Here is a 264,586-nt window from a genome sequence, read left to right on the forward strand (position 1 = left end):
CTGTAGATAAGGGAGAACCCATTGGGGTAACTTCAACTTGTTTGTGGAATGTACCATTCCAGGTGAAGTAAGTGTTGGTGAGGCAGTGTCTCACCAGGGCCGGTACATCACCATTCAGTCCTTGTGGAACCAAATATTTAATGATTGCAATGGTGTCGGGCACAAGAACTTTGGTAAACAAAGAAACTACATTAAAGCTGACAAGCAAATCACCTGGAGATAGTGAGATGGATTTAATTAGAGATTCTAAGTGAGCTGAATTAAGTACAGCTGAGGTGGTCTTGCCAGTGATTGGAAACAAGGTCTCAGCAGTAATCGGGCCAGTTTGTAGGTAGGTGAGTCAATGGTGGAGACGATAGGACGTAGTGGTGTGCCCTTCTTTATGGATTTTTGGGAAGCCATAAAATCTGGGTGGTCTACGTGACTTTACCGAAGGACCCAAAGAGTATGAATTCCTGCAGTCACGAAAGCTGTAAGTCAAGATTTACACACACAATAATAAATCATTTACAGACGATGATTCCTGAAGTCCAAGTGAGAGTGGTTGTGTAGTATAATAGCACCGGCTGGTCGACAGCAGCGGGAACTGTGGTGGACAGACACCACACACGCCGGTGGGGGTGTGCACGGTGTGTGGGCAGAGGGGAGGAACGAGGCAAGGGTCATGGAGGACCCCGTCTGGAGGCTCCTGGAACCTGCTAGCGGGTTCGAGAAGGGAGGCACGGTCAGGGTAGAGCCACGCCGCGCTGGTAGCATAAAAGGAGCCGGGAGCGGGAGTTCTGGGAGTGGACTCGTCTCGTTGTTGCTGTAGTTTCATTTCCGTCGTCGCTAACGTCTCCGCTCGATATTGCGCTACGAAGGATAGTAGTTGGCTATCTCAGTCAATGCCGTCAGTGTTAGACGGCTAGTGTTGTGTACAGGCTAGGCTATGCTACTGTGGAGAGTGTGTGGACGAGACTGTGGAAGTTGTTAATAATGAAGGTGCCCCCATATAAACTCTGTCTGTGAATCGTTGAAACTACAGATGTATAAATGGATACATGACACGTTATCGGCCTAAAACCCAGTAACTTCCTTCCGACGTGACCAGGCTCAACTCCTCTGACCTTCAAGTCTCTACATAGAGCATCGAGGAAACAGACATGGTCCTACATAAGCCACCCAAGACAAGAACATATAAAACACTAATTGGCCGATAACACCTTCAACTATTTAAACTTTGTTTTTATTTTACCAGGTAAGGCCCACTGAGCTATACAGCTCTTGTTTTAGTTGTGATCTGTCTATCACAAATGATGGCTCAACGAAGTGGTTTATCATGTGGAGCTCATTGTGTGGCTGCTGCCTTACTGCTCGTCTGTGGTTCGTCGCACCTCTGAATCGTCCTCTCTTTGAGAGCGAGCGGATACTGTGCAGCGGTGGCGGCAGGTGGCAACTTGACATTTTAAAAGTTAAAAGAAACAATTAAATCACGACGTTTCATAGGCAATACAAGCTTCCGTCTTCAGGTGGAACAGTCACAGCAAGATCGCTGCATCAAGTGGGGAGGCTCTGAGAGCCTCGAGCTTGAATACAGGTTAAGGGGGGGTGGGGGAGGAGCCAAGTGGGGGACATTAATGGGGTGCGGGGCTAAGTTAATCCGTCTTTTGTTATGTTGAGGGTGCGGTGGATCCGGTGGGCCACTGCATGGGGGCAATGGAAAAATGGAAACAGAAACTGGAAAAGTTTGGAAAGAATATGCTGTAGCTAAAGTTTTGACTTGGTTTATGACATCTTTCTAGTGGTTGCTTAATTTAAAACCATCCTCTCGGTTGAAGTTGTGTCTATGTTTGTATATCTGTATGGCTTCATGGACAAATCTTTGGTAATAACCGGGAGGTTTGCATAGTACTTTGGTATCGGAGAAAACAATCTGATGAGAACCTGCTGTGTTGAGACAATGATCAGCTACGGCCGACGAATTCGTTCTGCTGTGTTTCAAATCTGATTTGTGCTCGCGAATTCGGTCAGAAATATGTCGTTTTGTCTCCCCGATATAGCATTCACCACAGATACAACTCAATTTGTAAACACCGGGGTACTGTAAGTCAGGGATGACATCCTTTACGGATGGGATCAGATCACGGATTTTGTGTATTGTATTGAATCGAACCTGAATCTTGTGTTTGTTTAGAATTTTGAAAATATTTTTGGTAACGCCTATGTATGGCAGTGTGATGATTTTGATCGGAGTGTCAAGTGGTTGTTTCTGTATGGTGGGAGAAACAGCTTGGCGGATGCTACAGTCAGGGTAACCGTTCATCTTGAGGGCTAGATGTACATGTTTTAATTCACTGGTCAGGTGGTGTTGGTCAGAAATGCAATGAGCTCTATCGTCTAATGTTTTGATGAGATAATTCTTTTGAGCCGAGTGGTGGTGAGAATCAGGCTTCAAGTAGGAATCTGTGTGGGTGGACTTCCTGTAAACAGAATGTCCCAAGGAGCCATCAGTCCTCCTCTCCCTGTTCACCAAGGTCCCAGTACCTGATACCATTACAATAATTGAAGATTTGGTCCAACATGGACTGGACCCTGATGTACCTGCGCTGGTTAGGCACTGCCTCACCAACACCTACTTTACTTGGAATGGCACCTTCTACAAACAAAATGAGGGTACCCCTATGGGTTCCCCCTTGTCACCAGTGATAGCCAATGTTTTCATGGATAAATTTGAATCAGACGCCATCCAGACATCCAACCTTAGTCCTTCCCTGTGGAAGAGATATGTGGATGACACTTTCGTCATTTGGCCACATGGGCTCCCAGCTTTGAACCATTTCCTAGACCACATCAATTCCAGACACCCATCCATCAAATTCACCATGGAAGTGGAGAAAGATGGCAAGCTGCCATTCTTTGATGTCCTGTTTGAGAGGACTGATGGCTCCTTGGGACATTCTGTTTACAGGAAGTCCACCCACACAGATTCCTACTTGAAGCCTGATTCCCACCACCACCCGGCTCAAAAGAATTATCTCATCAAAACATTATACCATAGAGCTCATTGCATTTCTGACCAACACCACCTGACCAGTGAATTAAAACATGTACATCTAGCCCTCAAGATGAACGGTTACTCTGACCGTAGCATCCGCCAAGCCGTTTCTCCCACCATACAGAAACAACCAATTGACACTCCGATCAAAATCATCACACTGCCATACATAGCAGGCGTTACTAAAAAGATTTCCAAAATTCTAAACAAACACAAGATCCAGGTTCGATTCAATACAGTACACAAAATCCGTGATCTGATCCCATCCGTAAAGGAGGTCATCCCTGACTTACAGTATCCCGGTGTTTACAAATTGAGTTGTATCTGCGGTGAATGCTATATCGGGGAGACAAAACGACATATTTCTGACCGAATTCGCGAGCACAAATCAGATTTGAAACACGGCAGAACGAATTCGTCGGCCGTAGCTGATCATTGTCTCAACACAGCGGGTTCTCATCAGATTGTTTTCTCCGATACCAAAGCACTATGCAAACCTCCCGGTTATTACCAAAGATTTTTCCATGAAGCCATCCAGATATACAAACATAGACACAACTTCAACCGAGAGGATGGTTTTAAATTAAGCAACCACTGGAAATATGTCATAAACCAAGTCAAAATTTTAGCTACCTTATAAGCACACAGCATATTCTTTCCGAAATTTTCCATTTTTTGTTTCCATTTTTCCATTGCCCCCGTGCAGTGGCCCACCGGATCCACCGCACCCTCAACATAACAAAAGACGGATTAAATTAGCCCCGCACTCCATCAATGTCCCTCACTTGGCTCCTCCCCCCCCCCTTAACCTGCATTTAAGCTCGAGGCTCTCAGAGCCTCCCCACTTGATGCAGCAATCTTGCTGTGACTGTTCCACCTGAAGACGGAAGCTTGTGTTGCCTCCGAAACGTCGTGATTTAATTGTTTTCTTTCATTTTTCTTTGACCTACGTGACTTTACCGAAAAATCCAAAGAGTATGAATCCTTGCAGTCACGAAAGCTTCAAATCTAGTTTTAAAAGTTCTTATTTTATCCCAAAAGTCCAAGTTGCACCTCATGCGCTCACATTCCCAAGCTCCTCCGCCTGCATCTCTGTCGCCAATCGCAGGAGGAAGCGATTCTTCTGCAACACGTCTCGCTCAAAGTGCAGCTCTGCGCACCCACGACAGTGACAGGAGCATTCATCAGTGGCGTCTCAAACTCCCATCTTCTGACAATAGAGATGACCTATCTCCTCCTCCTCATCGGGTGATTAATGCCCTTGCGCAAAAAGGTCGCATCTGGCACAATTAATTACTTAATCAATGTAACACGTGTTGGCTTTCGCGAGCAATATTATCATTCACGATTGATTTTATTTTGGGTCAGATTGTGTAAGGAAAATGTATGTCGCACACCCTTCCTCCACCCAATGCAGCCAAATAAATAAAGTGACATGTACAAACGTGCCAACGTATTACTGCTTCAGCAGCACTATCAGTCGCGTTGAAGTGCGATCCGTGCAGCATTTATCAATTGGGTCCGAACACTTGTGGCAACTGCCTGATGATGTTCGCTGTAACCACCAGCGAAACGTCCACCACCCAATTGTTGAATGTTGTGAATCGCTTTCCAGCACAATCGCTGGTGCTGCCAGAACAGTAATAACTTGTTGGCACCTCTGTTTTGGAGCTACAAAAACAAGCTGAGCATCTTAAAAACATGCAGTGTTTAACATAAAAAAACGTTTTCAGCACAGCTTTGTATGCCTGTGAAACTCGGACACTAAAAACTACTGACATGAACAAAATACTGAAATTTTAAATGTACTACGATAGAACGATACAGCATCTTAGTTGGACACAAAGAGTGACAAAGTAGAAGTTAAAACATGGCTGAACATAACAGAACACTTGATGTAAGTGGAAATGAGGAAACTGCTTGTTTGGGCACGTGCAGGATGGAGAACAACAGGAAAATTTAAACTGTGATTACGTGAATAATGGGGGGAACTGTAAGAAGAGGAAGAGCCTGGAGAGAATGGCTGGATGACAAAAGAGATTGGTGCCAGAGAGATGCCCATAGCCTCAGCATGTTGGCACAGGACAGAGGGAAGTGGAAACAAGTGACAAAAATCGCAGTGGACACCTACGGGATTTCTGCCCATGGAGTTTGATGACGATGACCGTTGTTCGTCACGTGACAACTCTATTAAATGGTTGTATCGTGTGGACGAGGGCGTGCGACACACACCTTACTAACGCGACCTAACGCATCTTCTTTTAAATGACTAAATTATGGCACCAATTTCTCAATTATTAGACTTTATTTGTTTCCCAGAGTTGCTCGGCCCCAGCTGTGGCAGGAGCTCGTGAGTTTACCCGGGACGCGCGCTCAACGTGGCCTCTGGCTCGTCTCACAAACGCCGCGCGATGTATCGCTATTTTTGTGGCAGTGTCTGTGGCTGGCTCACGGAGACAGACTTAAGAAGGAAGGCCATTACCCGAAACATCTCCTTATATAAATAATGTTTTCCTTTCAGGCCGTCACAGATGCGCTTCTGTGGCCGTCTGGAATGCTCTTCTTTCCGATATTAGGAAGCCATTGGAGCTGTGCACTTTGAAATCACCATATACATTGTAAACTAATTTCTTAAGAATAGCTTTTTTGTGTTTAGTTTGTTGTCCTTCCCCCGCATCTCTGATTAACATGGTTGGCTACGTACGGTGCGAAATAAGTTCAACATACATCCATACACAGTGTTATTAGCGACCGTGTTCAGTGTGTTGTTATTTTATTGATTATATTCTCCACAACGACGCCGATGATTATGTTTTGTTGTGCGTTTGGAAAAATTACGAAACTGACGACTCACAAACATTTAGCAACGAACCCGGGCAGCATCACCATTCAGTGAGGTACACAAAGACAAAGACCCCCCCCCCTCCCATGTAGCCTCGAACAGACTGTAGGGACAAGTGCTGTTAGCGAGCACCAATGAAGGCCGGCACGGTACACGAAGGGGTGGGTAGCCACGACCACGCCCGGCCGCTTTTGTCTCCCCCAGTGGCGACGTTTACACACCACACCAGGTACTCATTTGAGGCTTAGTCGACCTAGGGGAGGCCCATGACCGGTTCAGATAATCGTCCTGGTGTTGGCCGTGAGTGGGAATCGAACCCGGGTTTGCCAGGTTCGTAGCGCAGCGCGCTAACCACTGCGCCACCGCTCCCCATACACACACGTTTACACACACACACATCTCCACACACGTCTACACACACACGTCTACACACACACGCGAAGGCTTCTGATACGCGTCAGGGTGCCCATCTGCATACCGTGCCATCCTCTGTGTAGGGAGACCGCTTGCACTGTCACGTTGAGCGAGTGACACATTTGAACCGTACAAAGGAAACCCCACGGAGACAACGAATATCTCTCCTCTCTTTGCAAGGGTGACCTGGGTCAGCAAGTAATCAGCAGAAATAAGTGCCAGTATCCATGTCTCACAGAAAGGCACTTTGTGTTTGGCCATCCACCTCATGCGCAAGCAGCTTCTCTTTGGCCGGTTACAGTCGGGCTCAATGGGCGCGGCACACGCTGGAGATAAAGGAGGATATGGACCGCATTTCCCTTGCCGATGACCGGTGCCAAGTTTGGCCTCTGTGGATAAGGGGGCCCGTAAAGGACTCTGCTGGGCAGTTGACTGTAGCCGCCCTCCAGCAACAACGGAGCGTGGAGGAGCGACGCTCACAACAACGAGCATAGTTACCGGGCGGATGAAACGCAGCGAGCTGGTACTGTGAGGAGCACAGGCGGTGCATCTAGCAGTCAATCATCTGAGTCAACCCATATCACCTGGGTCTGTCCCATGATCTCCTGCCGGCGAGCCTTCGACAAAGACACCTCGCCTGACACGTGCCGTGGTGACGTCACCGCCACTTGTGACGAATGGCGGCTATTGTTATTTGGCTGTGGAGATATTTGCGTTGGTGAGACACTGACTGTGGAAACCGTATCAGAATTTTTGCTCGTATTTACCCATTTGTGCTAAAAAAAAAGTTCGCTCTTCTAGAGGCCGTGCGGCCGGTGAGTTGTGTACAAAACAAAAACACACACACGCGCACTTCCTCTGCCGCAGAGACAAGTCAGCGAGGGTGGTGTTTATGTATCGACTTATTTAACGGCACGCTGCGGCTCGCCCGTAAACACGGAGAGATGGGAATTGGAGAGGGGGTCTTCACAGTGGCTAATCGTCGGCTGGACGCGGATTGCCAAAGCCAGCGCACAGACGCAGATACCACAGCATTGAGTCCACCAACAGCAGAACACACAGACACATACTGGCAGGCAGACACACGCAGGTCGCGTTTTGTATTGACCGCGACGCACACGATTCCCGTGGCGGGTTCTGCTGCTTCAGTCGCGCCAAGCCGCTGCTCCCAGAGCATCAATCTGCGGGCCGCGCAATCATCCGAGAGCTGTTAGCAAATTGCATTAGAGGCACGGGGGAGGGACGGGGGGAGACGATGCGGGGTGGCGTGGGGAGGGATGGGTTGGGGATGGTCGCGCGTGTGTGTGTGTACGTCTTCGTGTGTACGTATCTGTAGTGGGGAGCGGTGACGCAGCGGTTAGCGAGCCGCGCTATTAACCCGGCGCCACGAGTTCTATTCCTGCTCACAGCCAACACCAGTGACAATTATCTGAAACGGTCCTGGGCCTCTCCTGGGTCGACCCAGCCTCAAACAAGTGCCTGGTGCGGTGTGTAAATATCGCCACTGGTGAGACAAAGGCGGCCCGGCGTGTTGTTGGACACCCACCCCTTCGTGTGCCGTGCCGACCTTCATAGGTGCATCTTAACGGCACTTACCCCAACAGTCTGTGTTTGTTCCTGTGCCTCTGCTGAATAGCGTGTAGATGCAGAGCATCAACTGCAATCTCACATTCAGGTGCTCAAGCCCAGATATCGGCGTCAGGAGCTAGCGGAGTGCATCATCATCGCTGTGGTGTCTCCTTCGTATTTGTGGATCGGGGCATTGCGTCGTTATATGCTGCACGGTCTGTTCTGGATGACCGCAGACGCATTGGGCATTTTTTTCCCATTCGTGCATCAGGAATCCGCATCAGGGCTTGGTTTGCGCAGTGGATGCGATTTAGAGGTGGACCACGAGCTTCGTGGAAGATCAAACCCCAGGTGATCTTCTGCGTTGGGTTTTTCACAACAAGGCGGTGTTTGATTGCGAGTTCCTTTGAGCGCCATTCAGCTCTCCAGCCTTCATCGGGGGATCGAACTCGCATCGCTGAAGGTGAAGCGCACGGCTGAGTGAGCAACGTTCATACCACAGGGGGCAGTCGATGTCGTGGGCAGCAGAGGGCAGTGCAGCCCAACACATTGGTATTCTACACTCGGTCTTAGAGCCGCCACCGCCCAGCGTGGTGAAGTATGGTCAAATAACCCCCACGGCGTGCGGTGGCCCCTCATCCAGCAGTGGATTCAGCAGCGGATGGGGCGCCTCGGTGTTGAACATGTTAACTCCCTCGCCTGGTATACAGGAGGTCGTGGGTTCGATCCCGACCCTGACGCCTGCTGCTGTATATTTGGATTTTGCGTGTCTCTCTCTCCCTGTGGTCGCGTAGATTTTCTCCGGGTCCTCCGGTTTTTCCCTCCACATTTAGAATCAGCAATTACGCGTTCAGAGTGTTTGACTGCTATACATTTCCACACGATAAGCCACTTCGTTGAGTTATTATTTGTGGTCAGGTCACTTCTGATAGCTCAGAGGGCCTTACCTGGTAAAATAAAACGTAGTTTGGTCTATTCACAAAGAGCTGCGAGGCTCGCGGCCTATTGGCTTTCCATACGAATATAATCCAGCAACATTTGATTAAAACGACACACTCATAGCGATCAATTTTGACGTTATTAGGTCTCATCAGCAGCCCCAATCCTGCTGGATTACGGTATGTTATTGGCAAGCGCATTCCGCATAAATGTTGGGAGCACCTTCGACTCTCCATTTCTCTCTGTCTCCTTCATTCTCTCGTGCATTATCTCTCCCTTCCTCTCTCCTTCATTATCCCTTATCGCTCTCCCACAATTTCCACTCATTCGCCTTCGCGTGTCCCGTGCCCTCTCTCTCTCTCCCCTCCCTCCCTCCCTCTCCATTATTAATGGCCCCGTGTTCTCGGACTCCCTCTCTCAGCACAAATCGTTCATGATTATTATTTCTCTCGTCCTCTCTCCAGGCGCCCATTACCTTAATGAAGGAGCCCTAGGGGATGGGGGGGAGTGTAGGAGGGAGGGGGGGATGGAGGAGGGGGTGGGAGATAGCGGTTGGGGTGGTCACTGTTGTTGCTCTGGTAATGATCATCCGCAGGGTTGAGTGCTCTCTGTATTAATTGGACCCGCCCGTCGCCTTAATGCAGCCGTCTCTCCACTCACAGAGCCGAGGTCCTAAAGTTCAAACCCCGGTCGGGACTCAACTCAGCTCATCATCCCTCCAGACAGGAGCGATACATCCAGGGCCAGAGTGTGCAGTGTGCGTGCGTGAGTGTGGTTTAAAAGTGGTCGCTCGGGTGGATATTTATCCCTCGTCATGGGCACGTGGAATTGCCAACACTCACAACGGTTGCCAACGCGCAATTTGATCATAGGTGACTCAATGATATCTTTGAAGGATGCTTAAAAAGGAAGGCGGATAGGAGTTGTGATTATTGGTGCATTCTGGGCTATCAACATATTGCCGTGCTGCCATCTACTGGGCGGATCGTGAGACCCACGCTGTCGCAACATTCCCCTCCCACCAACAGCACAAACCCCGCCCGACCAACCACCCGATGGAACCACATCCACCCCCAGCACACACACCCAGCACACACACAGCACACACACACCCAGCACACACATAGCACACATCCACCCCCAGCACACACACACTCACACAGCACACACACAGCACACACACAGCACACACACACACACCCAGCACACACACACACTCACACCCAGCACACACACAGCACACATCCACCCCCAGCACACACACACACCCAGCACACACACACTCACACCCAGCACACACACAGCACACATCCACCCCCAGCACACACACAGCACACACACACACACCCAGAACACAGACACTCACACCCAGCACACACACACACTCACACCCAGCACACACACAGCACACATCCACCCCCAGCACACACACAGCACACAAACACACACACCCAGCACACAGACACTCACACCCAGCACACACACACACTCACACCCAGCACACACCCAGGCCACACACTCGTACAGCATGCGTACACATCAACAACAACTTCCATTCGCCAAAAAGTGGTGGTGAATGTGATAAAGGCGCTTGTGCCAAGCTGAGTGCGCTTTTAGGCCACGTGCAGTGTCGAACGTTCGGGGGCAGGTCACGGGACATCCCAGGTGCCATAGTTTGATTGACTGAGATGACCGGCAGATGTGCCCCCTACTGTGCCACCAACTTGCTGTGTTTTAACCGCCCGGCGCTCCGCTCGTTGTTGTGAGCGTCGCTCCTCTGCCCTCCACTGTTGCTGGAGGACGACTGCCTCCAACTGCCCAGCAGCGTCCTTCACAACCCTCCTCCATAGAGACCGATCTTGACACCACTGATAACAGTCATTGGCAAGTCCATTCAGCTCCATATTCCCTCGTACCACATCTTTCTATCTGTTCTCTGAAGTTTCGTGTGGAGCGACAAACCAGGTAGCTTCCACATAGTGTTACGCAACCAATGCAAAGATAATGCCGCTCGACTGATTCGGATTGAGACCTCTGCTGTCAAACCGGAGCTGGTCATAAGCACACTGCCCAAGTATGGAAACCTCTCCACTCTCTCCACAGCTGCCTCATCACCAATGGGGAGTTGAGGGGGTGGAGTGTTTGATGACACAAAAAACCCACGCACGCTCCAGGTTAAGCAGCAGCGCCTCCAACTTCTTCTCTGAGTGAGCAGCAATCATCAAAACATCGGCATACATAACATGGTTGACCAAGAGGGAGCCATGCTTTGACCGGACCCGGGCATCGATCAGTCTCCAATTATATCTGTACCAGATGGAAGTCACATCGGTACATCCATGGATAGCTTCTTGAACTCCGTGGTCGAAAAAGATGTTAAGTAATGTAGGAGCCAGAGGACATCCCTGTCGCACCAAAGGTGAACAGAGAATGGCTCTGACTCCCAGCCATGAAGGTTTGCCCGCGCCTGCCCACCATCAAGAAGGTTCTTAATGAAAGTAAGCAGAGAGTCAGAAACTACTCCGTAAGCATGAAGAACAAGCCCATGCCTAATGATGATAACAAGGGCCTCGACCAGGTCAATAAATAAGAGATGTAGGTCCTGTTGGAATTCCATACGCCTCTGCTATAGCAGACGGACGGAGAATATGGCATCCGTGCAGGAGAGCCCTGGCCTGAAACCACATTGGGGCTCCGCAAGCCTCTCTTCACCGTGCCGGATAAGGCGATGTTGAATAATCCTGGCCAGTACCTTTCCCGGCATACTGAGAAGGGAGATGTCCAGCAGTCCACCTTTTTTTTTAAAATAGGTATCATCACTTTTCATTCACACACACCCAGCATAAACAGATACCCACATCCAACACACACGCAGCACAAAGACAGATCCTCCCGTATAGCCTTAATAGACAGTTTGGTTAAAGTGCTGTTACCTCGCACCTATGAAGGCCGGCACGGCACACGAGGTGGTGGGTGGCCAACACCATGCCCGGTCGCTTTTGTCTCCCTAGTGGCAATGTCTGTTTTGCACATGGTACTCATTTGAGGCTGAGTCAACCTAGGGGAGATCCGAGATTGTTCAGGTTATCGTCACTGGTGTTGGGCCTGAGCAGGAATCGAACTCGGGGACGTCAGGTTCGTAGCGCAGCGTGCTAACCACTACACTACCACTCCCCAGCACACGCGCCGCATCCACACACAGTATACACACCCCTAGCACACACCCATCGCTCACACCCATCACTCAGACCCCTCACAGCACTCATACCCTAGGTGCATTCAATTGTCCCGGCGATTATACAATACTCACCGAGGCGTGGCTGCTTGAATAATTCACGTGGCCATTCTGACAGCAGCGTTCACACAAACACCCCACGCCTGTGCCTAATCGCTCGCCTCCGGTTATAAGGCGGGCATACCAATGACTGGTACCAGCGGGGTCAAGATCGGCCTCGGTGGAGGAGGCCCGTGAAGGACGCTGCTACTGGGCAGTTGAAGGTAGTCGCCCTCCAGCAACATCGGAAGGTGGAGGAGCAAAGCTCAAAACGAGCGGAACGCTGGGCGGCTTAAACGCAGCGAGATGGAAGAGTAGGGGCACAGGTGGTCGATATGCCAGTTATCTCAGTCAACGTATGGCTTCTGGGTCTCTCCCGTGTCCTCCTGCACCTAGCCTGGCACATCAGTCAACCCATAACACCCTCATCTGTCCCGAGACCACCTGCAGCCCAGAGAGCCTTCTACACTTCACGTGATTCCTTCAAAGTGCACTTAAAACTAACAAAAAAACTCCTGCGAGGTAGTTAACATCTCACCCTTGTGGCAACTTAAATAGCTCTAACGACTCTTGATTGTCTGATTAGCGTCCGCAAAGCGCCCTATAGTCTGGGAGCTGCACTGCCAAAAAGCCGAATCACCCCAAGAACAGTGCCCTTGACATCGGAGTACTTATCAGAAGGCGATCCGGAAGATCTCAGGGACATATCGTTGGAGTATAAAAATGTATCAATTCCTGCAAATATTGTGGGGGTAATCCATTCGGGTGCCTTGCAGATCAGCAGCAGGATCTAATAATCAACTCGACAGTTGACTGGTAGCAATGCCAGAGACAAGGGGGCGAGGTTTGTGATGCGCTCTCGAAACGGTGTGCGCGTAAGCACTCGAGCAGCTGCGTTCTGAACGGAGCTGGAGTCTAACCCGGCGCCTTGCTCGGAATCGCGAACGGTAATGCGTCGCAGTAATCAATTCGGGAGAACACGATAGCGTGGACCAGTTTTTCAAAATCATTCGGCGACAGCCACCACCTGTGATGAGATCGGGCTTTTAGCCAAACCAATGCCGCTGAAACTAAAACCCGGGTCAGTGATGAATCACCCCAGGAAAGTCTTGCCGAGTCTGAAAATTACTCTTTCAAGAGCGACCTGCAAAGTGCCGACAATGTCGTGCCAGGTAATTAAGGAGTGGTCTTGTTTTATTTTTGCTTCGTGTTCGGAGTGTACGCGAGCACCGCGAGAAATCCCCAACAGTCGCGGGGGGTCGGAATTTCAAGGTCCCCAAAGATGGGTTCACGAAAACACTTGTTCGACTCGGCTGTTGTCACTGCACTATACGCTACGCTATATATATTTATTATTTTACCAGGTAAGGCGCCCTGAGCTATGTAGCTCTTTTTCACAAGCGACCTGGGCCACAATTGATAGTTCACGAAGCAGCGTGTCACGTGGAAATGGATTGCAGCCAAATCCTCTAAACGCACGTTGATTATAACCGTCGCCTGTGTATATTTAATTTTAAGACAACTTGTTATTGAGACGAATGTATTGAGGGGGGGGGGGGTGGTGGCGGCGGTTGGGGGGGGGGGGTCCACCCTTACTGATCGATGGGTTTGATTTCCATAGGCAAATACAAATAAACAAATTCCATATTGAGAAGAGCCGAGGTGCGTCGTAAGGAGTCTCGAGGCTAAGCGAGGCTTCTCTCTCGCTCTCCCCTGGGTAAACACAGAGTGGCTGCACTCGTGTTCCACTCGGCCCAGCCTCCCTGTGGGGACCACGATGGAACATTGAATTGCATTACATTTGGCTTAGACAAAAGCAATTACATTTACCGTGTATGGGTATGGAGCGTATGTGTGCACATGTATGTGCGCGTGTGCTTGCAGGTTATACAGTGGTGCATGTGTGTATGCATACTATATATATGCATGTATGGGGAGCGGTTGTGCACTGGTTAGTGCACTGCGCTGCGAACCTCGGCCGCCCAAGTTCAATTCCCGCTCACGGCCGCCAACATGGGTGACAAATATCTGACGAATCTCTGAACCACTCAGCACCGGGGAGACAAAGGCGGCCGGGCGTGGCGCCGGCCACCCACCCCCTCGTGTGCCGTGCCGCCCTTCATAGGTCCTCGCTAACAGCACTTGCCCCAACAGTCGGTTCAGGCTATACGGGGGATCTTTGTATTTATACATGTGTCCATGTCATGTATAGATGTGAATGCATACAGAATAAGGCAAAGATCCCCCGTATGACAGACGGTTGGGACAAGTGCTGTTAGCGAGCACCTATTAAGGGCTGGAGTGGGGAAAGATGATTCAAAACACCAGGCCCGACCGCCTTTGTCTTCACAGTACTGATGCTTACACACTATATTAGGTAATATTGTTTAAGGCTGAGTCCACCTAGGGGAGGCCCAGGACCGGTTCAGATATTGGTCACCGATGTTGTTGGCTGTCAGCGGGAATGGAACTCAGGTAGCCACGTTCTGAGCGTAATGCGCTAACTACTACCCTACCGCTTCCCACAAATACATAATTGTGGATAGTCTCAGCACCATTGGTTCAACCCTGACGCCCGCTGCTGTATATTTGGAGTCTGCATGTCTCTCCCCGTGGATTTCTCTCCAGGCAACTCCGATTTTTCCCTTCAGATTTAGAAACGAGCGTTTCGAGTATTTGGCTGCAATAAATGTCCACGTGACAAGCCGCAACACTTCGTCGAGCTGTCGTTTGTGACCAGTTCTCTCCGGAAAAGGCCCTGCCAAGGATTATTCAGAATCAGAATATGTAATCAGGCTGGAGGGATCATCGCCTCGCCAGGCAGCACGCCGAGGAGATGCCTTGCGGAGCCCCGGTGTGGGGCCAGACTGGGGCGGGTCCTGCACGGACGCCGTGTTCCCTGTCCGTCCGCTATCGCAGAGGCGTAGGGAGTTTCAACAGGACCTACATCTCCGCTCTATTGACCTGACAACGGACGACGGGTTATTCCGATGGAGACTGAAAGGTGTCAATTAACAACAACAACAACAACGCCTTCATAGATTGCTTGGGCAGGTGCGATTAGCAAGCGTCTATTAAGGCCGACACGGCATCCAAGAAAGTGGTGTGGGCAACCCCAACGCCCGGCCGCCTTTGTCTCCCCAGTGCTAATATTTGCAGAACACACCAGGTACTCGTTTTAAGGCTGAGTCGACCTAGGGGAGGCCCCGGACCGATCCAGATATTCGATAACTGTGTTGACCATGAGCGGGAATCGAACTCGGGTCGCAGGATTCGTAGCGCTACGAACCACCGCTCCCCTTACGTACAAGGACAAAGATCCCCCGAATAGCCTTAACAAACTGTTGGGGCAAGTGCTGTTATCGAGAACCTACGAAGAGCGGCTCGGCACACGTAGGGGTGGGTGGCCAGCGCTTTTGTAGTTTACACACAGCACCCGATACTCATTTGAGGCTGAGTCGACCGAGGGGAGCACACTCCAACACACACTGCTTTTTGCATTGAGTTTGTTGTCCTTACCCCGCACTTCCGATTATCACGGTTGACGACGTACGGTGCAAAAAAAATTCAACACACATATACAGTATGTACACGTATATACAGTATGTACACGTATATAGCCGTACACACACATAGGTGTTAGCTATTGGCCCCTATACCTGTACACACACAGAGATGTGTCACATTGATATGGTCGCATAGAACGCGTAAGGGAACCCAGAGTCAACATCGCTGGCACCTGCTCGCCCTCCCACGCGCCTCCCCGTCGTCTCCTCCTCGCCAGCGCTGTCCGGGCGGCTCAAATGTCACGCGGAGGACAACGAGAGTCGGGTTTTTTTTATTCGGATGCTCGCGCAACAGAGAGACACCCGTGGAAGGAGGGGGGCCCCCCTCGGTGAGCCTGTGGCTGCACTCGCGACGCGACTGCTGCTGCTGCTGGCGGTGCTGCTGCGTCTGGCACGGCAAATCCCATAACATCGCCCCTCAAGCATTTGCGGTGAAAGCCGAACTCACGCCACCGTCTCTGTAAACTTGAAAGCATTCGCCAATATAAATAACGAGATAAATAAGCGGGCAAACGTCTCCTCCTTCGCATGCTCGTCTCTCCGTGAAGATGGAAGCCCCGCACCTGATTGGCCCACAAGTGACGACATCGCATTTGAGACCGAAACAGGAGGATTTCTCCACAACTCTGGCTGTCGCCTGATGAGGCTGGTTGTAATTATTGGCGAAACGTCGTACTCGAAATGTAAATGTTGTGGGTTTACTATCCAATACACTTGTGTGCTGAAATAATAACGAATTGACATGTTTTGTTTACGTGACAGACCTTACTAATTGGCTGTCGGGTGGTGGTGGGTTTAACGACACATTTATATTTACGCGATCTAACCCGAAATAACACCTCTGTTATAAGTTAAAGTAATTTTTTGTGCACATCCCATCAGCCACAAGAGCCATGCATTATTTCGGCAGAAGTGATTCAATTCAAGCAACGCTCTTGGACATGTTGTGAAACGCGGCGTCTCAACCAGCAGAGACAAGTTCGTTTGACACAACGTCGGTGGAACTGCCCAGGTGTTCCAGGCAAAGACCCTCTCGTAACGATGTGGGTCCGAGTTCAACGCAACATTAGCTAGACCATATCCATGGGACCTTTTGTGCCAGTTTCAAAGTATGAAAAATAATAATAATAGGTTTTACCCTTTCTAGCAATAAAACAGGAGGTACAAGATGTTAAAACACCAAATACAGCGAGGGAAAAAAGTATTTGATCTCCTGCTAATTTTGTACGTTTGCCCACTGACAAAGAAATGATCAGTCTATAATTTTAATGGTAGGTTTATTTGAACAGTGAGAGACAGAATAACAACAACAAAATCCAGAAAAACGCATGTAAAAATTTGTATAAATTGATGTGCATTTTAATGAGGGAAATAAGTATTTGACCCCTCTGCAAAACATGACTTAGTACTTGGTGGCAAAACCCTTGTTGGCAATCACAGAGGTCAGACGTTTCTTGTAGTTGGCCACCAGGTTTGCACACATCTCAGGAGGGATTTTGTCCCACTCCTCTTTGCAGATCTTCTCCAAGTCATTAAGGTTTCGAGGCTGACGTTTGGCAACTCGAACCTTCAGCTCCCTCCACAGATTTTCTATGGGATTAAGGTCTGGAGACTGGCTAGGCCACTCCAGGACCTTAATGTGCTTCTTCTTGAGCCACTCCTTTGTTGCCTTGGTCGTGTGTTTTGGGTCATTGTCAGGCTGGAATACCCATCCACGACCCATTTTCAATGCCCTGGCTGAGGGAAGGAGGTTCTCACCCAAGATTTGACGGTAAATGGCCCTGTCCATCGTCCCTTTGATGCGGTGAAGTTGTCCTGTCCCCTTAGCAGAAAAACACCCCCAAAGTATAATGTTTCCACCTCCATATTTGACGGTGGGGATGCGGTTCTTGGGGTCATAGGCAGCATTCCTTCTCCAAATACGGCGAGTTGAGTTGATGCCAAAGAGCTCCATTTTGGTCTCATCTGACCACAACACTTTCACCCAGTTGTCCTCTGAATCATTCAGATGTTCATTGGCAAACTTCAGACGGGCATGTGTATGTGCTTTCTTGAGCAGGGGGACCTTGCGGGCGCTGCAGGATTTCAGTCCTTCACGGCGTAGTGTGTTACCAATTGTTTTCTTGGTGACTATGGTCCCAGCTGCCTTGAGATCATTGACAAGATCCTCCCGTGTAGTTCTGGGCTGATTCCTCACCGTTCTCATGAGCATTGCAACTCCACGAGGTGAGATCTTGCATGGAGTCCCAGGCCGAGGGAGATTGACAGTTCTTTTATGTTTCTTCCATTTGCGAATAATCGCACCAACTATTGTCACCTTCTCACCACGCTGCTTGGCAATGGTCTTGTAGCCCATTCCTGCCTTGTGTAGGTCTACAATCTTGTCCCTGACATCCTTGGAGAGCTCTTTGGTCTTGACCATGGTGGAGAGTTTGAAATCTGATTGATTGCTTGCTTCTGTGGACAGGTGTCTTTTATACAGGTAACAAGCTGAGATTAGGAGCACTCCCTTTAAGAGTGTGCTCCTAATCTCAGCTCGTTACCTGATAAAAGACATCTGGGAGCCAGAAATCTTTCTCATTGAGAGGGGGTCAAATACTTATTTCCCTCATGAAAATGCAAATCAATTAATAACATTTTGGACATGCGTTTTTTCTGGATTTTGTTGTTGTTACTCTGTCTCTCACTGTCCAAATAAACCTACCATTAAAATTATAGACTGATCATTTCTTTGTCAGTGGGCAAATGTACAAAATTAGCAGGGGATCAAATACTTTTTCCCTCACTGTAGGTCTCTTTTATGAAACCATTTTGCCAGTAACTATAATTGTTCTGATACTTACATTGTCTCTGTACTGTTGGCCTTTTGGCGTTCTCTTGTCTGACGCTGGTGAGACAAGGCCCTAAAGAAGGCTGCCTCTGGTGTAGGCCAATCAGTTTCAAAGACAACGCTGATATATTATCACAGCATGTTTGTTTGTTTTACCACACGTCTTGGTTCCTTGTTAAAGGTTTCTATTTGGTGTTTGAACATCTTAACACCTATTTTATTTCCAGAACGGGTAAAACCTATTCTTATTTTTCATACGTATATAGGCCAAATACGCAACATTATGCAATCATTATAGCGCCGTTGTGGAGAATATAGATTACAAAATACAGAAGCAATACATTATTCGCTTTCATAGACTTGTCTCTTCACGTAAACAAAAACGTATGTTTTACACATCCTTTCAGCCACACGGCCTTCCCGGGGGAGTGTACATAATTTCAGCATTCAAGACAAGCAAACACTCAGCACCGGTTTCGACATTTAGCATCTCATCAGCAGAGTCAGGCTTAGTGTGTGTTTGTATGTATGTTGAACTTTTTTCGCACCGTACGTAGCCAACCGTGCTAATCGATGGTACGAAATCAAAGCTGATGAGAGCTGCATCATCTGTAAAGTTAGTCTCGGTACATCCCGTTGGCATTCTCAATAAAGTATAAACTAAAACTAACTTTCTATTTTATTTTTCCAGGTAAGACCTCCTGAGCTACGTAGCTCTTTTTCAGTAGCGACCTGGCCACAAATGATAGCTCAATTAAACGATTTATCACGTGGAAATGTATAGCAGCGAAATCCCCTAAACGCGTGATGTTGATTCTATCTGTGGAGGGAAAAACCTGAAGGACTCAGAGAAATATCACGGGGAGAGAGACATGCAAACTCAAAATGTACAGCAGGCGTCAGGGTCGGGATCGAACCCACAAACTCCTGCATACCAGGTGAGGTAGTTAACATCTCGCCACGATTCCGAATGAAGATTCCATTTAAGAATCCGTTCTCTTTCCTTTTTTTAAACCCGCAGTTGCTGAGCACAGCCTAAAAGGCCCAAAACATTCAGCGCGGCCTGCAACAAACATCACACGGTAAAAAGTTGTAATCGTTACAGAGTTATCAATGCGTTTATCGTATCGAGCGAAATTATTCATGGCAAGATTGTGGGGAAAGCAGACGGAAATGGGAGGGAATTCCCAAGTCGCCGTGGGAGAATTAACGCTCGTTTGAGCTGCAGGGTTCACGCTAAACCAATCACGAACAGAAGATATGAATCTATATATAGCACATATTTTATATGTATACTATGTTAGTGTATGCATGCAAATGTAGCCATCACATTTTCAATCAATTGGGTGGCTAGGTGCCTCAAGTTTGTATAAATCCCTGAGTCAGCACTGCTAGAGAATCTGGGAGTGAACCCAAGGCAACTTGCCTGGTCAAACCGCGTTTTCGCGTGCAGTGAGATAATAGTCTCAGCTCGGTTAACGGTGACGAACACAGAGAACCCTAGACTTACAGAAATATTCATAGACTCACATAGAGATCCATAGACTTACATAGAGATCCATAGACATACACAGAGATCCATAGACTTACACAGAGATCCATAGACTTACATGGAGATCCATAGACTTAAACAGAGATCCATAGACTTACATAGAGATCCATCGACTTACACATAGATCCATCGACTCACATAGAGATCCACAGACTTACACAGAGATCCATAGACTTACATAGAGATCCATAGACTTACACATAGATCCATAGACTCACATAGAGATCCATAGACTTACACAGAGATCCATAGACTCACATAGAGATCCATAGACTTACACAGAGATCCATAGACTTACATGGAGATCCATAGACTTACATAGAGATCCATCGACTTACATATAGATCCATCGACTCACATAGAGATCCACAGACTTACACAGAGATCAATAGACTTACATAGAGATCCATAGACTTACATAGACAGGGATGTGGTTAAACTGGTCTTTTCTCTCCACCTGAAGAAGACCGCTTGTGTTGCGATCGAAACGTCGTGGGTTTTTTGCTTTTGATTTTAGTTTTTTATCTATGTGACTTTCCCGAAAGAACCAAGAATATATCCACAAACTTACACAGATATCCGTAGACTTACACATAGATACATAGACTTACACATATATCCATATACTCACATAGAGATCCATAGACTTACACATAGATACATAGACTCGCGCAGACATCCATAGACTCACATAGACTGGGCTGTGGATAAACCGGGTTCTTGAGTGAGTTGATGGTTAACAGGCCAGTCACCAGCGACTTACACAGAGATCCATGGACTGACATAGACTGGGCTGTCACTAAACTGGGTTATCTAATCAAGTGAATTGATGGTCTCGCGAAGTCCATCAGCGGAACTTTTTTCTTAGCAGGAAGGGCCGAATTGCCCTGCTCGGCTCTATTTCATGGGCGTCCTGCGGCGACGGTGCAGCTGTGAAGCAGTACCGATCTTAGTTTTTCAGTTCTTAGCTCCCGAAGAAGTGTAACGTAATCACATTTGCTTAGGTCATCATCAAAAATAAATGACGTGCTTAGTTTGTTGCCCTTCCCCCCGCACCTCCATGCGACAAGCACGGTTGGCTACGTACGGTGCAAAAGAAGTTCAACACGCATGCAAAATTAATTCGAGCAAATGTGACCGATTAATAACAGCAGCAGTGAGGGAACGACAGACGGCCGTGCACCGGTGTAATGGCATAATGAGCTGCAGTGTGGATATCAGGAGCCCACGTATGTGGCTCCCACACAGAGGCAGACTTTGCAGTAGTGAGCCTGGCCATCACAAATGATAGCTCAACCAAGTGGCTTATCACGTGGACATTTATAGCAGCCGAATACTCGAAACGTGTGATGTTGTTTCTAAATGTGGAGGGAAAAACCCGCAGGACCCAGAAACAAATCTACACAAACACAGAGAATTGCAAACTCCAAATATACAGCAGGCGTCAGGGTCGGGATCGAACCCACGACCTCCTGTATACCAGGCGAGGTAGTTAACATCTCACCACAGTTGTCTGTCTGCATCTCTGCTGCTGTCAGTTTGATCAAATTTGTTGTGATGGTGGCCTAAAACAAGATGAACCACAATGCAGTTCTTCTTTCTTTGCATGTGCACAAAGGTTGTGTGTGGGGGTTTTTCCTTTAATACATTTCGGGTGAGTGGTTTGGAAACGTATTGGTTGTAGCAGCAAAAGCCATGGCCTGTTTCGATCACTCTGTGTGGCATCAGCAGTGCGTAGCCTGGTAAACACGTGCCGCTGCTGTACAACATTGGTCCGGAAGCAGCATAGGCTGATTGAGACAAAAAATGTATTTTATCTCAATGCGGAGAAACCAACAACGATAATCCGTTATTTATTTATATTCACACTCGCATCAGAACATCAACAGGCCGATGCACACATCTTAATAGTAAACTGAAGACAGAAACCACGAGTGCAATTGTGGCCATGCAATGCTAATATGGACCGTATATAGTAAACGCATATAGACCCACAGAGATGCATAGAGACTCGTGGAGAACCATAGATACACACAGAGACTCGTAGAGCTGCACAGAGACTGAAATAGTTCCTGTATATAGATACCCACATAGATACATAGAGACTCGTGGAGACCCATATATACACATTGACAAGTTTCACGATTACGTAGCCACCCGTGCTAATCGGAGGTGCGGGGAAGGACAACAAACGAAACAATTCCAAAGAAATACGTTTTCAATCTAGATGATGATTTAAATGTGCACAGCTCCAGTTGCTTCCTAATATCAGAAGAGCGTTCCAGACGGCCACAGAAGCGCATCTGAAAGCGTCGCGCGATGACGCGGTGACCGACGTCTTTGTTCCTCCCATGGCCGGCCAAAAGCTGTGGGGGGTGGGGCTTTAAGTCTTCCTCCCGCGAGTCACGGTGGTGTCGTGACACCGTCGTGTTTATTCTCCGTTGTTAAACCACAAACATCAAGTTTAACAAAAGGAGCGTCGTTAAATATTTACTCGGCTTCCACGCACGCACGCATCGGTGTGTCTGCGTCTTTGGGGAGTGGCGGCGTTGTTGTTTAGCGCGCTACGCTGCGAACCCGAGAGTTCGATTCCTGCTCACGGCCAATAAAAAAATATTTGAAGCGGTCCTCGGCTTCCCCTAGGTCGACTCAGCCTTAAATGAGTATCTGGTTCGGTGTGTAAACATCAGTACTGGGGAGACAAAGGCGGCCGGGCGTGGTGCTGGCAACCCACCCCCTCGTGTGCCGTGTCAGCCTTCATAAGTGCTCGTTAACAGCACTTGCCCCTACAGTCTGTTACAGGATAAACGGGGATCTTTGTCTTTGCGTACGTGAACACGTGCGTCACGGGGTGTATTTGAGTGACAGACACACGCGTACTCTTCAATATACATACAATGCTCCGGACAAAGATCCCCCGTATAGCCTTTAACAGGCAGTTGGGGAAAGTGCTGTTAGCGAACAGCACCTTTGAAGAGCGGAACTGCACACGAGGAGGCGGGGTGGCCAACACCACGCCTGGCCGTCTTTGTCTTCCCAGGCATGATGTTTACACACCGAACCAGGCTCTCACATTTTAGGCTGAGTCGACCAAGGGGAGGCCCATCACCGGTTTATTTATTCCCCACTAATATTATTGGTCGTGAGCGGTAATTGAAATCGGTCGTTGGAGTCGTAGAAGAGGATGCTAACCGCTGCGCCACCGCTCCCCACCATACACACAAACATATCCCCCGTGCAGCCGATGTCTCCAGACTGCTGGTGCAAGTGTCATTAGCGAGCACCACCTTGACAACCGGAACGGCACACAAGGGGGATGGGTGGCAAGCACCACGCCCGGCCGCCTTTGTCTCCCCAGTGGCGATGTTTACACACCGAACCAGATACTCATTAAAGGCCGAGTCTACCTAGGGGAGGCCCAGGACCGGTTCAGATAATCGTCGTCGTGAGCGGGAAACTAGCGCGGATCAACACACAAACACTTCCAATATACATACATGAGCCCACACACACACTCGCAATATACAATGCAATGAGCCAGACGAGGACACACACGCATACATTTACGCACTCGCCACTTACAATACACGTGCCAATTGCCACTCACACACCTCACCATTCGACCGTATATAAGCCCACCGGCTCTGCCCCCAATCCCCCTTTGCGGTCTGGCCCGTTTCGAGGGACACTCGGGAGTTCGCATGGCGTTGATCGCACACACACACCGCGCATTGCAACACCACCGCTAGTCGTACAGGTTGGACTCTCTGATAGTCGTGCTTAGACTAGTTTTTTTCCACCCAGGTATATATATAAAAATGTTTTCGTAACTCTGCACCGCAACGACACCCGGCCCGTCATCATTGCCGCCTGTGTCTGAATATGTGATGCGTGATTGACTCTGGTGATGGGATGTGGGCACCTATCGGCGAGTCGTTTGCACGTGGCAGTGAGGATTGACGTCCCGGGTGTTGAACGCCCGTAAGGGTGCGATCATTGCACATTTAACTCAAAGCGACTGCGTTAGTCGGCGCTAGTTAGGTGGTTTAGCCACGTACTGACACCCACACACACAAACTAACAAAGACCCCTTCTATAGACTTAAACAGACTGTTGGGGCAAGTGCTGTTAGCGAGCACCAGTGAACACACACACACTAAGACACACGAACACACAAACATCGACACTCACACAATCTCACATTAATACACAGATACACAAAAACACACTTAATACATACACATTCACACACGTATACATACACCTATACATTCACACCCTAATACACACACGAATATATACAGCAATATAAACACACACTCGCACTCACATATGCACATTAATACAAATACGACGTTGTCCCCGTGTAGCCTACACAGGTCGTTGCGTAACAAGTGTTGTTAGCGAGCACCTATTAAGGCCGGAACGGTGCACTCACACCCCTAAATCACAAAACACGCACGCCTAGCACATCGCACACCTAATATACCGAACACACCACACACATCGAACACCACACATACCGAACACACACACACACACCACACACACAAACCACTCCGAACACACACACCGCACACACCACACACACACACCACACACCACACACACCGCACACACACACCACACACACACCACACACACCACACACACACCACACACACACCACACACACCACACACACCACACACACACCACACACACCACACACACCGCACACACACACCACACACACCACACACACACCACACACACACCACACACACACACACCACACACACACCACACACACCGCACACACACACCACACACACACCACACCACACACACACCGCACACATGGCGCGTCGTGTCCCGCACGTCGCGCGTCTCCTCGCCACCGCCTTCACCATCGCCCTTTTCATCCTCACCACCACCACCTCCACCACCTCCGCCGCACGCGCGCGCCCGAGAGCCCCGAAGCCGCCGGTGCCACTGATGTGCGCCGGGCCGACGTGCAGCTGCCACGACCTGGACGTGAAGTGCGAGGGCCAGGGCCTCGACGACCTCTCCCGGCTCGGCGCACCTCCGGAGGGGCCCTTCCGCCTCTTCCTGCAGCGCAACGCGGTGCGGCGGCTGCCCGCGCTGGCGTTCGCCCGCCTGCCTGGGCTCAGCCTCCTCAACCTCGCCTCCAACGGCCTCGCGCACATCGCCGAGGGCGCCTTCAGCGGCCTCGCCGAGCTGCGGCGCCTCCACGTGAACCGCAACGCTCTCGAGGAGCTGCGCAACGACACCCTGCTGGGTCTCAGCTCCCTCGAGTACCTGCAGGCGGACCACAACCTCCTGCGCAGGATCGAGAGCGGCGCGTTCGCGCGCGCGCCGAAGCTCAGCGTGCTGCTGCTCAACGACAACCAGCTGGAGAGTCTCCCCGCGGGACTCCTGCAGAGCTCCGCGGCTCTCACGGCCCTGGACCTCAGGGGAAACCGCCTTAAGGTGAGCGTGGGAGACGGACGATGTCCGTCCGCCTTCCTGCGTCGCGTCGCGGGGTGGACGTTTGAAGAGAGCGTTCACAATAAGGCAGCGGCAGTAGCAGGTTCGACGCAAAAGCCAAGGCGTTAAACTGAGCAGGACTGCCAAGTTGGACGGTGTTTAATGGTCGATATTAGGGAAGACACTGGAGCTGTGGACCTTTATACTCAATTCTATCTCGGGGATCTGCCGAAACCGTCCGCTGACCCTGTCAGGCAACTTGGATCCACCAAAATTCGGGCACCCTGAATGGTACCAAGGGCAACTCGGCGTTCAGACGCCTCGCCTCAGTCCTTCAGGCTCGCCTGAAAACCACATCATTTTCTCATGCGTGTCCGTCTGTGTAGGGCTGTTTCACTCTTAGTTTTAAAGTTAAGGGGTTTTACTGCGATTGTGTTGTAAGCGCTGTGAGGCCTTGCGTGAATGGAGCTATATACAATTGAGTTTCACTTACTTTACTTACTAAATCATCTCGATTGAAAACTAATTTCTTTAGGACTGCTTTCTTTGTGTTTAGTTTGTTGTCCTTCCCAACGCACCTCCGATTCGCGCGGTTGAATACGTACGAAAGAAGTTCAACATGCGGCACATACATTGCACGGGCAAGATGCTCGGTTGAGTCGGCCGCTTGGTTCACCAGAACACAACGTGGTTGGACTGGGTGGGCATCCATCAGTAAACTAAACCAAGGCCGTACCCATGGAGTCAAAATTGGGGGGGACCAAATCTTCCAGGGGGTCTAAATTTTAAAACGAATTTCCTGCCTAAAATATAAAAAAATTAACTAACACATAGGATGGACTTTTTATTTATTTTTTTACAATAATCTCTAACAGTGTATTGTATTACATGGCACCGTTTTTTTCTTTTTTACCTTTTCTTGTTTCATTGTATGTAATGGCAGAGATTAGGGGTTAATAAAGTACAACCATAACCACAATCATATAAACAGAAATACATTTTATCGCAAAATATTGGGGGGGGGGGCATTTTGAGCATGTTTCAATATTGGGGGGGGGGGGATGTGTCCCCCCCCCCCAATATATCTTATAATTACGGCCTTGAACTAAACTATGTTTTATTTTACCAGGTAAGGCCCACTCAGCTATACAGCTCTTTTTCAGAAGCGACTTGGCCACAAATGATAACTCAACGAAGTGGCTTATTATCATCACGTTACATTTTATTGCAGCCAAATACTCTAAACGCGTGATTGCTGATTCTAAATGTGTAAGGGGAAAACCGGAGGACCCGGAGAAAAGTCCACGCGACCACGGGGAGAGAGAGACACGCAGACTCCAAATATACAGCAGCAGGCGTCAGGGTCGTTATCGAACCCACGACCTCCTGTATACCAGGCGAGGTGGTTAACATCTCACCACAGTGGTGTGGGCCCGATAGATTTTGCACCTCACCATCGCATTTACAGTTTAATTGAGTCCCCCGATTGTTCCGCTTATGGAGAAAATATCCTCACACCGTCTTCTTCTTCTTCTCCTGACGTTGCGTGATGGTGGTTGTCGTTGGGACGCGGGTTGTTGAGAGCAAGGTCCCGACTGTCTTCAGGGCAGCAGAGAGACAGACACCAGCGCTGTCCCTTCCGTGGGGTTCTCGTGAGGGTCAGCCGCTGTGTTCCCCACGTCTCGTGACAGAATCAGAATATTTATTTGTACTTGAGGGATCCGATGAGCTATGAAGCTTTTTGTTCACAGATGTTCAGTAGGGGGCAGGTCAGAACGTTACAACAACAAACAAGACACAAACACGATAGGAGTGCAAAATACAGGAAAGGTGAGCAAATCACTGAAAAAAGGTAGAAATTAAATTGTACTACTTGTATCTTACCAGGAAAAGCCCACTGAGCTCTTAGCTTCCTTTTCAGAAGCAGCCCGGCCACAAATGATAGTTCAACGAAGTGGTTTATCACGATATAGCAGCCAAATACTCTGAACAATTGAGCGGCACGAGGAAGACAATGTCTCCTCCACGTAAAAGAGCATCTCTTACTCATCCCATCAGCCACACGCACCGCCTTCTGGGACTCCATTCATTTCAGCAGCATTGATTCATGGCAAGCAAAACTCTTGCACCGGTTTCGACACACAAGTGTCTCATCAGCAGAGTCAAGCTCAATGCTCGAATCGATGCTGGCCAACTGGTGATGTTACAGGCAACGACTGGTTTTGACACATAGTGTCTCGTCAGTAGAGTCAAGCTTGACGCTTGAATGATCGCTGGTGAAGCTACCGAACTTACAGGCAAGGACCATCTCTCCTTACCCCATGAGGTCCCAATTCGACGCAACATTCGACGGCGATACACAACTCAACGACCACCAACGTTGTTGAGGAGATAATTTAAATAACGAGATACACGCAGACAATGACTCCTTCGCGTATCCGTCTCTCTACATAAACCCATCAAAGTATTTATTTACACGTTCCATCAGCCGAGAGGCGTAGTTAACGACATTATCAGCTCAATCGGTCAGGTGGGGCCCCCAATATTTGATTTGTCTCTCGTACGGTCGCACCGAGAGGCTTTTATATATCGAGGCTCCTCTTGCCCTCATCACATCGTCGTTCCACTCACGGTCTCGAACATTTCACGCTGCAGGGGACGCTTCGTCTTCGCAAAATGCGGCCACTTCTAAACGGAATCATTTTCATGCAGGACACAAAATAAACGGCGTTTACATATGCAGCTGTTGTTCTTATTACCCGCTTTTATTTAACTCACTCTGTCTGTTGTTGTTGTCGTTGTCGTATCCTCAAATCTTGTAACTAAATTTTAACCCACTTCCCAATGTGGTATCGACTGCAAACTCCGTATAGTTACATATTACTGATGACAATACTAGATTCTATCACACACAAAATATTTTTAAACAATCTTTTTACACGCTTTCTATTAACTCACTGCTGTTGTATCCTCAAATCTTGTAACTAAATCTTAACCCACTTCCCAATGTGGTATCGACTGCAAACTTGGTATACTTATGTCATACTGATGACAATACTATATTCTACCATTAAATAAAAACATTTTTAAACAATCTTTTTTATATGTTATGTTTCGGCTTGGGTCTGATTGTCTACGCTCAACTCACGTTGGCTGTAAATGACCACGGTCGCCTTACGTTGTGGCAAGCTTCGGGGCCACTTCCTGGAGTCGTGGAGATCTTCCATTACCAGTACGGTACATTTCATTAAAGCGTGTTTTTAAAAAAAAGTATCTTTAAATATTATTTTACACTGTTGTTGAGAAGACAAATCTCACGGTGGTTGTCAAGGGTGGGCCTCAACTCTTCACTTTGGCCACCGGGGGGGGGGGGGGGGTTGGGGGGGGCAATGCATCCCGTGCCCCCCACGCGAAGTTCGCCGCTCCATTAGCTGCAAGCACTTGGTCTGCTGATCTGTTTCGTTCGTTGTATATTTTCATCATGAAGGTGGTTTTTTTTTGCATTTGGGTTAGATCGCATAAGTATAAATGTGTCGTTACCACAGATAATTAGTAAGGTTTGTCACATAAACAAAATGTGACAATTAGTTACTAGTTCAGCACAACGGTGTGTTGGAGAGTAAATTCACAACATTTACAATTTGAGTACTGTGGCGTTTTCTCGGTAATTACATCCAGCATCATTCTGCCAGAATTCTGACAAAGTCGCCCGATGATGTTGGATGTAATTACAGGTGAAACATCATACTCACGAGTCAACGACACGTTTATACTTATGCGATCTAACCCAACAAAAAAAAACTTTATTGTGAATAATATTTGTATTCACCACGACGCTGGTGATTAGTTCTAGGTGAGAGGAAGGGTTGGTTTCAAATTTTCCGAGGTTGTTTTGGTCGAAACCAGCTGGGGAGACAACTTGGGAGACCAGGGATGGGTCTCGTTCGCAAGAGTGACCCACTCGGGTCACCACATTGACAAAAGGAAAACATAAAGGTACAGGAATTAAGCAAAATATAAATAATATTAAATAATCATGACTACCAATGTCGTGCATGTAAAACGTGTCGGTTCCACGATCGATGGTATGATTCACTAATTCAGTACGTTTAGGAATTGGCACTGTCGTTCTTTGAGCAGAAGGCGATTATCACGGATGGAGGCGCTGCTCTGTTTCACAGACACAGGCTGCGGTGGTTTCACAGTACCAGGCGATGTTGCTGCTGCCGCATGTGATGCCAATTGAGTAAATTGCGGTGTAATTGTTGACATTTGGCTAATTTGAAACGTCGTGATGCCAGCACACGCGGGCTTTCCTCGTTCAAATAACGCCACTGGATCTTCAGAGTGTTCACTGTGAGTGAAGCAGGAGAAATACACCACCACCCCTGCCACTGCCACAGTATATTACCAGGCGGCCTGCCACATTCGAACCGCGAACCTCTGAAATGAGCGGCAGAATGCACGACCACTGGGTCTAACTAAAACTATATTAACTTTTATTTTTATTTTGTCCAGGTAAGGCCTACTGAGCTGTAATGCTCTTTTTCAGAAACGACCTGGCTATCACAAATGAGAGCTCAACAAAGTGGCTTGTCACGTAGAAATTTATAGCAGCAGCCAAATACTCTAAACGCGTGTTTCCAAATGACCGGGAGAAAAATCCACGCAACCACGGGGAGAGAGACCCGCAAAACCCAAATATACATAAGCGTTGGGATCGGACCCATGTCTCCTATATACAAGGCGTTGGGAGATAACATCTTGTCACCGGGTCAGTTCCTGGCGCGGGTGGCTCGGCAGATTGTTGCATCTCAGGGTCATGAGAGATGCGGAGGCAGCCGTCATCCAGACTGCGGAGTGGGTGGGATGATAGGGGAGGGGTAGAAGAGCGAGTGAGTGGTAGGGAGTAGAGCGAGATTAATCCACATTGGCGCGATCACTCAGGCACTTTGTGACAGGTGCGACCACTGCTTGTGATTTTGGCGGGTGGTGATTATGTCGTGGTAACGCATGTGGCGTAGCTTTGCTGATGATGGTGTTCAATGTTGATGCTGGCAGTGTAGTTGATGACGATGTTTTTGCTGATGGTGACTTGTTGGCGGATGATGATGACGTGTGTCCTGTAGGCTTTACCGTTGAGCGGAATCCTCGATTGCCTGGGTCACCTGGCTCAAGTGCAGCTCTCCAACAACCCATGGGACTGCTCTGCTTGCAGCCACGACTCCCCTCATATATCCTCCTCATCCTCCTCGTCATCGTCGTCATCTCCGGTGCTCCCCCTGTGGGACTGGCTGCAGCAGAGGCCTGAAACAGCACAGATGGCGGCGGGCTCTTTCGACTTCCCACGGTGCTGGTGGCCTCCGTCGCTCCGCAACGCGAGCCTGCGCGACGTTCCCAGGTCCCACCTGGCTTGCCCTGTGGGCCTCCAAGCACCACAGGGCAAATCCTCTCCCGCCGAGGGGGACGCCGACGGGCAGCAGCAGCGGCCCCAGCGGCCCCAGCGGCCCGACGCCTGCCCGGCCGCATGCCACTGCAGCCCCTTGACCGAGGAGGATCCCGGCGTCGCCGTCTTCTGCCGGGAGCGCGGCCTGGCCGCTGTGCCGCGGTTCTGGCCGACGCAGGCGCCCGATGCCAGGAGGCTCGACCTGAGCTGGAACCTCATCGAGGAGGCGTTGCCCGACGACTTCGAGGGCCTCGGCAGCCTCCTGGAGCTCGACCTGTCCCACAACCGCGTGGCGAGCCTGCGCCCCGGCACCTTCTCGCGGCTGCGCTCCCTCCGGCGCCTACAGCTGAGTGGCAACGCACTCACCAGGCTTGGGCCTGGAGTCTTCGCGGGCCTCGCCTCACTCGCGTTCCTCGACATCGAGCGCAACGCCATCCGGGAGGTGGGCGCCGGGGCGCTTGCTGAGCTGCCCGCTCTGCGGCAGCTGAAGCTCGCGCGCAACCTCCTGCACGAGCTGCCGCCGGCGGTGCTGCGGGGCCCGGTGGAGCTGGCGCGCCTGGACGTGCGCGGGAACCGGCTGAGCGTGCCGCCCGTGCGGGGCCTGGGCGCCGCGGTGCAGCTGGAGCTGCGCGACAACCCCTGGCACTGTGACTGCGTTGTGCGCCACGCCGTCACCCGATGGGTGACGGCGTGGAGGCAAGCGGCGCCGCAGGGAGGTATGGGTACTGCCAGACGCGGTGGTGGTGGTGTTGGAGAGAGAGGTGGTTGTAGTGAAGTTATGGGAGAAGGTGGTGATGGTGCTGTTGGTGAGAATGGTGGTGGTGGTGGTGGTGGCGGCGGCGGCGTGTATGGGGAGCGGTAGTGTAATGGTTATCGCGCTGCGCTATGAACCCAGTGACCCGAGTTCTATTCCCACTCATGGCCAACACCAGTGACGATTATCTGAATCGGTCCTGGACCTCTCCTGGGTCGACTCAGTCTCAAATAAATACCTGGTGTGTTGTGTAAAACCTTGCCACTGGGGAGACAAAGGCCGTCAGGCGTGGTCCTGGCCACTCACCCCCTCCTGAGCAATACTGACCTCAATAGGCACTCACTCACAGCACTTGCCCCAATAGTCTGGTAAGGTTATAGCGGCGATCTTTGTCTCTGTCTGTCTTTGGTATGAGTTGTGGTGGTGGTGGCGGTGGCGGTGGCGGCGGCGGCAGTTGTTGCATTGGTAGTGATGGTAATGGTGGTGGTAGTGGTGTTTAGGGACGTGACCTTTTCCACTGTCGACCAAACCCACACAAATCTCAGTCAGCATGATGTCTATTATCAGAAAGGTGCAGTTTACTGTGATGAGGCTGAACACAGCCATACTGACACCAGATCTCGGTACAAATTAATGCCAACTACAGAGGTGACCCGAATGGTGGTGGTAGTGGTGATGGTGGTGGTAGTGGTGGTGGTGTAGGTAGGAGCGTGGTGGTGGTGCTGATGGTAAGAGTGGTGGTATCGGTATAAGTAGGAGCGTGGTGATGCTAATGGTAAGAGTGGTGGTAGTGGTGTAGGTAGTGAAGCTGGCAAGCAGTTGGATTTACAACTTACACATGGATCTATAGCTGCTACTCAACTCGTATTCTCCCTATTCTGCGGCCGTCTGGAACGCTCTTCCTATATTAGGAAGCCACTCCAGCTGTGCACTTTAAAATCTAAAACTATATTCGTGAGAACTGCTGTTTAGTTTGTTGTCCTTCCACCGCACCTCCGATTAGCGCAGGTGGCTACGTACGGTGCGAAAGAAGCTCAACGTACATACGTCGAGCATGAGAGAGAAACAGAGTAGAGAGAGTAGAGAGCTGTCTCCATGTTAGTGCTGGAGAAGTGTGGAGACCTCTTCCCCCCTCACGCACTCACCACCACCACCACCACGTCTCCCCCGCAGCTCTCTCCACGATGCCTCCCGGCGTGAGCGGCGCTCTCTGCGAGGGACCCGCCGCCATGGCTGGCCGGTCCCTGGCGTCCCTGCGGTCCGACGAGCCGTGCGTGGAGGCTCCCACCTCCACGACCCCTGCTCCCGCCGGACCCCACGCGGGGACCCCCCGAGCGCCCGAGACCTCCTCCTCCTCTTCGTCGTCACCTCCTCCGGCGGCCGGGCCCGAGGCCTCGCTGCCGCTGCACGTGTTCGTGGCGGGCGTGGTGGCCGTGTTCATCGTGACGGCCGTGGGCACCGCCGGGATCTTTGTGCTCGCAATGCGCAGGTGTGGTGATGCTGCGCGGCACGGTGGGATCTGCGATGACAATAATAACAATAACAACAATAATCTAACCCTTTCTCGTTTCGAGACGACTGCAAGTTGCAGGGTGGGTAGTATCCCGTTCGCCGCCGAATCTCAGAACGTGCAAGCGGCTCAGCATTCATTTTATTTTGAGAGGCAGAGCGCCATTGTTTTTAAAGACATTGTACTCACCGCAGAGAACTGTAGCGACACGACCGCACTATGATAGCTGGCGCCAAAACTGTACCATGCCCTCCCGCATTGACTTGTGGGAGCCTCGTTACTAAAAAAGTAATTTTATTTTAGTCCTTTTTACAGGAAAGGGTTAATAATGTTTCAACTTGTAAATTGGCGCCGCTGCTGCCGCACGGTATTCACTCGCGAGGAGAAACCATAGATTAGAGGCAAGGTCGTCTCACAGTGAGGAGCCAGTGCTACCAACTATTGCCCAAGTTCTGCTGTCCTCTATATGTTAAGGTGTTGTCAGCCAGTTAACGAGTGTTTACATGTGGGAGGAAACCGAAGCAGCTGGGGAAAACCCACGCGTGCAAGGGGATAGCACTCTTCCCCACACCGATCGAACAGGTGGAGTCCACACTTTGCTGTACCGCCTTCCCCTGGCGATCCTCCTCGACGCTCACGGGAGATACTTGCACAGTGGATTACATGCCTAAAAATAAACTATTTTTATTTTACCAAGTATGCCCACTGAGTTATATAGCTCCTTTTCAGAAGTGACCTGGCCACAAATGATTGTTCAATGAAGTGGCTTATTATGTGGATATGTACAACAGCCAAATACTCAGGATCGAATCCACAACCTCCTGTATACCATGCGAAGTAGTTAACATCTTGCCACCGTGGGACCTGAAGCCACCACCACCCGGCTGATTAGGCCAAGTAACGATCTGGCCAAGTTTTTGTGGCATTGCAAGCATTTAACAATGCAACATGTTCACACAAAAACCCACAGATCCTTACCCGTGAAATTCAAATGCACGTATCGTTAGCTCAAGCGTAAATACTAATCCATGTAAATGTGAACATTGCGAGTAGGCTCACACATGTTGAACTTCTTTTTCACCGTGTGTAGCCAACCGTGCTAATCGGAGGGTCGCGTCACTTCTAGAGGCATCGCGTGACATCGCGACTTTGCCCAGACGTGTAGCGCGTAGGGTTTTGGCAGCTGCTTGTAAATCCATGCGTTGCGAGGGCTTCATCCCCTGAACCTTAGCCACCAACGACTCGCTGCATGCGGCACGTTCGCGATTGTTGCTTCAGCTCAGCTCACCAGAGGATTTGGAGAACAATTCTCACAATCAAGATTTAATAATCCAGCATCCAGATCACCTTATTTTTTTGATTCTATAAATATGTAATACCCTGAAGTAGGTTTATTGTGGCAAGGCATACGTTGTATTTCAGTGGTAGTGCCTTACCCCAATAAATCCCTACTCCGAGAAAACTAGCAGAGTTGCGAGATATATCAATTGAGATGTTAACCCTTTCCCATTCAGATGACGTATGTGCATGTCATTGGCTTTCCTTCCGATTCTGTTCAAATGAGGTATGTTTACGTCATCAGAACGGAATCGAATCAGAATGCAATCAGAAGTAAAAAGCAATGTGGGAGGGTCGTGTGGCGCACTTTGGCACCAGCTATCGTAGAGTGCGGTCGTGTCACTACAGTACAATGTCTTTAAAAACAGCAGGGCTGCGCCTCTCTAAATCAAATTAACGCTGAACCGCTTGCGCGTTCCGAGATGAACCGGTGAACGGGACTTATCCTGCAACTTGCAGATGTCTTGGAAGTGGAAAGAGTTATGCTCAGTGCATAGCACAAGCTTGGAACCCTGTGTGCCACAAAAAGGACTGATTTTCCTCCCGACCAACAGCAAAGATGTAGTGGAACTCAGACGCATTCTGGTGGTGATTCCACTGAGCTGTTGATGAGACTGCAGTCATTACATTTGGTTGTGAGGCTTACGTTGGGTGCACTGCAGTTCGGGCATTTTGAGTCAAAGTGCTCATCTCCCATATAAGAATAGGTTTTACCATTTCTGGCAACAATACTGATGTTAAGATGTTAAACACCAAACAGAAACCTTTTGCAAGGAATCATGTCTGCATCAACCATACGTACTTGTGGTAAACATGCAAACCAAAATCATGCTCTGGTAGTATATGCATTGTCTTTAAAACTGATTGGTCAACACCAGAGACAGCTTTCTTTAGAGCCTAGTCTCAAACAGAGTTATACCAGAGCACGTCAAAAGCCGAACAGCACAAAGACAATGTACTCTCAGGACATTGAGAGCTCGGGTTGAGCAGCTACATCATGGGACCTCCCTTTCCAGTATCAAAATATAAAAATAGGTTTTACCCTTTCTGGCAATGAAACAGGTGTTATTTTGTTAAACACCAAGGAATCATACTTGTGGTGAACATATTACCAGAGCATGTTTTTTCATTGGATGATGCTCATCTCCCATTTACAGCCCTGCTCAGAGCCAGTGGTGGAAATTCCGCATTCCTATGGCCGGGATGAGTCTGTCCATAGGACAACCACCGTTGACTTCCCCACGAACCTATTTTATCGACCCTGGAGGTGATGAGTTGAGTCAACCCATCCAACCCATCCTTTGAACTCGTGACCATTCTGATTACCAGCTGCTCGCTCTTCCGCTGAAATCTTTTCTTGTAACTTTAGCGCAGCAGCGCGCGGAACATAAACACGATAAAGCGTGTGAAACACGCTGACAAAGCGAGCGTGACCTGACATCGCGACGATCGCCACATTGCGAAACGTAATATCGCAGTCGTGCAATGCTTATCATGCGTAAAACACTCTCGGGTTCACAGGAAGCAGCAGAAGCAGCAACGGAGTGGGGGGAAGCACCGAGAGTCCATGGTGGGGGGCGGCTGCGGCGGCGGCAACAACGGCAACAAGGGCTCGGGAGACGCCAACAACCGTGGGCCAGGGGGGGCCAGGGGCACGCCGACGACGCCGACGGGCCGGCGCGGGGCAGGAATTGAGGAGGCGGCCCCCTTCCAGGGCCGTGTGGTGCACAACCCCATCTACAAGCCGCTCCTCGTCAAGGGCTATGGCGACGGAACCGCCGATGGCCTCTACCCGGGCCTGCTGCTCAAGCACCACGAGCTGCACGGCGCCGCCCGCGCCCTCTGCCCCACGCCCCCAACGCCGTGGGCCTGGGCTGGGTCCGCTGTGGCGGTGGACGGGGGCCCGGGGGCACCGGGGGTCGTCCCGGGGTACGGCGGCGGGCCCTGCTCTGGGCCTGGGTCGGTCCCCGCCATCACTTGGCAGAAGCTGTAGAAGGGCCATGGGGGCGGTGGTGGTGACGGCCGCGTCTCCTCCTCCCACTGCCCTCCACCCACCACACCTCTGGGCCCTCCGGTGTTTCTCTCCATCATTTATAATCAACGTCAAGCGTTTAGAGTATTTGGCCACTGCTATAAATTTCCACGCAATGATAAGCCACTTCGTTAAGCTACCATTTTTGATCGCCAGATCGCTTCTAAAAAAGAGCTAGGTAGCTCAGTGGGGCCTTACCTGGTAAAATAAAAAAATAGTTTACAGTTTAGTACAACCTGCAGGCTGCCTGCGCTCATCTCCTGCTGGTTTCGTGTTGGACCGGTGACGCGGTGGGCTAGCGGGTAGTGCGCATTCTTCACTCGTCGCGTGAGGCTCGCAGTTTGAATCTTGCAGGCCGCCCCAGGTTATTACCGCGGGAATATTGATAACAAAATGTAATGCGCTGTCTACTTCACTCGAGAGCGACGTCGTTCGAAACATCTAGGCTATTGCGTGTTGGCATCAACGGTCCAAAATTTAAATTGATTTGAAAAATTCGCCACATAATCAAATCGCCCCCTCCACTACTCCATTTGGCTGGAAGAGCCGGAGAGTTTCCCGAGTGATTTCATCTTCTCGGGCTGCACCCTCAATCCTACATCGCAATTCAGGCCAAGTGGAAATATACAAATTACGCAGTGAGAGCTGAGCTTTTGTTAACACCCGATGATGCTCGTTGTAATCTCCAAACTGTTCTTCCTCCTCCGGTTTTGCTGAAAAGACATAATTTGGCACATTTCCCCATGACATGACAATTTCATTGGCTGTCACCCTGTGATGGAGGCTTATAGTTAAATTTGACATCATACCAACATGATCCAACCCAAAATAAACTACGAATTATAAATATCTGGGAAACAATGTGTTCTCAGTTGAGCCGCATGCTGAGAGTTTCTACTCCCGAGCCTCCACCTCCCACTGCTGCTATTGCTGTGGGGTGCCTCGGTGGCGAGATGTTAACTACCTCGACTGGTAGGCAGGAGGTCGTGGGTTCGATCCCAACCCTGATGCCTGTATATTTGGAGTTTGCATGTGCTCCCCGTGGTGGCGTGGATGTTTCCCTCCACATTTAGAATCAACATCAGGCATTTAGAGTATTTGGTTTCTATACATTTCCACGTGATAAGCCACTTCGTTGATCTATCATTTGTAGCCAGATCGCTTCTGAAAAAGAGCTATGTAGCTCAGTGGGACTTACCTAGTAAAATAAACATATTTTAGTTTATCCTCAAGGGTTTCATCATTACTCAACTATATATTAGTATTGGTTAGTATTCGTTATCATTCACCTCATGAACATGCCGCATGCAGCGAGTCATTGGTGGCTAAGGCTCGGGGAACGAAGCTCTCACCACGTGGATCTACATGCGGCTGAAAAAACCTACGCGCTACACGTCTGGACAAAGTCGCAGCGTCGCTTGATGACTCGAGAAGTGACTCATCGGAGAAACGTGCCCCTCCAATGAGCACAGTTGTCTACACACGGTGCGAAAGAAATTGAACATATATGCGATGCAGCTCACAATGTTCACATTTACATTAATTAGTATCGATGCTCGAGCTAACGAAACGTGCACTGGAACGTGACGTAGGTTTTTAGGTTTTTTGTGTGAACATGTTGCATGGTTCCATTGCGAGAGACGGCGGCAGCTTGGGGAAGCCTTCATCCAGCAGTATAGTTTATCGTGGCTGATGATTGTGACGTTACTATGAATGTAGCCTATAGCAGCTGTTGTACCCGTAGCTACACCACTGGAAGGGAGAGTGGAGAGAGAAGGATGCACTGTGTTCGCCTCCAACCTCGAGCTTGGTGGTAAAATTAGGGCAACACAGGTACACGAGAGTTAGCTTGAGTTGGCTATACTTGGGAGTTGAGGCGTGAGAGCCAGGGGAAGGGCCGTAGTGTGGGCTAGGCTGGTAGGGCCGTGGTGCAGCAGGAGTCGAGTCTGCTCGGCTCGAGTCCTCCATCCCCTAACCCCTCCCCAGCAAACATGCCAACACGGGGTTAACGTTTGCATGTGGTTGGGATCGTTATTCCAAAGTTTCCTAAACGTTGGCCCCTTATTGCCAGCTTTGCTCCTTTCACACGTTTGTTCGTTGTGCACTGGTGCCATTCACAGCAGCGCGAGGGTTTCGCCGGGGTCGTGTTACCGGCAATGGTTGCATCTGGCTTTGGAGCGAGCAAATTCAAGTGACATATATCTCCCCGGCACCAATCTGTCAGCTGCCGCAATTCAACTGTCAGAATTCCAAGGTCTCTTGGTGGAGGCTACTCTACGGATAGGATAACCGCAGTTGACGTCCCACAAAGTGCTATTTGTTTTAGGTACCCCACACTGATGATAGGCTGAGCTGACCAGCCACAAGCAAAATTTGAATGTGTGACTTACGATGTTGATTTGGGTGCTCCGAGCTGAGCTGGCCTGTACTGATTGGGCCCCCATGGCTACTCGGCATTTGCCCACGTGGCCACTCATCTACAAACGTAAATATAAGCCACAAGTGCCCAGTTTTCAGTCAACGAGATGTGACGCCTGTGGCTTTGATTTAATTGACATAACTCGGTGAATCTTCTTCTTTGTGCTTCTAAAATTTAACAAAAGCAACGTGGTTGTGTTTTTTTTTTATGCGTAGAAGAACATTTACGTTTAATTTACACACGCAAAGACCAAGAGTGCACGACGTCGCTCGCATTCGGCAGTTTAAGTTTATAAGTTTGTCGAGTGCAGTTCAGAGATCAGTGCAGCAGCATTACGGCTGTCAAGACTTCACTTTATTTTTACATCTTTGTACCCAAAGTGGCTTACAGCACGGGAAGGGAAGTCGATTCAAGGATAGAATGCGTAGGAAATGAGAAATGGGGATGGGGAAGGGAAGCGAGAATAGACATAATGGGATAATAAGAGTAGGGTGTTAAAGGATTAGAGAAACAGAAGCGATGGGGATTAGGAAAGATGAAGAGGCTGCGTAAGGGCCTCGACGCTGTTGTATGGAGGAAGCGACGTCCATTTTCACAGTGGGCGGCGGTGGGGAAAGGGGAGGGATCCAGAGTGGGGGTGGCCACACAGAAGTCACGTGAGGCTTGAGGGAGTTCACATTTTCAGTATATATGTAGAGATGTGGATTCATTTATAGGATACACAGCCCTGTGTTGTTGGAGGATGTAAAAAACGTGGTGCTTGTTTCCTTTTGTCAGTGCTCGTCCAATAATTTATCTGGATAAAATGAACAGCTTAGTTCCCAAACGCGTTCTTTCACGGGATTAGTGGAGGACTCACGACCACTCCCATGCCGCTGGCCAATCACAGCTTGGGGGGGAGGACGGGCCGAAGGGAAGCCACTACAGCATCACGATGTCATGACGCAAGCCCCACCTTATGGACGGAGCACACCAATCGGGCTACGGTCTGTCTGTCACACACACCTGCGCGTGTGGTAGTGTAGCGGTTAGCGCGCTACCCGGCGACCCGACTTCGATTCCCGCTCACGGCCAACACCAGGGACGATTATCTGAACTGGTGCTTGGGCATCCTCTAGGTCGACTCAGCCTCAAATGAGTACCTGGTGTGGTGTGTTAAACATCGCCACTGTGGAGACAAAGGCGGTCGGCCGTGGTGTACGGCACCCACCCTATCGTATACCTTTCCGGTCTTCATAGGTGCTACTTGCTAGCAGCATTTACCCCAAGTCTGTTAAGGCTATACGGGGGTCTTTGTCTTTTGCAGTGGTCAGCGCGCTGCTTTCCATTCTCGGCTCATCACCAATAACAATGGCAATTATTTGAAGTCGTCCTTGGCTTCTCCTCGGTCAACTTGTGCCTTAAATGAGTACTTGGTGCAGTGTGTTCCGTGCTGGCCTTCATAGGTGCTCACTAACAGTTATTGTCCCAACAGTCCTTTAAAGGTGATACGGGGGGTTCTTTGTGCGTGTGTGTTTGTTCATCTGTTGACAGAGTAGGGGGCACACACAGCTGGTGCATCTGCCAGTCATCTCGGTTAGTCAAACCATAGCACGTGGGTCTGTCCTGTGACCTGTCAGCGAGCCTTCGACACTTCACTTGGCCTCAAAGTGCACCTGGCCTTGCACAGGCGCCGTAGTGACGTCACAGTCACATAGTGGCCAATGGCTTGTTGGTGTTCACGAGTGGTGGGAATAATGGCCGTTCGGAATGTGAAGGTTCTGCCACAGGCACTGGCAAGGCCTGTAGCTCATCGCCATGGCTAGCATCGAGTCAGTGGTGGGAATCTCGCATTCCCATGACCGCGTTTAGTCGACCCACAGCACCACTGCTGGCACTGCTGTTGACGATGACAATGAAGGCGATGATGTTGCAGATAATGATAATGTGTTGCTGCTGATGATGATGGCGATGAAAATTATGAAGAAAAATATTATAATGATAATGATGTTTCTGCTGCTGCCGATGTGCGTCTGTGTAACAATGTGAAAGCTGGTGGGTTTGCATGGGTTAGGCTGGTGTCTTTGTGTGGGTGAGGCTGGTGTGTGTGTGTGAGGCTGGTGAGTTCGAGAGCGTGAGATTTGGAATTGTATTGATATGTGTCAGTAAAGGTACGTTGAATGTTTGTTATTATAAATGTAAGGTCGCATTTTTTAAATGTGCTTTGGAGGCATCCTCCCGCTGGGATCCATCTCTGCCAGGGTCCGAGTACAGACCGACTCACGCGATTCTATATATGTCATAAGTTCAGGCTTGTCGTAACTCCGATTTCACGGGGGAATTCATACGATAAACCTCGAAATTGTGGGTGAGCACTTACGGGGCTCTCAGCACCACTCACTCGAAGGTCGATTGTCATTTTTTTTTAAATAACCGATAACATAACAATGAATTACAACATTCATATTAAAAGCATTTACAATATAAATAACATGTATAATAAATATACTTACCTCCGTCACAGATCAGCTGAAGCAAACAGGTTGCATGGGATTGCCTCAAGGCCGTAATTATAATATATATTGGGGGGGATGTGTCCCCCCAATACATCCCCCCCAATATTCGAATATGCTCAAAATGCCCCCCCTAATGTATTGTTATTAAATAGATTTCTGTTTATATGATTGTGGTTATGGTTGTACTTTATTAATCCATACTCTCTGCCATTACATACAATGAAACAAGAAAATGTAAAAAAAAACAGAGCAATGTAATACAATACACTATTAGACATTATTGTAAAAAACAAAGACAAAGTCCATGCCGTGTGTTAGTGAATTCGTAAAATATTTTGGGCAGGAAATGGCAGGAAATTAGTTTTCAAATTTAGATTTTTTTTTTCTGGGGGGGTACCCCCACACCCCCTGGAAGATTTGGTCCCCCCAATGTTGACTCCATGGCTACGGCCTTGGGTTGTCTACACGGAAGCTGATTGGTTGGTGCAGCATTTAAAAATCTTAAGCACGCCTCAAAGTTGTTATGCTGTAGTTTAATTACTTAATAAAATGGCCTGTATACACACAACAACTGCAAATCATTTAATTAAGTATTATTTTTGCTCAGTTCCATTGGTAGCCAAAAATCGTGGTGGAAATTCGTGATTCCTATGACGAGGCCCTATACCTCCGAGGGATGACCGCTGGTTATGCTCCACAAAATGGTAAAAGTTTTATCGACTCCGAATGGATGATGATAGACTGATTCAACAACTCGTAGCAGTGACGCGAGGTTCGCGGTTCAAACACAGCGGCTGCCATAATAATTGCTGCAGGAGTGACAACCATAGCAAAACACGCGCCGTCCGCTTTACTCACAGTGGACGTGAATGACCCTGTGTCAGCATTTGCAAGGGTAGGTCAATGTGTGCCCGGGCATCGTGGTCACATTTTTTGGTAAAATTGTCAACGCACATAAATCACAGGTAGAAGCACCCCCCCCCCCCGCCCCCTCTCAATGATGCACAGGGGTCACTCTTGCAAATGAGACTCATCCTAGTCGCTTGAGCTCTCATGTGATCGATGTGCCGGGGTTTGAACTCGCGACCTTCCACTTATGAGCGGAGGACTCTGGTCACGGTGCCACGGCACGTGCCTTCGTGTCATTGATCATCCCGTGCAGCTCCTTGCCTCGTCCCGCTGGCCGGAGGAATACCTCTCCCATGCCGTGCCAGTCACGACGGTTGTTTAAACTATACTTCACCACGCGTGCCACTGTTGGTAGCTCATTGGACGGGGAGACCAAGTCTCGGGGGGCTGGGGGCCAGGCATAGGCGGAGTTTGACTTTATATTTGGGGGGGGGGGGGGGGCAGGGGTTCGCTTTCTCTCTCATATTAGGAATTGCGGGTGCATTTAATTATTCGTAGTAGCTTTATTGCAAACTACTAAGAACAAGTTAATAAAGGCTTCCATTTGGGGGGCGTTGCTCACCCCTGCCCCCCCCCAAACTCCGCCCATGGGCCCAGGTCCTCAATGCATCTCACTTCTGCTCATTCTCTCTTCTCCCCTCTCTTCTCTCCTCACTCCCATCATCATCACGATCGCCCTCTCCTCCCCTAAAGTCTTGGCCTGGTCATTTCTCCCCCCCCCCACCCACCATCCTTCCTGTAACGGCGCTCCTCTTACTTCCTTCCTGCTGCTCATCTTGAGCCGTGCCCTCCTCCCCGACCGTCGTGGGAACCTCCGTTCCGGCGTCGTGTCCCTTTGCCATCCCCATCTCTTGCCCTGTGCATCGCACAGTCAGTTCCCCTGTCGCGCGGAGTTGTCATGAAACGAATTGGATATGACGCGGATGCGAATTGGATATCACGTGATTAAGTGAAGAGAACCACGTGGCGCGAGTAGGAATAAGCGGTCGTACGGCTAGCCTCGGCTTAGCATCACGCAGGGCGGGATGCTGCTAGATGCTTCTAAATGCTACCCACACGACTCGGTCTTTGTTGAGCTTGAGTACGCATCTCACGCGTTTTCGCGGACTGCGCTTTGCTCCCCGATATTATATAGTATTTATTATAACGCGATGCCCCGGGTCAAACGTGCCCTAATCTACGAGAACGCTTGAGTCATCGTGAGCCGTTGCGTTGTTGAGTAGCAGTGCGTGTTTGACCCACTCAGAGCCCCGTGCTGTGCTTGTCCGTGGATGTATGCTCAGTGAAGTACAATTTTAACTTCAGTGTCCCATTACTATTTCACAGCGCACCGTTGGCTCATTACCCCAGCCAATGGTGTAAACATTCCACATTCCTATGGGAGAGCTCGGTTCTGGCTGTAATCACCAGTGAAACGTCACAGTACTCGAATTGTAGATGTTGTGGATTTACTCTCCAACACACTGGTGTGCTGAAGTGGCAACTAATTGGCACGTTTTTTTACTTGACACACCGTACAAATTGGCCGTGTCGGGTGGTGGGTTTAACGACACATTTATATATTTTGCGATCTAACCCAAACACCTTTATTATGAATAATAGTGGTCGCGGAGGCTTCCAACGTGTTAAACTGTTAAATAGTGAAACACACACCGTCTTCCACGCACAGAGTGGTGCACTACTGTCAGGTTGTGAGCATTTTACCGAGCCTGGAGGGAGGATTGTAATGATTATTGTGGTGATGAATATTGTGATAACTGTGATGATCGTGATTGTGATAGTGATGAGGATCGTGATGATGTTGATGATTGTGATACCATTCATTGCTGGTGTTCATTTCTAACCGTGTTGATGATTGCGTTGGTTTATGATGTCAATTGTTGATGATGTCGATTGCTTTACATGACCATGAATAACGGTGATGATGTTCAACGATGGTGATCATGCTTTCGATAACAACTGCTAACCATAATTATGTTGTTTAATTATGATAATGGAGTTGTTTTCTGTAACAAGCTCATAAGTAACTCACGTATGTAACAACTATACAAGAAACATTAAGCACACACGTGTAACGCACATTATACATACACACAATACACGTGGCACAGAAAGACAAAGATCCCCCCTATAGCCTTAACAGACTGTTGGCGCAAGTGCTGTTAGCGATCACCTATGAAAGCTGGAATGGTACACGTGGGAGTGGGTGGCCACCACCAAGCCCGAGGGCCTTTGTCTCCCCAGTGGCGATGTTCACACACCGCACCAGGTACTCTGTAGAGGCTTGATCGACATAGGAGAAGCCCAGGACCGGTTCAGATTATCGTTGCTGGTGGTGGCCGTGAGCGGGAATGGAACTCGCAGCACACGAGCCAATGTGCCACCGCATCCCACAAAACACAGCACAACACACGTGTAACACACACACAACACACGTGTAACACACACACAACACACGTGTAACACACACAACACACGTGTACCACACACAGCACACGTGTAACACACACAACACACGTGTAACACACACACAACACACGTGTAACACACACAACACACGTGTAACACACACACAACACACGTGTACCACACACACAACACACGTGTAACACACACAACACACGTGTAACACACACAACACACGTGTACCACACACACAACACACGTGTAACACACACACAACACACGTGTAACACACACAACACACGTGTAACACACACACACACAACACACGTGTAACACACACACAACACACGTGTAACACACACATACACACGTGTAACACAGCACATACACACGTGTAACACAGCACATACACACGTGTAACACACACAACACACGTGTAACACACACAACACACGTGTAACACAGCACATACACACGTGTAACACACACAACACACGTGTAACACACACAACACACGTGTAACACACACAACACACGTGTAACACAGCACATACACACGTGTACCACACACAACACACGTGTACCACACACAACACATGTGTACCACACACACAACACACGTGTACCACACACAACACATGTGTACCACACACACAACACACGTGTACCACACACAACACACGTGTAACACACACAACACACGTGTAACACACACAACACACGTGTAGCACACACACAACACACGTGTACCACACACAACACACGTGTAACACACAACAAACGTGTACCACACACAACACACGTGTAACACACACAACACACGTGTAACACAGCACATACACACGTGTAACACACACACAACACACGTGTAACACACACAACTCACGTGTAACACACAACACACGTGTAACACAACACACGTGTAACACACACGTCTAACATACATAACACATACACAGCATACATGTAACACACGCAACACACATGCAACACACACGCGCGTGTACCTTTAGCACACAGCGTACGATGACATTTCACACCATCACGTAAGAGTTTATATTGTATAATGAATGCATATTTAAAATTAATTATATGGTGTGATTACGTATATATATGAGATGCATATCAAAGGTATATAAACATTGTCTATGTTGAGCAGCAGCAGCAGCACCGCCGCTGTCGTTCGCCGCATTAAACGAGACCGACGTTTTGTGACCCCGGTGACGGGTGAATCCGTACGAGTGTCAAATTCCTTGCAGCAGAAGCAGCAGCAGTAGCGACACTTCCAGCTGCCATCATCTGCCATCAGCTGCCAGTCCGTGCATGAGGGTTCCATTCGTTCGTTCGTCACGCGTAGGCAACGAGAGGGCGCGTTCACGCCCAAATGCGTGACCTCTTGCGACAGTGTTCGCATTAAACTGCTCTTTGTCTGCCCACACATCGGCGTCTCGAGTGATTTTGTTTGACCCGCGGATCAAGGTGGGGGGTGGCGGGGGACCCACGGGGGGGGGGGGGGAGCGGGGTGGTTCGCAGTCCTCACTTCGAACGACCGACCGACAACCGAAGTGAGTGAAATTTTACTGCAGCAGTTTTGGGCATCAAAGATGTCGGCGACGTGGGTCCAGCAAGCGACACCGCTGTCGCCTCCATCGAACTACCGAGCACTCGGTCGCTCGCGGACGCACAAGAGGATAGTCCCTGGCGAGCACAGCGGGGTTGACTCAGCCCTTCGTTAAAGTGAGCACCCACGTTGCGAATATCAGAGGGGGTTTGTCTGATACTCGATTGCAACTACAAGCACCACGGTGGCGAGATGTTAACTGAATCTCCTGGTATATAGGAGGTCGTGGGTTCGATTCACGACCCTAACACCTGTGTATTTGGAGTGTGCATGTTTGTTCTCCCCGTGGTCGTGTGGATGTTTCTCCGGTTTTTCCCTCCACATTTAGAAACATGCCTTTAGAGTATTTGGCTGCAATAAAAATGTTTTATTCATAAAATGGCCACATGATAGGCCACTTCGTTGAGCTATCATTTGTGGCCAGGTCGCTTCTGAAAAAGAGCTACATAGCTCAGTGGGCCCTACCTGGTAAAATAAAAAGTTTAGTATTAGTGTATCTCTTCGTACGTTGATTTACAAAACTGATCAGAAAACATTTTTTTAAGTACAGTAATTCTAATCAGACCCTATGGTGTTAACAAATTCAGTCTCCAACTCTTATCATTCACTCTGTCTCTGTGTCCTCTCAATATGTTGTGAAGGTTCATTGACCGAAACGTCGCATATTATACATTCATTTTTTTTAAGGCCACACGCGCAGTTGTGTTTTCTATAATAGAGGGTTTTTGTTGGGTTAGATCGCGTAAATATGTGTGTCGCTAGATCCGCCACCACCCCACACAGCCGATTAGACCAACACAGGAGGATTTCTTCACAGTTCTGGCTGTCGCCTGATGATGCGAGTTGTATTGCCAGCGAAACATCGTACTCGAATTGTAAATGTTCGTGGGTTTACTCTCCAACACACCGGTGTGCTGAAAGTAGTTTCGTTTACGTGACAACCCTTACTTATTGGCTGAGTCGGGTGATGGCGGGTTTAACGGCACATTTATATATGTACGCGATCTCACCCCCCAAAAAAAACCTCTATTATGGAGAATATTGGTCGCGACAGCCTACTACAACGTGTTATACACACAGTGTGTTATTGACGAACGTGTTGTGTTTCATTTTGCAACTGTGCTTATGCACCACTGCCAACGCAGTAGCATCACCAAACGACGTTTACTATGGATGGACTCGCCCCTGGCATAGGAATGTGGCTGCCTGTAATCCAGCACCGGAGGCAGCAGCAAGAGTTGGTGGATCACCGCGCGAATACTGTGAAACTCCCTTCGCTGTGGACGTCGAGGAGCCGTTCCCCTGGCTCGCAATGAGATGGCGGTATAGCAAACCGCGGACTCCACCTGTTCTGCACGTATGGGATAGCGCGTTTCCCCCTCGCGCACTTGGGTTTTCTCTGGGTGCTCCAGTTCCCCTTCCACTCATTTATTGGCCGATGACGCTGAAGTACATAGAGGACTGCAGAGCTTGGTGTGCGGGACTTTTATGCCGGCTTACCACGTGACTGCTGCTGCGTTCCCGCGACTCGTCTGTGGTTCCGCCTTCTGAGTCGTACTCTCTCAGCTCTCTCTTTATTCGAGAGCACGGAGGAATTCAGCTAAATGTTTATCGTTGGGATTGATGGGAAGGTATGTTGGGCACTGCTCATGGGATAGCAGGCGGAGATAGACGCCCCCGATAGCACGTGAAGCAACGTTCAGAACATCGCGGGGCGCGCTGCATTGCTCAATGCCACGAGTTCTCGAAGTCGTGACCAGTAGGTGGGACTCATACACACAAAGTGTTTTCCATAAATTAACCACAACAACCTCGCTGATCTCGTCAAGGAGCATAAAGGCATCACGCAAGCGCCCGCCATCCTCACAGCAGATTTTGGCTGGCCATCAAACAAAGACAGTGACCGCATCGCGCGCACTTTCAGATTCGCTTCTGCAGCCGTCTGGAACGCACTTCACACACTCACTAACCACACTGCAGGCCACAACAACACACTCTCCCACCCACTCACCACACTGCAGGTCACAACAACACACTCTCCCACCCACTCACCACACTGCAGGTCACAACAACACACCCACTCACCACACTGCAGGTCACAACAACACAACAACAATAACCGCCATTCGCCACTGAGTGGCGGAGACGTCACCATGACGCTTGTGCCAGGCTATGTGCACGTTGAGGCCACGTGAAGTGTCGAACGCCCGCTGGCAGGAGGTCACGGGACAGATGCACCACCTGTGCCCAAATCTGTGCCAACTTGCTGTGTTTTAGCCACCCGGCGCTCCGTTTATTGTTGTGAGCGTCGCTCCTCCACCCTCCGTTGTTGTTGAAGGGTGACTGCCTCCAACTGCCCAGTAGCGTCCTTCACGAGCCTCCTCCACAGAGACCGATCTTGACTTCGCTGATACCAGTCATCGGCAAGTCCACTCAGCTCCACATCCTCCTGTACCACATCACTCCATCTCTTCTCTTGCTCGTGCCGCGCCCGCTGTTTAGGCATGCGGTGGCTAGGCATACGGGCTACATGTCCCAGCCAATGCAGCCTTGCCTTCCGGAGGAGCTCACCGTATAGACTTTGTCCAGATCTTTCAAGGATGTGTGAGCTCCTCACACAATCCAGCCTGGTTAAACCCAGGATGGAGCATAGGCATGCCAGCCTAAATGTTTATAACCGGCGAAGATTTTCCATTAGGGGGGTCCACGTTTCGCGAGCGTAGAGAAGGGAGGGAATGACTGTGGCCGAGAAGACCTGAAGCCTCGTGCGCAGCAACAGACCAGGTAGCTTCCATGCAGCGTTACTCAACCAATGAAAAATAATGCCGCTCGATTGATTCGGAGTAAGACCTCTGCTGTCAAACCGGAGTCGGTCATCAGCACACTGCCCAGGTATGGGAAAACTCTCCACTCTCTCCACAAATGCCCCATCACCGATTGGGAGTTGTGGGGGTGGAGTGTCCGATGGTACAAAATACCCAGGCAAGTGCTTAGTTTTGGTGGGGCTGATGCTAAGGCCCCACCTCTTAGTGGCAAGCTCCAGGTTCAGCAGCAGTGCCTCCTCCTCTGAGTGAGCAGCAATTACCAGATTATCGGCATATATATCATGGTTGAGCCATTCCTTGACCGCACCCGGGAATCGTTCAGCCTCCCATTGTATCTGTAGCAGATGGAAATTCCTCTGGTACAGCTAATTGAAGGCTTCACGAACTACGTGGTCGAAATAGATGTTAAATAATGTGGGAGCCAGAGGACATCCTTGTCTCACCCCAAGGTGAACAGGAAATGGCTACGACTCCCGGTCATGGGAATCAGAGCCCGCTCACCATCATGAATGTCCTTCATGAGCAGAGGGTCAGGGACTCCGAAAGTACGAAGAACAACCCAGAGCCCAGGCCTACTGATGGTATCATAGGCTTTGACCAGGTTAATAAAGCAGAGATGTAGGTCTTGTTGGAATTCCCTACATCTCTGCTGTAGCAGACGGATAGAAAATATGGCATCTGTGCAGGACCGCCCTTTCCTGAAACCGCATTTGGGCTCTGCAAGCCTCTCCTGAGCGTGCCTGGTAAGGTGGATGTTCAATAATCCTTGCCAGGACCTTTCCTGGCACACTGAAGAGTGAGATGCCCCTCTAATTGTTACAGACTGTGCGGTCCCCCTTCTTAAAGAGGGAGACCACCAGGGCATCCTTCCAATCCTGTGGAACCCGTGCAGTGGTCCAGACTGTTGTTATGATGTGATGTCGGGCAGTCTGTGCACAAATGCCACCCTCCCTCAGCATTTCGCTTGAGAGATCATCTCTGGCCGGTGCCTTTGCTGTTCTCAGACTCCGGATCGCCTTCAGTACTTCCTCAACAGATGGCACCTCAGCCAGCCACTCACAGGGAGTGACTTCTTCTTCCAATATTTGAGGCACCACAGCCTCAGCAGGGTCATCCCCACTTTGTCCCACGATGTATTCCAGGCTGAGGGATTTCCCTTCCCCCAGGACCTCACAGAAATTATCAGCAAATCTCCAAACCTGTTCCTGGGTATCGGAGATTGGATCACCGTTCTTTCCCCTAATGATGGTAAAAGGTGTGGCGCTGCAGGTTACGTTTTTGATGGCGTTAAAGAGCGATTTGTGATCGCAGGCCATTGAGGCAGACTCCATCTCCTCAGCAACCCGCTACCACCACCCATCCTTGCAGCGCCTCACGGCTCTCCGTACCTCCGAGCGAAAGCTGCGGTAAGCCTCCTCATTCTCTGACATGGGATGCTGTAGACGGTGAGAGTATGCCTGTCGCTTTTTCTCAGCCAGCCTGAACACCTTCTCTGTCAGCCAGGGTATCTGGGGAGGTCTGGACCGTGTACCCAAAGCAGCCTTTACAGCCGCATGAGTCACAGTCTGAAACTTCACCCAATTCCCCTCGACATCAGGAGGAGTAGGGGACGATGCCAACACCAGCCGCAAGCGATGATTACATTCTCGCTTGCAACTTTCATCAGCAAGCTAAGACCATGCCGCTATAAGTTTGAATGGGGTCCTGGGTGTACACCTACCACCAGAGTGGAAGAATGGCAGGCGCATCTTACAGATGACAAGTCGATGGTCAGAGGGTAGATCAGCTCCACGGTAGGTCCTGGTGTCAAGGACATGGGCCCGCATCCGCTGTTCCATCACTATCTAGTCCAGCAGATGTTGTTGCTTGGACCCGACATGCATCCATGATGTTTTGTGGATGCGCCAATGCCAGAACAGCATGTTGGTAATTACAAGCCCATGGGCTGCACAAAAGTCTAGCAGATTCCTGCTGTTGTTATTGAACTGATCTGTCCCATTCCTTCCAATCACTCCAGACTAGGTGCCAGCATCATGACCAACTCGGGCATTGAAATCACCCAAGATGACTCTATCCCGAGGGGCCACTTTAGCTAGCACCTGTGACAGGAGGTCATAGAAGGTATTTAACTGATCGGCCTTGCCTGCATCCCTCCACGGATGTTTGTCTTCGGTGGGGGCATAAGTAACCACGACCACCACTCCTCGCCTCTGGTTGATGGGAAGGCGAGCTCAAAGTAGCCTGGGCCTTACAGCTTCCCACATCTCTCCGCCACGCTCCCATGCCCCCTTCATTCTTTTGTTCAGAAGAAGTGCCACTTCTTGTTGTTTGGCAGTCTGCTGTCCCGAGTAGAGGACTGTCCACCCCTCATGGTGGCAGGAGCCAGAGCCGGTCCACCGGACCTCCTATATACCACAGAGATCCAGGCACAACCGGTCCAGCTCCCGACAGAGGAGTGGCAGCCTCTCCTCCGCAGTGAGCGTTTGAACATTCCACGTGGCCACCCATAGTGGTTTTTTGTTGTTTTTGGAGGAGCCTGAGGGTAAGGATTCAGTCTCCTGGCTTCGCCAAACGGTGTTTGGCCAGGAGACGTCATAGACACCTGTCCCCCCGTGGCCTCCGGCACAAGCTTAGTTACATTTTTAAATCGTGGTTTGGTGGTAATTAATTGAAGGTGAAGGGGTTACGAGCCCCTCGCACCCGTCTAAAGCTCCCATTTGGCCGCTGTGGTGGTTACAAACGCTATATGGGGGAATGGCCAATCTAAGTTGGCCCTCCCCCCATGGCACTGCCCACCACAGCGTTGCCGTCCAGCACCAACGAGGAGGTAGGGGGTTGTTTTTTCACCACACTGCAGGTCACAACAACACACTCACCCACTCACCACACTGCAGGTCACACCCACTCACCTACTCACCACACGGCAGGTCACAACAACACACTCACTCACCCATTCACCACACTGCAGGTCACACCTTCTCACTCACTCACCACACTGCAGGTCACAACAACACACTCACCCACTCACCACACTGCAGGTCACACCCACTCACTCACCACACTGCAGGTCATAACAACACACCCACTCACTCACTCACCACAATCAGGTTACCTCAATTATCTCTCTGCTTTCATCCCTCACACCGCTCCACTCTGAATGATCTCCCCTCATCGTCTCTCCTTTCACCGCCAAGCTCTTAATGATAACCGAGTTTTATTTAAGATGCGCATTACACCCTAGTGTATATATATATCTATTACCACTTTGATATTGTTCTTTGTTGCTGGTCTCTTGACGTTTTGGGCCTTTGACGTTCAATAACTCTGTTTATAACAAAGTAACTGGTATCAAAAAAATAAAAATAGATTTTACCCTTTCAGGCAATAAAACAGGAGGTGTTAAGATGTTCAAACAACAAAATAAACTTTTTGCAAGGCATCAAGTCTGTATTAACCACACGTACAGTACTTGCGGTCAAACAAACATGCTCTGATAATATATGGCATTGTCTTTGAAACTGATTGGCCTACACCAGAGACAACTTTCTTTAGGGCCCAATCTCACCAGTGTCAGACCAGAGAACGCCACAAGACGAACAGTACAAAGACAATGCCACTATCAGAGCATTTATAGCTCGGAGTGAGCAGCTACAAAATGGGTAAAACCTATTTTATTTACAAATTGCCAGAAAGGGTAAAACCTATTCTTATTTTTCATGTTTTTATACTGGCAAAAAGGTCCCATTTTTAAGACATGTTCATGCTACTGCTACTGCGTTGGCAGGAATGCACAAGCACAAACAACAAACTCAACACGTCCGTCAACAAAAATAAACACTCTGTGAGGCCTTTAAAAGGAAAAGTATACGTTTTATTTTACTTCCAGTGGAAATTAAACACCTCGCAGATCAGTAAAGAAGAAAAAAAACCCAGCCAAATATATTCGTCTCTATAACAAGTTGTGGTCTTTATACATCGGCAACGTTTCAGGCAATGGCCCTACTTAATGGCACGTACATTCTTCGTGGATTTTGTTTTGCTATGAATGGTCATTGCCTAAAACATGGCCTTTTATACATTTGTAGTGACGGTATATCTAGGGGGATAGAGCGCTGAACAGGGTGAAGGAAAGGCAGCGCACAACAGGATAAAAGGGGAGCGTGGAGATTATCGAGGGTCGACTGAGTGAGTAAAGTTCGGTGGGTCGGGTCACGTCATCGGGTCGTGGAGCTGCAATAGCCTCGTTTATAGGGGGTTACGTAGAGACAAGGACGTCTACACCAATTATAGAACCAGCTCCGAAAAGGTCCTGATTAAAGGAAGTGTTAATAAACGGATTGCCTCCAACCACGTAGTGTGTGTCTTCATTTAGGAGCACTACACATTTGTAGTAACATGGAATGGGTCACTACGGCATGTAGCGCTGGCTGCTGGCAAGAAGGGGCCCGGCTGCCCTAGCGACCCTGTCGGTCAGCTGGTGAGCGGGTAGGCGGGAGGAAGGGATGTGGGGAGAAGGTGACGGAGGGGGTACGGGAAAAAGCCCCGGAACCTTCTAGGCGGGGGAGCGTAGCCGAGAGAGAGCGAGGCACCGCTGGGGAGATAAGAGGGGGGACCCGGAGAGACTGGAGCTCGTCAAGTCTCATCAAGTCTTCGTCATCGTCTGGAACACCGTCTCTACCCTCGTCTTCAGCCTTGTGGGTTAGGCGCCTGTTGCTGTCCTGACCCAATTATAGTATCCCCTGTGTCTGCGAAGGCCATAAATAAACAGAGTGCCTCCTACTGTAGTGTCTATTGAGTGCATCACTACACATTTTTACTTTTAAGGCCCCACAAACACGGCATGATTTATTTTTAAACGATAGAACTATTTTCATTTTAGAGGGTAAGGCCCACTGAGCTGTATAGCTCTTTTTTCAGGAGCGACCTGATCACAAACGATAACTCAATGCAGTGACTTATCATGTGGAAATGTATAGCAGCCAAATACTCTAAATCCACGTTGATCTAAATGTGGAGGGAAAAACCGGACGACCCGGAGAAAGACCCACGTGGCCACGAGGAGAGGCAGAGACATGCAAACTCCAAATATACAGCAGGCGTCAGGTTCTCACAGCCTCCTGCATACCAGGCGAGGGAGTTAACATTTCGCCACCACGACGCCCAGTTGACGGCCGTGTTGAGTTCCGTGTTGAACCTCCGTGCACTGGCACCCATTGGAATGAGGCACCGTCTGTAGGAGTCTTTGCCCGCATTCAGAAAGCCGCGTGGGCCTCGTGCGGCGGCATCCTCCTGCTTGTGCCTACTCGCTCGGATCGGCCCCTCGCGGCAACCCTCCCCACCCCGAGGCCAACTTCACGCGGCCAATGTTAAGATTGATAATTGAAAACAGAAAAGAAAATCATCTTGGATTGTGCCACTACTATTTTCGGATCTGGTGGAATGTGTTTTTGTCGTAAACCCTCCACCACCCGACGTAGCCAAACCAATGAAATCGTCACGCGTTGTGAGCATTTAAGGTTGGACGCGCCAAATGTAATTCTTTGGCAAATTTCTCACGGCCCAGTTTAGCAATCAGATAGAGCTGATGGTCACCCCTTTAGCTGATGCTGCAGGGTTGTAACCCGCCTCCTGCCAGTCTACAGCACCAATCCCCCTTCCACATCAGCTACTCATCTCGGTTTGAGTCGACACTGAATGAGAACAGAATAGATTCAAATAGAACTCGCATAGAGACCCAAACACTCAGTCAGGGACCCATAGACTCATACAGAGACCTATAGACTCACAAAGCAACCCATAGACTGACACAAACTCACACCCGCACCTCCGATTAGCACGGTTGGCTACTGACATGCGAAAGAAGTCCACCATACATTGAGACCCATAGACTGTTAAAGTCCAAGCTCTAAAGATCTTTCTCACGATCACTCATGCGGTACGGTGTCTACGGACGCCTTCACGGTTATACACGACGCGATTCCCACCCCCCTGCTTGTTAAAAATTGAGATGTTATTGATATTTACCAAAATATATATTTTAAAGTAGGGCTCCGTTTAAAAAAGACTCGACGTTTCGGGACGGCAGCAACCCCACCCCCCAATCCAGACGCGTGCCCCTCCCTCCCTCACCCGTAGAACCGCCTCCACATTCACTCCGGCCCGGTGCGGGTCCCTCCAGCCCAGTAGGGGTCCTTCCTGCGGGGGCAGGGGAGGGGGTCCTCTACTGGGGGCTGCGGTCCCACTTCTCGGCGTGCAGGAAGCGCGCCGCGTCCTGGAAGCCGCAGTGGAAGACGCCCTCCATGGTACGCCGAGGGGGAGGCAGCACAGCGCGCGCCACGCGCAGCGCGTTCCGCACGTTCAGCTGTGGCAGAGACAAAGGTCCCCCGGTACGTCCTGTGATCGATGGACTGTTGGGGCAAGTGCTGTTAGCGAGGAGCGCCTATGAAGGCCGGCACGGCGCACGAGGGGGTGGGTGGCCAGCAACAACGCCCGGCCGCCTTTGTCTCCCCAATGTTGATTTTTACTACACCACGGCACCGGGTACTCATTTGAGGCTGAGTCGACTTAGGGGAGGAGGCCCAGGACCGGTTCAGATAATCGCTGTCACTGGTGTTGGCCGTGAGCGGGAATCGAACTCGGGTTGCTGGGTTTTGTAGTGCAGCGCGCTAATCGCTACCCCACCGCTTCTCACGCAAGGCCGTAACTATAATATATATTGGGGGGGACACATATGCTCAAAATGTCCCCCCCAATATATTGCTATAAAAAATATTTTTTAAAAATAATAATTACGATGCTATGTAAATAAAAACAATTTGCTAAACCTTGGCCAAAATATCTGGACTTGTCTTCATATAACAATGCATAGATTTATGTTCATATGATTGTAGTTATGGTTGTACTTTATTAATCCCTAATATCTGCCATTACATACAATGAAACAAGAAAAGGTCAAAAAGTAAAAACAGAGCAATTTAATACAATACACTAATTTACATTATTTTTTTTTTAAAGTTCATTTCATGTGTTAGTGAATTTTTTTATGTTTTAGGCAGGAAATTAGTTTTCAAATTTGGATTTATTTATTTTTTTCTGGGGGGGGGGGACCCCCAGACCCCCTGGGAGATTTGATCCCCCCCAATGTTGACTCCATGGCTACGGCCTTGTCCCCACGTACACCTGCGTGGCTACGAGTCGGGTGTTCGAGGGTCTTCCGACACAAATTTGATGACGATGATAATAATGTAATAATGTCAACTTGTAACACTGCGCCGCTGCCACACACTATTCGCTCGCTCTCGGAGAGAAAGCATTATTCAGAGGTAATAATAATAATAACTTACACTTATGAAGTGCGTTTCACCCAGAGGTCGCAAGGCGCTGCACAGAGCGAATAGAGAGTTTAGTAACTCACGCAATTCTAAAACCGAAGATAAGCACGCAGGCTCATGATTTGAGAACACGCCTCCAAATCACATAACAATTTTAACAAAGAGAAAAAGCCTTGAATAAAACAAACTCTAATGGGCGGGGATTTAAATAAACCGAGGGACTCAGCTGATCGAATATTGGACAGGGAGTGAATTCCACAGCTTGGGGGCCACACGAGAAAAAGCCCCCGGGGTCACCCATTAAGCGGGTGGCTCGATATGTCGGTACACCCCCCCCCACCCCCATGCGAGGAGGAACCACGAGATGAGCGGGGAAGCAGCAGCAGCCACAGTGAGCCGGTGCCGACATTTCCCCAATGTCTGCGGTCCTCTGCGTATTAAGATGTTATTGTCCAATGCACGAGCTGTTTATAGATATTGTGAGGAAATGTGAGTACCTGGGGGGGGGGACTCCCGTTTGTGCGAGGGGGCAACACTCTATCCCATACAGACGGAACAGGTGGGGGTCCACATCTTTTTTTGCTGTTACCGCCTTCTCCTGGCGAGCCAGGGTACCGGGCTCCTCCTCGACATCTTGCCCACGGGGAGAACGGGGTGTCGCGAACATCGGGTCCAGGGCTATCACCAAGGCGTCGTGTTTTCACGGACGGACAAACTCTTCCAGCTCCGCAACGACGTCGCTCTGCGTGACGCCAATTGTGCGGTGTCGTTTATTCACCCCGTGGCCTCAATTCGGAGACGCCACCGTCGCCGTCTTCTTATTTAAACGTAATTTGTAAAGCGCCTTAACCACCACGGCGCTTCATACGAAGAATTAAGAACGGCACAACGTGTGAGTGTAATGGTGGAGATGGGGTGAATAAAATCTGATGAGCGGAAGCTATGGGGGTGGTGAATCTGTGACGATGCGTCGACTCAGTGAAAGCGAAATTGATGAGAGAGAATGATGATGATGCTGTATGGATTGAATACATTAATAAAGAGGTTGAGTGAAAGCCATTCTGAACTGGGAGACACGCGGCCCACCACAGGGGCCCGCGTTTGATGAGAAAGAGGAGAGATGAGAGAGAGGGGAAAGAGAGGAGAGAGATATTTGAGAAGTGTTGGCTTTCGCGACCGCTGTTGTGAATGACTCATTCTAACCAATTTTTGTTGTTGTTTTGGGTCAGATCGCGTAAATAAAATGTGCGTCGTGCACCCTCGTCCACCCGACAAAGCCATATTAATAAAGTCGTCACGTGCGAAGAAAAAAAAAAGAGAGGAAAGAGAGGAGAGAGACGAGAGAGGCCGGCGCTATGAAGCTCAAGCTGTGTAGTTTCAGTGGATACAAGATCTACCCAGGTCATGGGGTCAGATTCACCCGCGTGGACGGCAAGGTTTTCCAGTTCCTCGATGCCAATTGCGAGTCTGCGTTCCTCTCAAAGCGCAATCCGCGGCAAATCAACTGGACGGTCCTCTACAGACGCAAGCACAAGAAGGGCCAGCAGGAGGAGGCGTCTAAGAAGAGGTCTCGCCGTGCCGTGAAGGCTCAGCGAGCCATCACAGGCGCCACGCTCTCCGACTTCCTCGCCAAGCGCAACCAGAAGCCCGAGATCCGTAAGGCTCAGCGCGAGCAAGACATCCGAGCTGCGAAGGAGGCTAAGAAGGTGAAAAGTGGAAGCAAGAAGGCTGCCACAGCTCCTGCCAAGGCTGCAGTTAAGGCTGCCCCCAAAGCAGAAAATCGCCAAAACGATGAAGTCCGCAGCTCCCAGAGTGGGGGGCAAACGCTGAGGTAGGTGGGGAGGACATCCCTCAAAATTACCCCTCCACAGAGTGAACATCATGGAGTTACCATCACCGGGGGGTTGATTTTGTTTTGTTGAAAATAAACAAGTTTGAGTTCTTGAAAAAAAAAGGAGAGAGACGAGGGAGAGGAGAGACGAGAGAGAGTAGGAAGACGAGGGAGAGGAGAGAGATACGAGGGAGAGAAGAGAGAGACGAGGGAGAGAAGAGAGAGGAGAGAGGCGAGGGAAAGGAGAGACGAGAGAGAGTAGGGAGACGAGGGAGAGGAGAGAGAGAGACGAGAGAGGAGAGAGACGAGGGAGAGAAGAGAGAGGAGAGAGACGAGGGAGAGGAGAGAGAGACGAGAGAGGAGAGAGACGAGGGAGAGAAGAGAGACGAGAGAGGAGAGAGACGAGGGAGAGAAGAGAGAGGAGAGAGACGAGGGAGAGGAGAGAGAGACGAGAGAGGAGAGAGACGAGGGAGAGGAGAGAGAGACGAGAGAGGAGAGAGACGAGGGAGAGGAGAGAGAGACGAGAGAGGAGAGAGACGAGGGAGAGGAGAGAGAGACGAGAGAGGAGAGAGACGAGGGAGAGGAGAGAGAGACGAGAGAGGAGAGAGACGAGGGAGAGGAGAGAGAGACGAGGGAGAGGAGAGAGAGACGAGAGAGGAGAGAGACGAGGGAGAGGAGAGCGACGAGAGAGGAGAGAGACGAGGGAGAGGAGAGAGAGACGAGAGAGGAGAGAGACGAGGAAGAGAAGAGAGAGGAGAGTGAAGGGGAGAGAAGAGAGAGACGAGAGTCGTCGCCGTCACCGCCGCCTGCTGCAGCGACGGCGGCGACGACGACGCGGCGGTGGCGGCGTCCCGAATGTCCACGCACCCTGAAGTTCTCCCGCGATACGCGCACAAAGAGCTGCACGGCGCCGGGGTCGCAGGGGCAGATGTCGTGCTGCCCGCTGAACGGGGACACGGTGATGGTGCGGCCGCGCTCCAGCACGGGGAGGTTGTTGGTGAGCCCCCCGTCGAACCAGCACTGGCACCGCGGGGGAGCCGGTGGGAGCACGCACGCAGAGAGAGAGGGGGGAGAGAGAGACACGAAAGAGAAGAGAGAGGTGTCTATGAGACCTTTTTTTTTGCCAGCATACAAAATAATGAAGAACAAGAATAATCTTTACCCCTTTCTGGCAATAAATCAGGAGTTGTGTTTAGATATTGAAAGACCAAATAATTACCTTTTTGCTAGGAATCAAGTCTGCATTAACCACACGTGCTTGTGGCAAAACATGCAAACAAACATCCTCTGATAATATAGATGGCATTGTCTTTGAAACTGATTGGCCTACACCAGAGACAGCAGCCTTTTTTATGGCCGTGTCTCACCACCAGTGTCAGACCAGAGAACGCCAACAAGCGAACAGCACATTATAACGGCAGATTATTATTAGAGCATGTTTGTTTGCACGTTGTACCACAAGTACGTGTGGTTAATGCAGTACTTGACTCCTTGCGAAATTGTATCTACTTGGTGTTTGAACATCTTAACACAACTGCTGTTTTATTGCCAGAAATGGGTAAAACTTATTCTGATTGTTCATAGAGAGAGGGAGGGGTGGGGGAGGCCGAGTGAGACACTGCAACCCACGCAGCACGGCTATCGTACCGAACCATTCCTCCTTTTCCACTGCATAACTGAACCGCACCAGGGCCGAGGTTGTTTTTTTATTACCACTGGAGAACCCGAGCCGTGCCGCGAAGCCGCTTGTCGAAATTCTACATTCCTATGGCATGGGTGAGTCTACCAAGAGAGCAAGCACTGTTGACTTCCCCGCAAAGTGGTTCTCTTGTTATCGACCGCAAAGAGACCATGGGGTGAGCCAATTCCCGACCAGGAATTTAACTCGCGTGGCGCTTGCTCCATCGTTCAGCCGCCCGGCGGGAGATGAGTGCAGGCAGCCTGCAGGTCGGACTCAACTCTAAACTATTTTTTATTTTTATACACTTTGGTTCTATTCGGTAAAGTCACATAGGTAAAAAATAAAACAACAAAAAATCACGACGTTTCGGCCACAACACAAGTGGCCTTCATCAGGTGTAGGGACCAAACTGTCCAGAGGACAGCGTTGGAGTGAAGAAAGCCAAGCGCAGGTCGCCTCCTTTATGCTGTGAGGGGGTAAACAGAAAACGCCTTGACAAAGGAATTAGCAGAAAATGTACTACTGTGAAAGCTTTGAATTAGCATAAAATGACATTACACCACCATGAGAGTTTGGGATGCCACTACTTGAATAAATATACTGTACCATTGAAAATTAGTTTAATGTTTGGTTCGATTTAGAACATCTTTCCAATGGTTGCTTAATTTGAAACCATCTTCTCGGTTGAAATTGTGTCTGTGTTTGTAAATCTGAATTGCCTCGTGAACAAATCTCTGATAAAAACACGTGGGTTTGCAGAGGACCATGGTATCGGAGAAAACTATATCATGATCACCCACAGCGTTGTAACAGTGATCAGCTACGGCAGAATAATTCGTTCTGCCGTGTTTCAAATCTGATTTGTGCTCGCGAATTCGGTCAGAGACATGTCGTTTCGTCTCCCCGATATAGCAGTCACCACAGGTGCAGATCAATTTATAAGCCCCGGGGTACTGTAAGTCAGGAATGACATCCTTCACGGAAGGGATCAGGTCACGGATTTTGTGTACTGTATTGAACCGGACCAGGATCTTGTGTTTGTTTAGAATTTTGGAGATCTTTTTAGTAACGCCTGCTATATATGGTAGTGTGATGGTTTTGATCGGAGTATCAAGTGGTTGTTTCTGTATGGAGGGAGAAACAGCTTGGCGGATGGTACAGTCAGAGTATCCATTCCTTTTGAGGGCCAGATGTGCATGTTTTAATTCACTGGTCAGGTGGTGTTGGTCCAAAATGCAATGAGTCCTGTGGTATAACGTTTTGATGAGATAATTATTTTGCGTTGGGTGGTGATGGGAATCAGGTTTCAAGTAGGAATCTGTGTGGGTGGGTTTCCTGTAGACAGAATTTCCCAATGAGCCATCAGGTCTCCTCTCAAACAGAACATCCAAGAATGGCAGCTTGCCATCTTTCTCCACTTCCATGGTGAATTTGATGGCGGGGTGTCTGGAATTAATGTGGTCTAGGAAAAGGTTCAAAGCTGGGAGGCCATGTGGCCAAATGACGAAAGTGTCATCTACATATCTCTTCCACAGGGAAGGTCTGAGGGTGGAAGTCTGGATGGCGTCTGATTCAAATTTCTCCATGAAAATATTGGCTATCACTGGTGACAAGGGGGTATCCTCATTTTGTTTGTAGAAGGTGCCATTCCAAGTAAAGTAGGTATTGGTGAGGCAGTGCCTAACGAGCGCAGGTGTATCGGGATCTAGTCCATGTTGGACCAGATGTTCAATTATTTCAATGGTATCAGGTACTGGGACCTTGGTGAACAGAGAGACCGCATCGAAGCTGACAAGGATATCGTCAGGGGACAGTACAAAGTCTTTGACCATAGAGACAAATTGGGCTGAGTTAAGTACTGCTGAGGCAGTCTTGCCAGTGAAAGGCAGCAAGGTATCTGACATTTTACCAGATCAGGCCCACTGAGCTACTATATAGCTCTTTTTCAGAAGCAACCTGGCCACAAATAATAGCTCCACGAAGTGGCTGATCGTCCTGTGGACATTTATAGCAGCCACAAACTCTAAACGCGTGTTGATTCTAAATGTGGAGAGAAAAATCGGAGGACCTGGAATATGCAAACTCCAAATATGAAGGCGTCAGGGTCGGGATCAAACCCACGACCCCTATATACCAGGCGAGGTAGTTAACATCTCCTAGCCACCTTGATGATAAGAGAGAGACACGCAAACTCCAAATTATCCAACAGGCGTCAGGGTCGGAATCAAACCCACGACCTCCTCCATACCAGGCGAGGGGGGTAACATCTCCAAGCCACCGCGGGGCCCTAATGTCTGCCCTTGGGACGATTCGGCCACTCAGGGCGGTGGTAAGTGATCTTGGCGGTGGTAGTGACCTTGGCCGTGGTAGTGACCTTGGCGGCGGGGTCTGTGAGGGAGCGGTACCTCTCCGTCGTAGGTGACCGGTTCGAGCCCAGCGTAGAACGGGATGAAGCTGCTGGCCAAGATCACCTGCACACGTGCACACCACAAGACACTCGCACCTGTAACGTTCACTGCTCACGCCCAGACACCAACCTGCATACACTCCCCCTGTATGCACACCCGTGCGTGCGTGTGTATGTTGAACTTCTTTTGCGCCGTACATAGCCAACTGTGCTCATCAGAGGTGTAGGGAAGGACAACAAACTAAACACAAAAAGCACACCGTACAAAGACAAGGCCTTTAAAGACTTTTGGGACAAGTGCTGTTAGCAAGCACCTACCAAGGCTGCTACTGCACACAAGGGGGTGAGTGGCCATGACCACGCCCGGCCGCCTTTGTCTTCCCAGTGACGATGTTTTCACACTACACCAAGTACTAATTTGAAGCTGAGTCGACCTAGGGGAAGCCCAGGACAAGTTCAGATAATCTCCACTGGTGTTGGCCGTCAGTGGGAATCGAACTCGGGTCACCGGCATCATAGCGCAGCGCGCTAACAGCCTACACTACTGCTCCCTCACACCCGTACTCACACTCCTGAGGAACACACATACAAAACGAACACACGCACATACAAAACGAACACACACACATACAAAACGAACACACCGGACCAAAAATGATAGCTCAACCAAGTGGCTCATCACGTGGAGATTTAAAAAGGCCAGATTTTCTAAACGCATGATGTTGATTCTAAATGTGGTGGGAAAAACCGGAGGATCTGGAGAAAAATCCACGTGGCCACGGGAAGAAAGGAAGACAAGAAAACTTCAAATATTAAAGCAGGCATCGTCAGGCTCGGGATGGCACCCACAACCTCCTTATCCCCCTCCTACCCACACCACCACTCCCCCCACCCCCGCCCTCCATGCTATGTGCGTGGACACCGGCACCTGCACGAGCTCCTGCCGCGAGCCGTAGCTGGACACGATGCGGTTGTGCCCGGAGCGCGCGCTGCTGATGGAGATGTGGAGGCGCCCCTCGGCGCGCTTGTGCGCGTCCTCAGGCAGCAGCGCCTCAATCCCGTCCCTGTCGGGTTCATAACCACAGCACGGGTGTGAAACACGGGGTGACCTGCCGTGTCTAGCGGGTTCATAACCACAGCACGGGTGTGAGACACGGGGTGACCTGCCGTGTCTAGCGGGTTCATAACCACAGCACGGGTGTGAGACACGGGGTGACCTGCCGTGACTACCGAGTTCATAACCACAGCACGGGTGTGAGACTGTGTTGCCGCAGCCGCGAAGCCGTTCTACCGACGCCGTGGACGCGACGCCGCCACCTCCGAGCGACGGGGCCGACGCTGCTCTTCCCTCACCACCCCCCACATGAACACACACACACCGTCACACAGAGCCCCCACATGAACACACACACACACCCACATAGAGCCCCCACATGAACACACACACACACCCCCCCATAGAGCCCCCACATGAACACACACACCCCCACATAGAGCCCCCACATGAACACACACACCCCCCCACATAGAGCCCCCACATGAACACACACACACCCATAGAGCCCCCACATGAACACACACACACCCCCACATAGAGCCCCCGCATGAACACACACCCACATAGAGCCCCCACATGAACACACACACACCCATAGAGCCCCCACATGAACACACACACACCCCCACATAGAGCCCCCACATGAACACACACACACCCCCACATAGAGCCCCCGCATGAACACACGCACACCCCCACATAGAGCCCCCACATGAACACACACACACCCATAGAGCCCCCACATGAACACACACACACCCACATAGAGCCCCCACATGAACACACACACCCCCACATAGAGCCCCCACATGAACACACACACACCCCCATAGAGCCCCAACATGAACACACACACACCCCCACATAGAGCCCCCACATGAACACACACACACGCCCACATAGAGCCCCCACATGAACACACACACACACACCCACATAGAGCCCCCACATGAACACACACACCCACATAGAGCCCCCACATGAACACACACACCCACATAGAGCCCCCACATGAACACACACACCCCCACATAGAGCCCCCACATGAACACACACACACCCCCACATAGAGCCCCCACTTGAACACACACACACACCCACATAGAGCCCCCGCATGAACACACACACACCCCCACATAGAACCCCCACATGAACACACACACACACCCATAGAGCCCCCACATGAACACACACACACCCCCACATAGAGCCCCCACATGAACACACACCCACATAGAGCCCCCGCATGAACACACACACACCCCCACATAGAGCCCCCACATGAACACACACACACACCCATAGAGCCCCCACATGAACACACACACACCCCCACATAGAGCCCCCACATGAACACACACACCCCCACATAGAGCCCCCACATGAACACACACACACCCCCATAGAGCCCCAACATGAACACACACACACACCCACATAGAGCCCCCACATGAACACACACACACGCCCACATAGAGCCCCCACATGAACACACACACACATAGAGCCCCCACATGAACACACACACACACCCACATAGAGCCCCCACATGAACACACACACCCACATAGAGCCCCCACATGAACACACACACCCCCACATAGAGCCCCCACATGAACACACACACACCCCCACATAGAGCCCCCACTTGAACACACACCCACATAGAGCCCCCACATGAACACACACACCCACATAGAGCCCCCACATGAACACACACCCCCCCACATAGAGCCCCCACATGAACACACACACACACCCACATAGAGCCCCCACATGAACACACACACACCCCCATAGAGCCCCCGCATGAACACACACACACCCCCACATAGAGCCCCCACATGAACACACACACACACACCCACATAAAGCCCCCACATGAACACACACACACCCACATAGAGCCCCCACATGAACACACACACACCCCCACATAGAGCCCCCACTTGAACACACACACACACACCCACATAGAGCCGCCACAAGAACACACACACCCCCCACATAGAGCCCCCACATGAACACACACACACCCACATAGAGCCCCCACATGAACACACACACACACACCCACATAGAGCCCCCACATGAACACACACACACACCCACATAGAGCCCCCACATGAACACACACACCCACATAGAGCCCCCACATGAACACACACACACACCCACATAGAGCCCCGAGGGGAGGTCACGTGGCCGACAGGTTTTCACCCAGAAGCCCCCTCATGGGACTAATCTTCACGGTTTCCTGTGACCAGGGAATTGGGCGACCTCCCCCGAGGCTAACTCGCACCACGGCACCGTGACTTGGGTGGTAATCACGTGGTCACGAGGGAGCTGCTTAGCCACCGCGGGTAGAAAACACACACAACACACACGGGTCAGCAGACAGGTAGGGGGGTGGAGCCACGAACGGCGGGAAAACAGGGCCGGCCCTCTGATTGGTAGGACAGATGCGCTTGTGCACCAACGCAGCAGCCCCACGGTCGTCCCTTTTGATGTAGAAGGTCTGAGAGAGCACCGGTCCGGGGAGAGTGGCGGGAAATCCGAGCCACCTGATTGGCCGGGAAGGTCAGCGGATCGGCGCCGAATTCTCTTTGATGTAGAGAATAATAAAAGGCGAGAGAAGGTAGGGATAGGGAAGTCGTGTTCTTCTCAAGTCAGGGATCAGAGTAGTCACCTTGCCGGCCACTGGATCGTCCGTGAGAACTTCACGCAGCCTCGCCTCTCCATGGCGCCCCGCACATCCGAGCTGAACCCGCGTGCGAGTGGTGCGCGGAGTTGTGTGAGCGGAGGCGTCGTGTTTGAGTGGCTGAGAAGCGGCGGATTGATTCCAGGCAGCCGTGCGCCAGCCCCGAGCTATGCCCCCCAGACAGGACCCGCGGACCCGAGGGGCTGCACCGCAAGGAGAGGAGCCAGAGAGCGGCAGCCCTCTCCCCACGAGCGAGGAATTGGATAGCGGCGGCTCTCACACGAGCGAGGAGTCCGGAGCCCGCAGCCCTCCCGAGATCAGCCCTCCCCCGGAGGGGGAGCCGGGGGCCCGCATACCCCACAAGACACGGGGTGGCCTGCCGTGACTACCGGGTTCATAACCACAGCACGGGTGTGAGACACGGGGTGGCCTGCCATGTCTACTGGGTTCATAACCACAGCACGGGTGTGAGACACGGGGTGACCTGTCGTGTCTACCGGGTTCATAACCACAGCACGGGTGTGAGACACGGGGTGACCTGTCGTGTTTAGCGGATTCATAACCACAGCACGGGTGTGAGACACGGGGTGGCCTGCCATGTCTACCGGGTTCATAACCACAGCACGGGTGTGAGACGCTGGGTAGCCTGCCGTGCTTGCCGGGTTCACATCCACAACGCCTCCCTCCCGAATCCGTCCCTCCACGTAAACAAATATATAATAGCATTTGTTTACACTTCAGCTAGTAGAGCGTTTTGGCAGCGTGTGACTTCACTGCATTGGTTGAATACATAGGCAACTCTAAAAGTGGGTATGAACCCAAGTTCATACCTCAGCGACGGCTAACGCAAGTGTCGAGCGACATCCGAATAAGTTTTGGTGCCTGCCATCACAAGCCCGCGCTGACCTGCGTGGTGAAGTATGGTCAATCACAACGCCGTAGACTGGCAACGCATATGAATGTCGTTATCCAGTGGAATGTAGAATTGGTTTACGTATGTATGTCGCTCTAAGTCGCTTCTGAAAAAGAAGCTAATAGTTCAGAGTGCTTTACCTGGTAAGATAAAGAATTTGTTTCGTTTTATTTGCATATATTTTTAAGAGATGTGTTTATATTTACTATACTTTGCATTCCTAGCGCGTTTGTGTATTGCTTGTTTTTGTGACGTTCTGACCTGCTCCAACTGTACATCTGTGAAAAAGAGCTTTATAGCTTATCGGATTCCTCCAGTATAATTAAATATTTAGTTTTTTATTCTGCATGTTGAACTTCTTTCGGACCGTACATAGCCAACCGTGCCAATCGGAGGTGCGGGGGAAGGACAACAAACTAAACACAAACAGCAGTTCTAAACAAACAGAGTTTTCAATCGAGATTTAAGAGTGCACAGCTCCAGGTGGCTTCCTCAGCACCGCATGGAATGGTAACAGATTGCATTGTCAGAGTGAGTGTCATCGGTGAGGTCAGCTGACAGCGGTGACACCTGCTCTGAGGGTGTTCTACTGGACATCTGTGAAACTACTTGACATTCGTGGAAAATAGCTTTATTATAGCTCATCAGATTCCTCCAGTCTAAATAAAGATTCTGATTTTGAAATATTCTTAGGGTATGGCTCACGAAGAAAGGAGAGGTCGTGGCTCTTCGCGTTGAGGCTCCGTTACCTTGGAACTCGCTATTCCAAAGGGTTCTGTGCTCACAGCGGCTACTTTGCATTCAGTGTTGAAAATATATCTTTATATAATAATTATTTTTATTTAAAGCTTTCGTGACTGCAGTAATTCATATTCTTAGCTCTTTCGGTAAAGTCACGTTGAAGGGAAAAAATAAAATAATAAAATATATATAAAACAATAAAAATTCTCACGACGTTTCAACCATAACACAAACGGTTGTCATCAGGTGTGTCGGTTTGCATTAATTAATTTATTTTTAAACGGTGTATTTATTTATAAAAACGTCAGCGCCAGGTGCAGCGATTTGACAGTTTGTTTAGATGGACGAGTCCATCTATGTTCAGAAGAGAGGAGGGGGGAGACGAAAAATTAATGTATGCTGTCTGAAAGCCACAGTTAGCGTGAACAATCAATTAAGACCCGAAATGGTTTATCAAATCCTTCCAATGATTGCTAAGCCAGAATCCATCTTCTCGGTTGAAATTGTCTCTGTGTTTGTATATGTGGATAGCCTTATGAACGAATCTCTCATGGTAGCCAGATGGCTTGCAAAGAACCTCTTTCTTGGAGAAGTCAATGTCATGTGAGCCTACTGAATTATAACAGTGATCTGCCACGGCAGAGGAGTTCGTTCTACCGTGTTTAAGATCTGCTTTGTGTTCACGAATAAAAATAATAATATTATTATTATCTCTGGCTCCCCACCAGCTCCATTTTTCCTAATTTAATATCGATGCAAACAAAAGTAAAATCCATGCACCGTGCGTGGTTTTTCTTCATCGTCACTTGATAGTCCTGTTGCTTACCAGTTGGTCCACACACAAATGCCCTCCTTGTGCTCAACCACCGGTTCGACGGAACTGCACGTGTGGCCGTGTCTTGGACTACCAGGTCAATACACTGTGCAGAATTACCTCGTGGTGCTGCTGCTGCTGTTATTGCTACATTGGATAGTGGTGCACAATTAGCAACAAAGCTCAACACATTGGTCAATAACAACATTGTGTGTGTATGCTCTTTACAGTAAACAGATATAACAGGCGATGTTCCGGTCAATGGCCAATATGTCATGGAAGAAGAGCCATTGCCTATGATATACTTTCCCTATCAAGGCCATGTACACTGTGTTATTATTGGCGAATGCGTTGATGGTTTTTTTTTATTGTCGCGACCAATATTATCCATAATAAAGGGTTTTTTGATGAGATCGTGTAAATATAAATGTGTCGTTAAACCAACACCCGGCACAGCTAATTAGTAAGGTTTGTCGCGTAAACAAAACGTGCAAATGAATTACTAGTACAGCACACCGGTGTGTTGGAGAGTAAACCCACAACATTTACAATACGAGTACGACGTTGTGCCGGTGACTACAACCATCATCATCATCTTCATCAGGCGATTATCCAGCTGGCTAAATTGTAAATGCTGTAACTGTTGCTGTGGGTTTTACTCTCCAATACACCCGGTGTGGCGTCCGGGAAAGAGACGGAAGGGAACTTAACTCAGGGTCTTCATGAAGTCGAATCCCGGGGTCACGACCCCGAGCGCGAGCTCTCGGACTTGGCGACCAAAGCTGTAGACGAACTGAGTCGCCTCCTGGGGGAGCACGGGATGGGGGGGGGGGGGTCAGAGTCCCCCAGCGCTTCCCAACACCGTGTGGCCTCAACCCATCCCGCTCTACCCCCCGCGTCTCGTCGGCCGCCCGCACAGCGGCGTGGCCTGCATGGACCCTGGTGAAGAGAATTAAATAGTTCCTTCCTCGCGCCACGTGGCCATTTCCCCACTTGTCCGTGTGCCTACGTGTCCATGTCCCCATATGCCCGTGTTCCCACGTCCTCGTGTCCCCATGTGTCCATGTCCCACATGTGTCATTGCCCCATATTTCCCTGTATGCCTGCGTCCCCACGTGCCCGTGTCCCCATGTGTCCATGTCCCACATGCCCCCGTGTGCCTGCTTCCCACGTGCCCCCACGTGCCCATGTCCCCGTGACCCCATGTGTCCATGTCACACATGTCCCCGTGTGCCTGCTTCCCACGTGCCCCCACGTGTCCGTGTCCCTGTGTCCCCCCCCCCCCCCCGTGCCGTCACCGGGATACGGTGTGGCGCCGTGGCGAGCATGGCAGCCGTCATGGCCCCGGCGCTGGCCCCGGCGTAGGCGCGCACGAGCGCCGTGAGCGCCGCTCCACGTTCCAGCAGCGCGCTCGCCACCCCCAGGTGGTACACGCCCATGAAGCCCGAGCCGGCAAACGACACGTTCACCTCCTGCTGTCCCGCCTGCTGCTCGTGCGGCCCCGGCTGCTGCTGCTCCTCCACGGGCATCGTTTCCTGGATGTGCAGCGGGGCGACCATAGACCGCACAACTCACAAACTGGCCACAATATACAGGGTGCTTAAAAAAATGTTTTAAGGGAGGTTGGGTCGTGATGCAGGGTCATTGGGTCAGGAGCGAGGACGGGAGGTGAGCGAAGAATGGAGAGGGCAGTACTAAAAGAGATGAGTCACAGCATTCCATCGATATTGGACGGACGATGTGAATATTTTAATAATATAATTTTAATAATATGTTAATAATAATATAATCTTCATCCACGTCCAGGAACTTCACAAGCCCGATTGATGCAAAACGTTGGCAGCCTCATTGCAAAAAAAATCGATCATGACAAAATTCCCAACTTCTTTGGTTCTTTCGGTAAAGTCATGTAGAATGAGAATAAAATAATCAAATCAAATAAGACAATACAATTCTCACGACGTTTCGGCCACAACACAAGTAGCCTTCTTCCAATTGAAGCTCTGTCGTCCCGACAGTTCTGTTCTTTCACCTGAAGAAGGCTACTTGTGTTGTGGCCGAAACGTCGTGAGAATTAATTGTCTTATTTTATTTTATTATTTTATTCTCATTCTACGTGACTTTACCGAAAGAACCAAAGAAGATGAATCCTTGCAGTCACGAAAGCTTTAAATCGAAATAAAATTCCCAACATTACGAGAATTGTGCAAACATTACCAACAATCCACGATCTGTCACAAGATAGTAACCATCACACAAAAACAACAATCAGATCACAATAAACAAATGTCTTAATCACAAATAATTAAATGCCCATCAATTACAATGCTATATCATTGTTGTTAGTGTTACTTATTGTTGCTTACTGCCGAATGTCAATCCACTCGTGCACTGCTTCGTAACTGGCGCCACGGTGTTCTTGGAATTGCATTAAAATGGAACAAAGGAACTAACTAATCCCAGTGTGAAAATCGTCAACGTCATCGACGCGAGAGGCCTTTTTTAAGTGTTGCCCCTTTTTGGCACGAGCTTCTCAACTCTGACCCTCGTCACAAACAAACGACAAGAGGTCGTGTCCGCACTAACAGTCGGGATCAGCAGCTTCGCGTGGGCTCTTTCCACATCAAAGGGCCTCCGTTCCTGCAAGGCCCAACGCGCGAGTGTCTGCCTCGTGGTTTTGCATGGCGGCGCGCGGAGCCTTCGCTCTCTCTCTCTCACTCTCATGGCGTCTGGGAACTGTTGCTTAACTTAATCTTATGACCGCCCTGTGATTGTCGAACGACTGCCACATGTTCTTTGCCAAGTCGTCGAGACATTTTCGCTCAGGTTGACTGATGTTCACTCTTTGACAGCATCCTAACATTTTTTTTAAACCTGATTACACTTGTACATTTTTGCTTTCCCTTTGTTATCACTTTCAAAGGAATTTAACTTCCTCCGTGAAATCATCTCCACTCGTCGAAATTAATAATTTAAAAAACTCCTTCATCATTAGACCTCCTTTGCCAGTACCAAAATATAAGAATAGGGTTTTTCCCCTTTTTCTGGCAACAAAACTGAAACCTTTTTACAAGGATTCATGTCTGCATTAACCACAATACCTGCAGTAAAAATGCAAACAAAAAACATACTATGATCATATATGCATTGTCCTTGAAACTGGTTGGTCCACACCAAGGGACGGCTTTCTTTTGAGCCTCGACCCAATTGGTGCTCGACCAGATGACGCCAAAAGGCGTCCCTTGGTGTGGACCAATCAGTTTCAAGGACAATGCATCATATTATCATAGTATGTTTTTTGTTTGCATTTTGACTGCAGGTATTGTGGTTAATACAGACATGGATCCTTGTAAAAAGGTTTCAGTTTTGTTGCCAGAAAAAATGGGAAAAACCCTATTCTTAAAAAACTCCTGCCACGGATTATGCCAGCGCCATTTGGATTTCCTTGTTCTCGATGACTTTGCGATATCAACGGCAATGCTGTCGAAGCAGTGGAGGAATGTAACGACCTCGGATCTGTACAGACCACTGAGAGACGACGTAGATCTGATGTCATGCGCCCGATCGGCCTGGCCTCAAGAATAACGAACGGTTTGGTCCCAGAAATCTTTAAGTCTGGGCACCAAATTGAGAGTCTACCAGTGCTGTGTTTTGCCACTTTTGTTGTACGGTGTGGAGGCCTGGACATTTCTTCCAGCTGATTTGCATCAGTCACAGTCCTTCCACACGCGATGCCAAAGATGACAGCCTTATAAGGCATACAACGGTTCGACTTCTTCAAAAATGTCACCGTCGCATCTGCGAGACGGGTCTCCGAGCGATCGAGAGCTCAGCTAGAGAAGGAGACCGGCTGTGGTGTCACTGTGGATCAACGTCGACCCGTCTGTGATGCGCAAACTCCTGCAGCAAATTGCGCGCACTTCGGTCGACGTTCGAATTGAGGACTGCGACCCCCCCCCCTCAAAGAATTGGCGCCCCCACCTCTCTGGTCCTCCCCCCCCCCCCCCCCGTGATCCGTGGATCAAACAAATCACTCGAGACGCCGGTGTGTGACAGCCAAGAGCAGTTCATGTGAACGCTGTCGCATGGGGTCACCCGTTTGGCACAAACGCTCCTTCGCTGACTACGCGTGACAAACGATGAGATTAGAATGGGCGGCGGATCGTGAACTCCCCCCCCCTCTCTCTCTCTCTCGCAGCTACAACGAATTGCCATCCCATGTGGGGCCCACAGTGAGCGTTTGCATTCAGTGTGGCCACAACCATCGAGCCAGTTCTACGGTGTGAGCGGCGCCGTGGAGTCAAAGATATTGATGAGCACTGCAACCGTGGAATGAAATCCTTCCACACTGTGAAAGTGACAGCCCAGGACTGGTTCGATCCCGACCGTAACGAAGCATGCTGTATATTTGGAGTTTGCATGTCTCCTCTCTCTACCTGTCCCCGTGGTCGCGTAGATTTTTCATTGGGTCCCCTCCACATGTAGATTTGACATGACGCGATTAGAGTATTTGGCGACTGATATAAATTTCCACGTGATAAGCTTCATTGAGCTATCATTTGTGACCAGGCTCGCTTCTGAAAAGAGCTACAATATATAGCTCAGTGGGCCTTACCTGGTGAAATAAAACAAAATTGTTGCGTTTTCATAGTTCACACGCCACTGATGTTAGCTATGGCTGTAAATCTCAGGCTCAGGCTTTATTATTTCAGCTGACAAGGCCCCACTGAGCTAAGCAGCTCTGCCACGTGGGCGACCACAGCCCAAGACTCGGCAGTGGCGGCAGTTTCAGGACACTGTAGTTACATCGAGTTTGATAGCGTTGTGTCGAGATTCATAGAGAGAACCATAGAGTTAGATAGTGCCTTAGAGTTATATAGAGATCCAGAGTTACATAGAGATCCAGCGTTACATAGAGATGCAGAGTTACATAAAGATCCTGAGTTACATCGAGATCCATAGTTACATAGAGATCCAGAGTTACATAGAGATCCAGAGTTACATAGAGATCCAGAGTTACATAGAGATCCTGAGTTACATAGAGATCCAGAGTTACATAGAGATCCTGAGTTACATAGAGATCCTGAGTTACATAGAGATTCATAGTTACATAGAGATCCAGAGTTACATAGAGATCCTGAGTTACATAGAGATCCATAGTTACATAGAGATCCTGAGTTACATAGGGATCCAGAGTTACATAGAGATCCTGAGTTACATAGAGATCCATAGTTACATAGAGATCCAGAGTTACATAGAGATCCAGAGTTACATAGAGATCCATAGTTACATAGAGATCCAGAGTTACATAGAGATACATAGTTACATAGAGATCCAGAGTTACATAGAGATCCATAGTTACATAGAGATCCAGAGTTACATAGAGATCCTGAGTTACATAGAGATCCTGAGTTACATAGAGATCCAGAGTTACATAGAGATCCAGAGTTACATAGTGATCCATAGTTACATAGAGATCCAGAGTTACATAGAGATCCTGAGTTACATAGAGATCCATAGTTACATAGAGATCCTGAGTTACATAGAGATCCAGAGTTACATAGAGATCCATAGTTACATAGAGATCCATAGTTACATAGAGATCCAGAGTTACATAGAGATCCAGAGTTATATAGAGATCCAGAGTTACATAGAGATCCTGAGTTACATTGAGATCCATAGTTACATAGAGATCCAGAGTTACATAGAGATCCAGAGTTACATAGAGATCCAGAGTTACATAGAGATCCACAGTTACATAGAGATCCAGAGTTACATAGAGATCCAGAGTTACATAGAGATCCAGAGTTACATAGAGATCCTGAGTTATATAGAGATCCAGAGTTACATAGAGATCCAGAGTTACATAGAGATCCAGAGTTACATTCAGATCCAGAGTTACATACAGATCCAGAGTTACATAGAGATCCTGAGTTACATAGAGATTCAGAGTTACATAGAGATCCAGAGTTACATAGAGATCCATAGTTACATAGAGATCCAGAGTTACATACAGATCCAGAGTTACATAGAGATCCAGCGTTACATAGAGATCCAGAGTTACATAGAGATCCAGAGTTACATACAGATCCAGAGTTACATAGAGATCCAGAGTTACATAGAGATCCAGAGTTACATAGAGATCCTGAGTTACATAGAGATCCAGAGTTACATAGAGATCCAGAGATACATAGAGTTCCAGAGTTACATACAGATCCAGAGTTACATAGAGATCCAGAGTTACATAGACATCCAGCGTTACATAGAGATCCAGAGTTACATAGAGATCCTGAGTTACATAGAGATTCATAGTTACATAGAGATCCAGAGTTACATAGAGATCCAGAGTTACATAGAGATCCTGAGTTACATAGAGATCCATAGTTACATAGAGATCCAGAGTCACATAGAGATCCTGAGTTCTATAGAGATCATGAGTTACATAGAGATCCTGAGTTACATAGAGATCCATAGTTACATAGAGATCCAGAGTTATATAGAGATCCAGAGTTACATAGAGATCCAGAGTTATATAGAGATCCAGAGTTACATAGAGATGCAGAGTTACATAGAGATCCAGAGTTACATAGAGATCCATAGTTACATAGAGATCCATAGTTACATAGAGATCCAGAGTTACATAGAGATCCTGAGTTACCTAGAGATCCAGCGTTACATAGAGATCCAGAGTTACATAGAGATTCACAGTTACATAGAGATCCAGAGTTACATAGAGATCCAGAGTTACATAGAGATCCAGAGTTACATAGAGATCCTGAGTTACATAGAGATCCAGAGTTACATACAGATCCAGAGTTACATAGAGATCCAAAGTTACATAGAGATCCAGAGTTGCATAGAGATCCAGAGTTACATAGAGATCCAGAGTTACATAGAGATCCAACGTTGCATAGAGATCCAGAGTTACATAGAGATCCAGAGTTACATAGAGATCCATAGTTACATAGAGATCCAGCGTTACATAGAGATCCAGAGTTACATAGAGATCCTAAGTTACATACAGATCCAGAGTTACATTCAGATCCAGAGTTACATACAGATCCAGAGTTACATAGAGATCCAGAGTTACATAGAGATCCTGAGTTCTATGGAGATCCTGAGTTACATAGAGATCCTGAGTTACATAGAGATCCATAGTTACATAGAGATCCAGAGTTATATAGAGATCCAGAGTTACATAGAGATCCAGAGTTATATAGAGATCCAGAGTTACATAGAGATCCAGAGTTACATAGAGATCCAGAGTTATATAGAGATCCAGAGTTACATAAAGATCCAGAGTTACATAGAGATTCATAGTTACATAGAGATCCATAGTTACGTAGAGATCCAGAGTTACATAGAGATCCTGAGTTACATAGAGATCCAGCGTTACATAGAGATCCAGAGTTACATACAGATTCACAGTTACATAGAGATCCAGAGTTACATAGAGATCCAGAGTTACATAGAGATCCAGAGTTACATAGAGATCCTCAGTTACATAGAGATCCAGAGTTACATACAGATCCAGAGTTAGATAGAGATCCAAAGTTACATAGAGATCCAGAGTTACATAGAGATCCAGAGTTACATAGAGATCCAGAGTTACATAGAGATCCAACGTTGCATAGAGATCCAGAGTTACATAGAGATCCAGAGTTACATAGAGATCCATAGTTACATAGAGATCCAGCGTTACATAGAGATCCAGAGTTACATAGAGATCCTAAGTTACATACAGATCTAGAGTTACATTCAGATCCAGAGTTACATACAGATCCAGAGTTCCATAGAGATCCAGAGTTACATAGAGATCCTGAGTTATATAGAGATCCAGAGTTACATAGAGATCCAGAGTTACATAGAGATCCAGAGTTACATACAGATCCAGAGTTGCATACAGATCCAGAGTTACATAGAGATCCTGAGTTACATAGAGATCCAGAGTTACATAGAGATCCAGAGTTACATAGAGATCCATAGTTACATAGAGATCCAGAGTTACATACAGATCCAGAGTTACATAGAGATCCAGAGTTACATAGAGATCCAGAGTAACATAGAGATCCAGAGTTACATACAGATCCAGAGTTACATAGAGATCCAGAGTTACATAGAGATCCAGAGTTAAATACAGATCCAGAGTTACATAGAGATCCAGAGTTACATAGAGATCTAGAGTTACGTAGAGATCCTGAGTTACATAGAGATCCAGAGTTACATAGAGATCCAGAGTTGCATAAAGATCCAGAGTTACATAGAGATCCAGAGTTACATAGAGATCCAGAGTTACATTAAGATCCAGAGTTACATAGAGATCCAGAGTTACATAGAGATCCAGAGTTACATAAAGATCCAGAGTTACATAGAGATCCTGAGTTACATAGAGATCCAGAGTTACATAGAGATCCAGAGTTACATAGAGATCCAGAGTTACATTCAGATCCAGAGTTACATACAGATCCAGAGTTACATAGAGATCTGAGTTACATAGAGATCCAGAGTTACATAGAGATCCAGAGTTACATAGAGATCCATAGTTACATAGAGACCCAGAGTTACTTACAGATCCAGAGTTACATACAGATCCAGAGTTACATAGAGATCCAGAGTTACATAGAGATCCAGAGTTACATAGAGATCCACAGTTACATAGAGATCCAGAGTTACATAGAGATCCAGAGTTACATAGAGATCCAGAGTTACATAGAGATCCAGAGTTACATAGAGATCTAGAGTTACATAGAGATCCAGAGTTATATAGAGATCCAGAGTTACATAGAGATCCTGAGTTACATAGAGATCCACAGTTACACAGAGATCCAGAGTTACATAGAGATCCACAGTTACATAGAGATCCAGAGTTACATAGAGATCCAGAGTTATATAGAGATCCAGAGTTACATAGAGATCCTGAGTTCTATAGAGATCCTGAGTTACATAGAGATCCTGAGTTACATAGAGATCCTGAGTTACATAGAGATCCAGAGTTACATTCAGATCCAGAGATACATAGAGATCCTGAGTTATATAGAGATCCAGAGTTACGTAGAGATCCATAGTTACATACAGATCCAGAGTTACATAGAGATCCATAGTTACATACAGATCCAGAGTTACATAGAGATCCAGAGTTACGTAGAGATCCATAGTTACATACAGATCCAGAGGTACATACAGATCCAGAGTTGCATAGAGATCCAGAGTTATAGAGAGATCCAGAGTTACATTCAGATCCAGAGATACATAGAGATCCTGAGTTATATAGAGATCCAGAGTTACGTAGAGATCCATAGTTACATACAGATCCAGAGTTACATAGAGATCCATAGTTACATACAGATCTAGAGTTACGTAGAGATCCTGAGTTACATAGAGATCCAGAGTTACATAGAGATCCAGAGTTGCATAAAGATCCAGAGTTACATAGAGATCCAGAGTTACATAGAGATCCAGAGTTACATTAAGATCCAGAGTTACATAGAAATCCAGAGTTACATAGAGATCCAGAGTTACATAAAGATCCAGAGTTACATAGAGATCCTGAGTTACATAGAGATCCAGAGTTACATAGAGATCCAGAGTTACATAGAGATCCAGAGTTACATTCAGATCCAGAGTTACATACAGATCCAGAGTTACATAGAGATCTGAGTTACATAGAGATCCAGAGTTACAAAGAGATCCAGAGTTACATAGAGATCCATAGTTACATAGAGACCCAGAGTTACTTACAGATCCAGAGTTACATACAGATCCAGAGTTACATAGAGATCCAGAGTTACATAGAGATCCGGAGTTACATACAGATCCAGAGTTACATAGAGATCCAGAGTTACATAGAGATCCAGAGTTAAATACAGATCCAGAGTTACATAGAGATCCAGAGTTACATAGAGATCCAGAGTTACATAGAGATCCTGAGTTACATAGAGATCCAGCGTTACATAGAGATCCAGAGTTACATACAGATTCACAGTTACATAGAGATCCAGAGTTACATAGAGATCCAGAGTTACATAGAGATCCAGAGTTACATAGAGATCCTCAGTTACATAGAGATCCAGAGTTACATACAGATCCAGAGTTAGATAGAGATCCAAAGTTACATAGAGATCCAGAGTTACATAGAGATCCAGAGTTACATAGAGATCCAGAGTTACATAGAGATCCAACGTTGCATAGAGATCCAGAGTTACATAGAGATCCAGAGTTACATAGAGATCCATAGTTACATAGAGATCCAGCGTTACATAGAGATCCAGAGTTACATAGAGATCCTAAGTTACATACAGATCTAGAGTTACATTCAGATCTAGAGTTACATACAGATCCAGAGTTACATAGAGATCCAGAGTTACATAGAGATCCTGAGTTATATAGAGATCCAGAGTTACATAGAGATCCAGAGTTACATAGAGATCCAGAGTTACATACAGATCCAGAGTTGCATACAGATCCAGAGTTACATAGAGATCCTGAGTTACATAGAGATCCAGAGTTACATAGAGATCCAGAGTTACATAGAGATCCATAGTTACATAGAGATCCAGAGTTACATACAGATCCAGAGTTACATAGAGATCCAGAGTTACATAGAGATCCAGAGTAACATAGAGATCCAGAGTTACATACAGATCCAGAGTTACATAGAGATCCAGAGTTACATAGAGATCCAGAGTTAAATACAGATCCAGAGTTACATAGAGATCCAGAGTTACATAGAGATCTAGAGTTACGTAGAGATCCTGAGTTACATAGAGATCCAGAGTTACATAGAGATCCAGAGTTGCATAAAGATCCAGAGTTACATAGAGATCCAGAGTTACATAGAGATCCAGAGTTACATTAAGATCCAGAGTTACATAGAGATCCAGAGTTACATAGAGATCCAGAGTTACATAAAGATCCAGAGTTACATAGAGATCCTGAGTTACATAGAGATCCAGAGTTACATAGAGATCCAGAGTTACATAGAGATCCAGAGTTACATTCAGATCCAGAGTTACATACAGATCCAGAGTTACATAGAGATCTGAGTTACATAGAGATCCAGAGTTACATAGAGATCCAGAGTTACATAGAGATCCATAGTTACATAGAGACCCAGAGTTACTTACAGATCCAGAGTTACATACAGATCCAGAGTTACATAGAGATCCAGAGTTACATAGAGATCCGGAGTTACATACAGATCCAGAGTTACATAGAGATCCAGAGTTACATAGAGATCCAGAGTTAAATACAGATCCAGAGTTACATAGAGATCCAGAGTTACATAGAGATCCAGAGTTACATAGAGATCCTGAGTTACATAGAGATCCAGCGTTACATAGAGATCCAGAGTTACATACAGATTCACAGTTACATAGAGATCCAGAGTTACATAGAGATCCAGAGTTACATAGAGATCCAGAGTTACATAGAGATCCTCAGTTACATAGAGATCCAGAGTTACATACAGATCCAGAGTTAGATAGAGATCCAAAGTTACATAGAGATCCAGAGTTACATAGAGATCCAGAGTTACATAGAGATCCAGAGTTACATAGAGATCCAACGTTGCATAGAGATCCAGAGTTACATAGAGATCCAGAGTTACATAGAGATCCATAGTTACATAGAGATCCAGCGTTACATAGAGATCCAGAGTTACATAGAGATCCTAAGTTACATACAGATCTAGAGTTACATTCAGATCTAGAGTTACATACAGATCCAGAGTTACATAGAGATCCAGAGTTACATAGAGATCCTGAGTTATATAGAGATCCAGAGTTACATAGAGATCCAGAGTTACATAGAGATCCAGAGTTACATACAGATCCAGAGTTGCATACAGATCCAGAGTTACATAGAGATCCTGAGTTACATAGAGATCCAGAGTTACATAGAGATCCAGAGTTACATAGAGATCCATAGTTACATAGAGATCCAGAGTTACATACAGATCCAGAGTTACATAGAGATCCAGAGTTACATAGAGATCCAGAGTAACATAGAGATCCAGAGTTACATACAGATCCAGAGTTACATAGAGATCCAGAGTTACATAGAGATCCAGAGTTAAATACAGATCCAGAGTTACATAGAGATCCAGAGTTACATAGAGATCTAGAGTTACGTAGAGATCCTGAGTTACATAGAGATCCAGAGTTACATAGAGATCCAGAGTTGCATAAAGATCCAGAGTTACATAGAGATCCAGAGTTACATAGAGATCCAGAGTTACATTAAGATCCAGAGTTACATAGAGATCCAGAGTTACATAGAGATCCAGAGTTACATAAAGATCCAGAGTTACATAGAGATCCTGAGTTACATAGAGATCCAGAGTTACATAGAGATCCAGAGTTACATAGAGATCCAGAGTTACATTCAGATCCAGAGTTACATACAGATCCAGAGTTACATAGAGATCTGAGTTACATAGAGATCCAGAGTTACATAGAGATCCAGAGTTACATAGAGATCCATAGTTACATAGAGACCCAGAGTTACTTACAGATCCAGAGTTACATACAGATCCAGAGTTACATAGAGATCCAGAGTTACATAGAGATCCGGAGTTACATACAGATCCAGAGTTACATAGAGATCCAGAGTTACATAGAGATCCAGAGTTATATAGAGATCCACAATTACATAGAGATCCAGAGTTACATAGAGATCCTGAGTTACATAGAGATCCATAGTTACATAGAGATCCACAGTTACATAGAGATCCAGAGTTACATAGAGATCCAGCGTTACATAGAGATCCAGAGTTACATAGAGATCCACAGTTACATAGAGATCCAGAGTTACATAGAGATCCAGAGTTACATAGAGATCCAGAGTTACATAGAGATCCAGAGTTACATAGAGATCTAGAGTTACATAGAGATCCAGAGTTATATAGAGATCCAGAGTTACATAGAGATCCTGAGTTACATAGAGATCCACAGTTACACAGAGATCCAGAGTTACATAGAGATCCACAGTTACATAGAGATCCAGAGTTACATAGAGATCCAGAGTTATATAGAGATCCAGAGTTACATAGAGATCCTGAGTTCTATAGAGATCCTGAGTTACATAGAGATCCTGAGTTACATAGAGATCCTGAGTTACATAGAGATCCAGAGTTACATTCAGATCCAGAGATACATAGAGATCCTGAGTTATATAGAGATCCAGAGTTACGTAGAGATCCATAGTTGCATACAGATCCAGAGTTACATAGAGATCCATAGTTACATACAGATCCAGAGTTACATAGAGATCCAGAGTTACGTAGAGATCCATAGTTACATACAGATCCAGAGGTACATACAGATCCAGAGTTGCATAGAGATCCAGAGTTATAGAGAGATCCAGAGTTACATTCAGATCCAGAGATACATAGAGATCCTGAGTTATATAGAGATCCAGAGTTACGTAGAGATCCATAGTTACATAGAGATCCAGAGTTACATAGAGATCCATAGTTACATAGAGATCCAGAGTTACATAGAGATCCAACGTTGCATAGAGATCCAGAGTTACATAGAGATCCAGAGTTACATTAAGATCCAGAGTTACATAGAGATCCAGAGTTACATAGAGATCCAGAGTTACATAAAGATCCAGAGTTACATAGAGATCCTGAGTTACATAGAGATCCAGAGTTACATAGAGATCCAGAGTTACATAGAGATCCAGAGTTACATTCAGATCCAGAGTTACATACAGATCCAGAGTTACATAGAGATCTGAGTTACATAGAGATCCAGAGTTACATAGAGATCCAGAGTTACATAGAGATCCATAGTTACATAGAGACCCAGAGTTACTTACAGATCCAGAGTTACATACAGATCCAGAGTTACATAGAGATCCAGAGTTACATAGAGATCCGGAGTTACATACAGATCCAGAGTTACATAGAGATCCAGAGTTACATAGAGATCCAGAGTTATATAGAGATCCACAATTACATAGAGATCCAGAGTTACATAGAGATCCTGAGTTACATAGAGATCCATAGTTACATAGAGATCCACAGTTACATAGAGATCCAGAGTTACATAGAGATCCAGCGTTACATAGAGATCCAGAGTTACATAGAGATCCACAGTTACATAGAGATCCAGAGTTACATAGAGATCCAGAGTTACATAGAGATCCAGAGTTACATAGAGATCCAGAGTTACATAGAGATCTAGAGTTACATAGAGATCCAGAGTTATATAGAGATCCAGAGTTACATAGAGATCCTGAGTTACATAGAGATCCACAGTTACACAGAGATCCAGAGTTACATAGAGATCCACAGTTACATAGAGATCCAGAGTTACATAGAGATCCAGAGTTATATAGAGATCCAGAGTTACATAGAGATCCTGAGTTCTATAGAGATCCTGAGTTACATAGAGATCCTGAGTTACATAGAGATCCTGAGTTACATAGAGATCCAGAGTTACATTCAGATCCAGAGATACATAGAGATCCTGAGTTATATAGAGATCCAGAGTTACGTAGAGATCCATAGTTGCATACAGATCCAGAGTTACATAGAGATCCATAGTTACATACAGATCCAGAGTTACATAGAGATCCAGAGTTACGTAGAGATCCATAGTTACATACAGATCCAGAGGTACATACAGATCCAGAGTTGCATAGAGATCCAGAGTTATAGAGAGATCCAGAGTTACATTCAGATCCAGAGATACATAGAGATCCTGAGTTATATAGAGATCCAGAGTTACGTAGAGATCCATAGTTACATAGAGATCCAGAGTTACATAGAGATCCATAGTTACATACAGATCTAGAGTTACGTAGAGATCCTGAGTTACATAGAGATCCAGAGTTACATAGAGATCCAGAGTTGCATAAAGATCCAGAGTTACATAGAGATCCAGAGTTACATAGAGATCCAGAGTTACATTAAGATCCAGAGTTACATAGAGATCCAGAGTTACATAGAGATCCAGAGTTACATAAAGATCCAGAGTTACATAGAGATCCTGAGTTACATAGAGATCCAGAGTTACATAGAGATCCAGAGTTACATAGAGATCCAGAGTTACATTCAGATCCAGAGTTACATACAGATCCAGAGTTACATAGAGATCTGAGTTACATAGAGATCCAGAGTTACAAAGAGATCCAGAGTTACATAGAGATCCATAGTTACATAGAGACCCAGAGTTACTTACAGATCCAGAGTTACATACAGATCCAGAGTTACATAGAGATCCAGAGTTACATAGAGATCCGAAGTTACATACAGATCCAGAGTTACATAGAGATCCAGAGTTACATAGAGATCCAGAGTTAAATACAGATCCAGAGTTACATAGAGATCCAGAGTTACATAGAGATCCAGAGTTACATAGAGATCCTGAGTTACATAGAGATCCAGAGTAATATAGAGATCCACAATTACATAGAGATCCAGAGTTACATAGAGATCCTGAGTTACATAGAGATCCATAGTTACATAGAGATCCACAGTTACATAGAGATCCAGAGTTACATAGAGATCCAGCGTTACATAGAGATCCAGAGTTACATAGAGATCCACAGTTACATAGAGATCCAGGGTTACATAGAGATCCAGAGTTACATAGAGATCCAGAGTTACATAGAGATCTAGAGTTACATAGAGATTCAGAGTTATATAGAGATCCAGAGTTACATAGAGATCCTGAGTTACATAGAGATCCACAGTTACACAGAGATCCAGAGTTACATAGAGATCCACAGTTACATAGAGATCCAGAGTTACATAGAGATCCAGAGTTATATAGAGATCCAGAGTTACATAGAGATCCTGAGTTCTATAGAGATCCTGAGTTACATAGAGATCCTGAGTTACATAGAGATCCTGAGTTACATAGAGATCCAGAGTTACATTCAGATCCAGAGATACATAGAGATCCTGAGTTATATAGAGATCCAGAGTTACGTAGAGATCCATAGTTACATACAGATCCAGAGTTACATAGAGATCCATAGTTACATACAGATCCAGAGTTACATAGAGATCCAGAGTTTCATAGAGATCCAGAGTTATATAGAGATCCAGAGTTACATAGAGATCCAGAGTTATATAGAGATCCATAGTTACATAGAGATCCAGAGTTTCATAGAGATCCAGAGTTACATAGAGATCCAGAGTTATAGAGAGATCCATCGTTACATATAGATCCAGAGTTTAATAGAGATCCAGAGTTATATAGAGATCCAGAGTTACATAGAGATCCAGAGTTATAGAGAGATCCATAGTTACATACAGATCCAGAGTTACATAGAGATCCAGAGTTACATAGAGATCCAGAGTTAAATACAGATCCAGAGTTACATAGAGATCCAGAGTTACATAGAGATCCAGAGTTACATAGAGATCCTGAGTTACATGGAGATCCAGAGTTACATACAGATCCAGAGTTACATAGAGATCCAGAGTTAAATACAGATCCAGAGTTACATAGAGATCCAGAGTTACATAGAGATCCAGAGTTATATAGAGATCCACAGTTACATAGAGATCCAGAGTTACATAGAGATCCTGAGTTACATAGAGATCCATAGTTACATAGAGATCCACAGTTACATAGAGATCCAGAGTTACATAGAGATCCAGCGTTACATAGAGATCCAGAGTTACATAGAGATCCACAGTTACATAGAGATCCAGAGTTACATAGAAATCCAGATTTACATAGAGATCCAGAGTTACATAGAGATCCTGAGTTACATAGAGATCCTGAGTTACATAGAGATCCTGAGTTACATAGAGATCCAGAGTTACATTCAGATCCAGAGATACATAGAGATCCTGAGTTATATAGAGATCCAGAGTTACGTAGAGATCCATAGTTACATACAGATCCAGAGTTACATAGAGATCCATAGTTACATACAGATCCAGAGTTACATAGAGATCCAGAGTTACGTAGAGATCCATAGTTACATACAGATCCAGAGGTACATACAGATCCAGAGTTGCATAGAGATCCAGAGTTATAGAGAGATCCAGAGTTACATTCAGATCCAGAGATACATAGAGATCCTGAGTTATATAGAGATCCAGAGTTACGTAGAGATCCATAGTTACATACAGATCCAGAGTTACATAGAGATCCATAGTTACATACAGATCTAGAGTTACGTAGAGATCCTGAGTTACATAGAGATCCAGAGTTACATAGAGATCCAGAGTTGCATAAAGATCCAGAGTTACATAGAGATCCAGAGTTACATAGAGATCCAGAGTTACATTAAGATCCAGAGTTACATAGAAATCCAGAGTTACATAGAGATCCAGAGTTACATAAAAATCCAGAGTTACATAGAGATCCTGAGTTACATAGAGATCCAGAGTTACATAGAGATCCAGAGTTACATAGAGATCCAGAGTTACATTCAGATCCAGAGTTACATACAGATCCAGAGTTACATAGAGATCTGAGTTACATAGAGATCCAGAGTTACAAAGAGATCCAGAGTTACATAGAGATCCATAGTTACATAGAGACCCAGAGTTACTTACAGATCCAGAGTTACATACAGATCCAGAGTTACATAGAGATCCAGAGTTACATAGAGATCCGGAGTTACATACAGATCCAGAGTTACATAGAGATCCAGAGTTACATAGAGATCCAGAGTTAAATACAGATCCAGAGTTACATAGAGATCCAGAGTTACATAGAGATCCAGAGTTACATAGAGATCCTGAGTTACATAGAGATCCAGAGTTACATAGAGATCCAGAGTTACATAGAGATCTAGAGTTACATAGAGATCCAGAGTTATATAGAGATCCAGAGTTACATAGAGATCCTGAGTTACATAGAGATCCACAGTTACACAGAGATCCAGAGTTACATAGAGATCCACAGTTACATAGAGATCCAGAGTTACATAAAGATCCAGAGTTATATAGAGATCCAGAGTTACATAGAGATCCTGAGTTCTATAGAGATCCTGAGTTACATAGAGATCCTGAGTTACATAGAGATCCTGAGTTACATAGAGATCCAGAGTTACATTCAGATCCAGAGATACATAGAGATCCTGAGTTATATAGAGATCCAGAGTTACGTAGAGATCCATAGTTGCATACAGATCCAGAGTTACATAGAGATCCATAGTTACATACAGATCCAGAGTTACATAGAGATCCAGAGTTACGTAGAGATCCATAGTTACATACAGATCCAGAGGTACATACAGATCCAGAGTTGCATAGAGATCCAGAGTTATAGAGAGATCCAGAGTTACATTCAGATCCAGAGATACATAGAGATCCTGAGTTATATAGAGATCCAGAGTTACGTAGAGATCCATAGTTACATAGAGATCCAGAGTTACATAGAGATCCATAGTTACATACAGATCTAGAGTTACGTAGAGATCCTGAGTTACATAGAGATCCAGAGTTACATAGAGATCCAGAGTTGCATAAAGATCCAGAGTTACATAGAGATCCAGAGTTACATAGAGATCCAGAGTTACATTAAGATCCAGAGTTACATAGAGATCCAGAGTTACATAGAGATCCAGAGTTACATAAAGATCCAGAGTTACATAGAGATCCTGAGTTACATAGAGATCCAGAGTTACATAGAGATCCAGAGTTACATAGAGATCCAGAGTTACATTCAGATCCAGAGTTACATACAGATCCAGAGTTACATAGAGATCTGAGTTACATAGAGATCCAGAGTTACAAAGAGATCCAGAGTTACATAGAGATCCATAGTTACATAGAGACCCAGAGTTACTTACAGATCCAGAGTTACATACAGATCCAGAGTTACATAGAGATCCAGAGTTACATAGAGATCCGAAGTTACATACAGATCCAGAGTTACATAGAGATCCAGAGTTACATAGAGATCCAGAGTTAAATACAGATCCAGAGTTACATAGAGATCCAGAGTTACATAGAGATCCAGAGTTACATAGAGATCCTGAGTTACATAGAGATCCAGAGTAATATAGAGATCCACAATTACATAGAGATCCAGAGTTACATAGAGATCCTGAGTTACATAGAGATCCATAGTTACATAGAGATCCACAGTTACATAGAGATCCAGAGTTACATAGAGATCCAGCGTTACATAGAGATCCAGAGTTACATAGAGATCCACAGTTACATAGAGATCCAGGGTTACATAGAGATCCAGAGTTACATAGAGATCCAGAGTTACATAGAGATCTAGAGTTACATAGAGATTCAGAGTTATATAGAGATCCAGAGTTACATAGAGATCCTGAGTTACATAGAGATCCACAGTTACACAGAGATCCAGAGTTACATAGAGATCCACAGTTACATAGAGATCCAGAGTTACATAGAGATCCAGAGTTATATAGAGATCCAGAGTTACATAGAGATCCTGAGTTCTATAGAGATCCTGAGTTACATAGAGATCCTGAGTTACATAGAGATCCTGAGTTACATAGAGATCCAGAGTTACATTCAGATCCAGAGATACATAGAGATCCTGAGTTATATAGAGATCCAGAGTTACGTAGAGATCCATAGTTACATACAGATCCAGAGTTACATAGAGATCCATAGTTACATACAGATCCAGAGTTACATAGAGATCCAGAGTTTCATAGAGATCCAGAGTTATATAGAGATCCAGAGTTACATAGAGATCCAGAGTTATATAGAGATCCATAGTTACATAGAGATCCAGAGTTTCATAGAGATCCAGAGTTACATAGAGATCCAGAGTTATAGAGAGATCCATCGTTACATATAGATCCAGAGTTTAATAGAGATCCAGAGTTATATAGAGATCCAGAGTTACATAGAGATCCAGAGTTATAGAGAGATCCATAGTTACATACAGATCCAGAGTTACATAGAGATCCAGAGTTACATAGAGATCCAGAGTTAAATACAGATCCAGAGTTACATAGAGATCCAGAGTTACATAGAGATCCAGAGTTACATAGAGATCCTGAGTTACATGGAGATCCAGAGTTACATACAGATCCAGAGTTACATAGAGATCCAGAGTTAAATACAGATCCAGAGTTACATAGAGATCCAGAGTTACATAGAGATCCAGAGTTATATAGAGATCCACAGTTACATAGAGATCCAGAGTTACATAGAGATCCTGAGTTACATAGAGATCCATAGTTACATAGAGATCCACAGTTACATAGAGATCCAGAGTTACATAGAGATCCAGCGTTACATAGAGATCCAGAGTTACATAGAGATCCACAGTTACATAGAGATCCAGAGTTACATAGAAATCCAGATTTACATAGAGATCCAGAGTTACATAGAGATCCTGAGTTACATAGAGATCCTGAGTTACATAGAGATCCTGAGTTACATAGAGATCCAGAGTTACATTCAGATCCAGAGATACATAGAGATCCTGAGTTATATAGAGATCCAGAGTTACGTAGAGATCCATAGTTACATACAGATCCAGAGTTACATAGAGATCCATAGTTACATACAGATCCAGAGTTACATAGAGATCCAGAGTTACGTAGAGATCCATAGTTACATACAGATCCAGAGGTACATACAGATCCAGAGTTGCATAGAGATCCAGAGTTATAGAGAGATCCAGAGTTACATTCAGATCCAGAGATACATAGAGATCCTGAGTTATATAGAGATCCAGAGTTACGTAGAGATCCATAGTTACATACAGATCCAGAGTTACATAGAGATCCATAGTTACATACAGATCTAGAGTTACGTAGAGATCCTGAGTTACATAGAGATCCAGAGTTACATAGAGATCCAGAGTTGCATAAAGATCCAGAGTTACATAGAGATCCAGAGTTACATAGAGATCCAGAGTTACATTAAGATCCAGAGTTACATAGAAATCCAGAGTTACATAGAGATCCAGAGTTACATAAAAATCCAGAGTTACATAGAGATCCTGAGTTACATAGAGATCCAGAGTTACATAGAGATCCAGAGTTACATAGAGATCCAGAGTTACATTCAGATCCAGAGTTACATACAGATCCAGAGTTACATAGAGATCTGAGTTACATAGAGATCCAGAGTTACAAAGAGATCCAGAGTTACATAGAGATCCATAGTTACATAGAGACCCAGAGTTACTTACAGATCCAGAGTTACATACAGATCCAGAGTTACATAGAGATCCAGAGTTACATAGAGATCCGGAGTTACATACAGATCCAGAGTTACATAGAGATCCAGAGTTACATAGAGATCCAGAGTTAAATACAGATCCAGAGTTACATAGAGATCCAGAGTTACATAGAGATCCAGAGTTACATAGAGATCCTGAGTTACATAGAGATCCAGCGTTACATAGAGATCCAGAGTTACATACAGATTCACAGTTACATAGAGATCCAGAGTTACATAGAGATCCAGAGTTACATAGAGATCCAGAGTTACATAGAGATCCTCAGTTACATAGAGATCCAGAGTTACATACAGATCCAGAGTTAGATAGAGATCCAAAGTTACATAGAGATCCAGAGTTACATAGAGATCCAGAGTTACATAGAGATCCAGAGTTACATAGAGATCCAACGTTGCATAGAGATCCAGAGTTACATAGAGATCCAGAGTTACATAGAGATCCATAGTTACATAGAGATCCAGCGTTACATAGAGATCCAGAGTTACATAGAGATCCTAAGTTACATACAGATCTAGAGTTACATTCAGATCTAGAGTTACATACAGATCCAGAGTTACATAGAGATCCAGAGTTACATAGAGATCCTGAGTTATATAGAGATCCAGAGTTACATAGAGATCCAGAGTTACATAGAGATCCAGAGTTACATACAGATCCAGAGTTGCATACAGATCCAGAGTTACATAGAGATCCTGAGTTACATAGAGATCCAGAGTTACATAGAGATCCAGAGTTACATAGAGATCCATAGTTACATAGAGATCCAGAGTTACATACAGATCCAGAGTTACATAGAGATCCAGAGTTACATAGAGATCCAGAGTAACATAGAGATCCAGAGTTACATACAGATCCAGAGTTACATAGAGATCCAGAGTTACATAGAGATCCAGAGTTAAATACAGATCCAGAGTTACATAGAGATCCAGAGTTACATAGAGATCTAGAGTTACGTAGAGATCCTGAGTTACATAGAGATCCAGAGTTACATAGAGATCCAGAGTTGCATAAAGATCCAGAGTTACATAGAGATCCAGAGTTACATAGAGATCCAGAGTTACATTAAGATCCAGAGTTACATAGAGATCCAGAGTTACATAGAGATCCAGAGTTACATAAAGATCCAGAGTTACATAGAGATCCTGAGTTACATAGAGATCCAGAGTTACATAGAGATCCAGAGTTACATAGAGATCCAGAGTTACATTCAGATCCAGAGTTACATACAGATCCAGAGTTACATAGAGATCTGAGTTACATAGAGATCCAGAGTTACATAGAGATCCAGAGTTACATAGAGATCCATAGTTACATAGAGACCCAGAGTTACTTACAGATCCAGAGTTACATACAGATCCAGAGTTACATAGAGATCCAGAGTTACATAGAGATCCGGAGTTACATACAGATCCAGAGTTACATAGAGATCCAGAGTTACATAGAGATCCAGAGTTAAATACAGATCCAGAGTTACATAGAGATCCAGAGTTACATAGAGATCCAGAGTTACATAGAGATCCTGAGTTACATAGAGATCCAGAGTTATATAGAGATCCACAATTACATAGAGATCCAGAGTTACATAGAGATCCTGAGTTACATAGAGATCCATAGTTACATAGAGATCCACAGTTACATAGAGATCCAGAGTTACATAGAGATCCAGCGTTACATAGAGATCCAGAGTTACATAGAGATCCACAGTTACATAGAGATCCAGAGTTACATAGAGATCCAGAGTTACATAGAGATCCAGAGTTACATAGAGATCCAGAGTTACATAGAGATCTAGAGTTACAAAGAGATCCAGAGTTATATAGAGATCCAGAGTTACATAGAGATCCTGAGTTACATAGAGATCCACAGTTACACAGAGATCCAGAGTTACATAGAGATCCACAGTTACATAGAGATCCAGAGTTACATAGAGATCCAGAGTTATATAGAGATCCAGAGTTACATAGAGATCCTGAGTTCTATAGAGATCCTGAGTTACATAGAGATCCTGAGTTACATAGAGATCCTGAGTTACATAGAGATCCAGAGTTACATTCAGATCCAGAGATACATAGAGATCCTGAGTTATATAGAGATCCAGAGTTACGTAGAGATCCATAGTTGCATACAGATCCAGAGTTACATAGAGATCCATAGTTACATACAGATCCAGAGTTACATAGAGATCCAGAGTTACGTAGAGATCCATAGTTACATACAGATCCAGAGGTACATACAGATCCAGAGTTGCATAGAGATCCAGAGTTATAGAGAGATCCAGAGTTACATTCAGATCCAGAGATACATAGAGATCCTGAGTTATATAGAGATCCAGAGTTACGTAGAGATCCATAGTTACATACAGATCCAGAGTTACATAGAGATCCATAGTTACATACAGATCTAGAGTTACGTAGAGATCCTGAGTTACATAGAGATCCAGAGTTACATAGAGATCCAGAGTTGCATAAAGATCCAGAGTTACATAGAGATCCAGAGTTACATAGAGATCCAGAGTTACATTAAGATCCAGAGTTACATAGAGATCCAGAGTTACATAGAGATCCAGAGTTACATAAAGATCCAGAGTTACATAGAGATCCTGAGTTACATAGAGATCCAGAGTTACATAGAGATCCAGAGTTACATAGAGATCCAGAGTTACATTCAGATCCAGAGTTACATACAGATCCAGAGTTACATAGAGATCTGAGTTACATAGAGATCCAGAGTTACAAAGAGATCCAGAGTTACATAGAGATCCATAGTTACATAGAGACCCAGAGTTACTTACAGATCCAGAGTTACATACAGATCCAGAGTTACATAGAGATCCAGAGTTACATAGAGATCCGAAGTTACATACAGATCCAGAGTTACATAGAGATCCAGAGTTACATAGAGATCCAGAGTTAAATACAGATCCAGAGTTACATAGAGATCCAGAGTTACATAGAGATCCAGAGTTACATAGAGATCCTGAGTTACATAGAGATCCAGAGTAATATAGAGATCCACAATTACATAGAGATCCAGAGTTACATAGAGATCCTGAGTTACATAGAGATCCATAGTTACATAGAGATCCACAGTTACATAGAGATCCAGAGTTACATAGAGATCCAGCGTTACATAGAGATCCAGAGTTACATAGAGATCCACAGTTACATAGAGATCCAGAGTTACATAGAGATCCAGAGTTACATAGAGATCCAGAGTTACATCGAGATCTAGAGTTACATAGAGATTCAGAGTTATATAGAGATCCAGAGTTACATAGAGATCCTGAGTTACATAGAGATCCACAGTTACACAGAGATCCAGAGTTACATAGAGATCCACAGTTACATAGAGATCCAGAGTTACATAGAGATCCAGAGTTATATAGAGATCCAGAGTTACATAGAGATCCTGAGTTCTATAGAGATCCTGAGTTACATAGAGATCCTGAGTTACATAGAGATCCTGAGTTACATAGAGATCCAGAGTTACATTCAGATCCAGAGATACATAGAGATCCTGAGTTATATAGAGATCCAGAGTTACGTAGAGATCCATAGTTACATACAGATCCAGAGTTACATAGAGATCCATAGTTACATACAGATCCAGAGTTACATAGAGATCCAGAGTTTCATAGAGATCCAGAGTTATATAGAGATCCAGAGTTACATAGAGATCCAGAGTTATAGAGAGATCCATAGTTACATAGAGATCCAGAGTTTCATAGAGATCCAGAGTTACATAGAGATCCAGAGTTACAGAGAGATCCATCGTTACATATAGATCCAGAGTTTAATAGAGATCCAGAGTTATATAGAGATCCAGAGTTACATAGAGATCCAGAGTTATAGAGAGATCCATAGTTACATACAGATCCAGAGTTACATAGAGATCCAGAGTTACATAGAGATCCAGAGTTAAATACAGATCCAGAGTTACATAGAGATCCAGAGTTACATAGAGATCCAGAGTTACATAGAGATCCTGAGTTACATGGAGATCCAGAGTTACATACAGATCCAGAGTTACATAGAGATCCAGAGTTAAATACAGATCCAGAGTTACATAGAGATCCAGAGTTACATAGAGATCCAGAGTTATATAGAGATCCACAGTTACATAGAGATCCAGAGTTACATAGAGATCCTGAGTTACATAGAGATCCATAGTTACATAGAGATCCACAGTTACATAGAGATCCAGAGTTACATAGAGATCCAGCGTTACATAGAGATCCAGAGTTACATAGAGATCCACAGTTACATAGAGATCCAGAGTTACATAGAAATCCAGATTTACATAGAGATCCAGAGTTACATAGAGATCCAGAGTTACATAGAGATCTAGAGTTACATAGAGATGCAGAGTTATATAGAGATCCAGAGTTACATAGAGATCCAGAGTTACATAGAGATCCTGAGTTACATAGAGATCCTGAGTTACATAGAGATCCACAGTTACATAGAGATCCAGAGTTACATAGAGATCCACAGTTACATAAAGATCCAGAGTTACATAGAGATCCAGAGCTATATAGAGATCCAGAGTTACATAGAGATCCTGAGTTCTATAGAGATCCTGAGTTACATAGAGGTCCTGAGTTACATAGAGATCCTGAGTTACATAGAGATCCAGAGTTACATACAGATCCAGAGTTACATAGAGATCCTGAGTTATATAGAGATCCAGAGTTACGTAGAGATCCATAGTTACATACAGATCCAGAGTTACATAGAGATCCATAGTTACATACAGATCCAGAGTTACATAGAGATCCAGAGTTACGTAGAGATCCATAGTTACATACAGATCCAGAGTAACATACAGATCCAGAGTAACATAGAGATCCAGAGTTATAGAGAGATCCATAGTTATATAGAGATCCAGAGTTTCATAGAGATCCAGAGTTATATAGAGATCCAGAGTTACATAGAGATCCAGAGTTATAGAGAGATCCATAGTTAAATAGAGATCCAGAGTTTCATAGAGATCCAGAGTTACATAGAGATCCAGAGTTATAGAGAGATCCATAGTTACATAGAGATCCAGAGTTTCATAGAGATCCAGAGTTACATAGAGATCCAGAGTTATAGAGAGATCCATAGTTACATAGAGATCCAGAGTTTCATAGAGATCCAGAGTTATATAGAGATCCAGAGTTTCATAGAGATCCAGAGTTATAGAGAGATCCATAGTTACATAGAGATCCAGAGTTACATAGAGATCCAGAGTTACATAGAGATCCAGAGTTATAGAGAGATCCATAGTTACATAGAAATCCAGAGTTTCATAGAGATCCAGAGTTATATAGAGATCCAGAGTTACATAGAGATCCAGAGTTATAGAGAGATCCATAGTTACATAGAGATCCATAGTTTCATAGAGATCCAGAGTTACATAGAGATCCAGAGTTACAGAGAGATCCATAGTTACATAGAGATCCAGAGTTACATAGAGATCCAGAGTTACATAGAGATCCAGAGTTATAGAGAGATCCATAGTTACATAGAGATCCAGAGTTACATAGAGATCCAGAGTTACATAGAGATCCTGAGTTACATAGAGATCCATAGTTACATAGAGATCCTGAGTTACATAGAGATCCAGAGTTACATAGAGATCCATAGTTACATAGAGATCCATAGTTACATAGAGATCCAGAGTTACATAGAGATCCAGAGTTACATAGAGATCCTGAGTTACATAGAGATCCAGAGTTATATAGAGATCCACAATTACATAGAGATCCAGAGTTACATAGAGATCCTGAGTTACATAGAGATCCATAGTTACATAGAGATCCACAGTTACATAGAGATCCAGAGTTACATACAGATCCAGCGTTAAATAGAGATCCAGAGTTACATAGAGATCCACAGTTACATAGAGATCCAGAGTTACATAGAGATCCAGAGTTACATAGAGATCCAGAGTTACATAGAGATCCAGAGTTACATAGAGATCTAGAGTTACATAGAGATCCAGAGATATATAGAGATCCAGAGTTACATAGAGATCCTGAGTTACATAGAGATCCACAGTTACACAGAGATCCAGAGTTACATAGAGATCCACAGTTACATAGAGATCCAGAGTTACATAGAGATCCTGAGTTCTATAGAGATCTTGAGTTACATAGAGATCCTGAGTTACATAGAGATCCTGAGTTACATAGAGATCCAGAGTTACATTCAGATCCAGAGATACATAGAGATCCTGAGTTATATAGAGATCCAGAGTTACGTAGAGATCCATAGTTACATACAGATCCAGAGTTACATAGAGATCCATAGTTACATACAGATCCAGAGTTACATAGAGATCCAGAGTTACGTAGAGATCCATAGTTACATACAGATCCAGAGGTACATACAGATCCAGAGTTGCATAGAGATCCAGAGTTATAGAGAGATCCAGAGTTACATTCAGATCCAGAGATACATAGAGATCCTGAGTTATATAGAGATCCAGAGTTACGTAGAGATCCATAGTTACATACAGATCCAGAGTTACATAGAGATCCATAGTTACATACAGATCTAGAGTTACGTAGAGATCCTGAGTTACATAGAGATCCAGAGTTACATAGAGATCCAGAGTTGCATAAAGATCCAGAGTTACATAGAGATCCAGAGTTACATAGAGATCCAGAGTTACATTAAGATCCAGAGTTACATAGAGATCCAGAGTTACATAGAGATCCAGAGTTACATAAAGATCCAGAGTTACATAGAGATCCTGAGTTACATAGAGATCCAGAGTTACATAGAGATCCAGAGTTACATAGAGATCCAGAGTTACATTCAGATCCAGAGTTACATACAGATCCAGAGTTACATAGAGATCTGAGTTACATAGAGATCCAGAGTTACAAAGAGATCCAGAGTTACATAGAGATCCATAGTTACATAGAGACCCAGAGTTACTTACAGATCCAGAGTTACATACAGATCCAGAGTTACATAGAGATCCAGAGTTACATAGAGATCCGGAGTTACATACAGATCCAGAGTTACATAGAGATCCAGAGTTACATAGAGATCCAGAGTTAAATACAGATCCAGAGTTACATAGAGATCCAGAGTTACATAGAGATCCAGAGTTACATAGAGATCCTGAGTTACATAGAGATCCAGAGTAATATAGAGATCCACAATTACATAGAGATCCAGAGTTACATAGAGATCCTGAGTTACATAGAGATCCATAGTTACATAGAGATCCACAGTTACATAGAGATCCAGAGTTACATAGAGATCCAGCGTTACATAGAGATCCAGAGTTACATAGAGATCCACAGTTACATAGAGATCCAGAGTTACATAGAGATCCAGAGTTACATAGAGATCCAGAGTTACATAGAGATCTAGAGTTACATAGAGATTCAGAGTTATATAGAGATCCAGAGTTACATAGAGATCCTGAGTTACATAGAGATCCACAGTTACACAGAGATCCAGAGTTACATAGAGATCCACAGTTACATAGAGATCCAGAGTTACATAGAGATCCAGAGTTATATAGAGATCCAGAGTTACATAGAGATCCTGAGTTCTATAGAGATCCTGAGTTACATAGAGATCCTGAGTTACATAGAGATCCTGAGTTACATAGAGATCCAGAGTTACATTCAGATCCAGAGATACATAGAGATCCTGAGTTATATAGAGATCCAGAGTTACGTAGAGATCCATAGTTACATACAGATCCAGAGTTACATAGAGATCCATAGTTACATACAGATCCAGAGTTACATAGAGATCCAGAGTTACGTAGAGATCCATAGTTACATACAGATCCAGAGGTACATACAGATCCAGAGTTGCATAGATATCCAGAGTTATAGAGAGATCCATAGTTACATAGAGATCCAGAGTTTCATAGAGATCCAGAGTTATATAGAGATCCAGAGTTACATAGAGATCCAGAGTTATAGAGAGATCCATAGTTACATAGAGATCCAGAGTTTCATAGAGATCCAGAGTTACATAGAGATCCAGAGTTATAGAGAGATCCATAGTTACATAGAGATCCAGAGTTTCATAGAGATCCAGAGTTACATAGAGATCCAGAGTTATAGAGAGATCCATAGTTACATATAGATCCAGAGTTTAATAGAGATCCAGAGTTATATAGAGATCCAGAGTTACATAGAGATCCAGAGTTATAGAGAGATCCATAGTTACATAGAGATCCAGAGTTACATAGAGATCCAGAGTTACATAGAGATCCAGAGTTAAATACAGATCCAGAGTTACATAGAGATCCAGAGTTACATAGAGATCCTGAGTTACATAGAGATCCAGAGTTACATAGAGATCCAGAGTTACATAGAGATCCATAGTTACATAGAGATCCAGAGTTACATACAGATCCAGAGTTACATAGAGATCCAGAGTTACATAGAGATCCAGAGTAACATAGAGATCCAGAGTTACATACAGATCCAGAGTTACATAGAGATCCAGAGTTACATAGAGATCCAGAGTTAAATACAGATCCAGAGTTACATAGAGATCCAGAGTTACATAGAGATCTAGAGTTACGTAGAGATCCTGAGTTACATAGAGATCCAGAGTTACATAGAGATCCAGAGTTGCATAAAGATCCAGAGTTACATAGAGATCCAGAGTTACATAGAGATCCAGAGTTACATAAAGATCCAGAGTTACATAGAGATCCAGAGTTACATAGAGATCCAGAGTTACATAAAGATCCAGAGTTACATAGAGATCCTGAGTTACATAGAGATCCAGAGTTACATAGAGATCCAGAGTTACATAGAGATCCAGAGTTACATTCAGATCCAGAGTTACATACAGATCCAGAGTTACATAGAGATCTGAGTTACATAGAGATCCAGAGTTACATAGAGATCCAGAGTTACATAGAGATCCATAGTTACATGGAGACCCAGAGTTACTTACAGATCCAGAGTTACATACAGATCCAGAGTTACATAGAGATCCAGAGTTACATAGAGATCCGGAGTTACATACAGATCCAGAGTTACATAGAGATCCAGAGTTACATAGAGATCCAGAGTTAAATACAGATCCAGAGTTACATAGAGATCCAGAGTTACATAGAGATCCAGAGTTACATAGAGATCCTGAGTTACATAGAGATCCAGAGTTATATAGAGATCCACAATTACATAGAGATCCAGAGTTACATAGAGATCCTGAGTTACATAGAGATCCATAGTTACATAGAGATCCATAGTTACATAGAGATCCAGAGTTACATAGAGATCCAGCGTTACATAGAGATCCAGAGTTACATAGAGATCCACAGTTACATAGAGATCCAGAGTTACATAGAGATCCAGAGTTACATAGAGATCCAGAGTTACATAGAGATCCAGAGTTACATAGAGATCTAGAGTTACATAGAGATCCAGAGTTATATAGAGATCCAGAGTTACATAGAGATCCTGAGTTACATAGAGATCCACAGTTACACAGAGATCCAGAGTTACATAGAGATCCACAGTTACATAGAGATCCAGAGTTACATAGAGATCCAGAGTTATATAGAGATCCAGAGTTACATAGAGATCCTGAGTTCTATAGAGATCCTGAGTTACATAGAGATCCTGAGTTACATAGAGATCCTGAGTTACATAGAGATCCAGAGTTACATTCAGATCCAGAGATACATAGAGATCCTGAGTTATATAGAGATCCAGAGTTACGTAGAGATCCATAGTTACATACAGATCCAGAGTTACATAGAGATCCATAGTTACATACAGATCCAGAGTTACATAGAGATCCAGAGTTACGTAGAGATCCATAGTTACATACAGATCCAGAGGTACATACAGATCCAGAGTTGCATAGAGATCCAGAGTTATAGAGAGATCCATAGTTACATAGAGATCCAGAGTTTCATAGAGATCCAGAGTTATATAGAGATCCAGAGTTACATAGAGATCCAGAGTTATAGAGAGATCCATAGTTACATAGAGATCCAGAGTTTCATAGAGATCCAGAGTTACATAGAGATCCAGAGTTATAGAGAGATCCATCGTTACATATAGATCCAGAGTTTAATAGAGATCCAGAGTTATATAGAGATCCAGAGTTACATAGAGATCCAGAGTTATAGAGAGATCCATAGTTACATACAGATCCAGAGTTACATAGAGATCCAGAGTTACATAGAGATCCAGAGTTAAATACAGATCCAGAGTTACATAGAGATCCAGAGTTACATAGAGATCCAGAGTTACATAGAGATCCTGAGTTACATGGAGATCCAGAGTTACATACAGATCCAGAGTTACATAGAGATCCAGAGTTAAATACAGATCCAGAGTTACATAGAGATCCAGAGTTACATAGAGATCCAGAGTTATATAGAGATCCACAGTTACATAGAGATCCAGAGTTACATAGAGATCCTGAGTTACATAGAGATCCATAGTTACATAGAGATCCACAGTTACATAGAGATCCAGAGTTACATAGAGATCCAGCGTTACATAGAGATCCAGAGTTACATAGAGATCCACAGTTACATAGAGATCCAGAGTTACATAGAAATCCAGATTTACATAGAGATCCAGAGTTACATAGAGATCCAGAGTTACATAGAGATCTAGAGTTACATAGAGATGCAGAGTTATATAGAGATCCAGAGTTACATAGAGATCCAGAGTTACATAGAGATCCTGAGTTACATAGAGATCCTGAGTTACATAGAGATCCACAGTTACATAGAGATCCAGAGTTACATAGAGATCCACAGTTACATAAAGATCCAGAGTTACATAGAGATCCAGAGCTATATAGAGATCCAGAGTTACATAGAGATCCTGAGTTCTATAGAGATCCTGAGTTACATAGAGGTCCTGAGTTACATAGAGATCCTGAGTTACATAGAGATCCAGAGTTACATACAGATCCAGAGTTACATAGAGATCCTGAGTTATATAGAGATCCAGAGTTACGTAGAGATCCATAGTTACATACAGATCCAGAGTTACATAGAGATCCATAGTTACATACAGATCCAGAGTTACATAGAGATCCAGAGTTACGTAGAGATCCATAGTTACATACAGATCCAGAGTAACATACAGATCCAGAGTAACATAGAGATCCAGAGTTATAGAGAGATCCATAGTTATATAGAGATCCAGAGTTTCATAGAGATCCAGAGTTATATAGAGATCCAGAGTTACATAGAGATCCAGAGTTATAGAGAGATCCATAGTTAAATAGAGATCCAGAGTTTCATAGAGATCCAGAGTTACATAGAGATCCAGAGTTATAGAGAGATCCATAGTTACATAGAGATCCAGAGTTTCATAGAGATCCAGAGTTACATAGAGATCCAGAGTTATAGAGAGATCCATAGTTACATAGAGATCCAGAGTTTCATAGAGATCCAGAGTTATATAGAGATCCAGAGTTTCATAGAGATCCAGAGTTATAGAGAGATCCATAGTTACATAGAGATCCAGAGTTACATAGAGATCCAGAGTTACATAGAGATCCAGAGTTATAGAGAGATCCATAGTTACATAGAAATCCAGAGTTTCATAGAGATCCAGAGTTATATAGAGATCCAGAGTTACATAGAGATCCAGAGTTATGGAGAGATCCATAGTTACATAGAGATCCATAGTTTCATAGAGATCCAGAGTTACATAGAGATCCAGAGTTACAGAGAGATCCATAGTTACATAGAGATCCAGAGTTACATAGAGATCCAGAGTTACATAGAGATCCAGAGTTATAGAGAGATCCATAGTTACATAGAGATCCAGAGTTACATAGAGATCCAGAGTTACATAGAGATCCTGAGTTACATAGAGATCCATAGTTACATAGAGATCCTGAGTTACATAGAGATCCAGAGTTACATAGAGATCCATAGTTACATAGAGATCCATAGTTACATAGAGATCCAGAGTTACATAGAGATCCAGAGTTACATAGAGATCCTGAGTTACATAGAGATCCAGAGTTATATAGAGATCCACAATTACATAGAGATCCAGAGTTACATAGAGATCCTGAGTTACATAGAGATCCATAGTTACATAGAGATCCACAGTTACATAGAGATCCAGAGTTACATACAGATCCAGCGTTACATAGAGATCCAGAGTTACATAGAGATCCACAGTTACATAGAGATCCAGAGTTACATAGAGATCCAGAGTTACATAGAGATCCAGAGTTACATAGAGATCCAGAGTTACATAGAGATCTAGAGTTACATAGAGATCCAGAGTTATATAGAGATCCAGAGTTACATAGAGATCCTGAGTTACATAGAGATCCACAGTTACACAGAGATCCAGAGTTACATAGAGATCCACAGTTACATAGAGATCCAGAGTTACATAGAGATCCAGAGTTATATAGAGATCCAGAGTTACATAGAGATCCTGAGTTCTATAGAGATCCTGAGTTACATAGAGATCCTGAGTTACATAGAGATCCTGAGTTACATAGAGATCCAGAGTTACATTCAGATCCAGAGATACATAGAGATCCTGAGTTATATAGAGATCCAGAGTTACGTAGAGATCCATAGTTACATACAGATCCAGAGTTACATAGAGATCCATAGTTACATACAGATCCAGAGTTACATAGAGATCCAGAGTTACGTAGAGATCCATAGTTACATACAGATCCAGAGGTACATACAGATCCAGAGTTGCATAGAGATCCAGAGTTATAGAGAGATCCAGAGTTACATTCAGATCCAGAGATACATAGAGATCCTGAGTTATATAGAGATACAGAGTTACGTAGAGATCCATAGTTACATACAGATCCAGAGTTACATAGAGATCCATAGTTACATACAGATCTAGAGTTACGTAGAGATCCTGAGTTACATAGAGATCCAGAGTTACATAGAGATCCAGAGTTGCATAAAGATCCAGAGTTACATAGAGATCCAGAGTTACATAGAGATCCAGAGTTACATTAAGATCCAGAGTTACATAGAGATCCAGAGTTACATAGAGATCCAGAGTTACATAAAGATCCAGAGTTACATAGAGATCCTGAGTTACATAGAGATCCAGAGTTACATAGAGATCCAGAGTTACATAGAGATCCAGAGTTACATTCAGATCCAGAGTTACATACAGATCCAGAGTTACATAGAGATCTGAGTTACATAGAAATACAGAGTTACAAAGAGATCCAGAGTTACATAGAGATCCATAGTTACATAGAGACCCAGAGTTACTTACAGATCCAGAGTTACATACAGATCCAGAGTTACATAGAGATCCAGAGTTACATAGAGATCCGGAGTTACATACAGATCCAGAGTAACATAGAGATCCAGAGTTACATAGAGATCCAGAGTTAAATACAGATCCAGAGTTACATAGAGATCCAGAGTTACATAGAGATCCAGAGTTACATAGAGATCCTGAGTTACATAGAGATCCAGAGTTATATAGAGATCCACAATTACATAGAGATCCAGAGTTACATAGAGATCCTGAGTTACATAGAGATCCATAGTTACATAGAGATCCACAGTTACATAGAGATCCACAATTACATAGAGATCCAGAGTTACATAGAGATCCTGAGTTACATAGAGATCCATAGTTACATAGAGATCCACAGTTACATAGAGATCCAGAGTTACATAGAGATCCAGCGTTACATAGAGATCCAGAGTTACATAGAGATCCACAGTTACATAGAGATCCAGAGTTACATAGAGATCCAGAGTTACATAGAGATCCAGAGTTACATAGAGATCTAGAGTTACATAGAGATTCAGAGTTATATAGAGATCCAGAGTTACATAGAGATCCTGAGTTACATAGAGATCCACAGTTACACAGAGATCCAGAGTTACATAGAGATCCACAGTTACATAGAGATCCAGAGTTACATAGAGATCCAGAGTTATATAGAGATCCAGAGTTACATAGAGATCCTGAGTTCTATAGAGATACTGAGTTACATAGAGATCCTGAGTTACATAGAGATCCTGAGTTACATAGAGATCCAGAGTTACATTCAGATCCAGAGATACATAGAGATCCTGAGTTATATAGAGATCCAGAGTTACGTAGAGATCCATAGTTACATACAGATCCAGAGTTACATAGAGATCCATAGTTACATACAGATCCAGAGTTACATAGAGATCCAGAGTTACGTAGAGATCCATAGTTACATACAGATCCAGAGGTACATACAGATCCAGAGTTGCATAGAGATCCAGAGTTATAGAGAGATCCATAGTTACATAGAGATCCAGAGTTTCATAGAGATCCAGAGTTATATAGAGATCCAGAGTTACATAGACATCCAGAGTTATAGAGAGATCCATAGTTACATAGAGATCCAGAGTTTCATAGAGATCCAGAGTTACATAGAGATCCAGAGTTATAGAGAGATCCATAGTTACATAGAGATCCAGAGTTTCATAGAGATCCAGAGTTACATAGAGATCCAGAGATATAGAGAGATCCATAGTTACATATAGATCCAGAGTTTAATAGAGATCCAGAGTTATATAGAGATCCAGAGTTACATAGAGATCCAGAGTTATAGAGAGATCCATAGTTACATAGAGATCCAGAGTTACATAGAGATCCAGAGTTACATAGAGATCCAGAGTTAAATACAGATCCAGAGTTACATAGAGATCCAGAGTTACATAGAGATCCTGAGTTACATAGAGATCCAGAGTTACATAGAGATCCAGAGTTACATAGAGATCCACAGTTACATACAGATCCAGAGTTACATAAAGATCCAGAGTTACGTAGAGATCCATAGTTACATACAGATCCAGAGGTACATACAGATCCAGAGTTGCATAGAGATCCAGAGTTATAGAGAGATCCAGAGTTACATTCAGATCCAGAGATACATAGAGATCCTGAGTTATATAGAGATCCAGAGTTACGTAGAGATCCATAGTTACATACAGATCCAGAGTTACATAGAGATCCATAGTTACATACAGATCTAGAGTTACGTAGAGATCCTGAGTTACATAGAGATCCAGAGTTACATAGAGATCCAGAGTTGCATAAAGATCCAGAGTTACATAGAGATCCAGAGTTACATAGAGATCCAGAGTTACATTAAGATCCAGAGTTACATAGAGATCCAGAGTTACATAGAGATCCAGAGTTACATAAAGATCCAGAGTTACATAGAGATCCTGAGTTACATAGAGATCCAGAGTTACATAGAGATCCAGAGTTACATAGAGATCCAGAGTTACATTCAGATCCAGAGTTACATACAGATCCAGAGTTACATAGAGATCTGAGTTACATAGAAATACAGAGTTACAAAGAGATCCAGAGTTACATAGAGATCCATAGTTACATAGAGACCCAGAGTTACTTACAGATCCAGAGTTACATACAGATCCAGAGTTACATAGAGATCCAGAGTTACATAGAGATCCGGAGTTACATACAGATCCAGAGTAACATAGAGATCCAGAGTTACATAGAGATCCAGAGTTAAATACAGATCCAGAGTTACATAGAGATCCAGAGTTACATAGAGATCCAGAGTTACATAGAGATCCTGAGTTACATAGAGATCCAGAGTTATATAGAGATCCACAATTACATAGAGATCCAGAGTTACATAGAGATCCTGAGTTACATAGAGATCCATAGTTACATAGAGATCCACAGTTACATAGAGATCCAGAGTTACATAGAGATCCAGCGTTACATAGAGATCCAGAGTTACATAGAGATCCACAGTTACATAGAGATCCAGAGTTACATAGAGATCCAGAGTTACATAGAGATCCAGAGTTACATAGAGATCTAGAGTTACATAGAGATTCAGAGTTATATAGAGATCCAGAGTTACATAGAGATCCTGAGTTACATAGAGATCCACAGTTACACAGAGATCCAGAGTTACATAGAGATCCACAGTTACATAGAGATCCAGAGTTACATAGAGATCCAGAGTTATATAGAGATCCAGAGTTACATAGAGATCCTGAGTTCTATAGAGATACTGAGTTACATAGAGATCCTGAGTTACATAGAGATCCTGAGTTACATAGAGATCCAGAGTTACATTCAGATCCAGAGATACATAGAGATCCTGAGTTATATAGAGATCCAGAGTTACGTAGAGATCCATAGTTACATACAGATCCAGAGTTACATAGAGATCCATAGTTACATACAGATCCAGAGTTACATAGAGATCCAGAGTTACGTAGAGATCCATAGTTACATACAGATCCAGAGGTACATACAGATCCAGAGTTGCATAGAGATCCAGAGTTATAGAGAGATCCATAGTTACATAGAGATCCAGAGTTTCATAGAGATCCAGAGTTATATAGAGATCCAGAGTTACATAGAGATCCAGAGTTATAGAGAGATCCATAGTTACATAGAGATCCAGAGTTTCATAGAGATCCAGAGTTACATAGAGATCCAGAGTTATAGAGAGATCCATAGTTACATAGAGATCCAGAGTTTCATAGAGATCCAGAGTTACATAGAGATCCAGAGATATAGAGAGATCCATAGTTACATATAGATCCAGAGTTTAATAGAGATCCAGAGTTATATAGAGATCCAGAGTTACATAGAGATCCAGAGTTATAGAGAGATCCATAGTTACATAGAGATCCAGAGTTACATAGAGATCCAGAGTTACATAGAGATCCAGAGTTAAATACAGATCCAGAGTTACATAGAGATCCAGAGTTACATAGAGATCCTGAGTTACATAGAGATCCAGAGTTACATAGAGATCCAGAGTTACATAGAGATCCACAGTTACATAGAGATCCAGAGTTACATAGAAATCCAGATTTACATAGAGATCCAGAGTTACATAGAGATCCAGAGTTACATAGAGATCTAGAGTTACATAGAGATGCAGAGTTATATAGAGATCCAGAGTTACATAGAGATCCAGAGTTACATAGAGATCCTGAGTTACATAGAGATCCTGAGTTACATAGAGATCCACAGTTACATAGAGATCCAGAGTTACATAGAGATCCACAGTTACATAAAGATCCAGAGTTACATAGAGATCCAGAGCTATATAGAGATCCAGAGTTACATAGAGATCCTGAGTTCTATAGAGATCCTGAGTTACATAGAGGTCCTGAGTTACATAGAGATCCTGAGTTACATAGAGATCCAGAGTTACATACAGATCCAGAGTTACATAGAGATCCTGAGTTATATAGAGATCCAGAGTTACGTAGAGATCCATAGTTACATACAGATCCAGAGTTACATAGAGATCCATAGTTACATACAGATCCAGAGTTACATAGAGATCCAGAGTTACGTAGAGATCCATAGTTACATACAGATCCAGAGTAACATACAGATCCAGAGTAACATAGAGATCCAGAGTTATAGAGAGATCCATAGTTATATAGAGATCCAGAGTTTCATAGAGATCCAGAGTTATATAGAGATCCAGAGTTACATAGAGATCCAGAGTTATAGAGAGATCCATAGTTAAATAGAGATCCAGAGTTTCATAGAGATCCAGAGTTACATAGAGATCCAGAGTTATAGAGAGATCCATAGTTACATAGAGATCCAGAGTTTCATAGAGATCCAGAGTTACATAGAGATCCAGAGTTATAGAGAGATCCATAGTTACATAGAGATCCAGAGTTTCATAGAGATCCAGAGTTATATAGAGATCCAGAGTTTCATAGAGATCCAGAGTTATAGAGAGATCCATAGTTACATAGAGATCCAGAGTTACATAGAGATCCAGAGTTACATAGAGATCCAGAGTTATAGAGAGATCCATAGTTACATAGAAATCCAGAGTTTCATAGAGATCCAGAGTTACATAGAGATCCAGAGTTACATAGAGATCCAGAGTTATAGAGAGATCCATAGTTACATAGAGATCCATAGTTTCATAGAGATCCAGAGTTACATAGAGATCCAGAGTTACAGAGAGATCCATAGTTACATAGAGATCCAGAGTTACATAGAGATCCAGAGTTACATAGAGATCCAGAGTTATAGAGAGATCCATAGTTACATAGAGATCCAGAGTTACATAGAGATCCAGAGTTACATAGAGATCCTGAGTTACATAGAGATCCATAGTTACATAGAGATCCTGAGTTACATAGAGATCCAGAGTTACATAGAGATCCATAGTTACATAGAGATCCATAGTTACATAGAGATCCAGAGTTACATAGAGATCCAGAGTTACATAGAGATCCTGAGTTACATAGAGATCCAGAGTTATATAGAGATCCACAATTACATAGAGATCCAGAGTTACATAGAGATCCTGAGTTACATAGAGATCCATAGTTACATAGAGATCCACAGTTACATAGAGATCCAGAGTTACATACAGATCCAGCGTTACATAGAGATCCAGAGTTACATAGAGATCCACAGTTACATAGAGATCCAGAGTTACATAGAGATCCAGAGTTACATAGAGATCCAGAGTTACATAGAGATCCAGAGTTACATAGAGATCTAGAGTTACATAGAGATCCAGAGTTATATAGAGATCCAGAGTTACATAGAGATCCTGAGTTACATAGAGATCCACAGTTACACAGAGATCCAGAGTTACATAGAGATCCACAGTTACATAGAGATCCAGAGTTACATAGAGATCCAGAGTTATATAGAGATCCAGAGTTACATAGAGATCCTGAGTTCTATAGAGATCCTGAGTTACATAGAGATCCTGAGTTACATAGAGATCCTGAGTTACATAGAGATCCAGAGTTACATTCAGATCCAGAGATACATAGAGATCCTGAGTTATATAGAGATCCAGAGTTACGTAGAGATCCATAGTTACATACAGATCCAGAGTTACATAGAGATCCATAGTTACATACAGATCCAGAGTTACATAGAGATCCAGAGTTACGTAGAGATCCATAGTTACATACAGATCCAGAGGTACATACAGATCCAGAGTTGCATAGAGATCCAGAGTTATAGAGAGATCCAGAGTTACATTCAGATCCAGAGATACATAGAGATCCTGAGTTATATAGAGATCCAGAGTTACGTAGAGATCCATAGTTACATACAGATCCAGAGTTACATAGAGATCCATAGTTACATACAGATCTAGAGTTACGTAGAGATCCTGAGTTACATAGAGATCCAGAGTTACATAGAGATCCAGAGTTGCATAAAGATCCAGAGTTACATAGAGATCCAGAGTTACATAGAGATCCAGAGTTACATTAAGATCCAGAGTTACATAGAGATCCAGAGTTACATAGAGATCCAGAGTTACATAAAGATCCAGAGTTACATAGAGATCCTGAGTTACATAGAGATCCAGAGTTACATAGAGATCCAGAGTTACATAGAGATCCAGAGTTACATTCAGATCCAGAGTTACATACAGATCCAGAGTTACATAGAGATCTGAGTTACATAGAAATCCAGAGTTACAAAGAGATCCAGAGTTACATAGAGATCCATAGTTACATAGAGACCCAGAGTTACTTACAGATCCAGAGTTACATACAGATCCAGAGTTACATAGAGATCCAGAGTTACATAGAGATCCGGAGTTACATACAGATCCAGAGTAACATAGAGATCCAGAGTTACATAGAGATCCAGAGTTAAATACAGATCCAGAGTTACATAGAGATCCAGAGTTACATAGAGATCCAGAGTTACATAGAGATCCTGAGTTACATAGAGATCCAGAGTTATATAGAGATCCACAATTACATAGAGATCCAGAGTTACATAGAGATCCTGAGTTACATAGAGATCCATAGTTACATAGAGATCCACAGTTACATAGAGATCCAGAGTTACATAGAGATCCAGCGTTACATAGAGATCCAGAGTTACATAGAGATCCACAGTTACATAGAGATCCAGAGTTACATAGAGATCCAGAGTTACATAGAGATCCAGAGTTACATAGAGATCTAGAGTTACATAGAGATTCAGAGTTATATAGAGATCCAGAGTTACATAGAGATCCTGAGTTACATAGAGATCCACAGTTACACAGAGATCCAGAGTTACATAGAGATCCACAGTTACATAGAGATCCAGAGTTACATAGAGATCCAGAGTTATATAGAGATCCAGAGTTACATAGAGATCCTGAGTTCTATAGAGATCCTGAGTTACATAGAGATCCTGAGTTACATAGAGATCCTGAGTTACATAGAGATCCAGAGTTACATTCAGATCCAGAGATACATAGAGATCCTGAGTTATATAGAGATCCAGAGTTACGTAGAGATCCATAGTTACATACAGATCCAGAGTTACATAGAGATCCATAGTTACATACAGATCCAGAGTTACATAGAGATCCAGAGTTACGTAGAGATCCATAGTTACATACAGATCCAGAGGTACATACAGATCCAGAGTTGCATAGAGATCCAGAGTTATAGAGAGATCCATAGTTACATAGAGATCCAGAGTTTCATAGAGATCCAGAGTTATATAGAGATCCAGAGTTACATAGAGATCCAGAGTTATAGAGAGATCCATAGTTACATAGAGATCCAGAGTTTCATAGAGATCCAGAGTTACATAGAGATCCAGAGTTATAGAGAGATCCATAGTTACATAGAGATCCAGAGTTTCATAGAGATCCAGAGTTACATAGAGATCCAGAGTTATAGAGAGATCCATAGTTACATATAGATCCAGAGTTTAATAGAGATCCAGAGTTATATAGAGATCCAGAGTTACATAGAGATCCAGAGTTATAGAGAGATCCATAGTTACATAGAGATCCAGAGTTACATAGAGATCCAGAGTTACATAGAGATCCAGAGTTAAATACAGATCCAGAGTTACATAGAGATCCAGAGTTACATAGAGATCCTGAGTTACATAGAGATCCAGAGTTACATAGAGATCCAGAGTTACATAGAGATCCATAGTTACATAGAGATCCAGAGTTACATACAGATCCAGAGTTACATAGAGATCCAGAGTTAAATAGAGATCCAGAGTAACATAGAGATCCAGAGTTACATACAGATCCAGAGTTACATAGAGATCCAGAGTTACATAGAGATCCAGAGTTAAATACAGATCCAGAGTTACATAGAGATCCAGAGTTACATAGAGATCTAGAGTTACGTAGAGATCCTGAGTTACATAGAGATCCAGAGTTACATAGAGATCCAGAGTTGCATAAAGATCCAGAGTTACATAGAGATCCAGAGTTACATAGAGATCCAGAGTTACATAAAGATCCAGAGTTACATAGAGATCCAGAGTTACATAGAGATCCAGAGTTACATAAAGATCCAGAGTTACATAGAGATCCTGAGTTACATAGAGATCCAGAGTTACATAGAGATCCAGAGTTACATAGAGATCCAGAGTTACAATCAGATCCAGAGTTACATACAGATCCAGAGTTACATAGAGATCTGAGTTACATAGAGATCCAGAGTTACATAGAGATCCAGAGTTACATAGAGATCCATAGTTACATAGAGACCCAGAGTTACTTACAGATCCAGAGTTACATACAGATCCAGAGTTACATAGAGATCCAGAGTTACATAGAGATCCGGAGTTACATACAGATCCAGAGTTACATAGAGATCCAGAGTTACATAGAGATCCAGAGTTAAATACAGATCCAGAGTTACATAGAGATCCAGAGTTACATAGAGATCCAGAGTTACATAGAGATCCTGAGTTACATAGAGATCCAGAGTTATATAGAGATCCACAATTACATAGAGATCCAGAGTTACATAGAGATCCTGAGTTACATAGAGATCCATAGTTACATAGAGATCCACAGTTACATAGAGATCCAGAGTTACATAGAGATCCAGCGTTACATAGAGATCCAGAGTTACATAGAGATCCACAGTTACATAGAGATCCAGAGTTACATAGAGATCCAGAGTTACATAGAGATCCAGAGTTACATAGAGATCCAGAGTTACATAGAGATCTAGAGTTACATAGAGATCCAGAGTTATATAGAGATCCAGAGTTACATAGAGATCCTGAGTTACATAGAGATCCACAGTTACACAGAGATCCAGAGTTACATAGAGATCCAGAGTTACATAGAGATCCAGAGTTACATAGAGATCCAGAGTTATATAGAGATCCAGAGTTACATAGAGATCCTGAGTTCTATAGAGATCCTGAGTTACATAGAGATCCTGAGTTACATAGAGATCCTGAGTTACATAGAGATCCAGAGTTACATTCAGATCCAGAGATACATAGAGATCCTGAGTTATATAGAGATCCAGAGTTACGTAGAGATCCATAGTTACATACAGATCCAGAGTTACATAGAGATCCATAGTTACATACAGATCCAGAGTTACATAGAGATCCAGAGTTACGTAGAGATCCATAGTTACATACAGATCCAGAGGTACATACAGATCCAGAGTTGCATAGAGATCCAGAGTTATAGAGAGATCCATAGTTACATAGAGATCCAGAGTTTCATAGAGATCCAGAGTTATATAGAGATCCAGAGTTACATAGAGATCCAGAGTTATAGAGAGATCCATAGTTACATAGAGATCCAGAGTTTCATAGAGATCCAGAGTTACATAGAGATCCAGAGTTATAGAGAGATCCATAGTTACATATAGATCCAGAGTTTAATAGAGATCCAGAGTTATATAGAGATCCAGAGTTACATAGAGATCCAGAGTTATAGAGAGATCCATAGTTACATACAGATCCAGAGTTACATAGAGATCCAGAGTTACATAGAGATCCAGAGTTAAATACAGATCCAGAGTTACATAGAGATCCAGAGTTACATAGAGATCCAGAGTTACATAGAGATCCTGAGTTACATGGAGATCCAGAGTTACATACAGATCCAGAGTTACATAGAGATCCAGAGTTAAATACAGATCCAGAGTTACATAGAGATCCAGAGTTACATAGAGATCCAGAGTTATATAGAGATCCACAGTTACATAGAGATCCAGAGTTACATAGAGATCCTGAGTTACATAGAGATCCATAGTTACATAGAGATCCACAGTTACATAGAGATCCAGAGTTACATAGAGATCCAGCGTTACATAGAGATCCAGAGTTACATAGAGATCCACAGTTACATAGAGATCCAGAGTTACATAGAAATCCAGATTTACATAGAGATCCAGAGTTACATAGAGATCCAGAGTTACATAGAGATCTAGAGTTACATAGAGATGCAGAGTTATATAGAGATCCAGAGTTACATAGAGATCCAGAGTTACATAGAGATCCTGAGTTACATAGAGATCCTGAGTTACATAGAGATCCACAGTTACATAGAGATCCAGAGTTACATAGAGATCCACAGTTACATAAAGATCCAGAGTTACATAGAGATCCAGAGCTATATAGAGATCCAGAGTTACATAGAGATCCTGAGTTCTATAGAGATCCTGAGTTACATAGAGGTCCTGAGTTACATAGAGATCCTGAGTTACATAGAGATCCAGAGTTACATACAGATCCAGAGTTACATAGAGATCCTGAGTTATATAGAGATCCAGAGTTACGTAGAGATCCATAGTTACATACAGATCCAGAGTTACATAGAGATCCATAGTTACATACAGATCCAGAGTTACATAGAGATCCAGAGTTACGTAGAGATCCATAGTTACATACAGATCCAGAGTAACATACAGATCCAGAGTAACATAGAGATCCAGAGTTATAGAGAGATCCATAGTTATATAGAGATCCAGAGTTTCATAGAGATCCAGAGTTATATAGAGATCCAGAGTTACATAGAGATCCAGAGTTATAGAGAGATCCATAGTTACATAGAGATCCAGAGTTTCATAGAGATCCAGAGTTACATAGAGATCCAGAGTTATAGAGAGATCCATAGTTACATAGAGATCCAGAGTTTCATAGAGATCCAGAGTTACATAGAGATCCAGAGTTATAGAGAGATCCATAGTTACATAGAGATCCAGAGTTTCATAGAGATCCAGAGTTATATAGAGATCCAGAGTTTCATAGAGATCCAGAGTTATAGAGAGATCCATAGTTACATAGAGATCCAGAGTTACATAGAGATCCAGAGTTACATAGAGATCCAGAGTTATAGAGAGATCCATAGTTACATAGAAATCCAGAGTTTCATAGAGATCCAGAGTTATATAGAGATCCAGAGTTACATAGAGATCCAGAGTTATAGAGAGATCCATAGTTACATAGAGATCCATAGTTTCATAGAGATCCAGAGTTACATAGAGATCCAGAGTTACAGAGAGATCCATAGTTACATAGAGATCCAGAGTTACATAGAGATCCAGAGTTACATAGAGATCCAGAGTTATAGAGAGATCCATAGTTACATAGAGATCCAGAGTTACATAGAGATCCAGAGTTACATAGAGATCCTGAGTTACATAGAGATCCATAGTTACATAGAGATCCTGAGTTACATAGAGATCCAGAGTTACCTAGAGATCCATAGTTACATAGAGATCCATAGTTACATAGAGATCCAGAGTTACATAGAGATCCAGAGTTATATAGAGATCCAGAGTTACATAGAGATCCTGAGTTACATTGAGATCCATAGTTACATAGAGATCCAGAGTTACATAGAGATCCAGAGTTACATAGAGATCCAGAGTTACATAGAGATCCACAGTTACATAGAGATCCAGAGTTACATAGAGATCCAGAGTTACATAGAGATCCAGAGTTACATAGAGATCCTGAGTTATATAGAGATCCAGAGTTACATAGAGATCCAGAGTTACATAGAGATCCAGAGTTACATTCAGATCCAGAGTTACATACAGATCCAGAGTTACATAGAGATCCTGAGTTACATAGAGATTCAGAGTTACATAGAGATCCAGAGTTACATAGAGATCCATAGTTACATAGAGATCCAGAGTTACATACAGATCCAGAGTTACATAGAGATCCAGAGTTACATAGAGATCCAGAGTTACATAGAGATCCAGAGTTACATACAGATCCAGAGTTACATAGAGATCCAGAGTTACATAGAGATACAGAGTTACATAGAGATCCTGAGTTACATAGAGATCCAGAGTTACATAGAGATCCAGAGATACATAGAGTTCCAGAGTTACATACAGATCCAGAGTTACATAGAGATCCAGAGTTACATAGACATCCAGCGTTACATAGAGATCCAGAGTTACATAGAGATCCTGAGTTACATAGAGATTCATAGTTACATAGAGATCCAGAGTTACATAGAGATCCAGAGTTACATAGAGATCCTGAGTTACATAGAGATCCATAGCTACATAGAGATCCAGAGTCACATAGAGATCCTGAGTTCTATAGAGATCCTGAGTTACATAGAGATCCTGAGTTACATAGAGATCCATAGTTACATAGAGATCCAGAGTTATATAGAGATCCAGAGTTACATAGAGATCCAGAGTTATATAGAGATCCAGAGTTACATAGAGATCCAGAGTTACATAGAGATCCAGAGTTACATAGAGATCCATAGTTACATAGAGATCCATAGTTACATAGAGATCCAGAGTTACATAGAGATCCTGAGTTACCTAGAGATCCAGCGTTACATAGAGATCCAGAGTTACATAGAGATTCACAGTTACATAGAGATCCAGAGTTACATAGAGATCCAGAGTTACATAGAGATCCAGAGTTACATAGAGATCCTGAGTTACATAGAGATCCAGAGTTACATACAGATCCAGAGTTACATAGAGATCCAAAGTTACATAGAGATCCAGAGTTGCATAGAGATCCAGAGTTACATAGAGATCCAAAGTTACATAGAGATCCAACGTTGCATAGAGATCCAGAGTTACATAGAGATCCAGAGTTACATAGAGATCCATAGTTACATAGAGATCCAGCGTTACATAGAGATCCAGAGTTACATAGAGATCCTAAGTTACATACAGATCCAGAGTTACATTCAGATCCAGAGTTACATACAGATCCAGAGTTACATAGAGATCCAGAGTTACATAGAGATCCTGAGTTCTATGGAGATCCTGAGTTACATAGAGATCCTGAGTTACATAGAGATCCATAGTTACATAGAGATCCAGAGTTATATAGAGATCCAGAGTTACATAGAGATCCAGAGTTATATAGAGATCCAGAGTTACATAGAGATCCAGAGTTACATAGAGATCCAGAGTTATATAGAGATCCAGAGTTACATAGAGATCCAGAGTTACATAGAGATCCATAGTTACATAGAGATCCATAGTTACGTAGAGATCCAGAGTTACATAGAGATCCTGAGTTACATAGAGATCCAGCGTTACATAGAGATCCAGAGTTACATACAGATTCACAGTTACATAGAGATCCAGAGTTACATAGAGATCCAGAGTTACATAGAGATCCAGAGTTACATAGAGATCCTCAGTTACATAGAGATCCAGAGTTACATACAGATCCAGAGTTAGATAGAGATCCAAAGTTACATAGAGATCCAGAGTTACATAGAGATCCAGAGTTACATAGAGATCCAGAGTTACATAGAGATCCAACGTTGCATAGAGATCCAGAGTTACATAGAGATCCAGAGTTACATAGAGATCCATAGTTACATAGAGATCCAGCGTTACATAGAGATCCAGAGTTACATAGAGATCCTAAGTTACATACAGATCTAGAGTTACATTCAGATCCAGAGTTACATACAGATCCAGAGTTACATAGAGATCCAGAGTTACATAGAGATCCTGAGTTATATAGAGATCCAGAGTTACATAGAGATCCAGAGTTACATAGAGATCCAGAGTTACATACAGATCCAGAGTTGCATACAGATCCAGAGTTACATAGAGATCCTGAGTTACATAGAGATCCAGAGTTACATAGAGATCCAGAGTTACATAGAGATCCATAGTTACATAGAGATCCAGAGTTACATACAGATCCAGAGTTACATAGAGATCCAGAGTTACATAGAGATCCAGAGTAACATAGAGATCCAGAGTTACATACAGATCCAGAGTTACATAGAGATCCAGAGTTACATAGAGATCCAGAGTTAAATACAGATCCAGAGTTACATAGAGATCCAGAGTTACATAGAGATCCTGAGTTACATAGAGATCCAGAGTTACATAGAGATCCTGAGTTCTATAGAGATCCTGAGTTACATAGAGATCCTGAGTTACATAGAGATCCTGAGTTACATAGAGATCCAGAGTTACATTCAGATCCAGAGATACATAGAGATCCTGAGTTATATAGAGATCCAGAGTTACGTAGAGATCCATAGTTACATACAGATCCAGAGTTACATAGAGATCCATAGTTACATACAGATCCAGAGTTACATAGAGATCCAGAGTTACGTAGAGATCCATAGTTACATACAGATCCAGAGGTACATACAGATCCAGAGTTGCATAGAGATCCAGAGTTATAGAGAGATCCAGAGTTACATTCAGATCCAGAGATACATAGAGATCCTGAGTTATATAGAGATCCAGAGTTACGTAGAGATCCATAGTTACATACAGATCCAGAGTTACATAGAGATCCATAGTTACATACAGATCTAGAGTTACGTAGAGATCCTGAGTTACATAGAGATCCAGAGTTACATAGAGATCCAGAGTTGCATAAAGATCCAGAGTTACATAGAGATCCAGAGTTACATAGAGATCCAGAGTTACATTAAGATCCAGAGTTACATAGAGATCCAGAGTTACATAGAGATCCAGAGTTACATAAAGATCCAGAGTTACATAGAGATCCTGAGTTACATAGAGATCCAGAGTTACATAGAGATCCAGAGTTACATAGAGATCCAGAGTTACATTCAGATCCAGAGTTACATACAGATCCAGAGTTACATAGAGATCTGAGTTACATAGAGATCCAGAGTTACATAGAGATCCAGAGTTACATAGAGATCCATAGTTACATAGAGACCCAGAGTTACTTACAGATCCAGAGTTACATACAGATCCAGAGTTACATAGAGATCCAGAGTTACATTGAGATCCGGAGTTACATACAGATCCAGAGTTACATAGAGATCCAGAGTTACATAGAGATCCAGAGTTAAATACAGATCCAGAGTTACATAGAGATCCAGAGTTACATAGAGATCCAGAGTTACATAGAGATCCTGAGTTACATAGAGATCCAGAGTTATATAGAGATCCACAATTACATAGAGATCCAGAGTTACATAGAGATCCTGAGTTACATAGAGATCCATAGTTACATAGAGATCCACAGTTACATAGAGATCCAGAGTTACATAGAGATCCAGCGTTACATAGAGATCCAGAGTTACATAGAGATCCACAGTTACATAGAGATCCAGAGTTACATAGAGATCCAGAGTTACATAGAGATCCAGAGTAACATAGAGATCCAGAGTTACATAGAGATCTAGAGTTACATAGAGATCCAGAGTTATATAGAGATCCAGAGTTACATAGAGATCCTGAGTTACATAGAGATCCACAGTTACACAGAGATCCAGAGTTACATAGAGATCCACAGTTACATAGAGATCCAGAGTTACATAGAGATCCAGAGTTATATAGAGATCCAGAGTTACATAGAGATCCTGAGTTCTATAGAGATCCTGAGTTACATAGAGATCCTGAGTTACATAGAGATCCTGAGTTACATAGAGATCCAGAGTTACATTCAGATCCAGAGATACATAGAGATCCTGAGTTATATAGAGATCCAGAGTTACGTAGAGATCCATAGTTACATACAGATCCAGAGTTACATAGAGATCCATAGTTACATACAGATCCAGAGTTACATAGAGATCCAGAGTTACGTAGAGATCCATAGTTACATACAGATCCAGAGGTACATACAGATCCAGAGTTGCATAGAGATCCAGAGTTATAGAGAGATCCATAGTTACATAGAGATCCAGAGTTTCATAGAGATCCAGAGTTATATAGAGATCCAGAGTTACATAGAGATCCAGAGTTATAGAGAGATCCATAGTTACATAGAGATCCAGAGTTTCATAGAGATCCAGAGTTACATAGAGATCCAGAGTTATAGAGAGATCCATAGTTACATAGAGATCCAGAGTTTCATAGAGATCCAGAGTTACATAGAGATCCAGAGTTATAGAGAGATCCATAGTTACATATAGATCCAGAGTTTAATAGAGATCCAGAGTTATATAGAGATCCAGAGTTACATAGAGATCCAGAGTTATAGAGAGATCCATAGTTACATAGAGATCCAGAGTTACATAGAGATCCAGAGTTACATAGAGATCCAGAGTTAAATACAGATCCAGAGTTACATAGAGATCCAGAGTTACATAGAGATCCTGAGTTACATAGAGATCCAGAGTTACATAGAGATCCAGAGTTACATAGAGATCCATAGTTACATAGAGATCCAGAGTTACATACAGATCCAGAGTTACATAGAGATCCAGAGTTACATAGAGATCCAGAGTAACATAGAGATCCAGAGTTACATACAGATCCAGAGTTACATAGAGATCCAGAGTTACATAGAGATCCAGAGTTAAATACAGATCCAGAGTTACATAGAGATCCAGAGTTACATAGAGATCTAGAGTTACGTAGAGATCCTGAGTTACATAGAGATCCAGAGTTACATAGAGATCCAGAGTTGCATAAAGATCCAGAGTTACATAGAGATCCAGAGTTACATAGAGATCCATAGTTACATAGAGATCCAGAGTTACATACAGATCCAGAGTTACATAGAGATCCAGAGTTACATAGAGATCCAGAGTAACATAGAGATCCAGAGTTACATACAGATCCAGAGTTACATAGAGATCCAGAGTTACATAGAGATCCAGAGTTAAATACAGATCCAGAGTTACATAGAGATCCAGAGTTACATAGAGATCTAGAGTTACGTAGAGATCCTGAGTTACATAGAGATCCAGAGTTACATAGAGATCCAGAGTTGCATAAAGATCCAGAGTTACATAGAGATCCAGAGTTACATAGAGATCCAGAGTTACATAAAGATCCAGAGTTACATAGAGATCCAGAGTTACATAGAGATCCAGAGTTACATAAAGATCCAGAGTTACATAGAGATCCTGAGTTACATAGAGATCCAGAGTTACATAGAGATCCAGAGTTACATAGAGATCCAGAGTTACATTCAGATCCAGAGTTACATACAGATCCAGAGTTACATAGAGATCCAGAGTTACATAGAGATCCGGAGTTACTTACAGATCCAGAGTTACATAGAGATCCAGAGTTACATAGAGATCCGGAGTTACATACAGATCCAGAGTTACATAGAGATCCAGAGTTACATAGAGATCCAGAGTTAAATACAGATCCAGAGTTACATAGAGATCCAGAGTTACATAGAGATCCAGAGTTACATAGAGATCCTGAGTTACATAGAGATCCAGAGTTATATAGAGATCCACAATTACATAGAGATCCAGAGTTACATAGAGATCCTGAGTTACATAGAGATCCATAGTTACATAGAGATCCACAGTTACATAGAGATCCAGAGTTACATAGAGATCCAGCGTTACATAGAGATCCAGAGTTACATAGAGATCCACAGTTACATAGAGATCCAGAGTTACATAGAGATCCAGAGTTATATAGAGATCCAGAGTTACATAGAGATCCTGAGTTACATAGAGATCCACAGTTACACAGAGATCCAGAGTTACATAGAGATCCACAGTTACATAGAGATCCAGAGTTACATAGAGATCCAGAGTTATATAGAGATCCAGAGTTACATAGAGATCCTGAGTTCTATAGAGATCCTGAGTTACATAGAGATCCTGAGTTACATAGAGATCCTGAGTTACATAGAGATCCAGAGTTACATTCAGATCCAGAGATACATAGATATCCTGAGTTATATAGAGATCCAGAGTTACGTAGAGATCCATAGTTACATACAGATCCAGAGTTACATAGAGATCCATAGTTACATACAGATCCAGAGTTACATAGAGATCCAGAGTTACGTAGAGATCCATAGTTACATACAGATCCAGAGGTACATACAGATCCAGAGTTGCATAGAGATCCAGAGTTATAGAGAGATCCATAGTTACATAGAGATCCAGAGTTTCATAGAGATCCAGAGTTATATAGAGATCCAGAGTTACATAGAGATCCAGAGTTATAGAGAGATCCATAGTTACATAGAGATCCAGAGTTTCATAGAGATCCAGAGTTACATAGAGATCCAGAGTTATAGAGAGATCCATAGTTACATATAGATCCAGAGTTTAATAGAGATCCAGAGTTATATAGAGATCCAGAGTTACATAGAGATCCAGAGTAATAGAGAGATCCATAGTTACATACAGATCCAGAGTTACATAGAGATCCAGAGTTACATAGAGATCCAGAGTTAAATACAGATCCAGAGTTACATAGAGATCCAGAGTTACATAGAGATCCAGAGTTACATAGAGATCCTGAGTTACATGGAGATCCAGAGTTACATACAGATCCAGAGTTACATAGAGATCCAGAGTTAAATACAGATCCAGAGTTACATAGAGATCCAGAGTTACATAGAGATCCAGAGTTATATAGAGATCCACAGTTACATAGAGATCCAGAGTTACATAGAGATCCTGAGTTACATAGAGATCCATAGTTACATAGAGATCCACAGTTACATAGAGATCCAGAGTTACATAGAGATCCAGCGTTACATAGAGATCCAGAGTTACATAGAGATCCACAGTTACATAGAGATCCAGAGTTACATAGAGATCCAGATTTACATAGAGATCCAGAGTTACATAGAGATCCAGAGTTACATAGAGATCTAGAGTTACATAGAGATGCAGAGTTATATAGAGATCCAGAGTTACATAGAGATCCAGAGTTACATAGAGATCCTGAGTTACATAGAGATCCTGAGTTACATAGAGATCCACAGTTACATAGAGATCCAGAGTTACATAGAGATCCACAGTTACATAAAGATCCAGAGTTACATAGAGATCCAGAGCTATATAGAGATCCAGAGTTACATAGAGATCCTGAGTTCTATAGAGATCCTGAGTTACATAGAGGTCCTGAGTTACATAGAGATCCTGAGTTACATAGAGATCCAGAGTTACATACAGATCCAGAGTTACATAGAGATCCTGAGTTATATAGAGATCCAGAGTTACGTAGAGATCCATAGTTACATACAGATCCAGAGTTACATAGAGATCCATAGTTACATACAGATCCAGAGTTACATAGAGATCCAGAGTTACGTAGAGATCCATAGTTACATACAGATCCAGAGTAACATACAGATCCAGAGTAGCATAGAGATCCAGAGTTATAGAGAGATCCATAGTTATATAGAGATCCAGAGTTTCAAAGAGATCCAGAGTTATATAGAGATCCAGAGTTACATAGAGATCCAGAGTTATAGAGAGATCCATAGTTACATAGAGATCCAGAGTTTCATAGAGATCCAGAGTTACATAGAGATCCAGAGTTATAGAGAGATCCATAGTTACATAGAGATCCAGAGTTTCATAGAGATCCAGAGTTACATAGAGATCCAGAGTTATAGAGAGATCCATAGTTACATAGAGATCCAGAGTTTCATAGAGATCCAGAGTTATATAGAGATCCAGAGTTTCATAGAGATCCAGAGTTATAGAGAGATCCATAGTTACATAGAGATCCAGAGTTACATAGAGATCCAGAGTTACATAGAGATCCAGAGTTATAGAGAGATCCATAGTTACATAGAAATCCAGAGTTTCATAGAGATCCAGAGTTATATAGAGATCCAGAGTTACATAGAGATCCTGAGTTACATAGAGATCCTGAGTTACATAGAGATCCTGAGTTACATAGAGATCCAGAGTTACATTCAGATCCAGAGATACATAGAGATCCATAGTTACATAGAGATCCAGAGTTACATACAGATCCAGAGTTACATAGAGATCCAGAGTTACATAGAGATCCAGAGTAACATAGAGATCCAGAGTTACATACAGATCCAGAGTTACATAGAGATCCAGAGTTACATAGAGATCCAGAGTTAAATACAGATCCAGAGTTACATAGAGATCCAGAGTTACATAGAGATCTAGAGTTACGTAGAGATCCTGAGTTACATAGAGATCCAGAGTTACATAGAGATCCAGAGTTGCATAAAGATCCAGAGTTACATAGAGATCCAGAGTTACATAGAGATCCAGAGTTACATAAAGATCCAGAGTTACATAGAGATCCAGAGTTACATAGAGATCCAGAGTTACATAAAGATCCAGAGTTACATAGAGATCCTGAGTTACATAGAGATCCAGAGTTACATAGAGATCCAGAGTTACATAGAGATCCAGAGTTACATTCAGATCCAGAGTTACATACAGATCCAGAGTTACATAGAGATCCAGAGTTACATAGAGATCCGGAGTTACTTACAGATCCAGAGTTACATAGAGATCCAGAGTTACATAGAGATCCGGAGTTACATACAGATCCAGAGTTACATAGAGATCCAGAGTTACATAGAGATCCAGAGTTAAATACAGATCCAGAGTTACATAGAGATCCAGAGTTACATAGAGATCCAGAGTTACATAGAGATCCTGAGTTACATAGAGATCCAGAGTTATATAGAGATCCACAATTACATAGAGATCCAGAGTTACATAGAGATCCTGAGTTACATAGAGATCCATAGTTACATAGAGATCCACAGTTACATAGAGATCCAGAGTTACATAGAGATCCAGCGTTACATAGAGATCCAGAGTTACATAGAGATCCACAGTTACATAGAGATCCAGAGTTACATAGAGATCCAGAGTTATATAGAGATCCAGAGTTACATAGAGATCCTGAGTTACATAGAGATCCACAGTTACACAGAGATCCAGAGTTACATAGAGATCCACAGTTACATAGAGATCCAGAGTTACATAGAGATCCAGAGTTATATAGAGATCCAGAGTTACATAGAGATCCTGAGTTCTATAGAGATCCTGATTTACATAGAGATCCTGAGTTACATAGAGATCCTGAGTTACATAGAGATCCAGAGTTACATTCAGATCCAGAGATACATAGATATCCTGAGTTATATAGAGATCCAGAGTTACGTAGAGATCCATAGTTACATACAGATCCAGAGTTACATAGAGATCCATAGTTACATACAGATCCAGAGTTACATAGAGATCCAGAGTTACGTAGAGATCCATAGTTACATACAGATCCAGAGGTACATACAGATCCAGAGTTGCATAGAGATCCAGAGTTATAGAGAGATCCATAGTTACATAGAGATCCAGAGTTTCATAGAGATCCAGAGTTATATAGAGATCCAGAGTTACATAGAGATCCAGAGTTATAGAGAGATCCATAGTTACATAGAGATCCAGAGTTTCATAGAGATCCAGAGTTACATAGAGATCCAGAGTTATAGAGAGATCCATAGTTACATATAGATCCAGAGTTTAATAGAGATCCAGAGTTATATAGAGATCCAGAGTTACATAGAGATCCAGAGTAATAGAGAGATCCATAGTTACATACAGATCCAGAGTTACATAGAGATCCAGAGTTACATAGAGATCCAGAGTTAAATACAGATCCAGAGTTACATAGAGATCCAGAGTTACATAGAGATCCAGAGTTACATAGAGATCCTGAGTTACATGGAGATCCAGAGTTACATACAGATCCAGAGTTACATAGAGATCCAGAGTTAAATACAGATCCAGAGTTACATAGAGATCCAGAGTTACATAGAGATCCAGAGTTATATAGAGATCCACAGTTACATAGAGATCCAGAGTTACATAGAGATCCTGAGTTACATAGAGATCCATAGTTACATAGAGATCCACAGTTACATAGAGATCCAGAGTTACATAGAGATCAAGCGTTACATAGAGATCCAGAGTTACATAGAGATCCACAGTTACATAGAGATCCAGAGTTACATAGAGATCCAGATTTACATAGAGATCCAGAGTTACATAGAGATCCAGAGTTACATAGAGATCTAGAGTTACATAGAGATGCAGAGTTATATAGAGATCCAGAGTTACATAGAGATCCAGAGTTACATAGAGATCCTGAGTTACATAGAGATCCTGAGTTACATAGAGATCCACAGTTACATAGAGATCCAGAGTTACATAGAGATCCACAGTTACATAAAGATCCAGAGTTACATAGAGATCCAGAGCTATATAGAGATCCAGAGTTACATAGAGATCCTGAGTTCTATAGAGATCCTGAGTTACATAGAGGTCCTGAGTTACATAGAGATCCTGAGTTACATAGAGATCCAGAGTTATATACAGATCCAGAGTTACATAGAGATCCTGAGTTATATAGAGATCCAGAGTTACGTAGAGATCCATAGTTACATACAGATCCAGAGTTACATAGAGATCCATAGTTACATACAGATCCAGAGTTACATAGAGATCCAGAGTTACGTAGAGATCCATAGTTACATACAGATCCAGAGTAACATACAGATCCAGAGTAGCATAGAGATCCAGAGTTATAGAGAGATCCATAGTTATATAGAGATCCAGAGTTTCATAGAGATCCAGAGTTATATAGAGATCCAGAGTTACATAGAGATCCAGAGTTATAGAGAGATCCATAGTTACATAGAGATCCAGAGTTTCATAGAGATCCAGAGTTACATAGAGATCCAGAGTTATAGAGAGATCCATAGTTACATAGAGATCCAGAGTTTCATAGAGATCCAGAGTTACATAGAGATCCAGAGTTATAGAGAGATCCATAGTTACATAGAGATCCAGAGTTTCATAGAGATCCAGAGTTATATAGAGATCCAGAGTTTCATAGAGATCCAGAGTTATAGAGAGATCCATAGTTACATAGAGATCCAGAGTTACATAGAGATCCAGAGTTACATAGAGATCCAGAGTTATAGAGAGATCCATAGTTACATAGAAATCCAGAGTTTCATAGAGATCCAGAGTTATATAGAGATCCAGAGTTACATAGAGATCCTGAGTTACATAGAGATCCTGAGTTACATAGAGATCCTGAGTTACATAGAGATCCAGAGTTACATTCAGATCCAGAGATACATAGAGATCCTGAGTTATATAGAGATCCAGAGTTACGTAGAGATCCATAGTTACATACAGATCCAGAGTTACATAGAGATCCATAGTTACATACAGATCCAGAGTTACATAGAGATCCAGAGTTACGTAGAGATCCATAGTTACATACAGATCCAGAGGTACATACAGATCCAGAGTTGCATAGAGATCCAGAGTTATAGAGAGATCCAGAGTTACATTCAGATCCAGAGATACATAGAGATCCTGAGTTATATAGAGATCCAGAGTTACGTAGAGATCCATAGTTACATACAGATCCAGAGTTACATAGAGATCCATAGTTACATAGAGATCCACAGTTACATAGAGATCCAGAGTTACATAGAGATCCAGCGTTACATAGAGATCCAGAGTTACATAGAGATCCACAGTTACATAGAGATCCAGAGTTACATAGAGATCCAGAGTTATATAGAGATCCAGAGTTACATAGAGATCCTGAGTTACATAGAGATCCACAGTTACACAGAGATCCAGAGTTACATAGAGATCCACAGTTACATAGAGATCCAGAGTTACATAGAGATCCAGAGTTATATAGAGATCCAGAGTTACATAGAGATCCTGAGTTCTATAGAGATCCTGAGTTACATAGAGATCCTGAGTTACATAGAGATCCTGAGTTACATAGAGATCCAGAGTTACATTCAGATCCAGAGATACATAGATATCCTGAGTTATATAGAGATCCAGAGTTACGTAGAGATCCATAGTTACATACAGATCCAGAGTTACATAGAGATCCATAGTTACATACAGATCCAGAGTTACATAGAGATCCAGAGTTACGTAGAGATCCATAGTTACATACAGATCCAGAGGTACATACAGATCCAGAGTTGCATAGAGATCCAGAGTTATAGAGAGATCCATAGTTACATAGAGATCCAGAGTTTCATAGAGATCCAGAGTTATATAGAGATCCAGAGTTACATAGAGATCCAGAGTTATAGAGAGATCCATAGTTACATAGAGATCCAGAGTTTCATAGAGATCCAGAGTTACATAGAGATCCAGAGTTATAGAGAGATCCATAGTTACATATAGATCCAGAGTTTAATAGAGATCCAGAGTTATATAGAGATCCAGAGTTACATAGAGATCCAGAGTAATAGAGAGATCCATAGTTACATACAGATCCAGAGTTACATAGAGATCCAGAGTTACATAGAGATCCAGAGTTAAATACAGATCCAGAGTTACATAGAGATCCAGAGTTACATAGAGATCCAGAGTTACATAGAGATCCTGAGTTACATGGAGATCCAGAGTTACATACAGATCCAGAGTTACATAGAGATCCAGAGTTAAATACAGATCCAGAGTTACATAGAGATCCAGAGTTACATAGAGATCCAGAGTTATATAGAGATCCACAGTTACATAGAGATCCAGAGTTACATAGAGATCCTGAGTTACATAGAGATCCATAGTTACATAGAGATCCACAGTTACATAGAGATCCAGAGTTACATAGAGATCCAGCGTTACATAGAGATCCAGAGTTACATAGAGATCCACAGTTACATAGAGATCCAGAGTTACATAGAGATCCAGATTTACATAGAGATCCAGAGTTACATAGAGATCCAGAGTTACATAGAGATCTAGAGTTACATAGAGATGCAGAGTTATATAGAGATCCAGAGTTACATAGAGATCCAGAGTTACATAGAGATCCTGAGTTACATAGAGATCCTGAGTTACATAGAGATCCACAGTTACATAGAGATCCAGAGTTACATAGAGATCCACAGTTACATAAAGATCCAGAGTTACATAGAGATCCAGAGCTATATAGAGATCCAGAGTTACATAGAGATCCTGAGTTCTATAGAGATCCTGAGTTACATAGAGGTCCTGAGTTACATAGAGATCCTGAGTTACATAGAGATCCAGAGTTACATACAGATCCAGAGTTACATAGAGATCCTGAGTTATATAGAGATCCAGAGTTACGTAGAGATCCATAGTTACATACAGATCCAGAGTTACATAGAGATCCATAGTTACATACAGATCCAGAGTTACATAGAGATCCAGAGTTACGTAGAGATCCATAGTTACATACAGATCCAGAGTAACATACAGATCCAGAGTAGCATAGAGATCCAGAGTTATAGAGAGATCCATAGTTATATAGAGATCCAGAGTTTCATAGAGATCCAGAGTTATATAGAGATCCAGAGTTACATAGAGATCCAGAGTTATAGAGAGATCCATAGTTACATAGAGATCCAGAGTTTCATAGAGATCCAGAGTTACATAGAGATCCAGAGTTATAGAGAGATCCATAGTTACATAGAGATCCAGAGTTTCATAGAGATCCAGAGTTACATAGAGATCCAGAGTTATAGAGAGATCCATAGTTACATAGAGATCCAGAGTTTCATAGAGATCCAGAGTTATATAGAGATCCAGAGTTTCATAGAGATCCAGAGTTATAGAGAGATCCATAGTTACATAGAGATCCAGAGTTACATAGAGATCCAGAGTTACATAGAGATCCAGAGTTATAGAGAGATCCATAGTTACATAGAAATCCAGAGTTTCATAGAGATCCAGAGTTATATAGAGATCCAGAGTTACATAGAGATCCTGAGTTACATAGAGATCCTGAGTTACATAGAGATCCTGAGTTACATAGAGATCCAGAGTTACATTCAGATCCAGAGATACATAGAGATCCTGAGTTATATAGAGATCCAGAGTTACGTAGAGATCCATAGTTACATACAGATCCAGAGTTACATAGAGATCCATAGTTACATACAGATCCAGAGTTACATAGAGATCCAGAGTTACGTAGAGATCCATAGTTACATACAGATCCAGAGGTACATACAGATCCAGAGTTGCATAGAGATCCAGAGTTATAGAGAGATCCAGAGTTACATTCAGATCCAGAGATACATAGAGATCCTGAGTTATATAGAGATCCAGAGTTACGTAGAGATCCATAGTTACATACAGATCCAGAGTTACATAGAGATCCATAGTTACATACAGATCTAGAGTTACGTAGAGATCCTGAGTTACATAGAGATCCAGAGTTACATAGAGATCCAGAGTTGCATAAAGATCCAGAGTTACATAGAGATCCAGAGTTACATAGAGATCCAGAGTTACATTAAGATCCAGAGTTACATAGAGATCCAGAGTTACATAGAGATCCAGAGTTACATAAAGATCCAGAGTTACATAGAGATCCTGAGTTACATAGAGATCCAGAGTTACATAGAGATCCAGAGTTACATAGAGATCCAGAGTTACATTCAGATCCAGAGTTACATACAGATCCAGAGTTACATAGAGATCTGAGTTACATAGAGATCCAGAGTTACATAGAGATCCAGAGTTACATAGAGATCCATAGTTACATAGAGACCCAGAGTTACTTACAGATCCAGAGTTACATACAGATCCAGAGTTACATAGAGATCCAGAGTTACATAGAGATCCGGAGTTACATACAGATCCAGAGTTACATAGAGATCCAGAGTTACATAGAGATCCAGAGTTAAATACAGATCCAGAGTTACATAGAGATCCAGAGTTACATAGAGATCCAGAGTTACATAGAGATCCTGAGTTACATAGAGATCCAGAGTTATATAGAGATCCACAATTACATAGAGATCCAGAGTTACATAGAGATCCTGAGTTACATAGAGATCCATAGTTACATAGAGATCCACAGTTACATAGAGATCCAGAGTTACATAGAGATCCAGCGTTACATAGAGATCCAGAGTTACATAGAGATCCACAGTTACATAGAGATCCAGAGTTACATAGAGATCCAGAGTTACATAGAGATCCAGAGTAACATAGAGATCCAGAGTTACATAGAGATCTAGAGTTACATAGAGATCCAGAGTTATATAGAGATCCAGAGTTACATAGAGATCCTGAGTTACATAGAGATCCACAGTTACACAGAGATCCAGAGTTACATAGAGATCCACAGTTACATAGAGATCCAGAGTTACATAGAGATCCAGAGTTATATAGAGATCCAGAGTTACATAGAGATCCTGAGTTCTATAGAGATCCTGAGTTACATAGAGATCCTGAGTTACATAGAGATCCTGAGTTACATAGAGATCCAGAGTTACATTCAGATCCAGAGATACATAGAGATCCTGAGTTATATAGAGATCCAGAGTTACGTAGAGATCCATAGTTACATACAGATCCAGAGTTACATAGAGATCCATAGTTACATACAGATCCAGAGTTACATAGAGATCCAGAGTTACGTAGAGATCCATAGTTACATACAGATCCAGAGGTACATACAGATCCAGAGTTGCATAGAGATCCAGAGTTATAGAGAGATCCATAGTTACATAGAGATCCAGAGTTTCATAGAGATCCAGAGTTATATAGAGATCCAGAGTTACATAGAGATCCAGAGTTATAGAGAGATCCATAGTTACATAGAGATCCAGAGTTTCATAGAGATCCATAGTTACATAGAGATCCAGAGTTTCATAGAGATCCAGAGTTACACAGAGATCCAGAGTTATAGAGAGATCCATAGTTACATATAGATCCAGAGTTTAATAGAGATCCAGAGTTATATAGAGATCCAGAGTTACATAGAGATCCAGAGTTATAGAGAGATCCATAGTTACATAGAGATCCAGAGTTACATAGAGATCCAGAGTTACATAGAGATCCAGAGTTAAATACAGATCCAGAGTTACATAGAGATCCAGAGTTACATAGAGATCCTGAGTTACATAGAGATCCAGAGTTACATAGAGATCCAGAGTTACATAGAGATCCATAGTTACATAGAGATCCAGAGTTACATACAGATCCAGAGTTACATAGAGATCCAGAGTTACATAGAGATCCAGAGTAACATAGAGATCCAGAGTTACATACAGATCCAGAGTTACATAGAGATCCAGAGTTACATAGAGATCCAGAGTTAAATACAGATCCAGAGTTACATAGAGATCCAGAGTTACATAGAGATCTAGAGTTACGTAGAGATCCTGAGTTACATAGAGATCCAGAGTTACATAGAGATCCAGAGTTGCATAAAGATCCAGAGTTACATAGAGATCCAGAGTTACATAGAGATCCATAGTTACATAGAAATCCAGAGTTACATACAGATCCAGAGTTACATAGAGATCCAGAGTTACATAGAGATCCAGAGTAACATAGAGATCCAGAGTTACATACAGATCCAGAGTTACATAGAGATCCAGAGTTAAATACAGATCCAGAGTTACATAGAGATCCAGAGTTACATAGAGATCTAGAGTTACGTAGAGATCCTGAGTTACATAGAGATCCAGAGTTACATAGAGATCCAGAGTTGCATAAAGATCCAGAGTTACATAGAGATCCAGAGTTACATAGAGATCCAGAGTTACATAAAGATCCAGAGTTACATAGAGATCCAGAGTTACATAGAGATCCAGAGTTACATAAAGATCCAGAGTTACATAGAGATCCTGAGTTACATAGAGATCCAGAGTTACATAGAGATCCAGAGTTACATAGAGATCCAGAGTTACATTCAGATCCAGAGTTACATACAGATCCAGAGTTACATAGAGATCCAGAGTTACATAGAGATCCGGAGTTACATACAGATCCAGAGTTACATAGAGATCCAGAGTTACATAGAGATCCGGAGTTACATACAGATCCAGAGTTACATAGAGATCCAGAGTTACATAGAGATCCAGAGTTAAATACAGATCCAGAGTTACATAGAGATCCAGAGTTACATAGAGATCCAGAGTTACATAGAGATCCTGAGTTACATAGAGATCCAGAGTTATATAGAGATCCACAATTACATAGAGATCCAGAGTTACATAGAGATCCTGAGTTACATAGAGATCCATAGTTACATAGAGATCCACAGTTACATAGAGATCCAGAGTTACATAGAGATCCAGTGTTACATAGAGATCTAGAGTTACATAGAGATCCACAGTTACATAGAGATCCAGAGTTACATAGAGATCCAGAGTTACATAGAGATCCAGAGTTACATAGAGATCCAGAGTTACATAGAGATCTAGAGTTACATAGAGATCCAGAGTTATATAGAGATCCAGAGTTACATAGAGATCCTGAGTTACATAGAGATCCACAGTTACACAGAGATCCAGAGTTACATAGAGATCCACAGTTACATAGAGATCCAGAGTTACATAGAGATCCAGAGTTATATAGAGATCCAGAGTTACATAGAGATCCTGAGTTCTATAGAGATCCTGAGTTACATAGAGATCCTGAGTTACATAGAGATCCTGAGTTACATAGAGATCCAGAGTTACATTCAGATCCAGAGATACATAGAGATCCTGAGTTATATAGAGATCCAGAGTTACGTAGAGATCCATAGTTACATACAGATCCAGAGTTACATAGAGATCCATAGTTACATACAGATCCAGAGTTACATAGAGATCCAGAGTTACGTAGAGATCCATAGTTACATACAGATCCAGAGGTACATACAGATCCAGAGTTGCATAGAGATCCAGAGTTATAGAGAGATCCATAGTTACATAGAGATCCAGAGTTTCATAGAGATCCAGAGTTATATAGAGATCCAGAGTTACATAGAGATCCAGAGTTATAGAGAGATCCATAGTTACATAGAGATCCAGAGTTTCATAGAGATCCAGAGTTACATAGAGATCCAGAGTTATAGAGAGATCCATAGTTACATAGAGATCCAGAGTTTCATAGAGATCCAGAGTTACATAGAGATCCAGAGTTATAGAGAGATCCATAGTTACATATAGATCCAGAGTTTAATAGAGATCCAGAGTTATATAGAGATCCAGAGTTACATAGAGATCCAGAGTTATAGAGAGATCCATAGTTACATAGAGATCCAGAGTTACATAGAGATCCAGAGTTACATAGAGATCCAGAGTTAAATACAGATCCAGAGTTACATAGAGATCCAGAGTTACATAGAGATCCTGAGTTACATAGAGATCCAGAGTTACATAGAGATCCAGAGTTACATAGAGATCCATAGTTACATAGAGATCCAGAGTTACATACAGATCCAGAGTTACATAGAGATCCAGAGTTACATAGAGATCCAGAGTAACATAGAGATCCAGAGTTACATACAGATCCAGAGTTACATAGAGATCCAGAGTTACATAGAGATCCAGAGTTAAATACAGATCCAGAGTTACATAGAGATCCAGAGTTACATAGAGATCTAGAGTTACGTAGAGATCCTGAGTTACATAGAGATCCAGAGTTACATAGAGATCCAGAGTTGCATAAAGATCCAGAGTTACATAGAGATCCAGAGTTACATAGAGATCCATAGTTACATAGAGATCCAGAGTTACATACAGATCCAGAGTTACATAGAGATCCAGAGTTACATAGAGATCCAGAGTAACATAGAGATCCAGAGTTACATACAGATCCAGAGTTACATAGAGATCCAGAGTTACATAGAGATCCAGAGTTAAATACAGATCCAGAGTTACATAGAGATCCAGAGTTACATAGAGATCTAGAGTTACGTAGAGATCCTGAGTTACATAGAGATCCAGAGTTACATAGAGATCCAGAGTTGCATAAAGATCCAGAGTTACATAGAGATCCAGAGTTACATAGAGATCCAGAGTTACATAAAGATCCAGAGTTACATAGAGATCCAGAGTTACATAGAGATCCAGAGTTACATAAAGATCCAGAGTTACATAGAGATCCTGAGTTACATAGAGATCCAGAGTTACATAGAGATCCAGAGTTACATAGAGATCCAGAGTTACATTCAGATCCAGAGTTACATACAGATCCAGAGTTACATAGAGATCTGAGTTACATAGAGATCCAGAGTTACATAGAGATCCAGAGTTACATAGAGATCCATAGTTACATAGAGACCCAGAGTTACTTACAGATCCAGAGTTACATACAGATCCAGAGTTACATAGAGATCCAGAGTTACATAGAGATCCGGAGTTACATACAGATCCAGAGTTACATAGAGATCCAGAGTTACATAGAGATCCAGAGTTAAATACAGATCCAGAGTTACATAGAGATCCAGAGTTACATAGAGATCCAGAGTTACATAGAGATCCTGAGTTACATAGAGATCCAGAGTTATATAGAGATCCACAATTACATAGAGATCCAGAGTTACATAGAGATCCTGAGTTACATAGAGATCCATAGTTACATAGAGATCCACAGTTACATAGAGATCCAGAGTTACATAGAGATCCAGCGTTACATAGAGATCCAGAGTTACATAGAGACCCACAGTTACATAGAGATCCAGAGTTACATAGAGATCCAGAGTTACATAGAGATCCAGAGTTACATAGAGATCCAGAGTTACATAGAGATCTAGAGTTACATAGAGATCCAGAGTTATATAGAGATCCAGAGTTACATAGAGATCCTGAGTTACATAGAGATCCACAGTTACACAGAGATCCAGAGTTACATAGAGATCCACAGTTACATAGAGATCCAGAGTTACATAGAGATCCAGAGTTATATAGAGATCCAGAGTTACATAGAGATCCTGAGTTCTATAGAGATCCTGAGTTACATAGAGATCCTGAGTTACATAGAGATCCTGAGTTACATAGAGATCCAGAGTTACATTCAGATCCAGAGATACATAGATATCCTGAGTTATATAGAGATCCAGAGTTACGTAGAGATCCATAGTTACATACAGATCCAGAGTTACATAGAGATCCATAGTTACATACAGATCCAGAGTTACATAGAGATCCAGAGTTACGTAGAGATCCATAGTTACATACAGATCCAGAGGTACATACAGATCCAGAGTTGCATAGAGATCCAGAGTTATAGAGAGATCCATAGTTACATAGAGATCCAGAGTTTCATAGAGATCCAGAGTTATATAGAGATCCAGAGTTACATAGAGATCCAGAGTTATAGAGAGATCCATAGTTACATAGAGATCCAGAGTTTCATAGAGATCCAGAGTTACATAGAGATCCAGAGTTATAGAGAGATCCATAGTTACATATAGATCCAGAGTTTAATAGAGATCCAGAGTTATATAGAGATCCAGAGTTACATAGAGATCCAGAGTAATAGAGAGATCCATAGTTACATACAGATCCAGAGTTACATAGAGATCCAGAGTTACATAGAGATCCAGAGTTAAATACAGATCCAGAGTTACATAGAGATCCAGAGTTACATAGAGATCCAGAGTTACATAGAGATCCTGAGTTACATGGAGATCCAGAGTTACATACAGATCCAGAGTTACATAGAGATCCAGAGTTAAATACAGATCCAGAGTTACATAGAGATCCAGAGTTACATAGAGATCCAGAGTTATATAGAGATCCACAGTTACATAGAGATCCAGAGTTACATAGAGATCCTGAGTTCCATAGAGATCCATAGTTACATAGAGATCCACAGTTACATAGAGATCCAGAGTTACATAGAGATCCAGCGTTACATAGAGATCCAGAGTTACATAGAGATCCACAGTTACATAGAGATCCAGAGTTACATAGAGATCCAGATTTACATAGAGATCCAGAGTTACATAGAGATCCAGAGTTACATAGAGATCTAGAGTTACATAGAGATGCAGAGTTATATAGAGATCCAGAGTTACATAGAGATCCAGAGTTACATAGAGATCCTGAGTTACATAGAGATCCTGAGTTACATAGAGATCCACAGTTACATAGAGATCCAGAGTTACATAGAGATCCACAGTTACATAAAGATCCAGAGTTACATAGAGATCCAGAGCTATATAGAGATCCAGAGTTACATAGAGATCCTGAGTTCTATAGAGATCCTGAGTTACATAGAGGTCCTGAGTTACATAGAGATCCTGAGTTACATAGAGATCCAGAGTTACATACAGATCCAGAGTTACATAGAGATCCTGAGTTATATAGAGATCCAGAGTTACGTAGAGATCCATAGTTACATACAGATCCAGAGTTACATAGAGATCCATAGTTACATACAGATCCAGAGTTACATAGAGATCCAGAGTTACGTAGAGATCCATAGTTACATACAGATCCAGAGTAACATACAGATCCAGAGTAGCATAGAGATCCAGAGTTATAGAGAGATCCATAGTTATATAGAGATCCAGAGTTTCATAGAGATCCAGAGTTATATAGAGATCCAGAGTTACATAGAGATCCAGAGTTATAGAGAGATCCATAGTTACATAGAGATCCAGAGTTTCATAGAGATCCAGAGTTACATAGAGATCCAGAGTTATAGAGAGATCCATAGTTACATAGAGATCCAGAGTTTCATAGAGATCCAGAGTTACATAGAGATCCAGAGTTATAGAGAGATCCATAGTTACATAGAGATCCAGAGTTTCATAGAGATCCAGAGTTATATAGAGATCCAGAGTTTCATAGAGATCCAGAGTTATAGAGAGATCCATAGTTACATAGAGATCCAGAGTTACATAGAGATCCAGAGTTACATAGAGATCCAGAGTTATAGAGAGATCCATAGTTACATAGAAATCCAGAGTTTCATAGAGATCCAGAGTTATATAGAGATCCAGAGTTACATAGAGATCCAGAGTTATAGAGAGATCCATAGTTACATAGAGATCCATAGTTTCATAGAGATCCAGAGTTACATAGAGATCCAGAGTTACAGAGAGATCCATAGTTACATAGAGATCCAGAGTTACATAGAGATCCAGAGTTACATAGAGATCCAGAGTTATAGAGAGATCCATAGTTACATAGAGATCCAGAGTTTCATAGAGATCCAGTGTTATATAGAGAGCCATGTAATTACAGAGACTCACTGAGTTACATAGAGACCCATAGAGTTACACAGAATGATAGAATTACATGGAGACGCATAAAGTAACGTAGAGATTCATTGAGTTACAGAAATACTCATAGAGTTGCATAGAGACACATACTGTTACATAGAGACTCAGAGTTACACATAGACGCATAGAGTAACGTAGAGACCCAGAGACCACAGCTCAAGGCAGTCGGCAGTGGCAGCAATTGAATGTCGTTGCAGGGTGTGAATGTGCCTCACAAAACCCAGGCCAGAACTCACTCCAAATAACACAAACAATCAACAGTGCGTACATAGGAATCAACAGCGGTGTAAACAATCCGTGCCATGCGCGTGGAGAAGCGGGGTAACACAACGTAGTACATCGCGGGGCTTAGCCGCAGCATTCACAGCAGTGGCAGAGGTGACCCAGACTCCAACTGAGGTTGCCGGGCAAACCACTGCGTCACCTCCCAACCGGTATCACAAAAAATCAACACCACAAAGTGAATTTCCCATCGCGCAATCTGTCACAATGGCGTATTTAAAAAGAAATGCGTATACATAGACAACAAAATCAACATCACAAAAATATCATCAACATCACGGCGCTCACGAACATGGGAGACGTGGACACGTGGTGACACGGGCACAGGGGGACACGGACACGTGAGGACACGCCCTGTCTCTCTCACCCTGTCTCTCTCACCCTGTCTCTCTCACCCTGTCTCTCTCACCCTGTCTCTCTCACCCTGTCTCTCTCACCCTGTCTCTCTCACTCTGTCTCTCTCGCCGTGCCTCTCTCGCCCTGTCTCTCTTACTCTGTCTCTCTCACCCTGTCTCTCTCACCCTGTCTCTCACGCCCTGTCTCTCTCACTCTGTCTCTCACACCCTGTCTCTCTCACTCTGTCTCTCTCGCCGTGCCTCTCTCGCCCTGTCTCTCTCACTCTGTCTCTCTCACTCTGTCTCTCTCACCCTGTCTCTCTCACCGTGTCTCTCTCACCCTGTCTCTCTCTCGCCCTGTCTCTCTCACCCTGTCTCTCCCTCGCCCTGTCTCTCTCACCCTGTCTCTCTCACCCTGTCTCTCTCACCCTGTCTCTCACACCCTGTCTCTCTCACCCTGACTCTCACACCCTGACTCTCACCCTGTCTCTCACACCCTTACCATCCTGGTTCTCGTTCCGTTGCGGTAGCACCTGAGGTGGGCACAGAGGTCGTGGCTTAGAGTGCTGACACGAAGTGAGTTTCCCACCCCACACTGACTCTGAGTGGATAAGCTCCTGGGTGTGAATGATGGGCTGCGTGGTGGGGTCTGGCTAATGATGCTGCTTGTGACATGCGCGTGCGTCACGTAATGGTGCTGAATTATGGAAATATGTTACCCAGGTATTGTACACGTGATTACGCTTGAGTTGGGGCGGGGGGGGGGTCACAGTGGTTAGCGCACTGCGCTATGAATCCGGTAACTCCAGGTCGATTCCCGCACACGACCAACAAGTGGCGAATATTAGCACCGGTCTTGGGTGTTCCCTGGTCGCCACGGTGGCGAGATGTTAACTACCTCGCTTGATATGCAGGAGGTCGGGGGTTCGAACCCAACCCTGACGCCTGCTGCTGCATATTCGGAGATTTCGTGTCTCTCTCTCCCCGTGGTCGCGTGGACTTTTTTCTCCGGGTCCTCCGGTTTTTTCCCTCCACATTTAGAAACAACACGCGTTTCGATTATTTAGATTAGTTTGCTGCTCTACATTTCCACATGATAATCCACTTCGTTGAGATATCATTTGTGACCTGCCCGTACTGAAAAGCTGTGAAAAGAGCTTCAAAGCCCATCGGATTCCTCCAGTATGAATAGTATTCTGATTCGCTATGTTGAGCTTCTTTCGCACCATACGTAGCCAACCGTGCTAATCGGAGGTGCGAGTGGAAGGACAACAAACAGTAGTTGTTAACAAATGAGTGTTCAATCGAGATTTAAATGTGCGTAGCTGCAGTGGCTTCCTAAGCACTAAACTGGAATGGTAACAAATTGCATTGTCAGAGTGAGTGTCATCCCGTATCGGCCTCAGCGTGCAGCAATGAAGTCAGCTGACAGCGGTGCGGGGTAAAGACAATAAACTCAACTTCATGGCCAGCCCTGACTGGACATGTGTGAATAAGAGCTTTATAGCCTATTGCATTCCTCCAGCATAAATAAAGATTATTATTCTGAGTACCTGGTGTGCTGTGTAAACATCAAAACTGGGGAGACAAAGGCGGACGGGGAGGGAGTGGTGTTATCCACCCACCCCCGTGTTCCGTCTATCCTGTATATAAAACATCCTATTGTGTGCTTGCGAATGATGCCAACGTGTTCAGGAGCTCGATGCCAATGTCGAATTCTGCCGCTGCTCGCCACGAGGAGAGGGCATTAGCAGAGTGTCGTGTCGTGCCCGCTGTTCCTCCTCCTTCGCTGAAGGAGCGCAGACCACAGTGGGTTTGCTGAGTGCTCCATAGCTTGGATTGCACAGCCGCAGTCGTGCGACTGTGGCTTAACTTTAACGCCTGTCTATATATATGGGTCTCCATGAATCTTCATGTGTTGCTGTGTATCTCCATGTGTCTCCTTCTCAGCGCGTTTCTATGTATCTCTATGAGTCACCATGTGACCATGGGTTCACTGTGTCGACAATGTGGTGCGTAGTTTGGGTTTCACGGCCACACTCGCACTCCCGTGGCTTGTGTCGTTGATACGAACTCCATGCATTAAGGTGACGTGGGCGTCGACCTGTTGATGTTCTTATGCGGGTGACGGTTACGCCAGTGCCTTCGAGGAGGAGGAATGTCTGAAGCCAGGAGGGTTTGCGATGTTTGATGTCTCGAATAGTGGTGCTTATTCTGAACGTCCGCGTTGTTGCTCCCTCTCTCTCTCTGTCTGCTGTTCTTCTCGATCTGGGTGATTATTCTTGGATGGCGACGGCGGCGCGATCCCGGAAAGGATGGGATCGGGACTCGAGTCGGCGGTGTGCGAGGTGCACGGCCAAGGTCTTGGTCGATGGTGGGTTAGGGTCTTAGGGAGGTTGTTGGCAATGAATTCGAGTAAACTCCTTCGCGGTTTGCGCGCGTCCACTGCGGGTATCTGGGGCAGAATGTCCCGACATTGTCTCTCTCACTCTCTCAAGTCTCCGTATGGCCGAGAGCCGCGGGCCCACGTACGACTTCACACGCACACACACGAGGGGGCCATGTGCTGTGGTCACGTGGATGTAGCGGCCACCATCGGCCACACATTTCTGAATTTAGAAATCTGTGGGATCGCCCCAGGAGCACTCAGCACTCATGTTGGGCTCGTGCAGTCAAGGGCCGAGTGCCCCCCCCCCCCCGAGCCGCCTCCTGCTTCCGCAAATATCTCCTGTTTTCAACTTAAGTTCGACTTGAAGAGTTTAGAAGTTCAGCTGCTTTCTCTGTCAACACTTCCAGCGCTGCCGTGATGATGAAGATGATGATGATAATAAAGTCAACGTGTAACGAGTCGCCAACGCACGATATTCGCTCGCTCTCGTAGACAGAGAGAAAGACGACTCAGAGGCGCCAGGAGGAACCACGGACGAGCGGGAGAGGCAGTAACGCGGTGAGCCCGCGCTACCTACAATTGCCCAAGGTCTGCGGTCCTCGACACATGAAGGTGTTATTGAACAATGAATCCGTGTTTACACACGTGGGAGAAGGTAACTGGAAGGCCCGGAAAAACATAAACACGATTTAATCAGGAGAAGAATTGTCAAATATCCCTGCGTGGTTATCATAACGTCTCCCTCTCTTGTCTGTTTGTTTATTACTCATTATTAATCGCTCTCTTCAGTTCATTCGAGCCTAAAAACTAAACTCAACTATTTTTTATTTCAACAGGTAAGGCCCACTGAGCTATATAGATTTTTTTTTTAAATCGACCTGGCCACAAATAATAGCTCAACGAAGTGGCTTATCATCACCTGGTAATTTACAGAAGCCAAATATTCCAAACGCATGTCGATTCTAAAGGTGGAGGGAAAACCCGGAAGACCCGGATAAAAATCTACGCGACCACGGGGAGAGAGACATGCAAACTCCACATAAACAACAGGCATCAGAGTTGAGATCGGGAACGAACCCACGACCTCCTATATACCAGGCGAGGTTTGTTTACATTTCGCCACCGTGGCGAGAGCCACACTTGCACTGCCATTCACGAGCCCAGGTTTGGGCCACTCCTGGTGTGTGTGTGTATGCGAGATATATGTAAACACCGTTTAGCTCAATATGCGTTGTGTGTGTGGTCATCTTATTCTTATCATGGTAATGTGGAATTTCTACCACTGGCCCTGGGGATGTCAATGGGAGATATAGCTTGTTCTCATATAAAGCGGTAGTTGTTGTGTTCCTCAAGAACACCGCGTTATGGGAACATCGCGTTATAATAAATAATATAGGGGTAAAAGCACAATCCGCGATAACACGTGAGATAGAAGCGTACGCAGGCTGAACAAAGACCGAGGCACGTGGGTAGCATCTAGAAGCATCCAGCAGCATCCCGCCTTGTGAAATGCTACATCGTGACTTTTACTCCGACGTCGTTCTGTTCACTCGATCGCGTTTTTTTCCAATTCGCATCCACGTTATAAAAATGTGTTCCCGAATATATTAATCGCGTTATATCAAATTGGTGTTTGAAAACAACGCGTGACAGGAGAATTGACTGTAATGAGAACCGCCCCATGCTCGTTTGAGCTGGGAGGGAGATTTTGCTGCGACTCAACCGATGTTGACGGTTATGCGGAATAATCCAACTCAAAGTTTTAGAGAAATTTCGTCTCAAGTGGAATTGGGTTTTTATATTTGCAAAAAGAGAGCTCAGAGCAGCACGCGGATCTGGAAACTTCCAACAGAGGGATGAGGGAGGCAGGGGGGCGAGTTCCAAAATGTCAAGTTTTGTTTTTATCTGGCCTCACATTAATAAACGCACCTCCGATTAGCATGGTTGGCTACGTGTGGTGCGAAAGAAGTTCAACAATACACACATACATACGCTCTATGCGTTCTCTCACATTAGTTGGTGATGCTGCTGCTACGTTAGCCCTGGTGCACAAGCACAATCACCAATAAACTCAACTAATTCATCAGAAACGGCATTGTGTGTGTGACTTTACAAGAGAGAACAACATTATATGATAGGTGACATTTTGGGCAATGGTCCTTTATGGCCCAGATAAGGCCTCCTTTATATCGAGGTGACCCTCCTTCACTACATGCACACAACGCCATATACAGGGTGGTCCAATCGTCGGGACACATTGGGTTGTCATATTTAATTTACGTGTATTTGTATATTGCACTTTTTTTGCACCGTACGTAGCCAACCGTGCTAAGTGGAGGTGCTGGGGAAGGGTAACAAACTACAAACAAAAAAAAGTGTTCTAAAGAAATTAGTTTTCAATCGAGATTTAACTGAAACGTCGCCGATACATATATTTATTTGAAAGCGAATGTGTAGAGTTTCATGTCATTTTATTTTCTGGGGTATCAATCAAACACTGATGTTCGCGGTCTTAAGAGAAGGGCAATCGCCTCCATGGGTCCATATCCCCCCCTCCTCCACCCCCTCCTACCCCCCATGGCCTCCATCCTCCCTCCCTGGATCCTCGAAGAACCCTGACGATTCCTGCTGATCTACATTTGGAGTTTGCGGTGTCTCTCTCTCTCTCTTCCCGTGGTCGCGTGGATTTTTTTTCTCCGGGTCATCCGGGTTTTTCCCTCCACGTTTAAAAAAAAAAAACATGCGTTTAGATTATTTGGTTTACAAGGACTCCTCTAATTACGAACATTCGACTTACAAACTTTCAGAGATACGAACCAACCTATCCGTATGTCCAATTGCCTGTTCAGAAAGAGAGTCGTAAGTTCAACTGCCGCGCAATAGGTGGCGGTGGTGGCATCTACATCTGCAGAACGTAAAAAAAACAGTGGTATCTACATCTACAGAAGATTATACAACTTTTAAAGCCATTATCTCGTGTATAGTGTACATCGACAGGAGTAAAGTTGGACATACGAACAAATCGGCTTACGAACGGACCTCTGGAACCGAACTCGTTCCTAAGTAGAGGAGTCACTGTACTGCTATGAATTTCCACTTGATAAGCAACTTCGCTGAGATATTATTTGGGATCGCTAGGTTGCCTCTGAGAAAGATACATAAGCTCAGTGGGTCTTACCTGGTAAAATAAAAAAAAACAATAGCTTATAGTTTTACAGTAGTTTAGTTTCGTCCTGCTTTATACGGGGATTTCGAGGACGCCCTTGACTTTTGCTTACTCGGGGAATTTTTTTGTTCGTTTGTTGCGTTTGCAGTTTTGAGATCAACAGAGGCCGGAGCGGGTTACGCAACAGCTGACGTCACCACGCACAGGCGGACGGCGACGGCAGCAGCAGCAGCGATTACACGCGCGCCGCCACGTGCGGAGTCACCGCTGCCGAATTGCCCGTCAGCCCCAGGCCGTTTATAACTCGTTGGCAAATCTGCTAATAGGGTGCTGGAGTGTGTGTGTGTACAGCGTTCACAAACTACCCACCCGGTACCATTACCACCACCATCATCATCATCACTTGTATTGCGTGAGTAGGGCAGGTTCTTTTTTGCCCTTTCGCAAAACCACTTTGGAAGAAGTGAGAGATTAACTTTTGTGTTTTTCAAAGTAATTTGTCCTCGCCAACTTTCTTGTTTTTTCATCGATGTATTCTCGTATAGCGTGTTTGGTGTCTCTAGTTACACGGTTTCCTTTGCTCGTATTTCAAGTTGGTTGCTGGTACTGAAGTCACCAGGTACTCAATCGAGGCTGAGTCGACCTAGGGGAGGCACAGGACCGGATGAGATATCCGTCTCCGATGTTGGCTGTGAGCGTGAATTGAACTCGAGTAACTGGGTTCATAGCACAGCACGTTAACCGCTAAGCCACCGCTCCCCTACAGATACCAAAGACATAGATCACCCGTATAGCCTGAACAAACTGATGGGGAAAGTGCTGTTAGCGAGCACCTATGAAGGCCGGCACGGCACACGAGAGGGTGGGTGGCCAACACTACGCCCGGCCGCCTTTGTCTCTCCAGTGATGATGTTCACACACTGCACCAGGTACTAATTTCAGGCTGAGTCGACCTAGGGGAGGCCCGTGGCCGGTTCAGATAATCGTTACTGGTGTTTGTCAGGTTCGTAGAGGAGCCCGCTAACTGCTACGCCACCGCTCCCCTACAGATAAACACACACACGCGCATACCCGTATTGCGATATCAGCGAATCAGTCTTTGTTCACTGTTTTTATATTTATTTTGTCTAACATTTGTTCTCATTGCGCCAACGATAAGTGCTTCGTTTATGGATAAAATACACCGAATGTAAACACTGTTGACAATTCCAAACGAATCCAGTGCCACCTTCAGTTGGGATTGTTTGCTGACGCGTCGATGGATGAAGTAAGATTGTATATGCATGCGAGTCATTCACTCACATTGATTCTATAGCGTGGCAGCATATGCTGAATGTCACCTAAACCGGTCAGAGACTTATCCAATCGAGGACCCTCGTGGCATCATATACAGAACCCTCGAGTCACGCAATGCAACGTTTGGGGGTGGCTTCAGTGACACAGCTGCTCGTGCTGGCCACTCAAATTGATTGTTGCTATCCGTCTAAGAATTGTCAAAAGGGCAAATCCTGGCGAAGGGGCACTTTGACAATGGGGCACAACCCGACAAAAGTCCATAAGGCATCGGTGACTGTGCATTGAATCGGACACAGGGTGAACACCTTGTGAGTACACGGGAATCAACGTTCGGCGAGCAGTGTAAGAGAATCTGAGTCATTGCAGAAAGAAAAAAAGATCCTTCAGCTTCAAGAGCCAGCCTGTGCACCATGATACACAGGCTGGCTCTTGACTTTGACGATCATAAAGGTATAGAAACGACATTCCGAGGTAATAAGGCAGTGTGGCATACGAGTTACCTTCATTTGTTCCCTAACTGTAAAAAAACCATCGTAATTTTATATGAATAATTTCCACTTATCTATGGGATCCTTTTTACCAGTATAAAGATGATGAAAAAAAATATCACGGGCTTTACCGTTCCCAGAAAAAAATACAGGAGGTGTTAAGATGTTTAAAAACGAAACAATCACCTCTAGCAAGGCATCATCAAGTCGGCATTAACCACACACACTTGTAGGTTTGTGGTGCCACGGCCACGGAACAAGTCCACAAGCGCTGCGACTCCCTACTGGCCCCCACCCTGAGCACACACCCTGAGCACAGACCCTGAGCACACACACGTAGCGCGCACACGTAGCGCGCACACGTAGCGCGCACACGTAGCGCGCACACGTAGCGCGCACACGTAGCGCGCACACGTAGCGCACACACATCGTGTCCCGGCGGGGGATCGCCTGGCACAACGGGTTTTCATCCGAAGGGTCCCAAGGAGGAAAGTCCCGCGGTTTCCCGGTGCCAGGAGATTGGGCGACCCTCACAGGACAAGTCACATCGCGGTGTCCATAAATTGGTTTAAAATTGTATGGGCGCACAAAAGTTCACCGGGCCAGCCGCAATGAGTCATATACAACATTGGGGAGGGGGGCTATGGTGAAATATTAAGCGAGAAGACCACGAGGTCATGGGATCGCAGCGCCACGATCTCCCCCAGACCAAGTACACACTAGCAGGGTGCGTATTCGCCAGCCGGACACCCTTCCAGATTAAACAGGTTGAGTCAGAAATTAATGAGTACGGGTGCATCGACAATAGGTCGCGAAGTCACCGCCACAACCGCACCGTGTAAGGGAGGGGAAATGAGCGAGAATCACCACAGGTAGGTGCACGATTGGCATCGCGGGATAACGCAACCCCGGGTTTTTGAAGTGAGGGGGATAAAAAGGGGAACCCGAGGCATTCGCTCGCAGGTGTGGGCGCTTGCGTGCCGCAGTCTGCTTCGTTAGCTTTGGCTGTGGTGTGCACGGGCGAGTGTGGGCTAACTCCGTTCGGCATTGAGCCAGCAATTTAGCTATGTCCTCAGAGAGGGTGCTAGCGTGGGGAGGGGGGGGGGATCACCCGGCCGGCAGGGGCCCGGCGGGAGCCGATTGATGCGGTGGAGGAGGTAGTGGAGGGGGCAGATGTCACGCCCCACCTGCCCAGTGAGGGCAGTGGGGTGGACGCCGGCCCTCACAGGCTCTTATAACGTATGGCTAGCATGTGCAAATCACACGTCCAAGTTTTAGTCTGTGAGCCATGCGAAAGCTTCAGGAGTCGCCGCGACTAATACCGCTCAGTCCGCCGGAGAAGCCGGGCGTGGGATGCATTTGCTGGTTTCCCTATTGTCTGGGTCGGGTGGCCGCAATCACACTGTGGCATGTCTTTAATTCTCCACTTGTGGAGCAGGAGGTGCGGGCGCAGCAGCCAGTCGCTGTTCTGAAGCGGTTGACGGAGCTATCATAGTCTCCGCAGATCAAATCCGTACTGAGTAACGGTGGGGTCGCTTTCTTTTTGTTTAAAGAGAGCTGTCCCTTGGTGTGGACCAATCAGTTTCAAGGACAATGCATCATATATTATCATAGTATATTTTTTGTTTGCATTTTGACTGCAAGTATTGTGGTTAATGCAGACATGAATCCTTGTAAAAAGGTTTCAGTTTTGTTGCCAGAAAAAAGGGGAAAAACCCTATTATTAAACATGCTTCGATCATGTATTCATTGTCCTTGAAACTGATTGGCCTACACCAGGCAGCCTCCTTGATGGAAAGGGTCTCTTCTTCCATACGGCTGCTGATGTAGATACAGAGTAACTACTACAATCTCACATTCAGGTGGTCAATCCAGATAACGGCGTCAGGAGCTAGCGGAGTGGATCATCATCGCTGTGGTGTCTCCTTCGTATTTGTGGGCGGGACATTGCGTCGTTATATGCTGTACAGTCTGTTCTGGATGACCACAGTCGCACGCTACTGGACATTTTTTAAAGTTTCTATTTTGTGCGTCAGGTATCCGCATCTACTGCTATGGTTTGTGCAGTGGATGAATTCCGAGAGGGTTAAGCCTATTATTTTATTATTATTATTATTTTGTTTTAATATCAAGATGTCCCCACTTCTAACGTGACTGTCACGCAGTATTCACTCGCGTTCCCTGGAGAGCGAGCGAGCGAGCGACTCGTAGGCGCCAGGAGGAGGAACCACGGACAAGGCGACAGCAGCAGCCAGGCGATGAGCCGACACCAAAACTTTGGGGTTTGCATCGTCCTTGTACTGCTCACTCTTTTGGTGGCCCTTGGTCTCACTGGTGAGACAATGCCATTAAAGAGACTTTCGCTGGTGGAGGACCATCCGTATCAAGGACAGTGCATACATTATCAAAGCATATGTTTGCGGGGTTTTTGTAATACCACAAATGTGTGGTTACACAGACATCTAATTGGTGTCTATTGGTGTTTGAACATCTTAACGTCTATGTGACCTTTTTGCCAGTATCAAAAGCGATGACAAATAAGAATAAGTTTGACCCTTTCTGGCTATAAAACAGGAGGTGTTAAGATGTTCAAATATCAAATAGAGAGCTTTTGCAAGGCCTCAAGGCTGCATTAACCACACGTACTTGTAGAAAAACATGCAAACAAACATGCTCTGATAATAATATACGCATCGTCTTTGAAACTGATTGGCCCAACACCAGATATATTTCTTTGTTTTATTGCCAGAAAGGGAAAACCAATTTTATTTTCCATCACCTTAACACAATTTGAACGTAAAGACGTTATTTATTTAAGGGGCGCCACGGTGGAGAAATGTTAACTACCTCGCCTGGTCGGGGGTTCGATCCTGACCCTGACGCTTCTATATTTGGAGTTTGCATGTTTTCCCCGTGGTCGCTTGGATTTTTTCTCCGGGTCGTCCGGTTTTTGCCTCCACAATTAGAAACATTCATTCAGCTTATTTTTATTATTTTGGTGCTATAAATGTCCAAATAATGAGCCACTTTATTGAACTATCATTTGTGGCCAGGTCGCTTCTGCAAAATAAGCTATTACCTCAGTGGGCTTTGCCTGGTAGGATGGGGATGGTTTAGTTTCATTTATACGTGTTTGGGTAATTTTTTACTTTTCTCGTACTCACACTCTTATGTTATTGTATTGTTTGTTGTTGGCACGTTGTTACTCGCCCATACTGAACATCTGTAATAAAGAGCATTATAGTTCATCGTATTCCTCATGCAGTATAAATACATATTCTGATTCTGATCTGTATTTACAACAGAAAGGGTGAAGCCTATTTTGATTGTAACTCAAAACCTTCAGAGTATGTTGCCACATTTGAAATGGGAACCGTTGGCTTTTAAATTCGTGGACAATACAGCTGCATGCACCTTGACAGTCCTGCTCAGTTGGAACCGAGGCAGCGCGAGCCGAAGCAATTCAATTCTGCAGCCATGCCTGAAGCTCGGCTACAAGTGGTGCTTAACTGCCGACGACTACAACCGAGCCATGCTCAGTTAGAGTATAGGAATAACCGGTTTAAACCGAAGCTCGTTAATAATATCACGCATTGGCGGTCACGACGGAGATACATTTTAATGAGATGGATTTCACCAGTTGTTAATGAGGCGCACCGAAACTCGATGGAGGGAAAATATCAATTTGCAATTATTACTGCGGAGTTTCTTGTGCTATATATCTGTAAGATGATAAGGCAGACAACCAGAAATTAATCTTGCTGCACACAAAGCGACAAGCACGTGGTCCCCGCAGAAACGACCAGAGGCTTCAAACCGTGGTTGTGCAGCTTCATCGCCCTTAACAGGGATTGACGGAACCAGTCAATGCCCCTCTTCTTGTAAACAAAAAAAACACTTAAAAACTTTATCAGCAAATATATATATGTGTGTGTGCGTTTTTGGTTGTTGCATTGAACACACTAGGACACAATAAAAGTACTTGTTTACTAGTAAGGCCCCGCGGCGTCGTTATTTGTTGCAACAAATTTCAGCCACTCTGCCATGTAGCCGCTTCACAGCCACCCACACTCCGGCAACCCACTAGGATAGATACAACTTCTGTTAACTGACAGAGTGCGAGTACGTCCAAACGCGTGGCTTTTTACTCGGTTCGCCTACGAGAGAGTGCGCGTTCTTTCTCCACAAGGGGACCACAAACGACCGTGGTGGATAATGGGGTTCGGCTCTATTCTACTGGTTCTCAGTTGTGGGTATGCAGACCCTTGGGGGTACACGTGGCAATGTCCCAGGGGTGTTTACCGTAAGGTAGTTTAAACAAATGTGTGAATTATATCATAAGTGAGAGTCATTTGGTGTCTAATCACATATGAATCTGCCAATATGAAATAACCACGATACAATTTAAATCCGTACGGTAACCTAGGACGATGTAAAAGACCTTTCTAAACTCACTGATCGTAAACAATGCGGCTTCCCACAGCAAGCAGCGAGCGCGATCAAATTAGGTCACGCGTGCAGAGCGTCCGTTGATTTTTTATTCACTTGCAGTCACTCGCTAGCTAGGATAACCTCACAACAATGACAATTGGTTAAACTAGCGACGTTCATTATTGATACATTTATTTCTCAGAACCATAATTGGGTCAGGCCAAGGAGGGTACTACTCGGTTGAAACAAAATTCAACAAGGGGGGTAACAGCAGTAGCCAACGAAAGGTTAAGAACCACTGGGATCGTCCAAGCGATCCCAAAACATTAAAATAATTAACGATCCCCTTTCTCGCCGTCAGCGGGGCACTGGTGGCGGTCAACACGCTGTGTCCCGTCCACCGCAGAGCCGATCTCCTCGTCTAAGGAAACCCAATGCGTTCATCTAATTGCCTTTTTTAACTATCCCAAGAACAAGAATTGGTAACGAAGCCTTTGCCCGTTGTCGCACCGAGGTTTTGGAACGACCTCGTTTCCTCCCTTGGGATCGTGAATCTGCCTTCAGAAAATATCCTGAAGCAGAAGACTATTGCTGGATACAACCACATTCGTCAGTGTTATTTAAAAATGTGGTTGGCTACGCACGGTGCGGAAGAAGTTCAACATACTTACAAGGTTGATCCGTGTCCATGCTTCGATGGTTACATTTTAATGTGCAATTTGAGTTAGGGACTCTGTTTTGTTGTCTTGGTGTGGTCTATGACTGTTCTTGCTGTTGTTTTTCTGCCTTGCCCCAGCTTGGGAATTTATGTACTTATGCAATTTAAACGGAAATACTTGATTTTTAGTGATTTGCTTACCTTTCCTATACTTTGCAATCCTGTGGTGTTTTGTCATGCATGCTGTATATTGACATTCTTTCGCACCGCACGTAGCCAACCGTGCTAATCAGAGGTGCTGAGGAAGGACAACAAACTAAACACAGAAAGCAGTTCTAAAGAAATGAGTTGTCTATCTCGATTTTCCCGAAATAAATATTTTTTTTTTATTTTAAAGCGGATGTGTTGAGTCTGTATTTTATATCCCGTACTTATATACTTTTCATAATAAAGGTTTTTGGGTTAGATCGCGTTATTTATAAATGTGTCGTAACCCTCCACCACCCAACACGGCCAATCAGCAAAAAAGTGTCACGTTGACAAAAGACAATTAGTTCACTACTTTAGCCCACTGGTGTGTTGAAGAGTGAATCCACAACATTTACAGTTTGAATACGCCGTTTCGCTGGTAATTACATCCAGCATCATCGGGCAATTCGCCAGAATGGTAAAGCCCTCACTTGCTCTCGGTCTTAAATAGAGCAGCAGGGTGACGTCATCATTTAACTCATTCAGGTGCAGTGATTTGAGGCGGAGGGGGGGTATTGTAATTATATAATCGATTGGTAATCAGTCAATGGTTATGATTAGTAATGAGTTGTAGATTAGTAATTAGTTGTAATGTGTGCTATTGTGATTATATGCTACATTAGTAATCCGTTAATTAATATGTGTTTCCCCTATAAGGAATTTAATATGTATTATTTAAAAATACGCTTCCAAGCCGCACTAAGCCTATAGCTATCAGAACGATTAAAGTTATTTCTGTTTCTCTCAATTTCAATGGATTATCTCATTAGTCTTTGCCAGTAATAATTAGTTTTACACAACACTTCAACGTTATCAAAATTATTACTGGGAAAGACTAATTAGAGAATCCATTGAAATTGAGAGAAACAGAAATAACTTTAATCGTTCTGATAGCTATAGGCTTAGTGCGGCTTGGAAGCGTATTATTAAATAATACATATTACAATTCCTTATAGGGGAAACACATATTAATTAACGGATTACTAATGTAGCATATCATCAAAATAACACACATTACAACTAATTACTAATCTACAACTCATTACTAATCATAACCATTGACTGATTACCAATCGATTATATAATTACAATACCCCCCCCCCGCGCCTCACATCACTGCACCTGAAATGAGTTAAATGATGACGTCACCCTATTTAAGACCGAGAGCAAGTGAGGGCTTTACCATTCTGGCGAATTGCCCGATGAGGCTGGAGGTAATCACCAGCGAAACCCGTTCCCGTTCTTCCTGAAGTGCTACAGCGGCACACGTCGGCATCCCGTGGACTCTCCAGCCACCCCGGGGTTTGCGAGGGCCCCAGGTCTGGGGTGGCCTTGCTGCCGGAGGGTGGGGGAGCCACACGCACTGCGGGGGAGGTGATCTCACCGCAACGAGCGCATGGAGACGGCAGGGAAGGAGACGGAGACGCGGCATCCGCCACGGACCATGGAGGGTGCCCTCGGGGCCGAGAGTGACCGGAGGGACGGCGCGGGCCCGTCTGGAGCAGGGGAGGTGATGGGGGAGGTGCAGCGAGGGAAGGGTGTGGAGATGGTGGATGGGCCGGAGGGGACGGGGAGGGAGGAGCGAAGAGGACGAGGGGAAGCACCGGGAGGATGGGGAGGGAGTGCCCCCGAGCAGAGCACAGGGGAAGAAGCAGGAGGGGTGCCAGCAAGCCAGGGGCCGCGGGAGGGACAGTGAGGGAGAGGACAGCAAACGCTGGCCCGGTGGGAGCGGGGAGACCCAGAGAAGGAGCCGGGAGGTGGTGCAGTGGAGCCGGGGCAGGCTTGACGCCAACGCACGCCAGGAGGCACAACTGCGTCAGGGTGGAATTCAAGGACGACGTGGAGGAGGAGGTGACACTGGATAGAACGACCTTTGTGAGGTCGGTGATGCTCGGGATGCTGCGGGTGGAGGTGGCGGATCTTTACTGCCTGATTGCTCTGCCGGGGGGGAGAGCTTTTGACGTGAGCTTTAATTCAAATCTCCTCCTGCAGAATTTCCTCACCCGCTTCGAGGAGAGGGCAGGGGAGAAGCCCCTGACATCCATGAGGACGCGGCTGCTGTCAGACCTGAAAACGAAGGTTGTGACCGTCTTCCTGTACAACGAGGCACTACATGACCAGGATGTGGAGGTATGGTTGAGGCAGCACTGCGTGCTGTTATCTGGCTGCAAGAGGGTGCAGGACTCGGCGGGGATATGGACGGGGGCCAGGCAGTGGAGGGTGCACCTGAAGACGGAGGGGGGGACTCTGAAGCATATCCTGAGCGCCTTGAACATCGGGGGGAACAAGGGGTACGTCATATATGCGGGCCAGCCCAAACTGTGTAGGAGGTGTGGGGGAAGGGGGCACCTGGCGGCGGCATGCGAGGCACGGATCTGTTACAGGTGCAAGGCGCCGGATCACACGGTAGACGAGTGCGGGGAGCCGGTCCGATGCAACCTCTGCGGTAGCAGAGGGCACCTGTATAGATCCTGCCCAGAATCGTATGCCAACAGGGTGCGGGCGTATCAGAGTGGACAGGTAGAGGAGGTGGTGGAAGAGGCGGCCGGACGATAATCGGGTGAGGGAGGGGGACCTGTGGGGAGGGAAGCAACACCACCACTGGACTGGGAGTGGGGGGAGGAGGGGAGGGAAGACGGGGGAGAAGACCCAGGAACCCCAGTGGGGGAATGGGCGAAGGCAATGGGCGAGGAGGGCGAGGGGGAGCAATGGGTGGAGGAAGGAGCAGACGGGGCATGGGAGGAAACGGTTGGGAGGAAGAGGAAATTGGACAGAACCCTAAAAGGGGCTGGCCCCCAGCATGACACGGGCCCTTCAGGGTGGAGGAGGGCGGAAGTGGGGGGACGGTTGAACCGGGGGAAGCCCTGGAGGTTGAAGGGGAGGAAGAAAGTGAGAGAGAAGGTGGACAAGGGTGGATGGGGGGAGCGTGCAGCAGAATCGGAAATGGAATAAAGTACACTTCGGCATGGACCTCTCCGTGGCATCTATAAACGTGAGAGGGATGAAGGGGAAGGGAAGGAGAGGGGCAATCATGCACCTGTTAGAGACCACCAGAAGAGACGTGACCTTCCTTCAAGAGTGCCACCTACCGTACGCCCTGGGTTCGGAAGTCCTGCTGGAAGATTGGAACGGCCACTACGTATGGTTGGGTAGCAATGGGAACCGGTGTACTGGGGTTGGAGGGAAATGAGGGTGGAAGGGACCCAGGAAGTGATACCGGGCCGGCTCCTTTGTGTGGACGTGTCCTACCAAGGCGTGGAGTTTCGGCTGGTGAACGTGTACGCCCCGGTACGATGCAAGGAAAGGGTAGAGGTGTGGGAGAGCTTGGCGACCCTATTGGCCACCAGACGACAAGTCATCGTAGGGGGTGATTTCAACTGCCCGCTATATTTGGCGGACCTGGTGTCGGCAAAAGGGAGGAGGAAACTGGACTCTTCCTCCAGAAAGCTGAAAGAGCTGATGGAGGACCTTGGTATAGTAGACGCATTCAGGAGGGTGCATGGTGCACGGCTCGGGTATACGTGGTCAGATAAGAGCGGGGGAACGCAGTCAAAGATAGACTTTATTTTCGCCTCTGCCAAAGTAGAAGTGGGAAGTGCGGGGGTGGAGCCATTTCCCCTCTCGGACCACAAAATGGTCGTGGCAGGGCTCGCGATCCCAGGTGGGGCGAGGAGAGGGAAAGGGGTATGAAAAATGAATGTGGGTCTGTTTGAGGACCAGAAAGTGGTGGGGGACTTCGTACAAAAATACAAAAGCTGGAGGACCTTGCAGGACTGGTTCCCCACGAGGGTGGAATGGTGGGGCCAGATAAAGGACAGGATAAAAACGTTCTTCCAGCACCATAGTAGGAGGAGGGGAGTGGGTAGGGAATTGAGGCAGTGGAACGCCAGGCTGGAGAAAATGTACAGGCTGCTAGAGCTCGGGTTCCCGATGGGGGAAAGGATAGAGAAGTTGAAAAGGAGGGTAGCTTCAGTATTGGAAAGAAGGGCTAGGCAGCTAGTTTACAGGGCGAGGGTCAGGGCAACGGAGGAAGGGGAGAGGTGCACGAGGTTTTTCTTCAAAGCAGGTAGGGAGGGAGATAACGCAATGAGGGAATTAGTAAGCCCTACCAGAGGCAGGCAGACGACGATGGTAGGGATGATAAATCGAAATGAGCGTAGCGGAGGATTTCTATAGGGAGTTGTATGGGAGGAAGGGGATAGATGGGGGGAAGCGGGAGGAGCTGCTGGGGGCATTGGGGAAAGGGATTGGGAACCCGGAGACGCTGGAGGAAAAGATTCGGCAAAAATAAGTGGAAGAGGCGGTAAAAGGGTTGAACAGGAACAGAACCCCAGGCCCGGATGGGATCCCAGCGGATTTCTACGTCAAATTCTGGGAGCTCCAGAAGGAGGACATGCTGCAAATTTGTAGGGAAACTTTAGAGGAGGGCCGGGTGCCGGATGATATGTGGGAGGGTCTGGTTACGTTGATTTATAAAGGGAAGGGGGACCCTAAGGACTTGGGAAGCTGGCAGCCGATAACTCTCCTAAACGCGGATTACACGATCTTGGCAAGGATAGTCACGGCGCGATTAGCGAAGGTGGTGGGGGAGGTGGTAGGGCCGGATCAGACGTGCGCGGTCCCGTGCAGGAGGATCGCGGACTCCCTGGTGGTGCTGAGGGAGGCAATAGAAGGGGAAAGAGAGAGGGGGTGCCCGCTGGGCATTCTGAGCTTGGATTTGGATAAGGCTTTTGACTGTCTTTCACATGAATATATGCTGGCGGTGATGGCGAGGATGGGAATGAGTGGGCCCCTGGTGGAGTGGGTGGCACGACTCTATGGTGGGCTCAGAGCTAGACTTTTGATAAACGGGGAACGTTCGGGGGTCATTCAAGTAGGGTCCGGGGTACGGCAGGGATCCCCGATGTCCCCGGTCCTATTCGTTATGAGTATGGAGCCTCTAGCACAGGCAATAAGAGACGACCAAAGGATTAGGGGGGTGACAATACCGGGGAACAAAGAGCAAGGGAAGGTAACCTTGTATATGGACGATGTGGCCGTGCTGTGCAGGGACGTTGCGTCGGTGTGGAGAGCACTGGAGGGGACAGGAAGGTTCTGTGCGGCCTCCGGCTTGAAGGTCAATGCGAGAAAGAGCGAGTTAATGGCCTTTGGGGACTCGAGGCTGTTCGAGGGTCGGCCGCCGGAACTGAGCTTGCAGACAGAAGAGATAACGGTACTAGGGGTGACCTTTTGTAGGGATAGGTCGGGGGAACATAACTGGGAGAAGAGGGTAAGGAAGACAAAGGGTCGTCTGGGTAAGTGGGCAGGGAGGCGGCTCACGATGGCTGGCAGGATTATGGTGGTGAAGATGGAGATACTGCCAACTTTAAGCTACCTGGCGCAGGTATTCCCACCTGGTAAGAGGGAGGTCAAGGTTTTGACCTCGGCGCTTTTCGGGTTTATCTGGGGGGGAGGGATGGAGAGGGTGAGGAGGGCCGTGCTGTGTTTGCGGGTTGGGAACGGGGGGAGGGGTGCCCCAAATGTGGAGTACACCCTGAACTCGACCTTTGTATGTAACGCGCTGAGACTGTTCTTCTCCGCAGAGCCGCGGGGCAAGGCGGCGTGTTACATGCGGTATCGCCTGACGTGGTGCCTGTGGGGCCTCGGGATGACCCAGGCAGAGAGGAATATACCTTTGGACTGGCCGGGGGGCTGGATCAGTGACGTGGTGGAGACTACATTGGGCAGCACGGCCTGAACCGGTGGGGGGGCCGGTGGACCCCCAGAGAGGTGCGGGCCGAGGTGGAGAAAGAGGAGGCCTGTGATGAGGTGCCAGGTGCGAGGAGGGAGGTGCACCGACAAATTTGGAGAAACGTGTCGTCGGCGGCACTCACGAAGGAACAGAGGGACTTGTCATGGCTGGCGGTCTGGGACAAGCTGGAGACGAGGGGTTTTATGTACGGCTCCCAAATGGCACACACCCCCAAGTGCCCGAGGGGCTGCAACGGGGACGAAAGTGCAGTGCACGTGATGGTGGCATGCCCCTTTGCCCAGGAGGTGTGGAGGCGGAGCAAGCCGTTGTTGGCCCGGTTCGCACTGTCGAGTGTGACAACATGGGACATTATGTGGGGGGAACTGCGGGGTGTGGGAAGGGAGGACAGGGACCGGGCGTGGGCTATAATAGGAGCAACGAAGGAGGCCTTGTGGAAAGTGCGCAAGGAGCTGGAGGGGTCCCAGATGTCCCCATTGGAGGCATGCTATGTGGCAAGGAGGTTGTTGGAGAGGGTGGTGGAGGTGGACCAGGTGAGACTGGGACACGAAGTCGCAAGGGAAAGATGGAAGTGGCCGCTACCCAGGGTGGGTTAGGGCGGCCGGGGGGGGGGGGGGCGTGCGTGGCTGGAGGGGAGGCAGCCCCTCCAGGCACAGATGTGGCGAGTGCTGTGTCGGGGGCGACTCCGGTCCTGCGGATGGGTCGGTGGCCGAGTGGGGCCTTCGCGGTGCGAGGGAGGGGGTGGCCCCTAGGTTTTTTGCTTTGTTTTGTTTCTCCGGTGAGACACTGAATAAATTTTAAAAATCGTAATTACCAGCGAAACGGCGTATTCAAACTGTAAATGTTGTGAATTCACTCGTCAACACACCGATGGGCTAAAGTAGTGAACTAATTGTCATTTGTCAACGTGACACTTTTTTGCTGATTGGCCGTGTCGGGTGGTGGAGGGTTACGACACATTTATAAATAACGCGATCTAACCCAAAAACCTTTATTCTGAATAATATTGGTCGCGAAAGCCTACGTGTTAAACATATACTTTTATTAGCATTGTATATTTATTTATAGTTACTTTCTTACATTTTCTCTACTTTTCACTCCTATAGTGTTTGTATATCGTTTGTTGTTGTGACTTTCTGACCTACCCCTACTGGCCACCTTTGAAAAAGAGCTTTGTAGCTCATCGGATTTTTCCAGGATATGTACTGTATACGCAACTGAGCACAATTCTGTGAGTCACTTATAACTGCTTTTCCGTTACTTATTGCACATAATATGCTACACAGTGGCAGTGGGGGTCAAAAATGCCGATTTATTACTAATAAACCCCAATGATCCGATCGAAATTCGGGATTTCGATCGAAATTAGGGCTTTCGATCAGATCATTGGGGGGGGGGGGGGGGCACGTGCCACCCCACCCACCCCACTGGCTCCGCCAATGAACAGTGTTCTGTGGTACTCCGGGATTAGAGCTGCCACGACTTACGTGATAACACCAAAAACCACAAGTCCAGACAGTTTTTTTTTATTTTTCATTTGTGTTACTCTGCTGTTTGCATCCTTGGCGGTTGCCATGCGTCAGGGTCAGGCAACGGACCTCGGTGTTGTCTCGCAGGCAAATCAGCTTACGACAGTCGTGCCAAAATGTACAAAAAGGTAATTTGAAACAACATGAAGCATTTGTGCTCCACGACTGTGGCGCCGCTTAACAAAATAATATCAAAGCAGCCGAGGTGTGATTCCCCAGCACTCGTGGATTCGCTCCAACAAGCGCCGGTTCACCACTAAAGTGGCGGTTGCGTCACCACGACACTTGTGCCACGCGAGCGGCACGTTGAGTGGAGTTGAGCGAGTGGAGCGGTGGGGTTCCGTAAGAAGGCACCATATCTCAAAACCCAAACCACGGCATCTCTTGACCAGTAGATGCGGTGGTTTGGACATGGGACTCCGCAACACAGCCAAGGGGGTCGCGATCACCTCCCCAGACTGCTCCCTCGTGCTGGTGCCCCGATCTGATGCAGGCCCCATCGTCCCAGCTATTCAATTTGTCTCTCTCCTCCTTGACTGTTCCCAAGCAGTGAAAGCAAGCCTCCATCACTCCCATTCCCAAGAACTTCCACCCCCTGTCAGCCTTTCTGACTTCAGACCAATATCCATCACTCCTGCTTGATCCATGATGCTGGAGAAGATAGTTGTAAGGACATCCATCTTTCCAATTTCTCCACAACCCACCCCACTCCTTGACATTTTCAATTTAAGTTGCCTTCCACCCTTCAGGCTCCACCAGTGCTGCCCTCATCAACGTACTGGACATCTGTGAAAAAGAGCTTCATAGCTCATCGGATTCCTCCAGCCTCATTACAATTCTGATTCTACACGATTACTGCATTGCTCACCATAAATAGGTACGTCCATGACATCTGCCTGGACTTGAGCAAAGTCTTCGGACACAGTCTGTCACCCCCTTTTCACTCGACAAACTCTCAACCATGAACATACTGGAACAATACCTACAACTGGACGGACTCGTTTCTCAACAGCCACTTGCAGTGCACCAAGTATGCGAACGAGACCGCCGAGTACGCTACGATTCTATGCTAATCGAAATCCAGGGGCCAGCGTGTTGGCCCTGCTGCCTTTATCACCACTGCCACCTCCCTCCAACACAGAACCAGCAGCAGGCAATATGCGAGTCAAATCGTTCCAGAATCCAATTCTGCGTCATGTGCCCATGAAATTTACGGCTTACCGAAGTGCGCCGTCTGCAATATCTCTCGCGCTCAATGAACCAAAATCAAACAGAATCGATATTCAACCCAAAGGGAGGCAAGGCAGCAACAGCATCGACAACACCCCTGATCCACCTCCCCTTCAATTCAAGAGGGAGGCGGCGATGAAAAATCCTGGGTGTGGTCATCACCAGTCACTTTTCAATGCCCCCCTCCCCCATTGACTCCGTAGTCAATGCAATGTTGCATTGACTTGGTCGTGCATGCCCAGGCACTGCACGCCCAAGCAGCTTCTGTTTGGCTAGATAGAGGGGGCTAAACGGGCCGGAGAAGAGATGGTCTGATGTAGTTCAGGACGATGTAAAGCTGAGTGGACTTGCCGAAGACTGCTACCAGCGGCGTCAAGATTGGCCTATATGGAGGCTCGTGAACGACGCTACTGGGATCACCCTCCAACAGCAGCGGAGGGCAGAGGAACGCCACTAAAAACAAGTGGAGCGCTGGGCGGCTAAAATGCAGCAAGCACGCACAGTAGGGGGCACAGGTGGTGCATCTAACAGTCATCTTTCAGTCAACTCATGGCACTTGGGTCTGTCCCGTGACTTCCTGTCAGCGAGCCTTCGACACTTCATGTGGCCTCAGCATGCACCTGGCCTGGCTCAAGCACCGTGGTGACGTCTCCGCCACTTATTGGCGAATAGCAGCTGTTGTTGTAGTATGTTGCAAGATACGTTTGTCTGAGGGGCTGGTAAACCCTCGACTTAGCACTAATTCGTCCCAAATAACCACGATGGAAACACCCAACAAAACCTGTGCTGGAAGCCCCGGCAAGAACAGGAAAATCAATTACGCCTTCTGGCCAAAACCCAATTTAGCAGAGCCAGACTCGACTTCTCACCTCGGGGTTCTTCCATAAATAGCAGCAGCTTAACCCCGAAGTTGGCCACGTGGAATGTCCGAACGCTCACTGCGGGGGAGAGGCTTCCATTCCTCTGTCAGGAGCTAGACCGGCACTGCTTGGCCTTCTGTTGCAGTGGTTCTCAACCTTTTTTGGCTACTGCTTTACCCCCCTGACTAAATTGTTTCAACCGAGTAGTAACCTGCTTTCCTGACCCAATATGGTTCTCAGCAATAAATGTATGAATAATGAACATCAATATTTTAATCAATTGTCCATTGTGTGAGGTTACCCTAACTCGCTAGTAACTGCAAGCGAATAAAACAATTCAACGGACGCTCTGCATGCATGACGTAATTTGTTCGCGCTCACTGGTTACACTTGGAAACCACATTGTTTACGATCAATGAGTTTAGAAAAGTATTTTATATCGTAATAGGTTACCATACGGATTTAAGTTTCATCGTAGTTATTTTACATTGGCAGATTCATTCGTAATTATTCACCAATGACTCAAGTATGATGTCACACATTTATAATTCACCTCAGGTAACCCCCAGAGGTCCAGTCCACCAGACCTTCGGTATACAGGAGGTCTGTAGGACTGGTTCTGGCTCCAATCACCGTGACAAGAGATCCCGAGTGCCCTGCCGATGGAGAGCCTTGCTACTTGAAGGAGAGCTGGCTGAGCAGAGTCACGACTCGAGACTGGGCGGCGGAGCATCGCGACTGCACCGAGGGTTGTGCTCAAGCCAACACTGGGATGAGCACCGTTTCTGAAATGTGTGCCGTGTCTCAATTGTGACCTCCGAGTCTGTGCTGTTGTACACCGAGCCTGGAGTGTGTGCATCGAGTCCGGAGCGTGGCGATGCTGGCGTGAGTGGACTGTCTCCGAGTCTGGAGAGTGACGTCTGAGTACTCTTGAGACTGACGTGTGCATCTGCTCTGTGCCTGATAGTGTGGTGTCGTCACTCAACCGTGCGCTCTCTTGTGACCGGGATGAGGTGTGCACCGGAACAAAGGGGCAGTTGAGTGTAAGAGGGGATTACTGGGTGTACATTTGCATTGCGGAAACTGGATTACTTACTCCTGAAAAGGGATTCGAGGGGATGTGTGGATGTATGCTTGAATCGGGTGAGTTAATTCCACAGAGGAGCTAGGGGTGGTGCCGACTCCCCGTCCGACTATCCCCTTGGTCTCATTACTTCATTAAAGCTGAACTTAGACCCCTTACCTGCCTCTAATCTCAAAACGTGTCTCTCAGTGTCGCACTCCAACCACAGACATGGCTGTGTGATTTGATTCCGGACACTTCGCTACAAATAGCAGGATTTCATCTTGTAAGATCGGATCGTGACATAGCACTCTCCGGCAAGACGAAAGGCGGTGGTATTTGTTTTTACATTAACAGTGGCTGGTGTGTAGATGTCACAGTGATTCTGCAACATTGTTCTCCACTCTTTGAATCAATTTTTATAACCTGTAAACCGTTTTACTCGCCTCGCGAGTTCGCGTCGCTCATTTTGGTCGGAGTTTATTTGCCGCCATGTCCTCAGGTTAAAGAGGCCCAACGCATGCTCGCCGATCAGATTCTGAGTGTGGAGCGAGCAAATCCAGATTCGTTGGTTATCGTACTTGGCGACTTTAACAAAGGTAATCTCAGCCACGAACTCCCCAAATACATACAATTCATTAAATGCCCAACCAGAGAAGGGAACACTCTGGATCACTGCTACACTACAGTCAGTAGAGCCTACCACGCCGTCCCCCGAGCAGCACTAGGACACTCTGACCATGCCATGGTCCACCTGATTCCTGCATACAGGCAGAAACTAAAACTCTGTAAACCTGCTGTGAAGACATCTAAACAGTGGACCAGTGAGGCTGTGGAAGATTTGCGAGCGTGCTTAGACTGTACTGACTGGGATATGTTCACGACTGCTACCAATAGTCTGGATGAACTCACAGAGGCTGTGACATCCTACATCAGCTTCTGTGAGGACTGCTGTATCCCAACACGTACCAGGGTGAACTTTAACAACAACAAGCCCTGGTTCTCAACAAAGCTCAGAAGGTTGAGGTTGGAGGAGGAAGCGTTTAGGAGTGGGGATAGAGACAGATTCAAGGAGTCGAAGAACAGGTTTAGCAAAGTGGTGAGAGAGGCTAAACGACTGTACTCAGAGAGACTAAAACACCAGTTCTCCACTAACGACTCTGCTTCTGTCTGGAGAGGGCTCAGGCAGATCACCAACTACAAACCCAGAGCCCCCCACACCACTAACGACTCCCGCCTAGCCAACGACCTGAACGAGTTCTACTGCAGATTTGAAAGACAATTGGACTGTCCTGAACTACCCCTTCCCACCCAAGAGGCCCCATCCCCCACCCATACTACAGAGACGACTCTCTCCTTTCAGGAGGGAGAAGTTAATAGACTTTTCAAGAGGCAGAATCCACGCAAAGCAGCCGGGCCGGACTCTGTCTCTCCAGCCACCCTCAGGCACTGCGCTGACCAGCTGTCTCCAGTGTTCACCAACATCTTTAACACCTCCCTGGAGACATGCCATGTACCAGCCTGTCTCAAGTCCTCCACCATCATCCCTGTGCCCAAAAAGCTAAGGCCAACAGGACTAAATGATTACAGACCGGTCGCCCTTACATCTGTGGTAATGAAGTATTTTGAGCGCCTGGTCCTGGCACACCTCAAAGCCATCACAGACACTCTCCTGGAGCCCCTTCAGTTTGCCTACAGAGCCAACAGGTCTGTGGATGATGCAGTTAACATGGCCCTCCACTTCACCCTACAGCATTTGGACACCCCAGCATCCTACGCTAGGATCCTGTTTGTGGACTTCAGCTCTGCCTTCAACACCATCATTCCTGCCCTGCTTCAGGACAAGCTCTTCCAGCTGAACGTGCCCTACTCCACCAGCAGGTGGATCACAGACTTCCTGTCTGACAGGAAGCAGTGCGTTAAGCTGGGAACACAAATCTCTGACTCCAGGTCCATCAGCACCGGAACTCCTCAGGGCTGCGTCCTTTCCCCACTGCTCTTCTCCCTGTATACCAACAGCTGCACCTCCAATCATCTGTCCGTCAATCTCTTGAAGTTTGCAGACGACACCACCCTCATTGGGCTGATCTCTGGTGGGGATGAGTCTGACTATAGGTGGGAAGCTGACAACCTGGTGACCTGGTGTAGCCAGAACAACTTAGAGCTAAATGATCTAAAGACAGTTGAGATGGTTGTGGACTTCAGGAAGAATACAGCCCCACTCACCCCCCATCACCCTGTTAGACTCCCCAGTCAAAATTGTAGAGTCCTTCCGCTTCCTGGGCACTATTCTCTCCCGGGACCTCAAGTGGGAACTGAACATCAGCTCCCTCACCAAGAGAACTCAACAGAGGATGTACTTTCTATGGTAGCTGAAGAAATTCAACCTGCCAAAGGCAATGATGGTGCAATTCTATACAGCAATCATTGAATCCATCCTCACCTCCTCCATAACCGTCTGGTACGCTGCTGCCACTGCCAAGGACAAGAGCAGACTGCAGCGTATCATCCACACTGCTGAGAAGGTAATTGCCTGCAATCTACCAACCCTCGAGGACCTGCACACGACAGGGACCATGAGGCGAGCGAGGAAGATTGTGGCCGATTCCTCCCACCCTGGACACTCTCTGTTTCAGCTACTCTCCTCCGGCAGAAGGCTTCGGTCCATCAGGACCAAAACCTCACGCCATAAAAAGTTTCTTCCCATCTGCTGCTGGCCTGTTAAACAAGGCCAAGGGCCTACACTGATTTTAACATTTTATCTACATGACACCTTGCCAATATGAACTATGTTAACCTATTTGTATGTTTTATTTTTAAATTATATCTTAAAGCTATTTTATATTCGATATTTATTCAATTTTATATACTTCACCCCTTGGTGTTAGTTAGAATTTTAACGCTTATTATAGTAAGACTTATTTAAAACTTATTTAAGATTTTAGATTCCTATATGTTGAATGTATGCACCATCCTGCCAAAATGAATTCCGTGTCGGTGTGAACTTTCATGGCGAATAAAACCCTTTCTGATCTGATTCTGATCTGATTAAAGACGCCCCACCCGCACCCCGATTGAATAAAATTGTTCCGCAATACGGCAGGTGAGGGTTTTTAGGGGGGGACCCACACAAACCTCAGGGTTCTCGCACCTGAGCCGGCCGTAACACGGAGGACAAAGTGAAAATCGATATAAAGTGCGATATGCAGTACAGAGAAGGTAAGCTACAAGTGCAGGGAGACAGGGCTCTTATATAAATATAAGAATATAAATTTTGCTGGCTGGGAGAGCCGGACAGACGATCACGTCCAAAGGACATGTGGCTTGCTCGTACAGTCCGTTCTCCTACAATGCATTTTTTTTCATAACGCGAATATATCACGATCGAGCGATCAGAACTGTGTCGTGCGAGTAGGAATAAGCGGTTGTACGGCTGCCTTGGCGTAGTAGCGTTATGCTGCTGGATGCTTCGAGATGCTACCCACGCACCTTGGTCTTTGCTCAGCCTGCGTATGCATCTCATGTGTTATTGCAGACTGTGCTTTTACCCTATATTATATGCTATAACGCATTTTTTTCCCATAACGCGGTGTTCTTCAGGAGCGTAATAACCAGCGTGTTATATACAGAGCAGAGTGTAGTTACAAACAATTAAATGTTCTGACAATATAGCATTAATGGACGATTCTGTCCCTGGCATCATCGCACGTGTAAAACGTGTAGTGTGTTCGAGGCCTCCTTCAAAAGTGCCCACGACCGAGACCCACACAGCAGCGCCGACATCATCAGCATCCTGCTCTCGGAGGAATTTACACCACTGGCTTAGAAACTGTCAAAATAGAGATGAGCACCAGGCCCCCGATTGCTTGTTTGATTCACGAAAAATCTCACTTTGACCTTTGATTTGAAAGCTCAGAACGTATGTTTTTTTTAGCTCTTCACATAGTTAATATGAAAATTTTTAAAAGATATATATGCATCTTAATGCACAATTTTGGTATAAATCATGTCGTTAAAGTTAAGGCACTGGGTGCGCGAATGCCCGCTTATAATTTACCGCTTACAGGCAGCAGACACTCGCGCCTATGCGAAGCGGAAAAACCCTTGCAGAGGTCGGCACCACATAACTGCTTCGATAGGGGGTCCCCCCCCCTTCAACACAACCCGTCTCTCTACAGCCAAAAGCTGCAATTCCGTGTCAGCTAACCACCATGGAAGAGTCATTGTATTTGTTTTAGACAATGAATATTAAACACACTAAGCACTCACAATAAATTAGAACCAAAACATTTGTGTAAAATCTGAAACAAACCACGTAAATTCTAACCCCTATGTAAATTGTAAACGGTCCAAAAAAATCGAAAAAGCTATCTGCAACAACGCAAAAAGACTCAGCCGTATGCCTGGGCAGCATCAAAGTCCAGTGGTGGGATGACTGAGGAAGCGAACATCGTTCCGAATAAGCCCCTCCCCATCAGAGGAGACCACCACCATCACCCAGCCACCAGGAAGCTCTCACATAAGCAGAGGGAGGGAGGGAGGGCTGCCTTACATCATATGGCCCACCAATAACACATCGGCAATACATCAGCAACAGTGGGCACACATCATAAACTCATATTCACCGCGAGCCTATGGGCCTCTCTCTCTATGAGTCTCTCTCTAAATGAGTCTCGTGAGTCTGTGTACTCGAGTTTCCTGCGAGCATTTTCCAAGGGCACGAGTGGCATTCCAAACTTGCCATGCTCTCAAGCCAGCAGCTGGCTTTGAAACTTAAGACATTGATTTACATGGGTGATCAATCCATGTCGAGATGAAATATGGAGTGCCAAACAAAGTGAATAAAACGCTGCTTTTGTTTTGCGCAAGACACCGATCCACGATCTGACACCATCAAAATAACACTTGTGGCTCCCTGGTTTAATGTTGGTCAGGTGAGGCTGGCGTGGTTACTGGGGGATCCTCCTGCTACACAGCATCATGAGAAGATCTCGCAATACCTTGCAATGCCCTACTACATGGCAGACCGATCAATAATAGCATCCCTTCGCTAATGCACTTGTGACGTAATTAGATCACAGCGTATAGGATTCACTCCGATTAAAGATGATCCAACTCACAGCTGGAAAGTTTGGGCGTTCAAATACCCATCGCGTTTGAATCGGCCCATCATACTTCCAGGGTGATTGAAATGAGTACTATTTTGTCATATGTCCAGTGGTTATTCCTTTTTTTTTTCACTCACCCCTGCCATGAGAATCTGGAATGTTCACTATCTCATGGTTGTAAAGAGGTGACCGTCGTTTTGAGTGGGAAACCATGAAGACAATGATGCAGACATACACATATATAAAGATCCCGGTATAGCCTTTAACTGGGCATTGGGGCATGCACTGTGAACAAGCACCTATGAAGGCCGGCATGGTACACGAGGGAGTAGGTGGCCAACACCACACCCATCCACCTTTGTCTCCCCAGTGGCGATGTTTATTCATTGTACCAGTTAGTTACTCATTTGAGGCTGGGCACATCTAGGGGAGGCCCAGTATAAACATTTGAAACTGTTATTGATCGCGAGTGAGAATCGAACTCTGGTCGCTAGATTCATAGCTCAGTGCACTAACCACTGCCCTATCACTCCATAATAAAGACAAAGATCCCCTGTGTAGCAGACTTCTGGGGCAACCGCTGTTAACGAGCACCTATGAAGGGCGGCATGGCACTCAATGGAGCAGTGGCTGGCACCACGCCCAACCACCTTTGTCTCCTTAGTGGTGATCTTTACACACAGCACGATGTACTCCATTTGAGGATGAGTCGACCTAGGGGAGACCCAGGACCGGTTCAGACTATACACACATAAGCACACACACCCACACAGGCAACCCATTCTGGATTACATCTTCTCAGGTAACCTTCAGCCTGCCAACAGCCCATCGCGGGGTGGAGGTGGGCGACGAGTGGGGGCCCTTCATCGGGTTCAAAGGTCGGGCTTGGTGGTCTGGCTGAGGCCCCCGCCCCCCCCGCCATCGTCGTTGCCTTCCTCCTCATGCCAGCCCTCGCGCTGAAGGAAGCGCGTAGCGTCGCTCGCGCCCTGCTCGTAGAACGCGCGTAGCTCCTCGCGCGCCGGCGGGAACAGGGCCAGGTTCGCCCTCCGAAGGTTCCGCAGATTCACCTGGGGCGGGAGGGAGAGGGGTGCAGGAGGTGGGGCAGAGAGGTGATGGAGGTGAGAGGGGAGGGACGGGAGGGGAGCAGAGGGGAGGGAGGGAGGGAGGGGAGGGAGGGAGGGGGATGGGAGGCTAAGAAAGAGGCAAGGAACGCGATGAAACTCTCATGCAAAGTGGACTTCCAGTGGAGCATCGTGGGGTGTATTGGGGGATGTTACTCGGGGATACTTCAATAGTGTCCCTGGCGTCTCGAAATCGTGTGTTCCTTCAAAAATGAAACAAGTGCATGCATTACTGTGAACACAAAACAAGGGAGGGAGGTAGGGAGGGAGGCAGGGAAGGGAGTGAGGCTAGGTAAGGTGAGTTAAGAGAGGGGAGGATTGTGAAGTGGAGGTGATGGTGGCAATAGGGAACTAGCTTTTGCGAGTTAGAGTAGACCTTTGGCAGGGCGCGTGGGCACCGTGGCAGGGTGTGTGTGCCCCGTGGGTGGCCGCGTGGGCACAGTGGCAGGACGCGTGGGCACAGGGGCAGGGCGCGTGGGCACAGTGGCAGGACGTGTAGGCACCATGGCAGGGCGCGCGGGCACCATGTTGGGCACGTGGGCAGCGTGGCAGAGAGTGTATGCCCTACGGCATGACGTGCGGGCACCGTGGCAGGGTGCGACTGCCCACCATAATGTCCTGCTTGGCGAAAGTGGCGTAGAGCTCGATGGTGCTGGGGTCGTGCGGGCACACGTCATGCTTGCCGCTGAAGGGCGACACGGTGATGGTGCGCCCACCCGGCAGGTGTGGCAGGCTGTCCGTGAAGCCGCCGTCATACCATTTCTGTGGGGGTGGGTGATGCGAGCAGTTAGCGAGCGCCCATCGCACAGAGACCGAGGTCAAGAGGGCATCCCTCCCACCGCTGCGTGGCTCCGGCTAAGGAATCCAGGAGATTTTCAGGTCCGTTCCTAACGTATCCATCATCATCCTCATAACCACGACCTTCGAATCCCCAGTGCTGTTTACACACTGCACCAGGTACTCAAATGAGGCTGCGTTCATCCAGGTGAGGACCGGGGGGACAAGTTCAGATATTGCTTACCACTGATGTTGGTTGCGGCTTTGAATAGATCTCCAAAACAAAGACAAAGCCATTAACAGATTGTCAGGGCAAGTGCTGTCAGCAAGCACCTATGAAGGGGGAGACGGCACACAAGGGAGTGGGTGGCCAGCACAACGCCCGGCCGCCTTTGGCTCCCCAGTGCTGATGTTCACACACCACAAGAGGTACTCGTTTTTAAGGCTGAGTCGACCTAGGGGAGGCCCCACGACCGGTTAAAATAATGGTCACTGGTGTTGGCTGTAAGCGGGAATCGAACTCCGGTAGCCGGGTTCGTAGCACAGTGTAGCGCTAACCACTAAACACGCGCACACACACAGGTGCACTCGTACACACGCTGTTCTTGCACGTGACTTGCGTGTGGGAGTGTGTGCGCAACACAATTGTGGATGACGATTGCGACACTCGGGGTGTAATTACGCTGGCAGGCGTGTCACCGGTGCACATCGTGCTGCCCTTTGGGAATAATGCGATGGGAATTTCCACCCGCGGTATAATTATTCACAGGGGTGAATTATCGGTCCAGTCCCTAATTCGGCGTCTCTCCGCTCGTTTAAGCAATGGGACAGCCCTTACCGGCACTGGCGAGCCTGAGACATCGGTAGATATTCCACATCACCATGGTGGGGGCCAGTTTTACCTTGTAAAATAAGCAGGCAATATGCCTCGTTCGCATGCAAAACAGCTCTTCGGCCGCACAGACTTCTGGGTGTGATTGATTTTTCCCAGCAGCATGAGCTCAAAACAAGACAAACTCTGGTGCGGTTTCGACATTCAGTACCTTACCAGCAGAGCGAGACCTGCATAAAACCAATGCTGGCAAGTTGTTTCCGACTTGTCACAATTAGTGGTACTCATTTTACGAATCCTATAGTGATGGTTGGCTGTCCACGATAAACCGCGGAACAGGGATTTGTATACTGGCATCCTTCGGGTAGTGAATCAAGTTGCCCTGCCCACCAGGCCAAATTACCGCACAATGGACAAACCCGAATGCAGCACACTCCTGAAATGTAGTTTTGAGACTCAAGTTAAATAATAAACATTCGTATCACCATAATATTTTTTTGCATCATTCCCTCGAATCTGGACTCAACTATTTGTATTTTACAAGGTAAGGCCCACTGAGCTATAGAGCTCTTTTTCAGAAGCAACCTGGCCACTAATGACAGCTCAACAAAAGTGGCTTATCACGTGGACATTTATAGGAGCCAAACATTCTAAACGCACGTCTCTAAATGTGGAGGGAAAACGGGAAGACACGAAGAAAAATCCGCACGACCATGGGGTGAACATACAAACTCCAAATATACAGGTGTCAAGGTCGGGATGAAACCCACAACCTCCTAAATGACAGGCGAGGGAGATAAAATCTCACCACCGTGGCACCCTTGTATCAGAAGTGCAGAGCTCAATAGACTTTGCGAGCTGAAGTAAGTTTTGACTGTACGAGTCTCTATGGCTCTCTTTGCAACAACACGGGTCACTACTTGTGTGTATGTATGTTGAACTTCTTTCGCCACCGTACGTAGCCAACTGTGATAATCGGAGGTGGGGGTGAAGGACAACAAACTAAATATGTGCTCTTATACAGAACCGCCTTGGATGCCTAAATCTCCAAATCAGTGAGTTGAGCCTTAAATGTTATTAACTGGAATGTGTCAGCAAGTAAATGCTCTCCTTTCATGATCTGCTTTAATTTAATCGAAACAAGCTTCTTCATATCACGTGCGGGGGAAGGACAATAAACTAAAAACAAAAAACGTAACTCTATGGCACTTTATGTAAGCCTCTGGTATGGACTGTAATTGTCGGTGATGGTGTTGGGCTGTGGTTGTCCTTGAATCAAGAGCTGCTGAGCTCAATGGGACCTCACCAGGGTGAATAATGAGCACCACTTTTGTGGAAGCCTGCATTGGTCAAATTACATATCGACTGACTCTCCCCCGCCATAGTAATGTGGAATTTCCACCAATGGTTTGGTGGCCCCTAACAGAGATGATCTCAATAAATGGGAGCAGAGAGATACTTAAGACTATGATGTTTTGGCCTTTGAAAAAACATTTACCTTATAACTATGATTGAATTGCATACTCTGGCTGATTTCCCCGCATTGGAGAATGGCCATTCCCCTCGGCACGAGCTGATTGGTTATGCAATAGTGGAATTAAAGAGTGGCTTCCTATTTGAATTTTTTTGTTTAAATAAAATGACTACTTATTTACCCAGGAAAGCCACACTGAGTCACGGGACTTTTTTTTATAAGGAGGGGTCCTGCCTTGGGTTTTTATTGTAAGATGTTTATAGCCGATTAATGCGCGTTTATTATACATGTTGGGAGAAAAACCCATGCGTGCGAGGAGGCAATGCTCTATCCCGGAAGAGGTGGAGTCCACATTTGCTGTACCGCCTTCTCCTGGAGAGCCAGGGTACGGCTTCTTAACGCACGCGGCAAGGGAGATTCGCAACATTTGTGTGATCCGCCCAAAAAAGCGTTGCCCTGAATGAGTGATGTAAATTCCACATTCCGATTTTAGTTAAAGTCATCCCAAGAGGAAAATTGTTGACTTAGATTAAAAGTGGTTCTCATTTTATTGACCCCTGAGGGATGAGAGATGATGATGATGGGCTGAGAGACCAGGCGTGGAAGTCCTTAGAATTGTGACTGTGAGCCACATGCTGTAACACTGTCACCTGTTTTGATTTTACAGTTGCCGAGCACAGGCCCAAAAGGCACAACACCTCAAGCTGGCCAGTAACCATCAGCACTATCAAAGTTTGTAAACGACAAGAGTTAACGTGTTTCTTGAATTGAGCAAGGTTAAGAGCTTGGGCGGGATAACAGAGGCGATAATGGGAGGGGAATTCCAACCTGGAGCAGTGCGAGAGAATAAGCGGAAAGAGAAGTGAGGTGACCTGCAGTGTGGTGAGTGGATGAGTGAATGAGTTAGTGGGAGAGTTACAGAGTTGGAGAGCGAGTTTATTGGTGAGTGAGCATGTTGTAACCGGCAAGTGTGGTGGCTGCACACACTGTGGATGAGACGGATGAGTGGGTGACTTGGTGAATTGGTGAGCGAGCCTCACCTCTCCCAGGTACTCCACGGCGCTGAGCCCCGCGTAACCAGGAACAAAGCTGCTGGCCAGCAGTACCTGAGAATGCCCAAACCAAAACACACGTGCACATTCGCACACACGCACACGCACGCACGCACACACACAAACAGTTCTAATGTTAACCAATTTTGCCTTATGATGCCACAATTTAATTCAATAGGCCTCCTCCAATCTACACCACATGACACACCAGCACGTGTCCTGCCAAGAGTGTTTACTCCACCAAGTCTGCCAAAACAGTGCAACTACAATTTAAGTGTGCGCTGTGTAACTGCATAGCTCACTAATGTGCCGTGAATGTGTGTTATCAGCATGCTCCAGGCATTAGTTAACTTCGGAATTTTAATTCGGCATTCCAATGATTCAGTTCAAATTAATTATGATGCCCTTCTTCTTTACAGCGATTTTGCCAAATGGCTCATGGAAGACGGCCTCCCCCACGGTCGTGTCATTCGTGGGGGCCGTTTCACCATACTTCACCTCCGCTTGCCAATGCAAGTTGGTGAAGGGGAGGGGGGGGCGGTGGTTGCAGGCACTCGACCGTTGATTTAAGCAGTGGGCTAGGAATCAAACTCGGGTCGCCAGGGGCATAGCGCAGTGCAGTAACCACTGCGTCACCGCTCCAACCGTGCTCCGGTTTTACAGGCATTGAATAGCTGACGTGAGAATTGATGGCTTGTGATTTGTGCAATTTTTCTATCCAGTATTAATTATACTTTACAGTCCCTTGTCAATCCACAGCTGGTGTTGTTTCATCGTACTTCATCGCACTGGTCAATAGAAGTAGCAACCGATTTTAGCTATGGCTAAGAACAGAACTCGGAAAGCTAGTCGGAATTGCAGGGCAGTGTGCTAATTACAAGACCACCACACTCCCCGCACGTTAATTATAAGATAATACACGCTTATGCTCGTGGCACCAACGAGACAGAACACACAAGACAGAAAATACCAACTAGACAGAACACACAGGACAGAAAATACCAACAAGACAGAACACACAGGACAGAGACCACCAAGAAGACAGAACACACAGGTGAGACAAGACCAACAAGATAGAACGACCATAATAGACAACACCAACAAGACAGAATATACAGAAGAGACAACACCAACAAGGCAGAACACACGGGACAGATATCACCAACAAGACAGAACACACAGGACAGAGACCACCAACAATATAGAACACACAGGACAGACAACACCAACAAGACAGAACACACAGGACAGACAACACCAACAAGACAGAACACACAGGACAGACAACACCAACAAGACAGAACACTCAGGACAGACAACACCAACAAGACAGAACACGCAGGACAGACAACACCAACAAGACAGAACACACAGGACAGATATCACCAACAAGACAGAACACACAGGACAGACAACACCAACAAGACAGAACACACAGGACAGACAACACCAACAAGACAGAACACGCAGGACAGATATCACCAACAAGACAGAACACACAGGACAGAGAACACCAACAAGACAGAACACACAGGACAGACAACACCAACAAGACAGAACACACAGGACAGACAACACCAACAAGACAGAACACACAGGACAGATATCACCAACAAGACAGAACACACAGGACAGAGAACACCAACAAGACAGAACACACATGACAGACATCACCAACAAGACAGAACACACAGGACAGACATCACCAACAATACAGAACACACAGGACAGACAACACCAACAATACAGAACACACAGGACAGACAACACCAACAAGACAGAACACACAGGACAGACAACACCAACAAGACAGAACACACAGGACAGACAACACCAACAAGACAGAACACAGAGGACAGACAACACCAACAAGACAGAACACACAGGACAGACAACACCAACAAGACAGAACACACAGGACAGATATCACCAACAAGACAGAACACACAGGACAGATATCACCAACAAGACAGAACACACAGGACAGATAGCACCAACAAGACAGAGCACACAGGACAGATATCACCAACAAGACAGAACACACAGGACAGACAATACCAACAAGACAGAACACACAGGACAGACAACACCAACAAGTCAGAACACACAGGAGAGACAACACCAACAAGACAGAACACACAGGACAGACATCACCAACAAGACAGAACACACAGGACAGACAACACCAACAAGACAGAACACACAGGACAGATAACACCAACAAGACTGAACACACAGGACAGACAACACCAACAAGACTGAACACACAGGGAAGACAACACTAACTAGACAGAATGTAGAGCACAGACAATGCGAACTGGCTATCGAGACAAAAAACAAATCATGAATTGGATCGTGCCCCAGAAACACGACACCATTTCTTCGCAAGAAGGAAGAAGAATCGTCACGTGCCAGAGATTAGTACGCATCCATTACATGCATGAAGCACGCACAAGCACTGTAAACACAAGCACATGTGCCGGTTAATACGGCGGTAAACACCGTGGGTTTCTAGCGATGTTCTAAATTCGCGCCCCTTCTGCTGCCCACAAAGCACATGCAAACACGCGGCGGTGATTCAGCGCTAAAGAATGCCCTGTCAATGATAAGTTAACTCATTCAATTGGTCGATACATGACATGATAATTCAAATACATTAAACTCTAGGTATCACTTCCTGTCACCTCCTGCTCCCTCGTGGACGTGCTTTGACAACTTCACGCCGCACATTTGAAGGCGCAAGACTGCAGCGGGACATTTTCACAATTCTGGCAAATGCCCGATACTGCTGGTTGCAACTACCAGCAAAAAAGTCCGTACTTCAATTGTCAAACGTGCGCAGTTGAATACGCGTGGATCGCTCTCTGGCGGTGCTGAAGCAGAGTAGCAAATCGGCACGTTTGGTCGCGCGTGACAATCGCATCAATTGGTCATGATGTCGGATCGGGTTGGCGGTGCACGGCACACATTTTTTTACCCCACGCGATCCAAGCCAAGAATTAATAACGAAGTTGTTTTGTTCATCCAGGTGAGGGCTCACTCCACCACTGCACTCATGCCGTGCGGCTGTTCCGATCACTTGAGATCTCCCGTTAACCTTTGTGTAGTGGCGTAACACGCGGGGTTAGCAAAAGGGTGGGGTGAGGTGACACTGGAGTGGCGTGGCAGCAATTAGAGGGTGAAGCATGGATGGAGAGAGTCGTGCAGGTGCACGCGTAGAGACATGGATTAGGCGCCGGAGAGGCGGCAGCAATTGGGGAGAGAAGCATTGATTGAGCGGGTGCATTTGGGGACGAGCAGGTGTGCGCGATGGGGCACGGGGTCGACGCCGGAGAGGCGAGAGATGGAGGCGATAAGACAGAGCGCGCGCCAGAGGCGCCGTGGAGGCGCCAGCCAAATGGGGGGTAAGTGAGGACTCCAAATGAGGAGGGATATAGAAGGGAGTGTGCGGAGCAGCACGGAGAGTTGATTGGTTGGTGCTCAAGGGATGAAAAACACAAGAGTCGGGGAGAAGACGCCTGGGACTTCGCCTTCCTCACCTCGTCCTCCCCAGCAGTGTTGGCTGATCCCCTGCTGGGGGCAGGGACCAGGGCGGAGGTGTGAGGGAAGCAGGACAGGATAGCAGAGTATAGAGTGAGAGAGAGAGCGGGGGAGACAGAGTGGTTACCGCGCATGAGGTGCGCGGAGGTGAGTAGGGGGAAGATGGGGAGTTCGGAACAAGGATGTTCGTGTAAGTGAGGAGCATCCACACTGGATGCAAGGTAAATAAAGTAACACAGGAGAAAAGTTAAGTGTCCGTGTGAGTACAACACGACATTTGCATCGGTTTTTCCCTCCACATTAAGAAACATGCGTTTAGAGTATTTGGCTGCTATAAATGTCCACACGCTAAGCCACTTCGCTGAGCTGTCATTTGTGGTCAGGTCGCTTCTGAAAAAAAGCTACATAGCTCAGTGGGCCTTACCCGCTAAATAAAAATAGTTTAGTTTAAATTGTTTTTAAGTACAGTACTCCCAGGTCAAGACTCATTTCCTGGGGCGATCTTACTTTTGGCAGTGCAGTTCCCAAGCTTTGCAAGCTTTGCGTTTATTAATAAGACAATCACAATCGTTAGATATACAGACATAGCCCGGTTTACGCCCAAGATGCGTTCTTGAAAACCAGAACATCAATTAAACGTTCCAAAAATCTAAGCAAAGAGATGGGACGGTGGATCGTAAAGTGGTACAGTAACTAAACAGAGGATGCTCATTAAGACATTGTGCATCTATATTATATATATTACGATACATTACCAAGTCTATTACACTATATGTATGATAATTATTCGCTGTTTATCATATAAAAAACTGTTTACACTTGTATAACAATAGTCGCCATAAATACAGGATGTGGGGGGGGGGGGGTGAATATAAAGAGAGTAGTATGTGAACACACGGAAGAGACGAATGTAGTCAGCAAAGCTGTGAACCCACACGGTTCACCCCGTATTCTTGTACAGGGAAATTGAGTTTTCAGGTCCATATGGCGTCCAGCCGTTTCAATATGGGCAAAAAAAAACAAAATTTGTGTCTATTTGTTTGTGTTTCTCCCTTGTGATGGGCCTTTGGAGGATAAACGTTGAGATTTATAAGGGCACGGGGTGACCAATAAGGTCTGAATTGGTCTGTAATAAGGTAGGCATTGATAAGGGGTTGATAGGTATGAGTCAGGGACACCAACGCTCGGGGCGCCATCCGGCTCCTGCACGTCGCCATGCAGCGTAAACAACGTCAAGGTCCGAGTGGTGAAGTTCGCAAATCTCGAGTCCCTTACGGCGAGGTACCACGGGGCACCTGAAACCCGTTTTGGGTATCAATAAGTTGAGTACGTTACAGCGGAAGTGCGTAATACTAGAAGGCGTAAATCAGGGAATTACTGTCCTTAGCTCTGTGTTGAAAACTCACCTCTTTAAAGCGGCCTTTAACCCGCGCCTAGTTCTGGCCGTTAACCCTGCAGGTTCTGTTTATTTCCTGCTGTCCATACACGGTGGTGCAATGGGATCTACGGATGAAATGCACCTTACAGATGTTAATTATCATTATTGTTGTGCAAGGGGACACAAGCAACAGTGCACTACTGAGTATAGCAGAGAGGACGGTGTTGAGGCTTGAACAGGAACAGCGAGGTGAAAGCATGGATGGCTGTTGGCATTTATGGGGGCAAGAGAGGAAATGGAGTGGCCTCCAACAGAGCGAAGGATGACTTGGGCCCTTGAAAGAAGACCTTGGTTGCGTGAGCACTGAGTAAGTGATGATAATTATTTTGCTTGCATATCCAAGAAAGCCCAACTGAGTCTCACGACTCTCTTTCAGGTGTGTCCTGCCAAGTTTTCGCACTAGGAGGCGATGATACTTGTGGAGATTCTAAATGAGTAATTTGCCATGTGCCTGAAGAGTGGGCACTACCACAGCCCAAAGACTCGAGTATGCGGGATACTCGCACTGCCTGGGGCGACGAATGGAGATTCGTGGATGTGCCCAACAAGGACCTAATCAGTGATCCGTCTGTCTAGATGCCTCGCTTTCACCTCCCCAGGCGCCAGTGGGTTAAGATGAACTAATTCCGCTGTAACCAGGGCAGGGTGCGTGCTGCTTCCAAACATTGATGGGGCATCATACTACTACTACACGACAGCCCCGATGTGTGAATGTGGGGAGCCAGGAGACTGCAGGGAGCCAGGAGACTGTGGCGTGCCATCTTCTCTGGTTGTGAAGTCCGTCAGGGTGTGCCGGGCGGACTTCTTGTTGTTGGAGGAGAAGGCTGTCACATGGCTCTGTGGCTACGTGGGCTGACATCCACTCAAAATATAATATACAGTAAAACCTTGGATTGCGAGCATAATTCGTTCCGGAAACGTATTTGTAATCCATAGCACTCGTATATCAAAGCACTCGTATATCAGTTGTGATCACGTGACGCTCGGCAGACAAAGTGTATACGTACTACTCGTATTGCAAGACCCTCGCTCGTTTATCAAATTAATATTTATTTAAAAAATTTGCTCATCTTGCAAAACACTCGCAGACCAAGTTACTCACAATCCAAGGTTTTACTGTAGACATATATTCTTATATATTACATTTTCATGCACATCTGGTGCTCTTAACTGTATGACAGTCACGTCTAAAAGCATTTGATAAATAAATAAAATAAATTAAAATTGGGAAAATTGGAGGTTATTGGCACGCAATGGCCTCCTCTTGCGAATTACGTCATGGGATCTTTAACCGTCCACAGTGAATTAGACGGCACGCAGTATTTTTACGGTGAATACGAAACGCAGTATTCATCAGGGTCGCCGCTGGATTTGAACTGTGAACGTCCGCAACAAGCTACGAACACATACTGAGATTTGGCTGCATCAGCGCCCCGGAAAGATGAGCTAGAGGAGCAGAGTGAGATTAGAGGGAAGAGGGTTGGCGAGTCCATGCAGGATCTTGAAGATGATGAAGGAAATTGTTGGAGTGAGTTTCGGGATCACGTGGGTGAGAAGTCTGGCTGCAGCATTTTAGATAATCTGTGGAGTCTGTAGGCAAAGGATTATGGGAAGGCTGCAGAAGAGAGAGTTGCAGCAGTCGAGTCTGGATGTGATGCAGGTATGGGTGATGAGGGTCTCAGCAGCAGCTGAGGAAAGGCTGACTGATGATGTGGGAGAGGATGTGCAGATGTAGGTGTGAAGAGTTGGCCTGTATGCATCTGTCAACTAATATGTTGAAACATTTTAGTCCTCAAGAGCCCTGGGTATCAGGGTTGAAGCAATCAAACACACACAAAAATGTAAACTTGTTTAATCTTGGTTGGCCGAAGCACAAATGTGAGCCCTCAACCCTAGAATTGGCAGCTCAGTATTCTGACAGTGATATCAAAATTAAACAAATTATTTGGTGATACTGCTGCATTGGCAGTGTAGCACAAGCACAATTAATATGACTAAGCACATTCACCAATAATACTGCGTGACCTTAAATGGTAACACATAAAGTGAGTGAAACAAGTATTTGATCCCCTGCTGATTTTGTACGTTTGCCCACTGACGAAGAAATGATCAGTCTATAATTTTAATGGTGGGTTTATTTGAACAGTAAGAGACAGAATAACAAGAAAAAAAATCCAGAAAAACGCATGTCAAAATGTTATAAATTGATTTGCATTTTAATGAGGGAAATAAGTATTTGACCCCTCTGCAAAACATGACTTGGTACTTGGTGGCAAAACCCTTGTTGGCAATCACAGAGGTCAGACGTTTCTTGTAGTTGGCCACCAGGTTTGCACACATCTCAGGAGGGATTTTGTCCCACTCCTCTTTGCAGATCTTCTCCAAGTCATTAAGGTTTCGAGTCTGACGTTTGGCAACTCGAACCTTCAGCTCCCTCCACAGATTTTCTATGGGATTAAGGTCTGGAGACTAGCTAGGCCACTCCAGGACCTTAATGTGCTTCTTCTTGAGCCACTCCTTTGTTGCCTTGGCCGTGTGTTTTGGGTCATTGTCATGCTGGAATACCCATCCACGACCCATTTTCAATGCCCTGGCTGAGGGAAGGAAGTTCTCACCCAAGATTTGACAGTACATGGCCCCGTCCATCTACCCTTTGATGCTGTGAAGTTGTCCTGTCCCCTTAGCAGAAAAACACCCCCAAAGCATAATGTTTCCACCTCCATGTTTGACGGTGGGGATGGTGTTCTTGGGGTCATTGGCAACATTCCTCCTCCTCCAAACATGGCGAGTTGAGTTGATGCCAAAGAGCTCCATTTTGGTCTCAACTGACCACAACACTTTCACCCAGTTTTCCTCTGAATCATTCCGATGTTTATTGGCAAACTTCAAACGGGCATGTATATGTGCTTTCTTGAACAGGGGGACCGTGCGAGCGCTGCAGGATTTCAGTCCTCCACGGCATAGTGTGATACCAATTGTTTTCTTGGTGACTATGGTCCCAGCTGCCTTGAGATCATTGACAAGATCCTCCCGTGTAGTTCTGGGCTGATTCCTCACCGTTCTCATGATCATTGCAACTCCACGAGGTGAGATCTTGCATGGAGCCCCAGGCCGAGGGAGGTTGACAGTTCTTTTGTGTTTCTTCCATTTGCGAATAATCGCACCAACTGTTGTCACCTTCTCACAAAGCTGCTTGGTAATGGTCTTGTAGCCCATTCCAGCCTTGTGTAGGTCTACAATCTTGTCCCTGACATCCTTGGAGAGCTCTTTGGTCTTGGCCATGGTGGAGAGTTTGGAATCTGACTGATTGCTTCTGTGGACAGGTGTCTTTTATACAGGTAACAAGCTGAGATTAGGAGCACTCCCTTTAAGAGTGTGCTCCTAATCTCAGCTCGTTACCTGAATAAAAGACACCTGGGAGCCAGAAATATTTCTGATTGAGAGGGGGTCAAATACTTATTTCCTTCATTAAAATACAAATCAATTTATAACATTTTTGACATCCGTTTTTCTGGATTTTTTTCTTGTTATTCTGTCTCTTACTGTTCAAATAAACCCACCATTAAAATTATAGACTGATCATTTCTTTGTCAGTGGGCAAACGTACAAAATCAGCAGGGGATCAAATACTTTTTCCCTCACTGTATAAGAGGCAACATTTCAGGCTGCGGTCCTACTTAATTATTTTTACGTGCTATGGAGAAAGGCCATTTGCTCGAAATGTCACCTACTATATATTTCTTTCTTTCAAGGCCGCAGTATTATTGACGAACGTGTTGAGTTTTTTTTTTTACACGTAGCTATTACAAGCACTCTGAGCCACGTGGTTGCCCCAAGTTTCAGTTGCTTTCAATCAGAGCTCATTCTCAAAGGGTCAGGCGCGGGAGAAATTCAGGCATCGGGAGTCGACATCACCTCGGGATTTCAAACTGCATTAGCAACCAGTAATTTAGCCTTTGCTGTGGAAAAAAAAATCGACGACGATGTTGCGAGCTGCAACACCCACACTATCTAATCATATGCAAAGCATTGCACAAAAGCTAAACCTGTCGCAATACAATCCCACAAGCTGCCAGCTGCTTGAGATGGCCACCTAAATCTGGCCTGGGTCTCCCCAGGTGTGGTCATGAACATCGGCTGTGAGACGTTGCCCGGCGTGTTTTGCCGGCCTCTACTAATCTCCCAGTGTCTTGTTTCTTTAGATTGGCGCTCGTTAACAACACTTGCTGTGACAAGTACAGTGAGGGAAAAAAAGTATTTGATCCCCTGCTGATTTTGTACGTTTGCCCATTGACGAAGAAATGATCAGTCTATAATTTTAATGGTAGGTTTATTTGAACAGTGAGAGACAGAATAACAACAAAAAAATCCAGAAAAACGGATGTCAAAAATGTTATAAATTGATTTGCATTTTAATGAGGGAAATAAGTATTTGACCCCCTCTCAATCAAAAAGATTTCTGGCTCCCAGGTGTCTTTTATACAGGTAACGAGCTGAGATTAGGAGCACACTCTTAAAGGGAGTGCTCCTAATCTCAGCTTGTTACCTGTATAAAAGACACCTGTCCTCAGAAGCAATCAATCAATCAGATTCCAAACTCTCCACCATGGCCAAGACCAAAGAGCTCTCCAAGGATGTCAGGGACAAGATTGTAGACCTACACAGGCTGGAATGGGCTACAAGACTATTGCCAAGCAGCTTGGTGAGAAGGTGACAACAGTTGGTGTGATTATTCGCAAATGGAAGAAACACAAAAGAACTGTCAATCTCCCTCGGCCTGGGGCTCCATGCAAGATCTCACCTCGTGGAGTTACAATGATCAGGAAAACGGTGAAAAATCAGCCCAGAACTACACGGGAGGATCCTGTCAATGATCTCAAGGCAGCTGGGACCATAGTCACCAAGAAAACAATTGGTAACACACTACGCCGTGAAGGACTGAAATCCTGCAGCGCCTGCAAGGTCCCCCTGTTGAAGAAAGCACATATACATGCCCGTCTAAAGTTTGCCAATGAACATCTTAATTATTCAGAGGACAACTGGGTGAAAGTGTTGTGGTCAGATAAGACCAAAATGGAGCTCTTTGCCATGAACTCAACTCGCCGTGTTTGAAGGAGGAGGAATGCCGCCTATGACCCCAAGAACACCATCCCCACCGTCAAACATAGAGGTGGAAACATTATGCTTCGGGGGTGTTTTTCTGCTAAGGGGACAGGACAACTTCACCGCATCAAAGAGACAATGGACGGGGCCATGTACCGTCAAATCTTGGGTGAGAACCTCCTTCCCTCAGCCAGGGCATTGAAAATGGGTCGCAGATGGGTATTCCATCATGACAATGACCCAAAACACACGGCCAAGGCAACAAAGGAGTGGCTCAAGAAGAAGAACATTAAGGGCCTGGAGTGGCCTAGCCAGTCTCCAGACCTTAATCCCATAGAAAATCTGTGGAGGGAGCTGAAGGTTCGAGTTGCCAAACGTCAGCCTCGAAACCTTAATGACTTGGAGAAGATCTGCAAAGAGTAGTGGGACAAAATCCCTCCTGAGATGTGTACAAACCTGGTGGCCAACTACAAGAAACGTCTGACCTCTGTGATTGCCAACAAGGGTTTTGCCACCAAGTACTAAGTCATGTTTTGCAGAGGGGTCAAATACTTATTTCCCTCATTACAATGCAAATCAATTTATAACATTTTGACATGCGTTTTTCTGGATTTTTTGTTGTTGTTATTCCGTCTCTCACTGTTCAAATAAACCTACCATTAAAATTATAGACTGATCATTTCTTTGTCAGTGGGCAAACGCACAAAATCAGCAGAGGATCAATTACTTTTTTCCCTCTGTATATCCAGGCTGAAATGGGAATCTATTATTTGTTGGTGTGTGTTTGAATGAGTATGTGTGTGTGTCTAGTTAGGGAGCGGTGGTGTAGCGGTTAGCATTCTGTAATACGAACCCGGCAACCCCAATTCGATTCTCGCTCACGGCCAACACCAGTGACGATTATCTGAACCGGTCCTGGGCCTCCCCTAGGTCGTCTCAGCCTTAAATGAGTACCAATTGCGGTGTGTAAACTTCGCCACTAGGGAGACAAAGGCGGTCGGGCGTAGTGCTAGCCACCCACCCCCTCATACGCCGTGTTGGCCTTCATAGGTGCTCGCTAACAGCACTTGCCCTGACAGTCTGTTAAGGCTAGATGGGGGATCTTTGTCTTTGTTTCGTTTGTGGCTGTGTTTGAATGTATATGTATGAGTGAGAGCGTTTGTATGAGTGTGTGTTTTTTTCTTTGTGTCTGTATGCTTCTGTTAGGAACGGTAGTGTAGCGGTTAGTGCACTGTGCTACGAATCCGGCCGACCTGAGTTCGATTCCCACAATCACCGTCAACACCAGTTACGATGATATGAAGCGGTCCTGGGCCTCCCCTTTGTAAAGTCAGCCTCAAATGAGTACCTGGTGCAATAAACTAAACTATTTTTATTTTACCAGGTAAGTCCCACTGAGCTATGTAGCTCTTTTTAGAAGCGACCTGGCCACAAATGATCACTCAACGAAGTGGCTTATAATTATGTGGAAATTTACAGCAGCCAAATACTCTAAACACCTCGGGGAAAACATGCAAACTGCAAATACAAAGGCGAACCCTCGACCTCCTGTACACCAGGCGAAGTAGTTAACATCTCGCCATCTTGGCACCTGTGTCTGAATTGTAAACATTGCCACTCAGGAGACAAAAAAAACGTGATTCTGGCCACCCACCCCCTCGTGTGTTGTACCAGCCTTCATAGGTGCTCGCTAACAACACCTTCCCCAACAGTCTGGTCTTTGTGAGTGAATGTGGTACACTTGGATTTTCCTGCACTACCCTCTGCTGCCCACAATGCTTATCACGTCTGGTTCATGCACAGTGGTCTCCCATTTTTTAAGGTCCCATTTTTCCAGGTTTAACCCAGACTTCGCTTCCGAGGCTTGATGGGATGGAGCACACCTGTGCTAGATAAGCAATGTAAACTCACTGCACATCTGTGAGTGCACGTCTAAGGCTGACTTCATATATAAATACATGCTATTGTAGTCAACAAAGCAACCACTGGATAATCCACTTATCGGGTACATCGTTATCTCCCGTCCGTTTAACAAAAATATTTGCCGAGTGCTATATTCTCAAACCGGATAAAGTTACACTGCAATTTCCTACACCTGCCCCAATATACAAATATTCATCTCTTTGAAGTGTATTTTTTTTTCATTTAAACAAATAAGACCGAGCGATTTGGCTCATCCCGAGCGTAACAAGGGAGGCTGCTTCGGCTTCCGTTGGCTAATTCCACACCTGCTCGAGCGAACATGCCCAACTGCTGAGTCCCGCCATTGGCGTGCGCGTGGGATCGCTACAACAGAGCAGCAAAGCGGATTCTAACGAGCTCTCCACCCTTGGGCCGAGAAATCTTGAATCGCATCGAGAAGCTGCGAGTTGATATCCCAGTTAAGGACCGTAAGCGCCAATCGTCGTCTTCCCCTCCATGGTTGATTAAAAGGAATACCGCTTTGTGGGAGGTAACAAATGCATGTCCGGTGGAGTGATGATCCCCATCAAAGGAATGTGGAATGTATTTCCGATGCTAGCCCAGGGCTGGAGTTGGATGTGATGACTGGCACCTGCCGATTGTAACCGTGGGGAGACCGTGGGGAGGTTTGATGTGTTTCTGAGCTTACGTTACACATCCGGGCACACCCATACATGAACGCGGATACCTAAACATGCATATAGGTGGATACATACACACAATAAGTATACACAAACATAGAAAAAGATCCTCCGTGAGCACCCAGCACAGCACACGAGGGTGGGTAGCCAGCACCACGTCCGGCCGTCTTTGTCTCCCGAGTGGTGATGTTCAGGCACCATACTAAGTACTCGTTCCAGGCTGAGTCGACCTAGGGGAGGCCCAGGACCGGTTCAGATATTCGTCGCTGGTATCGGCCGTGAGCGGGAATGAAACTCGGGTCCCTGGCTTCGTAGCACAGTACGGTAACCGCTACGCCGCCGTTCGCACATGCGCACAAACGTACAGCAGGGCACGCAAGCGTGCGCATACACACAGGACAGCTGTGCCCTGGCCTCAAGGAATGTTCCAAAGCACCAGGTGTTTCCTTTCATAATGTGAGAAGTTGGTCCACAGTGGGGGGTTTCACCATCAATGCGGTAGAGGCACATACACACAGCTAATAGTTTTTGTTATTTTCTTTGAACCTATCCACGTGACTTTACCGAAAGACCCAAAGAATATGAATACACACACACACAAATTATATTGTAATTATATAACCAAAACAATAATCGGTACTTTTGTAAGATGGTCTTGGTAATTGTCTATGTGTGGCTAGAATTTCACATCTGCGCGACTACCTCACACCGTGGCTGCTTTTCTCTCCCAAATAATCATCTTTGCACACCGAATTAACCAGGACATCACGGTCACGTCGCTGGGATCATCACACCAATGCACGCGCTCACAAAGACAAAGATCTCCCGTATAGCCTTCAACAGACTGTTGGGGCAAGTACTGTTAGCGAGCACCTTTGAAGGCCGGCCCGATACACGAGGGGGTGGGTGGCCAACAACACACCCGACTGCCTTTGTCTCCCAAGTGGCGATGTTTACACATCGCACCAAGTACTCATTTAAGGCTGAGTCGAGCTGAGTCAACCTAGGGGAAGCCTAGGACCGGTTCAGAAAATCGTCACTGATGTTGGCCGTGAGCGGGAATCGAACTCGGGTCGCCGGGTTCGTAGTGCAGCACACTAAGTGCTATACTACCACTCCCCACACACGCAGACGCATTCACACACCCAGACACACACACCCTCACGCAGACATATATAACAAAGATCCCCTGTATGGCCTACACAGACTGTTGGTTTTGTTGGTATGACTGAGATAATTCTGGTTCTAGATTTGAAGCTTTCGTGACTGCAAGGATCCATACTCTTTGGTTCTATTCAGTAAAGTCACGTAAAAAAAAACAACAAAAAATAAAAAATTCACAATGTTTCGGCCACAACACAAGTGGCCTTCATCAGGTGAAGGGACCAGACTGTCTAGAGGACAGCGCTGAAGTTAACACAGCCAAGCTCAGACCGCGACCTTTAAGCTGTGTGAGAGGAAGCAGAGCGCCTTGACAAAGGAATTAGCATAAAAATTACCATTTAATTGGCGGACTCAGCACGATGAACGATGTAGAGGGGGGGAACATGTGCAGACCGGCGAGGGGGGGAGGGGGGGGAGTTTACATATTGATGGTGTGAAAAGGGAATTTAAGCAGCTGCGAAAGTTTGGGATACCACTACTTGAAAAAATATACTGTACCATTGAAAATTAGTTTAATGTTTGGTTTGATTCAGAACATCTTTCCAATGGTTGCTTAATTTGACACCATCCTCTCGGTTGAAATTGTGTCTGTGTTTGTAAATCTGAATTGCCTTGTGAACAAATCTCTGATAAAAACCCATGGGTTTGCAAAGAACCTTGGTATCGGAGAAAATGATATCGTGATCACCCACAGTGTTGTAACAGTGATCAGCTACGGCAGAAGAATTCGTTCTGCCGTGTTTCAAATCTGATTTGTGCTGGCGAATTCGGTCAGAGACATGTCGTTTCGTCTCCCCGATATAGCAGTCACCACAGGTGCAGATCAATTTGTAAACTCCGGGGTACTGTAAGTCAGGAATGACATCCTTCACGGATGGGATCAGATCACGGATTTTGTGTACTGTATTGAACCGGACCAGGATCTTGTGTTTGTTTAGAATTTTGGAGATATTTTTAGTAAAGCCTGCTATATATGGTAGTGTGATGATTCTGGTGGTGGTGCTGATGGTTGTGCTTTTGGTAGCGTCGGTGGTTGCAACGCTTTTGGCGGAGCTGATGCTGTTCGTGTGAGCGTGAGTGATGGTGGTTTCGGTGGAAGCGTTTGTATTGTGTTGCTGGCAGCTACACACGTGGCCTATAATCCTGCACTGTGGAGGCAACACCTCCGATTAGCACGGTGAGCTATGTATGGTGCGAAATAAGTTCAACACACATACAGCAGCGAGGGTTGGTGGATCACACAGGATTTCAAGGAGGAACCATACCCTGGCTCGACAGAAGGCAGTACCAGCAAACTATGGACTCCACCTGTCCCTTCTGTATGGGATAGTGTTGTCCCCTCGTATCTTGTTGTGTTGCTGTTGTTGGGTTTGTTGTTCTTCGTGTTATGATTGTGGTGTTGTTGTCTGTGTGGAGGTTGGTGTGTGTGGTTGTGTTTTGTGCTGTGGTTGTGACTGTGCACGTCACCTGCATGAGTTCGTCGCGTGAGCTGAAGTGCGACACGAGGCGGTTGCGCCGCGTGCGTGCGCTCGTGATGGACACGTGAAGTCGCCCCTCCGCGCGCTCGTGCGCGTCGCTTGGCAGGATCGACTCGATGCCCTCGCTGTGCACAAAGACAAAGATTCCCCATATAACCTTCAACAGCTTGTAGGGGCAAGTGCTGCTCGGAAAAAGCACCTATGAAAAGGTTAAAACTATAATACCTAAACTATAAACTAAACTATTTTTATTTCACCAGGTAAGGCCCACTGAGCCGCATAGCTCTTTTTGAGAAGCGACCTGGCCACAAATGATAGCTCAACAAAGTGGTTTATCACGTGGAACCCAGAGAAAAATGCACTAGACCACAGGGAGATAGAGAGACATGCAAACTCCAAATATACAGGCAGCAGGGTTGGGATCGAACCCACGAGCTCCTGTATACCAGGCAAGGTAGTTCACATCTCGTCACCGCGGCGCCCTCTTGGCATGGAGTACGAGGGGGTAGGTGGCCAACACCACACTCGGCCGCCTTTTTCTCCCTCATGTTTACACACTGCACCAGGTACTCATGTAAGGCTGAGTTGACCGAGAGGAGGCCCAGGATCGATTCATATAATCGTCACCGATGTGAATCGAACTCGGCTTGCCAGGTTCGTGGCGCAGAACGCAAAGCGCTCACACGCACAGCAACAACAACAGCCGTCGCCGTACGCCACTAAGTGGTGGTGACATCACCACAGCGCTTGTGCCAGGCGCGGTGCACTTTTAGCGAGTGGAGTTTGTACGAGCAGTAAGCAGCCACCACCTCAAGTTAACCATAAGTGTCAAAGGCACGGAACAGATCCAGGTGCCAGGGATTGACGAAGATAATTGGCACGCACAAGCGCACAAGTGCACAAGCGCACAAGCGCACAAACACACGCACAAGATGCAAATCCCCAGTGTAGCCCACACAAGCTATTAATAGCAATGTCAACTTGCACTGCGCTACCGCACGGTATTCAATTACAGCTCGAAGAGAGAGAATGATTCGGAGGCATGAGCCAGAACCCCAAACAAGCAGGAAGGCAGCAGCCACATGGCGAGCCGGCGCCAAATCACTGTCCCCTCCCCCGTCAAGATCTGCGGTCCTTTGCTCTCCAACACACCGGTGTGCTGTACCAGTAACTAATTGGCATGTTCTGTTTACGTGACAACCTTACTAATTGGCTGTGTCGGGTGGTGGCGAGTTTAACGACACCTTTATATATTTATCAGGGACGTACGGTCAGGGGAGGCAGGGGAGGCAGAGCCTCACCTGTCATACTCCAATGAAAATAGCTGTTAGGAAAAGTAAAAAAAAGAATAATCAATTAAAATAAATATAAAACAATTTCCACTGATCTGTGTTAGAAATGTCATTTCTGTACGATTCCAATCATTTGTAAAGTCAAAATCACCAAATTTGCGGAGCTCCGCTGCAAATACAAGAAGAGACGAGAGGTGAGGCAGCGACGAGCTCAGCCTCCCCTCTGATTGCGCAACCCCTCAGTAACTGGATGGAGCGCGGGCAATAAGCGCGTGCCTGTTACTATCTCAGTATGTCAACAATGTAATGGTTGTAGACCCCTTCATTTCATGTCCTCACCTTCCATACTCTAGGTAACTTATTTCACGTATGTGTATAAAGATACTTAGGCTCGCTGGTCTCGTCATGAAACTGCAATGAAAAAGCACCAGGGGAGGTAGCTATCACATCTGCCTCACTGAGGGAGACGTGTCTAACATGCCCCCCTCATGTGACCAGTCACAAGTTAATCACTCAGCTATTTCAATGCTAAATTTTATGCTAATTCCTTTGTCAAGGCGCTTTGTTTCTTCTCACACAGCTTAAAGGTCGCGATCTGAGCGTGGCTTTGTTCGCTCCAGCGCTGTCCTCCAGAAAGTCTCGTCCCTTCACCTGATGAAGGCCGCTTGTGTTGTGGCCGAAACGTCGTGAGAATTCTATTGCGTTATTTTATTTTATCAATGTATTATTTTATTCTCATTCTACGTGACTTTACCGAAAGAACCAAAGAAGATGCCCCCCTCAGTGAGGACACGCCCCCTCAGTGAGGACACGCCCCCCTCAGTGAGGAGGCGCCCCCCTCAGTGTGTGAATCTGGCTCTGACACTAGCCAGTGCCTCCCCAGCCATTGACCTCACCGCACGTCACTGATATTTACGTGATATAACCCAAAAAACCTGTATTATGAAATCAGTCCACGTTTCGCTGTACCTCATTCTCCTGGCGAGCCAGCGTATGGCTCCTCCTGGACGCCCGCGGGAAAGGAATTTGACAACATTTGTGTGATCCGCCAACCTTCGCTGATTCTGGAATTCTGGATCACAGGCCGCATGCGCGTGTTGTTAGTGAGCACCTTTGAAGGCCAACACGGCACATGAGGGGGTGTTGTGACTCGCACACCCGCCTGCTATATCTCCCCAGTGCTGATGTTTACACATCGCACCATGTACACGTTCATAGCTGAGTCAACCTGGGGCAGTCCCAGGACCAGTTCAGATATTCGTTATTGATGTTGGCCGGGAGCTGGAATTCAAACTCGGGTTCATGACCCAGCACACTGGCCACTGCGCCACCGCTCACCCACGTATAGCACCGCCCTCCCCTATGGTAGCGACACCCCCCCCCCTGCCCCCCGTGGATCAAACAAATCACCCGAGACGCCGGTGTACGGCAGCCAAGAGCAGTTTGCGCGAATGCTGTCGCAAGAGCGCAACGGTCCTTCACTGTCTATGCGTGATGAATGAATGAGCTAGTAGCAAGGATAGCTGAGGGGAGGTAGTTATAGGCTGTATGGGCAGATGCGATTCAATAACCTCTCACCAAGTGACAGAGAGTCTCGGTTACTACCCCTGACCTTAAACTATGCAAAAATAACACGAGAAGAACACTGAATGTCTTATTTTGAGAGCAAGGTTTGGGTCTAAAAGTATAAAATCAATTCAGATGCCACCGGCCTGCGCTCGAATCCGATTCTCATTGGCACACCGGATCAGATTCTGATGGATGGGTATTATCCTTTCATACAAATAACATACGTCGTGCAAGTGATTTGAATATCGGAACCATAAATTATCTTTAATTCGCCTCAATTCACCAAATGGCCTGGTTAGGATCATGGCTGTAACATGTTTTGAAAATGTGAAACTCCATTCACGTGGTCGTTGGGGATGAGCCACACCCTGGCTCACCAGGAAAAGGCATAGCAAAATGTTGACCAATTTCCATCCGTTCCAGCTTCATTCCCATGGGCATCAGGGAGGAGCCATATCTTGATTCACTAGGACAAGGCGGTACAGAAAATGTGGACCCCACCTGTATCTGTCTGCGGCCGTCTGGAACACCCTTCCGATGTTAGGAACCCACAGGAGCTACGCACTTTTAAATCTAGATTGAAAACTTTTTTTAGAACTGCTTTTTGAGTTTAGTTTGATGTCCATCTCCCCCGCACCTCCAATAAGCGCTGTTGGCTACATACGGTGCGAAAGATATTCAACATACATATTACATACAACATATGGGAGCATGTTGCTCCCTCTTTGCAGGTGCTCCGATTTCCTCCAGCTTGTAAGTACTTGTTAATTGGCCGATAACGCCTTCACGTATAGAGCACCACAGAGGTTGGGCAATAGTTGGTAGTGCCATCTCACGGCGTGGCTGTTGCCTTCCCGCCTGCCTGTGGTTCCTTCTTGTGCCTCCAAGTCTCGCTCTCTATTTGACAGCAAGCAAGTGTCGTGCAGCGGCGGGTTTACAAGTTAAAATGATTGAAATTATTATTGCTCAGAATCATAATCCGAATATGTATTCATACTGGAGAAATCCGACAAGTTATAAAGCTCTTTTCACAGATCCCCAGTAGGAGCATGGGGTCAGAACGTTACAATACAAAAACACGATAGGAGTGCAAAGTATAGGAAAGGTAAACAAATCACTTGAAAAAAAATATACGAATAAAACTACGCAATTTTATTTTCCAGGTAAAGCGCACTGAGCCATTAGCTTCTTTTTCAGAAATGACCTGGCCTCAAATGATAGCTTTCATGTGGAAATGTAAAGCAGCAAAATAATCTAAATGTATGTGTCTAAATCTTGAGGGAAAAACCGGGATCAACCTCGTTAAATGTATGTAAATCACATGCAAATTAAGTAAAGACTCAAATTCACCCTTTGGCCTAACAGAAGGTTAAAGATGCAACGATTTGCAACCGATCGCCGTACCGAAGCTTCTGCATGAAGGGGAAGCCGGGGGTCAAGGCGCCCAGGTGCTGGGAGCGGATCTCCTCCGCAAACTTGTACGAGAACTCCGTGCAGTCCTGGAGAGACAACACACGGGGACACGTCGATTTAGGGTTCCCACCCACAATCGCCGAGCGGCCCGGTTACCCGCCATCGCCGAGCGGCCCAACTTCCCACCCGCGATCGCCCAGCGGCACTCACCACAATCCTGTGCGGCGCGGTCACCATGACGGCCGCGGCGAGGGCCCCGGCCGAGGCCCCCGCGTAGGCGTCCACGGCGCCCAGAAGCCGGCGCCCGCGCCGCAGCAGCGCGCTCGCCGCGCCCAGGTGGTACACGCCCAGGAAGCCCGAGCCAGCAAACGACAAACCCAGCAGCGGCACCATGGCCTCTCGCACCGCTGAGACAAAAACAAGAGGCGGAGCGAGAAAAAGCGATATCTATCTGGCGCACACAGACATCCATCGCAAGTATAGAGAGTAGAATCTACCACGTGTGCGCAAAGCCAAGAGTGGCTGAGCCGGTAGCGATTCCTCCCGTGGCTGCTCAAGCACATCTGGAACTCTCTCCTGCTCGACGTACGAAGCATTCAGACTTCCTTCGCCTTCAGAAGTCAGCTGAATGACCCAGGTCATTCCTGACTTCTCACCTTGTTAAATAGAATAAACTTAATATAACATATCTATATGGGTCTATGTGTATATTTCTATATCTCTATGTATCCCTATATGGCTCTCTACAACCAATGTATCTCTATATATCTCTATGTGTCTCTATGTATATGTGTCTCTATGTAGTAGTATGGGTCTTTATGTATCTCTATGTGTCTCTCTATAATCCATGTATCTTTATGTATCACTATGTGTCCCTATGTATCACTATATATCTCTATGGGTCTCTCTACATATCTGTGTCTGTATGTAGCTCTATGGGGTATTTGTATCTCTATGAGTCTATATAGCTTCACGTGCATCTATGGGTCTCTCTGTAACTCTATTTTCTCGATATATCTCTATGGGTCTCTATGTATCTCTTTGTGTCTCTATGTAGCTGTATGGGGTGTCTATATATCTCTATGGGTCTCTATGTATTTTTATGGGTCTCCATATCATTTTGGTGGCCCAGACCACTATTGCAAATGAGCCCTGTACTGTTGTCTTGAGCTCTCAGCTGGATGAACAAAACCAACGTGGAGGCGCCGCACGAGAAACCTTGACCCCTGTGATATGCACTTCCGAGTTAACGATCCGACAATTATTACATCCGTTTCGCAACATTTTGTGCGCATTACAAACTGTTCATGTATTAGTATTATTATGAATGTATAGGCACAGATAGAGATGTATTACTACATTTTATTGCAGCGGTGGTGCAGTGTTTAGCACACCGTGCTAGGACCTGAGTTTGATTCCTGGTCACAATATCAGTGGCGGGCAGCAGTTGAAACGTGCTGGAATGCGCAGATAGTATTAAACCAAAAATATTTGTATTTTTCCAGGTAAGGCCCACTGAGCTCTTTTTCAGAAGTGATCTGGTCACAAATGATAGCTCAACGAAGTGACCTTTTACGTGGAAATGTTCAGCAGCCAAATACTCTAAACGTATGTTGATTCTCAATTTGGCTGTAAAAATCAGAGGACCCAGAGAAAAGTCCACGTGACCACAGGGAGAGACATGCAAATTCCCAAAATACACCAGGCATCGTCAGGGTCGGGATCGAACCCACAACCTCCTGTATATGAGGTGAGGTAGTTAACATCTCGCCACAGTGGTGTGGACCTGATGGAGGAAATATCCCCACACCATCTTCCCAGAGAAAAATCACGCAAACTCCAAATATGCAGGTGTCAGGGTAGGGATCAAACCCACGGCCTCCTGCATACCAGGTAAGGTAGTAAACATCCCTAGCCACCGTGGCACGCCCGCCAAGCACGTGCATACCGGCATGAAAAATAAACGGTTACTATTCCTACTGCTGCTATCTTTCCGCAGAGGGTAAATGGCGGCGAACATGAGCTGCTACTAAAAACCGAACAGGTTTCATAGTGGCACATATACGTTTACATTTCCACTGCTGGCGGGGAATGTAATCTAAACGGGTCCTCACCAACACGGATGACCAGCATAGCGATGAGGACTGGTGACAACTTTCCATGACCGACACAATGCAGGATGGCCTTCACTCAGCAATGGATTGACAACAGCACCATGTTGTTACATTTTTTTCAGCAACTGAGAATTTATATTGCCTTATCATGGAGTTTGGACAGTACATTCATATATTATACTGTACTGCCCTCTGCTGCCTATGTAACCCCACAGCAGCCATGAGCCCAGCGTCTCCCTCATCCCCATGAACCCAGCATCTCGCTCATCCCCATGAACCCAGCATCTCGCTCATCCCCATGAACCCAGCATCTCGCTCATCCCCATGAACCCAGGATCACCCTCATCCCCGTGAACTCAGCAGCACACTTACCCCCATGAGACCAGCATCTCCCTCATCGCTATCAAACCAGCATCACCCTCATCTGTATGAACCCAGCAACACCCTCATCCCCATGAACCCAGCGTCACCCTCATTCCCATGAACCCAGTTTCACCCTTAATCCAAGGTTCCACTGCCAAGCGTGCAATGTATGTTGAACTTCTTTCGTACCGTACGTAGCCAACCGTGCTAATCGGAGGTGAGGGGGAAGCACAACAAACCAAATGCGAGGAGTAATAGCAGAGACCATGCATGCGTTTTCTTACAGAGAGCAGTGAGTTCAGTGTTGGTGGAAGTAGAGGGGCAGGAGGAGAATGTGTCACCACATGAAGTTGGCACCAGCAGGAGCACCCAAAAGCCCTGGAGGAACTGCACACAGCAAAGACACCATTTGTTTAAGAGGCCACCGAGAGCTGAAGAGGGTCAGTGAAGTGAAAAACAGTCCAAAGTGTTGCTTCATTTAAATAAATAAAAACTTATAAATAACTGGGTGGCATTCAACCCCACTCACAGTTAATCTGTTCAAAACAAACAACTGGATTAATTGCTTGAAAATTTTGGGTGAAAATGCTTTTGACAACACTGCACCCAGCCAACACATTGCATTTTGTGTTAATGTTTCACCTTCATTATATATTTTGTTTAAACAAATCTGAAGAGATTGCTTTGATTTACCTATAAGGTAAAAAAATCACATTTGTCAATAACACTACCTTTAAACAAAAAAAAGTTATATTTCAGGAAATGGCCCTTCTTCACAGCAGACATACAGATAGCTGCCACTCTACCTCCGTGCTGTGATGAAGGTCCACTGCCCCAAATGCCACCTATATATGTTTTCTAGTATCTGGCTGCTATACATTTCCACGTGATAAGCCACTTCGTTCGGCTATCGTTTACGGCCGGGTCGCTTTTAAAAAAAAAACAGCTATATAACTGATTGGGCCTTACCTGGTAAAATAAAAACATATTTTTTTTATTGTTTACATTTTAAAGTCACACAGTGTTATTGACGAATGTGTTATCATATGCGCTTGTGCACCACTGCCAAAACAGTAGCAGCATCACCAAATAACATGCTACACGTAACGTTGTTGTGCATTTGCTTTTTCCGTGCGTTATTTTTAGCTGTGTGTTGTGTTGCACTGCATTGGCTGTCACTTGTTGCCTCAGGCCACCCTTGAAAGGCAGACGAAACGTCTCTTCATGCACTCGCCTGGAAAAACAAAACCCATCCACACATCCAAGTGCCAATGGACTTGGTTCCATTTTTACCTGTTTAAACCAATGCTTGCTGGCAAACAATATTCATACAGTATTCGTAAGTCCCACAGATCGCTACCCTCAAGACTCGAGGTTTGTTACAATTGAGTGGATTTTCATGGCAGTGCAAACGGATTCTCACGTTGTTTTAGTCGCATACCTGTCAACCCCTTAACAGTGCCGACTTTATTACAGACCAATTCAGATCTCATTGGTGCACCCCGTGCCCTTATAAATCTCAACGTTCATCCTACAAAGTCCAATCACATGGGAGAAACACAAAGAAGTCGACAAAAACATTTCTTTTGCCCGTATTGAAAAGGCTGTACGCCGTATTGACCTGAAAACTCTATTTCCCTGTACAAGAATACGGCTAAACCGTATGGGTTGACAAGAATGCTGTTGTGAATAATACACTCAGCCCTATTTATTGCAGTGTCTAAACGGCAGCCGCTGTTGGTGGTTCGGGTCTTATATGTCGGAATAAGATTATTTATGGGACCTCCTTTGCCAGTACCAAAATATGAGAATAGGTTTTCCCCTTCTCAAGAATATTTATTTATACTATCGGAAATCTGATGAACTATAAAGCCCTTTTGTCAGATGTCCAGTAGGGCGGGTAAGAACGTTACAAACGACAAATAATACAAACACACGATAGGAGTGCAAAGTACAAGAAACGTAAGCAAATGACCCAAACACATACAAATAAAGCTACACCATCCTCATCCTACCAGGCAAAGCCCACATAGGTATTAATGCAAGGGTCAGCTCCACGAGTTTTGTCTTTATTCTGAGCCTTTCTGTGAGAAACAAGTGGGAAACTCATCAACTATCCGAGGTAATTAAAAGTATTTTTGTTCACTATTAATATTCAAGTGTTTTTGTTCATACGGGGAAACCATGCTATACAGTAATGTACATATTTCTCATGTTTACTAAATGCATAGGATGCGCAGTTAGGCTTTGATGAGTGTTAACCGTGGCCGCGCGGAACCTAACTTCCTATTTTCCATGAGCCTTTAGTCTTGCCAACCACGGGGGTTTTAAGGAACCTAACCCCCGTGATTGGCGAGGGATTGCTGTATTTCATTTAGTATGGGCGGGCGGGGGGGATTCACGATGTGGTTTACATTAGCCTCCTATTTCTGCAATGCAAACTCACTTAGTAGCCCCCCTCCCCCCCACCTCTTATCCAAAATTAGACTCGCCCTTGCCCGCATAACAGTTTAAAAAAAAATGATATGCCTCATATCCTTGGGTTTTGTTGGGCGGGGGGGGGGTCTGTTTCTTGAGTTTCCTTTCAGTTTCTTGGGTTTCCCTTAATTCCTAAGGACTCCATCGCAGTCTCTTTGGTTTCTGTCTGTTTTGGGGGCTTTTCCCGTGGTTTTTTTATTCAAGTTTGAGGTCTCACCTATTTAGAAGATTTGGTGTTGGCAAGCGCTTTATGCATATTCCACGTGCCCACCTAGGTTGATGGATTAACTTTCTAATTTATTATTTTCGGTGGCCAAACGTATCCCTCGTTTGTTACTTAAAATTCAAATCGTTCCATTAAGTGTACAAGACTTGTATTTGGCCGACTAAATACACTGTTACGAGAACAAAATAAACAACTGTGTATGTTGAACTTCTTTCGCACCGTACGTAGCCAACCATACTAATCGGCGGTGCGGGGGAAGAACAAACTAAAACCCAAAAGGGAGTTCTGAAGAAATTAGTTTTCCATCTAGATTATTTAAAAGTGCATCTCTCCAGTGGCTTCCTAATATCGGAAGAGCATTCCAGACGGCCGCAGAAGCGCATCTGAAAGCGCGCGATCCTGTGACCATGTTTGTTCGATGGTTAGCCAAAAAGCCACTGTGAAGACGACCAGAGATCGCGTGATGATTTATGCTCCTTGACGAGATCAGCAAGCTATTGTGGTTCATTTGTGGAAAGCACTTTATGTATGAGTGCCCTTATGTCCGTCTTTCCACGCAAATAATACAATAATTTCTTATGCAACGCCTCAACTGCACCGGCTTCTTGGGAGTGCATTGGGAGTGCATTTCAGTAGCCACTGATTCAAATACAGCTGCATACGCAATTTCTGGACTTGTTTTGACAGTGTCTAATCAGCAATTAGGCTAAATGTTCGATTCAATACCGAACTGCCAATCGAATAGGCAAGGACCCTCTCCTTACAATAAGGTTCCTAGTTTGACGCAAAATTATACAAGCTTAATACACAACATGAAATAATCATGAGTGTCCTTGTAGAGAAGATAGATTTTAACAAAAATAAGGGTTGAATATCCTGTAAAGAGATTATTTTGAGTGATTGATTGATGTATGCATATTCTACCGATGCTCTGTAATAGCTAGACATTTACCTTTTTTTAATTACAGTCCAGTCTATGCTGATTAACGAGAAAATGGAATAATGTTCAGGGTAGTCCAGATGTCGTGACCCCCATTTGACGACCGCTTGTGTTGCGATCGAAACTTTGTGGTTTTTGTTTTTTATTGAATTAGTATTACTGCAAAAAACAATAAGTCTACATTATAGACTGCCAGTACACTCACTCTAGGTTAAGAACCACGCTACTGTCTACATTACAGACTGCCAATACGCTTACCAGCTTAAAAACCAGGCTACGGATCTAATTATAGACTACCAGTACAATCACCCAGCTTGTTAACCAGGCTACAGTCCACATTAAAGCCTGCCAGGACACTCACCCAGCTTAAAAACCATTGCTAGAGTCTACATTATTGACTACCAGTACACTCACCAAACTTAATAACCATGCTACATATTCTTAGCTCTTTCGGTAAAGTCACGTTGAAGGGAAACAATAAAATAAGCTAAGAATATGAATTACTGCAGTCACGAAAGCTTCAAATCAAAACCATGCTACAGTCTACATTAGTGTTTTTTGGTTTATTATTTTTATTCACTTTATTTTATCTATCTACGTGAATTTACCGAAAGAACCAAAGAAAATTGACCCCCATTTAATGCTCTAAAACGAAATGTTTTAAAGTAAAGTGTCTTCATCCAGCAGTGGAGGCTACATGTGGCTTGACATCGTGGCACGTCGGTGACGTCACAGTGACACGTAGTGACGTCACAGCTAAACCATGGCAACGCGCTGGGCAACTTTTAAAGTAGATTTGAAGTTTTCGTGACTGCAGGAATCCATACTCTTTGGTTATTTCGGTGAAGTCACGTAGGTATAAAATAAATTAAATCACGACGTTTCGGGCGCAACACAAGCGTCCGTCATCAGGTGGGGCAACCACGGCAAGAAACAATTGCTGAAGTGGGCATCAAAAAAAACCGTCGTGATTTAATTTATTTTACACCTACGTGACTTTACCAAAAGAACCAATGAGTAACTTTTAAAGCCTTTCCCCTTCCCCCCTCGCCAATAAACTAAAGCTCGTAAACGCGCACGGCCCACGACGTTGCACGGCAGCCTGCACGGGACGCGATGCTTGCCGCCGATTTCTCTCCCGCCTGGCCCCTCGCCTCCCAACGTGCCTAGCAACCGCGAAGAGGGACACTGAAGCCTCGCGAGAACCTTGCGGCCTGCGTTGCTAAGGGCGGGCCGGCAGCCTACCCCCTCGCCTCCCCACGTGCCTAGCAACCGCGAGGAGGGACACTGAAGCCTCGCGAGAACCTTGCGGCCTGCGTTGCTAAGGGCGGGCCGGCAGCCTGGCCCCTCGCCTAAAAAATGCGCGAGGGGTTATGTGAAGAGGCGGCGAAACAACACACCCAAGTGTCCGAAGAGAAACGGCTCCCCCCGCCCCCGCCCCAATATCCCGGTGTCTCCGTGTCGCCTCCGTGATGCCCTCCACCCCGAAATGTAAAGGTCCGGGGTTCTGTGTTCGCGCGAGACCTCACCGCCGCCTCCACTTGCGGCGCCGTCCGCCTCGGCCCACTCGGCCATTGTTGCGCAACACGCGAGGTGACGTCACCAGGCTGTGACCCTCCCCACCACCGCATGCCAGGCTAGAGGGTTTCCCTCCAGATTAATGAGATACGACTCCGTCATTGTCAACCCATTATTGTACAGGGAGATTGAGGTTTGTAGGTCCATACGGCGTACAGCCGTTTCAATGCGGGCAAACAAAATGTGTCAATTTTTTTGTTTCTCTCCTTGCGATGGGACTGTGTAGGATGAACGTTCAGATTTATAAGGGCACGGGGTAACCAATAAGGTCTGAATTGGTCTGTAATAAGGCAAGCACTGATAAGGGGTTTATAGGTATGCGACTCCAATGCGTTTGATACGACTAATAAATGAGATAAGACGCCGGCAAGATTATTATGTATCATGTTAATCCATGGAAAGCCCTCGCTGCATCTCAATAATTTTGTTTTAACAGAAGGATCCTACCAAGTTTTGCGCAGTAGGGGGCGATGTTTCTGCTGCTGCGTGAGGCGGTAGATCTAGGAGTGCATCAGCCAGTCACCTCAGTCAGCCAACCCATGGCACTAGCTGGGTCTGTCCCGAGACCTCCTCCTGTCAGCGAGCCTCCGACACGTCGCGTGGCCTCAAAGTGCACCTAGCCTGGCACCGGCCCCGTGGCGAATGGCGGGTGTTGGTGTTGGATCTCAATCTCTCCACAGTGGCTGGGAGATGTGAACTATCTCGCGTGGTATGCAGGAGGTCGTGGGTTATATCCCGACCTGACGTCTACTGTATATTTGGAGTTTGCGGTGTCGTTCCCCGTGGATTTTTTTTCTGGGTCCTCGGTTTTCCCTCCACATTCAGAATCAACATCACGCGTTTAGAGCATTCGGCTGCTATAATTTTCCACGCGATAAGCCACTTCGTTGAGCTATTATTTATGGTCAGGTCGCTTCTTGAAAAAGAGCTACATAGGCTCAGTGGACCTTACCTGGTAAAATCAAAAATGGTTTCGTTAATGGTTTAAGGAGGGAACTCTCCTAACGAGGAGAGGGGCTGAGAGAAAATGTGCCAAAAGGGGTGACTCTAAATGGTCCTAGAGTCTCCGGCTCGCAGGTAGAGGATTCTACGACTGTAGGTGCAGTGGGTCTGCTATAAAGATGCCCCACTGATGATGGTGGTGGTTGGCTGACCACAATGAGACGCCTATATTTCCCTCTTTTCCTAGGGTTTACGTAAATAACAGACCTCGTATCACACCTCAACAATGGGTACAACAGGTGCAACACTCCTGCAAGAGAATACAACCCATAAGAGGTGTTCTTGGGGTTAGATCATGTAAATATAACCGACACATCCAATTTCTAAGGTTTGTCACGTAAACATAGAGTGCCAATTTGTTACTACTTCAGCACACTGTTGTGTTGGAGAGTAAACCCACTAAAATTGTAAATAATTGGCTGTGTCGTGTGGCGGCGGGTTTAACGACATTTATACTTACGCGATCTGACCCAAAAAAACTTTTATTATGGGTAATATTGGTCGTGAAAGCCTACGTGTTGAAGAGAATACAAGTTAGGAAATAGTTACATCGGCAAATCAACCGCATCGCAGAAGTTAGAGAAGCCCCAAATCATGTGTCCTTCATAATAAAGGTTTTTGGGTTAGATCGCGTTTATTTATAAATGTGTCGTAACCCTCCACCACCCGACACAGCCAATCAGCAAAAAAAAGTGTCACGTTGACAAAAGACAAATAATTCACTACTTTAGACCACCGGTGTGTTGAATAGTGAATCCACATTTACAGTTTGAGTACGACGTTTCGCTGGTAAATACATCCAGCATCATCGGGCAATTCGCCAGAATGGTAAAGCCCTCGCTTGCTCCCGGTTTTATTACGACACATTTATAAATAAACGCGATCTAACCCAAAAACCTTTATTATGAATAATATTGGTCGCGAAAGCCTACGTGTTAAACTCGTGTCTCCTTCATATGACACATCAAGACAGCTCGACATAAATGCAACTCTCCTTTACGTACACTATTCATGGACACTAATTGCCCAGCAGGTGTCCCCAGACCTCCAGAATGTGGAGTACGATTCCTCCGGCTGTAACACTGTCTTTAAAAAAGCGAGGGTGAAGAAACAACCCAGCTCATTAAAATCAAAGTGTATTTAAATTAATTGAGTAATTGTATCAGCAGCAGAAGCCATTGCCCACGGTGGCGAAGTGTTAACTACTGGTATGCAGGAGGGTGTGGGTTCGATCCTAGCCCTGATGCCTGTATATTTGGAGTTAGCATGTTCTCCCCATGGTCGCGCGGATTTTTCTCCGGGTCCTCCGGTTTTTACTCCATATTTCAAAACATGCGTTTCAATTATTGGGCTGATATTAATTTCCACACGATAAGCAACTTCGTTGAACTATCATTTGTGGCAAGGTCGCTTGTGAATACGAGCTATGCAGCTCAGTGGGCCTTACCTGGTCAAATAAAAGTATAAGTTTAAAAAATAGCATGGAAGACTTGAGCTGATTTTGAGCGATAGGGATTTATTGATGAGATGGGAGGGATTCAGAGTGGGGGTGGCCATATGGAAGTTATGTGGCTTACGGGAGGCTTGAGCCAATTTAGATAGATGATTTTACGCGGTGTTTTTACGATAACATCCATACTTATAAAACAATTATACAATTATATTTTTACTGATTACAACGGTGCTTGGATAAATTGTAACATGCATTTATTTTTTGCAAACTAAAAATGTATTCGCTGTGTCCTGAATGCATGCTTTGGACACATAAAGGGCGCATATGTTGTTTTTATTATCATCCTGTTTGAGAGTAGCGTACAGACATTTAGGAAGGACATATGAAAGTAATCACTTCACAACCTTTTCCCAAAAATAATATTTAAATAAAATGGCACATTATTTGAATAAACTCATTCATTGTAAACTCGGTAAATGGATAGAGCAAAGTATATCCAGTAGAGCCTTCGGGTCTCAAGGCTTACGAGAATGCCCACATTATGGTGTTTGCAAAATTCCTTTTTAATAATTTCAGCATGGGGGAAAATTCCGGAGTTGCTAGATAAGCAACATGCTTTTTATTTCAACTACTGTTTTTATTTTAACAGGGAAGCCTCACTGTGCTATGTAGCTCTTTTTCAGAAGCCACAAACGATAGCTCAACAAAGTGACTTATCACGTGGAAATGTATAGCAGCTGAATACTCTAAACGCACGTTGATTGTAAATTTGAAGGGGAAAACCAGAGAAAATTTTACGCGACCACGGGAAGAACATGCAAACTCCAAATATACAGGGGTCAGGGACGAGATCGAACCCACACCCTCCTGCAAACCAGGCGAGGTAGTTTGCCACAGTGGCGTTCAAGGAGTTAGCACTCAAAAATCCACACGGATAGGTTAGGAGCCCCAACTCCTGGTCACTATCCACAGAAAATATCCTTGCAGTTTGGGAGTAAAACTCCCAAGATGATCTTTGTGTGAACCACCAACCCCACTCCCAGAGAGTGCGAGATTAAAAGCTGTGTGAAGGTGACCCGAGTGGCTTGGGAGATTCGTAATGGTTGTGTCAGACACACTGAGTCGGGCACTTCTAAGATCAGGGTACTAAAGTGTAGCGAGTTGATGGGATCAGTTCAATCCACCGTAAATATACCTGTGATACAAATTCCAGATTGGTGTCTGGCATGTGCTAACCATGAACGGGACAGGACACATCACTAGAAACACCGGTGTATGGCAGCAAGAGCAGTTCATGTGAATGCTGTCCTTCACTGATTATATGAATGAATAACTATATAGAGAAAGGCAGCTTTAATATAGAATTGCTTTAATAAGTTTTAACTTATTTTGCACCGCAAGTAGTCAACCGTGCTCATCGGAGATGTGAGGGAAGGATAACAAACTAAATACAAAAATGAGTTTTAACACTGGTTTGCAATCTGACACAAGCTGCTTTGCAGGGCATGCATATGTAGTGGAATAACGCGTGCGGGGGTTTTGCAAGCGGTGTGCACGCATGTGCAAGTTATGGACAGTCAGGTCGCATCGGGACGACCAGGTGCGGCTAGAGGGAGCAAAGGAAAGGAGAATGCTAATTAAGATGCATAGCGGTGATTGGCTGGCTGCAAATGCAGACAGTGTAGGCGTCTCGGAGTCTGGAGATTGAGGCGATAGCGGCGGAAGCCACGGGCGTGAGGCGACGGGAGGTCGCCAGCTTAATTAATGAGGAGTTAATGAGGAGGGGGATATATACGGGAGCATGAGAGAGAGAGTTCTTGAGTTGGTCGAAGTGAAGGCAAGAGGAAAGACGAGAGAAGTCCAAGGCCCCGCTCCCCACACCTCGCCCTCTCCAGTGGTGATAGCTTAACCCCCACTGGAGGCAAGGGCGAGGTTGGAGAGGCGAGGGTAGAAAGGCTAGCAGTAGAGAAGCTAGCGGAATCCTAAGTGTGAGCGTGCGAAACTAGCAGTAGAGAAGCTAGCGGAATCCTGAGTGTGAGACGGCTAGCAGTGGAGAAGCTAGCAGAGTATATAGCAGGCTAGCAGTGGAGAAGCTAGCAGAGTATATAGTGGAAGGCTAGCAGTGGAGAAGCTAGCAGAGTATATAGTGGAAGGCTATCAGTGGAGAAGGTAGCAGAGTATATAGCAGAAGGCTAGCAGTGGAGAAGCTAGCAGAGTATATAGTGATAGGTTAGCAGTAGAGAAGCTAACAGAAGATATAGTGAGAGGCTAGTAGTGTAGAAGCTACCCGAGTGTATAGTAATAGGCTAGCAGTGGAGAGGCTCGCAGAGGGTATGGTGAGAAGCTACCAGAGTGTGTAGTGATAGGCCAGCAGCGGAGGAGAGCGAAGCGAGTGGAGCGTGGCAGGCAGGCTAGTAGTGGAGAGGCTGAGAGAGAGAGAGGGAGCAGGCAAGCAGTGGAGAGGCTAGGAGAGAGAGAGCAGACTAGCAGTGGAGAGGCTGAGAGAGAGAGGGAGAGCGGAGCAACGCAAGCGGGAGAGTTGCGACGGCGTTACGGGGTGTCGAACGCGAGGAGTTCTGTTGAATAACAGTGACACAGGAGAAAAAGAAAGAAGATTAGTTGTCCCCGTGAAATAAAAACACTACACATATAAAGCATGACGCTCCAAGTATGGAATTAGAAAATACGACTAAAGGACCTTCAGGACGTGGTTCAGTGACAGCATCTTCTCGGACATCCTTCTCTGAAAATATTGTGATGTCAGACTACTCATCACTGTGAGAGCTCCGAATGTCAATGTCTGCATGTATCTATGGGACACTTTTTTGCCGGTATCAAAAAGCGTCCCATAATTTTAACTCAACTCGAGCTATTGATGCTTTGATATTTTTATTGCTTTCGCGTTGTCGCCTTTTGGTGCTCTCTGGTCTAACACTACTGGTGAGACAAGGTCATAAAGGAGGTTATCTCGGGTGTAGGCCAATCAGTTTCAAAAACAATGTATACATTATGAAAACATGCTTTTATAATGTATGCATTGTCCTTGGAACTGGTCGACCTACACCAAAGACACCCTTTATCACCGTGTCTCAACAGTGTTAGCCCAGGGAATGCCAAAAGGCGAACAGCCTGGTTGTGAGACAAGGCTATCGAGGAGGATGTCTCTGGTGTAGGCCAATCAGTTCCAAAGACAACGCATACATAATTATCAAAACATGTTTGTTTGCATGTTTTACCACACACATGATGTGTGGTTAATGCAGACTTTATGATGCCTTACAATCGGTCTATTTGGTGTTTGAACTTCTTAACACCTGTATTATTTCCGGAAATGGAACATCCTATTCTTGTTACATAATGTCTACACGTGTCCCATGAAACAAAGTCAAATGGCAGCACTGGGTTATAATTGGCAGAAGAGAAACATAAAAAAACTTAAGGCTTTTGCAGAAATCCATCATTGTGAATATGGTAACCGGGGGCGGGAAACTCACTGGGATAAAATTGTCGCTTACACACAGAGCCCCATTCACGTCGGGCCGGAAGTTCCTTCTTGTTGTGACCACAATGAGAAATGCCCAAAAGCCACAGAAGGCAATTGTCCCCCGAAGGCTTTGTGTGCGTGGCACATACGTTATCAATTATTCACGCACTGGTTAAATTCCCCACGGCTGCAACCGGGACCATCGTGTGAATGTCATGCGAAAGAAGAAGCCGTAAATGACAACAAAGGGAACACAAGTGAGTGCCTGCTCTCAAGTCTGCATTGTGAATTGTCCCGAGCTAATGCAGCACTTTAAATAACGTGGTACAAATGTTAATTAATTAAGTGACTGACGCATTGCTCTTGGAACCATGCCGCCCGAGTTCGATTCCTGGCAATGGATAGCATCGGTGACGAATGACACTTGAACCGCACCCGGCCACATATTTCACCAGTTTATCACACCCCGAGTGGTGGCTATGCACATGGCCTGTAATCCGGCACGAGAAAACGGTACAGCAAAGTGAGAACTAATATTATCTGTCCCTTCAGTGTGGGATAGAGTGTTACCCCGTTTTCTTAGGGTTCTCCGGTTTCCTTCCACGTGTATAAACAACTCGTTAATTGTCTGGAAACATTCAAATCAAGATGGAAACATTGATATATAGAGGACTGCAGAGCTCGAGCAATTGTTGGTAGCGCCCGCTCACCACCCGGCTGCAGTTGCCTTCCAGTTCGTCTGTGGTTCTTCAGCGACTGTGAGATGCAATTTCAATGAACGACGATGCCGTAAAGAGTAAAACCAAAACAGCACGGTGAAGTATGGTTAAAGTACCCACATGGCATTGGGAAGCCCTCTTCCAGAATCGTCTTGACAAAGGGCTGTGAATGATTGCTTTCTATTTAGATTTTGCGCTGTATGAACTGTTGTGATGCAGCGTGATTTGGCTGCTAAGAGTATTTGGCTTCGCAGTTGGGTGCACAAATGATTCGGTTTGGAATCAGACGCAATCTGATGTGAAATATTAAATTATCTGGTGGCAATTCCGCTGCTGCAGAATCACAATTCACATAAACAAACTCAACACATTCGTCAATAACACTGTGGCTTAAATGAAACAAAACTATATAATCTTGATTTGAAGCTTTTGTGACTGCAGGAATCCATACTCTTTGGTTCTTTCAGTAAAGTCACATAGGTAAAAAAATAAAATAAAATAGAAAATAATATATCACGACGTTTCCATCGCAACACAAGCGGTCGTCCTCAGGTGGAAAAAATAATCCGGCAGTGGAACTGCTGAACCAAGTAGAACACATCGAGAGAGCTGTTACAACAAGAGGTTATTTATGTGGCGAAGGGCAAGCAGGCGGGGTCTGAGCTGGAAAGGAATTCCATCCCCGCACGCACGCACGTCAGTTGTGTTAATGGGGGAGATTAGGGAGAGAGATTAGCATGAAATGAGCTTCCTTGGCCGCATAAGAGTATCGTCCCCGCAAATGCACACAACAGCAGTGTTAATGGGAGATTAGCACTACGTTGATGGGAGAGATTAGGCAGAGAGATTAGGGGGATTAGTAAGTTAACGTCATATCTATGTGCAACACAAGCTGCGGCACTGCCAACTGCGCTGTTAGAGACAAGCGGGTCCATGCAAGAGAACCACCGCAACGGTGGTCGTGCCAGTGAGACATACAGCCCATCACACAGCCAGAACCATCGGTAAATCGAGGCTAAGGGAGCAGAGGTGGCCATGTTCGTGAGACCCCAGCCCGTTAATGCAGAGGCACCTAACAGGGCAATGCAACTCAGAGAGTCGGAGATAACAGCCAAACGGCAGAGAAGAATGGAAGCACCACAGCAAGTTACGACTTTGCTTGGTTAATAACGTCCTTCCATATTCTTGGTTCTTTCGGTAAAGTTACGTAGAAGGGAAACAATAAAATAATAAAAATATAAAACAATAAAGTTCTCACGATGTTTATTGTTTTATATTTTTATTATTTTATTGTTTCCCTTCTACGTGACATTACCGAAAGAACCAAGAATATGAATCCCTGCAGTCACGAAAGCTTTAAATCTAAATTTAACGTCATTCCAATGATTGCTCAGCTTATACCCTTCTCGGTTGAATTGTATCAGTGTTTATATATCTGGATGGCTTCATGGACAAATCTTTGATGGTAGCCTGAAGGTTTGCAGAGTACCTTGGTCTCAGAGAAAACAATATCATGCAAGCCCACTGAGTTATATCAATGAACAGCCACGGCAGAGGTATTGGTTCTGCCGTGTTTTAAATCTGCCTTGTGTTCGTGAACATGGTCCGAGACATGTTGTTTCGTTTCCTCAATGTAACTGCTGCGGCAGACACAACTTAGTTTGTAGACACCAGGGTATTGCATGTCAGGAATGACATCCTTCACAGATGGGATCAAATCACAGATTTTGTGTACAGTATTGAATCGGACCTGGATCTTGTGTTTGTTTAAAATTTTGGAAATATTTTTGGTAACACCTGCTATGTATGGCAAGGTGACGGTTTTGATTGGGTCCTCAAATGGTTGTCTCTCCATGGTTGAGGATACAGCTTTGCGGATTGTGCGGTCTGAGTATCCATTCATCTTGAGGGCTTGGTGTACGTGCTCCAGTTCACTGGCTAGGTGGCGCTAGTCGGAGATGCAGCGGGCCCTATGGTGTAGTGTTTTGATGAGGGAGCTCTTCTGGACCGGATAGTGGTGGGAATCAGGCTTTAGATAGGAATCCGTGTGGGTGGCTTTCCTGTAGACGGAATGTCCCAACGAGCCATCACGACCACTTGTGTTGCGATCGAAATGTCGTGATATATTTTTTATTTTATTAAATCTTTCTATGGATGTGACTTTACCGAAAGAACCAAAGAATATGTAACTATATAATAGGCAACGTTTCAAGCAATGGTCCTTCTTCATATCATGTAAAATGTGATTCATATATTTTTTTGAGGTCACAGTGTTCTTAACAGATGGGTTGGCTTCATATAAATATTACGCAATTAGACTAAGCGAGCAGGAACTGCAACTGTGAATGGATCGCGTGGATCGAGTCACACTTTGTTCAGCCCAACGAGTCTTTTCTGCCTGCGTAGATCGTGGGAAACCACATGTAGTCCGTTTAACACGCAGCAGGCTTTCCCGACCAATATCCATAATACAGGTTTTTTTTGGGTTAGATCGCTTAAGTATGAATGTGTCGTTAAACCGTGCCACTACCCAACACAGCCAATTGTAAAGTTTGTCACGTAAACAAAACATGGCAATTCGTTATGAGTACAGCACACCGGTGTGTTGGAGAGCAAAGCCACAAAGTTTACAATCCAAGTACAATATTTCGTCAGTAATTACAACTAGCATCATCAGGCAGATGATATTGGTCGCGAAAGCCTACGTGTTAAACTTGGCTGTTCTATTTATGTCACAAACCTTACGAATTGGTTGTGTCAGGTGGTGGCAGGGTTTAGCGAAACATTAATATTTACACGATCTAACCCAAAAACTTGTATTATGGATCACATGTAGTCAGTTTTAAGAGTTAACAGTGTGTGCAGCGCACATTGGTATTTTACTTACGTAATCTGACGCAAAAATAAATTATGAGTTAAACTATTACAAGTTTTTTTTTAGAGGGGATGGGGATTAACAGGAGCCGATATGAACCCTTGAGATTCTAATCTCATTGCCAAGTGACCAGCTGGTTCCTACGAGACCGCAGGCACACACGTGTGCCACGATTGCCCTGGTGCAGGGGGGGGGGGATACGGGGGATGAAGGCACGCATGAGTGGCCACAAATGAGGGCTTAATGAAGTTGAGTATCACGTAGAAATTTATAGCAGTCAAATACTCTATACGCGTGTTTCTAAATGTGGAGGGAAAAACCGGAGGACCTGGAGAAAAATCCACACGACCACGGTGAGAGAGAGAGGCATGCAGACTCCAAATATGCAGCAGGCATCAGGGTCGGGATCGAAACCACGACCTCCTGTATACCAGGCGAGGTAGTTAACATCTCGCCACCGTGGTGCCCTATCAACCACGACCTCAACGATGTACCTCACCAATCCCCCTTCTGGGATCGCACTGTCACTATCCTAGAACCACACCTAGATGTGAAAGAATGCTGGGGAACAGAATGGAAGAATGCGGACGTCCAAAATAAAAAAAAATTAAAACCTCATTCCAAACCCAAACATCGCACCTCCACGCTTTGATATTCCTCGGAGACACCGGTGGTATAATCATCAACCGCATCAGAACATCAACAGGCCAATACACACGTCTCCCTTGTGAATGGAACATTTAAGACACAAGCCACAGTGTAATTGCGGCCATGCATCCCAAACTATGGACTATACAGTAAACCGCTATAGTCTGTGCTCCTTCAATGGAGGGATTGCAAATTTCTGTGAACTCACTCCTGAAGCCCTCTCATCTTGGCGAGTAGACCCAAAACAAAAGCATTTAGCTCCAGAACATATTTACATCATACGCAAGAATAGAATATGGCAATTGCTAATACAGTAGTAGAATCTCGATTATCCACGCTAATTACAGGGATGATAGCCACGAATAATTCAAAATCGCGGAGAATCCAAAAATATTCATATTTTTCGCGGATCTCTCTGCGAAAAACCACAAATATAGGTATACATTATTTTAAACTTTCTCTGCCATCGCACAGTTTCGTAAATGAAACCACTTAAAATGTAGAAACTACTCAAAATGAAGTACAATTGACAATTTCAAATGTTACTCTTTAGATTTAAAACGAATACTAACGATCGACCAATCGATGCGCGTGTTGAGTGATAACACTTTCCTGCTCCCGCGCAGAAGACTGCCCACTAAATGGATGACAACAGAGCCACGCCAATCAACATCAATCAAACTCCGCCCACTGTTGTAAAGATATGCAACTACTGTACTGTAGAGGCGATCACGTGGATTTCGGATTAACCGGTGCACGTGACTTGTAATAAACATTTACAAAAATAGCAATGTTGTATACCTGTGTAATGGTTTGATAGAGGCGCACACACTCTCGTAGGGAGGCAACACTATTTAGTAACGCAACTGTAATTACACTACACATAAGGTGGTGACCACCGACCTAACCTCGCAAACACTCAACTCTTGGGTAACAATTGGCGTGGCCAAGCCAGGATGGCTACTGCTTGGCCACGCTGACTTGAGGCTTCCCTTCACCCTTCATGAGGCGTCTTCATCCCGGACCCAAGCAGTCCCGCACCAGATGCACCTCGGCGTGGCCAGGCCACACCCAGGCCATGCCCACTTCCTCGAACCCTCGAGAAGGCTCTGCTCCTGCCCACGTGACCCCCAAGGTCGTAATAAGTCACTACACCTGTGTAATGACAGGGTGACACCTGCTGACATGACAGGGTGACACCTGCTGGCCTGGGAAGTGATTCACAGGTATGGCCACTAGGGTAACAAGTAACAATAAATCAGGGAAGGAGGAGTATCTGGGGCAAAGGTAACAGGTGGGGCTAGCCAAGATACTCCAGGAACTTACTCGAAGGTTCCATGACAGGGCATGGCCGGAGGCAGGGCCTAGCCACGCCTGGGGGGATATAAGGGGGAGCGGACCCGGAGCTCGGCGCTCATGTGTGGGGTCCTGGATCCTGGTGTGTCGCTGTTCATCGACATCTCTCTCCATCGCCGTTGTCATCTCGCCGCCAGCCAGCGGCATAGATGAGTGAGGGCGAGGGGACCACACCGAGTGATTGGCTGTGCATGTAGCTGGTAGAGGTGTTATGCCTAGAGTATTTTTAGTGGGAGGAAGAACCAGTGTTGGCCTGTGTTGTGCCCAGTGTGAGTAATAAAGAAGAAGTACCCTCTATAAGATGTGTCGTGGAAGTCGCTCACTACACCTGTTTTTGATTATTAATTTGGGCTTAAGGGCAAATCCATGAGTTGTTAATTTATGTAAAAATCTCAGATGCGCAGTTAATCCACAAATCGGATAAACCGCATGCGGATAATCGAAAATCTACTGGATGACCCAAAAATAAATTATAAAATTTATTTTACGAGTTTTTTTGGTGGTGGGGGGGGGGGATTCCGGGAATTAAAAGAGCCGGTATTAACCCTCGAGATTCCAATCTCATTACCAAGTGCCCTGACGCAGGGGGGGAATGTGGGGGATGAAGTCACATGTGACTGGCCATTGTTGAATCTGGAGCTATGGCTGTGCAGTTTGGTGGATGGTGGTAAATTTTTGAAACGGCCCCTGCAAAACTAAGCTGTGCTGCCAAGTGGACCGGGGTAATAGACAGCACAGCAAGTGTGTTCACGAACCTGCCCTGTGTGGAACTATTGAGTGTTATACCCTCGTATGTCGTTTTTCCCCAGGGTACTTCGGTTTCCTCCCACACGCTAAACATAATTTAAGCAATTCTGAAAATCCATGGGAGGATTTTCTAGATATATAACATGTTCTGCCTCATTATTACCATTACTATCAGCAGCAGTGGTAGCAGTAAAATCATTAAAATAAAGTAAAAAATCATCGTCTTCATCATCTTCATTCTATGGCTCCATTTAGAGCATTCACCAGGCTCCAACGCGCTGAGCTTCCGAGATCCGATTAGACTGGGCACATTCACGGTCATGTGGCCGCATATCTATGTCGAAATCAGACGAGCTTCCCGTAAGTCACGTGACTTCTGTGCGGCCACCCCATTCAGAATTTCTTCCCAGCTGCCAACTGCCCCCCTGTGAAAAAAAGACAAGCTCACCTCCACTTGCTCCTTCCTTCTCACTTCACCCTCTCTTCCCTCTTCTATCATCATCCCCGACATCTTGCTCCAGTCATTCCCTCTCCCCCTCCTTACCTTCATGCCTGGTGCTACTTCTATCTGCTGCTCGTCTTGAGCCGTAGCCTTCTTTGTCAGTCTCAGGGATTTGTGTCCTGTGAAATCATCCTGCCATAAATCTTGACTCAAAGCTTTCGTGACTGCAGGAATTCATATTCTTTGGGTCTTTCGGTAAAGTGATGTAGATAGGTTGAAAGAAAATAGCCAAAAAACTACGACATTTCAATCACAACACAAGTGATCGTCATCAGGAGGAAAAAAAGAGGGGAAAAGCTGCTGAGGCAGACTGTTTTAAAGGTTTAAAATGGGTGTAGCCCAAGGATCTAAACGGAGTGGGCGAGGTTAGTGATGTTAATGTGAGAAATTAGCATAATAATGTAAGATCGGAGAGCAATCTTATTCTCTCTGAGATCAGGGCTATGCCGGCCCTGAGCAAGATCCGTTTAGCATTGGGAAAAGTGACAGATGTCAATGTAAAGACAATCGGTATACCTTAGTGTCATGGCATCTCTTCAGGAAGGTAATACCGATTGCCTTTACAATGAACTTCTTTCACACCGTACGTAGTAGCCAACTGTGCCAATCGGGCGTAGGAGTTGTTATTTGCCAATTCATGTTACATGTTTTCACTATGCAATCACCCTTGGCCACCAAATCTGTCTATCTGGGTAGGATTTGTGCGGCACGCAGGCGCCCGGCTCCCCTCCGAGGGAGGGCTGATCTCGGGAGGGCTGCGGACTCCGGACTCCTCACTCGTGTGTGAGCCGCCGCTATTCAACTCTTCGCTCGCGGGGAGAGGGCTGCCGCTCTCTGACTCCTCTCCTCGCATCGCAGCCCCTCGGGTCCGCGGGTTCTGTTTGGGGGGCATAGCTCGGGGCTAGCGCACGGCTGCCTGGAATCAATCCGTCACTTCTCAGCCACTCAAATGCGACGTCTCCGCTGACACAACCCCGCGCACCACTCACACGCGCTGAACGGGGGGTCAGGGGTTAGAGGGCAATGGCGTCCTTCACACACGCGTTGCCGATTGGAGGGGGTGTCTTGGAGATTATTTAAAGGGCTGTATGAATAATCCCACGTGCCCCTGTACGAGTCCGCCGTCGCTCACCACATGCACGCGCTAACCACGAGTTACATGGGCGAGCGCAAACACGTGGGTAAATACACACTCGCGCGCAAACACAGGGTACAATGCCGCAGGAACCCTTGTCGGGCGTGCACACAATGGCCGCCTCAGAGTTACCCGCGCGCAAATCCCCGTACCACGACGAGCGGACTCCTACCACCATGCACCCGTTCCACACTCGCAGAAACCACACGACAAGGTTTATTGATCACCAACAGTTCATTCTCAGCGAGTCCGAGGCTAAATATTACGGAGCCCGGAGTCAATATCTGTCCCATCTATTTTGAATTAACCTCCCTAGGCTTTTACACTTAAATCCCAACTCTCTCTTCCGTACTCACGGTTTGCCTCGGATGCGCGGGCCGTCACGGAGAGACGAGGCTGCATGAGGTTCTTGCGGGGAGCGGGGCCTGGCTTCGCTGAGACTCGTCACATGGACGATCCAGTGGCCTGCAAGCTGACTGCTCCGATGGCTGACTTGAGGAGAACGGAAACTGCCCATCGTCGCTCTCCTCTCCCATTTTATCCTTCCCTACATCAAAGGTCTGCCCGGCTAACCCGCGATATCCCACCGCCATTGGTGTGCCTGCCTCGGTGCCTTCACAGACGTCTGCCTCCCTCTCTACCCATCAACAGGGGCCGCCGCTAGGCCATTGCCATTGGCTACGGCGTGCAAGCATACTTTTCCGGCCAATCAGATGCTTCCCCTGGTGCTCGTGTGTATCCTAACCGTGGCAACTGAGTAGCCTCGTCGTGACCATACAATTGCACATCAATTCACGGCTCCGTGGTGTAATTCATCCTGGGGGAAGTCGGCCAATTCCCTGGCCCCAGGAAACTGTGGGGGATGTCCCTACGAAGAGGGCCCCTGGGTGAAATCTGGAGGCCAGGTGACTTCCCCACAAGGTCCTACGTGGGGGGTGTGTGTTGTGTGTGCTCATTTTGGGGGAGAAGTAGCGGGAGAAGTAGCGTCGGCCCGGACGCTCTCCCATGGTGGCATTGCAGGCACGGCTCCGACGGAGCGGCTTCGCTGCTGCAGCACCACAATTGTGCTTGGAGACAAACGCAGGTGAGATCTTCTCTTATTTGTGTCACTTGCACCAGGGTTTATTTATATTTGGACAGCAACAACTTAGGTGAGGTTGAGAACACTGTACATCTGCAGAAAACCGTTCCGTGACTGGATTCTGTCTCGTATTTGTCGGTGGCTGTTTGGTTTGTCAGGGTTTGGGCCTTTTGGTGTTTCCCCATTTTTGCCTTTTAAGGGAGAGAACCGAAACCCCTTTCCTCGCAGTGCGGCAAACACCATAATATATTTATTGTTTGATACCAGTCATCAGCAATCCAACAACAAACCCCCAGCAAATTTAATAGCTCTGAAATCAAATAGTCATGGAATTGACCTTTATCAGAGGCGGAACATTTCTAGAGGTTGTGAATACGTGAGGTACGGAAACCCAGTGAGCCTAAAGTGTGTCATAATTTCCGAGTGTTCAATAAATAGGCAGTATGAGAGGGCGACTTTCCACTCACACAATTACAATAAAAACTTCCATTCAGGCGCCTAGGTAGGTGTGAGTGATTGAAATGTAGCACACACACACACAAGTTATTTATTTTAAACTCGAAATAATAATTGTGGCGAATATAAATAGAATAAATAAGACAAGACACAACGTCCGCTTCATGTATCCATCTCTCCATGTAGAACATAATACAAGTACTTCTTACACAACCCATCAGCCAGGCTTATTGTTATTTATATTCTCCACAGTGACGCATAATGATTATGTCTTGTGTATTAAAGTTCTCAACTTTCATTGACTACTGCTTGTAAGAGTAGTTTTGAAATATTTTACAGTTTCAACCGAATATTGAACCCTCTTGCCTGACCAAACATGTTCTGAGAAATAATTGTATGAATAATGAACGTCGATATTTTAATAAATTTCCCATTGCGTGAGGTTATCCTAACAAGCGAGTAACTGCAAGTGAAAAAAAACTTAAATTCATGACTTAATTTGTTCGCGCTCGCTGGTTACTCTTATAAACCGCATTGTTTACGATCAGTGAGTTTCTAAAGGTATTTATATCGTTCTAGGTTACCATGTGCTTTTACATTTTATCGTAGTTATTTTATATTCCCAGATGCATACGTGATTATTCACCAATGATTCTCACGTATAAGGGGCCATCCATTTAGTACTTACACATAGAGGGGGGAGGGGTGGTTAACCCAAATGCGCACGCTTGCGTATGGGGGGTCTACTGACAATGTACGTATGCATAGGGCACGGGGGGGGGGGTGAAGCCTCGATAATAATAATGCAGCTGGCGGTGGACTATCTGATGCTGAAACACGTTAATATTATTAATCACTAGGGTGAAGTACCCGGCGTTGCCCGGGTCTTAAAAATATTTAAAAACTACTCTTAAAAATCTAACGGCAGTGCGTACTGACTGTGGTGGTACCTGCTATGATTACAGCAGTGCATACCGACTGTGGTGGTGCCCGCTATGATTACAGCAGTGCATACTGACTGTGGTGGTACCTGCTATGATTACCGCAGTGTATACCGACTGTGGTGGTACCTGCTATCCCTACAGTAGTACATGCTGACTCTATAGCAGTATTTATGGACTCTATAGCACAAAGTATTCACCTGACAGAGTGGCGTGGTGAGGCGTAGTCCCATACAGAGCCTCCGGCCTCGCCTAGATTGTCCAGCCGGCCGAGGAGGCACCTTGGCAGGCTGGGGCTGGGCTGCGACCCCTGACCCCCCCCCCCCTCCCACAATCTCCCCATCTGCTCTGCAGTAATATGTACGGCCTATAGTGGTAGCATCTAGCGACTGTATAGTAGTAATAACTGCACGCATCGGGGTGGGGGGGGGGACATCACACAGTGAACAATTAACCTGAGCGTTTAGTGTATTTTTATAGCATTTTTACGTGAAAGAAAATGTCCCTCTCACTCCCACCAAACGCGTGCAACTTGGCATGGGCCGTTCCCCCCACCAAAGGCGCGTGAGTTGGTACGGTCGTGCACGCATCATAAATAAATAAATAGGATGGAAGCGCGCAAAAATCTTACTAAATCGCTAATTAAACTAATTTAAAGTTGACGGATGTGAAAAAGGAATAGCGCTTGCTCACCGCGGGGCTTACGGCGTGGTACCTGGCTATTTCTTTTTTACGTAAACCCCACCGTTGGAGAACCAAGCGGGCGACCACACACAAACCCACACACACCCACAAACCCACACACAATTTTTGACTTTTATATAGATAGATTTCTGCGTGGATTAAATATCGGGCGTTCTATAGGATTCGGGGTCGGGGGGGGGCGTCAAGCGTATGTACGCAGGTGGGGGGGTGTTAAAAGTACGCGTGCATACAGGGAGGGGTCAAGTTTTCACAGATGTTAGCGTATGTACTAAATGGATGGCCCCTTTAATAATACTTCACGCATTTATAAATGACCTCATGTACCCACTAGCACATTGCCACGCATCCTCACAGGGGGTCTGCATACCCGCGGGTAGAGAACCACCACTGCAGAGTCTCGAGAGGGCCCTTGCCTGTGTCATGACTGAAATTCTCGACCATTCATCCACCCGAAGGAAACGTGTAGCTGAACAAACTGCCAGGACTGTGGGCCAAGGTCTCCTGTTGGCGCAGAGAGGCCTCCATGGTGATTGGTCGGGGAGGCGAAGTTTGACGGAATTGGAGGAGAGGTTCAAACTGAAAAGAAGGGGAAGCGGAGGTTTGAGCGTTGAGGCGATTGTTGAGAACCGTTGAGGGAGAAGGACGGGGATCGGCCAAACGGAGGGCAGCGAGGGAAGTTTCGAGAGAAGGGGCTGGAAATGGATAAAAAGGGGAGTGGCACAAGGGGAGGGGATGTTCGGGGAGAGGAGCTTCAAGAGTGAAACAAGAAGCGGGCCTAGTTTTGGTGCTGCGTCTAATAACTAAAATGTCCAAGTGCAATGTGTGTCGGCTTCTTTACACCTGTATTACAGGGACGTGCGGTCAGGGGAGGCAGAGCCTCACCTGTCATACTCCAATGAAAATAGCTGTTACGAAAAGTCAAAAAATATATAGAATTATTATTTTTCCAATGATCTGTGTTATAAATGTCATTTCTGTATGATTCCAATCATTACAGAGAGATAGTAACAGGCACATGCTTATTGCCCGCGCTCCATCCTGTTTCTGAGGGGTTGCGCAATTTGCAGCAGAGCTCTGCAAATTTGGCGATTTTGACTATAAAAATAATTGCAATCATACAGATGTAGTGTTGTAAGGATGAGCAGACTTCTTAGGAGGCACACTCTGTTTATTGTATTATTTCCTTATACAATGCTTAACACACACAGAGGGATATACGGTTCCCTCACCCGATACCCTAGGGAGGTACAGCCTCCGGACTTGGCGGGACTCACACGTCTACCGCTATCCTAGTCCTCCCGCTAGGACCTAGGGGAGGCTATCTGACCCACGGCTGGCCCGGTGGGTCCTTACCACTGGGTATGCCGAGCCTTAGCCCTTAGAAGGGCTGGAAGGCTGGTCCAGGGTCCTAGCTAGGCTCCAGCCCAGTCTTTTGTCTTCGTGCAGGGAGAGAACTCCCCGAGCTCTGTTGGGTCACCTGTCTTATACTCCTTCGTGGCCAGGTAGAACAAATCATACATTCCCACGTGGAACCGTCTGATTGGTTCTGACCAAACCCTGGCTACGATCCGTTTCACCTCGACTGACCCCAACCGTTGTAAGCAGAGGTAATGCTGCACTGCCCTGGTGGCAATGCAGGTTGCGCAACAATGCGTAGTTAACACATCTACACAGAAATGACATAACACAGATCAGTGTAAAAATCTTAATTTGTATTTTATTTTATTTGGGTCTTTCGGTAAAGCCAAGTAGATAGAAAAATACTAAAAATATCACGACGTTTTGATCACAACACAAGCAATCGTCATCAGGTAAAAAAAATAGCGGGAGAGCTACTGAGGCAGGATGTTATAAAGGTTTGAGATGGGTGTAGCCCGAGGGTCATAAGCGAAGTGGCGGGGCTAGAGCTGAAATTTACATGTAAATGTAAGATCGGAGAGCTGGGCTACCTCCACGATGACGAAACTGTGGAGGTGGCCAATGTATTGTGAGAGATTAGCATGTCAATGTAAGAAAAACGAAAACCACCGCCACATCGAGGAAAACGAGCAATGGTGGCTGTGTTAGTGAGACATTTAGCCTGTTAATGTAAAGACATTTAACCTGGTATTGTAACTCAGAGAGTCGAAAAAAACTGCATAAGCAAAGTGGGCGGGGCTAGAGCTGATATCTACATATAAATGTAAGATAGGAGAGCTGGGATACCTCCACGACGACGAAGCTGTGGAGGTGGCCATTGTATTCCGAGAGATTAGCATGTCAATGTAGGAATAACGAAAACCACTGCCACATTGAGGAAAACGAGCAATGGTGGCTGTGTTAGTGAGATATTTAACCTGTTAATGTAAAGACATTTAACCTGGTAATGTAACTCAGAGAGTGGAAAATAACTGCTAATGTCGTCAGGTAGGATGGAAACATCACAGCCAGTTTTGACTTAAACTGGTTAATAACGTCCTTCCAATGATTGCTGGTAGCCAGTGGGTTTGCAGAGTACATTCGTCTTGGAAAAATCTATTTCATGTGTGCCTACAGCGTTAAAACAATGCTCAACCACGGCTGAGGTATTAGTCCTACTGTGTTTCAGATCTGCCTTATGTTCACGAACACAGTCCGAGACATGTCGCTTAGTTTCCCGAATGTAACTACTGCCGCAAACACAGCTTAGTTTGTAGACACCAGGGTATTGCATGTCAGGGACCCCATCCTTCACAGATGGGATCAGATCACGAATTGTATGTACTGTGTTGAATCGAACCTGGATCTTGTGTTTGCTCATGATTTTGGAAATATTTCTGGTAACCCCTGCTATGCATGGCAAGGTGACGATTTTGATTGGGTCCTCAGATGGTTCTTTCCCAACAGTTGCTGTTACTTTTTGTAACAGCCATTTTCATTGGAGTATGACAGGTGAGGCTCTGCCTCTGTGGGGGCTACCGTCCTCCGCCATCACCGAATTGTCGGGGCCGTTGTCCCCCGACTCCCCCGTTACATTCGTCCCACTACCCCCCGGCTGTTCTGTGGGGTCCGGGCTACCGACCCCCAATTCTTCGCCCCCGACTTTGCGGCTGCCCGCGTAGGCATGTTTCAATTGGTGAGGCCGACGGCTTTGCGTTTACGATGCGCTACGCGGGTTCAGTGGCGGCGTGCTGCAGTGAGCGTGCTCGCGAAGCAAGACTCCGCCCCGCACGTGAACAAACGGGTACGGTATGCCGACGCGTGACTCCCTCACACACACGTTCTACGCGCCCAGGCAATAACAAACCCGACGCCGCTACCTTCCCAGCCCCGTACACCAATCACATGCGAGGGAGTTAGGGTCGGGGGTGAGAGGGCAGGGGCGTCTGCCGTGCGCGTGCCGCTGATTGGAGGGAGTCACTCCGCTCCAATTTAAAGGGCCGTTTAAACAGCCGCGCATATACGCGCACACCAGGCGCTTAGCTCTCTACCTCGCTATAGACAACCGCGCATGCACGCGATCGCAAAACAGTCGCACAGGTACGCGAGCGCTAAGCACTCCCGTAAACAGCCGCGTAGGCATGCGCACGCTAAGCGCTCCGCCTCGTTGTAAACAACCGCGCGTGCACGCGAACACAAGACACTCCACCCTCCTCTTCACACTTACAAAGACCACACGACACAGTTCATCCCCCTACTAGCTATTTTATTCACCGCGAGTAACCCGCTAAACTACGTGGGTTTGCGTGGGTCAGTAGACGCTAGCCTATCCTTCGAGGATCCTAGATTCAACTTATCCTGCCTATCGCTCTGCTTTCTACCCTCGATTAAATAGCCCAAACTTACCTCTCTCTCTTACTTACGCTTACTCCACTCTGATGCGCTGGAAGTTGTAGAATGGCGATGCTGTGGGTCGTCTCCGTAGAAGATCGTGCCTGGCTGCGCTGAAACTCGTCACACGGATGATCCGAACGGCCGGCTCCAATGCTCCGTGGACTTCGATAACTGGAAGAACTCTCCCTTTACTGCCTCAATCCTCTTCATTTTATCCTCCCTATCACAAAGGCATTCCGCGGTGCACGCACCCGTGCACCTGTGCCCTTTGATATTCGGATCTATTACCCCACCTATAACAAAAGGCATTCATTTGCTCCTGCGCTCGTGCCCCCCGGTCCAATCAGAGGCCGAGATATTCCTGTCCCTTTGTCATTGGATCCCTAATCCTACCTATAACAAAGGCGTCCCGCTGTTCCCGCACCCCTTGCTCCCCTGTCCAATCAGATGTCTGGGTTTTCCCGCCCTCGGATCACCGCTCTGGTGACATTATGGCAGTGGTTTCTTGGATGTCCGCTCTCTGGTTTCCCGCTACCAGTCCACTGACCCGTGCTGTGTGTGTGTGATCTCATCCGTGGTGGCTTTACCGCCCCTGCCGTAACCATGCTATTATAATATCAGGTCACGGCGCCGCGGTGCTGGTCAGCCTCGGGGGTAGGTCGCCCAGTTCCCCGGCCGCAGGAAACCATGAAGCTTGATCCCATTAGGGGCTTCTGGACGAAAACCCGTCGGCCAGGTGACCCACCCCGCGGGCCCTATCTGGGGCATGCGTGTGTGGGGTGTGCGTGCATTCATGCGGGGGGGTGGGGGGGCGGCGAGGGCGTGCAGCGTCGGCGTTCCCCGGTGGCGGCGTCATGGCGGTGGGTACGGCCCTGACGGAGCGGCTCCGCTGCGGCGGCACCACACCTCCCCTGCCTCCCCTCACTGCACGTCCCTGACCTGTAAGATTGGCAGTTGACCAGCATTGATTGAAGGAATCCTGACTGCTGATGAGACACTGTGTGTTGAAATCATTCCCTGTCTATAAGGGTCTGGCAGTGCACCAGTATTCGATTCAAGCAGGCCTGACTGCTGACGTATGTTAAAACCGGCCCAGAGTTTTGGTTGTCTTGAGTCAATGCTGCTGAAATTCTGCACTCTCAGAAGGCCGTGTAGCTGATGGGATGTGTAACAAACATACACTTTCTTTCAATGTGGAGAGACATGTGAAGGAGAAATAGCTTTTTTTATTTTGAGTGTGTTTTTGGTATAATGTTTGTACAGTACAACACTCTAATTCACTGGGGGATTGAGGTACATAGATGTATATGTGGAAAGATCGGATATGTGCACATCTATAATATATTTTAGAAACACAATGCGGAAATGGAGTTACTACTGGACTCAAAATGAAGTGCAAACTGCTTTAGCCATGGGAAGATACTTAGACGCGTTCAGTAGATTATACTGCACGTCATTTCCACGTTTTGCAATGACAGGAGGCCTTGATATGAAAATATGTTAAGTGACTTTAAACTCGGGTGAGGTACACTAAACGCACAGTTACTCATAGTTTAATGGCTTCTTATCTCGTAAACGAGTTTAACATACCGGGTAAACATGGCAGCGTGGGGCCAACGTTGCGCAGGCTTTTGGTACATACTGTGGTTGGCGCAAGGCATTTGACTATGCACGTAAATTCCCAAACCTGCCCAGCATACTCCCCTAGCGTGATGCAGCTCCCCTCAATGTGGCCCTGCTGTCTGTCGGAAAAACAATTCAAGAAGCATCGATGAGTTATGTTTTTACTGTTCACTGGCTATGTGAACTTTTTGAAACAGTAAATCTTACACTCCCTTTAAAAGGAGGATAGAGAGATATACGTTTGGGTGATGGCAGCTGTTACTTACATTTTTTTTATCCAGCAGTCAAAGTCATCGAGATAATACTTGAAGGGCCTGTGAGGCAAGAGGTGGAGGTCAGGGCAGGTGCGTGGACATTGATGAGATGCACATAAAACTAAACAATGTTTTACTTTACCATGTAAGGCACACTGAGCTATATAAGCATTTATTTCAGAAGCGACCTGGTCACGAATGACAACTCAACGAAGTGGCTTATCGTCACGTGGAAATGTATAGCAGCCAGGCGCGGTTTGTCCACTAGGGGCGTTGGGGCGCCACTAAACCAAGCAGCTGGAGATGATGAATTATTTGTCTTATAAAAAATACTTTTCTATAAAATTTTTGTTGTCTCAAATTAGTTTTTTAATGTAATGATTCTTTCAACGTGAATTTCTTAATGAAAATGACATGTTAAGATTTTGAAATATTAGAAACCGCTGCAACGCAGTCTGATTTGTGCTTCGGGGAGGTCTCGGGGTGGCTGTGAAGGCATCCGAGTGACAGATATCCCTTCATTCATTGCGATTAGCTTCGCATTTTAGCCACGCCGTTTGAGACCCATTAAGACCGGTGAAAAGGGCACCCATGGCTGTAATGACTATGTCACAATGCTAGGTTGCACGGTGCAAATATAGCAGGTCACGGCCGACACTGTCTAGACTTGTGGCACTGTCAAAGGGGTTATGTAGTGTGGACTTGAGGGTCATGGGCACAGCATTTGATTGCTTTGTTTTTTTGTTTCGTATTGTTTATAAATGCCTACCATTGGTAGATAAGACCAATAACATGATGAAGTTTTTCTTAATTAGAACGCCATGTTTTCAGAGGTCACTCACGACAGCCCCACTCAGGGGCGGAGCCAGGGGGGGTGACAGTATTTGATCCCCTGCTGATTTTGTACGTTTGCCCACTGACAAAGAACTTATCAGTCTATAATTTTAATGGTAGGTTTATTTGAACAGTGAGAGACAGAATAACAACAACAAAATCCAGAAAAACGCATGTCAAAAATGTTATAAATTGATTGGCATTTTAATGAGGGAAATAAGTATTTGACCCCTCTGCAAAACATGACTTAATACTTGGTGGCAAAACCCTTGTTGGCAATCACAGAGCTCAGACGTTTCTTGTAGTTGGCCACCAGATTTGCACGCATCCCAGGAGGGATTTTGTCCCACTCCTCTTTGCAGATCTTCTCCAAGTCATTAAGGTTTCGAGGCTGACGTTCGGCAACTCGAACCTTCAGCACCCTCCACAGATTTTCTATGGGATTAAGGTCTGGAGACTGGCTAGGCCACTCCAGGACCTTAATGTGCTTCTTCTTGAGCCACTCCTTTGTTGCCTTGGCCGTGTGTTTGGGGTCATTGTCATGCTGGAATACCCATCCACGACCCATTTTCAATGCCCTGGCTGAGGGAAGGAGGTTCTCACCCAAGATTTGACAGTACATGGCCCCGTCCATCGTCCCTTTGATGCGGTGAAGTTGTCCTGTCCCCTTAGCAGAAAAACACCCCCAAAGCATAATGTTTCCACCTCCATGTTTGACGGTGGGGATGGTGTTCTTGGGGTCATAGGCAGCATTCCTCCTCCTCCAAACACGGCGAGTTGAGTTGATGCCAAAGAGCTCCATTTTGGTCTCATCTGACCACAAAACTTTCACCCAGTTGTCATCTGAATCATTCAGATGTTCATTGGCAAACTTCAGACGGGCATGTATATGTGCTTTCTTCAACAAGGGGACCTTGCGGGTGCTGCAGGATTTCAGTCCTTCACGGCGTAGTGTGTTACCAATTGTTTTCTTGGTGGCTATGGTCCCAGCTGCCTTGAGATCATTGATAAGATCCTCCCGTGTAGATCTGGGCTGATTCCTCACCGTTCTCATGATCATTGCAACTACACGAGGTGAGATCTTGCATGGAGCTCCAGGCCGAGGGAGATTGACAGTTCTTTTGTGTTTCTTCCATTTGCGAATAATCGCACCAACTGTTGTCACCTTCTCACCATGCTGCTTGGCATTGGTCTTGTAGCCCATTCCAGCCTTGTGTAGGTCTACAATCTTGTCCCTGACATCCTTGGAGAGCTCTTTGGTCTTGGCCATGGTGGAGAGTTTGGAATCTGATTGATTGATTGATTGCTTCTGTGGACAGGTGTCTTTTATACAGGTAACAAGCTAAGATTAGGAGCACTCCCTTTAAGAGTGTGCTCCTAAACTCAGCTCGTTACCTGTATAAAAGACACCTGGGAGCCAGAAATCTTTCTGATTGAGAGGGGGTCAAATACTTATTTCTCTCATTAAAATGCAAATAAATGTATAACATTTTTGACATGCGTTTATCTGGATTTTGTTGTTGTTATTCTGTCTCTCACTGTTCAAATAAACATACCATTAAAATTATAGACTGATCATTTCTTTATCAGTGGGAAAACGTACAAAATCAGCAGGGCATCAAATACTTTTTTCCCTCAGTGTAAGTGTACGACACTCGGTCTGGCGGAATCCGTGCAACTGCATTGTCAGAGTGTGTCGCTAACCGATGGCGTCTAGTTCAACAGCCTGACTCTCTAATCATTCTTGAAATTAAAATTTGTTGAATGTCACCCCGGCCTGAAATCCTGGCTCCACCCCTGGCCCCCCCTCGTGGAAATGTCACGAGCCGCCACTAATAGCAGCCAAATACTCTTAAACGCGTGATGTTGATTCTAAATGTGGAGGGGAAACCCCGCAGGACCTGGAGGAAAATCCACGCGACCATAGGGAGAGATAAAAATGCCAACTATATATAGCAGGTGTCAGGGTCAGGATCGAACCCACGACCTTCTGCATACCAAGCGAGGTAGTTAACATCTCACCATCTGCCCCCCATCACCCTCACCCTCACCCCCCCCCCCCCATCCTGTCAAATGTGATGTGTCTATATCTTATACAAAACAAGTGATCCTGTACTCGTTGCTGATTGTGTCTTGTCACCCTACTCAAGATGCTGTTTCACCCGCTCATTTCAATTCCTTCTTTGTTTGGCAGGATACGTTTTCCCGCACTCCAAAGAGACGGGGGGGGAGGGCGGTTTTTGAGGGGTCGAGCGCTGCTGGGTTTTTGCTAACGTGTGTTGTGGCTTCGACCCTCACAATGAAGCTTGTAGAGCCAAATCGGACTTCACAATGAGCGGTGGAAATGGGCTGCAACGACGTGGTGGGTAGTGGAGATTTGAACCCTTGTGACTGCATTCCGGAAGGAATTAAGGATTCATCTTTATAAATTCGACTCACAAATAGACCACTGGATTAACAGAGAGACTCACAGAAAAAATACAAAGATTCCCCGAATAGTCTGTTGGGGCAAGTGCTGTTAACGAGTATCACCTATGAAGTCCGGCACTGTGGCACACGAGGGGGTTGGTGGCCAGCAGCACGACCGACCGCCTTTGTCTCCCAAGTAGCGACATATACATTTTGCACCAGGTACCTCCATTTGAAGTTGAGTCGACCTAAGTGAAGCCCAAGACCGGTTTAGGTCATTGTCAATGGTGTTGGCAGTGAACGGGAATCGAACTCGGATTGCCGGATTCGTAGTGCGGTGCGCCAACCACTCCACCACCGCTCCCCCTTACAGACAGAGCGAAGCTCCTTCTCCCTTTCCTCCTCCTGAGATGTAAGGGGGGGGGGGGGGGGGGTGGCGGGTGGAATCATTTATGAGTTGTCCCTGTAATTTCTTCCCATTTCCAGGCCTGCTTCACAACAATTCTCAAACGCCACGTAAAAGATCCCAACGCAGGATATTCTTGTTTTCGATCTTCCACCAAGCGTTTTGGCCACAACCCCAACCCCTAAACCACATCCTCACAAACCATGGGCAGCAGCAGATGTGGACGCCTGATTATGGTGCGCAAATGGAAAACTCTCCGGGAAGTGTGTGCGGAAACTGCGATCACCCAGAACAGAACCCAGTACTATAGAACGACTCAACGCCAGATTCACAAATGCAAAGGAGGAGACATCATCCCAGCGATACACTCCTGGTGCGCAATCATCTGGCTCAACCACCTGAATGTTCGCGTGCACGCGCGGCTGTTTACACGGACTTTAAATCGGCTCAGAGGTGCCTCCTCCAATCAGCGGCGAGCGTATGGTGGACTCCCCTGGCCTCTGACTCCTGACCCCGAGTCCCTCGCGTGCGATTGGTGTACGGAGCCGGGCAGGTAGCGGCGTCGGGCTAGTTGGTGCCTGGGTACGTAGGGCACGTGTGTGCGAACGGATCCCGGGGGGCTAAGCACCAGCCGGGGACCACGCCACGCACAGCAGCGGCGAAGGTAGGAGAGGCGGAGGGTAGCAACCCTCCCCCGGGTGTAGAAGAGGAGAGCCTCGGATCGCAAAGGAGTGGGGATTCGGGGAGCAGCGGTTCGCAACATACGTGATAGGATGTGTGAGCATTTGTGGACTTGGGTAGCAGTAGGCTAGGCTCTGCTCATAGAATATTCCCTCCGGGCGGTACGGAGTTTTGTGCCGCGAATAAAAGTTAGCACAGAGCATCGGTGTGGTGTCTGCGATTCCTGTGTGGAGCGGCTGCGTGGGTTGACGTGTGGTGAGAGTGAGGGCAGAGCCGCAGCATGGGCGCACATTGAAATAATCGCCCGCAGGTGCGAGAGCGTTTGCGCCCCGTGTTAACGATAGTTGCAGTATGCACGGACGCTCGTTGAGGTAATCGCTCGCAGGTGTGGGCGCTAGCGTGCCGATGTCCACTGCATTACCGTTAGCTGTGGTGTCCGCGGACGTGTGGGTTAACTCCATGCGGATGTGAGCCTGCAGCGCGAGTATGTCCCTGCGAGAGGGCGGTGGAGGAGGGAGTGGAAGGGGCGGACGTCGCGTCCCACCTGCCTAGTGAGGGCGGCGGGGTGGACGGCGGCCCCCACTCCACCCCACCAAACAGCTGGAGATAAGAAAAAAATTGAATAAAAAATACTTTTATATAAATTGTTTTGTTGTGTTTAAAAAAAATAAGATATAATAATTCCTTCAACGTGAATTTCCTATTGATATAATTTTAAGTTGTTCATATTAGAAACTGCTGTCAAAAGTTTGATTTGTGCCTCGGAGGGGTCTTGGGGCGGCTGTGAAGACGTCCGAGTGAGAGATATCCCTTCATTCAATGCGATTAGCTTAGCAGTTTATCCACGCCGTTGAGACCCATTCAAAGCGTTGAAAAGGGCACCCATGGCTGTAATGACTATGTCACAACGCGAGGTTGCGCTGTGCAAATATAGCAGGTCACGGCTTTTGGCAGTGTCAAAGGGGTTGTGTCGTGTGGACTTGAGGGTCATGGAGACAGATTTGAGTGCTTTGTTGTTTTGTTTCGTATTGTTTATAAATGCCGACCGTTTGTAGCTAAGACAGTGATATCACTTTCACAGGAAGGCCAATAACACGACGAGGTTTTTCTTAATTAGAACACCAAATTTTCAGAAGTCACTCACAACAGCCCCACCGCGTAGCAATGTCACGAGCTGCCACTACCCCCTCGCATGCTCGAGTTTTCTTTGGATGCTCCGGTTTCCTCCCACGTGTAAACATTCATTAATTGGCTGAAAGCCTGGCTGACCAGGGTTGCGAATCACAGGAAAATAAATCATTATTGCGCTTTTTTTTAACCTCCCGCGCCAGGAACGTTCATCTGCTTAAGCACGTGTTCATGGCAGAGCCAGGGTATGGCACCTCTTCCACGCCAACGGGAAGTGAGTTTCACCACATTTCTGTGATCCATAAACCCTCGCTGCCTCCTCAATGCTGGATCACAGGCCACTGCAATATGACGAACTAAATGGTGGCAAGATGTTAACTACCTCGCCTGGAATACAGGAGGCCGTGTGTTCGATCGCGACCTTGATGCCTGTGTATTTAGAGTTTACATATTCTTCCCGTGGTCGCGTGGATTTTTCTCCAGGTCCTCCGGGTTTCCCCTCCACATTCAGAATCAACATCATGCGTTTAAATTATTTGGCTGTGATACATTTCCAAGTAATAAGCCACTTCGTTGATCTATAATTTGTGACCAGATCGCTTCTGAAAAATAGCTATCATAGCTCATTAGGACTTCCCTTGGTAAATAAGAAATATTACTTCTGGTGGAGCTCCTTCTGGCGATGTGGAAGGAATTTGTATTTGAAGCTTGGAATTCAACAGGAAATCACGTAATTGGTAACATATTAGATTATCTTAAACAAATACTTACGTTTCAAGCCCTTAAGAACTGATAACAACTCTAAGGAAATCACGTTTGTAAATATTTGCAAATGTGAAGTCTAGTCGTGTGTGCAGTCGACTTTATCTGTTGCCCGATCCATGAGGCTACAATGGGATGGCTTGAGACGAAGGAAAAACATAGATCAAAATTCAATGACAAGGCATTCTGGCAGCTCTACCAGACCCGGTGTGGTAGAAGCTTGGCGTGACACAACAGGACGGATTCATTTCTGAGCCACCACGATTTAAAATCTAGGCTTAAATTGACCAAAAATCAGTGAACGACCCCCCAAGGTAGCCCCGCACACTACCCGTATCAGTTCGACCATTACCCAGATAGATCCGCTCACTAACCAAGTAGCTCCGCCCACTACTCTGGTAGCCTTGCTCACTACTCGTGTAGCTCCACCCATTATTCAGATATCCCCGCCTCCTTTCCTGCATCGTGAGTCGAGCACATGGCTAATCATTTTAGACTGGGACAAAATCAGTGCCGGATTATCTTAGTAGCAAAAGTAGCAAATGCTTTGGGCCCCGCACTAAATGCTTTCAAGCTATCAATTCCGGTTCAGTGATTCTGCACGTGCTCTATTACTAGAGTACTATACTGCCTTCAACTTTTATGAACGACCGGGTGTTTATGGTTAGCGCTTTGTCGTATTATCTGGCTGTATAGCAAATGAAAACATACAATTACTTTACTATGCATGTAAAAAAATAGTGTTAGAATATTTGTCTTTTTTATTTAGGGCCCCTTTATAACATATGCTACAGGCCCCGCACTAGCTTCATCCGGCAGTGGACAAAATCACAACATCCTGATTATCATAAAAGCTTTGGGGAGGAAACCTGGTGCAGAGTTCTGTGAATCTTCGTTAACTATCCTGACCAAACCACCCAATATCTATTTATAGGTTAACTATTCATATGCCAAGTTAAACACTGTTCATGAGAAAAAAAAATGTTTATTACTTACCATCAGGCCCCATGGTGTACACAAGTGCAGTCCTCCAACTCTTATTGTCCACTCTTTCTCTCTGACCTTTGTATGTATGCTCTATAAAGAAGAGGCATGACTCGAAACATTGTCTAATATATTCTTGGTTCTTTCGGTAGTCACGTAGAAGGGAAACAATAAAATAATAAAAAAATATAAAAAAGTAAAATTCCATTGTTTCCCTTCTACGTGACTCTACCGAAAGAACCAAGAATATGAATCCCTGCAGTCACGAAAGCTTTAAATCAAAATTGCCTAATATATTTACTTTTAAGGTAACAGGGTATTATTGACGGTGTTGAGTTTGTTTTTGTTAGTTTAGCTAGTTGTAATTACTGGCGAAACGTCGTACTCAGATTGTAAATGTTGTGGCTTGGCTCTCCAACACACCGGTGTACTGCATTAGTAACTAATTGGCATGTTCTGTTTACGTGACAACCCTTACTAATTGGCTGTGTCGGGTGGTGGCGGATTTAACGACACAGTTTGCTATTGACGCGATCTAACCGAGAGAACCACCTTTACTGTGGAGTTGTGTTGTTAGTTGTGCTTATGGCACCACTACCAACAAAAAAGCAGCAACAGCACCACCATCTATACATATGTATGTATATGTTGTTGATTCGGCGATGTGTGTGTGGTAGTGTAGCGGTTAGCATACTGCACTACGAACCCGGTTACCCGGGTTCGTTTCTCGCTCATGGCCAACGCCAGTGACGAATATCTGAACCGGTCCTGGGCCTCCTCCCCTAGGTCGACTCAGCCTCAAATGAGTACCTGGTGCGGTGTGTAAACATCGTCACTCAGGAGACAAAGGCGGTCGGGTGTGGTGCTGGCCACCCACCCCCTCGTGTGCCGTGCCGGCCTTCATAGGTGCTACTTGCTTACAGCACTTGTCCCAACAATCTGTTGAGACTGTACAGTGGAACTTTGTCTTTGTACTCGTGTGTGTGCGCATTGTATGTGTTACATTAGACCCTGGACACCCTTGCCAACGAGATGTTCCCGGTGACATACTTTATTTCAAGTCTAAACAAACCCTGGTCGATTTGGGTGGCTGTATCCCAAATGAGAGAAAACAAACCAGGCACCACACGCATGTTGGGTCTTGTTCCAGGGAAAAGTATTCGGATATGCTGCTGCCGAGTTTGGCAGTGATGCACACGTGCAGTTGAACACAATCCTCATGAAGACATTGCATCGTGTATACGGGAACTGCAGGGAATGAGACTCCCGACTCACGCTGCTGTTTTTGAATACCAACAGTACCACTGAGTGCATAGAGCCTCGGACCTACCGCTCGTGGATGCGACGTGGAGTGTGCAACATCTCGCGTTGGCGAGGTATCAACGACCGATCCCGACCCCGACGCGTGTTGTATATTTTGAGTTTGCGTGTTTCCCCCCCGTGGTCGCGTGGATTTTTCTCCCGAGCCCTCCGTTTGTTCCTTCCACAAATATAACCAACATGTGTTTATAGTACAGTATTTGCTTGCTATACATTTTCACATGATAAGCCACTTTGCTGAGCTATCATTTGTAGCCATGTGGCTTCTGATAAAGGGCTATACAGCTCAGTGGGCCTTACCTGGTAAAATAAAATTTAAAAAATAGTTTAGTTTAAATCAGCAGACAGCCACGAGGCTGTCAGCTAAGGGAGTTGAAGGGAGATTTTCAAAGTTATTGGAAGGGCAGTTAAGATGCAGTTACGCTTAGAGAAGAAGAGAGAGAGCAGCCTGGTTGTGAGATATCTCCGTGAAGTTTAACACTTAGGCATTCGCGACCAATATCATCAATAATATAGTTTATTTTGATTAGATCGCGAAAATATATCAGTGTCGTTAAAACTCGCCACCACCCAACAGCCAACTAGTAAGGGCTGTCACGTAAACAGAACATGCCAATTCGTCACTAGTACAGCACACCGGTGTGTTGGAGAGCCAAGCCACAACATTTATATTCTGAGTACGATCTCTCCATGAAGTTGTACAACAATATTAATAATAATGTAGTGACATCTAATGGGTCACTGTGGTGCCACAGCAGCGAAGCCGCTCCGTCGGAGCCGTGCCTGCGACTGTGATGCCGCAGCAGCGAAGCCGTCCTGCCCACTCCGTGGCCGCGACGCCGCCACCTCCGTGCGACGGGGCCGACGCTGCTCTTCCCTCACCACCCCCTCTGAACAAACACATGCATTCACGTAGGGCCTCGTGGGGGAGGTCACCTGCCCCCTGGCCCTAAGAAACCATGGTGTTCCACGGTTTCTTAGGGCCAGGGAATTGGCACACCCCCCCCCCCACCCAGGCCGAATGGCACTACGGCACCATGGGTTAACTTAAAATTGTATGGCCACGGCAAACTCACTGAGAACCGCAATGAGGACACACCCAGCACAGGGGAAGGGGGCCTCAGGGGGAGCCGAGCTTCCAGCGAGCAGCAGGGGGAGCAGCACGAGGAGTACGAGTACGTAGACAATGGACTAGGGCAAAGGGGGGCGGGGCAGCGAGCGGGCTGAAGGAAAGGCATAAAAAGTTGAGGAACGCAGGGAAGCGCCCGATTGGCCGAGAGGGCCGCCCAGCTTAGTCAGGGATCTCTTTAATGTGGGAAGGCATAAAAGGGAGGGAGAGGACAACCGTGGGTCTCTTCTCCTGAAGTCAGCGAGCGATGCAGCCAGCCTTCCAGCCCCTCGAGCGTCCGAGTGACGCTGACGAGCGCAGCTAGGGCACGACCTAGGCAGGGACCGCCTGGACCCTCGTCCCTCCAACTCCCAGCACGTCCGTGAGGAATCGTGAGTACGTAAGAGGGGTGAGGGATAGTGTGAGGGTTCCCAGAGGGCTTAGTTAGAGATAGGTGAGGAGGGTGGGGTACAGCTGGGACGCTGCTCGCTGGATGGTTTTGGCTCCGGGCCACGCATGGTTTGCTTACAGTCGCGCCAGTATTAAGCTTTAGCCTAGAACACCGACGTCGTGTGATTTCTGTGTGTGTGGAGAAAGCGTCAGCGTGGTGTGTAATTTGAGCGTGGGGGCGAGTGAAGCTGTGCCACGTGGTACACGGTGCGTGTTTATTCATACAACTATTGTGTGGTGCGTGCACGTGGTGGGCAACGGGTACGGATGTGCGCGCGCCCGCAGCCCCCGCAGCGTGAGTGGTGGTTTACACGGGGGGTGGGTGGCAGAATAACGTGAGGCGGTGGAGAGCCAGCCACGAGCCATGTCCCACAGAGAGGACGCTGGTGCGGAGAGGCCGATGACTTGATCGAAGGCAGCCTGGCGTGAAGGGGAGGAGGTCCAAGGGGGAGAGGAAGAGGGGGGCATCAGCCCCGACATCACTACGGCGCCTAATGTGAAGGTTGCTGGCCTCCGGCTCCTCCCTCGGTGGAGGGTTGTTCCCGGGGGAGCTGCTGCCTCCCGACCCCTCCGTCCCTTGAGAGTCGCTGCTCCCCATCTCCTGGTCCGGGTGAGGGCTACTGCTCCCCGACTCCCCCTCTTGTGCCGTGGCTCCTCGAGTCCGCGACCCCACCCCCTCCATGTCGTCCCTGTGAGGCATAGCTCAGGGCTGGCGCTTGGCCACCTATAATTAATTCCTCGTCTCCCCGCGTTCACTCCTACAAACGTTAGTAGGAGGCTTCTCGCACACTGTTGCTCACACTCGTGTGCACGCAGCCACCAAAATGCGACGTCACCGCTCTCACGGCGCTGCGCACCAATCATACGCGCGGAACGGGGGGTCAGGGGTTAAAGGGCAGTGACGTCACTCGCACGCGTGTTGTAACCGCAGATGTGTAATGGAGAGGATTTAAAGGGCTGCGGGGTGGTTATTGGGGATGGGTTCTAGGACGAGTATTGCGGTACACTGGGGGGTTAAAGAAATGCTCTAATCGTTCCCCAGCTCCTCTGCGCAATAATTAATACTGGCGATCGGATTCGCGCGCAAACTCGGCACAACGACAGAAGGACGTCGGTCGGATTCACACACAATGGTCGCCTCGATAGAGTTATTCGCGTGCAAATCTCCGTGTTACGACGAGCGGACTCACGCCACCATGTGCTCTTCCCACACTCGCAGAAACCACACGTTAAGGTTATTATGATGGATACTGGCGACCGGATTTGCGCGCAAACTCGGCACAACAACGGAAGAACGTCAGTCGGATTCGCACACAATGGTCGCCCCGATAGAGTCATTCGCGCCCAAATCCCCGTGCTACGATGAGTGGACTCACGCCACCATGCGCTCTCCCCACACTCGCAGAAACCACACGACAAGGTTATTGCTCACTAACGATTTATTACCGGTATGATTTGGATTAACCACTATGTGACTCAGAGCTGAAATAGGTGAGGAAACCGCTCTATCTTTCGACAGTCTAAACCCACTCTGCCCTGCTTATTTCGACTTACCCTCTCGAGGAATTCTCACACTGATCTCAATATCTCACTCTGTGGTACTCACGGTTCGACTCGTATGGAGCTCCTGGGGCGAATCCTCACCGCACTTCGACTCGTCACACGGACGTTCGAGTGGCTGGGAAGTCGACGGCCCCAATCGCTGGCTTGAGGAGAACACGAACTGACCATCGCGCTTTCCTCTCCCATTATATCCTCTCTACATCAAAGGAACCCCCTCGGCTGATCCGGCGGCCTTCACGGCCAATCGGATCGATGCCCCGCACTGGTGCTCTCAGCGCCGTCCACATCCCTCTTTACACATCAAAGGGGCCGCCGTTGGGATGTTGCATTGGCCGGGGCACACGAGCCCACTTGTCCTGCCAATCAGACGCTTACCCTGGTGTTCGTGCGGACCTTCAGTACCCTAACCTGCCAGCTAATCAGGCAACAACCCGGTTGATCCTGCCTCTTGTGTGCTCTTAGCCCATCGTTCGTGGCCCCGTCACCCCCCCCTACCTGCCGTACTGTGTGTGTCTCAACCGTGGTGGCTGAGCAGCCTCGCCATGACCATGTAACCTCAGGTCAATTCACGGCGCTGCAGTGGCATTTAACCTCGGGGAAGACTCGGCCAATTCCCTGGCCCCAGGAAACCGTGGAGGATGTTCCCACTAGGGCTGGGCTACTGGGTGAAAACCTAGAGGCCAGGTGACTTCCCCACGAGGTCCTACGTGGGTGTGTGTGTGTGTGTGCTCATGTGGGGTGTGGTGAGGGAAAAGCAGCATCGGCCAGGCTGCCTTGTTGTGGTGCCATCGCAGGCGCGGCACTGACAGAGTGGCTTCGCTGCTGTGGCATCACACCTAACGCTAGTGACTGATAGAGAGGGGAGCTGGGAGTGTAGTAGCCCTCTCTACCAGCAGGGTACTCTATGTCATGGAAAGGGTCCCTAGGGGAGCATGGTTCTGGTGGGTGGCAGAGAGGAGGCATCTGAGGATGGTTGGCTGGCAAGGGCACGTGACAGGACAGGGTAAGGATGTGGGCCAAATGTGACAAAGGGACACGTGGTGTAGGGCCCAGAACCTTTTGGTGAGTTCGAGAAGGGGGCGTGGTCGAGGGCGGAGCCAGGCCACGCGGGGGGGCATAAAAGGGAGGTCCCGGGGCCGCATCAGGGCTGTCTGCTGGAATGGAACCGGCCGTGCTACGTCTTCTCCTCGGTCTCCGGTCTTTGTGCTCGGCATCGTGGGTCAGGCAGTGTGCCGACTGACCTGACCCATTTATATAGTTACCCCGTGGTGATTACCGGTTATGTAGTTGTCCCGTTGTGGTTACTGGTTATGTAGTTACCCCGTTGTGGTCGTAGAATAAACGTGTTGACTCCTGAATTAGTGTGTCTCTCAAGTGAACCCACTACAATAATATAAATGTCACAGTAGAAGTAGACTCGCTACCGATCGCTCCAAATTGCGGAACAGTATATTTTATTATTTTATTAAGCAGTTTTACCGATTTGGGTTCAAATGTATAATATTGTTGGAGTCCTGTTTATATAATATATGTTCACAGTAAAAAAATAGGTGACATTCCACAAGCACAACAAACAAAGCAACGCTCAAGTTTCAGGTTTCATTTATTTAGGTATAGCCCTGTGAGCCATGCGGCTCTTAGGTCGGGTGCAACCGCAACAAACAAAATATGAATACAGAACATCCCAAAGCGACGACGCGCAACAGAAACATCCTGGAATAAACCAGCAAATATTCCACCCAAAAAAACTTATTAAAACGCTGTGTGCCAAAAACCACAATGTGGTGCAAGCCAACAACAACAACCATACGATTTACCATGTTTTCGAATCACCAAAATAAAGCTATAAAACAATGTAACAACAGTAATCATAGGAACTGTGATTTTAAATTTAACAATACATGATATACATAACACGTACGACCAAACTTGCAGCCAGAGCTGGCAGCACAACACTCCCAGTGTATGATGTGTGAGTGAGTCAGCAGCAGCGTGAGTGAGTGTATGATGTGTGAGTCAGCGCACGATGTGTAAGCGCATGATGAGTGAGTCAGTGTATGGTGTTTGAGCGAGTCAGTGGCAGTGTGAGTGTATGATGTGCGAGTGAGCCAGCGCACGATGAGTAAACCTATGTATGATGAGTGAATGGGTCAGTGGTTGTGCGAGTGTATGATGTGTGAGTGAGTAAGCGCATGATGAGCGAGTCAGTGCATGATGTGTGAGTGATTCAGTGCATGGTGTGAGCGAGTCAGTGTATGATGTATGAGAAAGTCAGTGTCGTCTCCCTCTGCTCGCGCCGTCGCCCCCCCCCCCCCTCCGACTCTGCTGGCTCCTCCCTGGTTCCGTCGGCACCCCCCCAGCTCCGTCGCCCCCCCTGGCTCCGTCGGCCCCCCCTGGCTCCGTCGCCCCCCCTCCGGCTCCGTCGCCCCCCCCCCCCAGCTCCGTCGGCATCCCCCACGGCTCTGTCGCCCCCCACCCCGACTCCGGCTGCCCCCCCGGCTCCCCCGGCCCCCCGGCCCTGTCGGCCTCCTCCGTCGGCTCCCTCAGCCTCCTCACAAATGGCCCCACCAGCCGCTGCTGTGAGCGCAATGCATTTGTCAATAACAATGTATGGAAATGTATCATGGGACCTTTTTGCCACTATCAAACTATGAAAAATTTAAATAGGTTTTACCCTTACTGGCAATAAAACAGGTGTTAAGATGTTTAAACACCAAATAAAAACCTTTTGCAAGTAATCATGTCTGCATTAACCACACATACTTGTGGTGAATATGCAAACAAACATGCTCTGATAATTATACATACATTGTCTATGAAACTGATTGGCCTGCACCAGAGACAGCCTTCTGTATAGCCGAGTCTCACCAGAGAACGCCAAAAGGCGAACAGTGCAAGGACAATGAATGTATTTGTGGGGGCTGCTGCCCCCCAACTCAATCACTCGTGGGAGGGCTGCTGCTCCCCGACTCCTGTCCCCCTTCCTCCTCCTCTTCCTCCCTCCGCGCCGCTGCCGCTCGTAGGTTCGGCCTCGCTGCCTCCGTGTCCCCCCTGTGAGACATGACTCTTGGCTGGCCCTCGGCCACCTCGGGTTATCCAAGCACACTCCCCGCGTACATTCTCCCCAAATGTTCTGAGAAGACTCCTTGCACGTGTGTGCCCATGCACGCCGCTGCCCACCCTCGGGCACGCGCAGCCACCCGTACCTATTGGCCACCTCGTGCACGCTCTAAAAATAGTCGTATGAATATGCATGTGTGTACCCATGTACCTCGCGGCGGAGCTCTACACACAAGCAACAACCACCACAACCACCACCACAATAACCACCACCATAACAACCACAACCACGTGCTTGAATCTCGCACACGCTGACCCACTTAACACGCGCGTTGCAACGTAAACACACTGCGCAAGGTGCGCAGTGTAAATACGCTCTCGAGCGCAAACATCGGCCACCGATGCGTGGCAGCTTTATCAATGAATACGTGCATGATTCCACGTACGCACATACCCAAACCGCGTCCACACTCTCTCCACCCTCACAGAAATCACACGGTGCTGTTATTTTATACTAGAGGTTTATTCTCGGCGCGACTGAGGTTGATCACTGCGCGACCCAGAGCCGAAATCAGTGAGGAAACTACTCTGTCTCCCGATGGTCTAAACCCAATCCGCCCTGTCTATTTCGAGTCAATTTCCCGAGGAGCCCTTACGCTAAGCCTCACCTCTCTCACGCACTCACGGTTCGGCTCGGACGTGCGGGAAGTCGGGGGGAACCGAGGCTGCGTTACGCTCCTGCTGGGACCGGGTCCTGGCTGCGCTGTGACGCGTCACACACACGCTCGAGTCGCCGGAAAGTGGACTGCCCCGATCGCTGACTTGAGAAGAACACTAACTCCTGTCGTGCTCGCCACTCCCCTTTTATCCTTTTCTACATCAAAGAGACCCCTCGGCTGAAGCGGGCGTTTTTTCCGGCCAATCAGAGCGCTCCCCCGCGTACCTCTGTGCCCAGCACTCTCGTTCCGCCGCTCGTGGCCCCGCCCCCCCCACCTGCCGTGCTGTGTGCGTTCTCACTGCGGTGGCGGGGTGGCCTTGCCGTAACCATGTGATCTTAAGTCGATTCCTGACCCCGGGAAACCGTTGGAGCATTCCCATGAGGGGGCCCCCCAGGTGAAAACCCAAAGGTCAGGTGACTTCCCCACGCGGTCCTATGTGGGGGAGGTGTGTGCGCTCGTGTGGGAGGTTGCGAGGGGACAGCAGCGCCGGCAGAGCTGCTTCATTGATGTGGCATCACATATTATTGCTAAAGGTATCTATTTGGTGTTTGAACATCTTAACACCTGTTTTATTGCCAGAAATTATAAAACTAGACCTCTCAGGGCAGCCTGGCTTCAAGAGCAACGTTTGAACACAACTTGCGAACATCCCACCACTGCCACCAAAGAGACCCCAGTCTCTTTTGTAAGGGATCTGCGAGCCACCCTCACGCACTCGCACCACGCAGACATGAAATCTCCGCACTCAGTATAACACGCACCAATCACACGCACGGGAATACACTAGACGGGGGTCAAGGGTTAAACGACACTGAAGTCACCCGGACCAGGCGTGCGAGACGAGGATGTGTATTGGGAACGAGGGCGGATTCTAGATTTAAAGCTTTCGTGACTGCAAGGATCCATGCTCTTTGGTTCTATTGGGTAAAGTCACGTAGGTAAAAAATAAAATAACAAAAATCACGACGTTTCGGCCACAACACCTGATGAAGGCCGCTTGTGTTGTGGCCGAAACGTCGTGATTTTTGTTATTTTATTTTTTACCTACGTGACTTTACCCAATAGAACCAAAGAGTAACGAGGGCGGAGATGGGAGGGTTTAAAAGGGGCTGTGAGACGCGTGTTCGAGGTTGGTTTTGGAATTAGTGTGGCTGTGGGTTAAATAATAAAGAAGTGCTTAACCAGTCTCCGACTCCTCTTCACTATGTAAATGTAAATTTCGATTTAAAGCTTTCGCGACTGCAATGACCCTTTTTCACAGCAAATAAACATTGTGCCATGGATGACCAATGCCCGAAACCGTCGTCTATTGTATACACAATGACGAGACAACACCGTGGCTTTAAAACGAAAATGCGACGCCTTTCACCTGAAACATCGAGTATGTTTGAAGTTACCTGGGGTGTGTTTACGGCCCACCCAGTCACCCAGCCAGCCACTCAGCCACCCACCCTGCCTCCGCATCAGCCACACACCCACCCATCATCCTCCCTTCTCGCCCCCCCCACAGCCAACATCAACATAATCAATCTCCCTTCACGGAAGGCATGCTAAGCTGTTAACTTACCACCCACAGACTGTTAGGGCAAGTGCTGTTAGCGAGGAACATCTATGAAGGCCGGCCGGCACGGCACACGAAGGGGTGGGTGGCCAGCACCACGAGAGTCTTCCCAGGGCTGATGTTTTATAGTACCAAAGGTGCTCGTTTTAATGATGAGTCGCCGATGTTAGGCGTGAACAGTAATTGAACTCGGGTGGCCGGGTTCGTAGAGCGCTAAACACTGCACGACCCACACACACTCAATCGCCGCCACACACGTATTGTACTCACACACGTAGGGGGCGGAGCAGTCAGCGCGTTGCGCTACGAACCCGGCGACCCGAGTTCGATTTCCGCTCACAGTCAATGCGGCCAATAGAAGCGATGATTATCTGAACCTAGGTCGACTCAGCCTCAAATAAATACCCGATTCGGTGTGTAAATATCGCTCAAACTAGGGCGTGGTGCTGGCCACCCACACCCCCTCGTGTGCCGTCCCGGCCTTCATAGGTGCTGTTCGCACGCAGCATTTGCCTCCAGTCTGTGAAGGCGGCCGTGTGGAATGTTTGGGGGGGAGCACAGATTCTGGCTCAAGATATCGCAACTTTAAAAGGGCTGCCACCCCACCCACACGTACGGAGGGGAGGATTACATAACGCAGCGCGAGCCGGGGACTCGCTGATGGACGAGGAGGAGGAGACGGTTCAAGGACTCGCTGAGTCGTTCATGAGCTGTCACGCCTGTCAGTCCACAGCAACATGGAGCTTGCGATGATGGGTCATCATCATCACCACCGCCACCAGCAGCAGCAGCAGCTCGTGCTGTCACCAGCAGGAGGTTTGAGGTTCTGGTGTTAACCAATTCCCCTCTCGCCTTGTTCGGAAAGTGACGGGACACGCGTTGAGGACGAGGTGAGTGAAGAAGTAGCGGCTCGGATTCCGATGGGGAATCGCGTCACGCGTTTGTGCGGGGAAGGAGCTGTGGCTCGCAGTGGTGCTGAGCGTGCACTGTGCGCTTCGGGAGCCGTTTAAACCGAGTTCGGTGTCACTCACGGCTCGCAGTCTCAGTGGCGAGTGAAGTCGACATTGATCCGAGGCAATACGCCCCTTCAGCAAATCCGTTGAGTTTCTGGCTGCTGCTGCTGCTATTATAGATGTCCACGTGATAAAGCCATCATTTGTGATGGCCAGGTCGCTTCTGACATAGTTCAGTGGGCCTTACCTGGTAAAATAAAATAAAAACATTGTTTAGTACTGACCATTGTGGTGAAGCATTGTCAATCCCCCCTTCGACCAACCACGACATACTATGTATATTTAAAAGCGTATTGCGATGTCGCGTACGACACGTGTATGTACTGAATGTGCGCGTTTAACACACGTGTTTTGCGGGGAGCGGTGGGCGCAGTGGTTAGCGCGCTGCCGTTCGAACCCGGCTTCCTTGAGTTTGAATCCTGCTCACGGCCAACATCAACGACGAATATGTCAACCCGTACCGGGTCTCGCTTACGTTGACTCGGCCTCAAATTAGTATCTGCAACTGGGGAAACAAAAGCGACTGGGCGTGGTGCTGGCCACCCACCCGCTTGTGTGCCGTGCCGTGCCCCAACAGTCTGTCAATGCTATACGGGGGATATTTATCTTTGTTTCAACATACACATGAATTGATTTAAAGCTTTCGTGACTACAGGAATTCATATTCTTTGGGTCTTTCGGTAAAGCCGCGTAGATAGAACAAATAATAAAAATAGTATTAAAATAATATTATTTTTATTATAAAATATTAAAATAATATTATTTTTATTATTTGTTCTATCTACGTGGCTTTACCGAAAAACCCAAAGAATATACACATGAATAGCTGTCAGATATATCTATACACAGCTATATACATATGACGTATGTCCTTACACATATACCGCCGAACACACGCACTTATTACATCTACTGATATGTATGTTGAACTTCTTTCGCACCGTACGTAGCCAACCATGCTAATCTGATTGGGCTAATCGTAGCCGCTAAGAAAGCCGGATTGCGAGTCCGTTGCCTCTCTCCCTCTCTATTTTACCAGTTAAGGCCCACAGAGCTTTATAGATATAGTTCAGAAGCGACCAGCCCATCACAAATGATAGCTCAACGAAGTGGCGTATCATCATCATCATCACGTGGACAAATCTAGCAGCCAGATACTCTGAACGCGTGTTATGGATTCTAAATGTGGAGGTAGAAACTAGAGGACCCGGAGAAAAATGTACACGACCACGGGGGAGAGAGACATGCAAACTCCAAATATACAGCAGGCGTGAGGGTTGGGATCGAGCCCACGACCTCCTGTATACCAGGCGAGGAAGTTAACATCTCCTAGCCACCGCGTCAATGGGGGAAGCCCTATTGAACGCCTCTCGCACGGCCTGACGACGCCTGATGACGCTTTCAGCAGTCACTACCTCATCCACCTCCTCTTCAGCCTCTCATCGGTTTCTGCTCCACATGACGCGACTGTAACAATAAGTACACCCACTATTTTGATTTAAAGCTTTCGTGACTTCAGGGATTAATATTCTTGGTTATTTCGGTAAAGTCACGTAGAAGGGAAACAATAAAATAATAAAAATATAAAACAATTAAATTCTCACGACGTTTCGACTGCAACACAAGCAATCATCATCAGGTGTGAAGACCACAGCAAGACAATTTTAAAAAAGTGGCGGGTTTTTTTTACGTTAGCACCACGGAGAGCGATTTGGCAGTTATTCAAATGGACGAGTCCATCTATGTTCGGAAAAGAGGAGGGGGGAGACGCAAATAATGGATGTGGTTTGAAAGCCACCATAAGCGTGAACAATCAATTAAGACCCGAAATGGTTTATCAACTCCTTCCAATGATTGCTAAGCCAGAATCCATCTTCTCGGTTGAAATTGTCTCTGTGTTTGTATATGTGGATAGCCTCATGGACGAATCTCTCATGGTAGCCAGATGGCTTTCAGAGAACCTCTGTCTTGGAGAAGTCAATGTCATGTGAGCCTACTGAATTATAACAGTGATCTGCCACGGCCGAGGTGTTGGTCCTACCGTGTTCTAGGTCTGCTTTGTGTTCACGGATGCGGTCCGAGACATGTCGTTTTGTTTCTCCAATGTAACTACTACCACAGAGGCAACTTAGTTTGTAGACGCCAGGGTACTGTATGTCCGGAATCACATCTTTTACATAGCCAGTGAACTCAAGCACGTACACCAAGCTCTTAAGGCTAATGGTTACTCTGACTACACAATCCGCAAAGCTATCTCTCCAACCATGAGAAGGACCCTCTTGAGGAGCCATTCAAAACCATCACTTTACCCTACATTGCGGGGATCACAAAACATATCTCCAAAATCTTGAATAAACACAAGATCCAGGTCCAATTCAACACATTACATAAATTCTAGATTTGAAGCTTTCGTGACTGCAAGGATCCATACTCTTTGGTTCTATTCGGTAAAGTCACGTAGGTAAAAAATAAAACAACAAAAATCACGGCGTTTCGGCCACAACACAAGTGGCCTTCTACAGGTGAAGGAACAGAACTGTCGGGACGACAGCACTTCAATGACCACTGCTAAGAATCGCAGCGTCTTTTAAGCTCGGTGGGAGGAGCAGGGCGCCTTGATAAAGGAGTTTACATATCAAAAATAGCTTTGTTAAAGTGTTGAAGCAGCAGGGTGTTAAAGTCAGAAAATTAGCTGGGGGATTAGCATGTTCTTGTGTAGAGGGTGCGGAGGATGCGTCACTGTGTGTGTGCAATAGAAACGGAAAAAAATAAAGATCGACAAGAATGTGCTGTCAGGAGAGAGTAGAAAAAAGGGTTTAATAGAAAGTTGGGAAGGAATATGCTTGGTATACCATTACTTGAGATTGCTGTTAGAAATTGTTGACGTTTGGTATGATTTAAAACGTCTTTCCAATGGTTGCTTAATTTGAAACCATCCTCTCGGTTGAAGTTATGTCTGTGTTTGTATATCTGAATGGCTTCGTGGACAAATCTCTGGTGATAACCTATAGGTTTACAGAGAACCTTGTTATCGGAGAAGACAATCTCATGATCACCCATAGCGTTGTAACAATGATCAGCCACAGCAGATGAATTCGTCCTGCCGTGTTTCAGATCTGATTTGTGCTCGCGAATTCGGTCAGAGATATGTCGTTTCGTCTCCCCGATATAGCAATCATCGCAGGTACAACTCAATTTGTAAACTCCGGGGTACTGTAAGTCTGGGATGACATCCTTCACGGATGGGACCAGGTCACGGATTTTGTGTACTGTATTGAACCGGACCAGGATCTTGCGTTTGTTTATAATTTTCGAGATCTTTTTTGTAACGCCTGCTATATATGGTAGTGTGATGGTTTTGACCGGAGTATCAAGTGGTTGTTTCTGTATGGAGGAAGAAACAGCTTGGCGGATGGTACAGTCAGAGTATCTGTTTCTCTTGAGGGCCAGGTGTACATGTTTTAATTCACTGGTCAGGTGGTGTTGGTCCGAAATGCAATGAGCCCTGTGGTATAAAGTTTTGATGAGAGAATTCTTTTGAGCTGGGTGGTGGTGGGAATCAGGCTTCAAGTAGGAATCTGTGTGGGTGGGTTTCCTGTAGACAGAATGCCCCAATGAGCCATCAGGTCTCCTCTCAAACAGAACATCCAAGAATGGTAGCTTGCCAACTTTCTCCACTTCCATGGTGAATTTGATGGCGGGGTGTCTGGAATTGATTTTTGTTGTTTTATTTTTACCTACATGACTTTACCGAATAGAACCAAAGAGTATGGAACATTACATAAAATCCGTGATCTGGTCCCGTCTGTAAAAGATGTGATTCCGGACATACAGTACTAATTGGCTGTGTCGGGTGGCGGGTTTACCGACACATTTATATATTTACGCGATCTAACCCAAAAACAACCTGTATTATTAACAAAACCTAGTCGTTTAACTCATTCGGATTTGTGGTTCACGCGCCGGGACTTGATTTACTGGACCTGTCGGCGGCCTTCGATGCAGCAGACCACGACTTTTGTTTTGCTGAACCATCGACAGACTCGTTTGAGATTCAGTAACTCAGCGATGTTGTGGTTCAAGTCATATCTTAGGGTTTATAGTACAGCATGCGAATTTTTGTGGTTAAGACGAGTCCGAACAAAACATATTCTATTGAGTACCTCAGCGTTGTGTTCGGGCCATTACTTTTCAGCATCTACACGCAACCACTTGGCTCTTTGGTACATGAGTATGGGACGTCTTTACTCATATGCCAAATGATACCCAGTTTTGCATTCGAGTTGGCAGGGTGGTTGGTTGCAATGCTGCCACTTTAACAGCTTGCCTCGCCGACATCAACATTTTTGAGGATCTATACAATCTTCTTCCACTCAATGCCCGAAAAGGCGCTGCTTGCTACTGCTTCTTTTTGCTGGCACAAATAATCAATTGGCAAACCTAGACACAGTTGATCTGAACTCATGAGGGTGTCCGGTTTATTCCACCTGAATTATTTATTTTCAGTAGTTTAGGATTAAGATTAGAAAGACATTTATGATATGCACTCGCGATTCCTCATATCCGCCTTTGTTATTCTATCATCATCTTAAAGAGTTTGGGAGTTTACCCGAGATTTTGTCATCTGGGACTTGAGCAGCCTAATCTAGTGACTAGGACTGCCCCTTTTTCTCACCTCGGAAACCTGCGCCGTGTACACGCCCCCCTTGTTAATACTAGCCATTGGTGGTAAAGTAGCCGTCGCCTATAATATAGACGCATACACTCTTTGTCATTCATTTGTAGTAAAGCACGGTCCTTGTGTATAAAGCAGCTGAGGGGCTGTGTGATAGGGCGAGGTGGCACCACAGCGGGGAGGGGCGGGGATGGGACTCCCGACTCGTGGTGCTGAGTGTGAGCGTTGTCGGCGCCACTGAGTGGATGGAGCCACCTCGCTCCTGCAGCTCGTGGGTGTGAGGTCGAGTGTGGGGCAGTTAACGGGCAGCCACGAGGCTGTCACTTGAGGCAGTTAACGGGTAGCCACGAGGCTGTCAGTTGGGACAGTTAACGGGCAGCCACGAGGCTGTCAGTTGGGGCAGATAATGGGCAGCCACGAGGCTGTCAGTTGGGGCAGTTAATGGGCAGCCACGAGGCTGTCAGTTGGGGCAGTTAATGGGCAGCCACGAGGCTGTCAGTTGGGGCAGTTAATGGGCAGCCACGAGGCTGTCAGTTGGGGCAATTAACGGGCAGCCACGAGGCTGTCAGTTGGGGCAGTTAATGGGCAACCACGAGGCTGTCAGTTGGGGCAGTTAACGGGCAGCCACGAGGCTGTCAGTTGGGGCAGTTAATGGGCAGCCATAAGGCTGTCAGTTGGGGCAATGTAGAGTCGGAGAGTCGATGTAAATAAGTCATTTAAAAATACTTTTAAAAAAACACGCTTTAATTAAATGTACCGTACTCGTAATGGCAAAACTCCACGACTCCAGGAAGTGGCCCCGAAGCTTAACATAATGTAAGGGACCGTGGTGATTTAAAGCCAACGTCAGTTGAGTGTGGACAATTAGACCCAAGCCGAAACATAAAATATAACAAAGATGGTTTAAAAATAAATGTTTTATTTTTCATGATAGAATATAGTTTTGTCATCAGTATGACATAAGTATGCCAAGTTTGCAGTCGATACCACATTGGGAAGTGGGTTCAAATTGAGTTATAAGATTTCAGGATACGATAACAACAACAACCAGATAGAGTGAGTTAAATAAAAGCGTGTAATAATAATAATAAAAATGGTGAAGTAGAAGTTTGGGGCAGTTAAGCCTGGAGAGGAAAGGGAGTGGCTGGGTTATGAGAGCTCCATAGCAAGTTATAGGACAAATAAGCATATGAGTGTAACCAAAAAGTTACCGATTGTTAAAATTGTGAAGTAATAAATTTGATTCAATTGTATTCCCCATTCTGGATACAAAATATACACGATGGTCAGCGTTTTCCCTTACTGTGTTTATATATAGCAACATTTCAAGTGACGTTACACATTCAGAACTTCTCAGCTTGATTTATTTTGAATCGCTGTCTATTCTGGCCTACCACGCAACACGAAGTAAACACCTCCAAACTACAGTCCTACGGAATGCAGCCACCAAGAGTACTGACTGAACTCATCTCCCCCGGCGCTGGAGAGATCTACACTTATTGGTTTCCGGCTCCACTCAGGATAACACAATCCTCCGACTAACGTAAAATGAATGGCATCGGATGGTGGCGGCATGGGTTCCCGCTTACCTCTGAACTTTTGTAAAGATGTGCTCCATCAGCACAAGTCTCCAACATGCGTGACACATGAGCCTCCTTCCACTGGCTCCCTCAGTGTAGGTGTTGTCACTTGAAGGAGGGGGTGGCCCATTCATTTGTTTGGCTCCCACAATGTGGAGTGACCTCTGCCCCCCCCCCTCCCATTCACAGCGGAAAAGCTGGTACTGTCGTTTATGCTCATTTAAAAGGTGGCTTGATGGCCCAATTTCTTCGGTGTGACACAATTCCCCGATGAAGTCAACTCTGTCGACTCGACAACCACTATTTGGCGGTCGGGTTTTTGTGGGGCTTTGCTTTCTCGCTCAGGGAATGGATTTATAATCCGGGTTTGTTGAATTTTGAGTATGACTTTCTGAGTTATGTGTTTCTGCGTCGAGTGTGTTCATGGTGCAGCGTGCTTGTCGACGTTTTGTTGATGTGAAGTACAACATCAATACTAGTGTAAAATCGTATTTATATATTTTGAACTAATGTGTATGTATACACATTATTTTGTGTCACTGAAATAGTGTTGATGATAATGTTATGTTTAATTGTGAAGCGCTTGGTGAAAATTTTACTGTGAAGGCACAGTTGGCTACGTACGGTGCAAAAGAAGTTAAACGTACAAAAATACATGCAAACACAGTTGATTGTTTAATCGATAATGTAGAGCACAGGAAGGTATGGAGCCGGATAGCAAGAAATATACTCAGTCGAGGGTAAGGCACGACGTGCCGGGTCCTAGAGGCATTTGCTCCAGGATTCAATAACCTGCTTTGAGACAGCTGAAATCCAACTGAAGGCATGCTTGGAAGCCTACCAATCAGAGTCTCCCAGCATGCATTTGCTGAGGCACGGTGCTGGCACTGATTGTGCTCTGTGCTACTAATTTGGCATTTCCCGAGTTCGATCCCGCTCGTGGCCAACCACCAGTGAGGATTATCTGAACCGGTCCTGGGCGTCCCCTAGGTCGACTCATAATCAAATGAGTACCTAGTGCGGTGGGTAAACATCGCCACTAGGGAGACAAAGGCGGCCGGGCGTGGTGCTGGTCACCCACCAACCCTTATGCCGTACTGGCCTTCATAGGTGCTCGCTAACAGCACTTGCCCCAACAGTCTGTTCAGGCTATACGGGGAGTCTTTGTGTGTGTGTGTTTTCCCCCTCGTGTATGTGTGTATGTGCGCGTGTATGTGTAGTAGGGTTCACTTGAGAGACACACTTATTCAGAAGCCAACACGATTTATTCTATAACCACAACAATGTAACTTCATAAACCACAATGGAGTAACTACACAAACGGGTCAGGTCTGTCGGCACACTGCCTGACCCACGATGCCGAGCACAAAGACCGAAGACCAAAGAGAAGACGTAGCACGACGGGTTCCATTCCAGAAAACAGCCCCGATGCAGCCCCAGGACCCCCCTTTTATGCCCCTCAGCGTGGCCCCGCTCCGTCCTCGGACTCGCCCCCACCGAGAACCTACTAAAAGGTTCTTTATCGCCTTCCACGTGTCCCCTGCCTGGCTCCGCCCTCGGCCACTAGAAGGTTCTGGGCCCTACAACACTTGTCCCGTCTATCACCCTTGGCCTACATCCCATCACGTGCTCCTGCCGGCCAATCGGGCTTCTACGTCCTCAATTGCCCCCTATTCTGCCAGCCCCAGAGACCTCTTCCATGACATATAATCTGCTGGCAGAGAGGGCTACTATTCCCACTATTCCTTTCTCTGTCGGTAGATGGCTAGGCGCCATAGTGACCCATTATATGTCACTACATATGTGTGTGTGTGCAATTGTATATTTGCTATACATTGCTATACATACATAGAAAATATACATAACGAGTATACAAATCGATACACATAACATACATATAAAAATATACGTTACATTTATTTATTGTTGTAATTGAATTCGCTGAAACAGACACATCGTGTTTCTGTTTATGTAGTTTTATGTTGGCTGTTGTGGTTATAAGGTGGTTTTGGTTACATTGGTTGTGGTTATATTGTGATCATAGTTGTGGTTGTAATGTGGTAATTGTAATTATAATGGGGTTATGGTTCTGGTTATATTATGACCGGTTGTGGTTATAATGTGGTTGTAGTCGTGGTTATAATGGAGGTAGTTATACAAATACATGTCGTGTTGATGACCATATTAATACTGCGATTGTTTTTATATCATAATGTTGCTGATGGTAATATATTATTGTTGACATGAACAATAACGTTATTGTTGATGTCATATCGTTGTTGATACGTCTTATTGTTGTGGATGTTGATCAAAAGTAGGCAAGCGAATGTCATTTCGAAATGAATAGCAGGATTTCAAATTCACTTAAGTTATGTCCAGTGCAAATGCATGGGCAGTGCAGGTATTAAATACCATCGAGATCCATCATCCAATGGCGCCTATCGAACCAATACAGTTCCAGCAGCGTTTGCTTAAGCAGAAAAACCTTGTTGGGGTTCAGACTCTCATCAGTAGGGTTGTGAGGTTCACACCGCTGATGAGCCGCACCCACTTTCCCAGCAAGTTTCTGCAAATAATGGTTGCATGCGGCACTCATCCACGTAACACTCAGATCTACATAGGATGTGTGTGAGAGTCTGTGTATGTGTGTGGGGAGCGGTAATGTTGCGGTTAGCGCACTGCGCTAAGAACCCGGCGACCCGAATTCGATTCCCGCTCACGGCCAACACAAGTGACAATTTTCTGAACCAGTCCTGGGCCTCCCTTAGGTCGACACAGCCTCAAATCAGTACTTGGTGCGATGTGTAAACATCACCACTGGGGAGACAAAGGCGGTCAGGCGTGGTGATGGCCACCCACCCCCTTTTATGTTGTTCAAGCTTTCATAGGTACTCGCTAACAGCGCTTTCCCCAAAAGTCTGTTCAGGCTGTACGGGGGATCTTTGTTGTTTGTACTTGTTGTGTGAGTTGCCTGTGATTGTGAGCATCGCGTGTGTTTATGTGAGACGTGTTTTGGGAGTGGCGTACCAAGAGTGAATCTCCACGACCGTGGAAGTGCATATTAACTCTTAATTATATATTTCTTTTCAGGTAAGGCCCACTGAGCTTTTTAGCTCTTTTTTAGAAACGACTTTGCCACTAATGATAGCTCAACAAAGTGGCTTATCGTCACGTGGAAATTTATAGCAGCCAAATACCCTAAACGCGTGTTTCTAATTGTGAAGGGAAAACCAGAGAACCCGGAGCTAAATCCATGCGACCATGGGGAGAGAGAGACACGCAAACTCCAAATATACAGCAGTAGGCATCGTCAGGGTTGGGATCGAACTCCGCGTCCTACTGCACACCAGGCCCCCGCACGACTGTTAAGCGGTGTCCACGTTTTATCCACATCTTGGAATCGTCGTCGACCACCACAAGCCTCCCGCCATCTCTCCTGCGTCTTCCCCAACTCACCCCCACCCCGCACAGGTGATGGCGTCCACTGGCAACCTGAACATTTCCTCCGGTGCAAGTGCCCACCCCGCTTTCCAGGACACCCTCTACGTGGTGATCTACAGCCTTCTCTTCCCCGTGGGACTGGCAGCCAATGCGCTGGCCCTCTGGGTCTTCTGCCGCCGCCTGCAGCCGCTGAAGAATGCCGCCACCGTCTACATGACGTGCCTCGCCACCACCGACCTGCTCTTCGTCCTGTCGCTGCCCTTCCGCATCTCGTACCACGCGCACCGCCACTGGATGTTCGGCGAGGCGCTGTGCAAGTTGACGAGCGCCCTCTTCTACGCCAACCTGTATGCCAGCGTGCTCTTTCTTACCTGCATCTGCGCCGACCGCTACCTGGCCATCGCCCACCCACTGCGCTTCCCGGGCGTGCGCACGCCGTGTGTGGCGCGCCTCATCGCGCTGGGCGTCTGGGTCATCGTCGCGCTCGGCACGGTCCCCATCTACCTGCTCGATACCACCAACGCCAAGCTGGGGTTCGTAAAAGGTGAGCATGGTGGGGGGGTGGGGGGGGGTGGGGGGGTGGGAGGTGGGGCAACTGGGGGGGGGGGGGGGCTGTTTTTGCCGCATTTTAGCCTCCCGGCACATCATTTGTTGTTGTCATCGTTGCTCCTCCGCACTGCGTTTGTTGTTGAAGTGCAATTGCCTCCCAACTGCCCAGTAGCATCGTTCAAGAGCTTCCCCCACAGAGGCCGATCATCCTGTACCCCATCTAAAGGACGTTGCTATGCCCATTAGCTACCCTCTAGTCAAATAGAAGCTGATTGGACATATGCTGACTGGGCATGCAGGCGACATGACCAAAAGAACCCCAGCCTGGTTAAACCCAGGATGGACCACAAAAGAGGCCGGCCTGAATGTACTGAACTGGTGCAGATGTTTTCTTAAAGGGGTCCACGTTTCACAAGCATAGAGAAGGGATGGTATAATTGTGGCTGACAATGCCCAAAGCTTCATACAAACTATTTTACCAGGTAAGGTTCACTGAGCTATGAAATTATTTTTCAGAAGCATTCTGGCCACAAATAATAGCTCAACGAAATGGCTTATCATCATGTGGATATGTATAGCAGCCAAATTCTCTAAATGCATGTTTTTTTTAAATATGGAGGAAAAACCAGAGGACCCGGAGAAAAATCTATAACCACGGAGATAACATGCAAACTCCAAATATACAGGTGTTAGAGTCGGGATCGACTCACGACCTCCTGCATACCAGGCGAGGGAGTTAACTTTTGCCACCTTGGTGCCCATATATGGAACGATAGGCCAGGTAGCTACCACACAGCGTTACGTAGCTGATGTTAGCACCAGTCGACTGATTCGGAATGCGACCTCCACTGCCAAACCGGAACTAGTAATAAGAACTGAATCTCTCCTCCATGGCTCCACCCCCCTCTCTTCCTCCTACCCCCAGCCCCGCTTACTTCCCAGCCCCGGCATTTTGCCATGCTCGTTTTGGAGCTTGCAGCACTCCATTCCCCCTACCCCACACCCCCACCCACTCTATCTCTCCTCCCTGGCTCCGCCCCCCCCTCTTACCGATATATCCTCTTGATACAAGCACCCCTTTTGCCCACTTCAGCAATTGTTTCTTGCGGTGGTTGTCCCACCTGATGACGGACGCTTGTGTTGCACCCGAAACGTCGTGATTTAATTTATTTACTTTATACCTACGTGACTTTACCGAAAGAACCAAAGAGTAATAAGAACTGCTTTGTTTGTCAGTTTGTTGTCCTTCCCCCACACTACTGATTAGCGCGATTGGCTAGATAAGGTGCAAAAGAAGTTCAACACACATACGTACATTCATACACACCACTCAGGTAGGAGAACTCCAGTCTTTCCTCTAACTCAGGGGAAGATGAGGTGAGATGTCGTTGTTGTTGTTGTGAAGGCTGGATTATGGACCGGGCTAGTGGGGCCAGTGCCCCGGGGCCTCAGACTGCCAGGGCGCCTCCAAGCCTCAGGCAGCGTGTGGTGCGTGGCCCAAGACTTCCGAAGGAAGTTGAATGCCGGGGCCCTCAGTGCGCACAGCGCAAGCTGACTACTAGGCCCCTGGGTGCTTAAAGCGTGAGCTAAACACTAGGGCCCCCCAGACCCCTCAGTGCTTACAATGTGGGGGCCCCCGGGCCCCTTGGTGTTTAAAGAGTGAGCTGACCACTAGGGCCCCAGGGCCCCTCAGCGCTTACAGTCTGAGGGCCCCCAGGCCCCTTGGCGTTTAAAGAGTGAGCTGACCACTAGGGCCCCTAGGCCCCTTGGGTTTAAAGCGTGATCTGACCACTAAGGCCTCTGGGCCCCTCGGCACCTACAGTGTGAGGGTCCCTGGGCCCCTCCGTGCTTAAAGCGTGAGCTGACCACTAGGGCCCCCGGGCCTTGCAGCGCTTACAATGTGAGGCCTCTCGGTGCTTAAAGCATGAGCTGACCACTAGGGCCCTTTGCCCCGCAGCGGTTACAATGTGAGGCCCCTCGGTGCATAAAACATGAGCTGACCACTGGGGCCCACGGGCCCCGGAGCGCTTACAATGTGAGGCCCCTCAGTGCTTAAAACATGAGCTGACCACTAGGGCCCCTGGGTGCTTACAGTGTGAGTTGACCACTAGGGCCCCCAGGCCCCTCGGTGCACACATCGAGCGTACCACCTGGGGCCCCTTGGTACATACAGTGCATGCTGAAAACGAGAGCCTCTCGGAGAGTACAGTGCTTCTGTACAACTGAGCCACTGGTTGGCACGCTACAATATGCTGTGACATGATACAATATTCACCAACAAGTCAGTTCATTCTGCATGACAGGACAGGTTGAAGGGCGTCTTCTTATGGCAAGCCGTTGGTTATTTTACTTACTGTCACTAGCTATCACTTTATTTTAGCTAGCTGCCCATTTTCCCTAGCTAGCTACCCATGATTCAGCTTGTTAACAGAAGTTAGTCAGCTAGCTGCCATTTGTGCCCGCTAGCTGCCCTTACAACCAAATTAGCTGCACTAAAAACCCAGCTAGTGAGACCGAGGGCTCATCGTGTTTAGTTAGCTGTTGACAAATCCATTATTAAAAATACACCGCGGTTTGTGAAACATTAAACAAAAAGCTATATTTTGCCAAAAGCTATATTTTTTCATTCACTAGAGACCCAATCCATACTTAAAGATTAAGGAAAACCCCATTCATTTTTTTCCATAGACCATCTGTTTTTAGATCCACGGAAGTAGATAATGCTAAAGTTGACATGCAGATTGTCGACAGCTCTTACGAGGTCTTTTTTTCCCCTCCCTATCCATGGGGTGTGGCCTGTGGGGTGTGGCCCCTCCCCATCGATGGGGTGTGGCCTATGGGGTGTGGCTCCTCCCCATCGATGGGGTGTGACCTATGTGCATCGTCTCCAACAAGTCATTTCACTGACTTATCATAAACCTTTGTTGGTTGTTCAGCCAATTAATATATATTTTTTCAAGCAACATAATTTTCTGTGTCAGGCAGGTATTTAAGACAATTCTAGGAAAAGCCACAGACATATGCCTATTTACTTGCTTGGTAAACCACAGTAATATATTAAGATATTTTTTTTCATCTTTTTCTAAAGCAACAGCCTTTTTAAACGCTATTTCAACAATCCCTCCATAGGGCTATTTTCTAACAGCCTTTTTTAAAGGGTTATGATTATTTTCTTTAATGTGCTTTTTTTCTTTTATCCACTCAAAGCTGCCTTTAGGTACAAGTAGACTAAAAAATACTACCACTTGATTGTATTTTCCAACAACAGTATTTGAAGGGTGTTGTCATTATTAATATATGTTAATTCAATTATTATTTAATAAGTATTGAGATATGCTATAAATATATTCATATAAATGGCATACTAGTTATGAAATATGGGCCACAAACGTTGGAATCGTGGTGCTTCCAAAAGGAAAGCCAAAAAAGAAAAGGAGGCAAGAGAGGCAGTTTGCTTCAAAGTGTTCCACTCATTGCCGACTTCTATAAAAACCCTCTGATAGTAATAATGATGACAGCAGCACTCTTGTCAGCTGTGAGGAAGGAACTAGCCCTAGTTCAGTTTCCAGTAATGTTGTCACTCTCCCAGAGCCATCCTTTGAAGGCGAACCCTCAACAGCTAATGGTGTACAAGAACCATCATTTCCACCTCAGGAGCAGTTGGGCAATTCACAAGAATCAAATCAGCAACCAAGCCATTCCTGGTGCTATGAGGTCACTGACCCTGCATTATGGCAAAGCACTTCCAATGACATTGTGAAGTCAGTGCTTGTTGAAAGAGGAGCAGTCCCCTTCCAAACCTGCAGTGAAGAATACCCAGCTTCATTCCGAGATAGAGCGCTTGGTGGAAAGACGAGAAGTTTAAACAATGAACTTCTGAACTATATATTGCTAAATGGGCAGAAGGTGTTTAGACAGTGGCTACTGTACTCACCCTCAACAGGTTGTGTGCACTGTTTTGCACGCAAACTGTTCTCCAGCAAGCTTGGTGGCTTTAGTCAGGGGTTTTGCGACTGGAAGCATTCTGAAAGAATAGGGGAACACGAAAAGCGTGCAGAACAGAGATCATGCGTGCTTGCCTTGCACCAGCGGACAAAGGGCAGTGCTATAGATGCAGATCTCGTGCAGCAACTTGATGGGGAACGTAAATACTGGAGGGACATTTTGAAAAGAGTTGTTGTAGCAGTGATCAAGTTCTTGGGTGAAAGAGGACTTGCGTTTAGGGGATATGATGAACGCTTTGGGTCAACCCATAACGGTAATTTCCTTGGCATCCTAGAATTGCTACCACAATTTGACCCATTCTTAGCTGAACATATTAAAACGTTTGGTAGAAAAGGAAGAGGCACGGTGTCCTATTTGTCATCGACAATACGTGAAGAACTCATGGAGCTAATGGGTCAGAAAACTCGCCAAACAATAGCAGATGAGATTTGGGATGCCAAATATTTTTCAATAATTGTTGACTTCACCCCAGACCTGTTACATGTGGACCAATTGACGTTCATATTCTGGTTTATTAACAGCAGCGGGAATGTGGTGGAGCGATTCCTGGGCTTTGAGCCAATTGAGAGCCACACCGGTAAAAGTTGAGCAGACTGTGTGACTTTGATGGTGGAGGGCCTTGGGTTGGACCTCTCACACTGTAGAGGTTAGCCATATGACAATGCAAGCAACATGTCAGGAAGGCAAGAAAGACACCAATATAGAAAAGCGGGGGGGGGGGGGGGGGGGGGCTCCAAAAGACATGTGCCCAGGGTCCTCACGGGACCATGATCCGGTCCTGGTTGTTGTTATCGAGACAATACGAGGGGCCTGTTTCATCACGTTGTGCCGCGTATTCGAGCCGTCGACGTGCAGCTAACATGGTTGTAGAAAGCGAGGGGCAGAGGCGCCACCGGAGGACGTGATGTAGAGTGTTTACGTAAGAAACATTATAGGCGGCTCAAGAGCGTTCGTACTTTCCCTCCACCCATCCTAGTCCGTCACTCGTCTAGTCCATCAGGAGGTTTGTACCCTTTTCATCATTGGTCCCCGACTCCCTGTCCGGCAAGCTCATTTCAGGTGTTGTAGCCTCCATTTCCCCCTCCTTACCCTTGAGCTTATGGCTCAGATGCTTTGATACCCACACATGCTAGGAGCGTACTGTCCCACGGTTTCCATGTGGGTTGTTTGTGGTGAGATGTAGTTGTACCATGACATTGAAAACAACCGAGTCATGTGCTTTGTTTTTGTTCGTGGGAGGACTATGTGCTCCAGTTTCAGCAGCAGAGTCTCCAACTCCGCTGAGTGAGCAGCATACATAATATGGTTGACTAATAGGAAGCCATCCCTTGACTTTACCCGGGTATGGATTAAGCTTCCATTGAATTCCCTCCTGCTGAAGTGGAGGCGAGCCCAGCCACCCACCGCAGCTTTAAACCTATATTTGAGGCAGTGTGAAATTATATGGTCCCAGTTTTGTGTATCGTAGCCACAGCCGGTACGGACGATCCAAGCTGGGCAGTGTGGTGGTGGCGGTGTTGGTGGGCTCGCTGATATTTATTTTTCCGAGGAACAACTGTTTATAAATATTAAAAATAAGAATAGGTTTTATGCTTTCTGGCAATCAAAATGGTGTTAAGATGTTCAAACACCAAATAGATACCGTTTGCAAGGAATCAAGTCTTCATTGACCCCACTTACTTGTGATGAACATGCAAACAAACTCTGATACATAATATATTAATTGTCTTTGAAGTTGATTAGCCTACACTAGAGACAGCCTGTGTGACCAAGTCTCAACCAGTGTTAGACCAGAGAATTCCCAAAGGCAAACAGAACGGACAATGCACTATCATTGAATTTATAGCTCGCGGTAAACAGCTACAATATGGGACCTTTACCAGAGCAAGTTTTTGTTTGCATGTTCACCACAAGTACTGTGTGTGGTTCATGCAGACAGGATTCCTTGCAAAAGGTTTCTGTTTGGTGTTTTAACATCTTTATACTTTTTTTGCCAGAAAGGGTAAAACCTATTCTTATACAATACAGTGTATAATATTCTTAAAATCATATAAACAAATACAATTATATATATTTCACTTGGCAACAACAACCAAATTGCTGTACTCAGGATCGTTCACAGTGGCAGTGCCTTAGGTAGGCCTTTTTCCAGCAGTGAATTGACCATGGCCAATGACGACGATAATGGACAGTATTGTTGTTGATGGTGGTGGTGGCAGCGGCATCTGCTTTGGTACTGACAGTATTTCTATTGTTCTGCTGGCGGTGCTGGGACTGATGATGGCCATGATGCTGCCGGTGCAACCACTGCTGCTGGTGCTGCCGCAGCCGAAACCTGCTTCCAGGGCTTCTCCGAGTCGGACTGGGAGACGCTCTCCGCCGTAGTGCTGACGGTGGAGCTCGTCGGCTTCATTGTCCCACTCTCCATCATGGCACTGTGTTCATGCGGCATCGTCAGAGCCCTGCGCCGCGTGCGCCGCGACCGCCGCCAATTCCTCCACGTCCATCTGGGCAACGCCAAGGCCCCGCGGGGAGGGACTGCCGCCACCGACCGCCCAACCGGCCATCGGGACGGCGACGGTGACGACGACGGCGGCGGAGAGAGGGATGACGACCTCAGCAAGGTGGGCCGGCTGGTGGTCAGCACGCTGGCCATCTTTGTCATCTGCTTCGCGCCCTACCACGTCGAGATGGTGTTCTATATGCTGCTCCGGCGGAAAGCGCTGCGTGGCTGGGCGAGCCTGGAGCAGGTGGTGCGCTTCGCGCAGCCCGTCACGCTCTGCCTCGCCAGCTCCAACTGCGTCCTTGACCCGCTCATCTACTACTACCGCGCCAGGGCCTTCCGCCGGGCGCTCACGCTGGGCGCTGGCCCTTTCTGCAGCGGCGGAGGGAGCCGCTGGCGCCGCTGGTGCCGCGGTCGGTGGCCTTGGTCGGTGGAGGAGGAGGGACGGCAATGCTCCAGTGAGCCGGCAGTCATGATGCTGCGTCCTGACACCTGAAGGGGGTTTATTGGAGGTCCCTGTGGGACGAAGGCAGGCTCCAGTTGTCATGAGCGGGTGGACAGTACTCTGGTCAGGGCAGGAAACTGACAAACAATAGGGAGCGGCTCTGCTCTCTGAACAAAATAATGATGAAGTGGGTGTGGTAAAGCGTTGAGGCGGGGTGTGGGGGCGCTGTGAATCCCAGGCTGTTGTGGGCTCGCCCCCATCAACAGGCGGTGAAGAATGGTGGTGGGTGCCATGGTGGTGAGATGTTAACTACTTCGCCTGGTATACAGGAGGTTGTGGTTTTATCCCGACTCCCAATGCCTGCTGTATATTTGGAGTTTGTGTTTTCTTTGTCTCCGTGGTCACGTGGATTTTCTCTGGGTCCTCTGGTTTTTCCCTCCACATTAAGAATCAGCACACGTTCAAAGTATTTGGCTGCTATACATTTCCACGTGACAGTGACATAAATTTCATATGAATACATGTAATACGTTTTAGTTTGTTTAATTTTGTATGGTATTAATGGGATGTTCTAGAATTATGAACACACTTCTACATGCCGTCCATAATTCACTTTAATCCATTTAATTCGGCGTTCAAACTCTTATAAAAGATTTCCCAACATAGCTGTAGGGATGGATGATGACACAACAGCATCAACAATACGATGTTTAACTTCTTCAAGGCCCCTTTGTTTGCTGGTGTAAGACTTTACTTTTTAACACACTTCAAAGATTAGAATCGAATGGTGTTAAGTCAGATGAAGGAAAATGGAGTTCCTCCTGATACAGAAAGTAGGAATCAATATTCACAATATACTAAAACATATAAGTCTAATGCATATATCCATGTCAAATTTATGTGAGTATCGCGAATAACAATACAACTATTGAAATGTATTATTGGTATATTCATTTTCCGTCACCCTATATATTTTTAAAAAAAACGTTGTTTGAAGAAAAACACCAATCTCGAGTCAAAATTGTGACAAATTCATGGACTGTCAAGCGGAGTGACTTGCCACACGCATGCTGGGGCTGCGTGTTCCCGTGCTCGTATCTGTGGCCACCCAGGGCTGCCTCCCAGCACCGAGCGCCACGTAGAGCAGTAGACCACTCCCATTGGGGCCTCTCCCACCGGGGCCACTCCGTGTGCCCTGTGCTCGTATGTAAAACAAACGGTGACTCAATTCATTAACTGAATCTAATCTAATTTATAAGCTCAGTTGTATACTTTTAGAACGTCTCGTAGATTTATCGATAGTGTTTATGTGCACATATTTTAAAAAATAGTATTTACCGAAGAATATTGTTTAGGACTTGTAGGGTTATTACATTTAATTAATAATTACATTTACACTAATTGTTTAGACTTGTCCGACATTCGGAACCAAACTTTCCATAATGAGATAAGGGTTCTGTATGGGATGAGACGAGGGTTCTGTATGGGACAAGATGAGGGTTCTGTATGAGAGGAGGATTCTGTATGGGATGAGACGAGGGTTCTGTATGGGACAAGATGAGGGTTCTGTATGAGATGAGATGAGGATTCTGTATGGGATGAGACGAGGGTTCTGTATCGGATTCTTAATTTATGGTTGGCAAAGATGTTGTTCCACTTTACACGCGCTTACCGCTACCTGATTTGCGTCGCCTCAACCCCACACTCACGTCGTTGACAGCATCATCACTCGTCCTGTCTCGTTATCCATTGCCTCTCAGCCTTCGCCTCCACCACCCACTCTGTAAATCGCTTTGATTGACGTCGTTTTGACGATGATGGTGACCACGATGGCGATGCAACCCGCCGTGTGTCTTAGCGAGGGCCCCCCGGGGTTTGATCTGTGTTTATTCTGAGCGGTTCTTGTTTAGGGCCGAAACTCTTCCGCCCATTTCTGATGTTTACGTTCAGGCTTGATGTTTAGTTTCGGGAATGGTCACCGGGTGCCCTCCACCCCGCGTCCTTCCTTATAAAGCCTCCTCCACCTCCACCTCGGAGTCATCGCCCCCGCTGCTTGTCTTGTGTCACCAGTCGCCGTCGTGTTATTGCAGCTGTCGGCTAGCGCGGTGCGTGTGCTGTGTGTGAGTATAATCCCAGTGTTCTTCCCTCATTTTCAGAGGGGAGGGGGTGGCGGGCGGGCGGGTGGGGAGCACTTTCGCCGATAAGACATCACCATCAGTGCGTGTGGGGGGTCCGCCACGCCACTTAAAACCATTGGGGGTTTGTGGCAGCAGCACGGCGGTGATGATGACGACGATGGAGGGTGTCTTCACTATCTGTGTATTGTCGGGGGCCGCACGTCAGGGGCCGCACTGAAGGCCACCCAAATGACGAACACTGGGCCTGTGACGTTACAGAGCTCTCTCTGAAGCCCGGCTGAAAAGCAATGCCAAGTGTTGACCAATCCTGGTCAGGTGGCTCATAACACCGAGTAAAGTAATCACGAGCATCGTTGTGGAGAAAATAAATTACGAAATAGATCACAAGCACGCAATGCCTCCTTCAAATATCTCCTCTCGCCATATTCCAAAAGAAAAATAAAACCATTTTCTTCGCACATCCCATCAGCCGCACGTGCTTTTGGGAGTGCGCCATTCCAGCAGCATTCATTGAAGGCGAGCAAACACTCTGGGCCGGTTTCGACACGCAGCGGTCTCATCAGCAGAGTCGGGCACTGTAGACCGCACTGCATGTCCAAATCGGTCCAGAGTCGAGGGGCAGGAGGCAGGATCCACATATGTGGGCCCAATCCCCGTCTGAATTATCAAGGAATTGGCCCTCCCCTACATGCACCCGAGCGGGTCCGGGCTGTGTGCCTATCTGCTTCTATCTGTGGGATCTGCGTGGCCAGTATGAAAATGATGATGGAAATATAAGTAGACATGTCACCCTTTCCACAAGCGTGGGTGTAACGGTGGCGAGATGTTAACTACCTCCCCTGGTATCTAGGAGGTGGTGGGTTCACTCCCAACCATGACGCCGCCTGCTGCATATTTGGAGTGTGCATGTTTCTCTCCCCATGGTCGCATGGATTGTATCTCCGGCTCCTCCGGGTTTTCCCTCCACATTTAGAATCAGTGTGCGTTTAGAGTATTTGGCTGCTCTCAATGTCGAAGTGATTGAACCACGTCGTTGAGCTCTCATTTGTGGCCAGGTCGATTCTGAAAAAGAGCTACAGTATATAGCTCAGTGGGCCTCACCTGGTAAAATGAAAATAATGTTGAAAGTTATAGACTGGTGATATCCGAGCCAGAATCCGAGTTCCCCCCAACAACCCACACGGCCATCACAAAAGTCCCCCGAGTAGCCTTGACAATCTGTTGGGACAAGTGCTGTAAGCGAGTAGCACCTATGAAGGCCGGCACGGCACACGAGGGGGTGGGTGGCCAGTACCACGCCTGACCGCCTTTGTCTCCCCAGTGGCGATGTTTACACACCGCACCAGGTACTCATTTGAGACTGAGTAGACCTAGAGGAGAATTAGGAGCGGTTCAGATAATCGCCACTGGTGTTGGCCATGAACGGGAGTCGAACTCGGGTGACCAGGTTCGTAGCGCAGTGTGCACTAACCGCCACCACAAAGACTGAGATACCCTGTATAGCCTCAACAGACTGTTGGGGCAAGTACTGTTAGTGGGTGGTCAACACCACGCATGACCGCCTTTGTCTCCCGAGTGCCGATGTTTACACACCGCACCAGGTACTCATTTGAGGCTGAGTCGACCTAGGACGGCCACTATCACTGGTGACAGTGGCCGTGAGCGAGAATCGGGTTCATAGCAGCGCAGCGCTAATCGCCACCAAAACAACAACAACCGCCATTCGCCACTCAGTTGCGGTGACGTCACCACGACGCTTGTGCCAGGCTATGTGCACGTTGAGGCCACGTGAAGTGTCAAACGCCCGCTGGCAGGAGGTCACGGGGCAGACCCAGGTGCCACGAGTAGACTGACTGAGATGACTGAGATAACTGGCTGATGCACCACCTGTGCCCCCTACTGTGCGAACTTGCTGTGCTTTAACCACCTGGCGCTCCGCTCGTTGTTGTGAGCGTCGCTCCTCCGCCCTCCGTTGTTGTTGGAGGGCGACTGCCTCTAACTGCCCAGTAGCGTCCTTCACGAGCCTCCTCCCCAGAGGCCGATCTTGACACCGCTGGTACTAGTTATCGGCAAGTCCACTCAGCTCCACATCCTCCTGTATCTCTTCTCTAGCCCATGCCGCGCCCGTTTAGCCACCTCTATCCGGCCTAACAAAAGCTGTTTAGGCATGCGGTGACTGGGCATGCGGGCTACATCACCCAGCCACCGCAGCCTTGCCTGCCGGAGGAGCTCACCGATGGGACTTTGTCCAGATCTTTCAAGGATTTGTGAGCTCTTCACACAATCCAGCCTGGTTAAACCCAGGATGGATCGTAGGCAGGCCAGCCTAAATGTTTCTAACCGGCGAAGATGTTCCATTAGGGGGGTCCACGTTTCGCAAGCGTAGAGAAGGGAGGGAATGACTGTGGCCGAGAAGACCCGAAGCTTCGTGCAGAGCGACAGACCAGGTATTTTCCACACAGCGTTACGCAACCAATGAAAAGATAATGCCACTCGACTGATTCGGAGTGAGACCTCTGCTGTCAAACGGGAGCCGGTCATAAGCACACTGCCCAGGTATGGGAAACTCTCCACTCTCTCCACAACTGCCCCATCACCAATTAAGAGTTGTGGGGGTGGAGTGTCTGATGGTACAAAATACCCAGGCAGGTGCTTAGCTTTGGTGGGGCTGATGGTAAGGCCCCACCTCTGAGCGGCACGCTCCAGGTTCAGCAGCAGCGCCTCCAACTCCTCCTCTGAGCGAGCGGCAGTTACAGATCATCGGCATACATAACGTGGTTGAGCAATAGGGAGCCATCACTTGACCGCACCCGGGCATCGATCAGCCTCGATCGGCCTCCCATTGTAACCGCCACCACACAGCCCCACCCACACACAGCTCAGTGACTGCGGTCGCTGTGCGAAGTGAGGGGAGAGACTGAGAGGATATAACGAATCCGTGACAGAATGAATGACGAATTCACAATTTGAATGAATGATAAATCCATTCAATTATATAATGAAACCGCGACAGAATGAATGACGCATTCAGAATTTGAATTAATGATAAATTCATTCAGTGATATAATGAATCCGCGATAGAATGAATGACACAGTCACTATTTGAATGAATCATAAATTCATTCAATTATACAATAAATCCTCTTCACAATGAATGGCGCATGCACAATTTGCATGAATTATACATTTATTGAATTATATAATGAATCCGCGACACATTGAATGATGCATGCACAATTTGAATGAATGATACATTAATTTTATAATGAATCCGCGCGACATGAATGCAATATTCACTATTTGAATGAATAATACATTCATTCAGTTATATAATGAATCCGCGACAGAATGAATGACAGATTCACAATTTGAATTAATGATACATTCATTAAATTTGACAATGAATCCACGACAGAAAGAATGACACATTAGCGATTTAAATTAATGATAAATTCATTCAACGATATAATGAATCCGCGACCGAATGAATGGCACATTAGCTATTTAAATGAATGATAAATTCATTCAACGGTATAAGAAATGCTAAATGCATGATGCATCATTCATTCTGTCGCGGATTCGCTCTGTCCTGTTACAGGACCGCTGTTGGTGCCCCCCATCCCCCCTCCAGCGTTTAAATGATTCCCCCTCCATTGCTCGACGCTCGCAGGCGTCGTTTGTGGCCTTCCGTTGGTCGTCATTGTAACCTCCATGCGCCTCCCCACACACGTCGTATTGATTGTAGGACACGGAGCGCACGGCAATATTGTCAGATTATATCGACGGGACCCTCTTGTTTCTTTTTTTGCCGATATGAAAATTATGGAACAAAGGTAATATTAGCCTTTACCGTGTTATTATGTTCACATCATATTGTCAGGTCGTGTTTTGTTAATTGTATTCTGCACATTTACCTTATTGATTCCACCGTGGTATAAATGCAAATACTGCGGTGCAATTCGCACGCTGCTGGAGCGCCTGTCACATTCTGGGTCTCCCAAATATAATAATTATAGAACAATTACCATGATCTAATCGTACAGGAAAGCCACGCAAAGTCGTATGACTTTTTTTTCCAGGAGGTTCCTGCCGCGACATTTGGGATTTTAAGATGTTTTCAGCCACCAGTTGTTTGTACAAACGGCACGTTGTATGTACAGTACCGTATGTTGAACTTCTGTCGTACCATACGTAGCCAACCTAAATCATTGGAGACGCCGGGGACGGACAGCAAACTAAACACACCAAGCAGTTCTAACACTGGTCTGCGATCCGACGCACGCTGTTTTTGCAGGGCATGCATATAAATGCAGCGATGCTCCAAGTATGAAATGAGGAAATACGCTTAAAGGACCTTCAGAACGTGGTTCAGTGGAGCAGCATCTTCCAGGACACCATGTCCTTCGATGTTATGAATCCGCGACCGCGAGAGCTCAGAATGAGTTGTCAGTCTCGCTCGAGTTTCCAACTTGCACGTTGGAGGTACAGGGGCATGAAGCCGAACAGAGACGTCGTCTTGGGGACGTCTCTGTTCCCCCTGGATGAGACCACCAGCTGTGCTAAGCGCTCCTTGTTCGACACCACGGTGGCGAGATGTTACCTACCGCACCTGGTACACAGAGGGTTGTGGGTTCGATCCAGACGCTGACGCCTGCTGCTGTATATTTGGAGTTTGCGTGTCTCTCTCTCCCCCCGTGATCGCGTGGACTTTTCTTCGGATCCTTCTCTAAACCTGGGGTGCACGCACTCCCTGGGGGTGCAAGATGCCCTTTCTGGGGGTGCGAGACATGGCCAGATTTTTTAAAAGGTAAATAATCGAAAACACATATTAAGCACGGGTACGTGCTTAATATACACACCTGTGTATTTATTAACATTACACTGTTTTTTTTACGATTAACGATTGAGGTGCAAAGCTGATTTAGAGCTATCTGGCTGCTATACATTAACACGCGATAAGCCACTTCATTGAGCTATCATTTGTGGCCAAGTCGCTTCTGAAAAAGAGCTACATTGCAGCTCAGAGGGGCCTTACCTGGTAAAATAAAAAATAGTTTGGACTCAAAAAACAACGCGGCCACTGCGTGAAGGAATCGCCAGTTGCCCAACGTCGCCCTCTGCCGAGTCAGCACGGCTGAGTGCGAATGAATGTCCTATGAATGTTGAACTTATTTCGCCGTTCACAAGGCCTCAAAGCGCTTTATATCAGAATCGCGGTAAAAAACGACTCCTTAACATGAAAGCTAAGAGGAAAACAACCGTACATAGAAACAATAAATGCATGTTCAAACTAACCATAAAATACCTCGATTCCCAGAGGGTCCCATACGAACGGGAAAAAGGCGTTCCACGAACGAGACGCCTGAATGCGGAACCTGGGCAACCGCGCTCATCGGAAAGTGCGGGGGAAGGAGAACAAACTAAACACAAAACGTAGTTCTAAATAAATGAGTTTTCAATCGAGATGACTTAAAAGTGCACAGCTCCAGTGGCTTCCTAATATCGGAAGAGCGTTCAAGACGGCCGCAGAAGCACATCTGAAAGTGCACGATGCAGTGACCGTATTTGTTCCATGGTTAGCAAAAAAGCCGCTTCTGCTGCGAGGATGAGTGGCGTTCGCGTGATGGTGGTTTATGCTCCTTGACGAGATCAGCAAGGCAGTGGTTCATTTGTAGCAAGCACTTGGTGTGTGTGATGAGTACGAATCCAGAGCTCCACGTGACCTCGATCCCATTGATGGAACAGGTGGAATCCACATTTGCTGTATCGCCTCCTCCTGGTGAGCTAGGGTATGGCACGTGTCCACGGGAACGTGTGGAACTGTGGCGATATGTTAACGCCCTGGCCTGATATGCAGGAGGTCGTGGGTTCGATCCCGACCCGGACGCCTGCTGCTGTATATGTGTAGCGTTCTCCCCGTCGTCGTGGTTTTTCTCCGGGTCCTCCGGTGTTCCCCTCCACATTTAGAAACATGAGTTTCGAGCATTTGGCGGTTAGACATTTCCACGTGATGACAAGCCCCTTCGTTGAACTATCATTTGCAGCCAGGCCGCTTCCGAAAGTGCTCCACAGCTCAGTTGGCCATACCTATTAAAATAAAAAAGTGTGATCCACCAACCCACGCCTCCAGTGCTGGACTACAGGCGCGCATAACTATTCACTGCCTGGCTCAGAGCAATGTTTGAGCAAGCACTTACTATCCGAACATGACCTGGGCATCACTCGCATCAATTCTGCCGACAAAGATCATGGTGCAATGGTAGGTGTGTTCAGTT

At 46.3% G+C, this 264,586-nt stretch overlaps 6 protein-coding genes across 9 annotated transcripts; 3 read left to right on the top strand and 3 right to left on the bottom strand.

Annotated features, from left to right (window-relative positions):
* The first annotated feature begins 23,422 nt into the window (after nt 1-23,422).
* LOC116952561 (uncharacterized) lies at nt 23,423-46,236 on the top strand. The gene is made up of 4 exons (XM_032972017.2): nt 23,423-25,492; nt 30,619-31,651; nt 32,863-33,178; nt 36,059-46,236. The coding sequence occupies exons 1-4, from the start codon at nt 24,860-24,862 to the stop codon at nt 36,528-36,530; spliced, it is 2,454 nt and encodes an 817-aa protein (XP_032827908.2). The 5' UTR covers nt 23,423-24,859; the 3' UTR covers nt 36,531-46,236.
* A 9,142-nt stretch (nt 46,237-55,378) lies between these two features.
* LOC142931028 (1-acylglycerol-3-phosphate O-acyltransferase Pnpla3-like) lies at nt 55,379-66,293 on the bottom strand. Its single transcript, XM_076074270.1, has 6 exons — nt 66,246-66,293; nt 65,939-66,069; nt 63,423-63,837; nt 62,493-62,558; nt 59,274-59,426; nt 55,379-55,605 (listed from the first exon to the last, which is right to left on the bottom strand). Exons 1-6 carry the CDS (start codon nt 66,291-66,293, stop codon nt 55,465-55,467), a joined length of 954 nt encoding a protein of 317 aa, XP_075930385.1. The 3' UTR covers nt 55,379-55,464.
* On the top strand, nt 57,904-58,529 carry LOC116952587 (large ribosomal subunit protein eL24-like). Its single transcript, XM_032972073.2, is given in 2 exon segments — nt 57,904-58,341; nt 58,343-58,529. Coding segments are annotated over 2 exon segments (474 nt in total). The 5' UTR covers nt 57,904-57,930; the 3' UTR covers nt 58,406-58,529.
* Nucleotides 66,294-69,426: 3,133 nt separating the features above from the next.
* Nucleotides 69,427-156,664, bottom strand: LOC116952507 (patatin-like phospholipase domain-containing protein 4). Its single transcript, XM_032971898.2, has 3 exons — nt 151,495-156,664; nt 70,019-70,255; nt 69,427-69,525 (listed from the first exon to the last, which is right to left on the bottom strand). The coding sequence occupies exons 1-3, from the start codon at nt 151,540-151,542 to the stop codon at nt 69,427-69,429; spliced, it is 384 nt and encodes a 127-aa protein (XP_032827789.2). The 5' UTR covers nt 151,543-156,664.
* Nucleotides 156,665-157,369: 705 nt separating this feature from the next.
* LOC116952470 (patatin-like phospholipase domain-containing protein 4) lies at nt 157,370-198,416 on the bottom strand. Of its 4 annotated transcripts, none has more exons than XM_032971850.2 (8): nt 198,156-198,416; nt 193,267-193,369; nt 190,716-190,912; nt 190,497-190,591; nt 186,221-186,356; nt 170,894-170,959; nt 167,380-167,532; nt 157,370-166,716 (listed from the first exon to the last, which is right to left on the bottom strand). In XM_032971850.2, exons 1-8 carry the CDS (start codon nt 198,255-198,257, stop codon nt 166,522-166,524), a joined length of 1,047 nt encoding a protein of 348 aa, XP_032827741.2. In that variant the 5' UTR covers nt 198,258-198,416; the 3' UTR covers nt 157,370-166,521. The 4 variants fall into 4 exon arrangements, with proteins under 4 accessions (XP_032827741.2, XP_032827740.2, XP_075930402.1 ...); XM_032971849.2 differs by having other exon boundaries at nt 198,027-198,416; XM_076074287.1 differs by lacking the exon at nt 193,267-193,369.
* Nucleotides 198,417-238,030: 39,614 nt separating this feature from the next.
* On the top strand, nt 238,031-258,202 carry LOC116952554 (lysophosphatidic acid receptor 6-like). Its single transcript, XM_032972005.2, has 3 exons — nt 238,031-238,852; nt 248,702-249,215; nt 255,554-258,202. Exons 2-3 carry the CDS (start codon nt 248,705-248,707, stop codon nt 256,222-256,224), a joined length of 1,182 nt encoding a protein of 393 aa, XP_032827896.1. The 5' UTR covers nt 238,031-238,852; nt 248,702-248,704; the 3' UTR covers nt 256,225-258,202.
* The last annotated feature ends 6,384 nt before the right edge of the window (nt 258,203-264,586 follow it).

Source organism: Petromyzon marinus, chromosome 47 (assembly GCF_048934315.1).
Source record: "Petromyzon marinus isolate PM22_M1 ecotype Great Lakes invasive population chromosome 47, UKy_Petmar_22M1.pri1.0, whole genome shotgun sequence".
Taxonomy (NCBI): Eukaryota; Metazoa; Chordata; class Hyperoartia; order Petromyzontiformes; family Petromyzontidae; genus Petromyzon; species Petromyzon marinus.

What these genes read in the sequence shown, in the direction of transcription:
- LOC116952561 (XM_032972017.2), top strand. Translation starts at nt 24,860, where the DNA reads ATGGCGCGTCGTGTCCCGCACGTCGCGCGTCTCCTCGCCACCGCCTTC. An exon ending in TCAGGGGAAACCGCCTTAAG is followed by an intron (nt 25,493 to 30,618) that starts GTGAGCGTGGGA and finishes TGTGTCCTGTAG; the next exon opens with GCTTTACCGTTGAGCGGAAT. An exon ending in TTTGTGCTCGCAATGCGCAG is followed by an intron (nt 33,179 to 36,058) that starts GTGTGGTGATGC and finishes TCGGGTTCACAG; the next exon opens with GAAGCAGCAGAAGCAGCAAC.
- LOC142931028 (XM_076074270.1), bottom strand. Translation starts at nt 66,293, where the DNA reads ATGGAGAGGCGAGGCTGCGTGAAGTTCTCACGGACGATCCAGTGGCCG. An exon ending in CACGGACGATCCAGTGGCCG is followed by an intron (nt 66,070 to 66,245) that starts GCAAGGTGACTA and finishes GTGCTCTCTCAG; the next exon opens with ACCTTCTACATCAAAAGGGA. An exon ending in TATCGCGGGAGAACTTCAGG is followed by an intron (nt 55,606 to 59,273) that starts GTGCGTGGACAT and finishes TCTCTGCCACAG; the next exon opens with CTGAACGTGCGGAACGCGCT.
- LOC116952507 (XM_032971898.2), bottom strand. Translation starts at nt 151,542, where the DNA reads ATGCCGCGTCTCCGTCTCCTTCCCTGCCGTCTCCATGCGCTCGTTGCG. An exon ending in GTCTCCATGCGCTCGTTGCG is followed by an intron (nt 70,256 to 151,494) that starts GTGAGATCACCT and finishes CTGCACATCCAG; the next exon opens with GAAACGATGCCCGTGGAGGA. An exon ending in CGGCGCCACACCGTATCCCG is followed by an intron (nt 69,526 to 70,018) that starts GTGACGGCACGG and finishes GTGCTCCCCCAG; the next exon opens with GAGGCGACTCAGTTCGTCTA.
- LOC116952470 (XM_032971849.2), bottom strand. Translation starts at nt 198,257, where the DNA reads ATGCGGTGGTGGGGAGGGTCACAGCCTGGTGACGTCACCTCGCGTGTT. An exon ending in CCGCGCCGCACAGGATTGTG is followed by an intron (nt 190,592 to 190,715) that starts GTGAGTGCCGCT and finishes TTGTCTCTCCAG; the next exon opens with GACTGCACGGAGTTCTCGTA. An exon ending in CACGCGACGAACTCATGCAG is followed by an intron (nt 170,960 to 186,220) that starts GTGACGTGCACA and finishes GGGCATTCTCAG; the next exon opens with GTACTGCTGGCCAGCAGCTT.
- LOC116952554 (XM_032972005.2), top strand. Translation starts at nt 248,705, where the DNA reads ATGGCGTCCACTGGCAACCTGAACATTTCCTCCGGTGCAAGTGCCCAC. An exon ending in CAAGCTGGGGTTCGTAAAAG is followed by an intron (nt 249,216 to 255,553) that starts GTGAGCATGGTG and finishes GTGCTGCCGCAG; the next exon opens with CCGAAACCTGCTTCCAGGGC.